Source organism: Pezoporus occidentalis, unplaced genomic scaffold, assembly GCF_034315485.1.
Source record: "Pezoporus occidentalis ecotype Australia unplaced genomic scaffold, CSIRO_AGI_Poc_V1 ctg8, whole genome shotgun sequence".
Lineage (NCBI taxonomy): Eukaryota > Metazoa > Chordata > Aves > Psittaciformes > Psittacidae > Pezoporus > Pezoporus occidentalis.
Genome location: NW_026916158.1, coordinates 3,569,537 through 3,857,894, shown reverse-complemented (window position 1 = coordinate 3,857,894; position 288,358 = coordinate 3,569,537). Strand labels below are relative to the sequence as shown.

Sequence of the window (288,358 nt, the reverse complement as noted above, 5' to 3'; positions counted from 1 at the left end):
TTAAAGCTAGCTTTCGTCTGCTACCATTACAAGGAAGGATAAAGCACATTTGAACTATTCACACACTTTGAGTTACTTGCATGATCCACAGAGGACTGAGATGCAGCGTAGCAGAGGCCCCACATGCACATCTGCAGCAGACCAGCTCCTGGCTGGTGACTTGGGATAAGTTTGCCCTTCATACTTTCATTTCCATGGGATATTTCTGAGTATTTTTACTTGTAAACCAGCTCTATGGGATAGTATTTTGCATATTACCTCTCATTTGCTATGTCCGCAAAAATGTATTTTATGAGGAAAGTGAGACCTAACAGAAGCTTACTGGTTAGAATAAATATGTGAAGTATGCACCAGGGACCTGTTGCTGGAAAAGGAGAAGGAAGGAATATACCATATCAAAATACACTAATTTCATACTAAATTTAATAACAATATGCTTATTAAAATAGTAGTTTCCACTGCAGGACATACAGTGCGTAATTTTGTACTAAGAAATGATAAACTTGCCTAAAAAATTTTAATAGCTTCCCAATGCTTAGCATGCAGCCACAAACTTTGCAGTGTAGAATCCTATTAAATCCCTCTGAAAATACCTCAGCAAATCACTAGTAATCATAGTTGAGATGACTAAGCAGCAATCCTATAAGTTGGATACCATGCCATTACATGTTAATACTCATTATTAAAGAAATCCATCTGAGAAGAAACCAGTGATCAGTGTTATTGATCAGCAGCATAGTAACCACTAATAAGGGAAACTTGAAGCTGCAACCCAAAGAACCTACTGTATGATTATAAGCAATTTCACCTGCTGTATCAGTACAGTAAATTTGGTGCTGGTTTGAGTTAAAACACTGTTCACCAATACTTTGGCTCCTGCCTTCACTTCCCACTGACATGCCATTTAACCCTTTAACTCTTACACATAGCAGAGTATCAAGCAGACAAAGGGCAGAGGCTTATGGCCCCAGGACCCTCAGTCCTGCCTGGGGTGGGAGAAAGGGCAGGGACCTTTTTTGCCTGCTCACTTTCACAAAAGTTTTCAATGCGTTTGAAAATTTAGCCTAAGTTGTAGTGCAATGGGGAAGGATAAGGATGAGGTGTATCAGCAGCTGAAGTGGGGCACAAACATCCTAGAAATGCTGCTTAATGTCAATGTTACCTGACAGCTGAACTGCAGAGTGACACTGACTGTCCCATAACAGTCTGAAACAAGGATCTGAACCCTCAATCTGCATTTGCAGTACATGACATGTATTTTCCTTATCCCAGTCTATCCATTTGCCATATGTTCAGGGATCTCCTCTGCTTCCTTACTTTTGCTGTTATGTTTTCATGATCACAAGGTAGTCTTGAAAAGCATGAGAACACACACACCCACACCCCTTGCCCCGCAACTGTCAGAACCTACTGACAAGAGAACTTGCCTTTAAAATGTTTGATTTCCTCCATCTCAGCTGCTCACTTTGGCTGGAATAAATTTGCTTCACAGTAACCTATATGGGGCTGTGTTTTGGATTTGCACTGAAAACAGTGGTTAATAACACAGGGATGTTAGTTACTGATGAACAGTGCCTTACAAAAAGTCAAGGCTTTTTCTTGCTCCTCAACCCACCCTACCAGCAAGTAGGCTGGGGTACATAAGAAGCTGGGAGAAGACACATCCAAGACAGCTGACCCCAACTGACCAAAGAGATCTTCCATACCATACGGCATCATGCCCAGCACGTAAACTAGGGGAAGAAGAAAGGGGGTGAAGTTCAGAGTGGTGACATTTGTCTTCCCAAGTAATTGTTCTGCATCATGGATCTCCACTTTCCTGAAGATGGCCAAACACCTGCCTGACCTGAAGTGGTGAAGGAATTCCTTGGTTTGCTTTGCTGGCAGGAGTGGCTTTTACTTTACCTGTTAAACTGGCTTTACCTCAACCCATGAATTTTCTCAGTTTTACCCTTCCAATTCTCTCCCCATCCCACCAGGAGGGAAGTGAGTGAGCAGCTGTGTGGGGCTTGGTTGTCGGCTGAGGTTAAAGCACAAGCAGGAATATTGCTCACACTCAGATGCTCACATACATGTTTTCAGTCAGGGGTTTCCAGCCTGGCACCATCTCTCAGTTTTACTCTAGAATTTCTCAGTTTTACTTCAGAATTTCATCATCTTCAAATTCAGTTTATTGAAGATGACAAATTTTCACACTTTCTGACCTCAGTGGCAGACAAGCCCAGCGAATCCAATTTGTGTGCCACAGACTTCCCTCTTTTTTCAAATGTTTCACAAGCTCAGGATAAAACTGTGTGGGTTAGTATATATCACAAGCAAGTTAAGTGGGTACTAAACCCACACTTCCCTGAGAGCTTACATCTGACATGCTGCAAGTGTCACTGCTGGCACACAAATGAAGCCATGTTTGAGATCTTTGCTTCAGCCCTTGGCTCTCCTTCCCACAGTCCCACCGGCAATGCACATCTTAATCCCAGGGAAGGGGCTCCTTCTGCCAAGCTCAAGGAAAAGTGCTGTCTAGAATTAAAAAGGGCAAGTGTTAAGCTTAAGAGCACACTGAACATTCACCCTCCACTCAAACGAATCATTTTAAATACTTAAATGTTTTCTGGGATAGACTGTTTTTAAAGTGATTCCTCAAAGTAAGCCCATGCAAATAGATTCTCCTTTCTACTCTCTTTCCCTGCATCCATGACAGCATCTTCCAAGAAACTGTCATCTCACAGCCCCTCAGCTCGGATCATAGATTCTTCTTACAGACATCATTTTCCTGTAGATTTTATTACAGCCTCTGTGTCCCCTCCCAAGCACAGGCAAGACATTTTGGCCCTGTGATCCCAGGTCTGCAGAGGATCTCAACTAGGCTGTGGAGGAGGATACACAGCAACTTGCCAACCTCAAGGCATAGGCATTGCCTGTTCCACAATGGCTACAAGCAAGGAAACGTGAATGCAACTAGGAAGCAGCCAGCAGGGAAACTGAGGCTGGCATTGAGAGAACTGCACACAAGGTCAACAACAGCGTCGCTGCTCCAGCAGTCAGGGTTTTCCTTAGACCTGTGCAGGTACACCACATGTATGTAATAAAGTTAATCTTCCTTCATCATATTCTTAGATACTTACTGAGACATGCCACAATAAGCAAAAACCAATGTTTTAAAATAAACAGATGCCACATCACTAAAAAGAAAAGAAAGATCAATAGCCAAGGATGTTCCTTATCAGCATCAGATGATAAATCATGGAAGAGATAACATTAATAGAACAACACTTAATTTACTAAGCATTTGCAGTCAAAACTTGTTTGAGTTTGGTTTTACACCTGAGACTTGTATCCTGCGCACAAAATGCTTCTTCTGCCAGTACCACCCAGGCACTATTTTGCCAAGTACTCTTCTAACAAAGGTAAAAGGCAGCATGACACTGAAATATCCTGGAAATACATATACATGTATAAACATTTTGTATTGTCAAGTTCACATAGTCATCAAACCCCAGACAAGTTTGACTCCAGCTCACTCTACACCAGGTTTTGGATTTACTTCATCATGCCGTAACTGTGGTTTCCTCTTTCAGCTACTCCATATCAGTAGCCCACTTCCTCCCTGCAACAGCAGTGTCCAAAAGCTATGTGTCAACAGCCAGTGCGATTGTGCTGAGCGCTGCCAAGCACTGTCTCCAGCCCTGGGCAGGGTGGGCACAGCACTGGCAGGCTGTATGTCCACCACCACCCTGCAGAGCTGCTCCATGCCTTGATGCACAGCACCCTGCTGCACACACTGCTTCAGAACCCAGCTGTGCATGCAGCCCCAGCACTGCCAGCAGAACTGCAGCATCTGCTGTGTTTTCCTGGATGCTGTCAGCTGCACCTCTGTGGGGCCACTCAGTCCCACATGCAGCCTGGCAGGGGAATGGAGCTAACTTCTCTACAACATTTACATCTTGGAAGGAATAAATCTCTAAAATCTTAGTTTATATTAAATACAATAAAACTCTACATAAACAAACAGCAGATTTCAGCATCCTACTCTGCACAAAACAGCCCTGACTCTTCAACATGTACTCAAGCATTCTTTTCTTCCAAAATGAAGTGGAGAAATCTGTACTGAATAAAATCTCACAAGTCTAAGTCATCCTTGCCTTTATTACAAAAGGTTCTAATTTTCAAAGAAAAAAGTACTTTTGGTGCCCTTTCAACATAATTCACTATTATATCTTTTACTTTCCCAAAAGCTGCACTTACACAGCTGCTTCAGCTTTCTCCAGAAAAATCCAAGTAATCAGCACATACCAATCTCTTTCCTGAACTTCAGAAGTTTCTTATTGGCAACACCTGTAATTCAAATCTAGTTTGCAGGAATTACAGTAATTGCTAGCTTTAGCTTTTTCAGCTCTCAGCTTCACATATAGACAGCATTATACAAGTTAGCAGGTTAAAGATTTCAGCATGTTGTTGGAGAACAAAGAGTGGTTTCTCTTCTGTTGATATGAAATAACAACACAGGATAGTAGCCAGATTCAGATTATCTTAGATAGCTTTTTCAGAAAGCAGTAGTGAAGCACTTCTTCCCAGGCTTTTTCACTTCTCCCATTTGCAGCATGGCTGTTTCTGTACATGTTGAACTGCTGCTTCTGCTTGGCAGAAGCACAAACCATTGCCATTGCGACACTGCTTCCTCCAGCTTCACTTCTGAGCCCAAAGTGCTCTAGGTCTAATCAAAGATTTACACAAGGCAAGCATGTGTAGATAAAATCAAGAGAAAAGCTCAAAAGCAAATACTAACAGCCTGCCAGCTTACAAAGAAGCATTTGCATGTTTCTCCACCAACAGAGATGTTAACAGCAACCAAGAGTTTGAAAAGGCTGCAAGCAGACCAGCGCCTTCCTATTTAGTCACATTATCCTCATCAGGTACTTCGATAGATTGCATGGCTAGATGTAGTGACAGAAAATCAGCATTTGAACTGCTGCTGGGTCTGACCAGTAAAATTATTCCTTAAACATCATTCCTCTTGCCACCCTAGCAAGAGAGCATCCCATCAGGAACACCAGCCCAGGGACGCTGCATGCAGGCTCATTTTCCTGGCATGTGCATGGGCAGCACAAGCAGCAGAGCTGAATCTCGAAGCGCAGCGTGGGACAGGTGGCGTACATGCTAGGACAGCATTGCTGATCTTCCTCACTTGAATTCAGCTGCTGGAAGGGACATACCAGTTAGCAGAGACCATCAGACTCCAAACCTTTTCATCCTCTGCATGGCAGCTTCCTTTAAAGTTGGTTAAAGTTTTGATGTAGCACTGGAAAATTAATGGCTTTATGGTTTCCATCATATTTGCCTCAAATGACATTAAAGAGAGGATGCTTTTGAAGGAACAGCCTAAGCTAACATACAGGACTGATGCAGCAAAGTATGACTCAGCCAGCAATGCACATCTGCAGAAGACCATGATCTCTGTATACCAACCCTGCTTTTGATTCGCGTGTTACATTTCACAGCCCTCCTGCTGGTGTCTTAGTAAAGGCCTGTTCCCTTTCACATTGCTGCATGAATGCTGAATATGTATTTCTGTTACTAGATAAGCCAAACTGGGTCACTTCATTTCTCTATAGTAACTCATACTTCCATCTGATAAAGTGACACCACAACCCAACAAAAAATCATAGCAAAATCATAGACTCAGAGACTGCTTTTGGTTAGAAGAGACCTTACAGGTCATTCAGTTCCAACCTCCCTGCCATGGGCAGGGACACCTTCTACTAGACCAGGCTGCTCAAAGTCCCATCTGACCTAGCCTTAAAACACTTCCAGGGATGGAGCAGCCACAGCTTCTCTGGGCAACCTGTGCCAGTGTCTCACCACCATCATAGTGAAGAATTCCTTCCTGATATCAAATCTAAATCTACTCTTTTCAGTTTAAATCCAATCCCTCTTGTCCTATCCCTACATGCCCTTATAAAAAGCCCCTCTCCAGCCTTCTTATTGGCTCCTGAAGTACCGGAAGGATGGAAAATGCTCATAAAAGCTTTGCCTCTCCAGCAGATCATCTAACAAGACTTTCCCAAGAGATACCATATTCAGCACTAAAATCTTCTGCTGCATTTTATTATGTTATATTACGTTTATATTTATTAGGAAAAGACACTTGAGAAATATAATCTCATGCTCACCTTTTCAGGTAGCTCTTTTCACATGCACCTTTAGCCTCAACACTTCGGTTACTCCCACCCATCACTTGTAAACAACATCAGTTTGGAGATCCTTGCGCAGACAAGCAAGCAGCATCACAGTTCCTATTTAATCCCCACTGAGCTGACACACCCTCTCTGATAGGGAGCCCTGGGCTCCTCGGCCAGGTGGGATTCATCCCTTCATCCAGCTCATTAGCATGGCTGCCTGCCCCCAGCTCCGCCCCCAGGTGGTGGGATGCTCCTCAGCCCCAGCACTTCTTCCCCTGGCTGGGTATGTTCCAGAGCAGCACCTGAAGCATATTGCCTCCAGTAGCTCGGAAAGCTGGGCTGTGCAAGGCATGGTCTTCGGCTTTCCCATCAGAAAGGAGGAATCAAGATGACAGCAGGTGGGATGTGTTGTCTGCTTCTCAGCAGCACTCACCAAAGCAAAGCAGGTCTCCAGGAAGGAAACAGAATTCATCAGACCAAGCCTTAGAATAGTTGAGAGTGCAGATTTTTTTTCAGAAGTCAGCATGCAACTGAATTGCTTTCAGTTATCAAATGACTTGATTATTTCAACTGAAAGGTTATTTATGAGACTTTCCATCCTGTGGTTCTTGGGTGACTATATCAGGAAGCGAAGTAAGGACACAGGAATGGACAACACGAGTCAAATGCAGCAGTTAAATCTTTGGCTTCACTTATTCAGATCAGAGGCTAGATGGAAAAGCAAAAAGAATAAAGATGAGTCTAACAGTCACTTTGCCCACAACATCAGCCACCTACAGTGTCCTGTCCTCAGGGTGTTTATGCCTTTAGGTTATGCCCCTGGGTTTCTGATCACTTTTCTGATAAAGCTGCTTTGAAGAAATGTGTAAATATGTAAGCATTTAAGTAGGTGTTCTACTACACATTCCAGATGTGTTCATAGACTTTGGGGTACTCTTGGGGTGATAAATAACCAAAGAAGTGTATTTGGCTGGCTTACAGGCTCTCTTACAGAGTTCAGTTCCTCCTGGGCTTCGGAAAGACTATTTACCTTAAATATTTTTAGAATATGAAACTGAAAGCAAACAAAAGTCAACTGAATTAATATCTCTATTGTTATCAGCATTATTAGGTAAAAAGCTGAAGATGCCCAGCTCTACCAGCTACACTGTCAGGAATACACTGGTGGACTCCATGCAGAAGCATGCCAGCATGTGGTGATTGGAGCCTGTCATACAAGCTGCACAGCTACAGGGTGACTGGGGGGTGAAGAGCTCATTTCAAGGTTCCAGAACTTCTTCTGACTGCTGGATGCCAGCCTTCACACGGCAGAGCACTAAATCCACAACCACTGTGCTAGGCTATGGGCAATCCTGTTCTTCTGGAAAGCTGTTCTGATAATTATTAAAATAATGCAGAGCAGAAGCTGCTTTGGCCTGGAGAACTGCCAGATTGCTGGTGGGGAATGGAACAGGGTTCCGGTCCCCAGTGCAGGTGTGCCAGGAAGCAAGGCTGCCTCTTGCCTGGGTCGTGACAAGGCAAGAGGCAATGGGCACAAAGGAAAATCCTGGAAACTCCCTCTGAACAACAGAACAAAATATTGTAGAACATCTTAGGTATTCCAAGCTGCAGGGGAGCTGAGGTTTGCTCAGGTTTTAAATGAATAAAAAGTACATTCGTGCATTTTTCAGCCCCCTGCTCTTGAGGCGTGTGTTTGGGGCCAGTTACTATTTCCCTCAACAGGCAGGTCCTACTCCTGCAGCTCCTTCCCCTAAAACCAGGCATCTCCTGGAAAGTAACACTCCCTCTTTCAGGCTGATAGGTCAGGCTCCTAAACACTTGTGCATTTGACCAAGAAAGCAGCCGCTTGGGCTCAGAGCACCCCTCTGCACGCCGGAGAGCTGAGGGTGTGCAGTGCTGGGACACGACCCGTTGCTATACCCAGCACTGCTGATCACAAGGAACATTTATTTTTAGATCGCTTACCGCCACTGAAACATACTTGGACTGATTTCAGTCTGACTCACACTGAATTCCTGTTCTTCGGGAGGCCAAGTTTTCTGTCCCCACCCAAAATGGGGAAAGACAAAACAAAATGAAACCAAAAAAACCCCAGCTGGGCCTGAACCAAAGCCCAGCGTACAAACGTTCAGCCTGCGCTGGTGTCGCACCACAAGAGGGGCATGACACAGCTGGGGTGGGGTGGCACAGGAAGGCACTCCGGCTGGTGTCAGTGTTGGTCCGTGCCTGCAGCCCATCACAGTTACCCCTTGCCTGCACCCTGGCTCAGCTCTGCTTAGCCCGGCCTGTGTGAAATACAGCCCTTTGGAGAGGTTGTTCTTTGTTTTGGTTTTTTAATTTAAGTCTGTCTGTATACTACTCAGGAAGAAAAGAATTAAACACAAAGGAGCATGCACACATAACTTTAACATAGTTTTTTTTATCTTAATGTCACCTGGGCCATGCAAAACAAAGCCAAGAGCCTGTGAGGGATGACAGAGCTGGAAGCACCATGACACCCAGGGCTGGGAAAGTATTGCTGTTACCTTGGAATGGTTTGACAGAATTATGCATTTTGCCTGTGAAGTGAGACGTGACCGGTTCATGCAAAGACCATGAGACCTGCCCATTGAAAGCAAAACAGATACATCTGCATAGACTAACTCTGGAGGGAAGAAACAGTCCTCTTGAATATTAGCTTTTGGGGAAAGAAAATTTCATGTTTTACTAGCTGGATACTACAGACTATTTATGCATTTTCAAGATAATTTCTGTAAGGAATCCTTTTTTATCACATTTTTAATATTTTTAATTACACAACCAGAAGCACCATAGTAAAATGTGTAATGAACAGAATTTTCACTAACTAGTTTAGGGAAATGGAAGTAGATGGGGATTTTAGAGGCTGCCACTAAATCAGAGGTACAAACTGGGACTATCTCAGAAGGAGAAAAGGACCAAAACCCAACAGGTCTTAAAATTACCCAAGGTATCCAGGTTCTCTATATGAGTTCCCAAGCTAAACAGAATGGCTTTTATGAAGTCTAAGAGAAGAAAGGGGCAGGTATACTGCAGCATTAGAAATCAGAGCAGTGAGCTAAAGGGAGCCAGGGCAATAGTGGAGAGGAGAGTGCTGCTGCGGCTGCTGTGATGTTCACCTTAGGCTAGGCGATGCCAGAAGCTGCAAATGTCACAATTTTGAATTATCAAAAGGGATACAATTAATTTCTTATGTTAACCAATATCATCTAATCAGGTTAAAACCAGACTCAGAAATAGGGTTACTTAGAGATTATTAAACTTCATTTTTTTCTCTTTGCCTTTGCTTTAAGCCCCCACAAGCCGTTGCAGTGCTGCCTCTCAGTCATGAAAGAGTATGGAGGCCTTGGGTCTTGGGTGTGGGTTTTATATGACCAAGCTTGATCTGGGGCACAGGCTCATACTTAGACCTGGCTCGCATAAAAGCAAGTGCAAAGCTATGAGCTCTGGTCCGTTGCAAAGGGTTTCTTACTCTGTGGCTTTACTTTTTATCTGTAGTTTAATATGATCTTTTCCATCTCTTCTTTACTCCAAGGTTTTCTAACAGTAGTGATGTTTACAGTATTAATGTCCTCTGCTAAATTTTCTCTCTAGAAGGAGCTAGTCTGTACTGGTTGATATTTATAATTCATTGTTTTCTTCCAAATTTTCCTTCTAGAAAGAGCTAGTCTGTACTGGTCATTTATTATTCGTTGTCTTCTTCCACTCTGAACAGATTGGTTCTAAAACTTAATTGTATAAATAACATGGATTTTTTTTTTTTGGCTATTTATCTTTGTATCTGTTTTATTCTAATTCTGCATATAGAGGGAAATCAGACTTGCCATTCGCAGTTTGCTGGATATACCTGTCTCACCTCACAAATGTCTGCCTTGAACAGGAGCGGGTTGGATTAGATGATGTATCTCCCACAGTCCCTTATACCCTGAGTTATCCTATCATCCTATGATATTACATATATTTATATTATTAAATAGAAATATGTAATATTTCTGGGATTAAAAAACAGCTGGTCTTGGAATAAATGGTCACTAAATTGAAGTTCCTCATCCTGCATCTTAGGCGGCACGAGACCAACTACTGCAGTACAGCATCTGCAGTGAAGACATTGAAAAGGGGGAAACCTTGAAAATGACAATACAAGACACAAACTGTCACCACCATGGAATTTTGACAAAAAAATGTGAAATAATGTCTGTTGTGAGAAATCTCCGAAGATGTATGTTTTACATACTGTCTGCAAACCTGTATGATAGGTAGTGATGTGAAAGACAAGTTTTGAAAGCATTGGGATTTATAATCCTGAGCTTCAAAATTATTTTAGAGATTTCAGCTCACTGTTTGTAAAGGTAAATGTTACCTGCTGCTGATTCTGTTATAGCTGAGACAGCCACCTTTCAGCTGGACATGAGCAATATTTCTGTGCCAGTATTAGCCTTTGGGGTGCCTTAAAGGAAGAGCCCAGCTCAACCCTTGACCAACCAGTCACGCATGCAAAGAGTGGTAAGGTGCTGAGTGTGTCTGAGGAAGGTGCTGCCTCTTGGGCTTGTCCTCCTCTTTGGGAAGGAAGCGGGTGATTAGGGTGTTGTTTGCTGAGGGCATGCAAATATTTCTAACTTCTCATTCTGCTGCTCCAAATCCCCCTCACCTGTGGGAACCAAAAGCAGGTTTTGGGTTGGGCTTGCAGGACGTGGGTCCAGCGGTGCAATAAGGGGCACTGAGCCTGCATCCAACTAAGCCTGGCCACACTTGCCCCACAGCCTTCAGACTCCATGCTGGAGCAGCAGTGCTCACCCCTGCTCCGCTGTTCACACTTGATGCTACCGCTTCATGGGAATCTGCTGATGTGATTTTTTTAGTATTCTTGCTGTTTAATCGCATAGAAACAAAAGAGATCTTAATGGCTGCCAGCCTGCTCCTGCTTAAGTTAGAGCTATTGCAGTCCTTCAGAATTTCAGCTAAATGAATTAATAATCAATTTTCTAATTAGCTATCCTCTGTCTTATAAAATGTTACGTGCCATGATATTATCAGTATACATACCAGAGAAATAATAGCATAACTATTATAAAAAAAACAGTTGATATAACGTATGGGAGTTCTATTAAGTAGCATTTGCATTAGTTACTTGCATTACATTACATTACATTAGCATTACATTAGCAGTCTCAGATGTACAGACATTAGTTTATAACTATGCACCTTTATATAATGGATATGTAGTATGTATTAACAGAAACAGCATATATTTAAAGATAGAATCATAGAATGGGTTGTGTTGGAAGGGACTAAAGATCATCCAGTTCCAATCCCTTACCATGGAATACATGGGATACACACATGTTCCACTAGACCAGGTTGCTCAAAGCCCCATCCAGTCTGGCCTTAAATAACTCCAGGGATGGGGCAGACACAGCTTCTCTGGGCAATGCATTCCAGTGCCTGACCGCCCTCACAGGAAAGAACTTCTTAGTATCTAATCTGAATCTCCCTTCTAGCAGTTTGAAGCCATTCCCCTTTGCCCTGCCACTACAGGCCCTTATAAAAAGTCACCTTTCCAGTTGTCTTTTTGGCCCCTTTAGGTACTGCTCTAAGGCCTCCCTGGAACCTTCTCTTCTCCAGGCTGAACAACCCCAGCTCTCTCAGCCTGTCTCCATAGGAGAGGTGCTCCAGCTTTCTAGATCATCTTTGTGGCCTCCTCTGGACTCACTCCAACATGTCAATGTCCTTATGTTGGAGACCCAGAGCTGAATGCTGCACTGCAGGTGGGGGTCTCATGAGAGTGGAGTAGAGGGGCAAGATCACCTCCTTCAACCTGCTGGTCACTTTTTTTTGGTGCAGCCCACACTACAGCTGGCTTTCTGGGCTTCAAGCGCACACTGAAGCTGGCTCATGTTGAACTTCTTGTAAATCAATGACGTCAAGTCCTTCTCCTCAGGGCTGCTCTTAATCCAGTCTCTGCCCAGCCTGTAGTTGTGCTTGGGACTGCCCCAGCCCAGCTGCAGGACCTTGCTCTTGGCCTTGTACTTCATGAGGTTGGCATTGGCCACGTCTCAAGCCTGTCAGGTCCCTCTGGATCCCATCCCTTCCATCCAGCATGTCAACCACACCACACAGCTTGGTGTTGTCAGCAGACTTACTGAGGGTGCACTCCATTCCACTGTCCATGTGCCTAGCAAAAATGTTAAACACTACCAGTTCCAATACTAGCCCCTGAGGAATGCCACTCATTGCTGGTCTCCACTTGGAATAAGCTGTTGACTGCAACTCTTTAAGCGCAACCATCCAGCCAATTACTTATCCATCCACTGGTTCATCTGTCCAATCCATTCCTATCCAGTTGTCCTGGGTTTAGCAGTAGCAGTCAATTTCCCTCCGTCTTGCTAGCTGGTGCAGCGCTGTGCTTTGACTTTCGGCCTGGGAACAGTGCTGATAATACCAATGTTTTCAGTTGTTGCTAAGTAATGTTTACTCTGATCAAGGACTTTGTGAGCCTCATGCTCTGCCAGGGAGGAGGGGAAGCCAGGAGGAAGCAGAGACAGGACACCTGACCCAGGCTAGCCAAAGAGGTATTCCATACCACAGCACGTCATGCCTGGGGGAGTAACTGGGAGTTACCCGGAAGGACACAGGGTCTGCTGGGTCGGACTCATTTTTCGGCGGGTGGTATTGTATTCTCTTCCCTTGTTATTTTCTCTTATCATTGTTGTTGTTGGTAGTAGCGGTGGTGATTTGTGTTGTACATTGGTTGCTGGACTGTTCTTGTCTCAACCCGTGGGAGTTGCACTTTTTTGATTCTCCTTCCCATCCCTCTGGGAGCGGGGAAAGGGAGAGCCCCTGGGGGGGAGCCTCGATTGCTTCCAGCCCAGCACCACTCACTGGGAGTGAGTGAACAAGCTGTCTGGCTGGGTTTAAACCACAACACCAGTTTAGAGGCAAGGATGTAATGAGGGACAATATCAGATATTTTGCACAAGTCCAGGTAGGTGATGCGATATAATTACTTGCTTGGTACCAAGCCAATGGTGAATAGCCATGTTGGTAAATGTGACACTGGTGTGTACACAGGGAGGTATCCTTAGTGACTCAATGCACTTAAGGAGCAAATGACCCTGCATACCTCAATGGACACTGCAAAACAAATAATTGAACATATTAATCCATAAGAACTATCACTACAGATTGTTTATGAAGAAAAGTCACCTCCTGGCCACTGATCACTGGGACATGCTGTACAGAAGTGTCTGGTGGGGCAGAGCTGGACCCCAGACAGACCCCAACAGGACCAGGCCAGCTATCCTGGGTGTTATTGGGTCTCCTCTTTCAACAAACCCTGCCTTGAGGAGAACATCTTAACCCAGACTTTCCATGTATCAAAGGAACCTGAGCTTCTGCATGACTGTTTCCTGTGCTAAGAAAATGAAAAGCAAAACCATAAGTTTCTTCCTGATTTATACGAAGAGCCCAGCATCACTTCCGTGGCATTAATAGAGTTGCTGGTGATGTATGCTGACGGGAAAACCAGACCTTGCTTTGGTAACATTGCAATAGGACCATGTCCTGGTCCCTCAGCTGCTCAGCTGTGGTGCCCACGCCTGCCTCAGAGCATCCTGTGCCCACCCACAGGCTGGAATAAGCTGGAGCCAGCATCAAGCAGGGTCAGCTGTGCTCCCACAGCAATCCTTGCCATCCCACATACTCTCTGAAGGGGCAGAGATGTGTTTTCTAATGTCATTAAAAGTAGACTGTGGCTTACCATTCGATTCATACAGGCCTAATTAGGTAGATTCTTTCAATGCAGGTGCTCCCATGGAAGCTGCCTGTCTTCATCTGCCCTTCCAGACACACAGCTGCACCGCCAGCGCTACATGAGCAGAGTATTGCACAAGCTATTTCATGGAAGTGGCCAGCAGGTGGAGATTTATTTATCTTCTGCCTTCTCCTTCCTTCCTGCCCTGCCTTCGGCATGGGCCTGAACAAGAACGTGGCAGTGCCTTCTCCCCACTTCCCTATTCACAGCCAAGATGTGGAGGCTGAGCCACTGCTTGCACAACTTTGCTGCCATCTCACTGTCATGTGAAGGAAAAAAGTGATGGTTAGTACCAGGAAACTGCCCTGTGACATCAAAAGATAAAGAAAGGTATTTCCATACCTTATGAAGATAATGGCATTCACCAGAAGCAAAACACAGCCACTGAGAAGAAAATGCATGGGGCAAACCACCTACAATGGCCATTGCCTCTGGTGGGCCTGGGGTACCAGGAACCATGATGAGCTTCTTGCCAAGGAGCCACTTACATAAACCCAGCAACACTGTGTGGATTGCAAATTGAACCAAGTGGGGTATTGCAGCATTATCAGTATTCACGACTTTATTACCCCAATCTGACTATTAACTCTGCTAGGTGACCAGAAAGTGCAATCAGATGTGTCATGGAACCATAGGCATTGCATTTCATTTGGCAGATTCCTACATGAAACACATAACAAATCAGGCTAAACACAAAGTACATTTGTGTTAAAAATGTAAAATTTCTCTTTCACATTCTCTCTCAAGCCCAAGGTGGCTGGCAACAGTCAAAGCAAATAGTCAGATCCAGGAGCTGAAAACTGCAAATCTCTAACGTGGCAAAAAAAAAGTAAGACAAACAATATGGCCAGGTGGAGTGTACATGGCCTTTCCACTTCTATGGGACTGTGAACATATTTAACAAAAACAAAAACTCCCTTTATGCACCATATAAGGCCATTCACAAGAAGAAGAAGCCACTGATATGATACAGGAAAGCCCCAAATTGCTTTAGTTTTAGAAACTAAAAATTTCTTTGAAAAGTCCTGTTCTGTCCACTGCAAAAGGTGAAGAGGAGTCTGCTGAAGGTGTTTCAGCTTAATATTTATTGTTGTATGGTACTTTCCGTGAAGCAAAATTCCTCTTTAGTGCATTAGACACCAACTTTAAAATGGGAATATTCAACTTGCTTTTGGAAATTCTGCCCTTGGCTTCCTCTGTATTGGGATGAACATGTGCAATATCACACTCAGCTGAATAATTGCCTCTTGTTGTTACATACAAAGGTCCTTACAAAACCAGGAGGTATTTATAATGCCAGTTGCAGCCTTATCTGCCCCACACCACGCTGCCATAACATGATAGATCTTTTTTCCACCATTGACAGAGAGTAATTTAGTGATTTATGTGTAAAGATTTGTTACAAAGCAAACAGAGGGGAGAACATCAGGATTTACACACATTTCTTTCTGGTCAAAACTCTGCTTGTCACTCCCTGATGTCCTCTCCCCACTGGTGCAGGGTGGCTGCTGTTTCCAGCCCCTCATCCTTGCTGTTCCAGTGCAGGAACTGCTGCCAGCAGCCATGAAGTGGTGGCTTTAGCAGGCAGCCCATGGCAAACTTCTCAGGGAATTGTGCTGGAAACACTCTTGTGATGCAACAGCAAAATTCTTCCCGCTGTATTACCAGGATCAGCAGCAGCATTACCCTGAGCTCAGGCGAATCCCCATGGAACCCCCATGTGTGCCTGGGCATAGCAACCAGCACCCATTATGGAACTATGGAACCCCAAATCAACACTGACATAGGTATCGCTGCTAAATACTTTCAGAGGGAAGCAGCTACTTTACCCCTCAACTAGAGCCAAGTAAGTACTTTTGATCAGATTTTCCAGGGTCTTACTGTTAAGAGGAAAAAGGCTTCAATTCAATGGACATTAGAGAACAGCAGATAAAACAAACCACTCAATACAAAGGAGGCTTTTTGTTTTTTTTTTTTTAGACAAGATGCACAGGTTTTGGTCAGGCAGGGAGGTGTCACTGACACAGTAAAGCGTGTTGCAGGCTAACGACACATCAGAAAGCAGAACTAAAGTTGTCTCTGATGAGACATGATGAGTGGTCCTTTCTCCATGCTAAATGGAGCAGGGCTCGCCTTGTGCTTCACCAGGGGCTCCTCCAGTGCCTGCTGAAAGGCAGGGGGAGGAGGGGGTGCCCCTGCCCTGCCTTCACTGCTGCCCATACTCTGCCCAGCCCAGTGTCCACTCTCAGCAGGTCCTTCCCCAGCCCAAGCTTGTACAAGCTGATTACTTCACCCATCTCTGCATGCTTCATAGTTGAAGTCAGGTCAGTCAATTGTGCAGGGATGTTAGACAGAGAACTGGCTCCTTATTAGCCCCATTTCATTATTGGAACCCTTAATAAGGTTAGAACTGCAAGGTCCAAAGTCTGCTGCAAGCTATACATTCTGCTCACCCCTGGAGATAATTACACTAAAGTTAAATAAGTTTATACTTTGAAAAGTGACTGCCAAAATTACTGTTGTCCCAGTGATATATTAATCAAATCTCAATTAAGAACTAAACTGATAGATTTTCTTATTTTCATTTCTGCAAGCTGAATCTAGCTTTAATATCAAAGTGTGAAAGAACCTGTCTACACACACATCTATGCTGTCTCAGCTTCCATGAAATGGTTGTAGGACCAGCAGCTGCACATTACAGCTTTCTGCACTCCTTGTACTTGTTACAAACAAAAATAGCAACCTACTCACTGACCCCATTCTGAAATACTGACAGAGTGTTCCACCCATCCCTTTGCATGCCCTCCTTTTTGGCCACATCCAAGATGCCAACCCTTGCCAAATCAGCTGGGAATGTAAATTGTTCCAGTTAGTTATTCTGAAAGGTAAACCTCCCAGGAGATGCAGAGTTTGCAAACATTATTTTCTGTCTAAGAGCAACCTTGATGATCTTTTATTTACAGTGTAAACAGGCCACAAGGTATCCTGCTATGAAAGCATAGTTTCCTGCTGTACTGATGTGAGTAAGCATCACTTCTCATTTGCTAGAGTCAGATTAGCAAAAGGAGGTCCCCTGTAAAATAACAAGTGCATTCAGAGAAACACACTCAGCTCACAAATGTTCTATAGCATAAAGTTATCTAAAAAAAAAAAAAAAAGAAAAGGCACTGTACACTGGTGAATTCTGCCCCTAAGAGAGTTTCCTCTCCACTGTCTCCCACTACAAGAGGTCTCCTTACTCATTCATTTGCCAGTGGCTGTCAATCTGCTCAAGAGCTGCCTTATTTTTGCCATCAACATCTCTCTGAAGTGGTCCCCCATTAAGAAATAAAAAACAGGATTAATGGCACTATTTAAAAATGCAATAGGTCTTGTGATGACATAAATGGCATTGATGACGCCCTGCGTGCACACAGAGACATTCAAGGCTGGTATTCGGGAAGCAAGTCGGACATTGCGCATTACATGATAGGGAGTAAAGAGCAATGAGAAGATAACCACTGTGAGGATGACTAAAGTGAGAGGTTTTTCAAGTGTCAGGAAGGAACTGAGTTGTTCACTCCTGTTTTTAAGAAAAAGAACCATCTTCACATAGAAGCAGCACATGATCAAGAGAGGGATAAGGAATCCAAAGACAGTCAGAAACATGCTATAGATGAGGTTTTTCACAGGATCTCCAGAGCTTGCATAATCAAGACACTTGTAATTATCGGCAGACGTTGTAGCCTCCAGGAAATACATCAGCGGCAGCAGTTCCAGTATCACTCCGATCCATATGGCAGCGGACACAATAAGGGCCATTTTCCTCTTCTGTAGAGGATGTTCTCTGAAAGGGTGTTTTATCAGCATGTATCGGTCAATACTGATAAGAGTGAGGAAAAGGATGCTGCCGTACAGGTTTGCATGTAACAGGAATCGGTTGCTGTGGCACAAGATGTGGTCCTTTATCCACTGATCTCTGGAGTAGCTGTTCACAAGGATTGGGAGAGTACACAGAAATAATAAATCTGACAATGATAAATTGAACAGGTAGATGTTGCCACTTTTCCAGTTTTTCAGGCAGAAAATATAGCCAAACACAACAACGGTGTTTCCAATGAAGCCTAAAATGAACTCAAGGCTGTACATGGTAGAAAGATAATACTTTTCTAGGACTCTGTTCATCATCAAACAGTCACTTGTCTCATTCATAGCCTGGAAAGTCAAAAGGGAAAAAACAAAACAACCACCAGAAATTAGTAAGAGATCATTGCATAGTTATTTTTATATTGTTGCTGTAATAGGTGAAGATAGTATGATGTTTCCTTGCAGCTTATATGGTAAGTAGATACTTGAACTTGATGAATATCTGTTTTGCACACAAGATTTGTATTTTCAGCAACTGACCAGAGTTACAAAGTAAGATGAAAACTTGCCCAAACAAAACCCTGTGTGGGGAGTTTGAAGTAAAAGCATCACATGAAGGCATCTGCTACAACATACCAACTACCACTTGGCCAAATCCTCAGCAGTAGCAGAATCTGGGAAAGTGAAACTTGCCTCTCACCACTTGCCACAAAGTACGGACCAGACCTCCTGGTTTCTGTTCTGAGTCATTAAGTCACTTTGTGACTATAAGCAAATGAGCCCTGTCACAGCCCTTGCTGGAAGTCATCTGCCTCTCTGTTACTCAACTCTGGTCCTGTAGTCTTCCCTTATCACTATCACTAACACTTATCACTAAAGCAGAAGTCCACTTTCAAGATAAAGGATGAAATCATAAGCAGCAAAAAAGCCACACTCTTAGCAGCATTACGCATAATTCATTAGGAAGTCAGGAGAGAATGTGTTTAGCAAATTATCGAAGCATTCATCAAGCACTTTGTGCAGCTTTGCTCATACAGTAGCAGCAATTGCGCAGAAACCAGAATTGCACAGAAAGCACTAAGGATGAAGCGCGTACCCTGTGCGTCACACCAGTCCACTTCCAAGCCATTCCTGCAGACACAGGACATTTCTGCTCCTGGGGTTTTACAAGTCTCTTCTGTTTTCTACAAAATGCCTTTCAGGAAGGGAAGGTTCAGTTATGACTGAATCCTTGTTGATTTGAAAGCAACTGTAGTCAAGAGGACAGCACAGCCAAGCTCAGAATAAAATGTCTTTGAAGCCAAATTCACAAACTTTAAGCCACTTATGTTATTGCCTCCTATGCAATGAGAGCACCATGCGTGATTTCTTGAATCACACAGCTCATCCCCTTCTGCTAAGCCCTCAGCCTTTGTATGGTGGAGTGCCCCAAGCCAACCCACATAGCAGCCAGAGGAAGAGAAACTGTTCCCTGCAGGGACAATGCTGAGCGCCAGGCTGGCAAACGCATGGCTGTTTTCAGGTGGGAAAGCTGCCGGCAAGGCTGCCAGCACCACGGCCACCCCTCCTGCGCTACTATTTTGTTTTCTTTTTGGCTTCAGACAAAGAGCTCCTCCTTCCAGCTTGGAAGTGAGTAGTGCAATCAGTATTCTTCAAGGAGCAAAGCTTTCTAGGAAGCTGCACCAAGTGTGAGTTTGCCTGAGGACAAGTTTTGCTTTCTTTCTAAAGGTTGGTTAAAAAAATGCTTTCATGCTACAGGGAAAGAAACAGAAAAAGATCTAAAATGCTCCCTCTTCTGCCTCCTCAGGCAAAGACACTGGCACCCACCTGCAGGGAAACTGGAAAATAAAGCAAGCTTTTAGCGTCAGCCTTTGGTGAAAATATTAGCAAAACAATTAGAAAGCAGTGGAAAAGAAAACGTTAGAAAAATGGGGTATGGATTAAAACTGAAATCAAGCTAAGTCTAAACTCTGACAGGGCAGCAACATGACTGCCACAAAATCTACCAAAGACAGTCTCCACAAATCATGTTATTAAGTATTTTCAAAGTTGTTCTGATGTCTATAATTTGTTAACATGTCTCTGCTCTCAAAGTACTATATTTTATTTTAAAGGTAGACCATAAGACAGAATAAAGTACAGCATTATAAAGTTACATCCACCAAATATCTACACTTACACCATGTACCAGAGGAGACAAAAAGGATATAGCCGTGCAGGCTCACTCTGGTTGGATAAGCTCACAAGCAGCACATAGCCTAACCCTGGCTGCTTAGGCTTTTGAGAGGAAACTCATTATTTTAGCGAGATTTTAGTTCTAGAAAACACTGCCCTAACATTAGCACTTTAAATACAAATAATACAAAATTACTGTATTGACAGGTACATTGACTTAGGTAGTTGTTGGAAAAAGACTGATGAATCAATTTGAAAGAAAGTGGTCAGGGTAAAACAATTAAAGGGTTCATTCAAAATGGTCCTGCTAGAGGAACAGCAGATTCTTCCTGAGAAGCTGCTGTTCAAGAGCCTGCTCCCACGCACAAAGACACCTTACCATCCCCAGGGCTGGGCGCTGGCTCTCCATCAGCACTCCTCAGACATGCCTTGGTGAGAACAAGGCTGGGGTCCCTGGAGCACAGCACAGTATTGCCGTCTAACCTAGTTTGCATATGATTCAATCATTAATGAGTCAAGGCAGAGGAGCGATTTGTTTGGCTGACCAGGACACGGAGGCAGTTTTTGTGGGAGGAAGGTACTGCAAAATATATGCTGAGTCAAGGGCAGAAGCAAACAAATACTTCCCCTTTGCAGAGACCTGTTTGGAAACTGCTCGGGGAGGATGGGTGGACGCTGCAGCTCTGTGCTGGGAGCATCTGCCGAACCTTGGGTGAAACACTTGGGTCTGGACAACACGCAGATCTCTCAGCAAGCCCTGGGCCAGCAGCCAGAGACCCCCACCTCCCACCCTGCCAAGTCAGCGGGGTGCAAAGCCCTTACCTTGTGCAGGCTGCAGCAGCCATCAAGGCAGAGGTGTGAGGAGGGAGCAGGCACTGCCCTCCATCCCATGCTTTGAGATATTCCCAGAGGCTTCAGGAGGGCAAAGCTGGTGGCTCACTCCCAATTACATCCAGTCTTCTTCAGCCACAGAAGAATCTCTCCTATTAGTTTCAGAGTGCAACAGATGCAGCTACTCAGCGACGTTCTATAGTTAGCAAATCAATTAAACCAACATATTAAATATGTTAAAGCGGAGTGCTAAAGAGCAGCACTTACTTTTCATATTAACATCTTAACACTTCAAAGATGCTGGTTTCTTCATCATTGCTATGTAATATTATCATGTTTTAACTCTGAGATGCTGCTGTTGCAAAAAGACTCTGTTCCACTGCAACTAATTCACCTGAATCAGCTTACATCAGCTTAAAAATTGCTTCTTGGTCTCAAATTACAGAGTGGCATTTTTATGCACAGTTTTGGTTATCTTTTTACCTGGACTACTGTCTTTCACTGTTCAGAAGCCACAGGGAATTCCATAAAAGATCAGGTATCAGCTTCTTGAGGCAAGGCATGCCCAGCCTGGGGGTCCTGAAAGTGCCAACTGTTGCACAAGAAAATGAGGGTGCTGCAGTTTTTTTGGATAGAAACGAGCAGGTGAGCAATCTCAGCCATGTTTTGGGTGGAACACGAGTTGATGGCTGTGTGGCGGACACACACAAGATGTTCCCCATCTGGGATTTTCACTGCTACAGGGCAGGCTTGAGTCCAGGGCTGATTTTAAAGAAAATCATGCACTGTGCAATGTGAGCTTTCATATACTTCAATTTAATATTTATTGCTGTGCAGAAGCATGCTCTAAGTGAGGTTGCAAGCCAAAAAGCTGCTGTGTGACCTGTCCCTATACGTTATGACTGAAGACAAAATGATCAGTTTTTCCTTCCTGGATCATGTAAGGAACAGAGCCCTTTTCAGCCTGTTACAGGAAAAACAATTCACTCTGGATGCAGGCTGTGGGGCTGTATTTACACTTGCTAGGCCTACTTTGCAGAAAAAATAAAATGCCAGCATTTGGGGGGCTTGTCAATTGCCATTTCGGTAAAGAAGCCCAACCTGCTTTATTCACCCGATAATGGCAGCTTGCTCAGAATCACCAGCAGACACCACGCCAGCTACTGTTGCACCTGAGCAGACGGCCATGCATTTGCAACACACGCATGTATGCTGACATCTAATTGCTTCATTCGATCCCGGCAAAACCAGGCCAATTGTGCAGTAGTTAGATCACATGTGACATCTGGAACACACAGGCAGCGCCAGCACTGCTGCGAGCTGGTGAGTGGCTCCTGGCAACACCCTATGTCGTTATAGCACCCATCCACCGCTGCATCCCTCATAGGGGACAAACAAACTGGAGATAAGTTATGATGTTTTCAGCACATCTAAAAAAGCTCTTCCCTGCTGGGTTAGCCCCTTGTACAGCTTGTGCACTTGAGGGCAAGGCTTCTTCAGGCAGGAGAGGAGCTACAGGGGTTGCAGTAGAAGCCCTGGTGACAGCAGATGACAACCCAGAATTGGCATGCCTCATTTTTAAAGCATGTATAAAAGAGAAAGAAGCTACAGGTCATATGCAGATGGCTGCAGAAAAAATATCATGAGCTAGAAAAAAGCTAAATAAAATAAACTGCTAAATGACACATTTGCTTTCAGTCCCCCAAATTTTGACAATAATCAGCACAAGTGTGTGTTCAGCAGTACCTTGCTTTGGTGAATTATAGAAGAATTATGTAAGTTTCTGAATTTTACCACCCCAAAGAAATTAAAATTTTAAAAAGATAAATTAGAAAACAAACAGATGTTGAAACTGCTCATTAGTTTAGAAGTGCTGTGGGCCATGCGGATGCTTCCCGTGAAGCAGCTGCCTGGTTTTACAAGAGCTAGGAGCTACCATCATTCTGTCTTATCATGGTAACAGCAGGATGAAATGGGAAGGAGTAGCTGCCACCTGCTCAGAGCTGCAGGTTTTGCTACACAACCGTCACCCTCTGACAGCTAAACTCAACTGAAGATATGAAATCAAACAGAGGGATAGATAGGGGTTTCCATTATGCTCAAAATAAGCCTTCTAGGTCTGCATACATTTTGTGCCAGCTTCTGGAGGGATTTCAGTTTCTTTACTAGGATCAGCAGTAACTTGGCTTGAGCTTTAACAGGGCGATCATCTCCATGTCTGTTTACAGTGGGGGGGACCGCTATCAATGCATATAGAGCTATATGGAAACTGGAAGCAGCAACTACTTCATTTCTGCATCAATATTGTGATACATGCCATAAAAAAATCCAAAATGGAATAATATTAACACTGTATTGTAAAGAACCCACTGCGCAGTACATGACTGGTGACAGAAGAAGTGGGTTTTATGGGTGACGAAATGCCATGAAATAATTTAATACATATGTGCAGAAAGCTCACAGTAAAGAAGAGACTAAAATGAGACTTTCTTAAATGGCTAAGGGTACATTAAAAGAGTCTAAGAATGCATTCAAGGCTGGTCAAGCAGGAGAGGTTCTGCTCAGGTGCAAGCTGCAGCATCCTGTGGGGAGCCCCCATGCAACAGCAAGCACACTGGTAGAGCCAGTGGGGACAGAAGCAGCAGTAGGTGGCCTTGGCCACTGTGCACAATTTGCTGATCCTGGGTTCATGTCCATAGTGACTTGGCAGGAGGGAAATTCACTCCAGAACTGGGAACCTTCATCCCTACAGCACCCCAATAACATTATTTTTTATTACAGTCAGCTAGTCTTTCAAGGAATATATATAAATATATAAATATTTCCACTGAGAAACAGCCTAATGCGACTACTGTCCATTCAAAAGAACAGTCCCTAATGATGACAGAACTTCTTCCCACTGCTTTGGTAGATATCTACAGTATTTCTCAGGCAAACTGTCCAAATGGTGCTACCCATAATTAAGCCTGCAGCTCCCAGACAATTTGAAGCAAGTTTGCAAAAACTGTGCATTTAGAGTGGGAAATAAAGACAGGCTCTGGTTGTAAATTAACGTCATACTGTTAAATTCATTGGGTTCTTTAGCAAGCTTTAAAGAAGAAATGCAACTGGAGTCAGACTGTTGTCATTAAATACCCATTTGTCAGTTTATATTAGACTGAGACCTATTAAATGAGTCATGCATATTTAACCGTTTGTTATGATGTATTTGCATTTGACCGATTAGAATGAGTCATTAAGGTTGACCTTGAGTGAAATGTGGTACCTTTCCTGCAGAGCCTACAGGGTTATCCCCTTTAGGGATAAACAGAGGATATTCATCCCCACTCAGGATTCATCCCTGCGAGCAAAATAGAACATGAGAATATTCTTTTAGGTTTTGAATTGTTGCTAGGTGAAATTAATACCTTGCCCTGGCCATCATGAACCGGTAGGGGAGAACTCTGCGATGACAACTATAGTGCAAACGGGTCAGCAGCACATGCTGCTGCTTTACACAATACAGTGTTGGGCAAAGGCTTTGCCATTGGTCACTCTAAATATGATAGCTTAATGCTGTTTCTACCCCTGGTACAAAGAAGGGATAGAATTAATGTTTTCTTTTGTCTGTCCAGGGCTTGTTTATATTAACCCAGTACCTGGTTTCCTTGTGCTCCAGAATAGGTGTGACTTGTTTCTCCCCTGCTTCAGTCCCCAGGCCGAAGTCATTGTGGTTGCAGTGAGATGCTCCTTCACCAGCTCCCTGCCAGAAAAATGCATCTGTGCTCTTTATGCTTTTAGCTTACTGTGAGGAAGGGGTCACAGTACTTCCTACCTCATTAATTAGGGGACATTGGTAGGGTGCTCCCCAACTCCTAAAATTACTACAATGCAGGATGTTGGAGGAGCAAATGGTAGGCTTGAAGAGCCAGAAAAAAATTGCAGCATCACAGTGATTAGAAGCCTGAGGAAGGAGAGAGGGGTTGTGCTAAGGGGGATGTGGAGACAGAGGGTGGGAGAAGGGCTGAGCATCTATGGGTCTGTCAGCCCCACAGACCAGCACCTGCACCACCCTCAGCTGAGCTGGGTGATGCTGAGCAAGAGACCTGGCTTTTAGGAACTGCAAACAAGAAGCACGTACAAAGAGCAGTCAAACCGCAAATGAATCTGCTCACACCTGTGTGTCATCTGCCCACAATTCTGCTTTTATGATGGCAGTATCTGAGCAAGCCTGCAGTGTAATGGCTGCACGCAGGGTGTTATTTGCATAAAGTGTCTCCATAATACACATCTCATAGACAATTGCTCCCCTTAGCACTTTTGCCATCTGTTATTTGGAGTTGTACTAATTATATGCAGGGCCTGAAAATGAGGAAAGACATGAAATTGCTTCAATTATTCAATTTTTCCCTAGGAGGAATAGATCTCCATTAATATTGTATGTTTCATAAGTCCAATACATAAATTTCTTTTGCTCACCCAGAGCTATAAAGTCCTTTTTTCAACCCAAACCTTCCAGGAAGAGGAGGAAGGGGCCTTCACTGCTCTCAGCTGCTGCATGCAAACTTCACCCCAGCACCTTCCTCCTCCTGCTCTCAAAAGACCAGCTAATCTTCCACTAGACTTGGATGCTCAAAGACCCATCCAACCTGACCTTGAACACTTGCAATGATGGGGCATCCACAAAACAGTATACATAAAATATATCAGTGTCTTGTAAGTGAGTTGTTTTGTTGGGTTTTTTTTAATAAAATCGAACTAGCTGCGGAGGCCTGGTGAAGAAGCCCAGTAGTAGTTAAATACAAGGTCATGGTACACATCAGTGGAAGTCTGAATACCACCATGATTATTTTTAAATGGGAGAAATAAGCATGGTCCAGCTACTAAAAATACCATCCCCCTTCATTGTGATGTACTATAATGTTGGCAAATATTAACCCCATTAATATCCAGGATATAAAAAAAGCTATTCTAGCTTTTCTCTGAAGACAAGGCCAACAAATCAGCTAATATTTAAGCATTACAGAAGCTGCTTTAAAATTCCACATGTAGCTAATAAATAACATTGGCTTCTCATTTAATAGCTTTTAAAAATTCTTTTCATTCAGGCAGCTACTGTTGCACTGAAGGATAAAAAGAGGCCGAATAAATGGGAACATTTATTCTTTCACACTGCATTAAAACTTCAAATAACTGGTGACAGAGCAATAAACACATCAACCTCCAAAGACATGCCGGCCCTTGCTGCTGGTCTGTGTTTGGCAACTCAAGCAGGTAGGCACAGGCAAGTCAGTGTGGCAGGGCCAGGCGTAAGTCTGTCTGCACAGTGTCTCAGGGCATATGAGCACTCTTCATAGGTAATTAATAACTAACTCCACCTCAGCACTTTCTAGTCACAATTAGTGGACTTGTGTCAAGTATACCCAACAACTGAGGTTGAAACAAGGGTGTTAAATGCATCTTTTGGGGTTTGGGCTTCTTTTTTTCAGCTTTGATGATGATGGGACTACTGGGAGAGCTCAGTACGATGGGGACCCACACACCTCTGACCTGACAACCCCCAGATCCTGCCCAACCCAGTACCCTCTGCCTGCGTGGGTAGGCACTGTGGTGATAGGAAGGTCTCACCATCCAGCACATCACTGGGGCTAAGGCCAGGAAGGGAGAGTACCTGCAGTGCCCTGCAGAAGGCATCTGCCCTGACATAATAGGGTTCACCAACACTGGGGACACGAAAGCTGCAGAGCCAGGGAGGGAGGGCAGGTCATGCTCATCTAACCTGAAACATACTCTCCCTTGAGAAGTGTGCAGCAAGGCACAAGTATTTCAAAGAAAAAGATTTCAAAAATTTCTTGTCATTATTATAGTTAAAATATTCTTAATGTAATTTCAGTGGTTTTACATTATTTGTCCCAGTTTAACATCCCTATGGATATTGCATAGATTCATTTTGTTTCTGAGCACATTTTTTTTAAACCTTGATTATTTTGAGGCCAGAGACTCAGCAAAGCTCTCTTAGTCACACAAGCTGGCACCTCTAATTACATTGCCTTCCAGAAAGCTTATCAATAAAAAATACCAGAAAAACCAAAAGTACAGTACTTCATCAAAAAGTTAAGAACTCTTAACAAACTGTTAAAGAGGGAAACCTTAATAGGTGAGGATGCTTTATTTCCCCCTCTACTCACTCGCAAGTGTGAATTTCATTTTCTCTGTATACACCTACCACTGTATCATGTTTTATACAGGTGACAGGGGAACTGGAGGGTCTAAAAACAGCCACCCAGCATGCTGGGGCATCAGAGGGTTTGATCGCTACATCTGGAGCTGGCTCCTCTGCAAACTCCAAATGAGAATAGTCTGTGCCTCCCAAGAAGGAAAGAAACAGAGGAGCTGCCAGCAAGAGGCTGATGCTGCACCCAAGCACACACTGGCAGGGCAAGACTTAGCCCTGGGACCTCCAGCAAAGGATTGGTGCAGGCAGGGCACATGAGCACAGTGTGCCAGGCAGGAGGGACAGGAGCCCTGAGAAGGTTTGGCAGGAGGAGTTCAGTGGTGGCAGGGCAGAGCTAAAGCGTGCCCGCTAGTGCAGCCTCCCCTAAAGCTGCTGGCTAAGCCACGCCACCATGATGGCGAGGCTGAGCTTTGTCTTTTACTATCAAACACCAAACTTAATTCCAGAGACAGAACAAAGCTTTCCCTTGGGGTGGCTTTTTCTGTTTTCTGCTCTGTATAAATGAGTTCCTTACTGCGTCTTCAGCCTCTCCTGCAAGAGACGCTGACGTTACAGTTTTCACTGTCTCATTTTGTGCCTCACCAAGCATTTCCAACTCAAAAAGTCTATTTGAGGAACCTGACCAAAAGCATATACAGTCTAATCAATCATGAATCCATATTAAGGTGCTGGTGGTTAAAAGACATTTACTTCTTGTTCCAAGCAGAGTCTGATAAAAACATGCAGGGGGAAGGTGGTAGTGCTGTTAACATTTTTGTTTAGCACAAATTTTTCCACAACCTTACATGTATAAACTTTTCAACATGTAAGAAAGATCATTTTTAGAGACATCTTTTCACCCTGTTTCTCTCACTGCCAGCATCTTCACTGCTTTATCTCCTCAATACCTGCCTGCTAGGTCAGATTCTCCACCAATTTAAGTATCTACCCTTAAAATGTGGCTTCACCTCCTCGCCAGGCCCCCTTTTGCCCAACAACCATCCTACCAGCAAGCCCAGCACCCTTCTAAACCCTCCCAGCGCCATCCGTAAGCGCAGGTCCGAAGACACGAAGGAAACGAGGGAACCACGCCCGAAGCCCTCTGCAGGCTCTGCCGGGAGCTGCGCGCACACTCAGCGCTACGCCTGCCTCAGGGGAGGGCAGGAAGGACCAGCAGCCCTGCTCGGGGTGCGAAGGCGGCCGCCAGCAGTGCCCTCTGACGGACACCCTGATGCCCTCACAGCGTTGGGGGCTCCCCATATCCCTGCGGTACCCGGTGCCGGAGCTGCAACAGAGGAAACGCCATGGCGGCGGCAGCAGCATGGACAAGGAGGGTCTCACAGGTTTGCTCCCGCTGGGATGGCTTCCTCCCAAAGGTAGGAAAAGCTTCCTCTGCGCAGGGCATGGTGGATCCCACACAGGCTCCCACCATGCTTTTAGGCCACCTGGATTGCCCGACCAGCTCATGCCCAGCTCTTCAGTCTGCTGGAACAACCACTCTCCTGCTTGTCACACCACTCCTTGTCACCAACTGAGTGATGGGTGAGCTCTCCCCAGCACTTCAGGCCAAGTGCCTTTCCATCAGCGGTGTCCCAGACTGCAGGGAAGGAAAACAATCAAAGCCAACATCAGTGACAGCAGCATAACCCACTGAGAGATGCCTGCATTTATATCCCAGCTTTGTGCATGTACCCTTCTGACAAAGTAACTGTCTTCTCTAAATGTTCTCTTACAGTTTTTCCTGCCATTTATATTGAAGAATAAAGCTGCCTGTAAGACTCAGAGAAAGGATCACTTACAGCAACTAATGGCCAACTCAGTTCATTCCACTAGCACTTACAGCATTGAAAATACCCAACACCCAGAGACCATTTCTGCAGACATGACCCTAATACTGTATAGAAGGTCAAAACAAAGGAGTTACTGAAGCAAAATCCCAAGCCCCTACTTCATTAGGCATACTAAGATGCTGTTAATTAGTTCCAAATGAGGGAGAAATAACTCCAGTTGAGGTGTCTGTAGCCAGCAGATGAGAGTCCAGTCCTGTGGGCAAAAGGTGGGAAGGCATCATCAGAAATAACTTCCCAAACATTCTGGGAGCTTGCATGATCATGGACACGTCCAAGGGATGTGTAAACATGTTGCACTTCTCTGCATGGGGTTATGCAAGCTGCTTTTTAATCCCATGGTACATTTTATGCTTGGTATGCTGGCAGTAAGGCACTCACTGCTTCAAGGGTGGATTCAGAAGGAGAGAAGCATAACACTCCTGCTGCAACAGCAAACCGCAGTGCAGGCCCTTCCCGCAAGCCAGGCTCAGCTCCACACCAGTCTCCATCCTGATAGCAACTTTCAGCATCCTTTTGTTGATAGAAGTTCTTTCAGCAACCACAGTCAAGCATTGCTAAGTATTTACATAAACAGTAAGAGCAGAAGTAAAACATCTCCCTGTGTTTGGTCCTGGTTGTTTGCAATAGCTGTTGTATGTACTGAAGCCAGTTTATTACTCCTTTGTGATAAACAGGGTAACTGAGTGATTTCAATGCAATGTACTTTTTGTCAAAGACAAGTTTAATTTTTATATTCAACATAAAGATTAAGAAGAAAAACATAGCAATTGCTCCATGCACATTCTACCTAAACAGGCTGCAAGCACACTCAGAAAAAAAAAACAGTTATTGAAGATTCGGTATCCTTTATACAAAATTAAAAAGCAGGATGCTAGATGTGCATGTTTGTGGTGTGCTCTGATCAGTTTAAGAAAAACAATAACCAACCAACGTATGCATTCATCACTCAAATTTTAGGGTTTTTATTTAATACAGAAAAGATTTAGAGGATGTTGTTTGAAGACTGACAACTGAATTGTGTTTCTTTTCTAAGCCTATAAAGCTAAGCTAATTTTATTTTTAAAAATTCATATGTAAAACATGATAAACAATTTTAAGGATAATTAGAACACATAATACATAAATTATCAAATAAGTAGAGCGTAAAACACACAGGCTAGGACCTTCACAGTCTCTCTTTATCGTATAAATATCCAGTGCTGTTTTGTTACACTACTTCCTTCTAGTACAGGGATTAAAGAAAGTGATTACCTACCAAGACAGACAGATGCTTGGTTTTTTAAAAAAACCCAAACACACAAAACCAACCAAAACAAACCACACCACCAACAGAACAACAACAAAAAAACTCCCAAACCTTGGCAGTGTTATAGCCATGTCTCTTGGTTTTCAAGCAAGCACTTCCCTTGAGCAGTGCTGGAGGAAAACAACAGCACAAACCTAGTGGCTTCCTGCGATGGACAGGGTTCCACAAGCTGCCTTGTACTTTGTGAAGTCAGGTCCCTGCACTTCTGCTCACCCCATCACCCAGTGGCAGCAGTGGGGACTCGTTAGTGCATCCCACAGGACTAGAGAGCATGCTGGAGGGGACAGGGAGCAAGTGGCCACCAAGTACCCAGTGTGTGCAGTCACCTGGCTTATTTACACAAGCCAGTGATATGAAGAAACAAGAAGCAGCTAACAGAGGACACAAAGTCCCACACACTGTATCAGCCTAGGGCTCAAACAAGCACAGGAAGGGTCAGGCACACCAACTCTTCTGGTCTTAGCCAGGAGATAAATCCTAGGGCAGTTTATGTAGTTCTGAGCTCAGACAACAGCACTGAAAGAACAATCATGTTCGAATCAGCCTGATTTTCCTGCTAGAGAAGAAATGTTTCAATATAGATGCCTCAGGGCAACACAATGAAGACAGCAATTGCCCCAGAAGTCACATAGCTCCTATTCTCCTTAATCATGTAATCATAGAATGGTTAGGCTAGGAAAGGACCTTAAGATCATACCCACTGAATGTGAGCCAGGCATAGGGGAGCAACATTTTCAGCTCATAGATTCTCATTTAACCACTCAATATATCTGTTAAACAGGCGGTGCCCTACAGCTAATTCAGCTGGAAATGAGACAAACATCATCGCCCCATGAAAGGCATCCTTGGCATGGTCATGTGTGACAGGAACGCCTGCTGTCTGGAGGCGCCTGGCATACATGAATCCATCGTCCCGTAAGACATCGTGCTGGCAGGTGAGGATGTAGGTGCGGGGCAGCTTCTGTAGCTGGGCATCACTTGCCAGCAGAGGGGACGCCCTCGGATCCAGAAACCCTGGGTACTTCTGGACAAGCTTGGAGCTGCCGTAGGTGGGACTAATGTAGACATGATCTTTCTTCATCTCCTCAGGCAGTAAGTTGCTCCAGTTTACAAACTGAAACAAGTGGCTCGATTCAACTGGGACGTGCCTGTTGGAGGTCATCGCTTCCCTGAGAGACAAATCCGAAGTGAAATACTCACTCCAGAACCTGATCATAAGTGACTTGGATAAAATGGGCTTGTTTTCATTTTCTTGGTAAGATGGCAAATTCAGATCAAGGGCTTGAAGAGCAGGGTAAAGCAAAGCTTGGATTTTGAGTTTAGTTTTAACTTCAGGGTCCTCCAACAGCTATAAAAGAAAATAGAAATAAATACAAAAAGTCAGTTAAAAAGTGTTGGTTCTCCCACACTGACAGAAGATCTTAAAAGTAAGGAATTAACATGCACATTTTACAACAAACAAAAGATTATCAATAAGATTATTAAGGCAGATTAATTTAGAGAAATTCTGAATTCATAGGCATTCACCTACAAGAGTACGTTGTATTAAAAATGCTCAAACATAATTTAATTTTATTTCTTATTTTGAAGGATAATCAGGAAATATTTTTTGAAGCATAGAAACTTTTTGATGCATCGATGCTTTCTGAGATGGTAACAAATGATTTTTCTATAATTACAGAAAATTTCTTACAGCTTAAAAATTGCTGCTTTCTAAGACTCCTTTAATCATTTCACACAATTTAGAGCTTATCCATCTGTTTGCTTTTTTAACCCTGAGATGTCAGAGGTGTTAGAACTCAAACAACTACAATTCTGTGCATTTTAGACATGTGAAAAACAAAATGTGATTAATTGAACAGTGACATTTCTTATATATCATCCTTTTCTCCTCTTCACTAATAAATTTCTCCCTCATCTTCTGCATTCAGTGTCCATGGCAATTTCACAACCTTTCCAAGTGAGATTCATTACAATCTGACTGATTTCTCAAGAGAGCAACAACATCACACTGACTTTATTTGATAAAGCTGAGAGAAGAGTGCAGACGGCATTGACCTGTCTGTGATCAAGTGACACCGGAACATTTATTTAGAGATATCTTTTTTTTTTCTTTTTCCCTGCTATTTACATCTATATGAGGCAAATTGCTAAAATTCAAACAACATGCCTAAATCAGTCGAAATATGCTTAAGGACAGAGTGATATATGCCCTAATTATGGGCCAGATGACATTTTTTAGGGTATAAAGTTTTGGAGGATATCATGGCATCAAAGTAGCTTTGATGCCACTAAATGGCTCAAGTAAATTTGCTCACCCTGGAACTTGGAGCCCTCACTGACAGCTCTGGAGGCTGCATGTCATCCTACGTACATGGACAACAAGAGCCATTTAGGAAGTGCACTTGCAGAGGCTTTTTTTAGCCTTTTCTAAGTGTTCATGAATTAAAAAAACAAAACATACAGAAAAAAAAACCAGTATTTTGAGCTAACAAACCACCTTTATATTATTTACCTGCTGTGCCACAGCTGCAGCTAAGTTGCCACCTGCACTGTCTCCTGCAACACCGACCCGATCTGGGTCCACTCCATACTGGGAGAGGACACTGCTCTGGAGGAAGAACTTTGTTACCGAATACACATCTTCAAACTGGATGGGAAAATGATATTTAGGTGCCAACCTGTAGCTGTTAGAGGCAGACAGAAGTCTGTTATTTCACACTGTTAATAAGAACAAATGCTTGCTAACATCTGCCATAGTTGGTGAATGTTTATTTTCTGTGCCCAGAGAAATGGGGACTACCTATCTCAAATATTTTCTTACCCATCCAGCTTCACAAAGCGATATCCAAAATAACCACCAACCACAATTCACCCACTGCAAACTTGACAGCTTTTGTTTACAAACACTTAAAGCTAGCAAGAAACGACAACGATCAAAAAAAGGTATTAAAAAATTAATTGAAATAGATTAATTTATTCCGAACCCTCAACCCATCTAGAACAAGAATCTCTTACTTGACCGATACCACGACAGCATTTAACATGTCTGAAGTCCACCTTGTCAGACGATCGTAGGGTTTCATGCCTGAGATAAAATGAGTCCCTTAGAATATACTCCAGCCCATTTGAGAACAGACACATATACAGCAGCATATTCCTCTTTGCAGAAGCTTTCAGGTGACTTTCCAAAATCTCCACCTGTTTTTGACTGGTGAAACACCAGTTCCCTGACCCACTCTGTGGCAGCTCCCATGAAACAAAAGGCAACATTTAACATGGGCTGCTGAGATCTTACATATGGACCGTTGGTACTGGCAAAGAGCTTACCTGCTTGTCCTACACACCATCCACCACCATGGAAGTAAACCACTGCCCTCCTCAGCCCATCAGATGCCTTTCTGGGCAAGTACAGACGGACAGTAATGTTGTTGAACTCTGTGTCTGTCACAGTGACATTTTCATCAGACGTGGGCATGACATATTCGACAGTTGTGATCAGTATCAAAACTTCCATATAGTTCTTCAGACCCAGATACTCAGCAACCTCAGCCTAAAGCCCAAGACAAAGGAAAACAGTAAGTTAATAACAGCCTTAGTACTCTCACAGATTAGAGGTCTCAGAGATTAAAGCCATTTGATACTCTGCGCAAGCCTGTAAAGTTGCTGTACAAGTCGCTAAGCCAAATGCTGCTGACCTGGGGGAGCCACTGTCCCATGCTGTCATACCATCCAGCCTGAGCAGTTCAGCTCCCCTGTCTCCCATCACTTCTATGTGAAGCTCAGCAGCGGTGGCTGGAAGGCAGCCCAGGTACACCACCACTTCTCGTTGTTAAGACAATGATTGGCAGCACAAGCTTAAAGGATAACAAGGACGCAACAGGGGATGTGGAAGAAAGCAGAATCAGCTGAAACCTCTCAATTACCCAGCACAAGGATCTGCTCAATGAGTTGGACCTCTTCATCTTTCCAGACAGTGAACACAAAGCCAAATAATGGCTGCTCCCATGATTGACTCCTGAAGCAAAAGCATCCAGTACTTTCAGGATGCCAAGGGCACTGGTGGCACAAACACAAGGATATAGCAATTTGACTTCAAGCTGCACAATAATTTTTAGGGATCAGTTCCATCCCAGTAGCAAAAGAGCATCATTTAGGGATGAGTACCCTTTCATTATTAAAAGAATGATGAACTTTGAGATGTTAAAAAGGCAAAAGTCTATTTTTGCCATTTTACTGTGATCCAGCTGTTTCATTTCGTTAGCTTACATGTAAAAATTCCATTACTTACGCACCTCTGTATTTCTCTATCCAATGAAGAGGTACTCCTACTGAATAGCAAAACAAGAGTCATGTTTATTGCTCATTCCACGTCATCAGCAGATAAGACAAAATACATGTACCACTATGCTTTCTGAAGCTGTTACCTGCTCCCATCATCCTTGAGGAGGATTAAGCTTTGTCGGGGTCATGCAGTCCTTCCATTACATTGGTTTAATATTTCACAATAAAAGCTGAGAAAAACTCTGCCACTGATGCTCTGATTCCCAGCAGCCCTCTGCCAGGGAGACAGTTCCCTGATGAATGAACAGGCAGAAGGACAGCTCTGGTGTGGCATCACTGCTGTCAACCACTCTGGCTCCAGCCTGACTCCAACAAAGGACGATCCCAGTGATTCCCTCACCTGGAGAGACTCACCAAGCCAGGAGCAGCATCCACCAGGAGAGGAAATAGTGAAGACACTAGCCAGGATCTCTGTCTGCCTGACAGGTGCTTTAGTCTGGAGGTCTTACACACCCATGGGGTTAGCTTTTTACAAAGATTCATTTTCACAGAAACGTTGGGCAGTTGCAGAGCAGCACTGGAGCCCCAGCCCTGTGCAGTCCCTCAAGGGAAGGGAGCAGAGGGCCTTGAGTGTCCTGGGCATCATCAGCACCCCAGGCAGAGCTATGCAGAGGACAGGGAAAACTTTCCCAATGGCCTGCACAGAAATTCCCCAACAGAAGAAAAGCAATGTGGTTCAGGGAGTTCAAAACCCTGACAGCTTTTAATGCTGTTAAAGCAGTTTCCATTGAAATTCACATTTAAAAAAATATATTATGAAATTCTATGGTTCTAAATGAAATTACAGTTATTCTAAAATGCTAAATAAAATTAAAACAAAACAAAACAAACCCCCTAGCAAATAAACCTACAACTGAAATGCAAGCTCCAAAGAGTAATATTTATCAACTTCAGCTCTCTGGCATCATGCCGATTTAGACAGATTGAATTTCAGAATCTCTTTCCATCAATGGCTATTTTAAATCATGAACATAAAACTTCTTTTTAAAATGTGTGGCTTCCATTACACTGATGTTTTGGTACACAAGAACAAACCCAGGTGAAAACATTTACAACTGCATTTGCTACAGACTGTGCAAGAAATGCAGATCCAAATGACTCCCTCCAAAACCAGCAGCTCCCCAAAGGAGGCATCATATTTCCTTACAGCTGCCTTCAGGGAACTGTGACGAGTAAACATGTGACCAGTGGTTGCTTATACATACATATCTCTGCCTATGCCCCCTCCTTTTTACCTCTTACATCGGATTAAACTGTGTTTAAACAAACTTAGTTCTCATGTTGCTTTTAAGATGTTTGAAATGTATTTTAGAACCATCAAACATCTGTAGTAGACAATAAAAAGACAAAAAAAAAATTTCACAATGACTGGAGGAAAAATAAAGTCATTATTTACTATCCTGAGAAAGGTGGCATGAATACCTCTTTAAACAAAAAATTACCCAGCATAGAGATTGACTATGGGTAGAGCATGCTCTCAGCCACATGAAATGCCAGCAACATAGGGAACTCCTACCATGTGCACCCTCCTTAAAGTACAGCACCTTGCACTTCACATTGCTGAGCTTCATGAGGTTTGCATTGCCCCACCTCTAAAGCATGCTGAGGTCCCTCTGGACTCCATCCCTTCCCTCCAGTGCATCAAACAAACCACACAGCTTGGTGTCATTGGCAAACTTGCTGAGGGCGCACTCAATCCCACTGTCCATGTCACCAACAAAGATGTTGAACAAGACCGGTCCCAACGAGGGACACCACTTGTTACTGGTCTCCAGCTGGACATTGAGCCATTGACCACAACTCTCTATGTGCTGCCATCCAGCGAATTCTTTGTCCACCAAGTGTTTCATCCATCAGATTGATGCCTCTTCAGTTTAGAGACCAGGATGTCATGTCAGACAGTGTTGAATGCTTTGCACAAGTAGAGGTAGATGACATCAGCGGCTTTGCCCCTATCCATCAGTTCTATAGCCCTGTCATAGAAGGCCACCAGATTGATCAGGCATGATTTGTCTTTGGTGAAGCCATGTTGGCTGTCACCAGCCACCTCATTGTTTTTCATGTGCCCTCCCATGGTTTCCAGGAGAATCTGCTCCATGATAGTGCTTGGCACAGAGGTGAGACTGACTGGTCTGTAGTTTCTGTGAGTGTGGTGAGGCATTGGAACAGGTTGCCCAAAGAAGTGTTAAATGCTCCATCCCTGGCAGTGTTCAAGGCCAAGCTGGACGGAGTCTTGGGCAACATGGTCTAGTGTGAGGAGTCCCTGCTCATGGCAGAGGGGCTGGAACTAGGTGATCTTAAGGTCCTTTCCAACCCTAACTCTTCTATGATTCTATGATTCCTGGGTCTTCCATTTTCCCCTTCTTGAAAATGAGTGTTATAGATACCTTTTCCAATTGTTGGGAACTTCACCCGACTGCCATATTTTTCAAATATGATGGACAGTGGCTTAGAGACTTCATTCGCCAGCTTCCTCAGGACCCATGTGTGGATTTCATCAGGTCCCATGGACTTGTGCACATCAAGTTCTTAAGATGATCTTAAACCTGATCCTCTCCTACGGTCTAAGGTCTTCATTCTCCCAGTCCCTTCATCTGCCTTCCAAAACTTGAGCGGTGTGGTCAGAGCACTTGCCAGGGAAGACTGAGTCAAAGAAGCCATTGAGAACCTCAGCCTTCTCCAAATTCAGGGTAGCCACTTCTCTTTTTTCTCTCCAGAGAGGCCCCACATTATTCCTAGTCTGTCTTTTGTTAGTGACATACCTACAGAAGCCCTTCCTTTTATTCTTGACATCCCTGGCCAGATTCAATTCTAACTGAGCCTTAGCTTTCTTGACCTGGTCCCTAGCTTCCCAGGCAACATCCCTGTATTCTTCCCAGGCTGCCTGTCCTCACTTCCACCTTCTATAAGCTTCTTTTTCCCTTCTGAGCTTTCCCAGCAGCTCCTTATCCATCCAAGAAGGCCTCCTGGACTTCTTGCCCCATTTCTTTCTTGTCAGATGCAATGCTCCTGAACTTGTAGCAGGTGATCCTTGAATATCAACCAGTAGTCTTGGGCACTCCTGCCCTCTAGGGCTGTTTCCCATGGAATCTTACTAAGCAGGTTCCTGAAGAGGCCAAATTCTGCTCTCCTGAAGTCCAGGGCAGTGAGCTTGCTGCGCGCCCTTCTCACTGCTATGAGGATCGTGAACTCCACCATCTCATGATCACTACAACCAGGCTGCCCTGGAGCGTCACATTACCCACCAGCTCCTCCCTGTCAGTGAGCACAAGGTCAAGCATGACACCTCTCCTTGTTGGCTCCTCTATTACTTGCAAGAGGAGGTTGTCTTCCACAAAATCAAGGAACCTCTGGGATTGCTTGCGCTGGGCCAGATATCGGGGTGGTTGAAGTCCCCCATGAGGACAAGGGGCTGTGAGCATGAGGCTACTCCTACCTGTCTTAGAGGGCTTCATCCACACAGTCATCCTGATCGGGTGGCCTGTAGTAGACCCTCCCAGTAATGCCCCCCATTGCAGTTTTCCCTCTGACCTTAAACCACAAGCTCTCAGTTGGCTCATCACCTGCCCACAGGCAAAATTTCATACTCTCCAGCCTATCATTGACATAAAGAGCTACACCCCCTCCCCATCTGCGTGGCCAGTCTTTCCTAAAGAGCCTAGTTGGTTTGGGGTTTAGATGAAAGAAAGGTAGGAAGAATACAACTTCAGATAGGTCGAAAGTCATTTGCTAATTCACTTGCTGAAAGAGAGTTAAGAACTTAGATTTCTAGTTTGTTTACAGCAAAATTGGAAGAAATTTCACACTAATTTGCACATATCTTTTCAGTTTAATGTGCTCAGCTCTTGCACATATTCTAGTTAAGCACTCAAAAAATTAAGAGCTGACAGTGATAACACAAGAGCACTTGTCTAATTTCAGGCCACTGTGCAATTCTTTGGACAGGCATAAACAACACTAAGTGTGCTGGTATAACTTTGATCAGAAGATCACCAATTAACAACAGACCTCAGTCTCCATAGCTTAGTCTCTAGGTTGGAGCCCCGCAGCCGCAGGGACAGCACTGGCATCGCGCCACAGAGAACTACCAATGGCCACCAGTGGCCTCTTCACAACAGCCCCCCGCAACAGGGGACATAACCTAGCTTTCCTCACAAGTCTCCTAACTGCTATATCACACAGCAAGAGAAATGATGAAATAATAAAAGCAAGCTCTTACATGTTATCTGAAGGTGAAAACCAGATGAAACTCAAAGCAGGCTTGAGTTTAATAAGAAATGAAATAGCTCAGCCTAGTGCAGATCCCATAGGAAGTTTAGCTTCCTATAAGAGATGCTCTATTCTTTCTGAGAAGAATGTAAAAAAAAATACAGAAACCCCCACACTTTAAATGATAACCTCATGAAAGGTATAACATCTGGCATTCAAGGTTCAATGTTGTAAATCATATAATCTAACCCTGCTTGCTTTACGTTTTTGTAATTATTTTTTTTTATGTTTAAATCAACTATTGAATCACCTTCTATGTATAATCTACTTTTTCAGAAGCTAGAAGGAAAGAGAATACAGCTAAGATCTTCCTGACAATACTTGATAGTGATTGCCACCACATTTAAGAGTCACTTCTCTGCAGTCTTGGACCAAGCAATGCCAGGAGCTCTGCCAAACACTGTGGTTTGGAATCAGGATGAACACAAATGGGCAGCAACTGGCACACTGTACATAAGGAAAATATGGGATCCTGTAATAAGTTCAATGAAGACAAACACATACACATGCCAAAACTGCATAGTTTTATACACAGCGATTACACAGTTTACATAAATATTTCTCAGCTGTTGTATTTTCCCTGAGGATTAGCACCTTGGAAGAATAAATATATAGGTCAAAGTGAGTCCTGCTATAATTCCAGTGAGCTTGTTGATACTCCCCTGCATCAGGAGTAATTTCCTCAGCTTCAAGACTGAGGCTTCCCAGTACTCACAGGGTTTAAATTTTACATTGTGGAAAAACACTGGCCTGTGGTTTCAAGGCCATTACCATATAAAACCAAAAGGAAATCATACCCTCATCTGAAAGTCTCATTGGCCCTCATCTGAGAGGTAAGAGGAAAAAGGCAACCATTTGGGGGTTTTTGTGTTCCTTGTGCTTTGGAAATCATTTTCTACCATCCCTTTCTCCATCTTCCATAAGGGGAGTATGGCAGCAAGGACAACAACCCCAAAACTTATGTGTGCTTTGGCAGACAAAAAGCCTGGCACCACATTTAGGAGCTTATTTATCTGAAGGGGTGGTAGTTCAGATGGAGATGCCCCTCCAGGTGAAGGTTTCCATCAGCCAGACACAAACACAGGCAGCTTGTGAGCAGGGCTGTGAAGGGCTCAAATCCAGATTTCATGGCTCCCAAGGAGCCAGGCCATGGACAGAGGAAACTTTGGGAGAATTTCACAAGAACTGCAGCCAGAGAAACACTCATCTAGGAATCACAGAATAGTTAGGGTTGGAAAGGACCTTCAGATCATCAAATTCCAACCCCCCTGCCATGAGCAGGGACACCTCACACTAAACCATGGCACCCAAGGCTTCGTCCAACCTGGCCTTGAACACCACCAAGGATGGGGCATTCACAACCTCCCTGGGCAACCCATTCCAGTGCCTCACCACCCTTACAGTAAACAACTTCTTCCTTATATCCAATCTAAACTTCCTCTCTTTAAGTTTTAACCCGTTACCCCTTATCCTATCACTATGTCCCTAATGAAGAGTCTCTCCCCAGCACCCCTATAGGCACCCATCAGATACTGGAAGGCTGCTATGAGGTCTCCACGCAGCCTTCTCTTCTCCAGGCTGAACAGCCCCAACTTTCTCAGCCTGTCTTCATGCGGGAGGTGCTCCAGTCCCCTGATCATCCTCGTGGCCCTCCTATGGACTTGTTCCAACAGTTCCAGGTCCTTTTTATGTTGAGGACACCAGAACTGCACACAATACTCCAGGTGAGGTCTCACAAGAGCAGAGTAGAGGGGCAGGATCACCTCCTTCGACCTGCTGGTCACACTCCTTTTGATGCAGCCCAGGATACGGTTGGCTTTCTGGGCTGCAAGTGCACACTGAAGCCGGCTCATGTTCAGTTTCTTATAGACCAGCACCCCCAAGTCTTTCTCCGCAGGGCTGCTCTGAATCTCTTCTCTGCCCAACCTGCAGCTGTGCCTGGGATTGCTCCGACCCAGGTGTAGGACCTTGCACTTGGCATGGTTAAACTTCATGAGGTTGGCATCAGCCCACCTCACAAGCGTGTTGAGGTCCCTCTGGATGGCATTCCTTCCCTCCAGTGTATCAACCGAACCACACAGCTTGGTGTCATTGGCAAACTTGATGAGGGTGCACCCAATCCCACTGTCCATGTCAGTGACAAAGATGTTGAACAAGATGAGTCCCAACACTGATCCCTGAGGGACACCACTTGTTACTGTTTTCCAACAGGAAGAAATATGTTGTATTGCATTTTATACTTTCTTCGTGTATTTTCTCTTAGACTTTGTGCATGCGGTACTTCCAGAAAATACATGAAGGATTTTGTGCTTAAGCACCACAGACACTGTCTGATTTATTCTTAGAAGCTATTCCCCAGCTACACATCACATAGATGTGGGACATTATAATGAATACGATAATGGAGATGTTCCCAGCCTCCCTTCTGCAGTGGGATGGGTACAAACAGACTTGCCAGCACTCTGCAGGCTGGTCACACCAGTGGAACCAAGCATAGCTGCAACCCTCCATAGGGTAACCCAGGGCAGGATCAAGCCACCAGCTTCCAACCAGCCTCTGGAGTCCCTCAGCACTCATGGCCATGCCTGGCAGAGACCTGGAGAGCAGCCTGGGACTGGCACAGGTTTTATTCAAGCCAACTCATACGTTTCTCCAGGTCAGGAAACCTGAAACCGGGGAAAATCTTGCACAATGTGGCTCAGAAGCTGGAGAGCTCCGCAGGATCTATTAAAGCAAAGACAACAGGGCATAGATTTGCCATTTCATGGCTTTCTCAGTATGTCCTTTTGGGAGGTTGGAGACCAACCTCTTGCTGAGCTGTTTTTGGGGGTGGCAGCATTGTTTCTCTTTTTCCAAAACAACATCAGGGAGTCGGAAAGACTAAAACAGAGTCCCCTCCACAAATTTAGACCTACTATTAAATGATTATAAATTGTTGCCTATAATCAGATGATCATTCAGAATGTACTTAGGATGCTTTAGAGATGCCTCAATTCTAATTTGCACTCATGCAGCTCCAGAGAGGCCATCTTCGTCAGAGCCCCCTAGGATTACAGTTTTGCATGTGGTTGGAGCACAGTTACAAAACACGCTGGCCCTGCAACACCGCTGCTGAAAATGGACTGAGGCTTAACACGCAGCCAGCATAGCAGACATGAAAGACACCAACTCCATATTGAAATGAAAACACATAGTCCTCCAACACTGAAAGAAAACACTTCTGTTTGCTGAGCACTGCTGTGCTGCAGGTCAGACTGAGCAAGCAGACACAGGGGACATGAGTTATCTGTGCACATATCCTCTTTGCAGACTGCCTATGAAAGGACACTGAAGATGGGAAGAAGCAAGATCTGCATCAAGAGTGCAGACTACAGTTTCTTTCTTATCACTTTTTCATCTCCCACCACTCAGACCTCAAAACACAAGATCAAAACAAATGAGAAAGCAGCAGAGTCCATGGGTAAACACATACAAAAATCATCTCCGCCTCCCCAAAAGCGCTGCTCCCTTCTGCTCGTTGTGAAGACCTGAGAAAAGGCCTCCACTGCAAACAAAGGCTGTCTGACACAGGGATGGCTTTGTAGATCAGCACTGGCTTTTAGTTACTGTCCAGAAGTGTGATGTTCAGCATATTCTGCATCCACCAGAAAAATCGTGGACTTCTGAAAAAACCCACATTTTAACTGAAACAACAGAAAAGGCAAAATCCCAAATTCTTGCACTTTAGAGCAAACAGCCTGGGTGTCTCTGCCTGCAGCAGCCAAGTCTTGCAGCAGCATGCCTGAAGCAAAACTAGAAACCTCTCCCCTGGCTCCTTAGAACTTCCTATCAATGCATTTCATAGTGGAGAATGAAGCAGTCTCAAAATGTTTGCAGTCACCTAGAAAGATGTCTGCAACACTCGCTCCTTCTCCTCCCCACAAACCTTCATCTTTGACCTTTATTTTCAGACCTTGGTTACACTGCTGCAGCTACCACTGTGCACTACGTACAGGCTGGACTCAAAACATCTCCTAGTTTGATGTACTTGAGGTGGAAACTACAGCAGTGTTAGTTGTGCATGGCATGCAGCCTCACAAATTGCTTACAAATGTTTGAAATGGCTGTAACGTGACAGTAAATGAAGCAGAAGCTAGGGATGTAGCATATATAAAAATAACATGGAAAGACATAAAGATCCTGTTGTTGGTAAATATTGCCATTTAACTACAAATAGGGTAAAATAGCACTGCTTTTCCAGAATGTGATGTATGGTTCTATGCTGCTTATAGCTAGATATCATTTTTGGTAAGCAAGATCACAGTGGTATTTATATATATATATATACATATATATAAGATCTGTATCTCAACTTCTACATGCTCTAGCATTAGCACCACTATAACTAACTTTGTGTAGTTTTTAGGGTCATTCTGTCAATGGATTTCTATGAAACCACAAAAATCAGTAGCATTTAAGTGCTCTAGTTTTCACTTCTGACATGCAATACAATATTTCTGCAGAAACTCAATGTACAGGCTCTGAGGAACAGGAAAATTCAAGGACCGGTGCTACAGCTGCAGAGGTTCATAAAGCAAAATAGACTTGCTTGCATTTGTCTATCTGTAATCACATTACATATCACATTTCCAGTTACTCCAAATATCCTTTTTTTTTTGACATTGCACAGTAAATCTTTTCTAAGTTTCTTTATAGTCATACCCACAGTATGTTTAATGCTTAGTACTACTGTACTTCACTGAGTGTATTACCATACATATATATATATGTATGACACATACTACCATATCTCTATTAGTCAGAGGCACCAGGAATGCCCTCTGCTCCATAGACCTCTCCCCCTAGCTCAGCACCAAGCTCACCAGGTGTTCAAGAGTCCTGAGGGTAGCCGAGATGAACATCACTTTCCAGGGCTCCTCAAAGTCCTCTGGCATGGGACTGTAGAAGTAGTAAGCAAGGATGACAGAGGCAAGGAAGAGGCACAGCAGCTTGGATCCCATGTCTACAGGCACAGCTCCTCCCAGACCAACTGGACTAAGAGCTCTCACTGACTCTTAAGAGCTACAAGCCAGCACACATGCACAGGGCAAAGTTAATCCTGTGCTTTATTTGGGTCCCAGCCAGGAGGTGATTTCTCATCAGATCACCCAGGGCAGAGGTTATTCTACCATGCAGCTCCAGAGAAAACATGTATTTTCTAGCAAGGCATTCAGCAACTTGGAGCTGCCCCGGCACTGAATCCCGGATTAAATATCAAGGAACCTCCATCCCCTTTACCCCATTTCATGCATTTGGCAACAACAGCCAGCAGGAAGTCTCAGGAGGAAAGCAGCAGTTGAAAAGATAAGGAACATGGTCAGCAAACCAAGGGCTGCAAGAACGTAACATTCAACTGCAAAAAGATATATTGAATATTCAGGAGCTGTTATCTGCCACTTCTTACTGCAGCTGCACAAACACAGCCCAGCTTACAGCAGTACCCAACAGGATCAGACCATAGCAGCACATAAGCCAGTCTCATTCCTTAGGCAGTAACAGGCACCTTCTGCTTTAGCAGAGTACACCCTTCATCTTGTACTAACACACCAATCCAGTTGTGCAATAATAGGTTTGGCAGGAAAAATAAAAGCAGGGCAGGGCTTGTGTGAAACGAGAAAAACCAGGTTTAATTGTCATTATTCTCAGGATTAAGATTTGTATACATCTCCCATTTCTGCATAGGGTGGACTCCCAAATGGATAATAATAATTCCACTAAGGACACACTACAAGCACAGGCATACACAGAGAGTGAAGGGTAAAAAGAAGAGCTGCAGCACCAGGATCCCTGCTTTAGAAATGAACTGAAAAATTAAAAAGGTCAATTAAAATTTGTCTTACTTCTTTTGCTGAAGTTTTATCAACTGCAAAGAAGCACCACCCTCTCTCACACTGAGGCAGCCCTTGGGGATGAAGCAAGAGAAGGATCAGAAGACAAAGATGAACTGTGTGTCACCTGCCTGAATGCAGAGAGGGAGTGGGCCTTAGTCAGCCTTTAGTTTTCTTTATTGGAGTTCCGGGCACCTCCAAAATATAAAAGTGTTTTAAAAATCCTGCTCAGCCCAGGCTGGGCCACCCTGCTCTCTCTCATCACTCCTTCTGTGGCGCAACAGTCAGTCATAGTCCAATGTTCTTGACGCCACTCCAACAAAAACAAGAGACAACACACCCGTGTGGTCACTTTGTCCATCCCAGAGGCCAGTGCAAGGTGCTGGGGACAGGGGAAGAACCCAGGGAAGCAAGGGTGCCATGGCTTCATGCCCCAGATCCAAGCAGTAGCAAGACTGCTGCTGCATTCCCAGCAGACACACACATGGTAATGTGTGTGCACAGAGGGCTGGACAGGCAGATCAGCAAACCCCATCTTCTCTTTTCTACAGCTCAGATCACTTGGTGGTCTCTTCTAGCCTCAACCATCCTGTGATACAGTGTAATAAAAAACAGTCACACAGTATGCCCTCCTTCCTATTTTATTTATTTTCATATATTCCAAGCTAAAAAAAGGAAAGAAAAAAATTAATGTACATTTAAGAGGACTAAAGCCAGAGTTAAAACAACAATGGAAAGAAATATGTGGTCTTGTAACTTCATCTGTTCATAACAGCGATGTATTTTCACCAGCTTCCACTTGTATTACATGTGTACATACTGCACTCCTGCAGAATTACTGTGAAAGAATCATCCAAGTCAGACAAGTTGTGCTTAAGCAGACCCCTAGGAAACTGCTTGTTTTAGGAAAACACACTGGGAAATAAGATTTCAGAGCAGAAAGCATTTGCAAGGCTGTCTAGCAAGAAAAAAAGTATTGTCTTGCCTAAATGGGAAATAATTGAGTATAATCTGGTTGTGATTCAGCCCTTTATAATAATAACATAATCAAAAATATAAGACCTAAACAAATGATTGGCCAAAGCTGCAGTACAATCCTCTTATCCACATTTAAGGCTGCTGTTGTCAGTAGGGTCTATTTCTAGAGAAAAAGAAAATGAGCAATTGGGGTAAAATTATTATCTGACTTATTGCAAAATAATTCTTTTTCCTTGTCAGTTACTGCAGGTTCAGTAGCTGAAGTGGGGTCCCTAGGCTCGGGGTTAGTGTACAGCACTAAGGCTGTACAGAAGTGCCTTATGTTACACTGGAACGATAACTCTCAATTGGGAGATTTTGGGAGTGAAATGCAAAAGCTTATTACATTTATGTATCAACTGTTCCATTTGTTTCATGTCTCTGCTGCTTCTGGAATAACACACTTCCCTGCAGCTTTAAAACACAGGCACTTTCTTCTGCCAGCTGTGGTGTCACTCCTGCCAGTCACCCGTACGTACCAGTGGGGACACTTCCCACCTCCCTCACAACATCGCTGCCTTAAATTTTAACTACAGTTGTTTTGTGTGGTTGTAATTTTTATATCATTTTCATGAGCTACATAGAGCTCTCCCAGACTGATTGTCTAAACGGCCATCATACTGAGCCTGACTGGGACACATTTAGCAGATAATAGCTGAGGACTCCTGGATCACAGAGGACAGTTGCCTATGTGTGTCCTGGCCCAGGGACACTAACAGGAACTGGTGGCCCCAGTCAGCCTCCCTGGGGACCCCTCCCACCCTTGCCCACTGTGCATGGCCCCTACTGACTCATACAACTGAGTGCAGCCCTTCCCCTTCAAATCATGGGGGTCCTGCACTACCTCGCATGCTAGGCACATCACCAGTGCAGTGCTGGCTTGACTGAGGGGGACTTCTGGTGGTGTCAGCACCCCCAGAATGCCAGGGTGGCCCCGCTGTTAAGAGAGATGCTAATTTGATCTGGTGATGACTGTTGAGTTTTTATACATCCATGCTGAGAAGGTCACGTCTTCACTGGGGTATGGAGTAACAGCTTACTAAAATAGCAGCCAGGGCCTGGAAGAGGCACATAGGCTCCATGCCTGAGCAGGCTCAACATGCTCCAGTTACCCACCTGGGTGGCAGGAGTCCAGGCATGTCACTGCCCCTGGGAATGCATGGGAATGAGCAGGCATGTCAGGCTGGGGATAGTCAGCCATGGGCACCCAATCCACCCAGGCAGGGCTCCAGGGGCTAAAGGATGGAGATACAGGTCTTGAAGGGGGATGAGGGGAAAAAATAGCTAACACCCCAGGGACAGGTGGCAGCAGGCAGGCAGCCAGCCTGGCAGGGCAGAAACTTGTCCCAAGTTTCAGTGGGAGGAGGGCAGGTGTCCCAAGCACCTCTGCCAGCACTGCTGGTGCTTGCTGCTGCAGCTGTTGTACTGGCATGAAAGGAAAAGCACAAACACGCTAGTTAGTTGTGCTACGCAAAGTAGTTTTCTCATTCCTGTACAGTTTTTTAGGAAGTAAACTGAAAATCCACCTGGAGGCAGCACAGCACTGCAGAAGTTGATTTTTCCACCAAGTAACGGCACTTATGGGCATTCAACACCCAGTGAGAAATACCCATTATGTAAGTCCTTCTCTCAGCAGGGCAAGGATCAGCTGCAAGCATCACCCAGGGAGTTGAGAACAAGGGAAAAGAACAAAAAGCAACACTGGAGCTAGCAAAAGTTGTCCATGTTTGCCTTCAGTGAGACAAGTGGCAACCTTGTAGTAAAAAGCAAAAAGTTATTCTTCTGTCCTTAAATACCTCTGATGGACATCCAACAGACAAATGATATAGTTAGAACAGTGTGTAGCTCAAAGTACCCTTTGAAAGGCAGTAACCCCACATCTGCTGTAACGAGGTCTTTATCCAACACAAGAACACACAGGAAGTAAGTTATTTAGGAACCAGCTTATTACAGAACACTAAAGCAAATGAAAGAAAATCCACACCAAACCTAGATAAATACTTACTGACATTAAGAATTTAAGCAATGGTTATTTTTGACTTGACTCATGAAACCCTCAGTGTTCAACTGCTGCATTTTTTTCAGCAACAAACCAAGTTGCATTTCAATAAGCAAGTTGTCCCATATCTCTAGTGTTGTATTTTCCATTGTTCTAATAGCTGTATTTCATACCAACAAGTTCAAGAGCTCAAGAGCTTCATAGTACTGTACTGTTTATCCCACCACAACTGAATTGTCTTCCAGCCTTTCCTCAGTAAACTAAAGAGGCTGTGGTTTGTGCCCCTCGGGGGGGGGGAGGAATCAAGACTTCTTAACACTGGAGACAAAATAGTATTCATTGCCCAAAGATGAGGACAAATCTTTGCATGCCAAAACTTCGGCACATCTACGGGGGAGAGAACCAAGGAGTCAAGCAGAAGCACCAGCAGGAGATCAAAGCATCACTGGACACCAGAAGGACCTTCATCCCTCAGCTGGAGACCTGATCCCAGCAAGGGGATGACACCATGGAAGGCCAGGAGTGCTGCTGCTGCCACCAGGCACCTGAGGAAGCATGCACCATTCCTGCTTCTCACCTGCAATAGCTTTCCCTCTTCTGTCCCTCATTCCCCCAGCAGCAGTCATGGCCATCTGTCCCCATCCAACCAACCCCACCTTTTGGGGACATGCCATAAACCAGCCTTCCCACTGCCAGGGCACAGGTACCTCAGTGAGTGAGGATGTGGATCTTTGCCTTCCCAGCCACTGCCTTGAGCAATTGCTTAATTTGCCTTTACCTGAGACAGCTCTGAGCCAGGAAAGCAGCAGGAAGCATTCAGTGCACAGGGATGAAGCCCAGACACTGCCAAGGGTCAGGAGGGAATGGAGCAAGGAAAAGCCCCGGCACTCTCACCTTATCACAGTCTTGGGTTTAGGTTACCAGACCAGAGCTGTCCCTGGTTAGCAGGTAACTAGAAGGTGGAGTTTGACAGGAATGGGTAAACAGTGAATCCTATTTTTGAAAGAAAGAACAAAATTGGCTCACTTTTTCATACATTCTTTTTCTGCCCCAGAAGACTGTTACATATCCACCCAATCGCTACAAAATAGGTTTGAAAATACTAGTTTATAGATGAATGGGCATGCTGATATTCACTCTGAATTAAACAGCTTTTGGTTTAATATTCAGAAGCTAGTACTGTATTTCATATCACTTAACTAAGCTTCAGTCAGTTATTTCTACTTTTACTTCTCCATTGTTACTACCCACACCTTTTAATGTTCTTATAGAACTGGAAATTGGCCTGGTTTTATAAAATGAAGAGATGGCATTCACAAGATGTTTTAAACAAGATAATTTGGACACACTTTTTCCATCTGTTGTTTATTACTGAATTGTAAGTTGCATAAATGGAAACAAATGTCTTATGTGAAGATATATTCATACTCTGAACTGAAAAAAAAAATCACTGAAAATAAGCTGAAATTTAACACATGCAGCACTTCTTAATACATGACAAAGCAGCAATTCCATAAATACCATAGGTTCATAAAAGCATTAAAGTATCCAACAAAACATTTTCCAACTCAGTCTAAAAATATCAGACCGAGATAACAGGAGATTTCAAAAAAAAAAATCAATATTTTTCTTTTGTTGTTTTGAAAATGAAATGTTACCACCCCACCAAAGACAGGAAGGAGTAAAAGAACAGTATTCTTTGCATCTCTTTCATTTCTTTGTGCACAGGTTGCAAGAGCACCAAGTACAAAAAGCATCCCAAAGCAACTCATGCACACCACCCATGGAGACTGGCAGCAGCCAGAAGCCTTCCACCTCCTCACCTCCTGTACTCCATGCTCCTCCTGCTCCATGCAACCTCACCCCAAAATCCTGTAAAGAGGAATCTCTCTGCCTTGGAGGTGACGTGGAGGAGGACTGTAATGGGTGTTCAGCTCATTCCCTGAAGAAATGAGTTAAATAGAAGTCTGCAGCATGTGAGATTATTTTTTTGCATCTCATCTTACCCAAAGCCATTCCTCTCGCAAGTGAAGAAAAAATGCTCAGCAGATAAAACCTGCAGAGCTGTTATGTGGGTGCACTATTCCATAAGAGCCATGTCACTCAACCACTCTGCCTTAGAGGTAGATCAAGACAATAAACTACCTCAACTGAACTCACATTAAACCAGAAATTTACACATACTATAAACCACCTTCACCAATTTCTGTTCTACCTCAAGTTTCAAAGTTCAAAACAACTTAAGAAACCCAAACACCCAAACTTAGGAGAACCATTTTGCTGTCACCTTCCATGTCCATCTTCTAAGCGTTTGCATAGTTCTAGTTTTCACATAGTTTTTCCTTTTTACAACAAGTAGCACAATATTTGAATTTGGGATCCAGAAGCAGATTGCAGAAAAGTTTAGATTTGCCATCCCAGGGGCCAGGGATCCATAGAGACCAGTGGGACGATCAGCAGGAATCTTACATAAATCTTATCAGCACTGCTTTAAGTCCAAAGCATTCATTTTGGAAACTGGAATGACTGCCTGACAGACCGCTAATCAGGAAAGAAACAATTTGGTAAATGTTTTCAGCAAATGAGTCTTTAGATTTGTTTATTCCAACATATATTTGAATTTATGAATGTAAATATACATACATACGCATGCAGAAACATATTTAAGTCTGAAATCCGAAATTAACAGTGCTTTGGGACCGCAGAGTCAATGGGCATGCCAAGGATGATGAATGGAAGAGACGTTATTCAAACAAAGGTCTATGTATTTTTCTAAATGAGTTGCAATGGCATCTGGGGGGATTAAACTGCTGTTAAAACAACAAAGCAGCTCTGAAATGTAATTTCAATAGCAGATGAGAGAAAAGCATGATGAAAACCAGTATTTGGTTATTTTTGCTATTTATCTTTCAAAACAAACACTGAGATGTTTTAGAAGAATATATACAAGATTATAGAGAGAGTTCCCATTTCCTCTGGAGTTCATGGGGACTGATTCTTTCCTATTGCTCCAGGGGCCCAACAAGACCATTGAATTAGGGCAGCCCCATTATCCTGGGCTGTGCACGAGATCAGATAAATGACTGCAGGCTCTTTCCTGATATTATAACCTACAAATTCAGAGGAGGAAGTTCGTGGTAATCCTGACTTACACAGATCCAAAGGGTCAGAAAAGCTGTCAAGTCCAACAAGACCAGTCACTGGAATGGGACTGCAGGATGCTGTAGCCTGACTGCACAGAGAGACACTGTCCTGCCAAGGCATCCGTCCAACTCTGCTGGGAACATCCCAGCTCCTCTCCAAAACTGCTGTGGAAGGCAGCCAGTGCTGTACAGCTTGAGGACACATTGCTCTCTTTGCCCCCACTCCCTTCCTCCAAAATTAGCAAGAAAGTTACGAAAATAAGGATGGCGATTGTAGTATGCTGGAGAGGCTCCTCAATGCTGTTATTAAGCAGCTAAAGCCACAGTGAATAGGACTATCAGAAAGTAACCATTTATATGCATCTAATTTTTATTAAAACAAATATGCAATAGTATCAGGCATTTAATTGATAAGGAAATAAGAAGTTACATGAAACTCTTCATAGCTTGCTTGTATCAGTATAGACCAGACAATCTTTGGACAGCAGAGAAGCACTCAGCAGAAACAGTTCCCGCTATCTCCAGCAGATTTTCTTCATGTTGGCACCTCCTAGAATTTGGCCAGCTTTTACAAGTCAGATTCTTCAGCAGGAACGAATGAATAGCCTGAAATAAAGTAACCACTAGACTGTGTTCACAAATACACATGCAAATAAACCAATGTGCTTTTGACTCTGCAAGTTAAATGAGGAAGAAATATGCCTACCAAAAGTGACAGCCCCACAGCTCCCGCTCACAGCCCTGCAGGCACACCACAGGTTTGGCAGAGCTCAGGGCACTGTGTCTGCAGGATAGTGCACTATCACAGGTGCTCTGCTTTATGTCTCCTTCAGACAAGTGCAACAGATAGGGACCAATTTCCATGCCAATTTTCCTGTTTGTATAATGCTGTCTGAAGTCAGCATGGTTGTTTATGACCTGCTCTGAAAATCTATACTCAAGCAGCTGAAACACAAACCTGCCTCTTTCTACTGCTCCCACTTCCTGAAAACTCAGCATCTGGGTATGATGGCATGGAAAAGCAGAGAGGAAAGCAGTTTGGTGGTACCTGAGCCTGGCCACATGGACATACCAGAGCTGTTTGTCATCATAAGAGCACCCTCAGGACATCACTACTGAGCATATTATTACTCTTGTGACTCTAAGCACTTTTCTTACTGCCCCATGTAGATAGCCTGTGCAACTATCCACTGCCAGGACAGCACTTCTTCCGAGTCTGTTCACTGTAAGTGCTTCGATTTGAAATTACATATTAATCAAAGGAAGTGAGCCACTCCTGGGGAAAACAAAAGGGAACCAAGCACAAGCACTTCCCCAAACGGCCTTGCTGCAATGGAGCTATCAACGCAGATTAAATTGGTCAAGGTAGTACCTTCCTGGAACATGTGAAAATACAGTCAGATATAACCATGGTGCCAAAAGGACAAAAACCTTCACCTCCTTGGTTTATTTGTCTGTATCACATGAAGTATCTACAGAAAGACGAATATTTGAAAATATAGTGCAAATTATCTGTGGTAACAATTCACCATTTCTATAGCTTTTAGTGTTTAGTCTATAAAGCTAAAGCTCAGACTCAACAAACACCTTCCTTTCAGCAGCCTGTGCATCTCATAACAGAGCTGCGTGGAGTTCTACATCCTTTGGTTCAAGTTCCTGATTGCAAAAACTTTCTCCTGGGAGAGGCAGCAGCCAGCCCAGTTTCTCCACTTGGCAGCACTTGGAAATAAGATTATGTTCACTTACAAAGTTAGCGTTAGCAGCTGAAAAAGGATATATGTATGCTTCCTTTCATCCCCCTGAGCTCTTCACTCCCGGGACTTATACTTTACACAGTTTTGACAGGTACTAGATCAATTGTACATGATTAATTATTATTAAAAAGCGTATTCCACTAATACAGGTAGAGACCAGGAAGAGATGAAGATGTCTCCCATCAAACAAATTGGTCACGTCCACAAGCTAGTCTGCATTGCTAAGCTACATGAGCAGAATAAAACAGGAAGCACACTCAAATATTCTGGATCATAAGTTGGGAAAAAAAATCATAGGAAAAAAGAAATAATAATCAGTACAACTGTTCCCCATCAGTCGGCTTTGAAATTAGAAGCACTACAGTTTAAGAAACTAAGGGCAGACTAAAGGCATTCCTGGAACAGTTACCAGGAACTCAACATCAAATCTGCCCAGGCGCTGAGGCATCAGAGGTAACGCACATACCCTTCAAGATACCTCCATACCCTCAATATCTTCATTTGCATCCACTTTGAACTGATTGACTCCAATCAGGAATTTTACACTATATATCTCCAAAAATAAGTGACTTCAAAGCAGAAGTTGCCCACTGAAAGTAAAGGGAATATTAAGGAGTGCTGACAACTTGCTTGTCTAATATTCTAAAATTATTTTGTATTATGCATGAACTATGGTCAGTTCAAATTACAACTTGATTCATAAACAAAGACAATAAGTTAAATGGAACATGAAACAAAACATATTGAAAGCATCAGCCCTGAGCCTTGGGTCTACGCATCCTTTTTCCCCACATTAATGCTCATTTTTTATTTCCCATTTTGTTTTCACAGGAATGTTTGTGGACAGCATATTTTGTGATACCACAAATATGACCCCAGTATTTTTCAGGTCTGTCAGCATGTTGCCTACCCTGACCATACCCAACTGTATTTCAAGTATGAAAGGTCCAAATTTACAGTTCATGAGGGTAACAGTAAAAAAACTGGTTTTTACATATCTTTTAAAGATCTTGTTTTACTAGATAGTATTTCTTAGTCTAAACATTACATATGCTGAATAAGGGAAAAATTTTGACTTTTGGGGGACTTAATATGCTTAATTGTTCACATTATGTTAAGAAGTTTACTCAGTACATTTGCTTTGGATTTTAGCTCCCCAGCGTCTGCGTATCTGACCTGTACTGACTACCAAGTTATTCATTAGCCAGGATTCTGCTGTTTCCCAAGGTACTGATCAGTGACACTGCACAACAGCTTATCTGCAAAGACATTACATTAGTTTAATGAGCTTAATGTTAAATTTTATTAAGCCTATTACTAAAAAAAGATATATAGACCAAAATATTCTCAGAGGAGAATATACCAAACCCCTAAACATCATGAGGGGAGGCTTGTGGGACCAAAACAGCCTTAACCAGGAATTCTTTCTGAAGGCTGTGAATGCCTCCCCTGACTGCTTTAGAAGTTTCAACATATCCCATGATCAGTGCAACTATTCTCACTGTGAATCTTTACAGCATTTAAAACCAGACAAACATGGCCACAGCAACATCCTTATGAACATCCAGTAATAAAGCAGGCAAAAGCCTGTGCTACAGTTTGGCACTCCAGATGTTGAAGGAAAAATAACTAGCAGAAACAGTTTTGCTGTCTGATTCATATGATTATAGACACTGTAAGGTGCCCCTCACTGTAAGGTTTATTTCATGGTTTCCCCACCAGCACCCCCCAAGGCTATTTCTTATTCATGTTTATTCCCCAAAGCTATTTCTACAGCACCTGCAGGAAAGGCAGCATGTGCACACCTTTTGGTAGCGATCTGCAAAGGGTTCACATTACATGAACAAGTCCTGCTTTACAGAACAAAGACCACAGTTCTGTGCAGGCCTCATTTATAGCAAAGTTTTCTTTAATTTCTGAAGCAGCAAGTCTTGAATTTCTTAATTGGTTCCTCTTGTGAATAGGAAAGGAAAATAACCAGGAGTAATTCTCAACAGCTGCTGAAAATGCTAAAGACTTTAGATATTTCTTTATGCAAAAGAATATTTAGCCAAAATGCCACAAACATTTGGCATTTCTTTTTGTGAAAGAAAGGTTAAAGGAAGTTAAAAATACTGAGCTGGCAATTACTTATCACCTGAAGTCATACCTACATCAGTCTGCAGTATGTATTCAAACTCTTACTATGCTAAAGTAGAAAAACATAGGCTCAACCGAAGTAAATTACACAACTCTGACATGTTGTAAAATGACCTTACTGATCTTTGGAACATCATAATACTCTGAAGAAATGGTGGTGACATTCAACTTGCGTCAACAGAAGGTTCAGCTTACGGGTAGTATTATCATCATTAACTCATGGAAGAGCTCTGAAAGATCCTGGGTAATTTCCCTGCTGTAGAAACTGGTTTTAGCAGCAACTGCATTATGAAGATTTTAACAGCAGTTTGCTGCTAACTTTCAGTTAGAATAAAATTCAAAATCATGAGAGACTGAGCAGTCGCTGCATGTCCCAGATATCACATACACAACACATTCACAGAACTGGCAAATGTAAAGATTTCATCTGCAAGTTTCCATAAAGATTATTATTGTGAAATGCTGTTTTCACAATAAATGCATTTTTAAGCCGATCTAACACTAACATTCTAGTTTTGATTACTCTCTCAATTCATTACAAAATCATGCATTCAAGTAAAATGACACAAAACCCATTTGAAACAAGAACCCAAAGTACTTTCATTTGGATGCATATTTTCTTCTCCCCTCCATCATTTTCACATGTCTGCATGCTGCCTGCTGTCAGCCAGATCCAGACATACTGAATCAATGTTCTCCCAGCAACTGCAGCCAGGCTGGAGCTGGGGAGCAGTGGAAATCTCAGGGAAGTCCAGGCCACAGAGATTTTAATAAACTGAAATTGAGAATTCCAGAGGTTTGAATAAACTGAAATCATCACAAAACATTGGCCAATTATTCAGAACAAAACAGTTCACTCACCACAATGAAACGTGCAGTAAACACTAGTGCATTAGGGAAGCTGAATGGTTCTGAACAACACTTCAAACACAGCAGAGCTGAATGTCAATAGCCATACTAGAAAACAGCAGTGTATTTTCTCAAAATACCCTGCAAAGCATTTGGGATCGTGGGTTACTTCCGATTGTTCACAATCGGAATGACAATCTACAGTGGTAGAAATCCCTGCAGGAATGATCTCACCAGCTGTAAGGTCCAAAAGAGTGAAGATTTAAGTAAGGTCCACTTAGAGTAGCTCCATCTTTCAATCAAAGCTGTATGAAAACTGGAAGAAAATAATACTGCAGGAAGCACTTGGTTGATGCCATTTAAAAAAAAGCAGAAATATGCAACTTCAGTAAACACACTATTAGGGGAAACTCCTCTTGTGTAAGCATAATCATGTCAATATACTGTTGACATTCACATTATTGCTTCATTTTTATCTTTTGCTAACTTGGGCCTAAGAAAGAAATATAAAGTGGTAACTGTCATAAAAATAACAAAGAAAGAATAAGTCTAATGCTATAAACACGCCTATAGTTTAAGATGTCAAAGATCTCCCTCCCACCCTCGGTCAGAGTGAGCTGATGAGCACACAGCACCTGGCATCCATCTCTTGCCTACACTCCTCACAGCTTCACTCTGCAGTCTCCACATCACTAGAAGCGCCATGCTCAGAAGGTTACTGCAGCCTGGCAGCACTACCAGCCACAGGCACTCACAGCCAGCCAAGATGTATATAAAATACTGCAGATCACACCAGAGGCCCCTCTTGAGCCCATTTCTCTGTTCAGATACAGAGGACCTGGTACCCACCATGCCTGTGGGTACCACAGCCCCTATGTCCAGAGTGCACCACATGTCCTATGGCAGAACCAGTAACCTTTCCTCCTGCATTCCTTAAACAGCAGCTCCTGATTTCAAGCCTTTTTTGTGTTTTCATGGGTTTGGGTTTTTGGTTTGTTTTGTGGGGTTGTGTATGTTCTGGGGTGTACTTTTATTTTTTGGGTTTTTGTTTTGTTTTATTTTTTAAAAGTGCCTTTTTTTTTTAAACTCCCTGTGGTGCCAGCTGGGGTTGGCAAACCTCAAAATCTCCCTTGTTCTTTCTTTTACAGAAAAGAAAAAAATACATTGATCGTCCTGTCCTGCAATGCATTTTTAATTTCTTTAAAAGAAATTAGATTTCTTACACATCTCCAAGATGACCATTACTGAGCCAAAATCACACTGGTAAACCCTACCTTTGTGCCTTTGAACATTCATTTTAGCATCAGAGCTCCATATGCAACATGACAAAAGGACAGAACAGTTTGTATTGCAGTACATTTCACATGTAAAATTCAGCTCAAGTGTTAACCAAACAGCATCAAACTGCACCTACAAATACAAATGTAAAGCAATGGTACAGTAATTGCTAGCTTTGTAACCTGCCTTACTTTCTAACAGCCTAATAACCACCATGGAGAGCTTTAGGGATTTGTGAGCTACAGTTTGCCCCGAAATGCAGCATTGACAAGTCCAGGGTCACTTGTGAAAGCATGAAAATAATGAGTTTTCAAATAGTGGTTGCTTGGTCATCATTGTTATTTGAATGGGAGCTTGTGACCTACAACAACTTCCCACAGACTAAACACGAGCCTTTCTTAGACACTTCCTTCACATTTTATGACTTTCAGAGCTGTAAAGATTGAAACTGAATGTAGTGACAAGAATTTTTGTTACAAAACCACCATACTAAGAGAGAAGTCTTCTGTGAAGTTTAAAAAAAAAAGTAAAATTTATTAATTTATTCTTTATTCTTTCTGTAAGTCCTTATAAGCAGGACATGGGATTTTTGCTCTTACTTTGTCTTTATTCCTATTGCACTGCTGGCTGAACATAAAGAATTTCATGAGAGTCACAGTATGCATTAATCCCTTTCTGTAGCCAAACTGTTTTTTCCAAGGGATAACCAGGACTACCTCTCTATACTACTTTCACCATCTACCTGCTTGCCAGTAAAAAGGCCTATTTTCAGTGGGAAATATGTTATTCATTCTCAGTAAGTTAGTTGCAATGTAAAATAATTTTAATAAGCATTAAGAATATGGATTCACAATAACCAAGTGTGTTTATTAACTGAAGGATCATTACAGAGACATTTATTCTCTTTTAAAACACCGTGTCCAGCTGGTTGCAGCAGTGCTACAGAATTCCTACTCAGTCTCCAGCAAAAGACTCAAGATTCTCAAACTGAAGCTGAAATGACTTCAATGTATTTGCAATTGCAGTAGTACAACGGGATCCAGAAGGCTCATGAGTTCTGGGGCTCAGGTTTCTCCATTACAACAGAGCCAGGCCCCATTGCTCTCTCTGGATGTTTTGAAGTAAAAGCTATCTACAACTATAATTCACCAAAACCTTTAAAATAATTCCTGACTCTAATAGTGCAAGCTAAGCGAATAACTCTCAAACCGCTTCTCTAGCTGTTAAACAGGTTTCAAGACTCTACATTTTGCCTATGGGATAATGAAGACAGGAATGTGAAACGAACTGCTTCTTTACAGAGATCAACTAAAAAAGGCAAACCAGAACATCAGTGCCTGCTGACTTCCCAGCAGCTTTCACCCTCATAGCTCAGACTGCTTTGTGCCCCAATCAGTTACAAAAGCATTTGGAAAGCGCATTCCACAGTAAAACCATAAAACAAGCTGCAAGGGAATCCACAGCCATTGCCAATAACTAACACAACCAAGTAAATTACTCTGAACACTAACAAGACTGAAAATACTGCTAGGATCTGGCCAAGGACTTGCCAAAAAGGACCAACCAAAAACTTCAGAGATAAAGCCCCAGAATGTGATTTGTATCAAAGATTAAAGAACCATAACTTTCTAAATAACCCCTGTGATTAGCAACCAGCTTTTCTTGCCTTGGCTCATCACAGGCTAACATCCTTCCAAAAGCTTCTCATAACATTTTTAACTAAGACATCACATGCAATTATCACCACTGCATCCCACACACTCCCAGGGATGTGGCAGGCAACAGGAGCTGCACGTGCACAGCCAGTGTCACCTTCCAGAGGCTGCTGGGGAGAGGCCACACAGGCAGTGTGCACAGGGAAGGTGGGCAGTTGCCAGGTCCTGGTTAAAAATGATCCTTGGAAGCCTGCAGTAAGTATGTTAGTCTGGGATTTCATCCAGCTTTCATCAGTTAGCAGAAAGTATCCCCAAGGTGAACCGCATACCTGCAACAGTTCACACAAAGCCAAAGGGCTTTTCACCCTTAGTAAGCAATACACAGATGCCAGGTTTTAAGTCCAGTGGGACTGAATCTAAATATAGAGCAATTCTGAGTGACAAGCAATTTTGAAATAAGATTCTTTCTGGTTTTGTTAACCCTAATATAATGCATTTTTACAAGAAAAATGGTATTTTTAAAATTCTAAAGTGCATTACAAAAGATTTAGCTTCTATAAAACAAGGGAAAAAAAAAATCAACTTCAGAAGTCTTCTTGCTTCAAGCCACAAAGAGGCAAATATAAGATGATCCCAGTTTATTTAAGTGGAAACTCTGAGTTCTCCAGAAACATCATCCCTCCTGCAATCCTGCTGTAACCAGGCACTTTTACTGTCATCCCCACTGTAATCCTGCCACAACCAGAAACTTTTACTGTTTTTCCATTGACTGAATTCTTTCTGGCTCGAAACTAATTCTGGCTTTAGCTCCCTAAGGAAGTTTATTCTAGAGGCAATCACAAAACCTAAGTTACAGCGGAGAGACCAGCAGACTACTTTGTTGCTAACTGCATCCAGAAGCAAACTGGCCACTAATTACAGCAGCCCCATGGCACAACTGGGCTCCAATCTCTCACCTGCAGTGGTATCCCTGTACCTGGGGGGGGGGGGAAATCACCCGGCTGGGGACTGACCCCAGGGGCTCTTCCCCATCACATTTTGTGGGTTTTGCTGGGAGAGAGGAACATCATCTCCCACAGGGCAGAGACCAGAAGCTGTTAAGTCAGAAGATGTGCACAGGAATGGATGGGACACAGTGTTTTCCCAGGCATTGCCATCCTCCACCGAGCCCCCCGAGAGTCCTTCCCAGGTATGTGCCCAGTGGAGAGTCTGAGTTGCAATGTTTCAGCAAGATCAGCCTGTTCTTTTGTTAGATTTTCAGAAGCCATCAGAAAGGAGAACTTGATCCCAGTCAACCATCAAAGCCAAAACTTCTATGTCTGGGAATGAACTAATGCATTAGAGGTGTCATTCAGACTCTGGCTTGTCTTGAAATAAAAGTTATTTAAAAAACTACATCTGGAAATGAAATGCAGCCTGTTAATGACTCCGCTTTGTGCCAGTGTCATGGGTTCAGCAGTAGCAGTCATTTTTCCCCTTCTTGGTAGCTGGTGCAGTGCAATGTTTTGACTTTCAGCTCGGGAACAGAGCTGATAACAAGCAATGTTTTGGTTTGGCCAAGGACTTTGTGAGCCTCATGCTCTGCCAGGGAGGAGGGGAAGCCAGGAGGAAGCAGAGACAGGACACCTGACCCAAACTGACCAAAGAGGTATTCCATACCACAGCACGTCATGCCCAGGAGGTAACTGGGAGTTAGCCGGGAGGGCTGGGAGACTGCGGGGTTGGAGGAGGTATGGGTCGGTGCTTGGTCGGGCTGAGGGGGGGCAAGTTATCGGTCGGCTGGTGCTGAGGTGTTGTATTCTCTTCCCTTGTTATTTCCTTTATCATTATTATCATTGGTGGTAGCAGTAGTGATTTGTGTTATACCTTAGTTACTAAACTGTTCTTATCTCAACCTGTGGGAGTTGCATTCTTTTCGATTCTCCTCTCCGTCCCTCCGAGAGCAGGGGGAGGGCAAGAAAGGGGGGAAAGTGAGGGAACGAATTACCTGACTGGGTTTAAACCACGACAGCCAGGCACCTACAAGCAATTTAAACATAACCTGTTTGTGCAAGTAGAAGAGGCTCTCTCCTAGCTCACTTCCACTGGCTCCCTCCACAGGAAAACCTTCGTGTGATAATTCTGGGCTCTCCTCCACAGCAGTGAGGAGAGGGCAGTACAACATGGACAAACCCCCAAGAGATTCCTATGTGGAAGACACACCTGACACTCACTGGCATTCCCACACCAGCCAGCTTTATCTACAAGACTTTTTCTGGAAAGCAAAGCAAAACCGTAGACTTCCAGTAGCAGTCGAGAGGCAAGAGCAAGAAAACAGGGTATACGATGGATTTAAAAAATCCACATTAAATAAAGTGCATTGGAGGACTGTAAAGTGTGACCTATATCAGAGCCATTAGCAGGAAGAGCACCATCACCAGCAAACAGGTAAGGTTAAACTACCATATTAAGGGATTAACAAAACACCTAACAACCACCAGGACGCTGACAGGCTTACAGAACTCCTTCAGTCAGCCAGCTGACTTCACCAAACAGAAAGGCTTACATCAGGATATTCTGATTTGCTTGTTGGCTTCAACTAAGCAACTGAGTATTTCAGTTGCATCAGACTTCCAAGTGCAGCCTGTGACTCAGGAGGAGGATCTGTCTTATTCTTATTCTTGCTTTCTATTTGTTTTTCTGAAAGGTTCATCCCATAACCAGAGCCACAACACCTCACATATACCTGGGGCATGAAAAGCATCTCAGAAAGCCTAATAAAAAACCACAGACACTGTCATGCCTATGCGAGTTCGTATCTAAGGGTTTAAAATACGTAAAGATGTTCATATGATCCTATTGCAAGGAAATAATTTTCCAAGTTTTAGTCCCCATTTTTAGCTATTGGGATGTGTAGTAAAGGACCATTGATAAAATACTTTACTATTTGCACTCCACATTAAACTGTTCCCTGGCTTGTCTGTCAGTGACTAAGTATTTGTTGTAATTCTGTGTTACTGGGCTCTACTTGCTGTAACACTTGTTCCTGGCCTCTGAGGTTTAGACAGACCAATTTCTGGTAGATTCCTCCCTCAAAGCTCCCCAACCTCCTGCCTTCAGCAATTCTGCCTGAGCTGCTTTCAGTTCACAGCTGGAGCTTCTCTCCCAGGGTTGTCCCCTTTGAGAACAGCAGTTGCTGCTGATCTTTGGTCTTGCTTTTTAGCCCTTACAAATTTGTGTCCATTACAGATTCTTTGAAGTTCTTTCAAGGGCTCTATACTAAGAGCACTAAACCAGAGAGAGACCTGACAAAATGCCAACATTTCCATCCACCCTTTGATTATTAACATTTAGAGAAAATTCCAGACATACTTAGAGCCAAAGCAAACATTTTCCTGTGTTACTGCTATAGTTCGCATCTGAAAGGCGAAATAAAATTAAATTAAATAAAATTAAGAAAAAAACAACAAAAAAAAAGAACAACCAAAAAAAAAAAAAGAAATAAACCCTTCAAATCCAAAAAACAAACCAAAACCAAACCCATTTGATGCTGAAAGCCAGAAGGCCAGATAGATACTATATAAACCATACTCTAAAATTTCTTTTAAATTTAACAGATCTCCCTGACACTTTCAACTCTAAAGGATTACTTCTACCCCTCCCCCTGGTATATATATATATATATATATATATATATATATATATATATATATATATATATATATATACACACAAGCCCACACATCTCCAAACCAAACAAAACCCCACAGAAGCAAGCAGAAGTACAGACAGGAGATAAACCCAGACAAACAAAGGAAAGGAACCTCCCAGGTCACCAAATTTTGTGCTGCTGCACACAGCCTTACACCAATGTATTGCAAGAAGAGGCGCACCATCTTCTGAAGGAGGAAAAAAATTCCCACCTGCCAAATTGAGCCAAAGTGCCAGAAACTTTGAACTCCAGTTTAGTGACACAATTCCCATGAAAGCTCATGTTTCTCACTGTCTTCAAGAATTAATCCCATAATGTCATTCAGGGTAATTACCTTGGAAATGGTAGATGTGCTTAAATATCAAAAGAAATACAACTCTCTCTATGAACGAAGGCAGACATGCTGTGAAGAAAACAAAATAGCCACTGAGCTGTTGAATAAAGTCTACTGACAGCACAGCAAGATAATGCCGTCATATCTGTCTATACTCACACTTCACCTCAGACTTGGCAGGAGAATGAAAGGTAGGAAGAGGAAATAATAATAGTAATAATAATAATAAATCCCTTTCAATAGTGTTAGCACTTACAAGTGATGACTTCTGTTTCTTGGCCTGTTGCTCATCATTCCACACATTTATTAACAACTTTTGGGCAAAGCCTTTTCAACAGCCATTAAAAACATTTGAAAAAGTTTTTGGACCCTAAAATGGTTTGTGCTAGCTATGGGGAAACAAATGAAGCCTGGAGAGATGCAGACAGAGACCAGAGCACAGATGCTGAGAAGGTCTGGGAAATCAATGCAAGTCCCCCAACCCATTCCTTGACCCAGTCTTCTCTACCCTCTTCTCTCACACTTTGTGTAAATACCACCATGCAAATCAGAGAGAAACGGCTTTTCAAGCATAGAGATTTGTCACATTTAAGCTTACATTAAATGAAAAGGTATGTCAGCAGTGCTATGACTCAAAAGTCCAGGTGCTGCATTGCTGCTAGCAATGCTTGAGAAACGTACCTTGAGCAAAAGAAGCTCAGAATGAAAAAAGACATTATCAATTGCCTATCAGCCAAATAGGCAAACATTTCCTTGAGCCTAGACACAGTCAGCAAGAAGCATGATAAGAAATACAGCTGACAGCTATCCAAGACAGATCACAGGATATTTCATGGTAGAAAATTTTATTAAATACAACCACAGCAGTAATAGCAATGTTCACCAGAAACAGGAGCTGTGCACACAGCTTCCACTTACTGCAGCACTGTACACTTAAGTGAAGGAATGTGAGAGCTGTCAGGTTTCATACAAATGTTTAATGTCTCCTCACAGAGAGATCACCCAGACATCAGTATTCAAGCCAAGACAGGTAAGAGTCCTGTTACATTATCCCTAACTATAATAAAGTTATCCACTATCTGAGAACATTTTCTTGGTACATTGTAATTCTAGATTAATTACTCCCTTAAGTAAAGAGTATTACACTCATATAACAGCTTGCATTTCCTACAGCCAATTTCCAAAAGTCCATAGAAGAGAACAAAAAAGAGGACAGTAGAAAGCAAGAAAAGCACTTTTTTCTTGTCAACTAAAGCAGTAAGGCTAGCAAGAGTCTTTAAGTGTCTTGAAAATTGATAATACAGGAATCTTTCAGCCAGCTGAGCAGCTACCTGAGAAAACTGTACTGACGTAACTAGAAGTGCAGTAATGGACTAGTGAACAGGCTGTGTAGCCATGGTTTCAGCTGAAACTGCAGCACTTCTGATTTGTATATGCCAAATAATTAAGGTAAGAATGACACAGAGTGCTTCAAGATTTAACGGGAAAATGACACCTTTAACAGGAAAATAATTATTAGCTTTCCTACAAATAAGCACAGAAGATCTTCATTAACATTTACAATATTATACCATTTTTATATTTCTGTACAACCTCAGTTTGACAAGTTTGAAGCTACCAGTGAGACCAGTACCTTCATAAAGCACAAAGTGGTGTTTTCAATTTATGCATATTATATGCTTCTTTACTGCAACGCCCACAAGAATGAGCTACAGGGATGTGTGAGAAGTGGGGGTCAGGGTGGAAGTCCTTCCTTCACTTGAGTCTTGTTGCCCAAGCATTGCTAGAGATAGTATTTTGCTTTGCAGTATCAGCTGTAGTTAGAATGAAACACAGTTTGGAGACTAGCAATAATCAAGCATCCATAAAAAGCATTGCTAATATACCAAAATAAACCAGAGTAGCTGTCTCTCACTTCCCAGTGGCATAAAATGGGATCCCATCATCAACAGCCTCACACGCTGGTTTTAACAGTTGCATGCATTTCTGTGGCAATTCAGCAGTTGTTTCTTAGACAATAATTAAATACGCTTAAATGAGAATGTTGGGAGGAATCTTACTAACGAGTAGCAAAGAAAACATCATTCACATTGTTTTGGATGAAGCAGTCCAAGCCTTGAGATACTCATACATAGAAAACCACAATTTCTCCCTACCACCAGTGTTCAAGTCCACTGCCAATCTGACACAGTCACTGCTGCCAGCACTTGGCACACACAGCAGCACGTGAGCCCACCTTTAGCTTCCCCTTGAAGCAACAGTCATTTCAGCGCAGGCAAGGAATGTTACAGCTGTATTTTACTACAAATTTATCTTCAGGAAACTGGTACAGGATACAAGATAGCAGTGTATTACCACTGACATCAACACAAAACAAGTTTTTAATACTCTCACCAGGTAGAAAGCAGCAGAGCACAAGTATTAGCTTCTCAGTAACAGTCACTACATAGTCTACCAACTTGATCTAAAAACATTCCTACCATAGTCCTTGGTTTTGCTCCATAACTGATAGTATTTTCTTTCAGCCACACTTACAAGTTTCCCAATTTGTACCTATCCTGGAGTGTCCCTGCCCAAAGCCGCATTCTTTCATGTCCCATCACACCAAGACAGGCAGGTCTGAGTTTGCCCCACAGGTCAGCAGGATGGCATCAGCATCTAGACGCACACAAGCCCAAGTACAGCAGGTTGTGACTTATGCAGACACATCCTTAAGTACACGATCTTGCTTAACTTTATCTTGTCTTAACATGGAAATACCAACCATAAATCATGTGGGAAAGTAAGAAATTGTGGAAAAGCTTTATTTCCAGGTTATGGCTACATACTATAATTTTCAATTCCAAGGAAATTTAATGTAGATACCATAAATTGTACTTGGATTGTCCTGTACTGTCATGCTGACTGGGGGCACACAGAAAGGAGCAAATAATCAGTATTTATCCAAATGGTCAAATTCATTAAAGCACCAAGCAAAAGAGACATACTGATACAAACTGTATGAGCTCAGAAAGAAAGGGGAGAACGCTATTTACTCCCTTCACTCAGCTCTCCTGTCATTCAACTTGGCACAAAGCACCCCTTTCCTCAAGCTGACATGTAGTTTTCACAGTTTGTTGAAAGCCCCTTCAGTTTCTGAAAGCATTTTAAATGTACTTTTCCCTGTATTTATATAAGGAGTTGTTTTATACAAGACACCACCAATCAATCATTTTGAAAGCACAAGACGTAGACTGATCCTGGTGCACACAATAAGCATTCACTAATACACTGAAAATTTTAAAGCATTGTAGATTATGGTTTATACACAAACAAAAATCCCAATTACCACAGAACTGGCAAGGAAGTGAAATCTTGATGTATTCCACAAAGAAAACGATTATGTTTTTCTTAGATATCCTTTCTCTATGTCTTATCCAACAACATGCCTCAGCTGCCATCTGAAGTTTAATTAGAGCAGTTGAATAGTGAAAGACACCGATTCATAGTAGCTGCAGTAATTCTGATGCACACTAATTCCTCAGAGTATTGTTTGTCTTTACTGAATTACTAAGATCTATATACATACATGTATATAAAGAAGACATTTTGAGCTCTGTTTACAATCAGTTAAAGTTTAAAAATTGTATCACAAGCTGATGCAATTTAGGCAATGGATCTTGGACATGAAATTCAAGTGCTGACTGCTGCACATGTGGCAGTGATCACAGAAACTACAGTGAAAAAAAACCAAACAGGAAACAGCAGAAAAACCAGCATAGTGTTAGATGCCTAGAAAAGAAGAGAGGAAGAGATCCAAATGAGACGAGTGTTCAACTTCTTGGTGCAATGGCTTAACAAGTTTGAAAGTGTGTTAGGTTCAGCATTCCTAAATTTCCTGCTGTTGCTTCTGTGCAGTATTTGAGTTTTAACACAGAACTACGGCTTGTAATAATGGTAGATAGAAAAATAATGAAGAACAGTGTGTGCATCCAGAAAGACTGGAAATTTCCACATTCACTTGTCAAGCCAGTCCAGAAAGGAAACAAAACTAAAATGTTCCATCTGTACAGGCATCAGATACAGAACACACATTATTCGAAGGAATGGATTTGTGAAACTTTTGGTGCAAAAAAACTTTGCACTTGCATGTCCAATTTAGGATATCATTCTGGTAGCTGCACAAGGAATCAGACATTTGCACATTCAAACAATTCTTTACCAAATGCTCTCTAACTCATTAGCTCTGCATATCAAACATGTGCTTTCCTACTTGAGCAATACAAAGTGTAAGACAACAAGATTTTGAAAGATAGAGTCTGAATCTTCACAATGAACTAAGCTTTTGAGTAAAGCATCATGAATGCAGCAGTCCTGCCAAGCTGGCTATATGTGTCATCCACCTTCATGCATTGCATAGAAAACAAAGAAATCAAATTGTAGAAAAGCTGAGATTAACTGGAGCAAAGCCAATAACGTTTGCACAGCATGGTTGGATCCACCCTGTAGAGCAGGGATTTTTAAGCAGAAAAACAAGTGCCATTCTCAATGAAAACTCAAGTGTCACCTGAAGACAAATCCTTATTAAATGTTACATTTCTACACTCAATTAAAACTTATTTCACCCTTTTGTAATTTTACTGCGAATAAGTGATATGATTTTAAATATCAGTGACCTTAAAGTTGTTTAAAAGTTCCATTTATGCATCAGTAGAAATGTCTCACTCAGACTCTCCCTGCAAGGCTTGCATGACAACCTGTCAGTCTGTAATTTACAACTGCATTACTCATCCGGTAGGAGGTCTACAGGGAACCTCGCCTGCAGAGTTCCTTCCCCACAACCTAGGTTGCTTTGATGTTTTCAGCCACAGACCTGGGGTCTTAGTCCATGTGTACTCGTTTAGCTGAGCCATTAAGTCACACCGCTTCAGGCTCCCTGTCACGGAGCTGCCTCCTGCCTATGGTGATTTATTAGAATAATAATGAAGTCACTTTATATGCTTTTTTCATTAATGTCTTTATCTTTTTTATTAGTCTTCTAATAAAGCTTTCAAGTTTCTGAAGCAAACACTTGAAGGAGTCATTGTCTTGCTCACATTTTCCTTTGTTCAATTCTTAGGACCACTACACTGATACCAGTTTTGCGATATAACGTGCAAAATCAATGCTATGACTTTTGCAAGCACAAAACTTGTATCTAACAGTGAGTGACAGACACTGAGAGACAAAACTTCCCTAGAATCAACACAACAGGCTTCTCAGCACCTAATAAGCTAAAATGTCTTGTAGACGTTGCTCCACCTTGTATAACTCCTATACTCAGCTGCTAGAAGTACGTTTTCCTGAGGTTACAGTTCCATTTAGAACCATAAGGATACATTTTACTGTCTTTTTAATACATGGGATAAAATTGTAAAAATTGTTGCACACACGGCTTATCACAGTATCATGATAAATAACACTAGTTCCATACTTGCACTGCAAGACCTTCAGGGCAGATACTGACTCCAAATACATTTTACTCAGCTTATTACAGATACATGCCACTAATAGTAGAGTACTTCATGCCTTGCTTCAAAAAATCATTTACCTATATGAAACAACACAGGATTTCATCTCTGAGCATTTCTACCTACCATAAATTAAGTGCCATAAAGTAAAAACTAGATGCCATTTCAGTTGCAACCATGGCACCCCAAACACCATGTTAAGGGGTGGTAAGCGCTTGCACAGGGCTGTGACAGTTATGGAAAGCTGTGCTATGAAGAAGGCAGCTGTGGGGAGCTTGTACAATAAGCATGCATCTTCCACAGTCAGGGAAACAGAGCAGCAGAGCTGGCCAAGATAAGGATATGAGATCTTTGTAAGACTCCCCAGCTGACAGGAGCTGATGGCATTTATTAGATGTATTTAATTTCATTTACACTCTCAAATGCATCCAGACACTTTCAGTCTCACAAGACAGAAAGCACTTGCATAAACATACGAACTGGAAAATAAATAGAGTGCTGGCAGAGAGTGAACCAAATGTGTTTGTCAGAAGCACTTGGGTTTGCAAAATTAAGTCCTCTACAGCCAATTTCCAAATCCTTGGAAACCAGAGGGAGTTCATCTATGTCATCATTGGATCGGAATTTTGTCCCTCATCCTTAATTTTATTAGGACCTAGAAATTAAATCCAGCTCACACAACCAGCCAGGTACTTTTTATACATATTCACAAGGGAAAAATCTTCAGAAAGAGCAGAGGATGCAGCATGCCACACTTACTTTGTTTTAGAAGAATTGAACCAAAACCATGAGGGGAAAAGGAAAAGCCAGCAAGAGACCATCCATAGAAACACCAGGTAGAGCAGAGGCTCAGCAAAGGAAAAGTGTAATAAAACAAAGAAAATGTAAGATCCATCATTTTTTATACTACTGTCCAAAACATCTCCCTTTAAAGGATTTGATCTGTCTGGCCTCTCTGCCAGATGTTTCTTATTCTTTTTATAATAGAGATGGGTGAGAACAAACAGAGTCCATCTCTTAGGTCAGAGCAACCTGCATAGGAATGCCTGTATCCCCTCTTGCCTCCCTTGGAGACAACCTGAGCTTCTCAGAGCTTGGCACAAAGACTAGCCGAACATGGATTTATTGCAGTTCTCTGCAATTTTTGATAAGCGAGAGAAAAAAGTTTTGGTTTGGGTTGAGCAAACAATTGCATTCAATTCCAAGTGCTGTTTTAAGCCAAACAAATTTTTAACCATGTTTCAGTGAAGAAGCCATGAAAAGCTTATACGATTGTAAGAACATTTTGTCACAAAATCAAAATATTCTAAAGAAAGGTTTTGGTAAAAACTTGTGCCATGACAACATGTTGGCAATAGAGTCTTCCTGCCAAAAAATTGGCCAAGAGACGTATCCAGAAATCAAGATATCAAACCAATCTCCATTTTAGGTTTTATCAAAACATTGGTACAGAAAAAGCAAGCTCGGTCTCCCTGGCAGTGGGTAACCAAACAGTGCCGTGGATGAAGGGCAGGTTGTGTTACTCCCTCAGGCACATGGCTGCCTCCTCTCCAACCTGCAAGACATGTTTGCCTGCAAGTGGCCAGACCAGACAGATCCAGGCAGAGCAGCTACAAGGAAACACAGGTGAATTTATACCAGTGTGTACCCTCAGCAGTGTTTTGTGAACATACTGGTGTCATTCTTCTATCAAGCTCCTGAAGGGCTGTGAAACAGGCTGTAAAAGTCTTAGTCCCTTCATAAGGGATTATTAACTTTGGGTTTCCACATCTGGAAGGTAATTACCAAAGTTCTGCTTGTGAACAAAATGGTTTGAGTGCCACCCCTCAGTTCAGCAACAAGAACCTCTATAATTCAATGTAATTTTATTACCACCAGGTGAGATAATCCTTCAGAATAATCCCACAAACTTCAAGGGCATCAAAACAAGTGTTTATGTGCACATACATGTAGCAGCAAAGCCTGCAAGTCTTTGCTGCTCCTGTGCCGCAACCATTTAACATCCTCTCCCAGTTAGCTATTTAACTGGGAAAATTTAACTATTTTCAAGCTTTCTGAACAGTCTCTTTAGTTATTTAAAAAGCAAAACTGCTGCTGCCACCCTTCTGGACTCAGACCTTTCCCCCCCAAAAACAAACAAACAAACAAAGAAACAAACAAACCCAAACCAAACAATTCCCCATTGTTCTCAGTCTAAGACTGCAGAACAAGGGGTCCTCCCGGGCTGCTCTAGACATTGCTCCATTCATTTTCAAGAGGCATCCTTCCATTGCTTAAGAAGCAGCACCAGAAGCACAGTGGTTTTCCTGGTAGGACACTGGTTGGCCACCACAATCAAGTGCAGCCATAGGAAATCAGCTGAAGGTTTTGGCAGAAGGGACTGGGGCTGGCACTCCAAGGTCAGCAGCTTTCTCAGGGGGGTTTGAGACTGTGGGACGGACTCCCACAAGGGCTGTACTCCACAGCAGCTTTACCACCTTGTCCCCAACATCCTTGCTGCTTGAGCAGCAGCACACTGCAGAAAGCTCATGGCATACTCCTCCTGCCCTGGGACCCAATACTGCAGCTCCCAGTGAAACCCCAACTTACAGATGCTTGATACTCTGAGATTGACATGAGAACCAAATAAGAATAAAACATTTTTATTTATGATTCATGCCATCACAGGATCATCAGTGCACAGAAGTCTCCAGATTTGCCCAACATGCATGATTTTGCTCTCACAACTGTCTAACATCCTTCTAGTGAGTCACTTTGTGTGGAGACAGTGTTCTCACAGGAGAATGCATAATTGGTACATAAACTCTGAATAATCCTGAAAGATACAGCAAGGCCATGAGAGGCCCGAAGAAGCTTAAGCAAGCAAGATAAGAAGAAGCTGGAATTCACTGAGTTAATGAGAACTGTGGACTGTTGGCAAGCTTTCGAGGTCGAGTTCTCACACCTGTGCCTAACCAATTGTATGTTAGTCACTAAGGGTCTTCAAGACATGTATCCAATCATAATATGCCAAATCACTGTAAGTGCATGTAAGAAATAGTATATAAGGAGTTAAGGCTTTGTAATAAATTTGGCAATCGCTTGATCACATTGATCGTCTCTGCGTTGTCCGTGACTCCCGCATCAACAACTTTGGACTTTACCTTGGAAGTAAAACAAGAACAAAGCCAAAGGCTCTCTGCTACATGCATAGTAGATAAAACAAGCTAGAAGCCAAGAGCATGTGAATTTACAGCTAAGTACTTCCAGAGAGCAACTCTAGTCTAATCTCTATGTCAGAAAATGTTTTTCCAGGATGGGTTTGTTGTGGTTTTTTGTTTTTGTTTGGTTTGTTGATGTGGTTTTTTGTTTGTTTTGGTTTGTTTTTTAAAGATTCAGAAATTATATGAGTCTTTTGGAAAAAAAGCCAAATTATCCTCTTTTTTTTATTCTTCCCTTTTAGTGAAAAGGGAATTTCCTTTTCTTGAAAACACTTTCAGAAGACTGCTTTAGTTCCCATGCTGGAAAACTAATACTTTTGGCCAAGAATCGTTTTGGGTTATTCCATCTATCATCCGCTTTCAATGCTGAGTGGGTAACTTACCTTCCTAAACTGTTATAAGAGACAGGGCCTCAGTCTGAAGGAGAACAAAAAGTGAGTAATGCTTACCTTTTGTTCTCAGAGGCTGTCACAAGCACTACACTGGCTACCCTGATGCAAATGCAAGCCAAAGGACAGAGAAAAAAAGAAATAGTAAAATGAAGCTGCTTTAAAACTACATACTTGCTCTTTCAAATGTGTAACTAGTGCCTTTATTCTGTTATGAAACAAAGGGGAAAATGTTCAAAATGTTCACAAATTAAGATCCTCTGTGACTAAACGTAGTATTTACTTGAAGTAAATCTGGTATTCACATATTTGTTTTTTTCAACTGCTTTGAACATAGCCTGGACTTCATAAATATGCTGGAAAACATTTAAACTTCAGCCAGAGGTGACTGTTTCCTTTCAGAAATAAACACTGGCTTTGGGCTGACAGAGGAATAGCTCAGCATGACAAAGCAGCAGCATCTGGGCCTCCTGATGAAGACCAGTTTATGGCAACAGGTTTCCAGTTTATAACTACAACACAAGCCCACATTATATCATGTTACAAAGAGCTAGGCTTGCTTTGGAAATAATCTGTACCTGAATGTTATCCAAGTACAATCAGCCCCAAAACAGCATTGAGAAAAAAGGCATTTCCTCTTCATACCAACAAAAATGATAGAGAGTATGAAAACTAGAGGTGAATATTGTTGCAGAAATAAATAAAACATTGCTCTGGTTTCCAAACAGAGCTGCTGAGCAGCTCTTAAGAACTGCTGAAAGAATTAAATGCACATTCCTATCAGCTCGATTCAACAATTTTCTTCATATAAAAATTACAGTATTAGGCTTGCTGTTGTGGAAAGAGAACACATTTACTAGCTTTTAATAGCAAACTTTCAGCCTCTATTCACAATCTGCTGTAGTTTTACCCAAGACAGGAGTTAAAATCTTTCTTGGTCTAACTTTTTACAGTTATTTATTTCAGTCATTCAGAAACAGAGCTATTACCATTTTCCTGATCTAAGTAAATGGTTATTTGTATGGCAATGATACATATTTTACCTACAGCTACCTCCTTATGACCAGCAGAAATGGCCATTTCCAATACCCTTTCTTTGCTTGGGGAACGACAGACAGACACTGCCATGAGGAATGCAACAGCGTGAGCATGAGGACTGGCCACTGACTACTAACTTGTCACGCAAGAATCAATCACACCAGTTGCAAAGCCTGCAAGTTTCACCATACAGAACCGCACTGGCGAAGGTTTTTGAGCCAAGCTGTTTCTTTCAGAAGCCTCTCAGTGCAGCAGAATAGCCCACTGGGAGGCAAGTCAAGCTGTCAGTGAAGGCAGAGGGCAGCACAGGTCTGCCCACCGGCAGCACTTGCTGCCAAGCCTCTGGTGCCAAACGTGGGGGCCACATGCCCACAGTGTGGTCTGGGCTGTGGTAGACAACTCCTAGGCAGCAGTGCCAGGGATGCTGCCCCATGACATGTCAGCTGCCTCTGAGTCATCACTGAATGGGCACTGCTTCATCACCAGGAGCAGACAGGAAGCTCCAGACATGCAGGGGTTCTCTGACAGAAATAAGAAGCCCATAATACATCCTCCTGACAACACCAGCAAGTAACAATTCCTACTCAAGTAAAATGAAATCTCTCAGGGGCTGGCATCAACTCAGCTACCTTGAGTGGAACATACGGCAAAGTAAAGTATACCTTGCTTCAGAAATGCAAGCTACCAATCAGATTTAAGATAAGGTGCTAAAGTAATTTAAAGAAATTGTAAGATTTCATAAACTTATAAAATTGTAAAAGTCCATAACCTTCATCAGTTAGTTCTTTTCTTCAAAAAAATCATTTTAGCCACAGAATGCAAAAAAACACAAAAGAATCAGTAATTAAAATCTACATTCATCCTTCATGAAAGGTTTACTAAGGAGGGGAAAAAAACCTGACAGTAGTAAAGCAAAGTGCTGCTCATCTGGAAGTAAAATATGTGCATTTCTACTCATACAGAGTTTACAGTTGACTTCCACTGCAACAGGATGAAATGCAATTTGTATTTCTGTTCCTACATAGACGTTAGTTTCTGTTGTGCCTATAGCTAAAGCAGTGTAAAGCAAAGGGTTACCAGGCATTTACTAATTCCTCCCGTGGCCTGCAGATGCTGGGACAGCAACTGTGGTGTTTTGGCCAGACTCTTCACAAAGCTCTGGATGTGTGGGAGCACACGTGCATCTGAAGAACTTCACTGAACTGTCACACACTGGGAACCTTCTTGACACGTCAGTGGCTGTTAAAGCAGACCCTTGCACATACAACTTATTCCTTCACCCACGTTAACTAATCTTACAGTCTCTGTTTCTCAGGACTGAGAAATATGCACCACTGCACATAGCAGAGGAACAAAACCTACAGAAAAAGAGTAGATTTTTAAATTTGGATTGTTGAAAATGCCATTTAAAAACCTCTCCCAAGCGCCTCCAGTTTGCAGTGCAGACATATATTCAGGAGTCAACCTGTATCACAAAAGCACAATGCAGAAGTTTGCCAGTGGCAGTCCTGAAACCCAGGGAACATGCTGTGGTCCTGCTTCCACCTGTTCACTATCCCCTCTGCAGCCAGGTGAGCTGCAGAGCTCACGAGTCTCCTCCAGCTTGCCATGGCCTGTGCTGCAGCGGAGGAAGCAGTGGTTTGGTTGCCAGGACCACTTCCCTGCAGGAAAGGCAGGCAGGCCCTTGGAACATGCCAGACCTTGGGACTGAGCAGCCTTGGGCTCTAACAAGAGGGAGCCAAGCCCAGGAATATCCATTTCAATGTTTCTGGGAAAGTAAAACCAGAGACTGAGCAAGAACGGTATTCTGCTGCTACTGCACTTTTTGCTTGGTAACTGTTCTGCTTCCACCTCCTGCTCTTGAAGGCACGGTTTTGCCAGGTCCTTCCTTCAATCTCCATCAACTTCTTAAGCACACAACTCAGTCTCTTCCTCTCTATGTCAAAAGAAGCATCTACACACCACTGAAAGATGGACACAAGGTGGAGGAAGCCCCTTACTCTCTCCTTTAAGCTCCCCTCCCAGACACTTCCCCACTGCCCATCTGTCCCTCCCCAGCCAAACACCCTGCCTTCACACCCGAATCCTGCCCTTCCTCATTCCACCAGCAAACCAGGCTCCCAGGACAAAGGGGTTTCTTAGCAGTGGTTACTCTTGTGAAACATGTAATGGACAAAACATGAAATAGAAAAATAAAATACTGAGTATCTACCAAGTAAGCTCAGAGCTTGGCTGCACTGTGAATAAAGGCATGCCTTTAAAAAAAGGCCATATTGATAATTCAAAATTTGTCTATGTCACATTAGTAAATATGATTTAGTTATTGGTTGAATAGCAGACTTCTTTATTTTTTCCCCCCAGTACAAAAAAAGAAGTAAAGTCATATATATTTAGACTGTTCTGATTCCTACACAGTGTTAAATAGAGCCAGCCTCTTGAAAGTCATTATTTTTCCCCAGGGCAACAAAAACAAACAGAGAGGAAGTCATACTTTTATTCTTGAACTGTATTCAATTAAAGACTTACTAAGACAGTGAGAGTTTTAGATTCTTAATGTATCATCATTTAATTTCTGGATGCAAGTCAAGGAATAAACAGAAAAGAACATTTATTTTAGTGCCTGTCAAGTTGCTTCCAAATGCTCCATTCCACATCCCTAACAGAAAGCTAATAAATAAAAACAGATTATGCTGGACTGAATGCAAGGGATCCCAAATCCCTGGATTTTGGAGCCAGACTCCTCACCAAAGGATCCCTGCCTGCACCGGGTGTCCCACTGGGCCCCACAGCACCTTCTGCCTCTGGACATGCCACCCAGCTCAAGAAGCTTCACCCACAGCCACACTCCCTGCAGCTGGGCAGGATCTGCAGACAAGGAGAGGTGTGCCTTCTCCCCGCAAAAGGATTACGCCAGAAGCAGCAGGGAAACAGGGGACAGTAGCAAAGGTGCAGAGTAAATAAACACAGGTTTCTTGTACTTTGGTCTATATGAGAACATCAGATTTCTTGACTTTCAGCACAGCAGTCTGATAGTCTATAAAAGGGTTTTATAGAAAACTGTGTTTTGGAATAGCTTGCAACATTCATCCTTGGAGAGTATATTATATGCAGTAATGGAAAGGTCATTTGAACTGACTTATGGTTTTGACACAAACCAACAGAAACATACAGTTAAGTCTGAAATACACAGAACGTTTCCAAAACAAATGAAACGTAATAGGAGTCACTTAGGAAACCAGTCCATTCTTGCATTACATATATGCCAATATAAAACCCTTTTGTTCCATCTAGCACTGCTGAAGGGTGCCTAACCTCATTCACTAAGCTCAGGATCAGCAAGATATTCCAGAAGAACTGGCATAATGATAACACTTCCTCCCCAGTTCCTCCTTACTCCAATAAGCATCCATGGAGGTCAGCACTGGTGGAGTCAGCTCATACAGGAGAAGCTGAAGCTAACAGCCCACCAATGGGGCAAATTCCCATTTCACATCTGATTTAGGCAAAGTAATGGCAGCCACTAAAAATGTATTCCCTGGGTAAACAAATGCTAACACAAATACGTCTCATAAGCTTCTTTGGATATGTTCATATTGGACTCTGGATTCATGGAATTGGAGGGGAACTTACTGACAAAACCAGGTTATTGTGAACTTCTAGTCCCAAGGAACATGGATCTATGCACTTGCCATAGCTCAGAGCCACACCACTGAAATAAAGGTCAAGACGCTCTAGAGATATCTTTAAGCATATCATTAACTAAAAATTCCCACCTTTCCTTATAATCAGCAAATTACTAGCACAATACAAGAAACACAGACTTTTAACAATCACCTTTACTGAGTTCATTGGGAATTATATAGATTACCTCATCAGTGTTAGCACAAGTTTGGTAGCGTACACTCCTGCATCTCCCACCTCATGCATTGTCAAGGAACATAAGTAAACGACACAGACTTCAGAAATATATGATCCCAAGATATTTGTAAACTCATATTTGGAAGAGAGATTTTTTCCCTGTTGTGATCCATTTTAAGCCAGAGCACAACATAAACATGTTAAACCTAATAAACAATACAGCTTTAGCACTGTTTAAATATTGAACTACAGCGCATTCAAAGTGGAGTTCAAAGCAAGCCAGTCATTTCTCATTTAATTTTGTCACAGGAGACAGGCATCACAAGAGCTTCAGAAAGACAACAGCTACACAACAGTCACTGCACACCATTGAAGAAACCACAAGACAACTTTCTTATGACAAAAGTAGCAGAAGAGACACACAAGGATCCTTATCTAGCTAAAATCTCATGACCTTATGAGAATTAAATTTTTTGAGGTATTTTTAATTCAGCATTTTATACTTGAAAATGATTGAAGCACTCTGCTGAACATACAAATGGAGTAAAAGGAGAAAATGACAAGTTTAAACTCTCCACTTCTTACTTTTCGAATTCATATCACACTTTCACACAGTCTTTTCTCAAATGACTTCTCAGATGCTATTCAAGACAGAAATTATTCAATTACTTAAAAGTTAGAAGTGTCAAAGAGGCACACCACATGAGCAGTCTCCCCTACCATCTTAATCAATCGGTTTGTTGATACAGGTTCTCCACAAAACCAACGCCAATGTTAATTCATTTAGCATACTCAGTCCCAGATTCCATGCATTTACTAACTACTTGCTGGTACAGCTGTAACAGAAAAGCCTCCTAATGTAACTTAAATTTACACAGCAAGGTCAATTTTTTTATAGTGTGCAACCCACCATGGCAAGCTCAGCAAGTAAAATAACATGCATTAACTAAAAACATTTTATCTTCTATACTGTGAACAAGCACAGCATGGTATAGCATTCAGGCTTTCTTACCTGTGGAACAGCCATCTTCTCCCCATACTTCAGACCAGAAAACCTCTAATTTTCTAACACTAACATTGACTCCAAAAGGCCCATATAAGAATTCCTACACTTCTCAGGCCCTGCTCATCTTCAATCATAAGCCTCAAAACTGTTTGTATTTGTCCAATCTACATTAAACAGAACAACATCAGACCTTAAAAAAAAACCAAACTGAACCTTCGCTTTTAAATAGTCCCTGTAGGTTTGTGTGCATAACAAAAACACAAACACAGTGAACCTTCACACTGCCACTCACCCTTTTAACACCTGAAAATATTGTTTCCTGGCTAATTAAAAATGCTGACAAATTGAGGACAAAACGTATCAGCTGTGCAGAAGAAGGGCTGCAGTCAAGATTGGAAAAGCTAGCATACCTGACAATAAAGCATTCAGGTTTTAGAATTTTTATTTAACTGCAACTGGGAAATTAAACATAATATAGTTAGGAAATATAATCTTATCTGTAAATTTGAAATAAGCAACCGTGCCCTGTTTCTTTTACCCAAAGGTATCTGTTTGCTTGTCTGGGAGGAGGGCAGGGGGGTGTTTGGTTTTGTAGGTTTTTTTCTATTTGTTTGGAGGTTTTTTTCAACTATTTAAAAGATTAAATGGTCAGTGTACAGGGCCATTTTCATGAAATGAGAAATTCTTACTTCATCAAAAGCAAAAATTATTCATCCCATACATTAGTTTTAGCTTGTTTTCAATTGTTTGGTAGGTGAATTTTAAGTTTCTTGTTTATGAACTGCCAGCAAATCTTCCTTTAACCATTGCACTATACCTATAGATTATCTAGGCTTATAGATTTGTAAGTAACAACACACTGCCCCTGGGTCTCACACATTTTTTACTTAAAACATTGGCTAATTATAATTAGCAATTGTCAAATGGGTAAAGATGGTATCAGCTATCAATCAGCTATCAAAGTTATTCCAATTCCCACTGATACATTACATCATTAAAAATAATCTATTGACATATATATATATATATTTGCCTTTTTTGCATTAGTTAATCTTACCATGGTGAATTACAGCTTTACCCAATGCATTGTGGTATATAAAAGAAATAAAGACTGATTTTAACCACTTGCTGTTTCCAGGAGCTGTTATCTACTGCCCAGCAGGTGCTGCATGCCTCCTGGTGGTGAAGTACTTTCAATTCACAGTGACCACATCCATAGGTAGTAATTTCCAAACTATCACACTTGGTTAGTCTAAGTTTAGGCCTTTCAATGCGAACCCAAAGTGTACAAGTACACCCTGAAGGCTGCAGAAGACAACGGAAATACCCCAGCTGATTTTGGCAGAATTTAAGAGTAGGAATCTAATCAGGCAAAGAATTTGAATTCAAACCCAGAAAATTCCTGGGTTTGAATTCACATCATGCCCAGCATGCTCAGTTCCCATGATGACCCATGAACTTCTCCAAGTACACTAGGAGAGAACAGAGTTTAACAACAAAAAAGTCACCCTATCAAAAAAAACATGTGTAGTGGCTCCGGAAGAATGGAGATTAATCCTTTCACCTCACAAGATTTCTCTGTTTACAAACTATTTGTAAATATACGTATTTTAAACCACATCGGTCACATTCAGCAAGAAGCAAATAAAACCAAAACAAAGCTGCTGATGAGCTGGTTTGTTCAGGGGAACACAGATGAAGCTTTCCAAATTAAAATTCAAACCTCAGTCATGCTTTCTGCAAACTATACAAACCTTTCTGCCCCTCATGGATTAATCAAAGCTGTTGATTCATGGCAAAGTTACTGGTAGAGTATAAGAAGATACAATTAGGGTTGGTTTGTTGTTAGTTTTTAATATATGAACTGCTCACATCAAAACAACAAGAGGAGTTAAATCCCTTATCTAAAGGCACCTGACTGTAATTTTGTGGAGATGCATAAACAGAAAAGTTTCTGCACACTCTTAGCATAACTTTCTTTTCTTTTTAACTGCATATTGAGGAGTCTTCCAATACAATTCTTCACTTCAGGTTGAACAATATCATGGGAGAAATCACAAGTCACTTTGATCAAGCAAAACTGATTGTGACAATTTTTGACTTGTACAATTATTTTATGAGTACTAAGACTGGCTCTTGGGATTAAACAGATAAACTCAGATCCTGACAGCTGAGCAGCAGCCACCTACAGGATAAAGTACTTTAAATATAAATTTTCCAAATACAAGGTGAGTTTTTAAAGCTAAAAGGGCGGGAAGCACGGAATATTTACAAGGCCTAGAGACTTAAAAATGCAAGAGAATCAGTGCTGAAACATCTAACTACTTCTGCTTGTATAGCTAATTTTGTTAACATTTTATAAATAAATTCAGCTCTTTGGTCCTTCTCATGTTTTATTTTTTATGAAGGAGATCACAGTTCAGCACTGCTGGAAAACAGTGAGCTTCACTGTCTGCAGAACTAATACAGAAGAAAGGGCAGGCACCAGTTCATTACTGTAGTGCTCCAGCACAGTGACCATCCTACACTGTCCCTCAGTCTAAAAAGTGAGCACTGACACCAGCTGGGGCAACCAAAACTGTTGTATAACATATGCAACAAAACTTCCTACCCTACAGGATCCCGTAAGCATTCAGCATCAGGAGCTTTACCAATTTCAATAAAGCATTGTCTCTGCAATGCACAGCATGAAGAAAAAAAAATCCATAGGTCTATGAAACTTCACGGGCATCAGATAACAGGAGAAGGAAAGAATGACTATAGCTTGGATGAAGGGAGCACAATATCTAACTAGCAAGAGTGCAGGATATTTGACCTACGAATTAGCACAAAAATTGGTGTGGGGGCATGTTGTGATTGTTACAGATTCCAGCTCAGTTTATTTTTTCAAAAGAACAGAATAGCTCACCAATCTATAAGCATTTTATTAAGGCTGTCCCTGTGCAGTCACTGTCCTGAAAATGACTTGCACAGGCAATAAAGAACCCACAGGAGCAGGTTTGACAGCAGCCTGGCCATGGTTTCTGTTCAAAGGCAAGGGCACTAACTGATCTACCAGAATGGACTGCGACACTCAGAACTAAGATAAGAACTGCAAGAATGCTGTTTCCCTTATAAGGATCACCCATTGAGGCACACACCAGCACAAACCACAGACTGAGCGTGAATTGACTTAAAGAGCCTTCATGGGTTTATCCATGTACTAAGGCATAGTTTTGCATGATCTCCATTCACTGAATTCGACTAACCCTTTCGTATCCGCGTAGCTATCTTCCCCTCTCTTATGACCACGGCCCATAAAGTGTACCAGGATGCAAGACCTAATCTTGTATGCATCCCAGTAGCTTCTTTACACTGTACAATGCCAAATTATTCCGTTCCAGATCAAGTAAACAAGACATTACAGTTTCTTCTTCAAACTTAAATTAAATCAAAACAATTCTATTACCCTCAGGCCTTTAATAACACAAATACCCAGAAAACCTGCTGCCTTATCTTATGAATGTAAATTCATAATATATAATGGCCATCAAGAAACAACGACATGCCAGATTAAGTGTCCTCACAATATACCTACAGAAAGCAACACAGAGACTTCAAAATCTGATTTCAGTACTGCTTTTGCAATTCAAACCACTGAAAAAAAACTTCAGCCAATGTTTAAGATGAGCATAGAAAACATCCAGTCTACACCCACAATAGTGCTTCAACAGTAATATCTGTGTTTCAGCTCATCTGTTGCTTGAGTAGATTTGCAGGTTAACATCTCTGCTTGCAAGGTGGTCTGCAAGGTGATTAAAGGTCTCACTGAAAGCACAGGAACTACTGATTGTATGTGTCATTGCAGATCAAACATGCAATTACGCTCTTGGAGGATATGTTACAGTAATGAGGATAGCAGATTTTCCCCAGGCACATAGAGTTTTAAATAAGCTTTAACCCTAAACTGGAGAGACAGATGAGCTCTCTCTTCATGCTCACCTTTAATAACTACTCAGGTGAAAGACGTTACAGCTTTCCACAAGACAAGTCAGACCTTTCTCAGCTAAATAGGTTATTATCTGTGTGCCTGTATCAAATGCACCAAGCAGGAGCTTTTGATGTGGCCGCCAATACTGTGGATGATTTATCGGGCCCCATGTCATCTGAGCTCAACAGAGTTCAAAAGCAGCAGCCAGTGGGAGTCCCTGGCTGCTCAGTCAGTTACAGTCCATCCTGACCAGGGAAGACAGATTGCCTCCTGACCACACATGTGAGGTTCTCACCGGTCAGCAGGGTACACAAGAAGCACAAAAGAGAGCCGGAGCTCCACAGCCATGGGGCCACTGCTTGGGACAGGACAAGACAGGACAGGAGGGGTGAGGAGCTACAGCCCCACACACAACGGACCAGGCTGGGACAGCAACCAGCAGGCAAGGACAAGGATGAGGATGGGGATGGAGCTGGGGATGGGGATGGAGCTGGGGGTCAGGATGGGGCTGGGGCCAGCTCATCTGAGATGCAGCCCTGACAGTGGCTGCTGAAATGGAGGCACGCTAGCTGCGCAGAGCAGGGCAGGCAAAAGGCCCTTCTGCCCAGAACTGCGTGGAGAAAGCAAAGATAAATGTAAAATTTTATGTTGTTTTAATCTTAGCTTTATGTGAATTTTATGGCCATGACTTTTGGAACAGAACTATGAACTGAAACACCTGAGTCTGGTATAGCATTATCTAAACAACTTTAATTTCATCATTATATTAAAACCATAACCCCATACCCTTCCTCAGGACACAAAGCATTTTTCATGCACTCAGAAGAGAGGCTCTGCAGAAACCAGAGAACAGCATCTCTTCAAAGGTGGGCAGTCATGCTTCCTGGCCATGTTTCTCCCTCCAGGCCCCACAGCCCTGCCAGGCGACAGCGAGCATCTGTGCATGTCACCTGGGAGACGCATTGGGGAATGACGTTATTTCATTCCCACCTGAGAAGCTTGTTTTGCTGTCTGTGATTAGCACTCAGTGTAAAGCCAGCAATCCCCGTGACAGGCAGCACCAACTGACATTGTCTGACATTTCCAAAGCATCTTAAAGGGCTGAGAAGAATCAATATGGATGTCAGGAGGTGGTAACTTCCACATCACAAAGAGAGCTTTTTACCTTAACTGGCTCTAGCAATGTGCCTGGGCAAAATCTGTACCAATTTTATTTGGTTTCTGTGGTAAGATGGTAACCAGCAATACCTGTCACAATGCAGAAGATACTTAAAAGGACCAGCCTTGTTGATTAACTGTGAAACAGCTTTTTTTACTCCAGATGCTATTCTCTATTGCTACACATACTCAAAAGCATACGTAGGAGCCTTATTATATCCTGATAAGATTCTTACATTACTGTAGCTTCACTGAAATCGGCTAAACTTCTCTTAGGCAGTAACAGTAACAGGAGCAGTAAATCCAAGGCATATTGTAGCCAGTCATGCACTTCTGAAAATTAACAAGGCACATTAATTTCTGCAGGAATAAAATTGAACTCTGATGGGACTCTGAACTTTGAACTCTACTGTGAGATTTTGACCCTGGAAAAAAAGAATGGAACCTACTTTTCCATGACCAGCTGCCTCGTTCTTTCTATAGAAGTAGAAAAATGTATTTAAGCTTTATCAGATTTCTGTACTAAAACACCAAGGTCCAGACTGTATGCCTGAATGTGTTTATACATATATAATGTATACATTATACATATTATACATATGAGAGAATCTCAGTCCTCTTTACATATATTCTTCTGACCTACTGCTTGGTTTCTTGGAGACTGGTGTAGAGCACTGCAGTGCATAAAGCAGACATGACTTAGAGTCCCCATTTAAATATTTGCATAAATACACTAGCCACTCAAAACCACTGATTGTGTTTTCAGAATCAACTGATGCTTTGCTAGGAGCTTGTCCAATTCATTACAATGGAACTTAAGTGCTTGACTGTGGCTTGAGCCACAGAAGAATTGTAACCAAGTGTGTTATTCTGAAAATGCCCAACAAGGCACTCAGAGGGTCATGTAATCCTTTTAAAGGCTGTCCAACAACCCACTGAGACAGCCCTTAACAATACAGTATCATACTTACGTTAGTTGCCCTGTTAGTAATCTATAATTCACAGTCTGATCAGTTGCTTTAAAGCTTATTTGAAGAAACTGATTTATATCACAAGCTTCAATCAGATGTCAGTTTCCTGTTGCACTGGAGGTACTGAGATCCCATCTAAAAATTGACATACTTGCTTTAGAAAACCAGTTAAGATCACCTGCATATGCGCTACTTTGACTCACTGTGCAAGACTCTGTAACTCAATATCATCATTGCTCTAATGTACAAGAACTTCAATATATTGCATATTTCAGCATAATTTTCTGCATGCTCACTCAAGCACAGTTTACTTAATTTCTTAAGCACTCAGCCTCAGAAGCTGAGATCTGAAGAGTACATTTGAAATACCACACTGAAATGTAAAATACCAGTCTGATTCTGGCTCTGAGTATTTACACACTGTTAGAATGCTCAATTCTGCATAAAAGATCCAGATATTTAAGGTTTAATTTGGAACATACAAGGTTCGGTTAAGACAAGCTGGGGAAACTAGGGATATTTTACTGGAAGTACTGCACAATATTGTTCTTACAGCCTTATCCCAGGACTCGGTGTTCATTTGTGCATGGAGGAGGCATACATAGCATCTGCTCCAGAGCACCAGGTAACAACAGGGACTTTTCTCCAGATGCAGCAGTACTTACTGCTGAAGATGTGAACTGGGTTGTTCCCTCATCTCAGAATTGATCTTTCAGGCTTCAAAAATTCTGCAGATGCAACTGCACCAAGTCACACCTTCAGGGTTTTCTGTATGTAAATTTGTGTAGAAACCACACTTTTTCAAGGGAAAATAGTTTTTTTGACAAAAGTACAGGCCTCTGGGAGATTACCAGCTCCTCAGCTCAGCACTGGACATGGATCATCTGGTCAGTTATGACAGATGTCCACTCTTTCTGCCTGCCTATTGAAGAAAAATGAGACAGCAGTCAGCCTTATAGAATCATTTAGTTTGAAAAAGACCTTTAAGATCATCCAGTCCAGTCATTAACCCAGCACTGCCAAGTCCACCTCTAAACCATGTCCCTAAGCACCAGATCTACTAATTTTTTTTTAGTATCTCCAGGGATGGTGACTCCATTGCTTTCCTGAACAGCTTATTCCAGTGCTTGAAAAGCCTTTCAGGGAAGAAATTGTTCCTAATATCCAATCTAAATCTCCCCTGGAGCAACTTGAAGCTGTTGCCTCTTGTTCTATCCCTTGTTATTTGGAAGAAGAGACTAACCCCCACTTCTCTACAACCTTCTTTCAGGTAGTTGTAGAGAATGATAAGGTCCCCCCCTTGAGCCTCCAGACTAAGCAGCCCCAGTAGCTCAGGCTTTCTTCCTAAGACTTGTGCTCCAGACCCTTCACTAGCTTCACTGCCCTTCTCTGCACACATTCCAGCACGTCAATGTCTTTCTTGTAGTGAAAGCCTTGTGCCCTGCAAAGCAAGTCCTTCAGAGTGAATTTGGATCTCGTACATTTCTGTTAGCTTTCTTTTTCCAACATGAATTTAAAATATTTCTACACAGATAAGAAATGCTGACATGCTGCTTTATCACAAATTTTAGCATTTTATTTTGTTATTAATTCCCCTTATAAGGAAACAATAAAAGAGTCTGATTCTGACACAATTAGGCATATGATCTGGCACCATACAGAGAATTGGCAGATAAAATATTAAAAGAATTTGGCCAGCAAGAAGCTGTGAAGAACAACATGGAAACATTTTACAGAAGGCCTTTAAGGAGAACAGGCATAGTACAGAGAGAAGGGAGAGCATAAGGAGGAATAAAGTGAGGCAGAGAGGGAATGTTGTGTGACAAGAATTGGGGGCCCTGAAGTACTATCTGCAAAACAGCCATATCAATCTCACAAGGAAACCTCATGCATGTTGGAGGGAATGGTCAGTATCTGCAATGGAAGAACAAAGAGAATCATAGAATAATAGAATAGTTAGGGTTGGAAAGGACCTTAAGATCATCTAGTTCCAACCCCCCTGCCATGGGCAGGGACACCTCACACTAAACCATGGCACCCAAGGCTCTGTCCAGCCTGGCCTTGAACACCACCAGCGATGGAGCCTTCACAACCTCCCTGAGAAACCCCTTCCAGTGCCTCACCACCCTAACAGGAAAGAATTTCTTCCTTATATCCAATCTAAACTTTCCTTGTTTAAGTTTTAACCCATTACCCCTGGTTCTGTCACTACAGTCTCTAATGAAGAGTCCCTCCCCAGCATCCCTATAGGCCCCCTTCAGATACTGGAAGGCTGCTATGAGGTCTCCACTCAGCCTTCTCTTCTCCAGGCTGAGCAGCCCCAACTCTCTCAGCCTGTCTTCATATGGGAGGTGCTCCAGTCCCCTGATCATCCTCCTGGCCCTTCTCTGGACTTGTTCCAGCAGTTCCATGTCCTTTTTATGTTGAGGACACCAGAACTGTGCAAAATACTCCAGGTGAGGTCCCAGAGAGCAGAGTAGAGAGGATCACCTTCTTTGACCTGAAAAGCAAACATCATCAAACAAAAAACAGGTACACAATTCAGATTTTGCTGACGCCGATACATAAAACACATCAGGATGGTGTTCTTTAAAATTGTGTCCTGCCTTCTTAATGTAATTCCTTTTGACTCCTGTAAATCAAGGTAACAATCACTATTTCCTTCGAGATCCTGGCTTTATGATTCTTGCCATTCAGCCCCATCATCCCTACAATTTGCTTGAAGGAAACTGATAATATGCCTGAAGATACAGAAACCTTATGCAGCAACTCGTGACATGCGTGGAACACATGCAGCTCCTTTGCACTGGTGGCTGCTGCTGCTGCTGCACCAGGAATGACAGCATTCTGACTTATGAACAGTGTTGGGTACTAGAGATGCAGACTTGCTGCTTGAAAAGTAAGACTATTCCCATTTTCCAAGGCTTCATTCCCTAATGCTTGAGTCATTTTGCGCTGACTTGTTCAAGTCAAGGAAGAAGAAAAAGAAAACAGTCATTAAAAAAGTAAACAAAAGAACCCAAAAGCAAAATTAAAAGCACCAAATTACAAACTGTAATACAGGGTGGGTTAACGTGTGCACTTGAAAAGTGTGTGTGGATTTGACTTCATAGACCTGGTTTTCTTCAAGGATACAGAGGTGTAACCAATGTTGAAACACAAAATAAACTTAGTGGTGTTCAGTTCTAGGGCCTAGACTTCTACTTGTTTTGAATGGTATTTTTTTGCTTGATAAAGATCTCAGTATTGAAGCTTAAAACTATTAATTTTATATCAATGCACTCAACTAAGGTTCAGGTGAGCTTCTTTGTTTCTATTTATGTACTTCTGTGCAAGTAACATACCAATCATCCAGCAAACTTCTGCATCTCTCCACTGAGCTCCTCTGGTTTTAGATGCACTGCCATGACCTCACTGCTCAGCTGCCCTTGAAATAAACATCCTCCTCTTCCTCAGGTCAGCCAGTTAGCTACTCTCATGGTTTAAGGCATGGTGCCAGCAAAAGTGAAACAACCGTAATGAAGGTAACGTGCCCACCGTGAATTACATGTGGTTCGAAAAGCACGCAAAGTATACAAACGTGCTGTGGAGCAACACTGCCTTTCCTCCATGCTTGTACAAAGTTAGGTTATATCACATAAATGTAAATTAGTATTGAATTGCTAAAATCCATACTTTTCTTAGTGTGCGTAACTTGCTGTGAAGACTCAGTTAGAAAGTACTTTCTTTAATCATCTTTCCTTTTCTCAGCACTACTGAGTTTACACTCAACCACACTTTCTTGCCAAAACATAGTTTCACTTAACAAAAAGCTCCACAGTAATGAGTTCCATCTAAAGCAATGACTTTTCCCATCAGACATGTGCCAGAATTTGCCAGCAAAACAGAGATCAGCATAGGTTTGTATAACCATTGTATTTTCTGTAAGGCTACTCCATTAAATCACAACCACATTATAATGTAAAATATTCCACATGTTCTTCAGCAGCCTTCTGGAGGGAGAACTTAGTACTTTTTGTAATTTAATACTCTGTTTCTCAGAAGCATAGTAAGAGCTAGGTTTTAATTACAACACATAATATATCCCTAGATAAACACTGTTCTCTTAAAACTTTGACAAGCTACTTGTGCATTTTAAATGTTTTTTATTATTATTATTTATTTTAATGCAGATTTTCAAGTATGTGGTTTTGGAAAATACTCTCAGCAGTAACTTCAGTCCCTTCTCTACAGTTATGGAAACTAGTACAGATCATTAAAAAAATGTCTTTTACCTCACGTTTACACCCACAAAGAAACAACGAGGACGATCAGGGGACTGGAGCACCTCCCATATGAAGACAGGCTGAGAGAGTTGGGGCTGCTCAGCCTGGAGAAGAGAAGGCTGCGTGGAGACCTCATAGCAGCCTTCCAGTATCTGAAGTGGGGCCTACAAGGATGCTGGGGAGGGACTCTTCATTAGGGACTGTAGTGACAGAACCAGGGGCAATGGGTTAAAGCTCAAACAGGGGAAGTTTAGATTGGATATAAGGAGGAAATTCTTTCCTGTTAGGGTGGTGAGGCACTGGAAGGGGTTGCTCAGGGAGGTTGTGAAGGCTCCATCGCTGGTGGTGTTCAAGGCCAGGCTGGACAGAGCCTTGGGTGCCATGGTTTAGTGTGAGGTTTCCCTGCCCATGGCAGGGGGGTTGGAACTAGATGGTCCTTTCCAACCCTAACTATTCTATGATTCTATGGGTCACCCCACGAGCCTTGACCTCAGTAATCTAGTAAAAAAAAAATTACTTCTGAAAGCAATTCATCTTCTGCCCTTCAGACTGTAATAAAGATTTAGAAAACATACCTAATGACAGGCCTGCAATCCTCTCTTCATCTCCCAGGGGAACAGAATTCAGTAGGACCAGGTGATCGCTCAAGTTTTGACCTCTTGTCAGGGTCGTACCTAAAAAGGTCATCACGTAATTTAGTGCCAGGGCTCAGCTGAGGCTTTGTTATTCTTTCTGAGACCAAAAGGGCCAGGTAGCACAAGCACATTAGTGTTACTCAATATAAGCACCCACACCGAACCAAACTAAGGCCACATACATGTTTCACAAAGACAGATGCTGAGGTTACAATGAACGTCATCCAGTAGACACCTCAAGTAAAGTTTTAGCTGGTGGACACATTAAATCCTGTTATTACCAACTTCATGCATGTCCCATAGTTTGTGCTACATTTCACAATTTCAGAAGATGTTCACTTTTAAGCACAGATCACCATGATCTTTACTACTAAGCATACACAGCCACTTTGTGGATTTAGATCACTTCCTTATCTGTTTGATTTTTAATTTGGAAAATTTTAGAACCTTTACAAGATATTTTTAGGCTTTATCTTATCTTTTAAAGTCTTATCTTTTGTCTACTCAAATCTGTAATACCTGGCTGTTACAGTTAGCTTTCCTGAGGTTTAGTCAATATTGGAAAATCCTGTCATGCTGTGGATTAAGTGTTTTCAAATCTCCCTGTAGTCTTAGTATGGGTTATTTTGCCATCCCAATAAATTAATCCCACTGTATATACTTAATATCTCTTCCTGGCTTTAGATAAACCATGCTAAGAAGGGACTCTCATAGATACACCAAAAGCCTTTACTTATTTATTTCCCCTGGAAAAACACTGTGTTTTAGCAAATAATCCACTCTGAGGACAACCTCAGAAAACATCCCACCAAGACTGAAAGCCTCGTGTGACAAGCAGGCAGTGGCGAGACACTTACTCCAGGTCAGGCACAGTGCGCCTATTTAAACCACAAATATGCAGATCTTACCTGATGTGCATTCAGATTGGTGGTGGGTTTTTCCAAAATGCTTGACTAGCTGGAGTTCGTGATTTTTCTTACAACCATCACAACAGGACAGGTTCACATACCAAAACATGGCAGTACCATCAAAATAGGACAGTGTGCTCTCCTCATGTCAACAAGAGGCAAGACATCTGAGTAAGTGAAAATGTTATTTTCAATACATCATTCTCAGAGAATTATTACTGGTATGTGTGCAAAAACAGGTGTGAAGCACTTGATCAGTTTTCTTGAGTCTGCAAGAACAGGGACCTTGTTTTTACCAAAGCAGCCTAACAGATTTGGTTTGTCCTAGGACAAGGCTGACAAGTAGAGAACTGCACATACTACAGGTTCTGTTTGGCATCATGGCTCAGAGGTAAACAGATCCATGCTGGCTTCAGGTGCTGTGGCTTTCCTGATGGAAAACTGAAACATATGTCAAAATTAACATTTCTCCAAGAAAAATACCAATTCTATGGAAAAAGCAAGATCTCAGGAACAACACCCCCCACCCCGAGAAAAAAAAAAAAAAAAAGAGAAAAAAAAACAACCAAACAAAAAACCCCAAAGCACTTTGGCTGAAAATTTCTACTCAGCTCAAAGCACAAATGTGTCTTGCATGAAGGTTCACATGAAGCCAGTTGCCACTGACTTGTGTACTTCCTTACACACCAAAAGCACAACCCAGGGTCATTTATGTTGTGTACATTACCCTAATTTCCTCTCATTTCTTCCTGTACCCTGAAGCCAGTATTCTTATCTTTTAAATCCAGAGCAGTCAATATGCAAACTAATACCAAGAAAGTATTAGAAATTGCCTAGGCAGATTTATGACTGACACTACATCAAATATAACCACAGTGATGCTGAAGTCACCCTATCTCAGACAAACAGCATTTCTGCAGAAGAATGTGAGGTTTGTGTGACATTGTTAAGGAGCTTATTTCCTGAACCAATAGTGATTCGTTGTTAATTTGGAACATACAGAGTCATAAACGTGTGACACAGCTGAAACTGTCATAAACCTGGATGAGGGTCAAGTAAGTTGTGCATCTCACCCAAAGTATCTGAACTCAGCCGCTCTTTGCCATACACAGACAGAAGGAATTTTGCGGTTGGACCACAAACAGTCATATTAACACAATTACTACTGTGCCGCATGTTCCACCAACAGAACTCTGAGGAATATAGAACTGAAAAAAGCCAGAGACAAGGACTGCCAAGCACATTTGGGCTTCAGTGGGAAAAATGCAGGCGCTGGACAAAAATGGGCAATGCTAGTACACGTGCCAGTGTCGATTGATAGTAATAGTGAGTAAGAGACAGAGAGGGGAGGAAGAAGTTATGAGGCTCCTTCCAGTGCTGCTCGGAAAACGCATTTAGAGTCACAGAATGATCTGGGTTGGAAGGGACCTCTGAAGGCCACCCTACGCCAACCCCTTCCATGGCAGGGGCACGTTCCACTGCAGCAGGTTGCTCGGGACCCCTCCAACTGCCTTCAGTTGTAAAATTATAGAATCACAGAACGGTTTGGGTTGGAAAGGACCTCAAAGATCATGCAGTTCCAACCCCCTGCCATGAACAGGGACAGCTTCCACTAGAGCAGATTGCTCAAAGCCCCATCCAACCTGGCCTTGTTTCCACGGTTTTCCTCAAAGTTCCCAAGTGTTAACTTTGTGCGGTCAGGGAGATACCGGAAATCCCCTGCCGCATAGAGGGCTGATGTTTAACTTCTGACCCTGGCTGCATAAGGACACAGTAATTTAACATTAATTAAAGCTTCTATTAAAATACAGTTGTGAAGTTTAGCAGTTCAAGAACGATTAGTGCCAGGTAATCACTTGTTAACTATCTAGTAATCTTTTCTAACACTTTCTTTCGTTAGAAAAGTGCCATCAACCTCGCCTGTTGCCGCGCAGAACGCGGGGAGCTGCAGCACTGGCAGAAGGTGATCCTTGCCCCGGCGCAATCGGCAGCCGTTCTAACGGGCCGCCGGCCCCTTTCCCGACACGAGTCCCCACTGGGGCAGTGGGGCCGGGGGCACCGGGGGGGTCTGCAGGCCCCAGCACCCCCAGGCCCCATGTCCCCCGAGGAGCCACACTGGGGGCCTCTCCCCGTCGTCCACACCCCACACCCCCCCTCAGCCGCGCCGTCCCCGAGGACAGAGCCGGGCAGGAGCCTCCTTCGGCAGCCCCGGCCCCAACACCGCGTCCCCCCCGCAGCGCGGCAGCGCCTCCCGGGAGGAGGAGCCGGCGGCGGCGGGACTCGCCCCGCCCGGCGCGGCTCTGCCCCGAGGTAGCGGCCCCGCCGGGCACTGCAGCCGCCACAGAGGTCAGGCAGGTAGGGGCAGGCGGCGGCGGGGCGAAGCCTCGGATCCCGGGCGCCCCGCGGCCAGGTACACCAGCGGCGGCGGGCACCGCGCCCTGGCGCAGGTAGAGACGGGCGCCGGGCCCTGGGGAATCGCTGTGTGGCCGCAGCGGCCGCTCCCGCCGCGCGGGCTTTGAAATGAGTCAGTTTTGCTTGGAATAATTATTGGCAAGCGAGGAGCCGACGTGTTCCTTCCCGAGGATAAATTGCTCGCAGATCGATGAACGCTCCGCACAGTCGTGAGGTAACGACAGCCACATCCTTCGGTTTTCACGGCTGCTTCCTTCGGGAATGAAAACTTCACCTGTAAGCACCGGCACATCGCAGCAAGACGAAGACAGTGTGAGGCTGTTTCTTTTAAATGACGAACGTTTTAGCACATTACACAGCTGGAAATACGAAGTCGTCTTGTTTTTTTTAGCTTAAAACTGAGCAGCTCAACGTGGGTGTTACTAACGCGTCTGTGTTTTGTTTTTTTTTTTTGCAGGAACCCATCTGCTCTTGCTGCGCAGGATGGTAGCATAGTGTTTTCTGCAGGATGAAGGCGCCAAGAGGAGGCAGGTGCTGGTGGCTGGGGACCTTCCTCGCCGCCTGCCTGGCTGCCTTTCCCGGCAGTACCGCCTGTCCCAGGCTCTGCGCCTGCTATGTCCCCACCGAGGTGCACTGCACGTTCCGGTACTTCACTGCTGTCCCACCGCACATCCCTCCAAATGTGGAGCGCATCAATCTGGGGTATGTTTAACATCAAGATCCTAAATGCACAGACCAGTTACCAACACTTTGCAAAGCAGTAATTAATAGTTTCCAGATTTAGGGCTAAAATGAACCAAAGCAATAAATACATCTTAAGAGGTCAGTGCTCTGCTGTATTCAAAAGTGGTTGTAGTTACAGCTAGGAAAGCCTAAGACCATCAACACTAAGTGGAAATTTGGGGATGTATCACGGGCATGTAAGGACTTCAAAAAGTCTCGACCGTAAATGAATTCTTTTATATTACCCAAACATTTTGCATCTGCAACATGGAACTCAGAAGGAGTCTGAAACAGAAAGAATTGTTTCCAGGAAATGATAGTTCAGAGCTCAGACAGTGGGCTGGAAAACTAGTACATGTGTTAAAATCTTCAGAGACTTTGCTATGACTTTAGAATGTCACACAATGCTGGTATCTGTGCGTTTATCTATCAACTTCATGGGAAATAACACTTGCCTGAATGTTTCAGCTTCCAAAGTGGTTCTGTTCTGTGGGTGGTTAAAAGGAATGGGGAACAAATTCTATATGGGCTCACTGACCTGTTAACAGGGTTTCCAACAAGTACAATCAAATTATGAGATTAATCAGCAATATTTGACTCATTCTTGCATCACTTTTGATACGTATAACCTTCGAATCATCCAATATGTGTATGCAGAAAATGTAAAAGGAAGTTTTTGTTGAAGTTTTTCCCTTTATCTGCCTTATGCTTCCAGGCAACATATCCAGCTCCCAGCTCCTGACTCCTCTCTGCCCTTTCCTTCCACTGATTTTGTCAGTGTTGTCCAGAAATGCTGTATATAAAATCTGACAATTAAGTACAAGTACTTTTAGAGGGTTATGGGTTACCTTAGGAGGAGGACATGTGCCTGAAATACATTAATTACTATTATGGAAAGGCCATCTATCTGACTGATGATTTAATCTAATTTACTGTCACCACAGGGCATAGGAAGCGTAAAAGGACCATGAGAACAGTCTCTGTGTTAGCTAATCAGCTGAGGCAAGGGGGTAGTAGTCATGAACTCAAAGGCATCACAGAGTAGGTACTCAGCATTTGCGAGGCTTACACACCTTGTACTAATGCTGGGACAGCATAGCATCACCACAGCCAATACTCAGGCTGGCTAGACTTAGATACAACCGATGGTCAAACCTCCCATAGCAGTGCAGCTCTAGTGTGAAGGGTGTTCGGTTTCATTTTTAGCTTGCTGTTTAAATCCAGCCTAGTCTATCCATACTGTATGTATACTCATGGAAAATAGGGGAGGCTGAGGCTACACCTGCATTAACAAGTTGTGGGCAACACTGAATACCTGCAGAATGGGAATAAAACTCAAGATGTAGCCAATGCAGGGATGGACTGCCAAGCACTCTTCAGAACCCACCTGCACTGTAGCTGAGGCCCAGCCACCATCGCATAGGTCCCAGGAGACAGGTCACGCCCAGGACCCCTGGTTTTACCTGAGCCTCAGTGGACAGCAGAGGAGGCTCGCTCTTGTTCATGGACTTCTCTGTGATGCTGTAGTGTTGGGAAAGCCCTCGATTGAAAGAGGCATCAATGTATTACCAACCTTCACCATTACAGAAGCTCACAGCTCTTCTGCATTGAAGCCCAGACCTGGCTTCAATGAATTATTCCTGAAGGAATAGCTTATAATTTCATCTTGGCAGTCAGAGGTGCTGTGTACCTTTATGCATTTCCAAAGAGTTGTTCTTTTGTTTTGGTTTTGTTTGTCTGTTTGAAACTTGTGAAGTTTATGTCTGACTAAACCCAGGTCTGGGATGAAATGTTTGTTACAGATACAACAGCTTGCTCAGACTGACAGAAACAGATTTTTCTGGCCTAGAGAAACTGGAGTTACTGATGCTGCACAGCAATGAAATAAATACAGTCCCTGATAAGGTGTTCAATGATTTATATTCATTACAGGTAAGAACTAAATGACCTAATCTTAATTAGGAGATGACCTAATCTTAATTTTTGTTCTGACTTAAACAGTTTGCAGTAATACTGATAAATGGAAGCAGACCAGCAGTATGTAGCATTTTGGTTTCCTATTTCTTATTGTATCCACGTGAAAGATGAGGGAAATGCCTTTCCTTCCCAGGAGGGCATCTGAGTACAGTTTAAAGAGCGTAGCAGACATATTGGTAGGTACCTGTATCTTAAAGGACAACTGCAGTTTAAACTCTTGTTCACATGAGGGAGAAAGACTGCAGAACTCCAAGTACTGCAACTGTGGTAGAAAACTTGTATTTAGTTAAACTGTTAGTCGATTTTTTATCTTTTTTTGAGGACTTTTTGCCATCCACATTTCCCTTTCCCTTCAGGACATTATAGCCCTGTCCCTTTCTGTCCTTCATTAAAAATTGGCTCCTACTGAACATATTACATATAAACATTTAAATCCTTTAAAAAAACCTTGGGTTTATAATTTAGTATGTATTTGTGGACTTCTAAAATGCAGTGTTTGATGCCTGTTTTGTTCTTTAACTGAAATATTTCCTATTTATAAAATATTGACTATATTTACATGTATTTTGAAAATTAGTAAATGTATGGTGTCATACAGGGATTCTGAAGCTGTCATCTCAGTATGTGCCATGTAGATACTCATATATAAAGAATTACTTAGACGATTATTTAGGAACAGCCATTCCCAACTAATTCAATGTACAGATAACACTTATTCTCCAGTTAAACTTTCATCTAGAGCTGTTGTTAACTGCTAGTGAGCAGTAACAATGTTTTAGCTGTGATGAAGTAAGAACACAAGAGACCTGAACTGTTCCAACAGAAAACTCGGGATTTGCTCAGTTGCTGGTTATAGGATTAGGAGGGAAAAGCAGAAACCAGAGAAGCTGTGGAGCGTACAGATCTCCAGGTTGCATTAGTGCTTACAAAGGGTAGCTCTGTGCCTGAAAGCTTGCTTGGTAACTCCTCACAACTGACTTAATAAAATAAGCTTTATAGAGTCCAACAGGCTTTCCCTCCCCTATCAACAAGGAAGATGGCAGCACAATTACAGACAGACTCACAGAATCATTTTATCATAGATATTTCTAATGGAATTTTATTGGGCAAGTAAACTTGAACATTTTTGTGATTTTTCTACTTCTCAATAGTTTTCAAAATACAGAATTCAGACTGCAATGGTAGAATTCTAACAGGAAAAGTAACAACGAAAAGGGCGTCTTGGGCACCATATTTTATCCCTCAGCAATATGCCAGGTTTGTGCATCTCAGAGTTACGAATTTGACTTTTATCCAGTCAGCAGCAACATGGCACCTGAGAGCTAGGGTTAGGAAAGTACACACCTCAGATGACACAAATCCTGAAACTTGGGGCACACTTTGCAGATTCTGTTGGTTAAGCAGAAATCAAAATAGATTCTTGCATGCATTTTTATAGTCATAACACTGGCTGGAACAAAAATCACTACCACAGCTTATGGTCAAATTCTGCTTCCCTTTTTCGTAAGCGTAGCTTAATTGGGATGGTTTTTATTTCTATTTTTAACAAGAAATAAGCATGGTTTTATTTTTTAATCACTGCATTTTGTAAATGTGACTGCAGAAAGGTCACCCTGATGGACTGTTGGAACAAGAAGCATCCTTTTAGTCCTGCAACTAACATTGCGTTTACTTCTCTTACTAAGTTTTTCCAGTCAATTGCTGCCATTACTGGTCTGGTGAAGTCCTTGACAGGGTAACCATCAATCAGAATGTGTTAGGAGTCTTAACAGTATAACATGGCTTAATATTATACACTTATTACTTTTTCATCAACAGGTCTTAAAAATGAGTTATAACAAGGTCAGAGTTCTTCAGCAGGATGTTTTTCATGGTCTGAAGAGCTTGGTACGACTGCATATGGACCACAATAAAATTGAGTTTGTAAATCCCTATGTTTTCTATGGACTCACATCACTGAGGCTGGTGCACTTGGAAGGAAATCTACTTAAGCAGCTTCATCCAGATACTTTTGTCACCTTGTGCTATAGCCAAATATTTAAAATATCCTTCATGAAGCACATATATTTGTCAGACAACATGCTGACTTCACTGCCACAAGAAATGTTTTCCTACATGTCTGAGCTAGAGAGTGTTTACCTTCATGGAAACCCATGGTCCTGTGATTGCAACCTCCAGTGGTTTGCAGAATGGGCAAAAGCAAGACCAGGTGAGCTAAAGGCTTTGTTTATGCTTCTAATCATGTTATAGCATCTTGCTCTCTCTGTAACTGTCCTTTATTCATTTGTTTATTCTCCCAGAAAAGACTGGAAGACAGGAATTTTGCAGGTGCATGTAATCAAGATAAATAAATTAATACCAGTCAGTTTTCCAGATTAAATGAATCTAGTGGTCTTAACCTATTCCAAAGTGCAGCTTAATGGAACACTTTCCTTGGACAGTCCAAAGCTTTTGTGCCCAGGGGACTCCACAGGGAATAAGGAAGCTAATTTTTATGTAACTGGTAAGAATGAAGGCTACATTGTACTTGATTTTTCCAAACAGAAGTAAGGAACAAGACCCAAGAACTTTTTCATTTGCTGCTCTGAGCAGAGGTTGCACACGATAGCATAGTGTCACTCTCGCCTTGCCAGAACCTGTGTCGCTCAGAACCAAGCTACAGCCGGGTACCCCAACAGAGCCTGCCTTGCACCATGTAGAACTGGGACAGAAGGATTCTGTATGGGGCTGCAGTAGCAACAGTCCTTAGGCAGTTTCACCAGAGAAAATTCATAGGTTTTCTTAGGTTACTTTAAGACTAACTTTGTTAATATCCAAGAGAACAACCTGCTGGTAGTTAAATGTCTTTTTAATACTAAAATTCGTATTACAAGAGCTTACGGCATTTTTCTTTCCTTCAGATGTTGTAAAGTGCAAAAAAGATAGAAGTTCTGGTGCTCATCAATGCCCAGTTTGTGCTAATCCCAGAAATCACGAAGGGAAAAGCTTAGTGGATGTTCCTTCTGCATCTTTAACCTGCACTAAGCCAGCTATACATGACTCCCTGAAATTTAAAAACCTCACAGTACCAGATGATGGGGATTTCAATTCCGTATCTCCCAAAGAATTCATAGCTCCTATAGGATCCATGGTTTTGAACATGACCGACCAAGCAGGAAGCCGAGGTAACTTGGTTTGCAACATCCAAAAACCTAAAGAAATGTCTCCCATCTCATTTGACAAAGATGGCAACAGTACAGTGCTCAAAACAGCGTTCTCAGCATTTCTGGTATGTGGCATTGATTATGAGCATATTCAGCAGCTGTGGAGCATACTGGCACTGTACAGTAATTCTCCCTTAAAACTGGAAAGGAGTGCCCTAGCAACTAACGTGCCTTTTATTAGCTACAAATATAAACAAATTTACTCTGAAAAAGATGAACTTTTTACCAATATAGAGACTGAACTGAGAGCTGATCCACCTTGGTTAATGCAAAGCAAAGTGGCATTACAGCTAGACAGGACAGCAACCACACTTAACACCTTGTACATCCAGTACTTTACGGACGCTCAGATTATTTTGCCCAGTGCTAACAAAAGAGGAGTAAGAAATAACTGGGCCATCATCTCCAGGGACAACAAAACACAAACAGAGCACACTGTTTTAGTGGGGGGGACAGTAGAACTAGAATGCCAAGCAATTGGAGAACCAGCTCCTGCAGTAGAGTGGATACTGGCTGATGGGAGCAAAGTTAGAGCTCCTTATATCAGTGAGGATGGGAGAATCATAGTAGTTAAAACTGGAACATTCACATTACGGACAGCTGATACTTTTGACACCGGGCTTTATCACTGCATAGGCACAAATTACAATGATGCAGATACTCTCACATTTAGAATTACTGTGGTCGATCCTTACGTGGAACACAGCAATGTAAATGGAGCCCAACTTTCTGCATTTGTTGGCAGCACACTCTACCTTCCCTGTACATCCAGTGCTGTTCCAGATGCTTCCATTAGTTGGGTATTGCCTGAGCATGAGATTCTTCATCTTTCTGTAAGAAACAAACATATTTTTGACAACGGTACCTTAAAAATACAAGGGGTAACAGAGCAAGACAGTGGGTACTTTCAATGTGTTGCAGCCAACCAGTATGGTGTTGATCTTTTGGTTTTCCAAGTGCTAGTTAGAAAGGATGAAACTGCTCTGAAGAAAAAGCAGATAGTTGTGGGAGAATGGGAAGAGGGTGATGGCTCTGGTAATGCAATGCTGGCCTCTGCTACAACACAGAAATATCCTCTAGCTACTCTAGCTCCCTTGACAGCTAATCAGGAATCTGCTGCCTCAGCATTCAGAAATCGGATTGCACAAACTGCACATAAAAGGAATGGCTACAGGAACATGACTTTCAGGCACTACAGGAACAAAATAAGCAGGCGGCTCAGAGGACACAGAAGGCAGTTTGTTTCCTCAGCCAGGAGAGTCGACCCACAGCGCTGGGCAGCCTTTTTGGAAAAAACAAAGAGGAACTCAACATCGATGGAAAATAGAGAAGTTGCAACAAATCCACCTATTGAAGTCCACACGTTCTCAGATTTACCTGGAATTGAGGAGGGAACATCTGGTGATCTTGTATCTCTAGAAGAAGAATTCATGATTCCAGTAACAGAGACAGTCCCGGTATCTACTCTGGGGAGAGCAACAGAAAACATAGTAACTGCAGGGCCTGAGAGAATCATGAGTAACACTCCTGCTATTAAAACCTCTCTCCTTGTTCCAGAGGCAGTAACTCCTCTCCCCTATCCATTTTCACAGTTTCTGTCATCTGACAGCAGAAGGCCACAAACATATCTAAAACCTACAATTACAAACTCATGGGAAAGATCTGATTTAAGTCTAATATCAGCAAGTGGTGTAAAACAATCAACTCATCATCAAATTCAGATTATTCAGAACATTACAACTCGTACACCCCAGGCCCCGCAGCAATATGGAAGACGAAGGAAAATTTCTGGTAGGAGGCGAATTGTTAGACCAGGACGTATTCCAAGTATGAAAGAGCACAGATACGATTTGGGGAGGCTAGTATCTGTCAGAGGAAATACAGCTGTGGCTGCAGATGTTCAACTGAACATGAAATATATGTCAAATTTACCAACTTTAAATAATTTAAGCAGCTCCATCAACCCATTTAGCCCAGAAGCACCTCTGTCCTCCCCCTCGATCACAAACATGCCATTGGAGCACCCAGCAGGTACTCCACAAAATACAGTGTTCCTCAGGAAAGAGGAAAATGAAGCTAGTGAAAGGGAGAAAGATACTACAGTCATGACTTTCATTATGAAGGCCACCCCAGATACTCCTGAATGGCAATTACAGAGCAGTGCTCCATTTCAGACAGGGACCAATACAGTCCAACCTTTTACCATCAGACTACCAACAGCAGCAACCCACACAGCTCATGTTGCTACAGATAATACATATACTGTAAGCACTAAGGTATCTTCTACCCTTGAATCAGTCTCATCCAGCATTAAGCCTAGAATGTCACCAGAAAATTCCCAAAGAGGAAAAATTACTTGGGAACTTCTCTTTGGAAATGGTGCGCAAAAAGAGGTTCTGAAGAAGCGACCAAAACAGCAGACGGATAAGTTTCCATCAACAGAGGTATCGACCATGCATCCTAAAACTACAACATTGTTATCTGTGTTCAAAATGTCTCCTCTGCACTTTATGCCTACTTCAACAGGTGGGAATCACAGCAATGGTTTCTTGTCTTTAAACAAACCCATTCATTATGGCAATGCTAAGTCAGAACATCTTCCCACTGCAAAACTGCATTCTTCCTCTAATCCTGCAACTAGTGCCACCAAAGAAATGTATGTAACTCATTTGAAGCCAACAGTTCGACCTGTTATTGCCCCTCAGACTGACACCAAAATCACCAAAAGTAAAACATACAGAATGGGAAAAAAGAGAGGTCAGAGGAAAAGGCTCCTTACGACACCTACTTCACAAAGCATGACTGCAGGCCACAGCACTGCAGTGATTCTGCCTCTGAATACAGCCGTGCCTGTCATGACAACAGTTAAATCACTGACTATGCCTACAAGTCTTATCCCTGCAAAACCTCTCTCTGAGAGTGTGAGTGCAGGCTCAATGGCAGAAGTGCCAGCACTGTGGATCCTTAACACACCAGATGCTCCTCAGCTCACGCCTGCAGCAGCCATGGAGACACTGGCTACCCCTGTCACGTGGAGGAACAGCCAGTCAGCTGTGCTACCACAGAGCCCCACCACACCAATCCAGACAACAACACAGCTTTCAAAGCCTTTCAGCACCCCAGGCACACAGCCTGCCACAGCCTGGGTGGCAGCTGGGTCAGAACCTGCTCAGCAAATTGAAGCCACCGCAACAGCAGGTGAACAATCATGGCCAAAACCAGAGAAGAGTGTTACCCAAGGCAACCAAGTAGCACAGCCCACATTCCCAGCAAGAAGTGTGTCAAGTGCTCCTGCTGCTAGCACAGACATCACTCCTGCCAGCATCCAGCATCCCACCCCACCACCAGCCCTCGCAGCAGTTGTGCCTCCTGCACATAATGACAGAACCAACTCACCTCCGTGGGGGGCAATCAAATTCTGGCAGAAGCCATCTGCTAAAGTCACAGAGAGGGCCAACACACTGGCTATCAACACACTGACCATGCTGAAGTCATCACAGATCGCAACTCCGCATGTGCCTCTGTGGGGAAGTGATAAGGACAGTTCTGTCAAAGGTTGGTCTGAAAAGAGGCAAGATCAAGAAACTACCACCCCCATTCCTATAGCCTTGGACTCTTTGAGCAGAAAACATTTGGCAAAACCCAGAATAATTGGAGGAAAATTAGCTGCTTTTACTGTACTAGCTAATTCAGATGCTTTTATTCCTTGTGAAGCTACTGGTAACCCTCATCCAACAATACAGTGGACCAAGATATCAACAGGTAAGATCGATAAACCTCTCTAGAATTTACCTTCCATTACAGTCATGTAATTTGGCAGATTTATGTGCCAAACCCAAGTATTGCATCATTTCAGAGTACCATGAAATATTGGTGAAAAGATGAACTTGGAGACAGTAAAAAAAGACAGATATCCCCAGACATCTTCTGGAGTATCTTACTAATACTGATGAAGTAGTTATTTATGGAAATTAAAAAAAAATATATCTATAATATACATTTAACTATAATTCTGTGCTTACTGTGAGAAGATTTCAGTATTTATTGTATGCTACTGGCTATTTCAGAACAGTAAGACAAGTAAAATCTGTCTGTGGTAACAAACCATCAAATCAAGTTAAAGCTGTGTTAAAATCACAGAATCATAGAATCGTTAGGGTTGGAAAGGACCTTAAGATCATCTAGCTCCAACCCCCCTGCCATGGGCAGGGACACCTCACACTAAACCATATCACCCAAGGCCTTGTCCAACCTGGCCTTGAACACTGCCAGGGATGGAGCATTCACAACCTCCCTGGGCAACCCATTCCAGTGCCTCACCACCCTAACAGGAAAGAATTTCTTCCTTATATCCAACCTAAACGTCCCCTGTTTAAGTTTTAACTTGTTACCCCATGTCCTGTCACTACAGTCTCTATTGAAGAGTCCCTCCCCAGCATCCCTATAGGCCCCCTTCAGGTACTGGAAGGCTGCTATGAGGTCTCCACACAGCCTTCTCTTCTCCAGGCTGAACAGCCCCAACTTCCTCAGCCTGTCTTCATACGGGAGGTGCTCCAGTATTTTTGAATACGCAAAGCCAAGTCACGACTATGCTTGATTGTTTGGATATGCAAAGCCTCATCTGCTTTATCCAAACTTTGTCTCTACTGAGGGCTAAGTTTGGGTTTTACTTTAAAGCTTTGTCACTATATGCAAAATATGATTATTTCTGTCTTCCTCACTATTGCCTTGGTTATTTGGGCAAAGTAGATGAGGGTGGGGAAAGCGTTTTCAGGGGCTGAGTAAAAAGAATCAGGAGAGATTCTGACATGCTGTACTGGTGTCCCCTTGCTTCTGTAGGGACCGATGCTCCAGAAAGCCGAGGCAACAAAGGATGGATAGTGTTTGCCAATGGCACGCTCTTCATCACCCGGGTAGGCCTGGAGGACCGCGGGCAGTACCTGTGCACGGCAGCCAACCCACATGGTGCGGCACGGCTCCAGGTCACGTTGTCGGTAGTGGCCTACCCACCCCGCATCACCGGCAGCAGGTGGCAGCTCCTGACCGCTCACTCCGGAAAGCCCATGGCAGTGAAGTGCAAAGCTGAGGGCAGGCCTCCTCCCACCATCTCATGGGTTCTAGCAAATAAAACACACATCTCTGACTCCTCAGCAGGAAATAACAAAGTTCACATGGAAACAGATGGCACTTTAATTATCAAGGAAGTCACTGTTTACGACAGGGGCCTCTATACATGTATGGCTAAAAACACAGCAGGCACTGACAAGCTGATTGTAAAACTGCAGGTCATTGCAGCACCTCCTGCTATTCTGGAAGAGAAGAGAGAACGTGTTGAAGTAATGATGGGGGAAAATCTGAAACTCCCTTGCACTGTCGAAGGGAATCCTCAGCCCACTGTCCATTGGGTCCTCTCTGATGGCACAGTGGTGAAACCCCTGCAGTTGGTAAATGCAAAGCTCTTCCTGTTCTCCAATGGGACCCTCCACCTCAGCAGTATCACCTCTTCTGACAGTGGGAATTACGAGTGCATAGCCACAAGCTCAACTGGCTCAGAAAGGAGAGTGGTGAGCCTTGTGGTGCAACACAGAGATACACTTCCAAAAATAGCTACTGCCTCTGAAGAAATGACTCGCTTGAATTTTGGGGATAAGTTGCTTCTGAACTGCACAGCGACTGGGGAGCCAAAGCCCAGGATCATCTGGAGGTTACCTTCCAAGGCAGTTGTTGACCAGTGGCACAGGTAGGAATCTTTTGGTTCCCCCACCTCTTGGAAACTTCAAACACTGTCTTCCCTGGTGCTCATTTAAGAGATTGTTACATCACTGAAACAATATATTGGGAACTAAATTCACTTTTAAATGTTTAACAGTGGTGAAATATCTGTGACAATGGCTTGTTATTACACATTATTCTATTACATTACTATATATTATACAATATATATTACATTATTATATTACACATAACAGGTCACATCAGTTGTCATAAGTTGGTGAGGTCTTACCAAAATGGATACAAGTCATATTTGAATTAAGGAAACTGATGTTAATCATGTATTGGCTGAATGGTGTTATTTTATAGGAGGAACAGTTATTTATAAGAGGTTTGTGAAGTGGGACTCAGGAGAAAAAGGCTTCTATAGTTGACTCTGCCAAGTCAACCTTTGAGCGGCTCTCCCCATGGCCCCTCCTACAGTAACACTGCACCTTTGCTTTGGGAGCGACAATCCCAGATTAGGATGCTCCTTGCAGGCTTACAAGAACTTGCAGCTGGGCTGAGAAATGAGGTCCAGGTTGTCTGTCTGCTGACAGGCAGTCAGGAAGCCATCACCCAGTGCTGATTGTCATTCTGGGCAAGATGCAGCAGCACTGCCAGCTGCCCTGGCTGGGCCAAGTGTTGTGGGTTGTCCTCAGGGGGAAGAACAAGGGAGAGGAGCAGAGGCCGGGGGAATCAGGGACATGAGGTTCAACAGGCTCATTTGTTCACAGAACAGCTTTTCAGCAAGGCAGAGGTAGCATGGTGCAGCTTTGCACACCTACATAGGGTCAGCAAGCACACAAGCATCAACATAGCAACAACAGCAGCAACTGCCTCAGGTTAGAACCCACTGGGTAGGTGGTGATTGGGACACAGTGCCTTTGGAGAGAACATCTGTATCGTGTCGTTCTGTTAATACTGTCAGTCACTGTCAGTGCTCAGTATTTACTTCCAGCATTTTGCTCCATAATTCTTTTCCTCTCTCTCCCCCCCACAGAATGGGAAGTCGAATCCACGTCCACCCCAATGGGTCCTTGGTTATTGAGGCAGTTACTGAAAAGGATTCAGGTGACTATTTGTGTGTTGCAAGAAACAAAATTGGAGATGATCTGATACTGATGAAAGTCAGCATCACAATGAAACCAGCCAAGATTGACCAGAAACAGTATTTCAAGAAACTGGTGCCATATGGAAAAGATTTCAGAGTGGATTGCAAGGCCTCTGGGTCACCCACACCAGAAATATCCTGGAGTTTGCCAGATGGGACAGTGATCAATAATGCAATGCTGGCAGATGACAGTGGACGCAGGTCTCACAGGTATGTCCTCTTTGACAATGGAACACTGTATCTCAACAAAATTGGAGTAACGGAAGGAGGAGACTATACCTGCTATGCTCAAAACACCCTGGGGAGAGATGAAATGAAGATACACATTGCTGTCATCATGGCAGCCCCTCAGATAAAGCACAGTTACAAGACATACTATAAAGTGAAAGCTGGAGATACGGCATTACTGGACTGCGAAGCTGCTGGGGAACCCAAGCCCCAAATATTCTGGTTGCTACCTTCCAGTGACATGATCTCCTCATCAACAGACAGACATTTCCTGCATGCCAACGGGTCTCTGTCAGTCAGTCAAGTCAAACTGTTAGATGCTGGGGAGTACATGTGTGTGGCTCGTAACCCTGGAGGGGATGACACAAAACTGTATAAACTGGATGTTGTTGCAAAACCGCCTGTCATAAATGGTTTATATTCAAACAAAACAATCATGAAGGTGACAGCAGTGAGGCATTCAAAGAAACAAATTGATTGTAGGGCAGAAGGGATACCTCCCCCTCAGATTATGTGGATCATGCCTGATAATATTTTCCTAACAGCTCCATATTATGGGAGCAGGATTGTAGTACACAAAAATGGAACACTTGAAATTCGGAACATAAGGCCTTCTGACACGGCAGATTTTATCTGTGTGGCACGTAATGATGGTGGGGAGAGTATGCTGGTGGTGCAGCTGGAGGTACTGGAAATGCTAAGGCGACCAATGTTTAAAAATCCATTCAATGAAAAAATAATAGCAAAACCTGGGAAAGCTACCGCATTGAATTGTTCTGTGGATGGAAACCCTCCACCTGACATAAGCTGGATGTTACCTAATGGCACGTGGTTTTCCAGTGGCATCAAGACTTCCCAGTTTCTCACAGGAAGCAATGGTACCCTTACCATCTATAATCCTGATGGAGACAAAGCAGGAAAGTACCGCTGTGCTGCCAGGAATAAAGTTGGCTACATTGAAAAGCTGATCATCCTGGAGGTTGGCCAGAAGCCCAGTATTCTCACTCACCCCACGAGGCCAGTGACAGGTATTAGTGGGGAGTCGTTGTCGCTTCACTGCCTGTCTGATGGGAATCCTAAACCAGCTACGGCATGGACTCTTCCAGGTGGGCACGTGCTGGATCGACCACAGATTAACAGGAAGTACATACTGCTGGAAAATGGCACACTGGTTATACGAGAAGCCACCATTCATGACAGAGGAAATTACGTGTGCAAGGCCTACAATAATGTTGGAGATTCCTCTGTAACCGTTTCTGTCATTATTGTAGCATATCCCCCAAGGATTATGAACAGGCCACCACAGACCATACACACAATGCCTGGTGCAGCTCTGCAGCTCCACTGCGCAGCACTGGGAATACCCAAACCAGAAATTACCTGGGAATTACCTGACCACTCAGTAGTGACTACAGGTCACCAAGGCCAAGCATCAGAGAATAGTGTGCTTCGTCCTCCGGGGACGTTACTCATCCAGAGTCCCCAGCCCTCAGATTCTGGCACATACAAGTGCACAGCGAAGAACCCTCTTGGCAGTGATTTCACAGTAACATATGTCCACATCCTCTGAAGTAAGAAATACTGCGTGAATGATAACAAAATCTACAGCTGGACTGAGTTCATTCCTGGGATAAGTTTAATCAAAGGCAGCCATAGGCATTCAAGTGCCTAAAAACATGTAGAGGATTCAGTCTGCAATGACTGTGCAAAAAGAGGAAGGACTTGAGGAAAGTAAGGTCTAGCAGCACTACTGAGAATTGGTTCTTTAAATTAAAACAGACTTAAGGCATTTTACTCTGCCACCAAACATTGAATATCAAACAGTTACTTTCTGGAAATGTACCTAGAGTTCTTCAGTAAAGGACAGACTTTTTCATATTAGCTTCATACTGTCCACCTTATATGACTATCAGGAGCATGGGTCACATAAAGCAAGGGTACCTGAGAACTAAAAAGCTGATTTTTTTATTGTGATGCAGGTTACTTTCTCCATGTGTTTGAAGAAAGTTTTTTTTGTTTGAAGAAAGTTTTCATGTTTAAAAAATATTTAGTATTTTTTTAATAAACTATCAATGGTGAAAAGAGTAGTAAAGTATTTTTAATAACACAGCTCTGTTTCACATTTGGTTTTTTTTTGCAGAACTTTGGAATGATATATCCAGAACAACTTCATTCTTATTTTTAAACGAGAGTACACTCTGTTTAGAAGAAGTATATGGACCACATATAGAAACACTCCACTCCTGGTTGGTATAATTTTCCTTCTGTACGTGAGTGGAAAACACCTTTGCAGTGATAGGCAATGGCTCCCCATATGTTGTACACTAATGAATCACTGACTGGTGAAATGAATCGTTTGACTGGTCAAATAAATCTTTGGAAAATTAAGCCAGTAACTAAATCTCAGTTTCTTATCTTCTTCCTGAGAGATAGGTTAATGTCAGGGCAGCGTGGTCAAAATACATGCAATTCAGCATTTCCCCTTAAATTTGCAAATTTAAAATTGCAAAAACCCATGCATCCCATGGAAGCATTGCCACTGTCCCTACAACCCCAGCTAGTACACAGTAAGGTACCACTTACAAGTAGGGTCCATTATGAACCCCTCTGGTGCTTAGCAGCACCTGAGCTGCCTACAGCAACGTCTTGGCAGCAGCACACAAGCCACTGTTGAGTAGTAGTGTAGTAGTAGCCACAAAACAGCTGGATTACACAAATCTCGCTGGTTAACATCTGCAATGGCTTTAGCTACTATGAAGAACAGTAAATTTCCTTAACAAAACCTGAATGTGAATAATTTTTACATGAGTAAGACTTACCCAACTACTGTAAAAGCCAACCAAAACCTACTTTTCTACAGATTGCCGTGCCTGGCTGTGCTGCCTCCCAGGGCCCTGGAAGCTATGCAGGGCAGTCTCCCCTTCCCCACAGAACATCAGTCTATGGTACCAGCTATAAATTCTTTGTATGGTAAATGAACCAAATTGAGTTAATACAAAGTTACAAAATATTCCCCTGTATATGCTAAATACTCTGCATGTTCCACTTTCAGAATGAATGCATTCTAAAAAAACATATAGACGTAACTCCTAAATCGCTAATATATTTATACTGTTTTTTTCAGCTATGAGTAAAGTTATATTTGGACAGGTTTAGAGTAATAATGATTTCTTTGTGGTAATTTTGATTTCAAATTTACTTGTGGTTTTGCACTCAGCTGATAGCACTTAACCCTCACACCACTGAAACTCCTTCAGCAATCAAGACTCCAGCCCATACCTGGAAATACTTCCTGTGCAACAACAGGAGCGGACAGGGGTATCAGTAATGACTCATCTGGGTCAACTTCAGTGGAAAGAACTGTGTATTACAGAACTCCTGAGGCCGCAGATATGACTGGTGTCTTTTCCACCCTCCCTCTGTGAAAGCTGGTACAAGGTTTGGTACTGAAGGCATAGGGTGAGACACAGGGATTTGTTTTCTGAGGCTTTGCCAGAACTCGGAGATTTCCTTGCAGGAGTTGAGCAGAACTTGGAGGTTTCCTTGCAGGAGTTGAGCAAAGTCCTCGATGCAGTGCCATGCTCTCCTTTAGCACTGATCACCAGTGCACTTTGTATTAAAAAGACCAAATAGGAAACACTGCTACTTCTAGTAGGTTTATTAACATTACACTGTGTCTTTTAATATAAACTTTAAGAAGTTCTAATACAACCAATAAAACCCACTTCAGCACCTTCTTACCACAATAAGAGCAAGAGAAAATTGGTACTTTAAACAAAGAACTTCATAAAGTGCATATGAAAACTGCAGTCAAATAAACAATTTAAATTGATGCTTGTTCTACCAACAAAGAAAGAGGTGAACATTCTAATGAACAAATTAACTTCTATGCCAGAATCAGAAGTGCCTTTCAGTTCAGTAGTTTGGTCCAGTGCAGTTCTTTTTTTTTTTTTTTTTTAAAAAAAGGGAAAAAAAAAGGAACAAAACCAAAAAAGCAACAAAAACCCCAAAACAAAGAATATATAAAAAGAAGTGTTTCCCACAAACAAGTCCAGCATTCTTTGTCCACCTTAAAAGTAATAGGACCTAAAAAGCACCAAATTCATAAAATCTGCAATAACATTCTTCAAATAGGCCCACAAATTCATACATTTAAATCTAGTTAAATGCAAAAAAAAATCCCCTACCCCCAAACCCACCTTGTTACATATTCACATCAACTGCAGCACAAAATATAATTATTGAAATAATAAGAGAAGAAAACAAAAGTCTGCTTTCTAGCAATAACTAGTGCATTGACTTTTGAATGTTCTGTTCTTCAGTGCAAACATAGCCTTACGCCTCCCTCCCATCTCCAGCTCAGAAGTGTGATGGGTGCCCATACTGGTTCACTCCTGGCTGTGGCTGGTTACCTGGTGGATAAAGCAAAGGGAAGTGATATTGCCTCACAGCTGCGTTCCACAGCAGTACAGAAAACATGGGTGTTTCATGCAGCAGTAGCTGACTTAACAGTCACGGCACTCCCTTACACACCTAACACACACCAGAGGTGCTCAGTTCCCTGGGGACTTTGCCTGTGTTAGGATTGTAGGAGGAGAAAACGTGGTAAATCATGACAAGGCCACCAGCACCTGTCCTGCAGGTGACCCGAGTTCCTCTGGAGACCAGCCTGTGGGATGCACTAGCACCAGAATTTTGGTATTGCATCATTGCTGGGATGGGTAACCAGCTGTCAGCAGCTAAATTTCTTACACATATATATGGCAGCATTTAAATAAGCAGAACACCTCCAGAAAGATAATTCCACATTCAAATATACCTATGTATCTACATACATCTATATAAGCGTGCATCTCACGTACTGGAGAGCTGCTTCTGGAGCTGCCTGACCAGCGCGGCTGTCTGTTGTTGCTGCTGTGTCTGCTGTAAGCCTTGCCTTGGAAACTGCAAAAGAAACATGAAAGAAGAAATAAATAGGCGCGGTGTTAAGTTCTGTGTCAGGTAACTGCAGAGGAGTTCAGCTTGTCTGACCCATTGGCTGCTGACAGAGCCCTCCCTGGACATGGGGCTGCAGACAGCAGATGTTTCTCCACAGTGGGCCCTGCCTGGCTTCTAACAGCACAGCAAGGACACATGGAACACACTTGGAGCTTCCAGAGCATTTGTTCTGCTTAGTCCCTTAGACAGCAAGATGTGTGAGATCTCGCACATTTCCAGCTGTATTACAAGTGTCACATGTCCAGCTGGGTAAAGCGGACAGAGTCAGTCTCTGTCTCTTCCAGTTCTGAGGATGCCAGTCACCCTAGGCAGCTTTACTGTCTGCATTGTGCAAAGGCAAGTCAAATCAAATTAACAGCCTTTTTTAGCATTTTTAAACACTTACGTGTACTTGAAACAGTCAAAAAGAGGCTTCTAGAGAAACATTTTCCCCACGGCAGTGGCACTTCAGATGTGAGGAAGGGTAAGCTTTCCATGCTTCTGGCTGTCATTCAGGAAAAAACTCATTCTCCATTAACAACTTCTGTTGATCATCAACATGTATGTCAGAGCACTGAATATACTGCACACCACACTACTGAGGTATGACAGATCGACATGGCACAGATCATCTGTGTGTGCCATAGAGATGGACACCTCTGGGGGTAGAGGTCTGTGTATAGAACCAGCACTTCTTCCCTTGGAAAATATGTCACCCATGTGAAAGAAGAATGTCTGTGCACCGGGTACCGCAGACTCCAGAGGGCAGAGCACTGAGGGCACAGCTCCCCAGTGCTTATCTGCTCCTGGGAGGGAAATCGTGACCACTACAGGCACTGTTGTACTGGGAGGCACAGACCAGACCAAGCCTCCACCACATACTGTCTTGCCAATCCCCAGGGCCTCTCAGCTCTCTAGATCTGTCTTCCACATTCCAGAATTTTCCTTCTCATTAGATCTGGTAAAAATGCTTCTAATGAAGTAACATTTTATGCTTCTGCACAAGGATACACAATTACCTGACTAGTGTGAAAACCTGATGTATTGAATAAAACTGGAGTTATTCAATATTCTAATAACATCATACACACCACAGAAAACGCCCATGCTGTGTTTCAGTGAAACCTTTTGCTTACTGAAGGGAGTTTCAGTGTTTTATGAGATTTCAGCATTTTTTCCCTTTCTAAAACCAAATCCTTTACTTAGAATACATTGTGTAATCTTCTGGCTAACAGTCCTTAGTAAATGCTGAGGTTAGTCAAAAGCATTAACCACCTCAGGGTTTCTTGCACTTACAAGCTGCCTCCAAATTTCTCTATCACATCCTGTTGATTAATGCTTTTAAACTCAGAAACTAGCACTTTCAGCATAACTGTATTCTCCATTTTTCTACAGCAAACTTTCTCTAGTTATCTTCACCTACCTTAGATTTGTCTGGAAAAACTGCCCAAATAGGGGAAACAAGCATAATGACACTGTAAATTCAGTGGACGTGTCCATAATAATCATTTGGTACCAATAGTGATTGGTAATATCACTCATTAAACTATAAAAGGCTCCAGTTCAGCATAAAGGAGTGTCTCAAAAGTAATTTTGTTTGCGCAGCTGTCTTCATGCAGCTCTGTTTTATTCCTAATGATTAAATTTTAAAGGATCTTCAAACAACAAACCCCATTTTTCCTCAGACTGTTAGCAGTACAACCGAAAAATCAGAGGCCTAAAGTCATTAATGGTCTCCTGTGACACGAGCCAAGGCCAGACTGGAGCCTGGCAGCGGTGCAGCTGCCAGTGTCCACACTTGACACCAGAGGGAGCGTGGATGCTCCTCCAGACATAGCAACGTGGAGAAACGCCACCACCAGCACCCTGCATTTCCAAGTGAATGCTTTTCCTAGTGTTACAGCAGAAACTACTTCCACATGTAGCCTCAGTTGTAGACAACTGCCCTGCTTTCACTTCAAAATATCACAACTACAGAAAAATCCATCAGTTTATATGCATCAGAAGCAACTACAGGTATTTCTTACCAAGTTTAAGGTTTTTAAGTTAGCAAGGGCTATTCATCATTATGATGACATTAATTAGGAAAACTTATAAAACCACATAGCACAGCAAGCATAAAGGGAAGAAATTGTTCCTGCAGTCTCGGCCTGCTGCTTTGGGACTACTGAAAAGTATCATTAGACCCCCAGAAAAAGAGATTCCTGACTTTCCAGGGGGGCTTAACAGCACTTGGTTCTGTATCAGATTTTCAAAACAGTCCTTTATTTATACTGCACTAGGAGTAAGAGCGAGGATGACTTTAAGGTCTCTCATTGTTTTCCCCTCTGAGTTCACACAAATAGATTTAAGGTAGCTAGTCTGGACAGTCTTATTTTCCTAGTGACAAAAGAGACACACAGAATTAGAAACACATCAGTACCCTTTTTTTTTTTTTTACTATATCCCCAGGTAACTCTCAGAAGAACTGCAATGGATGGTTATCTGTATCATCTGGGATATTAGCCACCAGTATTGACTAGTTTTAAGTCAATACTGCTAGGTGCAACTTCAAAAAAGATATGTTGAAATGAAACATTTGAACTTTTCCTACACATACGCAGAGCTTTTTTCAACCAAAACAACACGTCATCATTGGCCCAACTTTGGTATCAGTTTTGACCAAACTGGTGAATGAAGCATGGCAGTGCAGGAGACAGCTTGTGCTCCAGTCCTAGAAGGAGTGTCTTTGGGCAGCAAACTCAACCACGCTGTGGCAGAGCCACTGTGGGTGAGCAGGGCAGTGCACATGCCCTCCTTGCCAAGGCCTGCATACAAAGCAGCACCTGCCTCCCCATCTGAGCTCAGCAGTGTGACACCTCAGCACATGTGCAACCCACTTCGTGCCATGTTTTGGCAAGATGGATGCACTTCCATGGTTTTCTGTGGACAGATGCAGTCTGCTCCAGCCCATAGTCAGAGCCAGCCAGGAGCTCCCCAGATACACTAGAGGCTATTGAGCCCCAACTAATACACTGTTATCACAGCTGCAGCTTGCAGCCAGCTCAAGACGCAGCAAAACGGGCCTGTCACCACCTGCACTGGGCACCCACCCATCCTGCCTTCAGAGCGGTGGAGGAATGGCACTGCAGGCAGCAGCACTGGCATGCAGGCAACGGTGCAGGGAAGTTTGCACAAACCTCATCTCCCAGGCTGCCATGCTGCTGTAAGTGACAAACCCCACTCTGCCACTACCCTTGCACCCCCCAAAATATCCGTCAGTTGCCTCTGCTTACCAAAGGCTGCTGTGGTTGCACGGGCTGGAGACCAAGTGCCTGCTGCTGCCCTGGCTGCTGCTGCAACTGAGAGACAACAGGCATTGAAAAATCATAAAAATAAGAAATATGGGGAGAGACTTCTTAGCAGGGCCTGTTGCAATAGGATGAGGGGTGATGGTTTTAAACTAAAAGAGAGGAGATTCTGGCTGGATGTGAGGAAGAAATTTTTTAAGGTCCCTTCCAACCCATACTAATCTATAATGCTATGATTGAAACAAGAATGACCCAGCACACACACTGCCTCAGGGAACAACTACGAGCCAGGCAGTGTGGCTTTTCATGACTGATTTCCAGCACAAGATCTTGGCTTGCTAACAGCACTGGTTACTGAAGGCCCCATTTAGGAGATCAGCCTCACAGCTCCCCACTTTCATTGTCAGCCACACCAAGGCTGACAAGGAGCTTTGTTAATAGAAAAAAAAAAAACAACAATAACCTTAAACCCTGGTATATTTAGTTTACTACAACACAAAAATATTTATATAAAGGACATTATCATTGGACAAGAACTGGCACAGACAGCTATTGCATTTAAATGACAACATGAACCTAATCAAAGGGCTACAGGAAGGATTTTAATGTAACATACTTCCCCTGTGCCAAGCCCTATATATTTAGGCGATAAACTGATACTTGCCTCTGAATTAAAAATATATCAGCAAATCAGAATATAGGAAACAGGCCAGGAAGCAAACCCTTTGGTTTAATTGGCATACATTATAAGGCCAGATAGCACAGCCACTGCTTTTGTCTCAGCACATTCAGCTAAGCCATTCTCAAATTTACCTTCTCCAAAGGCATTCTACAATCTTGAAAAATGAAAGTACTGTATTTTACATCTGTCCAGAATTCTCTTTTGGAAATTCCAAATGTAAACAATGTATTACTGTACTCAAGTAAAAGTTCTATGATTCTATGATTTACGGCACCAGGCTCTGATGCTTTTAGACTTAAAGGCACGTGCAAGTGTGTAACACTGTCACCTGATACAGTCACATTTACACTCCCCTCCTGCACTGAAATACCCCTTATCACCAGTGCAGCCAAATCCCTCACCTGAAAGAGTCTCTGCTGTCGCATCTGCTGCTGTCTCTGTCTCACTGGCTCCGGAGGCAGCTGTACTGAATTCAGGGTTGGATGAGGACTTGCGGTCATTGCACTGTCCAGTCCCCCTCCAACCAGTGAATTTGGCTGCAAAGGCTGATGGCTCAATCTGATTGAGGAAAAATATAATGGATTATACTTCATTTACAGACCAAACACAAGTTAGTCTAGGAGTACCCAACTATAAACTGCAACATTAGACTTCCATGGATCTAAAAGACACTACATTTTACAGGAAGAATGTATTTCCAAATCTGAATACTTTGAACAACATTCCATAACAGAAACTGTACCATGCTATTGCTCAGTTACTGATTTACATAATAACATGTTTCTCTAAACAAGAACAGATCCAAGCACTCAATTCTTGCTTTACTAGGGAGAGTGATGACTTTCTACATTTCAAGCAAGAATTCCACATAAGCATTAAAATGTTCTCCAGACCAAAATGTCTCATAGTTACATTACCATGAATTTAAAATCAGCCATCACAAGGTGGTCTTTTTACTTTCTAAAATACTGAAAAAACACACCAAGCAAAAAATACTTTCTTTGGATCTTTTGGGAGTAATTAACATCGACAAAGCAGAAAGACATACACGGAGAGAACGTTAGCTAGCTTGCAATTTATCTTGCCTGTTTATAAAACTAAGAAAAGAGAAGGCAGTTCAGGTTAGCAGCTGTATTCCTAATGCAAGGCACCTGTAGGTTTTCATGCAAGGCTTTCAACCACAGCTTTCTGTAGGTTTTCATACAAGGTTTTCAAACAAGTCAAGGCCAAACTTTTTGAAGAGGTACAAATGTCCCAAATTGAACATGCTCTTAAGATATCCAGGCTTGCAAGAACTTAAAAGAAGTTAAGGATTATTGCAGAATATACAGTAACACAATTCCAGAAACACTGATTTCATTAAATAACAAGGATTGCGAGAGTATTGCATAGCTACATACATGATGCTCATATTCTGCTTACAACAAGCAAATCATCCAAGCACACTTGAACTTAGCATCTAAAGGAGACTTTAGTTTTGGGATCAGAGCTGAAGCAGAAAAAGAAGAGTATCTGTACTTGGTAACATCAGGGGTACTGCAGAATGAATGGCAAAGAAGAAGGGAGACAGGCCAGAAGCTCTGCTGACAGGCCAGACCACGTTCTGATGACCAACGTCTATGTGCTTCTGTGCTGTTCAGTGAACCTGTGACCCACACATGGGGAGAGGGCTGCATTGCACAGCAGCTACTTCACCTACAGCTGGACGGTGCCTACTGAGGCAGACCTTGCAAATTTTGACTTCACACATACACACACCACACTCTCTTTAATTTGAGCCTGTGGCTTTTGGGAGTCACTCTATTGAACATGTCTATTCAAAATGGAAATTTCTGGTTCAGACCTGTAGTGTCAGTTCAACAACACCAGACTATTAGAAAAAAAAACCCAAAACCAAACAACATACTTGATTCAAGATTGCAATTGGAAACTCCAGTTTTCCACTCTGCTTACTCTGTAACACTCTCTTTTACAGATTTCTTTCCTGCTTAATTTGTCTTCTCTTTCATTACATTTCTTTATCAATGAATTTTTCCTGTTTCTCATAGGCACTGCAACTCAGCTACTTCCAAACTGAAGTCAATTTAGTCTATTCAGGCTTAAACAAAATTTATTTGTCTATTGCTAGTTAAACTACCAAGTTGTTCTTACATTTTCCTGACTACAGACCCTTTGGTAAACCTGCAATATTTATGATGTAATACCACACACATTAGCATAATATGGATACCATATTTGTGTGTGTAGTGAAATAGGATCCAACAGCTAACTTTAGATAGATTTTTATGTTCTACAAACACACAGGATAATTGGGCTACAACACGTGCCAAGACCAACTTAAAATTAAATGAGGGAAAAAACAAGGGGAAATTGGAGAGAAAGGCCTATTGCTAATCAGACCAGTGTTAACTTCATTTGGATTAATACACTTTATTTTAAATAAAGTTTTAGACCTCAAAACAAAGTTGCCATTAAAATCCTGCAGTGTTACCAGCTGGGAGAACTGCAGAAGCTCACCGTTGCGAGCCTGCCAAAGGCTGGACATAGGCAGCTGCCTGCTGTTGGATGTATCCGCTGGGCTGCTGCTGCATCTGCCGCAGCCTTTCCATCAGAGTGGGGCTGGAATGCGCTGCTGAGTATGTTCGAGGGTTGTAGCTGGGGGAGAGCACTACACCGCCAGGCTGCTGCTGCTGCAAAGGCATCTGAGTGCTGTACATGGTGTATCCATGAGGCATGCTCTGCAGGGAGACAGACAGGAAAGTGACTTCGCTGTGCCCCTATTTAAATTAGCCTAACTACTAAAGAAAGAGACCATCCTGGCCCTTCTCAAAGTACCAAAGCCTTGACAACCAGAGGCAAGTCAGTGAGATGCACTGCTGCACCTACAAACTGACCTGTGGGTCCCTCACTCTGGCTGTACCCCACTTCTGTTTGTGGGTTCAGGCAGCTACAATGTGGTCACACACCGCAGGATGGAACCCACACCGTGCTACCCTTCCCCGAGTGGCACTGAGCAGGAGCGGGGTTCTGCTCCACAGCCCCACCTCTCTCTCCATTTCCCATCCCCAAATGACCTCTATACCAGGTGTATCATATGCCTGCATACAAACGCATGTAGTATGGGGAATAAACAAGAGAAACTGGAGATGTGTGCACATCTATAGGGATATGATATCACTGGCATCACAGAAACATGGTGGGATGGCTCCTATGACTGCAGTGCTGGAATGGAAAGTTATAGGCTCTTTAGGAAAGACATGCAGATGGTAAGGGGATGTAGCAATTTATGTCAATGATAGGCTGGAGAGTACGGACCTCTATCTGGGGAGAGGTGACGAGTCAACAGAGAGTTTGGGGGACAGGGTCAAAGGGAGAACTGCGATGGGGGGCATTACTGAAGGTGTTTAGTACAGGACTCCTGATGAGGAGGACTGTGTGAATGAAGCCCTCTAAGACAGATAGGAGCAGCTTCATGCTTGCAGGCCCTTGTCCTCATGGGGGGCTTCAACCACTCTGACATCTATTGGAGGTATTGTACAGTCCAGCACAAGTAACCGAGGAGGTTCCTTGATTGTGTGAAAGACAACCTCCTCCTGCAAGTAATAGAGGAGCTGACAAGGAGAGGTGCCATGCTTGACCTCATGCTCACTAACAAGGGGGAGTTCGTGTGGAATGTGACACTGCAGAGCAGCCCTGCCTGCAGTGATCATGAGATGGTCAAGTTCAAGATCCTCATAGCAGTGAGAAGGGCATGCAGCAAGCTCACTGCCCTGGACTTCAAGAGAGCAGAATTTGGCCTCTTCAGGAACCTGCTCAGTAAGGTTCCATGGGATGCAGCCCTAGAGGGCAGGAGTGCCCAAGACGGCTGGTTGATATGCAAGGATCACCTGCTACAAGTTCAGGAGCATTGCATCCTGACAAGAAGAAAATGGGGCAAGAAGTCCAGGAGGCCTTCATGGATGGATAAGGCGCTGCTGAGAAAGCTCAGAAGGAAAAAGTAAGCTTATAGAAGGTGGAAGTGAGGACAGGCAGCCTGGGAAGAATACAGGGATGTTGCCTGGGAAGCTAGGGACCAGGTCAAGAAAGCTGAGGCTCAGTAGAAATGAGTCTGGCCAGGGATGTCAGAGATAACAGGAAGGGATTCTGTAGGTGTGTTGCTAACAAAAGACAGACTAGGAATAATGTGGACCCTTTCCAGAAGCTCTCAGGAGAACTGGCTACCCTGGATTTGGAGAAGGCTGAAGTTCTCAAAGACTTCTTTGCCTCAGCCTTCACTGGCAAGTGCTCTAACCATGCCACTCAAGTCTTGGAAGGCAAATACAGGGACTAGGAGAATGAAGACCTTAGACCCACTGTAGGAGAGGATCAGGTTTAAGATCATCTTAGGAAACTGAATGTGCACAAGTCCATGGGACCTGATGAAATCCATCTGCGGGTCCTGAGGAAGCTGGCAAATGAAGTTGCGAAGCCTCTATCCATCATATTTGAAAACTCATGGCAGTCAGGTGAAGCTCCCGACGACTGGAAAAAGGGAAATATAACCCCCATTTTCAAGAAGGGGAAAATGGAAGACCCAGAAAAACTACAGACCAGTCAGTCTCGCCTCTGTGCCAGGCACTATCATGGAGCAGATTCTCCTGGAAACCATGGGAGGGCACATGAAAACCAACGAGGTGGCTGGTGACAGCCAACATGGCTTCACCAAGGGCAAATCCTGCCTGACCAATTTGGTGGCCTTCTATGATGGGGCTACAGAATTGATGGACAGGGGTAGAGCAGTTGATGTCATCTACCTGGACTTGTGTAAAGCGTTCCACACTGTCCCACACGACATCCTTGTCTCTAAATTGGAGAGACATCAATTTGATAGATGGACCACTGGGTGGATAAAGAACTGGCTGGATGGCCACACACAAAGAGTTGTCATCAATGGCTCAATGTCCGGCTGGAGACCAGTAACGAGTGGTGTCGCTCAGGGATTGGTGTTGGGACCGGTCTTGTTCAACATCTTTGTTGCTGACATGGACAGTGGGATTGAGTGCACCCTCAGCAAGGTTGCCGACGACACCAAGCTCTGTGGATATGCTGGAGGGAAGGAATGCCATCCAGAGGGACCTTGACATGCTTGAGAAGTGGGCTGATGCCAACCGCATGAAGTTCAACAGTGCAAAGTGCAAGGTCCTGCACCTGGGTTGGAGCAATCCCAGGCACAGCTACAGGTTGGGCAGAGAAGAGATTCAGAGCAGCCCTATGGAGAAGGACTTGGGGGTATTGGTCAATGAGAAACTTAACATGAGCCAGCAGTGTGTGCTTGCAGCCCAGAAAGCCAACCGTATCCTGGGCTGCATCAAAAAGAGCATGACCAGCAGGTCGAAGGAGGTGATCCTGCCCCTCTACTCTGCTCTCATGAGACCTCACCTGGAGTATTGTGTGCAGTTCTGGTGTCCTCAACATAAAAAGGACATGGAACTGTTGGAACAAGTCCAGAGGAGGGCCATGAGGATGATCAGGGGACTGGAGCACCTCCCGTATGAAGACAGGCTGAGAAAGTTGGGGCTGTTCAGCCTGGAGAAGAGAAGGCCGTGTGGAGACCTCATAGCAGCCTTCCAGTATCTGAAGGGGGCCTATAAGGATGCTGGGGAGGGACTCTTCATTAGGGACTGTAGTGATAGGACAAGGGGTAACGGGTTAAAACTTAAACAGGGGAAGTTTAGACTGGACATAAGGAAGAAGTTCTTTCCTGTTAGGGTGGTGAGGCACTGGAATGGGTTGCCCAGGGAAGTTGTGAATGCTCCATCCCTGGCGGTGTTCAAGGCCAGGTTGGACAAATCCTTGGGTGGCATGGTTTAGTGTGAGGCATCCCTGCCCATGGCAGGGGAGTTCGAATTAGACGATCTTAAGGTCCTTTCCACCCCAAACCATTCTACTATACCACGACTGTGACATAATAAAGAATTACTGGTATCACTATCTCACAAATAACTTGCCATATGTAAGGCTTAATGCTGAAATATGCTTGCCTTTACCAGCAACAACATTAGGGAAAACTGGCAAGTGACTACATTAAAAGTATTGACAGAGATCACAAGCATCCTAGCAGGAGGCCTCCTAGCAGAAGGCCTCATTACTCCAGACGACATGCAAGAGGCACGCCCCAGGCATAGAAGAGCATGCTGGGAGGTAAAGGAGCTCATTTTAAAAGTGTTTTTATGCAGAAATGCCATAGGAGTAATGCAGTACCTGAGCGTGCTGTAACCCTGGGTACTGTGAAAGCTGAGACGGGGGTCGAACTTGTGGAGAGAAAATAGCAGCTTGGTCCATTGGCTGACCCTGAAAGACACATCATGCATCAGATACAGCGTCCACACCCCAGACAAGTCCAGCTCTGAGTGCAAACCCCACCAAGTTGTGTCCTAAAGAGTCATGGAGAGGCTTGACGATTTCCTTCAAGACAGCACCACTGCTCACTACCAAACTGCTGAACTGTATTTACTCATAGGGAGATGGAAGAATTGACTTTTGCTTGATGTCTGACACTACTGTAACACTGCAGCAGTGAAGAAACAGCCATTTACAGAACAGGCACTCTTTAAAATGGGGCTTTGCAAAGGATTAGGGAAAAAATATTCTAGCTGTCTTGAAGACAGTATATTAAATCATACAGGAAGCTCAGAGTGAATGCTAATCTCTGTTATAGCACAGCTGGTATCTTTCTCAAGCTACCTGATTACTAGCCTTCCCTCAGACAAAGCAAGCAAAATGCTGATTCGCAAATTTGATCATACCAGTATGATCAGTGGGCAATGCAAGCATCTCCAGCTCCCAACGAGTACAGTCTGGAAACAAACTTGTAAGCAACATACAGGCTCATTTGTTCATTCCAGATTGCCAAAATATTTATGTGTACCTAATGAAAATCATTTGAAGATTTCACCTTTAACTGCATTTGTGTGTTCTGAAGCACCAGAAAAGAGAAGAAAAAAGAAGTAATAATTATAGACTTAACTTCAGGACCAAGATTTAAAAAACTAGTGAATGAGAAATTGGCAAGGATACAAACAAGTGCATGTATCTTGTGTGAGATTATGATGCTGCACAGCTGCACCTCATGATTTCAAAATCCATTCTACTCAAAAAAGCTCAGTGGCAGACATGAGCTGGAAGCAGCAATGGTCCTTCCTGCTGGTAGCTTCCCAGTTCACCACAGAAACATCCAAAAAATCCAAGTCCTCTAACAAAGCCTCTACTATTTTAATCAGGACATCCTTACAGAGATCTAAACCCAAGAGATATGACCTGCTGTGACCAGGGCTGGATTAACTACCCAGTGCTTTGGTTAGAGAGCAGACAAAAGAGGTCAAGATGCAAAACCAGGGGCAAAGCTGCCATAGGGTGCCACAGGGCTGTCACACATTCATTCTTCATACCCACCTTTCTTGTAAAAACAAACAAAAAGAAGACTGACCTAGCTAGGCTCTCGGACCACCACTACGGGGGTCCCTAAGGTGCAGACAAGAGAGCAGAGAGCTCTGATACTCCAAGTTATATTAAGGAAGCATAAGCCACACAACAGATTTGTTTTAAAAACAAGCCATATCTCATAGAAAATTCTAAAAAAAAAAAAATTAGGGAGTACAGGAGGTGTGAACAGAGTAACGTCCATCAGTCCTGAAAAAAGTTCAGACAAAACTAAGTTCTTCGGGAAAAATATCTGCAAAATCAGATGGGAAACTCTCAAAACAGCAACCTGATGGGTGGAAAACTGAAACACTGAACAGAATGTACATCTTGCAGGTGGGATGCACATAAAACAGATGACAGCAAGCACAGGGGAAGATACTCAAGTATATCAGATTTTTCTTTTTTTAAACAGAGGCAAAAGAAGAAAAATAAACAAACAAAAGAACAATAATTTCTCTGAGCAAATCGAAGATGAAACTTTTTCATGAGGTGCCAAACACAGCATAGATGAAGATGTAACTTGAAGTCACCCAAAGATGAAATCTGGTAAAACCATGACTGATTTCTAGAATAATGCATGCCTTAAGCTTTTCCCCGGAGAAATACAAATCACCCTGTGGGCTCTGCAGAAGCTGGTCTGCAAAGTGCTGCTCCATGCACTGTCCTTTGGATCTCTCAGCAACAGGTAACCTGGTGTGCTCAGGAGCAAAATTTGTTTGCTTATACCCACACAGTGGGAACAGCATCCCTCCAAAGTTGGGGGAAGTTACATCAATGGAAATTGGATTAGTCCTTAATTCTATAAGAAAATACTGAAGAAGCAGCTGCATGATCCTCACGACACACAATGGGCAGGAAGCCACAGGCGAGTGTTACCACCCATCTCTTCCCCACTATGTAAAGCATGGGCAGAGCAGCAGAGCCAGTGGAGTACGAGGCCCAAGAGCAGCACACCCAGACTGAAGGCACCATTGCCCAGGCCAAACAAGCACACACACACCACCACATGTGAAATGTAAGCTGAAAGCTGCTCATCAGGTAGGGGACAGATCAATTTATTCCATGGTCACAAATGGCCACTGAGCATGCTCCTTTGCTGTGGGAGCTCTGCATTCCTGAGCAGCAGCAGCAGCAGATATTGCTAAATTCAAAGGGACTTCTCCCTCCAGGCATAATTTAATAATGAGTTAACTACACATGCAGGCCAATTGCTGCAAGCAGGAACTGTGCATACATATCACACAAAAACTAAACAGAAAAAAAACCAAACAAACAGAAAAGGAGAAAAAAACCCAACATGTTTTACTCAATGCCAATGTAATGTTACAGTAATAGCCACCATTCTCTTTGTTCCGCTCGCATCCTAAATTGAAGCAAAACTTACTTCTTTTTCTTGTTAAGGTATGCAACTATTGTGTATCTGGAAGGAATTTTGTTTTCTATGTGGTGCTGGGACTGGCAAAGGCAATAGAAGCAGACATGGCACTGATTTTGACCAAAATCTGACCACATCTGACTTCAGAAGTAGTCAGTGGAACGCTAACAGTTATTTAGATAAGATGATGATGATGGATTTGAGAGACCTCACTGTGTATTTGCCACATATCTAAGTGTGCCTAATTAACTGCAAATACGGTGAGCTATACGCTGTTCTGACATGCTGTTCTGACAAACACTGGGGTAAGCAGCAAAGCCTTTTTAAAAACACTTTGCTTTGTCTTTCCAATGAGTGCTTTTAACAACATTGTGGTTTCCCTAAAGAAGGATGAAAGTCCTGCAAACTAACTTTGAAATTAGTATCTAGAAAGCTTTCCAACACAGGTATTAGGGATTAAACTTCATGGCGTTGTTTTTTTTCCCCAGAAATGACTGAATTCTATGAAATCTAATAATTTAACAGGTGTTAACTGTTACTTGTTTTGGAGATGAGGGCAAGACGACCACACCAGCCATGCTTAGATGAACATGGCATCAGATAGATCTTGCAGCTATTTCCAATCTTTCACAGGGAGAAACACAACAGAAAAGGAAAAAAAAAAAAAAAAAAAATCAATGATGCAGTTATAGGAAATATTTATAAGAAAAAAATATTCTGTGTGTGCAAGTGTATTATTCACAGCCTTCCACATGCAGGCACCGCATTACCTAGGTGAGAGGAGTGCCAAAGCGCATCATTCGTACCAAAAGCAAAGTGTGCAGCCTGTGTGTTGAAATGCACGCATGTCTGTGCAAAAGAAAAAATAAGGAGAAGTTCACAGTCTCAAGGCGGTTACCATTATGTTGTCAAAGCCATCCTGAAGGGATACAGCAGTGCTACAGACATCCTAAAGAAAAGGACAGGCGAGAAAATAGCAAATATGAAGAATATGTACAGTTAGGCTTGGTCTGTTAGTGGAGCAGTACAGCACCTTTACAGAGTTCACCTGTAGGTACTCAAAATGCTGTTTAGGAATGGCATTTAGGAATGCCAACAAGGTTCTTTTAGGTGGTTTTAATGCTCAATACCTTTATTAAATTTACGAACAGAAACTCTAAATGTAGAAGGACTCCTCATCCACAGGAGCCTATTAATAGCTCTATACATAATACTCAGCATTTTTTTTTTAACAAGTCATACTTATTAAAGATCTGGCACCACAGCTATTTGTTTTCAAGAGCACAGCAAGTGCAGCACAGCACTGAGGAGCAGAACCCTTCTGCACTGGTTTTGCAGAACTGTCCAGACCCCTGCTAGTGACTTCAAGCTGAGTAGGTAATTTCATTCTGCAGGGGCAGAAACATAAAAACCTTCCTTATTTAAGCTCCACCTAACAACATACAGCACACAGTAGCAATGCTTACAAACCATCTTGTTCCTAAATTTTCAATTATGACCTCCAGGTTCTTCACTGCTAATAGCTCTTCCTATTCTAAATCCAGGACCACAGGAAGAACTACTGCAAGCTACCCAGGGATGCATTTCTGACCTAGAGCACCTCTGGGGCAGCCCCCACTGCTGGGAGCATGCAGAGCCCTGGGCCATTGGGACCTCGGAGGGGTTCTCTGGTGTCAGCATTGCCAGCACAGGCTTCCACAACAAAGAAAGCGAAGAGGCCAGCCTGGTGGAATGTTAATTCATTTCACTACAGGGATAGTTTTCACATGTCAGGCTTCCCAAACATCCAGTAAGGCAAAATGTTAGAAGCAGAGAGAAAACAATGTGTCCACCTGCCTCCAGCAGACGACAACAGACAACTATGCCACTCTGTGGAAGTAACTGGGAAACAAAGTTTGGGTTTGGATAGCTCTGGTTTGACTTTCCTTTACATCTGTTTAACTTGTAGCTGTTTTATGGCTGAAATAAAAACACAGCTGACACAGAACGGCTGACTGATGAACATCCAGCATGTGTCGCACCTTAGGTGAAACAGGCATCTGAACCTACACTGCTGAACTTTAGTGCAACTTTTAATTTTTTACTGTTGCATTCTAACAGTTTGATCCAAATTTTATGAAAAAATTAATCATAGACAGCTTATTAATCTTATTTAGGCATGGATGCATGTCTTCATGATAAGTTTATTCTCCCTACTGACAACCTGTCTATGCCATGCTTCAGAGCAGAAGTGAACTGTTGTTCTTAACACCTCAGATAATATTCCTGTTTTAAACGAAAAGGGAAATGCAACATCCTTTTTCCTCCAAACATGATAATGTTAAACAACAGCACTTCTTAAATGTGAAAATGATGTGTTATTTTAGATCTTCAGTTACTACTTTTTGATTCCCTAGCCATAGGCAGTGATCATCATTTGTTTCCTCAAGGCTGTCATTGAAGCCTGTATTCTATAATAGTAATTGAAAGCTAGTTGGACCTAACAGTAAAATAGTGAGATTATTGCCTAATGTAAAAAATACCACCAGGTTTCTAATAAGTAAGAAGCAATGGCTCACCACAAAGCCCAGTACCTTAACATGTAGAGTACCTAATCCTGAGTACCTCATAGTGCCCACAAGACACTAATGAGTGATCAAATATCCACTGTACCACTGATATGATAAAACACACATCTGGAGCTTGGAGAGGGAGGGTTCTTTGAAACAGGAAAATCCTGGTTTCACAATTATGAACATAGTTCACAATTATGAATTATGAACTATTATAGCCCATCAGCAATTTAAGCACCACAGAGGGCTTTGCAGGGAGTCTGAAAGAGGGGTGAGGAGGATAAGGAAAGAGCTGGAACAAAATAGAGACAGCGTGGGAGAAATTATGAGGAGACTTGCTGAAAATTTTTACTATTTTGGGCAAAGTGGGCACATCACAGAGTTTGAAGACAAGATAGTATAACAGCAATATAATATATACTTCAGTGAGGGTAAGAATGGGTACAGAAGGACTTTAAAATAAAGAAGAAAAGTTATTGGTTTTACCATCAACTACTGTACACACATTGCTGTTTATCTGGGATCCAAAAACAATTTTCTGTTCTTACACCATCTGTTCTAAAGCAGCCTATCTGCAGCAATGCTCTGAAAACTCGCTCAGGCTCTGAAGGGTGTTGCACAACAGCCACGTGCGGTTTGGCACACGGCAGCTGTACTCTGCAAAAATGTTAGAAGAAATACCAGCTATTTCTAGAGAACACAAAAGTGTCTGTGTGCGCACATGTACGGAAACAGCTCCTGATGGACTTCCTGGGTTTTTAATTGTGAGGAGCATTGCTGGGCCCCTGCTGCATATGCGTAGCTTGGTTGTACGCAGCACCATGCAATTCCATTAGGAAGGCCTCTGCGACACAACAGGGAACAAGAATACCATCAAGTAGCAGAAGAAAACCTGATGTTACAAAACACAGGAAAAATAGAACAGACTAAGAGACGAAAGGGCAGATGAAGTTTCAAAGCAGATGGCCCTGGTTAAGCAATATTTGGGGAATTATTCTAATTGTCAATACCACTGGCTCCCTGCTCTGTAAGTCTACGCAGAGCAAGCAGCCCCGATGTAAGGCAGAAACACTGTGTTGTTCTTCAGAGTTAGGTGTTTGGACAAACCTGTTGGAGAGACCGTGACTGTGCTTGCTGCCTGAGGAGCCGCTGCTGCTGCTGCTCTTGCTGCAGGAGTTTCATCTGGAGCAACTGCTGCTGAGGCGTGATTGCATGGATAGAGGGGGGCTGCATCATGGTGCCAGAGCGCCGCTGCAGCATGTTCGACAGGGCTTGCTTCGTATTAGTTGGAACAAAGGAGCCTGTCGGATCCAGCCTGGAACCACCTAAAACCACCCAAAACATAAATGCGTTCTCTGCCTTCCGTGAGAGTGTTGTTGGTACAGATCACTGCTAATTCATCAGCTCCTATTTGGTTAGCTCTACAATAAAGATGTAAACTTCTCTCTGTAAAGGCAGACAGTGAACTAGATTAAACCAGATTACTGGCCTGAAAAATGAAACAAGCAAAATAATTTTGAAGATTGTCACTTGCAAATGAGAGAGAAAAGTGAAAAGGCTGTTGCATGTTCTACATCACATAAAACGTGTGCTTACTACTGATGAACAAAAGTTGCATGTCAGATCAAAAGCACGGTATGAGCAGCTTATTATGTCACACCAATTTTATAATGAGATGGCAGTAATTTATGCACTCTATGCTATTTGATAAAAATCATGTATCTATGTCAGACTTACAAAGGTGATTTTATGTGTTTGTTTTCAATATCATCATCTCCTTAAACTTTTTAGACACAGTCTGGTATATTCTGAAGACTTTTACACACTTAAAATACAGATCTAGTTGTACTGGGAACTTCCGAAAAAATAGTTAACATTTATAGTTGGAACCAAACTTCTAAAATTCTCCTGCATACTATCGGACAAGGACACAATAGGATCTCTCAAAACATCATAAACTGCTGCCCCCTAGAGAAAGTAAAATACCTATGTTAAACTGTATGCATATTAACTGGAAGAAACAAAACAATCCTACAGAAAAATTATGCACATATCACAAGCACAAATGTCAAAAAAAATGTGAGCCCGTGGATTTATTTATTCCATACAGTAGATGCCAAATTAGCACCCATAGCTCCTGACATGAATCAAAGAAGAAATAACCCCCAAAGGTCATTCTTTCTTTTCAATCATCCCTCTCCTTACTGACTCCTTACTGAACTTCTACCAGCTTTCTTATACTATCATCCCAGTAGGTCATTTTTGCTTATCCACCAAAAAAGTTTAATAGCTTAATAGAGATAGATCTACAACTGATAACAGAAAGCCCTAAAAAATAGAAGGGCTAACTAAGGAATGAAATAAATGGCCTCAGCAGACACAGCTTACTTCAGGGAAAGTCAGAGACAAAACGTGATTACAAGAAGTCAACTTTTGCCACATACACCAAGCCACATGTTTGTGAATACAAAGTTTACCCATACCTGGTGGGAGGGGCTGGTTCTGCACAAAGAAGCCTGGCTGCTGTGTCTGGCCCATGATACTGTAACCCCACAAGGCAGGCTGCGGAGGATGCATCACTTGGGAGGAGACTGGGGAGTAGGTGGGAGGCACTCTGTATAAGTTGTTCTGGGGATATTCCTTAAGATATACAGCAAAAGTGAATGTTACTGACATTCATACCTTACTAACTCATAAATAATGCCAATCTTCCTACTAAATTATTAAAGGACAGAGACAGTTCCCATTGTCATTTGCAATGATGTAAAAACCAGATAAAGTCTCAGACTGCCCACAGGCAATTAACATGAATAACTTCATGCACACACCATCCATTTTTACGTTATTAGCAAGTATTTTCTCTATGCTATGATCAGGTATAGCACAAGGGCTGCTTACTGTATCAGCATAGAAATTACAAGAATAACTTAACTGAAACATCAAAAAGGTCAGAAAATGATCTTAAAATTATAGCAACTGAAAACGCAACTTGTAGACAAACCAGCTGGATGCTGACAGAACACTCACATCTACAGCATGTACAAATGCTGGCAGCAGTGTGAAGAGGATGTAATTGCACAGAATGCTGCTTCTGGAAACACACATTATTATTTGGGTGGTGCCAGGGATGTTTTTCAAACCTTTGCTCTAATGATTCTTCAGCTTAGGAACCCACACCTCAAAACCCAATAAAAACTAAAAGGGAAAGCTTCTCAGAAACCAGAACAAACTGCAGAGTAAACCAGTTTATCTGTGTGAAAGAACCTCTTTCAAATCCGCTTACATTTGAATGGAACCAGGGTTTAAACCAACATGTTTGCTCTCAATGTAATTTGAACAGGAGGAATTTTAGAAATGGATATGAACAGTAACAGCTGTACTTTACATCAAATGAAAGCATATACAGAACCTGAATAATATTTAGTAAGATCCAATCTAGCATATTTTACACAGCACATAATGTCCTAAATATATTACACTTCTACCCTAAGCTATATTTGGTAGGAATCCACCCTCCTCTTGACCATTTCATTCATTCCCTTTATTGGGACTCTCTCCTCTTGGTGCAGAGCAATTTTTGAAGGCAGCTATGACAGCACCATGCAACATCAGATGCTTCAGTGAGATATTCAAGTTTTGTATGGGGCATCAACAACTTACATCAGCCCTTGAACTTGACTTTGACTTTCGCTTCCTGTTTTTTGCCTTCTTCTCATCATCCATGGCATGTTTTCCCTGATCAGAGAACTCTCCTGACTTTCTTTCTGGTTCCTGAGACACAGGTGTGGTGGGCTCTTCCTCCTCCTCCTCTGGAGGAAGGGGTAAGGGCTCGAGGTAGTAACTCCGTGGCTTGGGTTTGTTGTGCATGTGGTACAGGAGGAGATGCTGCTGCTCCTCATATTTGATCACTTTCCTGTCGACACGAACTGTACCAAACCATGCCCAGGAAAGAGGAGCAGGATTTTTGTGACCTTCAAATAAATCCCAAGGGGACACCTTTTGTTTGGTTGAAACCTGAAGACCCTGTTTCAGAATAAAAGTGAAGTTCGTATTTTAAGAAAGCTGAACACTAGAGCAGATGCTTTCTGTATCATCTGAGTCAGAAAAATCCAGTAAGGATTTTTTTCCTCCACAAAATCCAATGTACCAAACACATACGGGTGGGATTTTAACCTCTATCCAAGCCTGCCACTATAGTACCATAAATTCACTTCAAAAGTTACGCATCCCTTTGTATTCCAAATAAACCCAAAATAACTAATACACTTCCCCCCTCCCCCCCCCCCGTCTTTTGGAAGCAGGATCAATCACCCTCCATCTCCCTCCCAGGAGGTCAAAAGGTTCCCCAGTGAAACGAGCTCTCAAATATAGGACTGTGCTTGAAAAACAAATACTTTTTTTAAGAGCTGCTGCTTTTCAACTCCAAGTCAAATGTCATTTCCTTTTAGGAAACTTTTGTGAATTTGATATTATCAGTGAAGACCCTGTATCGTAGAACTGAGCAAGCTTATGTAAACACTCATCCCATTAGCAGTTGCAAATTGACTGTGTACTCTGCAGATATAACAAGGGTGGGCATGCAGCAAATGTAATGACTGAAGTTTAAACAAATCAGAAAGCAAAAGGTTATCCAAACTCTTGAATTTGTACAAGTGGCATAAAACTGTTTCCAATAAAGATGCACATCATCTATCTAAAGCTCCAAGACTCTGCAGTGAGTTGTCAGGGAGAGTGGGATGGGATGTTTCCAGTTCTGCTGCAGGGGTGGTGATGCTGGTGCATGGTCCCAGTCACAAGAGGATGCTCAAACCCCTTTGGCTGTGGTGTAACAACTCTCCACGTGCCTCTAAATCCACTCCTGGTTTCACTCTCCCTGAGGACTTTCACATGGATCATGTTAACAAAAACTGTGCAACGATATTTGGAACAGAAATGTATTTGATTCTAAAAACAGTCTGTCATTGGCAACTTTTTTTAAAGGTACTATTCAATAGGCCAGGTTTTCCTCTTTTGGTACCAATCTCATGGAATGCCTGCCTGTTTCTTTAAAAGAGACTGCATCACTGTGGCTGAAGGTTTAGTAATGACTGAGAGTGCACCAGAAGCAGAATTAAAGCAGAAGTGCAATGCTTTCATGTTACTGCATATAGACGCATGTACTGTCCAAGTTGTATGTGTTTGCTTGAATTTCCTACACTTCAAAAAGCATGGAAAACCTGAGATGAAAGCAAACATTTACTCTTGCCTGTTTCTTATCAATGGAGTCAAATCCTGCAATTTTGTTCCCCTTGGTGTCTATCAAGGATCCCATTGGCTCACAAGTGATAATATCACATGTCTGCTTCGGCAAAGGGAGCAGCTGGCGAACCTTGTCAATGCTTTCCGACCGCTTGTCTCCCAGCTCTTTCTAGAGAACAAATAAATCCATCAATCAAACAAGGAGGAGGGGAGAGAGACACACTGCACTGCTTTCACTATTAGAAAGTGTCCAGTTTCTGCATGAGTCGTTTCCTTGTACTTCTGATAAATCTAAACAAGTGGCTTTACAAGGTTTTGCTGGGTTTTTTTGCTGGGTTTGGGGGCTTTTTAGAATTTATCTTTTCATCTCTTGTTTATACAGAACACAGAAAATGTGTAACACAAATTTAATGTCTCAAACATGAATAAAAGTAACTAAGCATCTTGCAGGGTCACCAATTTCAATTTAATATGAAGAAAACACTGAAAATCTGTCTTCCCGCCCCCACATTCCTGTATTCTTATTTTCTTTTCTTTTTTCCCATGTTATCACTTAGGTCTGTTTCAATCTCTCCTCTTTTTCCAGAGGCCTTCCCACACACTAGAAGCAACAGGACTAAAACACAGGCACAATGCAACTCAAAAGAAATGCTGAAAACAACAAGACATAACACTTACTTTTAATTTTTTCACTAAATTCATGTAAGCCCTTTTGTTTTCCTCAGGCCCTCCTTGGGAAGCGTTCGACAAGTCTGAGGCAAGTGTCCCGTTGATGAGGACACCCAGCATATCGAGCACAGTTGTGAACAGTTCGCTAGGAGTAAAGACAAGTATTACCCTGAGAACTACTGATTGCCAAGAGATCCAGGGACAGATACAGCAAAGGCCACAAGTGCAGCCCTTCAGAGAAGCTGGGTTTTTCAGTGCTTTCTGCACAGACACACACCTCAGCTTGCATGCATAAGCCTCAGCATATACATGCAGGTGGACTGTCAACACATACAACAGAGTTACAAACAGCACAAACTGCTAACAGACAGTCATTGGGAACGACAGGCTCCAACTTCGGGAACCACTCAGGTGTGTGCTTGTTAAGGAAGAGTGTAAATAGTGGCTCCAGTGCTTTCCAAAACAGAGGTACCTCCCCAAACAAGACCAGCACTAAACAGAGAAATTGCACTCAAGCAGTAGTAGGGTAATAGTAAGAAAAACACAACAATAACATACATGCCACCTAAACTTAAAAGCACTAAGGACATGAATTAGCTTGTTTGAATAGTGCAGACGTACTTGTTGGTCTGCAAATCAACAGTTCCTGAAGTGATTATCTGGAGGAGCAGAAGTGCCCAGTCTGTGGTCCACTGGGTACTCCTCTGCACAGTGTCAAACATGCCACCTACCTGCAAAATAACACAACACACAGCAAGGTTCTGCATGTATCTCACAGAGGCAAGCTTCCCTTATCAAATGGATTACTTATGAATAAAACCTCCTTCCAGTCCTACAAGTTCTTGTGTGCTGAATGCCACCTTGAAGTGCTGACTTTAAATGTTTCCTACCCACCCCATGTTCCCAGAAAAAAGCTTATCCTAAGGAGCTATAGAAAAGCAGAATATTATTACTCTTCTCTTTCAGTTTTGTATCTTCAATTTCATGTTTAATGCAACAAATTTAAGTCAGTGAAAAAATTCTCAGAACTGAAATAGTGTCAAATTAAAACCTTCTAGTTATCACTTTCTCACACCCAAAAATTAGACAATAATGTCCAATGCAAAGAGAAAATAGATCTGAAGAACAATATAGCATTGACTGAAAATGAAAACTGCTAAAAGATGTATTTTACACCATGAACAATTTTTCACTATTGCTACCAGCGTAGCGTGATACTGTAAAACATGCCTTGGCTCTGACAAGGAGACATTTTGCTCTTTAAGTGCAGCCACAGTGATCCCAAGGCTTGTCACAGCTGGCCGAAGTCCCCTTGACCTGAACCAGGAGCAGTGCAAAGGCTATGGTTAACCCTCTAGTTGCACAGCTGGATCTAAGCAGCTTACAAAGAGACACAAAGAGAACAACACTGCAGTGTTAGTCCTACCTTGGTGCTCCCTTATTTGGCCTCCGCAATCCTACTGCACTGTGCTAAACAAGCTGTGGTGGCCCTGACCTCTGGTACACAGGTTTCAAGAGATGTGGGACCCTAGAGAACTCAATGGAAACTTTCTAAGTTAATACATGCATCCAAATAATAGCAACTGAAATTGCACATGGAAGTTAAATAGCCAAATGTTACATTCCCTGGGAGCTCTGAAAGTCTCAACTATATTGACTGCCCAGTTCCATAAAATCCTTGCTTGTTACATGGGGATAAAACATCAGTGGGCAGTGGCCTGGAACATCCACAAAAAGACAATACATTTCTGAGGTTCCAGGGACACTGAAAGGATGAAAGCACCACAAAAATAAAGGACACAAAAAAAGGTATGGGGTGCCATTCCCATTCATTTTATATGATTAATGTCCAAACATTATGGTCAGGAGGCACTAGATGAAACAAGAGAAACAGAAAGAATAGAGACAACCACGAATGGAGCAGAGACATCCTTGTGTCAGGGCAGAGGGGTACTAACAGCCCTTGCTGTCCCTGGCCAGCCCCACCTGGGGCTAATCCCACCCCGACCCAGGAGCACCAAGCCAGGAGCTTGAGCCCATCCCCATGGCCCCGCCTGGCCATGCCAGTGCTGCATGTGACCCTGGCTGCCCTCACCGGGCCTGATCCTTAGCCTGCACAGTGGGCTGATGTCCTTGTGTGGCCTCAGCACATCCCCATCCCAGTAGAGGTGGCTGATGCCCAGGCTGGGAGCTGCAGGACTCAGTTGCAAGCTCTCAGGAAGCCCTGGCCTATGCAACACCCTGGCACGGTACTTCCCACTCCTCACCACCTGTTCCAGAGTAGCTGTTACATCTTTATATAACATCAGGATAACCACAGAAGGTTTTCTTACCAAATTAAGACGAAGTTGTAGGGCTTCATGCATCATTTGCCTAGCTTTAACATCATCCTGGTACCGTTCTTCCCTCCAGTTGCTAAGGATCTAAGAAAAAGCATTTGATTAAGGTTGTTTTCTTCCTGTAAAGGAATGTTTTTCCATTATTTGTGATCATTATCTGTAAGAAATCACAAAAGTTTATTAACCTTTTTAGCCTTGTGCCTGTTTAAGGCTTAGAGCAGATTAAGCTCACTAGGGAGGGGAAATGTAAAGAGTTGATACTATGCTATCAGTTGTGTTAGTTATGCTTTTATTAAAAATATTGCTTCAAACACCCTGTTCAACTGTTCACCACAGGTAAGTAAACAGAGCTCTTGCACTGGGTGCATCTTCTCAATGGGATCTGGTGGGATCTCTTAATGAGAAAGGACCAGAGTCTTAGGGACCAGATGCATTTCAGGGCAGAACCCATACAATAAAAGAAAGCCCAAGTGGCAATGACAGCAGGGGGAAAAAAAAAACAACCTCAAAAAATTAACTGCTCGTACTGCCTCTCAGCTCAGGTCCAGGCTGTGACATAGCTCCAGCCTGGACCTGAGCTGAGAGGCAATATGAGAAAATAAAGGCCCTATCAATTTTCATTGTCACAGTAGTCCACAGAAACTGAAGACAGAGGAAAGAAAACATGCACCCACTAAACTGGGCACTGTATACATTCCTTTTAAAGACTGTCTTAAGGAGCTATTGTAGGCTACAGCATGAATCACATGAGAGGAAGAAGTTCAGAGCAGAATCAGCAGAAGTTGTGAGGAAGCATAAGTGATCCAAAGAAAAAGCTGTACGCAATGGGCCAGTCTGGTACTAGCAATGTCATTTTTTTAAAATACAAAGAACTCTTAATGTGTACCAGCTAGAAAAGATGAAGGATTTTCCTAAGCAACAAAAATTTCAAACTTATAAAAACTTTTTATGATGAGCTAGAGACTGAGAAGACTGTTCCTTTCAAGACAAACATCAGTTACTGTTTTTCCTGGAAACAGCTGAACTCAGACTCAAGTTCATTATATTTCTCTATAACAATTTTAGAAAAATAAATGTATTCACCCTCTAAAAGGAACAAACACCTCCCCATTCTTCCTTCCTTGGACTGTTCCTTTCGGCACAGCATTGCATTGTCATTTTCCTGGGTTTACACATCATATACCCACAAAAATGATGACACATGAAACATCTCACAAAGGGTGCTCATGGTTATGTGCTTGTTTTACCTGATTAACTTGATTCTGCAGTGATGTTAGAAGCCCTTCCCGTTGCTCATCCTGCCCCTTAAGGCAAGTAAGTACCAATGAAAGGAAAGGTTGCTGACTCAAGAGAGACATGCTTTAAGAGAGGCAAACACAGATGTCAATTAGTAAAGTTATTTTGATACTTCCCATCCTTGCTCCTTTCCTTGTTTTGTCTACTTTTTTCCTTGAAGTGGCACTGCCTGCATCTAAGTCTGTTTCTGGTTTAGTAAATTAAAGCCTTGCCAGGTGAATTAAAAGACCATGTACATAAGCAGGCACAGCACCAGCAGGGTAAACGCACATATTATGCACGTCATTACTGAGAACCCACCTAGCTTAGGGCATGGAATGACCGAGAGTCACATGGACACTTGAAGGCCTGACTCAGAATCAGTCCATGTTATTTTAAAACTACTTTAATTATCTGGGGATACAATTGTAGTGGAGATTAGGCAGCTAAAGTTTCTAACCCATGTTAGTGGTCTGATGTGAATCCCAAGCAAGTTTCCCATGCAAGCACTGATTAGTGACAGCTGCCTACCTAAAATGCACTGAAATTCTATCACAGTCTTAGTGTAGGTAAACCAAGACGCAGCTTTAGTTGGTTGTAGGAGCTATGCCATACCAATGAGAGGGTGTTCAATATTTTATTTTTTTTTTAGATTAACATGCATCCATTATAACAAAATTAAGACAAACTGAAAGAAATACACAAATATTAATTTGAAAGTACATGTGAAGCAGAGGAGAAGTTTAAAATGTCGGCAAAGGGATTTGAGTAACAGCTTGTGCAATGATTTTTGCAGTTTTAGGTATATAAGGTCCTTGAAAATTCCATGCATCCATAAACACAATATAAATACAATATAAATACGTATGTACACATACACACGTGTATTGATTATAAGTATTCATTTCAACAGTTATTTTCATTTGGAATCTAACTTGACTTCAACAATTTAGGTGACAATTAGTGTAAAGGAATGGCAAAATCCCAAGGTCCAATAAAAGGTGAAAAAATAGGAAGTCTGCATTTTCAAAAAGTCATGTTAAAGAGTAATTTTTCAGATTTTAAGAGCAACATGGTAGGAACACCTCTTCATTTTCTCATTAATTTCCATAAGAAAAATTTATGGTTTGCAAGACAGTTATTATTGCAACTGCTATCCCTACTACAGAAAGCAGAGTATGAAAAAAGAGTTCTTATATAGGTGTCCTGGTTTCAGCTGGAACAGAGTTAATTTTCTTCCTAGTAGCTGGGGCAGCGCTGTGTTTTGGCTTTAGTCTGAGAACAATGCTGATAACACACCAATGTTTTAGTTGTTGCTAAGTAGCACTTACCCTGATCAAGGACATTTTAGTCTCTCATGCTCTGCCAGCAAGGAGGGGCACAAGAAGCCGGAAGGAGCCAGGACAAACTAACCAAAGGATTATTCCATACCACAGCACATCACGCCCAGTACATAAACTGGGGGGAGTTACCCAGAAGAGAGCAACCACTGCTTGGGTCAAGCTGGGTATCAGTCAGCAGGTGGTGAGCAATAATGCTGTGCATCACTTGTGTTTCTGAATTTTCATTTCTCTTTTTTTTCTTTCTGTTTTTCCCTTATTATCATAGAATCATAGAACAGTTAGGGTTGGAAAGGACCTTAAGATCATCTAGTTCCAACCCCCCTGCCATGGGCAGGGACACCTCACACTAAACCATGGCACCCAAGGCTCTGTCCAATCAGTATTGTGTTTTGGGTTTTTTTTTGCATTATTTCTATTATCACTATATTTTACTTTATTTCAACTACTAAACTGTTGTTATCCCAACTCGCACGTTTTACATTCTTTCAATTCTCCCCATCTTGCCCAGGGAGCTGTGAGAGGAAGAGGGTTAGTGGGCAAGCAGTACTTAGTTACCAGCATGGTATTTAGTTCCCAGGTGGGTTTAAACCATGACAATATGTAATATAAGGTTTCATACTTTCCCATAGTATCACTGATTTTGTCACTCACAAAGTAATGAAGTTTGTTTTCAATCAAGAAGTGGTTTGTTTTCTTGAACTGTACTTTTGAAGAGTTTCACAAGAAAGACAGTTGGTATTTGAAGCTAAGAGACCTTGTGTGTAGTATTGAATGTAATTTCTATCATAACTCTAAGGAAGTATAAAAATTATAGGCACTGTGGAAGAATATTTGACTAAAGGAAAATCAATAACCACTAAGTCATTAAAATTCTCATGTGCTTTTAAAGTTAAGAGATGAGCTTAAGCTTAATTTGCAACAGGACTTAGATGACATCTTACGACAATTATGGGATCTTAATGGCAAGGAAAGTAGCCTACTGACATGGAAAGGAAGAGACAACAAGTGCTCTATTGTCTTAGAGATCTAATTTTTCCCATCAGCAAGCTGCAGCATAGCCACTGGAAGACGTGCTACAAAGCTTTCACATTTTGTCCTCTGATACCAGTGATATTTCTTTAAACTAAATGAAACCTGAACCCTGTTTGGGGTTAACTTTTTGCTCCACAAAAGTGAAGCAATGAGGTTTGGTGAAGCCAAAATCCAGCCTTCAGTATACCCCTCCTTCAGAACTACCTTTCAACTCTGCGTATAAGTATTTCCCAAGGTCGTACCTTTTTTGTTTCTGTCTGTCTCTCTCCTTCTTAGAAGATGACCCCAAATGCTGACCTTTCTCCAGCTCCTCTCCCGCAGCTTTCAAGACCCTACCTTGAACCGAGGTAGGCAGTTTTGCAATCAAGGGAGCCACTAGCCACACTCCTTGCCGTTCAGAGGAACTAGAAGTAGAATAAACTTACTTCAGCCAAAATATCCATGTACTTTTGCAAAAAGTATTAGCTGTTACAAGACTGAACTGCTTTAATGAAACAGTTGGCACAATGCATCTGGAATAACTAGTGTGGACTGAGCTGTCACAATTTCTGGTTTCCAGAAAGTTCAAGAATATCAACTATATTTACTGTTAAACAAAAGCAAACAGAAGTAACCTTCAGGTAACTCATTTCTGTAGATTCCTTTTTCAAGTGCAAAAAAGTCTAGGCAATCTACACATAATTAAGCATCATGTTGGCTAAAATAATTAAAAAGGTGCTACAAAAAAAATACCTTAGGAATGTCTTTTTACCATTCTGTCTTGTATTACTTGTGTCAGCATTTCCAACAGAGTTTGGATTGAAGAGGCCTATACCAGAGTTAGAAGAGTTATTGTTTAGATCAGCGGATTGCTGAAACACCTCTATTGTCGCCTTTGCAATATTATCCAACAAGCTGTTCATTTCAGCCACAGACCCAGAACCCTACAGTAAAACATAAGTAAACTAGCACATTCATGGTATGTTTGCTCATGGACTACGTTAAAATTTAACATACTTTTTCGCATTAAAGATTTAGATAAGAAAGTTTGAAAACAAATACTCACAGGCTCCTTCATGCACTGTTTGATCATTAGTTGCAGCTCCAACCAAGACTGCCGGAGAGTCCACTGATCTAAGTTCTGGGTAAGAATTAACATTACAAATACAAATGTCAACACTTCAGGTCTGAAGAAAAAAATGAATCTCATAATTGAACATGGTACATGCAAAACCTCGTTAAAAAAACCCTTATAAGCAGGTCATCACAATCATTACTCTTTAATAGTCTAATGACATGTAAAAATATCATGTAAAAATACCTATTAAAGAATATACATTAACTTCCACATCTTTGCAACTAATACAATTACTCAATATTTTTGACCACATAACTTTTCTCAATAAAAATCTTGCTCTCTGCAAAATCTGAGTTTAATTAAGTGTGAATACAGAAAATGTAATTCGCTCTTTCATTAGTAATTACATTACTTCACAGCACCACCACCCTAGTGGACATGCCTGCATTTAGCACAATTGCCAATCTGATTCTTCACAGGTCTATTCCAAGAAAATCCAAGACAAAGTACTTGGTCTTTATAGTTTAAGAAATTAAGTGTCCCTAGTGCAGCTGAATTTGAAGAAATGACCAGTTTAGGACTGCCCAGGAAGGCATCTGAGCCTTTTCTGTGGGGCAGGAGTGCCTTTCACCACAGTACTGTTACAGAGGCCTACTGAGACCACATGCATCTCAATGTAGGCAACCCTAAAAGCAGCTCCCTTTTCAGTGGCTTCCTAATGACTGGCAATGGTGAACAGCAACAATGAGCATGCTGCGTGCTTGTCTCTTTCATAACTGTGGAATCAGACATAATGAGACATCAGAAGTCACACTATAAAATGTTTCCCACAGCCAGTGGGAATCCTGAGCATGTGCAATCTTTAAAGAAGAGCTTAATGCTTGGTTGCACCAGAAACTGCACATCAGTGTCAACTGGTGGTGCTGGTGAATGACAGGTTAAGAGTCAGTGCATCACAGGTAGTTTCTCTTCCTTTTCCCCACTGCATTACCTGAAGTATGCACTTGATATGCTGCCTCTGAGGGTTGTCACCCTCAGTGCATTCTTTAATACCATGAGGATAACAGATAAGTTGAAGCAGTTTCTGAGCTTGTTTGTTTGAAAGAACAGGATCCAAAATAAGATCTTTGTCTGTGCACAACCTCTCAGGCTCTTTTAAGCAGTGTTCTCCAACCCATTCCTGTAAGTAATCAGATAACAAGTCCACAAGATAGTTTCAAGACAATATTAACTTTTGGTAAGCTAAACAGAAAAGTGATTTTTCCATATGCAAAACTTGAATTGAATTACAGTTCATGCAACATGTGAGATTATAAATGTCTTCTGTCATTCAGTACCTCCTGAAAGTATAACAGGTCTTTTTCCAAAATTAATTTATTCTGTATTCTAAAAGCAACTTTGCAATACAGCAAATGCTAATGCAAAAGCACTTGAGCAGACAGCTAATGGTGTGGTCCTATTGTCTGCTCAAAGCTTTCAAGATTCAGGCAGGAGAAAACCCTAGTGGTTTTTTAGAGTTCTCACAGAGTGCAGGGAGATGCTAATTTCTTCCCCCTCCAGTAACATACTACTCCATATATAAATTTTCCAAATGAGGAAACCCAAACAGAACTCAAATACTGAAATACTTCAACATTCATTTTGCACCCAAATATATTATACACTTTTCAAATAAAATAGCATTGTTTCTCCAAATGAACACAGTTGAGTACTTTTAGAAATTACCTGCTGGCAAATTGTTCTTAGTACATATCTAGCATACTCGCTTAAACTAGCAGTTTCCATGGAAACAGCTTTTCCACATGCTTTCAAAGTGTGAGAAGAACCCCAGACTTCATCCTCATTGAGTTCATCTAACAAGCCTCTCATATGGAAGTCTTCACTCTTCAAGGAGCTGACATTGTTGCTGCCAATTTCAGCATCACCTGCACAGCAGAAGCACAGAAGCAGGGGGTGAACTTCTGCCCATGCCCTCACAGACCGCTTACCTGTCAGGGGATGTATCTGGAGGCACAGGCCAGCTGAGGGGTAAAGCAGGAGTGAGGCAGCCACAGTAGAAGGGCAGCACTAATGGACTCTGAAAATCACCATGGCCAAAGTATTCTCCACTTGCTTCATTTTGCATACCATCTTTGTAATGGATATTTCAGAAGTAGAAAAAGGTTTATATGAATCAAACACAAGTAAAGCCACTACGTGCTCAACAAGAAAAGCTCTGTGAGTGTATGAAATTGCTTTGCCAGATAAGGAAGTGTTGGGTTACTCACTCTTCTCAGGTGTCTCTTTCCCAAGTCTTACTTTGATTTATTATCACTCTATAGATCAAGAGACAAGCTTTGATCAGTGGTCACTTAGCCCACCTTCCTATGAACTTCTTGACAAGAGAGACTGATCTTCCTGGGAATGGAGGAGGACAGAGCATGCTGAGGGAGCCTGGCCAACACTGGTGAGCCCCTCCTCCTCCCTGTAAGGCACTGGCACAGTGGTACAATCACCATCTACCAGAAACCAACAGGGCTGACTAGAGACAAAGGAAAAATACTTCAGACACAGTGGAAAAAAAAAAAAGCCAAAAAAAACCACCCCAAAACCAGAACTGTAGCAGTGCCTGGTTTACATGTTTATGGGCCTGGAACCTTGGGCAAGGAAAAAGATGCAACTATAGCATGTAGTAGTGGGGAAAACAACACAAACCACTCCACATAATCATACCCCAGAGCCTGCGAGGCTATCTAGCAGCCTGCATGAAGAGTGGGCTAACATAGCCTAATATTTTAAGTCAGCAGAAAGTCGCATGGATCTTAACTGATGCACCACATATAATAGTCATCCCTCAGAAAACACCTCAGATCAACAACTAACATGACATGACAAGGCTAAATGGCTTGCTTCAGTCACTTGCACACACACAGAGCAGCACAAGGAATCAGCTCCTTACAGAGAGGGGAAAGAATGAACGAACAGTATTGTCACTCATGAGGCTGAGTAGAAAGTATTTTTCCAATAGCAGAAAAGCAGAACATATCCCTAGAGGTGACAGTTATAATCTCTGCTCCCGCAAATTCAGAAACCTCCACTGGGTCCATATCACTGACCCAATGACTGGTACATCGGGCACATAAAGCCCCAAAGGACCCAAAGGTCAGGACAAGCTCATTGAAAAGAGCATGGGAAACAAGCTGATGGGAGCCTATGCCCAACACACATGAACAGAGAGCAGCAGCAAACAGCCTGTCCACACCCTCCATTCAACATCTTTTGAGCTTGTGAGCACAAACATATCAAGCCCAAATCTGTGCCCTTGAAGGACAAGAGGGAAGAACATGGCAGACAAATAATACATTTACAAATATAACATTTTTGGTACAGAAGGAGATGTGCTGCAGTATAGGCACAAATAAACTGTGTGCCTGAACCTTCCTTCATACCACCCTGCAGGAGACACTATCCAAACCACATCTCTGCACAGAGATGAAACAATACATATTCACACCACACACCATTTATGAAGAAAACCAGCAAATCTCAGCAATCTGAATAGCAAAAGAACATCAGTAACAGCCATAAACTTATTTCAAACTCACTCTCAAATCCACCAGTCCATCCCAGATAGCTATGCCTTTAACACCTTTCCCAATATAGCCACATCATTAAGGATCAAGGGGTTTTGAGACAGTTCTGAGACACTGGCCAACAGAAAATACAATAATGGCACTCTAGGGAGGTGTACCTCTGTGAGTATGTCCACATCTGGAAGATCTTACTTGGTTAACTGGACATTTACTTAACTCCAGAAATACACATCACCATAGGTTACAAGCTTTAACTGAACTTAAGCCAAACTAAAGCTCTTAGGCATTTGGTTTGGAAAAACAACACGCTCATTATTTGTGGAGTGTTGCTTAGCAGTGATTCTTTCACAGCTTCCACAATGACAGACATGTGATTTGTGGCAAGACACAGAAAAAGGTGGGAAAATTGATCTCAGATCACACTTACTTGCTGTATTTGAGAGGGACTCGCCTGAGTTTGAAATGTACTGGGACTTGGTGGCAGGGGTAGGGGTCAAAATGTGAAAAAGTCACATCTGCTTAAAGCCTCATCAGCTGGGGCTGACTCACCAAAGAAAAATCCTGTCTCTTGACCTTCTGGGGAAATGCTACTTACATACTACACAAGCACAGAAAGCAAACACACTTGTCTCCTGTCACCAGGGTTTCCTTTCCCAGGAGCACTCTCAGGAAAGTGAACTGGCTCAATCTCTTTTTTTACCCAAACACTAGAACAAAACCACTATACATTACTCTGCATAATCTTACCAAGCATTAAAATTGCTTTTAAGACTGCAAACACAGCTCCCACTTCTATACTGTTGTGAGCAGCAGCCAAGAGGTGACGATCACAAGAAGAACGAATTCCAGGAAATAATTTGCCTATGGAAAGAAGAGTAAATCTTGTAGAAAACAGTGGTTTTTTGCCAACTAAAATTTCCTTTGTACAAAATCCCTTTCATCTAGAATGGCTATAGAAGTACAATAACTGAATGAAGAACTGAATTTTCTTGAATTGAAAGTGAAGAACAACAGGTAAGTCATTAAAATCAACTGGGATACATGGTTATGATGTATTAATATCAAAATAAGCTATGATCATTTAAATAGAAAAAGGATTTTGTCTTTCACTGTGTCCATGTAAACAGTGAATTTAACCACGAGACACTGACATGTATTTTGATTTTGACTTCACAGATTTAGGAAATTACTTCCCTCACCTAGTCTTCATAACAAATGAGGTAAAATTAATTAACATAAATACCTATCGCAGTTAAGCCTAATTCTGCAGGTCAGAGGCAGGCTCCAGAAGAACCCAGTGAGTGCTTTTTCTAACTTGAAAATAAACAGAAAGACAGGGAGGGAGGGAGGGAGGGAGAGTGGGAAAGAGGAAGGGAAAGAGGGAAGGAGAATGAAACCACCTTTCTGAGGGTGGTTAACTGAGCCACATGTAAGAGAAGACTCTAACATGGTCACATTTTGTTTGACTTGTACTACTTCCTAGAGTTCAGACATCATTCAGAGTCCATTCAAATCCACTTTTATTTCTTGGGAGGCCTGGGACCATTTAACATATCTCTGTTGCTCAGTCAGTATTCTTCATGGCTCTTATTTTGCTCAAATATGCAACAAAAGCCCATTGATTTCTGGTCAAAAAAGAAATTAATATTACTTTTAGATGGAAGAACTAAACACCATTGAAGAGCTGATTTTTTTTTCAATTTCATTTTCCCATATAAATAGTCTTGTCATCATATTTGCTGAAATACTTTTAAGTCAAAACACAAGTTATTTCCAGGCTTGTTTCCTTTTAGTTGTTAGGTGCCCTTCTCCTTCCCCTTTTGGTCTGTGGCAAAAACACACAGGTCAGACCACAGAATATTCAAATTTAAAACGAAAAAGAACCACATTAACATATCATGAGAACTAATTTCCTTATGTTTCTTCTGTTGGACTAGATGCTGTTATTACATCCTATTTAAAAATCACATTTAGTTTCAGTTTACATGCAAGGCTACCAAACTGTGTGATGCTTGGTTTCCAGATAACTGCAGGATGACCCACCACTGCCCTGACAGTATTTAGTACAAAGGACGGTCGGGACTGTGGTACGTACTATCACTGCCAACAGCAGCACTGGCACAAAACCAGTCTTAATAGTTCCCAGGCTCACATGATGGTTTCAGTGAAGTTCCAAAACAAAATGAGAACTATCAGGACAGAACAGTTCCTCTAAATGTGTTCCTCTTTGCTGAAGTGTACACAGCTGCTATGTTAAAACTTAAGATATAATATTAATATGGTTGAGTTTTATGTCATGCCTGGGTGACCAGAGGTTGACAATGAATAAGTTTCAGAAAACTTCTGTAGTTTTACATGCATACAAAACATTTCCCAAACAAGTAAGAATAGCACATATCAACTTTTCACTAGTGAAACATCTGTAATTTTAAACAGGCTATCATTTGTATTTGCACTATGGATATTTTCACACACGAGCCATCAAAACTCATCTGGGTTTGCTTTCTGAAATGAAAGGACCGCACAGCAAGGAACTTACCTGTTCCCTGGGGAAAGAAGCAAACCTGGGGTGTCCTGAAGAGGTGCAGGAGCAGCCGACAGGTCATCCTTGCCCCAGGCTCAGCATCTGGATCTCCACAGGCTATGGAAGATGGGATGTGGACATAAAGCATCTGCCCAGGACCTTGCAAGTCCCAGTGGCAGGCCTGGAAATGTTCTACCTCACAACCCCATTTTAAATGGGAATACAAAAATTTCATCAGCATTTATGGCCTTGAGTGATTAAAAACCAGGAAAGAATAGTATGATTTTTGGTAAACAAGAGACCTAAATATGGCAGAAAATAACGCATAGTTAAAATTGATAGTCGAAGCAGAAATAAGAAACACAAATCTAAGCAATAAGTGAAAAAAAGTGTGTGAAGCAGCCAACGGAGAGGACCATAGTTAGAGTACTCTGGGGCTGCTGGCAAGAACAATGAGGTTTGAGAGAAAAAGCAGTATCAGGCAGACTGATGCCAGAAGGAAATGCACAACCTGACTAGATCTGGCTGACATTTGAACATATAGCACACAGCAGAAGACAGTTGTGAGCAGAAGGTGAAGATGCATAACATAAGGGGACAGTGTGCTGCCAGCAACTCTGATACTACTTGTCACATATGGGTTCTCTGATCTAGCTTGGAATTGCCCCTTTTGGGAGCTTGCAGTGACACACATGCTGCAATGCACAATAAGTGGCATTTCAGACAAGAATGAAGCTCAGAACACACTACTGATTCAGTCAAAGGAGACTTCTTAAAATGACGAGCTTAAGACTTCTTAAGCTCTTAGTATTTTCTTACCAGCTGCAAGAAGAGAAGGCAGTGCAACATGCTGAACTACATCTTCCAGAGAAAAGCACTGCCGGGCAATCAGTATAGCAATGAAAGTGGCCAGGGAATCATGGAACGACAGGTCACTCACCTGGAAGGAAAAACATTGCAAAGGTTCATGTAATAGTGCACACACCACTGACACAACTATTAAGAATAAACATTAAAATGTTTACACCTAAGTATTTGTCTCTAATTTTAATGCATTTCCCAAATATTTTATGGCAAATATTGATAATTTTTAACTTAATTTTAGCAAATACCTACTTCAAATACCACAAATTCTGAAATAAAAAGCATTACCTTTATAAAAACTTGAGAAATTTTTATCATTGTATAAAACCTGATAACATCAATACTCATTCCTTAGCTTCAGGACAAGGATATATCCCAGATATACACAGCTTCAGTCTGTAATCAATATGTTCTCAAACTATAGATAAATATATTGAATCAGATATTGGATAACATAAGTCACCGTAATTCTGCTAATTTTAACAGAACTACAGTGAGTCACAACAGGTGAATAAGGAACAGCAAAGTATGCCACCCCTTCTACAATCTAAGACCCAACACGAAAGCAGGTCTTTAAAATAAAACATAGTTATTTACACATCTCTCAACATTTTAGAAAAGCATGCAGACACGCCTGCTCCTTTTAAAGAGTACCTTTGATATTCTGTATCATTCTGTAACAAACAAAAGAAAAAATTTACAAAGAGGAAACTCCAAGCACTGCCCAAATTCTACATTAACCCTGAAGATGCAGGAAAGAATTACAAACCAATCAGGAATCTCATTAAAAGCCTTGAAAACTCAAATGGATACAGGACCAAATTTGTGCTCCATCTTTTGTATTGAATGGAAACCTTACTACACCCTTAAGTGCAGCCTAGGTAAATAGGTTTAACAGATACTTCAGAAGATATTGAACTTACATCCACACTGCACAGCAGATCATTGAAGCCCCAGACGTGATTTGAAGAGCAGCAAAGAGCTTTTACAACCCCTAACCACTCTGAGCTAAGAACCGTGCAGCATGCCGTCAGCTCTGCGCAAAGGTTTGCTATGTCATTAATCCTAGGAAAGAAGAGAAAAACTAATACAAGAGCAAGAGATTTTGTAAACAATAAATATTTAGGTCAAAGCAGATCAGTGCTTGGCAGAAGAAGCTGTGTTTTTCCTCACTTAAGGTGGGGTTTTATGCCTAAATGTGATTATGCTACTGTACATATAACCTACTGTTATTCAGTTATGGACAACTGAAGCATCTTGGGGGAAAAACCCAGTATGTGACTTGTACCCCATAACCTGCAGCCACCCAATCTGCAGTAGCGCAGGGCCTTTATTTTGTGTAAACCCTACTCGGTATACCCTGTGTTCTCACTAGTTTCTCTACCAGTGCTGAGCTGCCCAGGAAGAGGGACGGAGCCGCCAAACCCCCACTGCCTGCAGCCCACCACAGCAGATGGCCTGCTACTCTCTACAGGGACATGCTTCGGCCTTCCCTCAGTGCTGGCACACGAACAGCAGCTCTATCCCCTTTTATGCAAAAATGTGACAGTAAAGTGGTGCATGTGGTGCACATCGCCCAGTGCCCAGGTCAGCAGTGACTGACATCCCATTGCAAGAGCCCTCCCACCCTGTGCCAGGCCAGCACTACTGTTCAGGAGGAAAGAGAGTCACGGAATCTATTGGCATTGATGAATTTCACTTCACAGATCGCATACAGTGTGATGTGTGATTTGGTGTATGATTCAGAGTTACGTAACTTTTAAAAAAAAACAGAGCAGAGTTGACTCATGCCAGTGCAAGTTATTTTTTCTCTGTTGCACAGTGAAACTCGTTTGGCCACATTTAGATGTTCCCCTTTGATGCTCTTACAAAACTGCTTCCTCTGAGCTGCACTGCTCAGCCAAGGATGCCCCATATTTCACAGAATCAACAGAACAGTTTGGGGTGGAAGGGACCTTAAACCTTAGTTCCAATCCCCTGCTACAGCAGGGACACCTTCCACGAGACCAGGTTGCTCAAAGCCCCATCCAACCTGGCCTTGAACACTACCAGGGATGGGGCAGCCACAGCTTCTCCAGCAGCCTACTACCACTCTCACAGTAAAGAGTTTCTTCCTACTATTTAATCTAAATCTCCCCCTTTTCAGTTTAAAGCCATTACACCTCATCCTATTCCTACAGTCCCTCGTAAAAAGTCCCTCTCTACTTTATAAGTCCCCTTTACATATTGAAAGACTGCAAGAAGATCTCCCCAGAACCTTCTCTTCTCGAGGCTGAACAAGCCCAACTCTCTCAGCCTCTCTTTAAGGGAAAGTTGCTCCAGCCCTCTAAGCATTTCTGTGGCCTCCTCTGGACCTGCTCTGGACATTTTAGAGACTGGTTTATACTGAGGACAGGAAGAAGCACAGTGGAACTGCACATACTTCAGGCAGGACTCAATCAGAAAAGAAAAAAAGAAAATCAAGTCCACAATTTCCTTGAGTTTTGTGATCTGTCAGTGACCTTAACAATGGCCGTTAGCTACTGCTGCGCCAAGGCCTAACTATCAATACCATGGATTTTTTAATAAAAATTGAAACAGGACCAGAACAGAACACCAAGTTGTGTAAAAGTAATACTGGTACTGAGGGCAGGGATAAAGGCTAGATGCAGCATTAGTGTCTGTTTCACCCTGCATCACAGATTGCAGAATGGAAAACCAGGGTAAAACAGTTTCAGCACTGCAGTGCTTCATTTGCACAGGAAGGCCGAGTTTATGTTCTTGTATGCTGGAAGGAGGAAGTAACTGAGAGAAGAATACCTGAATTATGAAAGAAGCATACTGTCAGTGTAAAACCTAACACTGATACTGTTTTACTGCAAGGGTTCTTCGCTATCCTTCTTGTCTGAATCTTGAGATCATCTAAAAAGATCTAACATAGACTTCACATCCAAGAAGCATTATGCTGGATCAGACCAAAGCTCCACCTGGCAGTGGCAGGAGCCAGTGCCTGCTGGTGTTGGATGAAAACTGCTCCCAGCAGTGCTGTGGAAGTGCAAGTCTCATCCCAAATTCTAATCATGGGGGATCAACTTGAACTGTGTACCACAAGGCAGAAGCTACTCTCAGAATATAACAGGCAGCTCTTATACCTCTAATAGCTTCTAGACAATAAAATTCCTAATACTGCACATGAAGATGAAATCCATAAGTAGTAAATTACACATTTAATAAATGAAACACTGATTGCATCAGGAGAAGGAAGTGACCTAATGCAGAACCTTCCCTCATTTACAAGCTACTCATGAGCAAAGATTGTGCTGAGCTGCTCTGCCAGAAACAGCCCAACTGCTCATATGAAAAAAACTAACTGCCTCACAGTGAGTACTTTCTACTTGTTACTCCCTTCTGCTAAAATGTGCAGGTTGATTTACTGAAATAACTTACAGCAAACAATAAATTTTCAGCAACCACAAAGAATAATGAATAAAAACAATTGCCAAAGAGACACAAAAGAGAAAGGTGAGAGAAAACCTCATATACACCTTGTAAAAATCCATCCAGTTCTAATTCTGGCATGGTTTTGCCTTACCTTCCTGCATCTTGGTGCCCCATGCACACGTTCATTAGCGCATTGCAGACAAAGCTGTAGCGGTTGGCAGCATTATCACTCAGGATCTTGCCCAACATTGAGTAGTTAATGCTGTGAGCAGAAGGATTCTCAATAAAATCTAGCATGAACTCTGGGTCCCACAGTAAATTGGAATTTGAAGGCTGAACATTGCTGTATATCGTTTGCTTCACCTTAGAACAGGCACTACTGAGGACCAAAAGAAGAGAGAGTTGCCAAAAAGAGTACTTTGTGGGAATGCTGTTGAACATGCCACATGGCATTAGAAAATTATAGTTTGGTTACCATTCTGTACATGCTTGCAAACCCATTTTTGATAAGGCACATCTACCAGAAAACAAGGCTGATAAACCAATTTAATTCAAGTTTTCCTGCAAATAAAGTTTTGTGTTTCAAAATTGCTTATACGACATTTCTGTGAATGAAACTGTGAGCAGCTGGGCAAGGACCACCCATTCATTCCTTCCTAGCAATAACTTCCTGGAGTATCAGATACCTCTACAGGGAATGGTAACAGTACTTCATAATACTGCCTCCTGTTACCACACAGTGAACTGCAGTGGTGGTAAGAAGAATTATTTAAGGAAAAAGGAGGAAATGTACCTAAGTTTAAAACTCTATATTTGGTAATAATGAGACATAACAGACAACTTTTTGAAAGATTAGATCGGTAAACAGAGAAAAGATACTCAAAGGCCATATTTTGTCAGTAATAATTATGACAACAGGTCAAGAAATGTTCCAGGTTAGGAAAGCCTGCATGTTAATTTGCTTTCTTCAGGCCAAAAAAACAGGTGTTAACGAAGAACAAAAATTTCACCCACAAAGTGTGAGCAAAGTAGACTCTGAAACTGTATTTGCACAAGAAGTAATGCTGGGGGAGTGGTCAGGAGATAAGATTTAAAAAAAAAAAAAAAAGTAAAGGAATGATTTAAAAAAAGGAAGTTTAGTGAACACAACTAAATACACTGAGCATATGAAACCAAAGCATGCAGCTCACTTAGTAAAACCCAGTCATGAGAAATACTGCAGATGGTATCAGAAGCCATTTGCAAAGCACAGCAATATACAGAAGGTAAGTCTCTAATTGTAAACCTTTAAGAACTGTAATTTATTGTTGCTTCAAACTGACTTAGAGAAACAGCCGGACTTAGTGTGCTGAAATGGGGCAAACAAAGCTGCCATGTACAGACAACCGTTCTGGGGTTTGTTTCAATAGTAGCAAGGAAACCAAGAACAAAACAAGCGTAATGCTACTACCTTATATATAGCTGTTTAAAAAAATGCATGCATAAAATTTATTGCCAGTTTCCAGAGAATTTCCAACTCCATTTATCAGAAAAAAGTGGCTTCAAATCAAGTGCTGTATATCATATATATAATATATGATTTAATACCTTAAATATCTTTATATTACTAGATGATGCTTTGGTTAGGATTATTTTTTTGTTGTTGTTGTATTACTGAACTTTAGGTTTTAGTCAGAAAAATGAATATACAGCTAAGACACTTCTGTAGCTCTATATTTCATATTTCTTTTCCCTAGCCTTTCTCATATTAAATGCTACAGTTCCCATGTGTTTGTAAACCTGTTAAAATATTAAGGTTATTACTGAGAACTCTTCTCCTGCTCCCTATGAAACCACAAATCTGAAATATGCAAAACAAAACTGGGTACGTAAACTAGGAGGGGAAACAGTAACTGAAGTGGTTTGCAAACTTCACAAGATACATATTTACATATGAAAGCTTTCCACCCCCCTTTAAAGAGTAAGAGCCAAAAAAAAAAAAAAAAAAATCATATGGATACCTAAAACATTTTTTTTATTTAAAAAAATCAAGGAACAGAGGATTTCAGCATAAAACTTCACAAACTCAAACATGTTTGTGCCTCTCCCCACATCAAAAGAAATATTTAATAGAATATTACAGCTGCGTCAGCTAAGATTTTGTTATTTTTCTTTCCGGTGTTGTCTGCATTACAGCCAATTGGCTGATGCATTATAGGAACTGAATCAGTCACACCATAATCTGTGACAGCAAAGGTGTATGTGGAAGGGTCCAGTGCTGCGTGGCACAGATGCCTCAGCAGCTCGATGACAATGGTCCCTGAATCCCTTGCCTGCTTGCCCCGTGGCCTGCTTGCCACTCGCAAAGCAACCTTTTGAGCTCACCCCTGCACTGTACAGAGGGCTCAGCCTCTGCACCCACACAGCACGAGGGCTTCGCAGACTCAGGACCACACGCTGTGCTGCCATGCTGGCACAGGCCAGAGAATTGCAGCTCACATTAGTCTACAGGCTAGGCAGGGGTGAGAAAAATCCCATTACCACCCACCTGAAGAGGTCTCCAAACTTGCTTCTCAGGTGACTACAGGAGACATACAGATCATAGAGGTAAGCTAGAATACACCTTTCTGGGGAAGAGCACTCTGAGGGATTAACAACGTGCTTTACCACCCCGCACAACCTGCGAAAACAAAAGCATTCTTAGCTTGCTCCAATACACCTTAGAAGTGCATCTCATATTTTTATGTAACATATAAACCTCACCATTATCTAGGTAGCATGATGACAGCACTTAACACTCAGGGAGCCCAGGGCAGAATGGGAGGAGCAGAAAGGAAATCAAGATGCAATTTCCCCCTTTTCCTGGGTCACCAAGCGTGCAGGTCCCACCAGCCCCCAGCAGTGGGGAGCAGGCTGTGGAGGTGAGCCATCCACTCTGCTCACCTGGGCTCACTTACAGCCTTCCAACAGCACCGTGATAGCTGGTCTCACTACCTCAGCCTAAACACACTTTTTGCTTAAGAGAGAATACCAAAAATATATGTTGGAAAACTGTAGCTGCCACAAACCCTTCGAAGACTTGTGCAGTTTGCTCTGAGTTGAGGATGAGGCAGGCATGGTAACGCCGCAGAACAGCAACAATGCAGACGCACAGCCCTGTCGTGTAACTTCCTGCCAGGCTGGATGACTTCAGCAGCAGCTCTGCCTCCACAACACTCAGCTCATTCAACAGCTGAAAAAACATACACAAAAACAATGAAACAAAAATAACTTTCAAGTTAAATACATAAAATGAGTGCAAAAAAACCCCACCAAAACCAAAACCAAACCATACATTAAGGAAAAACTATACGGCAAACAAAAATGAAATTTTTGTCTTACTACAGGACAAGGGAAAGAAGGAGCAAAATAAGCTGTTCAAGTCTAAAACACATCCCCAGAACCGCTCTTCAGAAATATGTTGTCTGGAGTGAAGCCCATCCTAAAATACTCCAGAACTGTATTAATTTTGAAAGATTTTTTTAAAAAAACCAATATTACATGGTCAAAGTAAGACAGAAGGGGAAGTATCTGACATTCCGTTTCAGAGGTCAGGAAACTGAAACGGATCAAAGTGCATGGCAGCAAATCAGAATTTGCAGTCCAGCTTGGTTTTTTTATGGTTTTACAGAAAACGTATCACAGCTTTATCCTGGCATAACCCTCCCTAAAAATGAACTCTGATTACCTGTATTGCGAAGTCTATAAGTCCATTGATATTCAGTGCTGGCTCCATGAGATCAAAGATGAGCTGTATATGGTGAGCCAAGGGAAGATGATATGATGTTCCTGAGGCAAAACTGGTTATTTGTTCGAGAACATTACTGGAGATCTGTGAAAATGAATGTTGAAAAGCCATACGGTGACTGAGGGCTTCTCAGACATACTAGTGCTCCCAAAGTCCTATTTTATAAGCGGTAATAGCAAGTGACAGCCTTTTGCAGATAACAGCACTAACAAATCACACCTGAGTACACCCATTACTCTGCTATCTTCCAAGTCCATCACATTGCTGTTTTATCTGCAAAACTGACAACACAAAAAATGCTGTTCTGCTGCTTTACAGCTGGGAGTCAAACTTTTCTTAACATCTACGGTACTGATTCCTATTCTGTGCTGTATCTTGCTTTAAAGAAGAGGTAAAATCATTTTTCTTTTCTTGTTACTGCATTCTGGTTTTTTATTGATGGTTTTCAGACAATTAATAACATGTTAACCTGCAAGCAAAACATGCACTAAATTAATTCCAAAGACCACAGCCAAAGCTGCTTCATAAATTAAGTATCAAAAGTGTATGTCTTTTACTCTGTTTCTAATGTTAGCCTTAACTTCTAATGTTAAGTTAAGCTATACTTAAACACAGTAACACCTGACAAAGCGATAAAATCCTATGCGGACACATTTGCCCACTTACGTGTCCTAATAGAAACCAGGAAAACTAGGCTTGCCATTTAAAACTAATTACTTATGTGCTCCAGTCAGCCCCTGATACAGCTTTTTAACAGTAAATTCTAATAAATAATTCTAATATCCAGAAAATAACAAACCATATTACCCACCAGCTTCTCTAAGAGACATAGTTTGTTGCACAAAAACACAGAAGAGTTTGCTGCCCTTCATGAACATCTATACGGTAATGTAACCTTGCACACATGCAAGAGATTGGGTAATGAGTATCTAATTTAGCAGCAATCCCTAAACAATGCTATTAATGGAAATTTATGCAAAATTTGTCACAAATCTTTCATTAAAAAATCATAAAATCCATAATAATCCAGAAAGCTGCTTGCAAACAAACCAACCAGCCACCCCCCTGCCAACAGACAAAACAAACCCCCAAATATCTACTGAAGAAGGGATTTCAGAATGCCAAGGCAGCATTCTTCTTCTTGCCTTTGAAGACGCAGTGCACTGAAAATTCTTGGTATGTACAAAACACTTCTAAAAGCCTAGATTTGCTTCCTATTTGATATCTCTACAGCAGAATGTAAAAGGCTACAATTTTATATAGGCAATACCTGAGATGTCACCTGATGTTGATCAAAATAGGACAGCTGCTGTAGTTTTGTGAACACAGTCTCTAGGGTTGGAAATGCTTCTTGTCTGGTCTTCCTGGCTTTCTGCCCTTCATCCCCAACTTAACAGACACAAAGTTATTTTGGTCATTTTATATTTAATGGATCTCTAGTAGCTTTTTGCATTATCACTGATTTAAAAGACAATAAAAATCTTCCTAAGCATTACTCAGGACTACATAAACTCTTATTTGCCCCAGTTTTCCGTTATATCTGGGACAAATATGGGCCACAGCATGTAACAATATCAAAGCTACTTTGAGGTTATTCCAATGCAAAAAAAAAGCAACACCCAAGAAAAACTGAAAAACAGTCACACAAGTTTTACCAGGAGGGTAAGGAATATGCATTCCTCACTGGCCAGGATCTCCTATTTCAGGCCTTAGCTTAACACAAGCATTTACAGTCAAGTTGCTATAATGAAAAATAGGGATTTCTCGCCACATCAACCCTTCGGCATCCTGGTGCAGCCGTACATAAGGCCACCAGAATGCACCTTGTGCTACAGGACTCGGGTCAGTACTGCAACCCGTCACCGTGAAGGGGATGAAAGACAAATTACATGACCAACATTCATGGCTCCAGACAACTTTCTGAGCACCTTACAGCTCCCACAATCTTCACTACAGGCTACCACACAGCAGCATTAAAGCATTTACCACCCATTTCAGTAGTACTCTTCTTATTCAGAATTTTGAGGATGTCTTTGGTAATCTTCTTCAGCTGATGCCTTGCTTCATCACGCTCCTTACCAACGCCATAAAGGAGAGTCATGCGCTGGTTACACTCATGACTTGAAGATTCATCCTGAAAAGATCAAATACAAGTGACATAGAATCATCTCTTTTCTTTTTATTGTCATCTTCTGTAGAAACCCAACCGGAGCAGCTCAGGCTGTGATAAACAATAATCAACTCTTCAGCAAAAAAAGCATCTCCTGTGGTTACCAGTGTGGATGAAACTCTGCCTAGTGAAATGACTAAAGAATAGGGGAAAAAACACGGGAAAAAACGCAATTTGATATTATGAATTATGTTTGCACCTCTAAGGACAGAGTCAGAGGATGCATATGGTGACTCTCTTAACTGTTCCTGGATTGATATTCAGTAGCAGATTAGTAAATAGAAAACAGATGCCTAGAAACTGTGACATTTCTCTTATTATGTGCAAGCCTCTTGAAAAAGGCTGCAGCACAACTCCTTAAATTCTGGTTTGCACATCCCAAACAAATAAGAATTTGTATGGTTTATTTAAATTGGAACTAGTTATATTTAGTCTTTTAATGAGATGAGTCATATAATGTTGACACACTGCATATAACTTACAGACTTGGAGCACTGTTCTGCAAGTCATGCAAGATACAATTATTTAGTTATCCAAACTAAGCAATCAATACTTCTTTCAACTACTTAAATTCTTCTAAGAAATAAAGCTGCATACAGAAATAATACTAAAGAACCACAAAGCAAAAAACAGAGCAGAGGGGAGTACACTCAGAAAAGTTGCAGAGTCCTACAAAATACAGGCTCTCTTAAAAACAGTGACTCCATTAGCAGGCCAAAAGCAGGAAGTCAGCAGCTAATTCTTTTTTAAAGCTCTGTTTCTCCCTCTCTTCTAGAGGGAACAAAAGCAGAAGCACCAAAAGCGTCACCTGGACTTTGCAGCTGTCTCTGGCTAAGAAGTCAGTTCACAGCCAGAGGAAGGTCTAAGTCTCAGAGCTGGGATGCACAGTGGCTCCTCCAGCTGCCCCTTGCTCCAAGGGATGGACACATGAACACTCCTGCCTGCTCACAGGGGGAAGAGCTAGAGGAACTGTGAACAACTCTGCCAACAACACTAGCTTCCCATCACGGAAACACCCAAGTGTTTCATCGCTCCTCCACAACACACTACGGTAACCTTCTCCTTTATTTTGGGGTGGGTGGCAGGTGTCTGATTTTGCAGGCGAAGGGAATACTCATTTTATTAGGATTAGAGTTGGAAGCTGAATCTATTAAGAGCTTCAAAGCATAAACCAATTTATTTCTATCTTATAGACAGAAATAAAACTTTGCAGATCTGTAAGGATTATGTCAGGGACGTCTGGGCATCACCTGAGAAAGCATCAGCTTCCCTGAGTGCCTTATTTTTACAAAGGCAGAGTTAAACAGAAATAGAGCAATTTTATGTTCACCTACACATCTGAAAGTTGCTCCTTTTGAAACACAGCCTTTACTGATTCAACATCCCTGCCTGGCTTTCCCAGGCATCCAGTTTGGATCAGACCTGATCTGACCAAGATTTTTGGACTAAGAGCATCAGTTTTCAGCCCAGCCACTGGCACCAGTGCTGCAGACGTCCAGCACATAGTGGCTGTGTGTGACAGGCCAGACGACGTACTCGGGTTTGTGGTAAGGGTGGGCTCGGAGGGGCACATCACTCTGCAGAGGCTCAGCGGCAGCTTCACAAAGGTGCTCACTGCAGAGCATGGAATGCTGCAACTCCTGCATGGTGGCTCAAGGCAGTGAAGTTTTAAATTCACTTGCAACACAGCACAGGTAAAGCAATTGATTTAGGAAAAGGACAGGATAAACTGCCAAACTAGGAGTAATGGTATACACGAATACCCACATAAATAAAGCTACAAATAACTTCAGGTTTTGCTGGCAAAAGCGTAATCTCTGAAGTAACAGATACCATTAGCTGTCCAAGTGCCAATATGTATGGTTGAAGAGCAGGTATTCCTCTTTCACTTTCTTCCCCTTGAAAGCAACAAAAAGTGACTCTGCGGGATGCCACATCCATCCTTTGAGCACCCAGGTGAAATGGCAGCAGCCCACAAGCAGCTATTCCTAGGGTCTGAGCAGGGGCAGGAAGGGGAAGGCAGAGATTTGCTTCAAAGACAACCAAAAGAAAGGCTGAAATAACACTACCAGGAGAAAGAGTCCAGCCATACAGAAACATAATAAAAGAGGTATTCAATTCCTTTTACTTCAGTCCAGCACTGCTATATATGCAGTCAAAATGAGTTTAAATGCTTCCCTTTTCCACACTGACGAAGACAAGGGAAGGGGTATTTCTCCCTGGGAGTAGATGGGCAGTTTGGATGATGGGTGTCATACAACTGAAACTGCAGCCTGGACATCCTGTGTGCAGCACCACGGCCTTGCCACCAGCAGTGTGCACTGCAGTGTGCCCGCACCACACAGACCCACATACCATGGCCCTCACCAGCTCCTCACCAGCTGTAATGCCAGCACCAGGGCCATGGGAACCGGGACATCCATGGCAGAGTCCCCAGGTCTGGACAGCACCCAGCAAGAGCTGTGCTGTCACCTACACACACCATGGGACAGGAGGCATGATGCTGGCTGCACCACCATGCCAGGCGCTTGCCCACCCCTGCAGGCAAGTCTTAGGAAAGCCGTGTGGGAAGTTCACAAGGTCAGGATGGAAGCTCAGGAGATCAGGATGGAAGGTCACCTTAGTATTTCAGTCTCAGAAGATCAAACCAGATCACCTTACAAACATAGCTACATCTAGTGCTCTTCTCCTGTAGAAACCTGACATGCTCAGTGGAATAAAACACAATTACAGCAGTCAAAATCCCCACAAAACATTCACAACACAGAAATTAAAACTAGACTAAAAAAGGTTGAAGTTTTATGACAACTATAACTCAAAAATCAATTATCTTTTTTGTTTTTACAGGAAAGGGTGGATAGACGAAGTGCAAATGAAAGTCATAACCAACTTCAGCTACCCTAGAAACAACAGCAACTGCACCAGCGATAACAGAATCAGTCAAGTCATTTTTCCTTTGCTTTATACAGTTCTGTTCCTGGTGGGTATCACAATGAATGGCCTGGCAATGTGGGTCTTTTTTAAAATATCCAGTAAATCCAATTTCATCATCTTCCTCAAGAACACTGTCATTTCTGACTTCCTTATGATCTTGACTTTTCCATTTAAAATCCTTAGCGATGCAAAATTGGTATCATGGGTACTGAGAGGATTTGTGTGCCAGGTCACCCAGGTTGTATTTTACTTTACCATGTACATTAGCATTTCATTTCTTGGTCTGATAACTATTGATCGCTACCAGAAAGCTGCTTCACCATTCAGAACATCAACACCAAGGAGCCTCTTAGGGACAAAGATCCTTTCCACAGCAATATGGATATCAATGTTTGCTCTTTCATTACCCAACATGATTCTAACAAACAAGAAGCAAACACCTAAGAACGTAAAAAAGTGTGCTCTCTTGAAATCAGAGTTTGGCTTAGTCTGGCATGAAATCGTAAACTACATCTGTCAACTTATCTTCTGGATTAATTTAGCAGTTATAGTTGTATGCTACATACTCATAAGTAAAGAACTCTACAAATCCTACAAAAGGACAAGATCCACAGGAAAGGCATCCAAAAAGACTGTAAATCTGAAAGTTTTCATCATTATCACAGTGTTCTTTATTTGCTTTGTGCCATTTCACTTTACTAGAATCCCCTACACACTGAGCCAAACAAGAGATGTTTTTGAATGCTCTGCTCAGAACACCTTGTTTTACTTGAAAGAGAGCACACTGTGGCTGACATCACTAAATGCTTGCCTAGAACCATTCATATACTTTTTCCTTTGCAAATCATTTAGAAAGTCTTTGCTTGACATGCTGTGCAAGCACACAGCATCGTCAGAACTCAGAGCACAGATGAAGGAGCAGAATGAAGGAGATGACACAGATGAAACACCACTCTAGAGCTACCACGCTCCTTCTTGGCCACATATGTCTACTGGTAGGTAGAAGCAGAACTGCTCCAGCAAAGAGTATCTAGAATTTCACTGACTTCTTTAGAAACTGTCCTGCAAATGAAGCACAAACACCCTGGAACCAACATCCCTTGTTGAAAAAATTGTGAGACTAGAAAACTTCAACCACCCAATCACAACTTCCATGTTTGTAAGAATTGCTGGGAAGTCTGAACTTATAGTTGGAGCTGTAAGGAAAAAAATTAAAACAGAGTCATGAAATGTCACAGATGAGATTACGAACTGCAAAGATTTTGTAGAAAGAGTTGTCCGTGACAACACAATATCTGGGAAATGCAAATAAAATACACAGTAAATGTGATTCTTAAATATAGGGACTTGTCACCTTGTACGCAACTGGCAAACAGAAATATACGACATAGGTATATAAATCATTAATCTGTGCACATTTTGGGTAACAGAATAACATTTTGCTTATCTCATTATATTATTGCAATTCCTAATTCATTGACCAGTAATTAACAGTTGTATGTCACAGGATATTATTTCATAATCAGGCTTATCTTGATGCCTTATCTTCATATACTTCAATTAAATAAATAAACAAAAATGTACACTTTTATGGAGAACACTATATTATATTAGAAAATACACAGAGATTCAATTTAGATCATAGGGAAAGACAGACTCAAGGTAAAATGCTTGCTGATTATTAAGGGCAGGTTTTTTGCATTATACAAAAGTTTTAACAATGTCCTCTTTTTCATTTAGAAGAAATTGAAAAAAATGCATAACATTTTCAGGTATCAAAACCACCATACATGAAAAAGATCCTAGGCTACCATAATCAATTATGGTACATTTATCATCCCTGCAAAACAGCTGCAATCCAGAAAAGCGTTTCACCATCATGCAAGAGCTCAATTCTGACAAAAGTTATTGCTTGTCTACCCTTCTCTGGCACTTTCTGTGCCTGGTAGGGCATCGGGCATTTTTATGACTGATAAATAATTTCCTAAAAGGTTAAAAGACAGTTCACTTACTTTAGCAACTTACTCAGTTTATAACCTGCCCGGGTGAATTAAATAAAATTTTACAAAATTTAAATAAATTTTACGAAGCATTTAGTGCACTGCTTATATTCACAGACACACCAACACGTATTACAATCAGTAACTGGGAGGGCACCGGTATTTCCATAGAACCACTGCTGCGGGTGACTGATGCGCGCTCTCCGCAGCCAGCCCGCTGGGGCCCAGGACCAACCAGCTCCAGCTGGTGCACAGAAAACTAGTGCAAGATGCCGCACTTCAACCCAACACTGATTTCCCACCTTTTTTTTTTTTTTTTTTGCCTACAGAGGGAGAAAGGGTGGCAGCTGCATTTCCTGGTCAGACTTGCTGTCAGACAACAGGTATAGCACAGCTCCCTGTGCACCACTCAGTAGTCGCTGACAGGATACATGGAGGCACTTAGCACCTGCCTCTTACTGCTGCGAACAGTGTGTGGAGGTCAGTTTAGAAGAAAACATGCAAGGTGCTGCTGTGTACATCAGTCCTGGGGTATTACAATGGCCCACCTCAGCTTTATCTAGTCCTTGATGAATGACAGAAAGTCAGGTCAGGCAGTTAGGGACACCACTGGTGACAGTAGTGAAGGGGACCTTCATGCTGGTCATCCTCAAGGCTCTTTGCTCTCTGCCAGCCATTTAACACCGACATCAGCATGCAGACCTACATTAATCAAAACGTAGCTACTAATGCACCAACTTGCTGTCAATACAGCTGCAGCTTGAGAACTTCAAAAGCAAACTATGCCTGCCCACAAGGACGGCTTGGATGTGAGCCATTCCCCACACAGTGGCGAGGAGTCAGAATCCTAAGTCACATCAGTCAACAGGAAAAATACAAGACAAATCACATGAACCAGTTAAACTTACACAAAAGGTTCTGTTTACAGAGCAATCCACTAGATTCCAACATTATACGTAACAAACACATCATAAATACAAGCAGTGGCAGCAGCCTCTGCCAGAACCAGAAGGCATCTGTAACCAGCATGCTGCATCACCTGGACACACAGATGCCAAAAGAAACCAGAAATCCCATTCAGATGATCAAAAGTCAACCTTAGACTCATGTGTCAATATTAATAGGCTGCCGAGAGAGCATACAGTTCCTGAACGTGTGCACATGACTTTGTAGATGAGACCAGTGTAAAGGTGTATAATTCAGTATAAGGGTGGCTCAGAGCAGCCTTTCTAGTCATGCGTCTGTGTGTCCAGAACAGGGGAATTCACACACACAAACAAAAACTCAGAGCTATTTTTGAGGATTATCCTGGAAAACTGTCAGGAAACGTTGTGTTTGTGCATCCCACATATCTAAGACAGATGAATTGCAACAGCACAGTGTAGGTGCCATCAGGTCTGCCCCACACAAACAAAAAACCAGAAAATGTGCCTGTCTGGATGGATATGGTTGGGGGGGTTTTGTTGGTTTTTTTTTTTTAAGTTTTTTTAGCATAGGAGAAGGCAGTGACTTTCTGACAAAGAGCAAAAGGAAGAGAGAAAAGCAACAGCACTCAAGCAATACATGGAAATGAGGAAGGAAACAACATGCTACACCAACAGAAAAAGTCTCATCTTTCTACACATTTCCCCATTCTTAATACTTTGCTTGAGGCTCCTGTCAGCAGAGGAACAGTGGATGAACCAGAGATAGCCAAAAACACCTCTCTGAAACAGCTGCTGCCAGGCTTGCTCAGGTATTTGTATGATCAGAGCATTCATGTGGTGTGATGGGGCACTCGGTCATTGGGCTTTCAGATGAAAAATGCTGATAATCAGCAGTGTGCACCTTATCTTGAAAATGTCATTTAAATCTCTGCTGAGAAGGGAAAAATAGTGTGTGCTTGGTAAGAAACACCAGAAGCATATTACTTCTGGGCCATAACTGTGAAATTTCTGTTTAATGTTAAAATACATTACCATGTAAAGACAAATGGGGCTTGCCCTAGGCAATCTGCTGTTATACTTTGCTATTATATTATCTTAGTTTTCCATAACGAATATATACCATTTCAACTTTTCACTAGACAACAGTTTGTAGCAACTTAAACTTAGGCAAGGATTTAGATTCTATGAACTAGAAGAGAAATTGGTCAGTCTATTTAATGCATGTTCAGGTTTTGTGTTTGTTTAAATCTGCCAGTCACTGTAAGGAACACTTAACTTTAAATACAGGATATTATGGTTTATGGTTTCTCTCTCCTTTTCACCCTAGTCTATTTCAAACCATGGGAGACTTTGCAAATGAGAGCATTGTCAGCAACTTCAGTGGAGCACCTTCCTCTGCACTGTGCCACCGAGACACCACAGTCATCCACCTGGTCTTCCCAGCACTGTATACACTCATCTTCCTGCTGGGACTCGTACTAAACAGCCTGGCTTTGGGTGCTTTCTGCCACATTCCAAGCACATCAACTTTCATTGTCTACCTGAAAAATATCTTAGTTTCTGATTTGATAATGACCCTGATGCTTCCTCTGAAAATCCTGACGGACTCTGGCCTGGGACCATGGCAACTCAAAGCCTTTGTCTGCCGCTTCTCAGCCGTAGTGTTTTATGACACCATGTATATTAGCATTGTGCTACTGGGTCTCATTGCTTTTGACAGATTTCTCAAGATTGTGCGACCTTTTGGGAAGTTCTGGGTGCAAAACCTGACCTCAGCAAAGATCCTCGCGGGTCTGGTCTGGCTCTTCTTCTTTATTCTCTCTCTGCCTAACATGATCTTTTCAAACAAGAAAGCAACACCCCAATCTGTGAAGAAGTGTGCCTTGTTGAAGAATTACTTTGGGCTCAAATGGCATGAAGCTGTCAATTATATATGTCAATTCATCTTCTGGTCTGTTCTCATCCTCATGCTTCTATTTTATATAATTATTGCCAAAAAAGTCTATGAGTCTTATATGAAAACACAGAAGAAAGACAACAAAAGTGAACGGAGGGTCAAAGGAAAAGTATTCATCATTTTCACTGTGTTTTTCTTATGCTTTGCCCCCTTTCATTTCAGCAGGGTCCCCTATACTCTGAGTCAAACAACAACCCAAATAGACTGCCATCTGCAGAATCAGCTCTTTGTGGCAAAAGAAAGCACTCTGTGGCTGGCTGCCACGAACATCTGCATGGACCCCCTGATATATGTGTGCTTGTGCAAACCATTTGTAGAAAAGGTGTTATGCAGGAGAGTAAAGACATTTCAGAAAACAGTTCATACAAACCCTAAAACCGAACTGGACACACAAATGTCTCCTACTGAATCTTGATTCTGCAGCTTCACTTGCTATAGCCTCTGCATATTCATTTAGACTTAAAAAAATAATTTGTTTTACTTCTGCTGTAGTACATGAAAGGGCAGTTGTACTGTAATATTAATAAAACCAGCTAAATGGATTTCCCTATTGATGCTCGCTGCTTAGCCTTAATAGGCAAAAAGCTGTCACTCAAAGTGCTGGCCCTGATCTGACAGCAATCTTCTCCCAAGCTGGCCTCTTTCCCTGACACTATCATAAGGAACCAAAGCTGTGGAAGCACAGTGAATCTTGGCTCTGCTTGCCCAGCAGCAGCAGCACTGCTGCTTTCCCACCACAGAGGTCTGTATTACCCAAAGTCACTCGTGTCTTCACAGCCACCACCACAGCATCAACGATGCATAACACTAACAATGATCACCCTGTAGCTTTGCACTGCTCTGCTGGCCCTGCAAAGTGAACAAGAACAGAAGTTTTTCTGATTTGGTCCCTAAATCATGCCCACCGCATAGAATACAGACAAACAGTAGCTTATGAATTAAAGCACCTTCATATAACTTAAGATACAATCTACAGAATAATTCTATCTGCTTTAAACAAAAAAAAAAACCTTACTTTTAACACTTAAGCTGCTTACTGACTATGGCTGCTTCTAAGGACAATTTAGCTTTATCTGAAATTCAAACCCAGAGCTATTGGCTTTGTATGTCAGTAATTCTTACGCTAGGTGTCAGCTCAGCTGGCATGTCACAGGCCAGGGAAGAGGAAGAACAGAGGGAAGAAGGGCACAGTCCCTCCCTTACCTCCCCACTTCTTTCACACACATAATTACTTTCCTACCACCTCCACTGTTTCACCATCCTTCCCCTCCATGCCAGCAGGGACTTGAGTGGAGAACGCGGTCAGCAATTCCCTAGTCACCCCAGGGCACACTCCTTGTGGGGACCAGCAGAAGCCCCAGGGCTGCTTCCCAGCATTGTAGCATTCATCCCTACCCTACTCACCAGAGGGGAGCACCCAGAAATGTCCTTTGTGGTGGCATATTCACCCTTTCCAGTCCCAATGACAGGGAAAGAGAAGGAAGCAAGCAGCACTGCCTAACCCTCCCCATCCAAAGAATCCCTCTCCACCTGGCTCACCACACCACTCTCCCTTAGCTCTTTCACAGGAAAACTCCAAATGGGCCGTGCTCCATCCAGAAGCTGCCTTCTAAACCAAAATCCTGGATTTTTTTTTCACTATTTTAAGACATGAAAGCAATATCAACCATTTATTGACTCCAACTCTGCAAAGCACATTAAAAACACTGTTAAATTTACCTTATCCTCAATAATGCTTTCTTGCTTCTCAGACAATGTGGTCCTGATTGCTGCCTGCCTCCTGACATACCTCCTGCCTCTGCCTCACGTACTGCCCAGGTGACACAGCATTGAAGAAGGGGCTTCAGGGAGAACACCACAACTTGATTTCTTCCATCAGTCATACTGCTGGCTGTAGGGTCTGTCACCCCTTCTGCCCATACCCTGACACTCATATCCCACTGCTCTGTGACACACTGGAGCTGAGGTGTGGGAGTCCCCAGCACCTGGCTGAGGAAACACTCATGTCCCTGCTAACAAACTCCACCCCTTCCCAAGGTATTGTGCGAGCTTTATGCCTTCTCACATGTGCTAGATGCTTTGATCACCAGTCGATTTCTATTTTTAGACATTAAATATTTACAGCAGCCTAGCACAATCACACAGGTTGCTCCATGCAGCCCAATTTTTCCTCAGCTGTTTTTAGATTACTGTGCATTAATTACATCTGCCTTTGGGATTCCCCAACCTCTGCCACACAGGTAGATGTATGTCTCATGTAGTAATTTCTATTCACTACATCTTCTCCAGTAGGCATGTTACATACTTTCCACTACTGTAACACCCTTTTACAACTGGAAACTGAACTAATCACCAACCAGCTTCCAGCTGGTTCGAACTTCCCTATAAAACCAACATTATATCAAAGAGCGTCTTACCTTTCAGGATTAAATGCTATTCAGGAATTAATTCCTCTCTCCCCACACACACATAGTGTTTAACAGGATTAATTTAGCTACTTTAGTAAAAATAAATATATTAAATTCTTAGCTGCTAAAATACTCACCACTTTAGCAACTGCTTAAAGAAACATAGGCATAGTCTGAAAATGTTTCTTCAAGCCTATTTACAAGCACAGCAATTAATGTAGTGACCAGAGCTAAACATCAGGAGAAGACATTGAAAACAAGCAGCAATCTTTTACCAGGGAGGTGCCCATGGAAATCTGTGTTCCTGAGCTCTGGGTGTATATAGGGAAGAATTCAGCATGAAACTTTGCAGCTCGGTCTTCCCTCTTCCAAATGAATCACACCAGCACAGCTAATACAGAGGTCCCAGGGACTCTCAGCACAAATTAACATCAAGCTCCGCATCTAGAAGTGGAACCCTGGCCCATTTTTGTGGTTATTACAGAGAGAGACAGTAACATAAGATGGGCAATATGGCAGTGATAAACTATGAAAATGCTGAAGAACAGAAAATTTATTCCACTGTGAAAGTTTCATTTTCTCATTTCTACTACTTTTAACATTGGGCTCACTTTAGGCTGTGCACAAACACATGCTGGAAGCACACACAGCGAAGTGCTAAGAGCCTGCATGTAAGGATGGGTGTAACCACAAAATGGGCTGAGTTGCTCCTTAAATAAGGGGTGTGCCAAGGCTTCCAGAGGAGTCTTAATCATCTGTTTTTCAGCTGCTGCTTCTTTGGTAGGTAAAAGGGAGGCAGAGTTATCAAAGCTGCAGCAGAGAAATGCAAGGTGAGTGAAAGGATAGGATGTCTGGTTCTTCCACTTACAGGAGAAAAAAAAAAAAGGTCCTCCAAATTCTAACATTTGGGATTTTCACTTTTTTCTGCAAGTTTTTAGATCCTTTGTTTTTCCTAGATTTAGCACTTGTGCAAGACAGAGAAAATGCATGCAACATTCCCACCTTGTGCGTACTCACTCCAGTCCATCATCACAAGGCAGCAGCTGGGCTTTTCCTTTCTGCAGCCAACTGTTCAATTTTTTGGCTTGCCTACACTCCACATAGAAGCAGCAGACAACCTAGAAACTGGAAAACTGGCACCAGGCCTTAAGCTTGTTCAGACAAATTAATCTTATTCCAAGCACCTAAGGTTCACAATTCACACAGAAACTATTGACACTTTTTCTAAACATTTTTCCAGGTTGTTGGGTTTCCAAAAGGGGAACTACAGGGTAGTAGGCAGTCGAGTTTTGTAGGAACTCAATTTTATTTGGGTACACAAAGGCTTTCATATATTATTTTGTATTTTTTACTTTCTTCTGTTTCAGAAGAAGGAGATATATTATACCTAGAAAAATAAACATATTATACCTAATACACAAATCATCTAGCCTTCCAGATTCTGTGTTAGACTGCCTCTTCTCAGAGGCACAGGAAGCTAATTCCTGAATGCCTAAAGACAAATTCTGCACTTCATACGTGTCCCGATTCTCTGGCACAGCGACACACATCCCTCCATCACGGTTCCTTCAACTCTGAGTACTGAGAAAACTCTCGTAACATACAGCAGTACTTCAATTAATTAGAAATGCAAAATAACAATTTGCATCATGAACACGAGCTGGGAAACCAAGTTGAGCAACCAAGGTATTACTCATACGATGACATGCAAACACACAAAGCCAGCAGGTCACATATGAAAACTAAAGGCACTAGAACAGGCCTAAGTCTATAGAGAGTGTCACCCAGCCAAGGTGTGTAACTCTAGGTTGCTTGTCAACATCGGGTGAGGAACAATGAAATGAGCTGTTTAAAGTCAGCTCTTAATTAGTCCCTTTCAGTGAAAGCCATCAAAACAGTGATTGAAGTAAACCACCTAAGGAAAGGGGAAGGGTCAAACTCTTCCAAGACACTTCCATTAACAAAAGCACCTCCATCTTGAACATCTGCAGGTAGAATGCTGGAGGAATCCTCCCAGTGTTGCAAGCCCTGATCCTGCTACCACTTTTCTATGCTTAAAAATATGTCAATCTCATATATTATCCAGGTGGTTAATCTGCTTTAAAAATAACCCTGTAGTTCACATTGCTAAATGTGATAGTAAAGTAGTTTTAGAATGAAGCAACACCATAATTTTTGTAATAACATTGCTCAGGCTTTTATGAAATCTGAGAATTGCTCTCTAATCACCAGAACACAAAAAGGGACATCCAACCTTTAAATAATGTGAACAATAATAAAGTTATAGGCTAGCTTTCAGCTTTTCTTTACATCAGAGCTTCACATGCCTTTTGCGCTGTTTTTACGACAAGCTCCACAGCATTTCCTTTTCATGTGTCAGCTAGTCCTGACATGCTCCGGCCTGAGAATAGCCAAACAACAATGTCTTACTTAAAAGCCTGCTAGGGGATGCTAACACAGTGGCTTCTAACTCATTAAGTTTTACTGATACACCAAAATATAGAGATTTTAAAAAAAAATAATGTACCACTGCACCACATTCAGAAACAAACAAATCCATTCCCATGTACATTCTATGAATCTATTTATTAATTGACCACTCACTGTTAATACACAGACTTTGGCGTGTGTACTCCATTCACAGAGTACCAACTATTAAACACATGGGTCCCTGCAGGAAATTAAGTTATATTTTTAAACATTTCAAGTTTCAATTTCTTCCCTTCTTGCCACACCACGTCCTGCAGCACTGTTTCCTACACCCCAGCCTAAGACAACACCAGCATTAGAAGTGCCTGAATAACAATAGTGCAAATCAACTGTCATGCTGTGTCTTGAGTGAAGTCCATGGGGCTGAGACCAGAGCAGCAGCCATGTCTGCCAGCACCAACCCCAGGGTTGGAACTGTACCCAATGCCAGTACAGTACCCAGCCTGGGAGCACATGATCTTGTGCAAAACACAAGCCAAACGTGTAATTTTCAGATTTAAGTGTTAAAATACCGTTCATGATCAATCTGCAAATCTGCTTCCAGCCTTCAGCCCTGGCATCCAGGGGTCTGCTGTTCCTCAGAACAGTGGCAGGAGCTCATCTGACGGGCCCCCACCTGAGGGCCATGCTGCCAGGCAGTCTGTACAGAAACACTAGAAGCAAGACCAACACAGCACGAATACTTTGTTCGGTGCCCAAGCTGTGAAGTCTCTGCTCTGCTAAGGACCTCTGACACTGGAATGTGGGGCTGTCCAAATATCCCAAAGGAGGACCATCTATTACAAGACCTCTCAATGGAAGAGAGGATGTTTTCTCCTGCAACTTCAGCAATGTTTCCCCAGAAAGGAGCAGCCTACAGATCATCAGTCAGACATGTACTCCTGTCCTACATAGGCTCCACCTAGAACAGAGAACTGGACCACCACAGGCAAAGTTAAGGTGGCAAATAACTGAAAGACACAGAGGGGGTGAACCAGCGACTGGAAGGAAAAACAGAAGGCACCACTGGTCTAGAAGCAGGACAAGCAGTTGGGAAGGGAACAAAGCACCAGCAGCTGCTAAACACTGGAACACAAGGGACAGCTGAAACAGGGTGAAATGGTGGCTGGCACACATTGGTTTACATAGCAATGTGCAAGGTCTAAGAGAGGCAGAGACTTTGTCAAGCCTCCTCTCCCTTACTGCAGAAAAAGCCTTCTCCATCCTCAAGTGATGCAACGTGTGTACTCCAGCATGTGCAACAGGGATCCTCTCTTAATGTCAGAACATGCAGCTCCTGAGATCAGTTTGGCAGCTTCTAGTAATAAAGCTGGAAACATAAGAGAGACGTATAACACGTGTTCCTGCTGCCTCCATTTAACTTATCTGTTTTGCCTTGCAAAAGTTGGTCTTCAAAGATGAGCCATGTCAGAAGTCTCCTATGATCAGGGACTGTACCTGCTTCAAGGCAGAGGTCCTGAGGCAAGTGGGAATTTTACAGTCTGCCCACTACCTGAAATGTGGAAATTAGTAGCGAGCTTCCCTGGACACACAGCCAGGGGAAGCTGTTCACCACTACAGAGAGGCAGCTGGTTAGGTCCAGCTCCTGCTCCCAGTCCTCACAGGGCTCCAGTGGCTGTCAAGGCACTGATGCAGAAGGCTGTCCAGTCTCAGAAGAGAGTGGCTGGGAACCCAGCTCCTCAGATCTTTGATAAAAAAGAACGAAACATGTATGAAGAACGTCCAGGCAGAAAAGAACAATCTGAGAAAAGTGACTTGGCAGCCATTGCTTTTGTAGCATTACAATTGTTTTTTCTTTTCTCCTGAAGACCTAATGAGGGAGATACATATATTTGCTTTCTTTTTAAGAAGGTGGCAGAAATGAGAAATTAACCACTCATTCCTCTACTGACACAAAGCAAAATTTTGTCTTGCTGTAACTACTGCCATGATTATTTCAATGCTCTTTAGACAGTGAATTATCATACTCTAAATGTGCGTACACCCAGGACCACTGACAGGATGACTGCCAGAGTCAGTGAACTCAAAGAGTCTTAAAGAACACTATGTCAATAAAAAGCATGCATTAAACAGACAGTAGAGTAACTTTAGCTGAAATGTTTAGTTACAGACTTAACACTTTGCTTTCATCCTACATGCTATTTAAAAGAGGACCTATTCAAAGCACAACATTAAAGGTGTCTAAATATAGTCAAATTAATAATTGACATAATCTCAATTAGCAGATATTTGCATCTATCCAGCACAAGATTTTTCAGCATGACATTAAATTCACATTCATCCTGCAGACAAGACTGCATTAACCAAAAGGCACAGGCACAGTTGCACACGTTGCTGTAAAACATCGCTTCAGACAGTTTGCAACGTCTCCCTGCATGAAGGCTGCTGCCTTTTACAGGCACTAACCTACCTCTCAGGTGAATCACTGTCTGCATCCTGGGCGCCTGAGCTGCTCCGGAGCCAGGAAGTGAGCGGGAGCGCGCTGCTCATCTACCTTGGCATGTGAGTCATTCCCAGGAATGAGAAAGCCAGTTGCTCCAGTTGCTCCTGGCCAGGGGAATTTTGACTCTGATCAAGTATCGCAAAAAAAGCCATCAGAAGCAAAAAAAAGCTTACTTCCAGATATGGTTTATTTAACGACCTTATCGCAAGAAGCCTTCTCATGCCTACTGTAGTTTCCAGATGTATGTTGGACAAGTCTAAGGCACTTTCGAGATGCAGCTCCAAGATAAGTGGAAGGCTACTATGGTGACAGGTAAGTGATCTTTGACCATCTGAAAAGCATTTGATAACTTATTCTGTGAATCTTCTTGCTCTTAATCACCCTTGAGTGAATAGAAACCAGAAGTTAAGATACAGTTGCTGAAAAACAGGCTTGGAACCATAAACTGAGTATCAGATCAATCAGAAATGTGAAAAGTTCGCAAAATAGCACAACTTCACTAACCTTGTATTTGCTCATTAAGCGTTACTCGTTATCTTTTTCCCAACAGCAAAAAAAAAGTTTTCTACAAATAATGTCTTCTAAGATATGAATCAAAGTGCAGGAGGGTTCACGTTTTCCATAACTTACTTCCTGACAGAGTTTCACTTATATAAAATAAGATGCATTAACTATAACATCTGAATCTGGCATAAAAGGTTTGTGCTGTATTCCTTTTCACCTCTTTCAGTAAAAGAAAGCATACTTGAATTCTCTTAATTATATTATACAGAATAAAGGTTCTCTTCCTTCATACTTCACTCAGATCATGTTAAAACTTGTCAGGTTCACTGGAAAAACCACATAGCTCCAAATAAGCAACTTGCAAACTATACCTCTGATTAGTCTCAAAGTCTGGGAAATATGTAAGATGCTTGCAAAAACCTACGCCATTTAAGGAGCATTTTAGATTGAAAAGGTTATTCTGAGTTATGAAGAACTGAAAGTGCAGCACAGTTTAAGTTTTTGTATAGTAAAAAATTACTTGCCATTTGTGCATTACAGGGACTGTAGACATCTGTCTTCTCATGACATATGCTTGGTCTGGGTAAACTCTGGCAGTGTTTCACTTTTTTTTTTCCCCCCTCTTTAAAGAAGATTCTGCAATCTTCTTTTAAAAAGGGAAACCAGGAAACTCAGGCAAGCATTAAGGCGATGTCGCTGATTCACTCCCAGAAGCACAGGCCCCAGATCACATGAAAGCTGCCAACGTATCTCTGGTTATAAGGGCACCTTATTCTTTGGGTAGGCAGCCAGTTCTCAGGCACCAGCCAGACATTCTCCTCCTTCCCCACTCAATGGGTGGTGGCACCTGGGGACAACCTCCAAGAGAGAAGGCCATCGGTTGGTGCTTGGAGAGATCAAGGGATCAGAGAAGGGGAGAGAGGCCAAAGGGTGTTCAGGGACTTCAGAAACAGAAAGCATCGGTTTGTATTAGGGGTGTGTGAGAAAAAAAGAACCAAATTCTCAGCAGCACCCACTGCCTGTTCCTCCCCCTTCCCTCCTTCCCTGCAGAGGGTTGCCTTTCCCAGCTCAGCCTGCTGTCTCACCCTGGCTCCCCTCCCTAGCTGTCGGGTCCCCCCCAGGGCAGGGAGGGAGCAGGGAGACCAGCTCGCCCAGCACCTGCACCCTGCAGCCCATCGTGCACTAGCATGCACCCGTGCCGGGTACTGGAGCACCAGAGCTCCCAGGGTGTTGGGAGCTGCCTGGCCACAGGGATCTCAGGAGCATGGCTGAGCCAGGAAGACACCTGGGCAGGGTGGCCAGAGAGGGAACAAGCACCTGGAGTGAGGCAGCAAGTCACAGTCTGGAGTCCATCCAACACCAAAGCAGCCCTTCAGAGGCTAGATGTTCCTTCTCAGCCAGGAATCCTACTCCATTCATTGCACGTAACCCTGGATGAGATGTACCCAGGAACAACTGAAGGGTGAAGCTCCTTCTCCTCTTTTTATGACAAGTTGCTTGCTCACTTTCACACAGCAAAGTTCAGAAAGACTGCCTCTTTGACCAAGCAGGCGCTAGGAAAAGCCAGTCAAGACATTTGCAGTAAGACTGTAGCATTAAATGTGGAGTGTGCAATATTTATTAAAGTTTGGAATGACGTGAAAATGCACTTGACATAAGCCAAGAGCTATAGATCCACCACACTGTCAGGGCTCTGGAGAAAACCAGGCTGCAAGATACACTAACCCCAGTGTTGCCAGGAAGGCACTAGAGGAAGTCAGTGATACATTTCAGAGGTCTTAACCCTTCCCACCATAAAAAATTACCATACTGTCTAAAAAAAATGAATAAAAAAGACCACCACACCCTCAAATATCACAAGTAGGTTTTCACATCTGACCAACACTGAACCTGAGATACTACGATAACCACTACTTCTCATTTTTCCTTGAGAAAATATCAATGACTTACCAAAGTGACAACTAATGATGAGCAGTGTCAGTTGGGCTTACATCATGGCCCAGCAGCTTCTCCCACTAGACAAGGAACAGCCAAGCGCTGGCAAAGCAGTTGGTTCAGAGGCAGAGCGGCAGCTCCCTGCATCCGGCACCCCAAAATCCTGCCAGGATTTGCAGCCTGTCTGCTTCTGAGAACTGCAGGCAGGGAGGGAACTCTCCAAACTGCTCAAGAAAAATCAGGGTTGCACCAGGCTGAACTTCTCCCAGTTGTACCCCAAAATCCATGTGTCCTTTTCATTCCTCTTCAAAACAGTGGTGTTGCTACAAGCAGCTAACATGCTTGCTTGTGTCACATCAGTGTATACCGAAGCACGAAAAAAACAGCTGGCAACAGCAGATGAGGATTTTTTGACCTTTTGCAATGTGAAATAGAATCTCAAAAAAAAAAAAAAAAAAAAAAATCCCCACAAAAAAAAACACCAGAAATTGTTTCAAAGCAAAGTAAAATATCTAAAAGCAAGACTTTTAGGAATTACTCTAAAATAATTTTAATACTTTAATTACTTAGTTTTAGGAATTACTTAAAAGTTTAAATGGCACTGTCTACATGCATGTATCAATAATTGTTTCCCCATGAGATACTTGTTTCACAGTATCCCCTGTAGCTCTTGAGAGATGTGACAGATGCACAGTAGCTACAAGGGATGAGGGTGTAATGTGGCCTATCACAAACCTTCTTTTTTTCTGCTCTCTGACCCAGACAATATCTTGACTGTTTTTAAAGTTTCTTCACGAGCCTTTTAACGTGTTTCTCATTGCACAATACCAACAATCAAAACTAAAAGTCAGTATTTTCAGCAGAAGGCTCCCACCTGGTGCCCATGAGCCCTTGGTCTCGCTCAGGCCCCTCAGAGGGCTCTGCCACAAAGCGAACTAGGGAGCAGAGCCGCCAGCTGCTGCTCGCCTGAGCAAAGCCCTCTCCTCTGGAAGAAGCTCAAGACCACCCAAGCACCACATGCTGAAACTTAACAGCCAGTTTTTGCTCTTTGCCCAAACTATTGCGTTTATAAGATTTTAAGTTTAAGAGACTCTGACTTCAGGATAATAAAGCACACTGGATAAGTACGGAACAGCCTATGGAGTCAAAGGGTGATTACTTGACAAAGATTTCCATGCTGCCCGTTGTGCCAAGAGCAGAGCCCATAAAAACACAAGTGACAGGAATGGAAAGGCTGGGAGAAAAGCCTGTAAAGAGATTAAAAGAGGAAAAAGGTTAAGTTATTCTGGAGGAATACATGTAAATGTGAACCTGCTTCTGGCCTCCCCCTTGCAAGGGAAGACTAGGAATGTAACTTGGTGAGAGATTAAAACTACACCTTCCAAGCGGCAAAAGAACTGCAATCCAGTGGGATGGAAAGAGGACAAAGTTTGCACATGACACCAAGCTGGGAGAAGCATCAGGTACCCTGGGGACTGTGCTGCCATCCAGAGGGACCTTGGCAGGCTGGAGAAATGGGCCAACAGGACCCATGTGCAGCTCATCAAGAGAAGCACAAAGTCCTGTCCCAAGGGAGGAACAGCCCCTTGCACCAGGACATGCTGGGAAGCCAGCTGGAAAGCAGCTCCACAGGGAAAGACCTGGTAGACAAGTTGACCATGAGCCAGCAGCATGCCCTGGCAGCACAACAGGCCAACAGCCTCCCAGGCAAAACACCACCAGCAGGTTGAGGGAGGTGATCCCTCCTCCCAGCTCAGCACCACGAGGCCACACCTGCAGCACTGGGCTCCCCAGGATGGGACAGAGGCAGCCCTAATGCTCCTGATGTACAGGGGCGTGAGTGAGCTAGGGCTGTTCAGCCTGGAGAAGGGACAGCTTGGCAGGATCTTATCCAGGTATTCAACCACCTGAGAATTTTTTTGAAGTGTTCATCATCAGCAGGGAGGGTGATAACAGGACAGAGCCAGGCTCCCATCAGCAGTGCCCAGTGACAGGACAGGAGACAGTGGGCATAAACTGACACACAGGAGGCTCTGTCTGAACAAACGGGGTTTAGGTTTACCAGAGAGATTGTGGAGTCTCCATCCTGGGATATACCCACCGCTTGATAGGACACAGTCACTGTCAGCCAGCTGTAGCTGATGCCGCTCTAAGCAAGGAGCTGAAGCTGATAAGGAATGTCAGAAGCCAGCATCAGGAAGGAGCTGAACAGACTGCACGTGTTGGTTGACCGGGCAGCAGCTGTCAGCAAATACTGCCAGCAGAGGGGCCCAGACTGCAATGCTCAGAATTTGGGCACTGCCACCTACATCTGACCCCATGGAGACCATTTGTGTGGAAGTTGCATCTTCCATGGAGCATTCTTCATGGGGGTTCAATGAAAGCAACTATATAGCATTACAGAACAGCTTCCATGAACTAGCAGTAGGTTTGTGCAACCAGAAACAACCATCAGTAGCATCTTCTAGAAAGAAGCAAAGGAAACATTCCAGAGTTAATCCTTTCCTTCTGTCTAATTAGAGGCTGCCATACTGAGAAAACATTAATTATCCCAATTCTGCCAACCATTGCATTGTGCACTCTTTTTTCTTTCACAGAAAAAAAAATAAAAAGGGCAAGCAATTGCAACACGGCTCCTCTGCCACTGCCAACAGCCTTTTCCCTACTGCCCAATGCAATACCATTTCTGTTGGCAGTTCTCTCCTAACTCTTCATATAAAAGCAACTACAGCCTAAAGGAGATGCACTTGAGCACTATACTTCATACCCCGTCAGCCCCCAACAGCAAAGCACAACACACTGACCAGGATCTGCACTAAATGTCTTACAGAAGTTTCTGCTTTTTGGTCACAAAAAAGGCACATGCTTGTCATGAATGCAACAGAGGACTGGAAAGCATTCTTTCAACATCACTTAAGAACTGCAATGCATATTCAAAAGGAAAGAGAGTTCATATATATTCAGATTTTACAAATACGTTTAAAACGTAAACAGTATTACATTAGATTAACACATTTATAGATTTGTAACCTCTGTATAGAAAATCGGATCCTAAGTAATATTAATCCATGAACCTTTAATGTGGAGCAGTTCAAAAGACAGAAAAAAAAGAACAAACTTGATAATTCAGGCAGCATCCCCAAAAGGTCTCATGTCAGCTATCCCACATATGGGAAAATAAGGGTTCATAATCACTCACTTGAATCAAGAAAAAAAATGGCTACATTTGGACAAAATATTCTAAATGTGACTTTCAGAATAACATACAGTGGTATATTTAGATTTTTTTAATAAGTGAGGAAATCATGTTTCTGAAAGACATAGTCCCCCAAAATTGAGAATTCTGCATATTAAACAGTATTATTTAATGCTTACTGCAGCATTCTGCTATGATCAGTTCAGGCTCTCCTGTAAGTATAAAACAGCTGAGTTACAGCTGCACACAAAATGTGAAATTCCAGGCAACACCTACACTAAAGCATGGGCAGACTGATGTAGAAAGCGTAAATGAGCGCATTTATCTCGGTACTCAGATGTAAGGTAAATCTAGCACAGCCACTGGAAATATGCATGGTACTTTTAGCAGTCATATTCAAAGGACAGAGAAAGAACCCTAATTTCAGTAAGTGATGGCATGTGGGAAGCTCTACAGTTCACAGGAATAGTAACTACAGATAGCTTTTCTCAGAGACACTTCTTAGGCAAAATGAACATGGGGAAGGAACTCTCCGTTAGCAGCATGTCTCAGTGTGGATATGAAAGTATTGCTCTCCTGTGTGTGCACTGACAGATGTCAACTCAGAGTCGGACAGAGGCTTCCACCAGGAAGCATGCTCCCTAACTACTGGTGTCCCGTGTCTCCTGTTGAAGATAAATGGATTGGATAGGGCAGGAACAGGATACCATTCTGGAGACAAAGGAAGGAAGTTGCACCGCAGCTTGCCTGGGGGCAGGACGCTGTGCTATTCAGAGAAGCGGGAGAGAAAAGTTAGGTCGGAATTGAGGGGGAAGTTCAAGGAGGAATCTGAACAAGAAGGGGGTTTTGTACTAGATACTGAAACAGATGAAAAGCTTTCTCAGCAGAGGCAGTGGTTCCTGTTTCTCAATATGACTAAGACAAGCACTGTAAGCCACAGCTGCAGAAAGTTAAACCCTAGTTCTTATTTTTCAGGCTCTCCACAAGTCAATTGGCTAAGCACAGCAGCATTACTGTGTTACAGGGAACTAGCACATACTATTTGCACGCCTCTTACTGCTACACTCCAAGGAAGGCAGACACAGGAGCCAAAGGCACAAAGCCCGAGAGGGCTGTTTTCGCCCTCTTCCCCAGCCACCCCATACTGAAGCAGTTCCCAGTTTGAAGTAGCAAACATGTGCCAGCCAGCTGAGTCAGACCATGCAGGGTGGTGGACACCACCATTCAGCTTGGCCAGCCTTTGGCAGGCATGCAGGAGCAGACACATGGGGACTCCACCACTGAAGCGGAGCATGACTGGGGAGCAGGCACCCCAGGAGCTCCCCACCCACCCCAGGCAGGACCAGCAATACCAGGCTGTGGGTCGATGGCAATTGGGAGGTATCTTCCAGGAGGTAGATCCATGGCCTCCATGAGCAACCTGCACCTGTGTGACCACCTGCACAGTAGAAAAAAAAAAAATGTTTTCTTGTGCTCAGATGTAATTTCCTGAGTCCCAGTTTGTGCCCACTGCCTCCTGTCCAGTCAGTAGGTGTCACTGAATAGAAAGAGCCGGGCTCCCTCCTGCCAAGTACCCATGCAGCAGAAGCCCCTGAGCCTTTTCTGGCCTAGACTGAACCACTGCAGCTCTCCCAGCCCATCCACAGATGAAAGATGGTATACTTCATATATGCTTTGAAGAACACTGCTTTACAGATGCTTGCCTTGTTGCTTAATCTCCACCTCCAAAGGCACTGCAATACAGCAGCAATGAGCTGTGCAAGACAACCATTACAGAACAGAATCAAGCAAAACAGCTTCTTTAACTTTGCCATTACACCCTGAGTTTTGCCATGTAGAGACAGAATCGGCAAAACAGGGCAGATGCTTTTGTCTACAAGCAGCTGTGGTCCTGCAGTGAACAGGAGTTTCTGAGTAACACGAACCCTGGCATTACATGAGTTCTTGTCACCACCTGCTCTGCTGCCAACAGCACGGTATCACTTGGCACAACTGGCACAGAAACACAGTTCCAAGGACAGGGATGAGGAAGCTAGAAAAACTCAAAATACAGTGAAGTGTGCAAAGCACAAGAGAGTAAGAGGCACATATTTAACCACTGTAGAATTCCAATAGGAACATCAAATTATTCCACTATGCATTAACAGTACATTAAGATACACTTTTACCAAAGGGGAGATGAACAATATTTAACAGAGGTCTCTGAGGAGGGAAAAGGTGGTAGTGTCCTTGATATTGGGATTGGGCTCTCTTAGTGAACAGGAAAAAGCAGCAAGGAAGATAAATAGAGTCAAGCAGAAGCAGAGTAAACTAGAACATTGAGGCTTGTTCAGGTGATGCAGTGCAGGAGTGGACTGAAATGAAAGAGAGAGCAGGGACGTGGGCTCCGCTTGTCTGCTTGCAGCTGCTTTACCCTGCAGCCTACACTGATGCTTTTTCCCCAAATCTTTACAATTAACTCCCTGATTTGGTTCTGATGTGCAACAGAAAAGAACATAATCACAGCCAGCAAACAGCAAATTTAATGAACTGCCTCACATTTCTATTGCTTACATTAACTCTGTCATTGCCAAACTTTGTGGTGATGAAGAGAGGCTGGCTGGCAAGAAGCCACACATAGAATCACAGAACAGTTCAGACTGGAAGAAACCTTAAAGACCATCTAGTTATAACCCCACTGCCATAGGCAGGGACACCTTCCACTTGACAAGGCTGCTCAAAGGCCCGTTGAACGTGGCCTTGAAAACTGTGAGGGATGGGGCAGCCACAGCTGCTCTGGGCAACCTGTGCCAGCACTTCACCACCCTCATAGTAGAGAATTTTTTCCTAATATCTAATCTAAATCTCCCTTCTGTCAGCTTAAAGCCATCAAAAAGTCATGTGCTCAAATAAAAAAAAAAAGTCACTTAAAACTCTGCAGCCCTATGACCTAGAGTATCTAGTCTAGCTCACAGAGAATTTTCCAGTGTTTAAAAAGCTGTAAAATAAGATTAAAAAAATGCTACTAGATTTGGGGATACAGAATTTCTTTAAACAGCAAGGCAACTTAAAGCCTTAGTCATTAGAAAAACTATAGTCATTCCCTACCCATATGACACTGAAGTCTGCCCTGCAACCTATTATTTCATTTCTCATCTAAGGTTATATCAGTCATGCATATAAACCAGTCTATCAACATTAGCAATGAAAGATTACCTCATATGTGAAACAGTGTGTACTTAGCTTAAATTTAATGCAGTTGACAGCCTTTAGGAGAATGATAGAGAGAAGAAAAAAAGAAAAACAACCACCGAGCAAGTGCATAAACTACAAGAAGTAAAAAATGTCCTGGTTTAAAAAGCTACTTGAATACAGGAGCAGCTTCTAGTGCATCTTTAAAACCATGCAAGTAGGATACATTTAGATGGAAGAATGAGACAGTTGTTTAGGATGAAAGTGGTCAGAAGTAAAGCATCTGGAGAACTGGACAAGGAGTGGAAAACCAACCTTACCCACAGAAATACCATATCCAAACAGGTAAGAAAGCCTATGTAAAACAGTGAACCGGTATGAAATACCTTAAAATACTCTTTAAAGAGAAGGCAGTGTTCATCTCCCATTCCAAGAGAAGGCATGGAAAAGGGTGAATTCTCTGTATGTGATTACTTTTTTCCTGCTCCTAGAGTCTGGAGTATAGTGGTCTTTATCAGAAAAAAATAAGCTTCTGGAGTACAGGGATACACCAGATTTGACCCAGATGAGCCTTGCTCACCCACCCCAGCATGTAAACAATTAAACCACACTACTCCAAGTGCTTGGCCTACCACAGTAGCCCTTAGCTTGATAGACTAGGGTAGGAAGCTACGAAAACACCTTCAGACTGGTGAGTCTCAGCAGGATCATCTCTGTGTATACCAAAATGTTGTCACACAACCAGATCTGTGCAGGAGAGGTGATAGTGCCTGCACTCCCCTGCTGCTCTGTGCAGACCTGTTTAAGACTTTAAAGCTTCCAACTACAGCAGTATAAGGGAAAGTCTTTAGCGCATAATTAGGGCAGCCATCAGTAGGTGTTGTCTCTAACCTCCACCCCTTGCAGGCACCAAAGCCACTCTGCTGAGCTCAGCTGTGCTGGCAAGGTGGGATACAGAACACTGCTAATGCAGTTTAGCTGTCGCAGTCTGCATTTGTGAGGAGTTTGCTGCTTTATTTTTCCAAGCCATCTTTTGGGGACATTCTTGGAATACATTTTAACAGTAAAACCATCGGGAATAAGATGACACAGAGATATCCATTCAGAGGCTTGACCCTAATTTGTCTGCTGGGACAATAAGCAAACTCCCACTATGGCTTCCAGGTGACCTAGATTTCCCTGGGCAGTCAGAATGTGATCACATCTTCACTGGCCAAGAAGATGCATGTGGCAGGATCATCCATGGTCAGTACTCAGGGCAGGAACCAGCAAGCCCTTATGGGATTTGCTAAAAACATGTTTCCCAAGTCTGCGCTCCTGAAGAGGTGGGATGCTGCTGTTCCTGTGAGCTGCAAAGCACCTTCCTAAGCCGCACCTGGAAGGGACACAGAGCCCAACAGCAGAGCAGCAGGGCTGCTTCAGCAAGTCCAGGTTTTGCATAGTCTGGGAGATAAGCAGACCTGAGCAGAGAAGTTGCAAGGGCAGGTACAGGAGCAGAGCTGATACCATCAAACCCCAAGAGGCACAGGTGAGCCCATCAGAGCCTGAGGACACATTCCCTGGGGTGGTAAGAAACATGTCTGTCTAGGCAGAGCCTTCTGCAACCATGATTTGGCCATGTCTGGTCCAAGTTACTGAAGTCCATCCTCTTCGGTAGTTTTCAGCTATGAAACAACAGGTTAAATCCGAAGACTCAAATGGCCCAGAGGATTCAAGTACCCAAGAAAGAAGACATTACCCACAAGGAGGAAGGAAACGGGATTTTGATCCACACTGAGGAGCAGCTCTAGAGTTTTGAAGATGTTGTGGATGGCCCGGCTCTGCTGACAGTAAAGTGCATGAAAAGTGCAAGCTCGAGGAGAGCTTGAATGACAGGTAGGCAGAGATCCCCTGCAGTAAGGGAGCTTTCTCACCAGTGTCAGAAAATATCCATCAGTTTTCTGATGTACAACAAGAGACAGAGCCTTTGGAGAGTGCAGGGGCTGTCTATACATGATTTTTTACAGTCTCTTAATGACAACATCCACCTAAAAGCACGGATATAGATGTGGAAAAAGGAAGGAGCCTTTTTTTGACAGGATTTAAAGCAAATCCCTTTGGGACCTAGAGACTGACCGACAGTACATGCGAAGTCCCTCTAGCACAAATCTGATCCCCAGCTCCATCAAACCCCTCAGCATTTCCAAGGGTTAAAGCACAGGAATACCAGAGCCAGCAGTCACACTGCTGCAAATCCCAGGCAACCCAGGCAATACTTCTGCAGTTTCTCTGGACTGAGGATCTGGGAGAGCACCCTCCTGAAGAGTCTGAGAACAGGGAGTTTTCCAGGGGCCAGGACCAGGAATTACACAGACTTGAAAGGAACTCTAAAAAGCAGGGAAATAAGCACCTTATTTGCATAAGACTATAGATATGCATCTTTTCATAAAATCACATATTCTTTTGATCTCTCTGCCTTCTGGGCATAAAAAGGATAGCTGCAAATTATAAACAACAGCAAAAAAGTGATAGGTTACTGCTTCTCAGACCAAGAGAAAACAAAATATCTAAAATACCCCGGACAATTTCATTATGGACCCCAGTTATTATAAGAGCAAATAATGACAGACAAGAAGCCAACCAATAATAAGCTTGAAACATCAGAATTAAAATTTTTACTGACACTTTAAAATGTAATGATTTGCTTTACTGCCATCTAGTGACAATTCAACACAGTTCATAATGCAGTGATGTCATAAAAGTAGTATAGATCTGCAAAAGGGCTTCAGTAATTTTAGCATCTGTTCATACCCATAAGAAAGGCAGTCAGGTCTACTGTAATTGCTGAGGGAAGAATTTTTTTACAGTGAGGGTGGCAAAGTACTGGCACAGGTTGCTCAGAGAGGTGGTAGATCCCTGGGGATATTCAAGGCTGGATGTGTTTCTGGGCAACCTGATCTACTTGGACATGTCCTTGTTTATTGCAGGGCGGTAGGACTAGATCACCTTTGAAGGTCCCTTCCAACCCAAACTATTTAAGATTTTGCTAGTTTTCCTATCAAAACCTGTAAACACAAAGTGAAGCATGGTAAAACTAATGCTTTTGTGTACTACAAGGTTAAAGCAATAATCTGGAATGCAGTCTTACAAATCAGTGTTGTCAAAATTTCTGTGAACAGTGTCAAAACATTCTAATGCCATCACAGCAAAAACCAGATTCTGCAGTTTTTCCGTATTCCCCATAGACTGGCTTTTGAAGTTCTTCATTTAAAGCGGTAAGAGAGGAACAACAACTTACAATTTCCACCCCAATTTCACAGACACATTATAAAGTTGTACACACATATCTCACAATTATATGAAACTTTTTTACTTCAAGAAGTGAGAGATGACAAGCTTCTGTCACTGAAACATCCAAGATCAAACATAAACAAATATGATGTCCAAGCAAGAGATGCGGGGAATGAGGTCAAGGGCCTTTATCAAGAAGTAAGAAGCCAGTTGTAGAGGCAGCCATAACACGGGCATGAAGCCACCAAACCAGAATGTTCTGGCAGTTAGGAGACAAACTTCTTGCAAAGGTTTAGTCCAAAATTTTTGAAAGAAATCAAAATAAGACAAGTTTAGTTGAAATCCAACCTATTTTTACAGAACTTAACAAGCTTGAACTGAAGTCTGCTGGAATAAAAATTGCAAGATCATGCAGCTAAGGACAATAAGAAGAAAGGTACACGCTGCTGCTGACCCCTGTGAAGTATTAAGGGGACAGGAAGTGTGTCAGTGCTGATCCCAGCACTGCATTATGATGTACGGAGGAACTGAGCAAGTGAAACCCCAGAAAATGTTAGATGAGGTGTTTCAGTGGTGACAAGAAACTCAACCACCATGAAACAACCTTTTCTTAAGTCTCGTTTGTAAAACAGCACACAAATTTGGCAGTGGACTTCAAAGAAGGCTATCTTAACTGGAGCAGACACAGAGAAGGGTACGTTCAAGTCCTGAAGAAATACGAGAAGGGTTTGAGCTTGCTTCATCACTAGAGTAAGATACATACGCTGGGGGCTAAGTATCCAAGATGGAGATGGGTTCTTTAAGTGAAAGGCACTGGTACAAGAATATACAGGACAGAAAGTGGCAACAGAGACATTCAGGCTGGAAATTGCAATAATGTTTCTAAATATTACAGAGATAAGGCCCCAGCACAGCTTTGTTAGAGAGGCAAAGAAAGAAAAATATGTTTAACAGTGAAACTGATAGGCTTACAAAAGCTACCATGGCAGAATTGCCTGCAACGATAAAGCAGGCACCCAGCCATAAGTAAAGATGTGGCAGTGATAACCGTGACAGCAGAACAGCTGTGCAGTATCCAAAGGTCAGCCAGCAGCACGCCTCAGCCCTTTCCCTGGGAATTCTAGAGGATGCTCATCTTACAAAGCTCCTCTCCATGCTGGGGAGAGGGAGGTAGGGTCTTCTGTTTTGCTTTGGGTTTAATTCCAGTTTGTTTTCCCCAGAACATAATGCTGGCACAGCCTATGCCACATCCTGGACCTACAGCAGCAGCCAGTGGGACTCCTGAAAAGCATTTCAGCTGAAAACCTACAGCAACACAAATGATGGGGTACAATTTGTCATATGGAAAACTGCCAGGTAAAATAGCATTGGAAATTTATTTGACTGAGAAGTGTTTATTGTATTACTATCAATTCCTCCCAACACTTTAAAGAAATAAGTAATTTCAGAAAAGGCTGTCTGAATACTGCTGTTCGCTGCCCATGGGTGTCAGTCCTGGCTTATCACACCAGCCAAGTTCAGAGTATAAACTCTATGAAATAAAGCATGCTATAGTTTCATGAGATAATTTAGAAGTCTGAAGTTTTTTCCAAATATTTAGACATAAAATCTTAACACCCCAGACACTGGGATTTTTAAATACGTTTAAGTAAGCCAAGTTTTAAATTAGTGTTTTAATAGGCCTGAAGAGTCTCTCCAGAGTCCCATCTCTTGATAAACAGATCACCTCAGCTCACAAGTCGCAATCTGTGAAGAGAGCCAAGCACTGGTGCCCCATAACATTAACGTTGCGTTCCCAGCACACTGGCATGCAGCTGCTCTTGTCCATACCCCTGTGTGAGACTAGCCCTCAACCTGCAGCACGGGGTGTGCCCCGCTCCCCTTGGATAGCAGATGGATGAAGGGAATCCAACCCTTTTCACACTGCACTCAGCTGGGCTGTACGGTCTTCCAACCTGCAGGGCAGCAGCAAGGGCAGGTAGGGAGCTCACACACAGCATGGAAACCTTGGGAATATACACACACCCACATCCTGCATTTTTTCCCTATCAAGCTATATGCAGAAGCACCTTGACAGTTCAGCAAGAAGCACAGATGATGGGCTTGAAACCTACCAAGCCAGAGGCATATTTATTTTGACATGTTGTCGTGGTTTAAACCCAGGACACATGTGCAGTACTTAGGACACTATTTTAAAGGCAGGTTTTCCAGGCTGGTTAATCTGGAATTGCCCAGAGATAGGACATTTTCTACAGGTCAGTTCTAAAACAGCCCCACTTGTAAAACGCTAGAAACATACTTGAAACTTCTTGTTCTCCCTCATTCCCACAGATGACCGTCTGAGCCAAGACAACAATACCTCACCCAATTTCACAACAGGCTTACTTGGGAACTCTACACACAACGAATTCACCACTATCGTGTTGCCTGTGCTTTACCTCATCATTTTCCTGGCAAGCATCTTGCTGAATGGCCTAGCAGTATGGATTTTTTTCCACATCAGAAATAAAACAAGTTTTATATTTTACCTCAAAAACATTGTGGTTGCAGACCTTCTCATGACATTGACGTTCCCATTCAAGATAATCCAGGACTCGCAGCTGGGACCATGGCACTTCAACTCTTTCCTGTGCCGATACACCACAGTTCTGTTTTACACAAACATGTACACCACGATTGTGTTCCTTGGACTCATCAGCATCGACCGCTACCTGAAAGTAGTGAAGCCTTTTGGAGACTCCAGGATGTACAGCATCACTTTCACCAAGATTCTATCTGCCTGCGTTTGGGTTGTCATGGCTTTCCTAGCTTTGCCAAACCTGATTCTTACCAATGGCTACCCGACAAAGAAAAACATTGACGACTGCATAAAGCTCAAGTCTCCCCTAGGAGTCAAGTGGCACACAGCTGTCATTTACATCAACACTTGCATGTTTGTAGTGGTGCTGATTGTACTGATAGGATGTTATATTGCGATATCTAGGTACATTTATAAATCAAGCAAACAATTTATTAGTTCATCAAGCAGAAAGCGAAAGCATAATCAAAGTATAAGGGTTGTTGTGGCTGTATTTTTCACTTGCTTTCTGCCGTATCATTTGTGCAGAATACCCTTCACATTTAGCCATCTAGATAAAATTTTAGATGACTCTGCACATAAAATCTTGTATTATTGTAAGGAAATGACACTGTTCCTGTCTGCATGTAATGTCTGTCTGGATCCAATAATTTACTTTTTCATGTGTAGATCATTCTCAAGAAGGCTGTTTAGAAAATCAAATATGAGAACCAGGAGTGAGAGTATCAGATCACTTCAGAGCGTTAGAAGATCAGAAGTGCGCATATACCATGAATACACAGATGTCTGACATCACCCACACAGAGACTTTTGCTAGTTCATGAGAATGTTTGTATACCACGTAAATAAAACATCTTTGAATATCTGACCATGGAAGTTCATTAAGAAATTTCAGATATGAACAGCTTTTCTGTTTCAGCTGGCTAATATCCATCTCAAAATCCAAATGCTTAAATCCACATGGTGATCAGGTTCACTTCAGAGGGTGTGGGGGTTGTTTTGGTTTGTTGGGATTTTTAAAGGCCAACAGATGCTAAGGACGTTGGCTCAGAAACCAATCTGGAGCTCCAGGAGGCTCCAGCTGAGACAGACAAGCTCTGGCCTCAGAGAAGGATCCAAGAAGACAAGTCAATATCCCTAGGTGTGGTGTATGGCTGCTGAAGGGCTTGAGGCAAGCAAAGGAGAGGGGAGGAAGTGGCACTTGGTCCTGGAGAGACCCCTCATCATGCCTATAGGCAGGGCAGCAGCAGGGCTCAGTCTGCAGAAATGGTGCTTTGTCACCAGCCAACAGTATCTCAGCTTTTGGGCATTTGTGGTGCTGACAGCACCATCTTGTCCACAGATCAAACCTACTGAAGTGCTTCTCACCCCTTCCAAAATATCAAACAGAAAAAATGCAAACATGACACTAGTTTAAGTCGCATCTCAAAAACCAAAGCATACAAACAACAACAGACACCACACGCACACCAAAAAAAAAAAAAAATGGGGAGGGGAAGGAAAAAAAAAAAAGAAAAAGACTGTTTAAAACAACTCTTAACTCCCATTAACCTCATTCTAAGTGAAGACACAACAAAAAAGATCCCTTGACAGACTCTAAGACTTGCATGTGACAAGTCTGAGCAACCAACACCAAGCTGAAAATTCAGTTTCCCAGCACTTTCTATGCCTGCTTAATACAACAACAATAAGACATAAAGCACTGGAATTTTTTTGCTCAACATGATTGTAACTTTGGCTGCTCTCAGCTCCTGGAAAAATTGTGTGCAATAGACAGGTGAAATTCATTTTTAGAGAGCAGTTCAGGCAATACGTTCAGGTATTATTTTACACTGTGGTACACACCACCAGGGCAGAGGATGTATTAAGGGAGAGTGTCCAAAATCAAGGCAAGAAGAAAGGAATAATAAAAGACTAATCCAGCAGCTGCTGCATGAGAAAGACTTGATTTTAATAAGTACATGTAATAACTACATTATTTAAAAGAAGAAACCAAGTCCTGGAGAATACGCACCAGAGCTAAAGTTGGCTGGGACATCTCAAGTCATTTCAATGAGATTCTGGTAGGCTTCACACCACATGAGCAGTCAACAGCACTCCAGATTTGTTTACAACAATGGCAGAAGAAAACAAAACCACTTGTCACAACCACTTGCACAAACATTCAGCTGGCACTTGCAGAGGGAGCCAGGTGGCCAGGCTGGCTAGGGAACCCATGCCAATCAGGCAGCAAGAGTCACAACAGGGTCCAAGGCTGCTCTCCAATAGCTCCTCCACCCCAGGACCTCTCAGGGTGAGGCAGAGGCAGAAAGACAAGTTCCTCCTCCCTTGATGGCTGCACTCTACAAGGGCATCCATCTCCCACCAAAGGGCACAGGTCCTAAGTGTCTCCCACACTCCCTGGGAGCTCAGAGCAGCTCAGCCAGGGACACCAGCTGGGAAGGCGGGGACAGGGCAAGCACAGGCACCCCAGAGGCTGGGAGTAGGATCTGCAGAGGAGGGGAACGCAGGGAGCCAGAAGCATGCATTAAGTTGCCTTGAGACAGCAGAGACCACCCTGAATTCACAGCTTTTCAAGACCAGCCCGCACACACGGTTCACATACACTGAGCAGAACACAGGCAGCTCCACCGCTGCACAGCCCTGACACCTCCTCCCCTTCTGCGGCAGCCTCCTCAGACACCTCAGCAGGATGAGGCAGCAGCAGGGAGGATGGATCTGGACATTCTAGGCTACAAGGATATGTTTGCATGTAATCCTGTAAACTGAACAATGTTTATGTGAATAATTTTGTCCTGTACTTCACCAGGGATTAAATCAGGTTTGCCCAGAGTAAAAGCTGCCCTTACAAAAAATAAACAGACAACTTAAAAATGCAGATTGCAAGAAACTGACAGGTGTTTGGAGCAATCAATTTTTACATGCATCTTATGCAACGCAGTGCAATTGAACAAACAGAAGATGGCAACAGCCCATCATCAAGTGCCTCATTCAAACAAGGATTTTCCATTTAATACACACACACACACAAAAAGAGGTTTGAAAAGAAAACCCTGGAAATGCAGCACTGAAATAACATGATAAAATCCTGCATGAGAACACCTTTGATGATGTTTTCTGCTGGAACACAGGTTTGTTTTTTCTTTTTTTTTTTTTTTAAACAGCTTCACTTTAGATGCTGTTTTATGCATGATGAAAAGGTTGACATGGATGTATTGTAATATTTAATTATGTATTTGGATTAATACAAGCATTATGAAACTACTTACATTGTTCAGGGGAGATAGCTTCTGGACAGGAAGATGGAATATTTTGGATATTTATCCTACTTTATATAAAAGTATTTTAAATGGCTAAAATACCACAGAATGAATCCTATTTTTAATCATCTCTGTGGAAAACCGTGTTCACATAAAGTCTAGTTCCGGAATAAAATTTGCCATTTGGTACTCTTAAGGGTCTATGCACAAACCATATATATACAAAACCACACTGAGAACCACTTTTGGCACTGGGTTGCACAGCGTAAATTCTCATAAGAACCAAATTAGATGAAGCAGCATCCTGGGTTGGTTTTGTGAAATAGTAATTTTTAGGGCTGGAAGATCAGTTACGTACACACAGACATTAATAACCAAAGGCTCTCTTCTTCAGGTCTTACATGGTTAAAGAAAACCAAGACTGAGTGCTTTTACAATGCAAGTAATGGTAAATCACAGAATGGTTTCTGGCTCGCAAAATTGTGCTCGATAATTGCTGTGTTAAATTCACCACCACCTCTGGTCTCTGCTTTGCAGCTATTCCCCTCCTAACACCTTTGCAACACTCACACAGCTATAGGAACAGGCAGGTACACACAGCTTGTCTTTTCCACTAAGGGAGACTGCTACACAAAATCTTCCAATAACAAGATCCTTTATTTATAAGGCTGCAGCTATTTCCCCCCTCTCACTTGGTTCCCTCCCCTCCACATGCACATTGCCTCGCCATGAGGCTAAGCTGGTGGCTCGTGCTACCCCATGTTCCACAATGTGCTTAGCATGCAACATAGACGGCATGATCATATATTTATTTTCTTGTAGCCTTCTCCAGTATTAACCTTTTGAGATTAATTTTTCTGTGCACTATAAAGCCTATCTTTATGCAACCAAAAGCATCTTCTGTCTTGCAAGAAGGGACATAGACACATTACAACAGGTTTTACATCTGCTTGGAGAGAGAGAAACTGGATTACACAGTCAGCTGTATCCCTTATCAGGTGGAACTACAGACATGCCCATTACTAGTGGATAGGCTATTGGCAGAACAACTGTGCTACAGATGAAGATGGCTTTTCCCATCTTCGTTGCCCACTACTGCTCAGAAACTGGCACCACTGGCACCACTGGAACTGATGCTCATGAGCCTGCTGGATGTAAGGCTGCTTGACCACAGCCAGGCTATGAGTTTCCACCAGTCTCCCTCACGTCTGGTTTCATCCAGGTTTTTCTATTATCTATTTATGCAAATTACTATTTTCTATTTGCATTATTTTCTGTTTTTCAGCTGCTTCTATTTTCTATGCTCCAGCACCTCCTCACCATAAACAACAGACAACTGACTTTGTGTCCCACACGCTTCACTGAGCCAAGTCCTATCAGAAGCAGATCATAGAATAAGCACACACCTCCTAAGATTAAACAAAACTATCCTGACTACTAGACAGTATTTTAAATATATAGTATAGCAGAGTAGAATCACAGAAAGGTTTGGTTTGGAAGAGACCTTAAAGCTCATCCAGTACTAACCCCCCTGCCATGAATAGGGACACCTTCCACTAGAACAAGTTGCTCAAAGTTCCATCCAACCTGGCTTTGAGCACTGCCAGGGATGGGGAAGCCACAGCTTCTCTGGGTAACCTGTGCCAGTGTCTCACCATTCTCACAGTGAAGATTTTTTTCCTAATATCTAATCTAAATCTCCTCTCTTCCAGTTTAAAGCCATTCCTCCTTGTCCTGTCACTTCTTGCCTTTGTAAAAAGTCTCTCATTTCTACATATGGCACATGCTATAGGATTCATTATAGATGTGCAGAGCAAGAGAGCTCAAACCCCTCTCAGAATCATAACCTTCTTCCAGGTGGATGGTGAGCTTCCTACTCAACTCCAGCAAAGCCCAAGGAGTCACTTCCATGGAAACCCCACTGTCTGTCCCTAAGCCGGGACACAACGGAGAGGTGCACAGGATTCGCCACCTACACATCTTCTAGCATGTTACACACTCTCCCTACAGGATGTGGACGCACACATACTATGCTTTCTCACTATCCATTTATTTTTTAACTAAAGGCTACATTTACATCAGATTTCCTCCTAGGAGAAAGTACTGCTGTTTCCTATTAAGAATTTTATACCAAAAAAGAAAAATAAAAATCCATTACTCAAAGCAAGTGCACCGGGGCAATGCCCTTCAAAGAATGGCCTAAAGATACCCCTTCCAGGGGACCAAGTAGATAAATCAGCCAGTAGTTTCTGGAAAACACAGTCACACAAGGGAACAGCGAGGCATCCACACGAAACCCCACTCTGGGAAAGAAAGACGCAGCTGTGCGCTCCCAGCACACAGGCCAGCCAGATGAGCCCCTGCTCTGAAGCCTGATGACTTGGATGCACGCAGCACTGTAAAATCACCCCCAAAATAAGTTTACTTTATCTTGACAGGATGTATCTGTGATAATCCTTTATCACTGGTTTGTACACTCACTTACATATACAATAGTCCTTTGAAGATGCTGTTTGTGAAATATTTTCCCAGGCTAAAAATTAATTATAAAATAATATCCTAGTCTTCAAATACCAATAACTATATTTGTCTGGATTTGATACAGCATTTTGGTCCTTCTTGAAAGAAAAAGATACAAGGAAGTGCATAGGAAGTCTCCAGCCCTGACCTACCATTGTCATTTCAGAGAACCACATCAGGACAGAAGTGTACAGAAATTCTGGCTGTGCAGTCTGAGACTCCCATTTTTCATATGGTGCAATATGTAAAACATGGTTTTCTAGGCAGTGGCATAGCAGCCAATCAGACTCAAGCCTGCAAAGAGCACACAGCTCATCCACACTTGCAATTTTTCTTCATTGAGGAAGCCCTGCACTACTTTGTAATTAAGCAGCCCAGCCAGAACTCTCTGTGCCATCAGGTTATTGTGGAAGAAATGTTATTTGAACATGTACTTACAGACAGCTCCAGACCACTACCTGTGCAAGATTTTTGCCACTGTGTATATTATGCTCTTTACTTTTGAGATTCCTCTAGCAATAACCTTTACTGTAGCTTTGCACCAGTGCTGCTTCCTAAGGATCTTAAAAAAGGAAACCAAAACCCCAAAAGTTCTAAAAATGTGTCTCTGTATTGATGCAGACCAGAATCTCTTGAATTAAGCAATCGTAATTGCGTAACTAGTGCAACTGCGACTGGGCTTATTCAAGTGTGCGTCAGCCCCATACCTCAGCTATCCCGACTGGACCCTGTGCTACCCTCAAGACAAAACAGTTGTGTTGTGAGAAACAGCGCTGCCATCACAATGCAGTCAGAGACCCAATGACTCAGTTTCAGACAGATCCTTGTAAGGCCTCAGAAGGCTGTTCAACAACGATCCACAGGCATTTACTCATCAGCAAAACAAAACCAGGCAGGAAGTATTCGCCAGCACCTTCGACAGGGTAAAAACCAAAATCCAGCAGTTCTGCAATACTTTTGTAATTAGCATGACTTCTAGTAGGATTAGTCTAGAAAGATATTTATCTTGTTCATCCTGCTTTTTCCAGCTTAGAGCTTGGCTACAGATACAATACAATCTATGTGTTTTCACATTTAGTGGGGTTGGAAGCACTGACTACTTCATTAGAAGGTTTTGAGAATGGGGCACAGATCTGTAAGACCAGTAGTGACAGATATTGCTTATCTATGGCAATGGTTTGGTGGGGTAAGATCCTTCATTTAATAAAAAAACAAGTCTCTACCTGTAGTTCCCATTCCTGTTCACAAAGGCTTCAGAGCTTCCACCCCAACTTGCACTTCTGTCCTCAGACATATGAAGAACCAAATTGTCACCATCAGCTCTTTCAGTCACCAGCCATGCTCTGATACATCGCCAGTTTTCTCCTGTCTCTGAATACATATTCTCCATTTCTGACACAGAAGTCCATCAGCAGGACCATAAAAAGGGCTTCCTTTCATAGGCACTGAGCTCAGAAAAAAAGTTAAATTTATTTTCTTCATAAAATGACAATTAGACCAGCAGAGGAATTTTGGATTTGGGGAGAAGATGACAACTTGTATAGCTAAAGGTAAAATATGTTATTAGTCTGAATCACCAGAAGTATGCCATATACAGCAGGGGTCTTCGGCAATCACACTCACTGCTTGCTTTCTAACCCTTTGGGAATAGCAGCTGAATCTTTAGATCCCTAAATATCAGATTTGGCTGGCATTTTGGAAAAATATCCGTGTTTGCATAACAAAGCAACCCTTTAGCTTGTCCTGCTGTCTACAGTCATTCCAATGGGGCGAAACTGTACACAAAGCTGGGACATCCTACCCACCCTTCAGGCTCTTAATCCTCTGCCCTTGAAAACTGCTTACTTCTCTCTGAAGCACGCAAAAAATTATCTGTGCTGCAACATTTAACCCATCACAGAATGGCAGCTTACACTTGAAAACACTGCATTTCTCCTTCTTTTGGACTTCACGAAGACTTCATGGAGAGCTGCACACTTCAATCTTTTACTAAAGGCAGCACTTTGGCTAATGCACTTGGTTAAAATTTAATTTGAATTGTTAAAATAGAACTAAGAATGACATTTCAAACAAAAAGTAAAGCCATGCCATTTGGCCATTTGATGTAATTTCAAAATATAAAGTATGAAAAAGTTATCCCCAAAGTTGCTCTCCCCTGGGTTCTGTTGCTTTTCAGCATATTACAATTTTTTAAATAATTTCACACTAATGGCTAAGAAGCTTGAACTCTCTGCTGCATCATGAAACCTGAACAACTTTTCAGGGAGAAACCACATCATACACATATTTTAGCACCTCAACTGGTGTTCAAGATGACTTTTGCCTTCCTAGAATTGACTTGCTTTTCCAATATACACTGGCTACTCATGATCTTCAGAGAGGAAGACCAGTGGCACTTCACTTCTGGTCCCCTAGCAAGTGATGTTCTGCTTTTGCTCAAAAACTGCTCCAGCCAGAGCCCCCTGCAGTTTCTCTGCATGGGAGTAAGGCCAAGGACGACTCCTGGCACAGCCCTCCAGCTCGATCCACAGAACAGAAGCAGCAGGTACATCCTTTCCCTAGGGTCAGCTAAACGGGAAAGCATCATCTTAACTCAGCCTTGTATCTGGATGCCTATAACTAGTGAGTGCTTTACCACTGGAGTGGGCACCACTCTGTCTGCCTTCCTATTATTTTCTTCCTAATCAATGACTCTTTACCACCATAAAAACGTATTTTTGCAGTAACTAGTAAATTGGTTTGAGTTAGTTCAGAAATTTTATGTTTCTATCAAAATATGATCGAGTTTTAAATAATAAAAAAACTAGGTTTTGGACAAAAAGAGCATGTGAGCATATTAAACATGTATATCTGGTTTACAGCTATGTAAAATTACTCTCACATGTAGCCTTTTGATAAACTCCACTGGCAATAGTCTGCTATAACCAATCAGTGGAAACAGTCTGCTCAAATTAAGTAACAAACTTCACAACACATAAAGTGTTTTGTTTAGTTTGTATTGTATTTCAAGTACAGTGATAGTGACCAGAAGCCCCAAATAATAAACAAAACGGAAAAATAACACAACAGGTGAAAGCAAAGTGAGAGGGAGAAAGGAAATGTCACTAACCGGACTGAAGAAAGGATGGCTCTCAAAAGCCACTGGGCAGCTTTGAACAGTTAACATGAAAAGGTGCATTTTGAGGGTTGAGCTTTGCTTCCTTTACCTCAAAAAAAAATCAAACACATACAAAATTGTGTTCTTTTCTCACTATTAAAGCTAAACATGCTTATATTTATACCTGCTGGGCAGCAAAGTCAGTGAGTTACAGCATTAAACTGCAGGCCAGAGCAGCAGGGTCACACTGCCCATCTACATTTATTTTTAAATATTGTGGGTTCAAATCATCAGAAATATTTTACAAAGCACAGAAAATCAGCCTTGGCTTTGCAAAAAATGAAATGGCAACTTTTGACTTCAACCTAAAGAAACTTCCCCTCTAGAAAGAACGAAGGCAAGATTTCATTCAAAGGCTGGCTGCGTTTAACAACCTTCCCATACTCTCACTCTGGGGATGCAATTACGTTATGTAAGTGGAGCCAAATAAAAATTGTTCTAAAAATACCTCATGAAATTTCAGTGGGTATTGTTCTGAAAAGTCATGGGACCAGGAACAGTGACTAAGGATTAACATGATGCCTGCCCACACAAAGAACACGCATGCAATGTTCACTGGAGTACTGGGCTCTTCACTATGTTGCTAGGAAGCCAGTCAGCCTTCCGAAAGCAAACCGGACCCCCATTAATGCAATCGGTGGAAATCAATTGCAGTGTCAACCTGCTTACAGTGTTATTCTGAGTTACTCAGTATAAATGATTCATGTAATAGTCTACAGTAGTCATAAACATGGTACTGGAATTGTTTTTCTTCAGAGAAACAAAGTCAGTACAAAACCACAGTTTGTTAAACATTCACTCACCCAGTATCAGCCCCAGAAGTGCTCCCTTCCAGAACTCCATTATACAACATTGCAAAACAACAGGCAGCAATAACTTGCAATGCGTGTGTTGTTCATTGTATCATTACACTCAGCTGAGAAGCAACAGCCAGCCCTGCCAAATGCATATTACACCAGACAGCTTTCTCTTAACATTATCAAGGCTGACAAGAACAAGATGCTTCCCTTTCCATTTCAAAGCATTCTCCGTTTTTTCTTCTGGGTGGCAGGGATTTAGGGCAGCAGCAGGGGGAGGGATAGGAAAGGCTATCCACACAACTACAATTCAAAATTATATATCTACTTAAAACATCAAAGCCCCGTTTCTAGGCTACACAAGAACAACCCATGACCAGGTATGAGACCCAAGGAATGGAACCAAGCATTTAGAAAGCGCTGTGAATCCTCTTTAAGCAAGCTGGAATTTTTCAAGTCAGATTCTCAATTCAAATTGAGCCTTTCACACAGGAAACAATAACCATGCAATGAAAACCCAAGCATGCAATCAAAACTGTCCTACAACTTGCCTCATACTGGAGATCAACTCCAGCTCTCTGCTTCAGCTCTACCTGCTCCAGCGTCAGTGTGTACTATGGTCACACCTGGCCACGTGCTTTCGATCAGAGCCAGAAGTCTCTAAAACATAAGTCCTGTATCACTGACAAATGAACACCTTGTGACTGATGATAACATGCATAACCAGAGATGACAGTTGTGTAAGACTTACTGCTTTAGCACGTGGCAAATCTTTCAAACAGTTCCCAGAGCCTGGTCTTGATACAGCTGCAGGGATTTCACATGTAACTACACTTCTACCTGCTACAGTGCCAGAGACTAACAGGCTACCATACATAAAATCAAGTGGTTTGTCCATAAAGAAATACGTTTCTTGGAAGAGTACAACACATGCCCGACAAAGGAAAGACAACACACAACTATGTAGAGAACTCAAACATGCCTGGTTCCTAACAGTTATTACCTTGAGGAGTGGTCATTCCCCAGTGGCATCCCAGAGACATCCAAGCTAATCTCTCATATTTGAATGAAAACATAAGCACGATGGATTTCTCCCTCTAACCAGAGCGGTGAGACTGCACAGAAAACCGCTCCCAAGATGGGACCTTGCAGAGGAAAGGGTAGTTCCTGCTCTGCAGAACCAGGGAGCTCACCTGTGGTGGGATGGAATGGTCAGTCTGATTCCTGCCTTCCCTGAGGCAGGAGTACTGTTAGGTAAGCATAAGCACTCCTGACCACTTGCCTGTGCTCACATCCACTTTATTTAGCTAGGAGACTAAGGACTGCTTTTTCCGTGCTCAAGATCGGAGCATCCCGACACGTAGGAAGTCAAGGAAGAGGGCCAAGAGACCTGTGTGGCTAAATAGGGAATTGCTGGGTATGCTCAAGTGGAAGAGGAGAGTTTACAGGTCATGGAAGGAGGGGCTGGCCACTTGGGAGGAATATAAGGCTGCTGCTAGGGGATGTAGGAAGGCAGCTAGGAGGACTAAGGCTTCCTTAGAATTAAACCTGGCAAGAAGGGTCAAGGACAGCAAAAAGAGCTTTTTCAAGTACATGGCAGACAAAACTAACACCAGAGGCAATGTAGGCCCACTGATGAACGGGATGGGTGCCCTGGTGACAGAAGATGCAGAGATGGCAGAGTTACTGAATGCCTTCTTTGTCTCTGTCTACTCTGCTGCCGGCAGTCCTGAAGAGCCCTGTACCCCTGAGACCTTAGATGAAGTCAGGTCGACGGAGCGGTTTGCCTTAGTCGATGAGGAATGGGTTAGAGATCAGTTGAGCAATTTGGACGTCCATAAATCCATGGGTCCAGATGGGATGCACCCGCGGGTGCTGAGGGAACTGGCGGAAGTCATTGCTAGACCACTCTCCATCATCTTTACAAAGTCTTGGGAAACAGGAGAGGTGCCTGAGGACTGGAGGAAGGCGAATGTCACTCCAGTCTTCAAAAAGGGCAAGAAGGAGGACCCGGGTAACTATAGACCGGTCAGCCTCACCTCCATCCCTGGGAAAGTGATGGAACACCTTGTCCTTGGTGCCATCTTAAAGCATATCAAGGATAAGAGGGTTATGAGGGGCAGTCAACATGGCTTCACCAGGGGGAAATCATGTTTGACCAATCTCTTAGCCTTTTATGAGGAAATAACACGGTGGATGGATGATGGCAGAGCGGTGGATGTGGTCTACCTTGACTTCAGCAAAGCCTTTGACACAGTCTCCCACAGCATCCTCACAGCTAAATTGAGGAAGTGTGGACTGGATGACCAGGTAGTGAGGTGGACTGCGAACTGGCTGAAGGAGAGAAGCCAGAGAATTGTAGTCTATGGGGCAGAGTCTAGTTGGAGGCCTGTAACTAGTGGAGTGCCTCAAGGGTCAGTACTGGGACCGGTATTATTTAATATATTCATCAACGATTTAGATGAGGGAATTGAGTGTACTATCAGCAAGTTTGCTGATGACACTAAGCTGGGAGGAGTGGCTGACACGCCAGAAGGCTGTGCTGCCATCCAGCGAGACCTGGACAGGCTGGAGAGTTGGGCAGGGAATAACTTGATGAAATATAACAAGGGAAAGTGTAGAGTCCTGCATCTGGGCAGGAACAACCCCAGGTTCCAGTATAGGTTGGGAAACGACCTGTTAGAGAGCAGTGTAGGGGAGAGGGACCTGGGGGTCCTAGTGGACGACAGGATGACCATGAGCCAACACTGTGCCCTTGTGGCTAAGAAGGCCAATGGCATCCTGGGATGTATTAGAAGGGGGGTGGTTAGTAGGTCGAGAGAGGTCCTCCTTCCCCTCTACTCTGCCCTGGTGAGACCCCATCTGGAATATTGTGTCCAGGTCTGGGCCCCTCAGTTCAAGAAGGACAGGGAGCTGCTGGAGAGAGTCCAGCGCAGGGCAACCAAGATGATTAAGGGAGTGGAGCATCTCCCTTATGAGGAAAGACTGAGGGAGCTGGGTCTCTATAGTTTAGAGAAGAGGAGACTGAGGGGTGACCTTATAAGTGTCTATAAATATATAAAGGGGGAGTGTCACGAGGATGGAGCCAGGCTCTACTCAGTGGCAAACAATGATAGGACAAGGGGTAATGGGTGCAAACTGGAACACAAGAGGTTCCACTTAAACTTGAGAAGGAACTTCTTCTCAGTGAGGGTGACGGAACACTGGAAAAGGCTGCCCAGGGAGGTTGTGGAGTCTCCTTCCCTGGAGACATTCAAAGCCCGCCTGGACACATTCCTGTGTAACGTTATCTAGGTGTTCCTGCTCTGGCAGGGGGATTGGACTAGATGATCTTTTGAGGTCCCTTCCAATCTCCAGCATACTGTGATACTGTGATACTGTGTGAGAAGTCTATTTTAGAGATCTAAATATATCAAATTGTTAAATCATTCAGGGATGGAGGCTTATGACTGGACTGTAATCAGTTAACCAGCCCAGGAAGGAACATTATACTTCAGAAAAAAACAGAAGATAAACTGCTCTGCCTTGTAAAGAAGAGCTACTTGTAGCTCATGCTTTCTGTACCCAGAGTCATGGCAGAGTTCCATGTATCTGCATCTCCTGGCATGACCTGAGCACATCTGCAGTAAACCTGACACGCTTTAACAGTGTGTTAACACTGGTTACATAGATGTGGCAGAAAAGACTTCTGTTCTCATGCATGTACAAGTAACATTAATGAGCCCTGGATGTTTTAAGTGTAAGATCCATCTCCAGAAAACCAAGCAATTCTTCCAGCAGAAGTCCCACTTCCATACCACATCATTATCTTCAGGTCCAGCACGGTGCACATTCACCTCAAGACATGGGTGGTTTGGGGAAACTGGAAAACAAAAAAAATGGGGGGGGGTAGAAATAAAATACAACTTCCTCCCCATCTGCCTACACAACAAAAACAGCATAAACACAGCAGCAGGGACTGCTGCAGCACAACACCTTTGACGCTTTGCAACAGGCCTGTTGCCATAACAGATTCGCAGCCTCCCTTGAAAATCCTGATGTTGTCTTCCATCTGCTTTGTAACCACCTCCTCAGCTTCTTTTCAAGCAGAGACAGGGTAAAAACCCTCCTTGTGCTACTGTAACCTGTGTACTGGTGCCCTTGGAGAATGGTCAGGCAGGGAGGCTGTGGAGAAGTCAAAAAAGCTCCCCATTCTGCACTGATAATTAAAGCTGAACAGCACCTGAGGAAGCTGGCTACCAGCCTGAGCTGTGCTCTGCACTCCACTGCCAGTTTCCTTTGAGTTGCTGTCTTCAAACAAGAATCTTAAGTTTTATTGTGTGGCATTTTACTCTACCAGAGCCCAGTCTTTCAGTGACAAGTCTGCCATATTAGCCCAGAGGAAAGACTGTCACACAAAGGCTGGTAGTCTGATCCAAACTGTTAGCTGCAGGCTCAAGTCTTGATTTTCTGATGAATCAGCAAAAAAGGTCATTCAGTTCTTTTGCTCAATCACTTCAAACAACGGGACAACTTTTGAATGTTTAAGCTATTTCCTCACTGTTCAAGTTTTCCATTTTGCTTGGCCTCCAACACTCTGTGGTGCTGCGCATGAAGTGAGAACTGCCCTCAGGAGGGAGAGATCTGATAGAGGCTGGTGGGTAATTTTGCTTTGCCAAGAAGTTCCTCTTTTCCATTACTTTGTGTTTCTCTACCAAAAACACTTGTCTTGGCAGACTGCACTTTTCTTCCTCTTCTGCAAGGATTTCATCCAGACGCAAACAGAACATTGCTTATTTTAATATTAGGCTTAGATGAGGAAGTCATTGGAAAAAGTTTGTCATGGGACACACTCTGGAAATTGACCTTGGTCCCAAAAGGCCAAGACTTCTGCTGCTGTTTCTGGAGAGAGGAAAAAACAAAAAAACAACAAGAAGCAAACAAAAAAAAAAGAAGCAACAAAAGGGTGGGTTTTTTTAGACTGAATTACAAACAAAGCGCTTGTGATCAGCCAAAGCCTTATCTGACCCATTCCTCTTGTCCTTGCCTCAGAAAATGACAACAGGATGGACAGAAAGGGATGACAAAGTGGCTGACTGCGAGCCTTCCAGAGAGCACCTGAAAAGCCTTGTGCATTGTCCTGCCTGATCCTTGCTCAGCTGCAGCAGGTCTGCCAGAGGAGAGGCCAGCAGGGCAGGGCTGCCCTTGGCTGTGCTGCAGAGCGAGGAGGCTTTTCCCAGAGCAGCAAACTCCAGCGAAGCTTCCCAGGGAATAGGCTTCATAGCTCAGGCAGCCCCTGCCCCCTGTCTTGTGGCAGTGGACTCTCAAAGAGATGATGGCACTGTGCCCCAGTGGGAGCAGAGCTAGACACCTGCCTGAACACAGGCTGGGAATGGACACGCTTCCCCCGCAGAGCTGTGCTCCCATCACACAGCCGAGAACCTGGGCTATCTCCCACCCTGCACAAGGCCTGGGTCTGCCAGCACAGGACCACAGCCCAGCTGTAGAGAAGAAATAGCTTGTGCTGCCACCAACTCATGTCTCACAGTGTAAAACTGCGCTCCCAGCTCACAGGCATGACTCCTCTCTAGCCCATTTCCACATTCGGAATGAGAATGAGAATGGAAACAGAAACCATATTTTCCCAAAACATGCTTCAGTTAAAATAATACCCTATGGCAAACAGGAAAAGCAGCAGGCTTCTCCAGGGCCCCCTGCCTGAACCCCCTGGTAGGAGAACATGTCACAGCAATGGCCCCCCACCATCCCCAGCAGAATCCCCCCAAGTCTGGCAAAGTGCTCGGAGCAACACAGCTCCTCCCAGCTGCTCCCAGCCTGTGCTACCACGCTGGGCACCAGAGCAAAGCAGGAGGATGGTCTCATCAAGCCTTCCAGTAAGAGAGGGGAAGCAATTTGAGTGGGGTCTAGGCATACAAGGACACTGGGCATGCATATGTGTGTGCACATATAAGGAAGCAGCTGGCACAAGGGATGAAGCGGGGCCAGCCACACTGGGTAGGTGTGCTGAAACAGTTACACTCATGACATGGGTGCAGGATGGAGAAAAGGGTAGAGAGACATGCAAGTGCTCCTCTAAGGGTGGCTGACTATCAGGAGGAGGGTTAAAACCCGCAACCTCAGGTACTCACCACTTCTTCCTGTTACAAAGTTAGACCTCTCTTCTCCTGAGGCACACAAAGAGCTATGACTCTTTAGGGCAGATGGATTTCCTTCAACTTGCTTGAAACTGAAGCCTGATGGTAAGAGGTGTGACACAAAGTCCATGGGACATGAATCCTAAAATTACAGCCCACCAGCCCACGGGGAAGATGTAGTGCAATAGGGCCCACAGAAGCAGTGCTAGGGAAGCAGGCTGTTACCCACTGTCATGATCCCCACAGGAGCTGCCACAGCTCAAGGAGACTGCCCTAAGAGGACAGAGCCCAGCGTCAGGCAGCTGAGAGGGGACCAGAGCATGCCCTAGCCTCTGACACACAAGAAAGTAACTGAAACCAAACTTTCACATCACAGCACCTGCTCAGATGCTGATTCCCAGCTCAGATACTGCTGTGGAAACAGAATACAAGGCAGTTATAAAAACTGTCAATGAAACAAACATCCAAACAAACAAAACCAAAAGCAATAATTAACCATTATAGCTTTGACCTGGGAGTCTCAGAAATAAAAGAAGGGTGAGAATACTCACCATAAAGTAAAGACTGACAGTTTTGTATCTGAAGATACCCCCTTATGTCACAGAGAAATATTCAATGAAATTTGGGGGAAGGAAGGGACTACAGTTCACTACAGTGAACACACACTGGCTCTAAGTAAAGGATGTACGTAGCAGCAATGCATTAGCAGAAGGTACATTCATCTGTCCATGCCTTTGGGCCCTTCTTGTAAGGTGATAAACACTCACAGAAGGAAAGTCCACAAGGGAATTGTTTATTTAACAGAGGGATTGGGTATGCTCTATAAAGTTAAGCTCAAGTCATGTACTAAATGTTTAACAACACTAACGTATACAACTTACATATTTCACTTTTTTTAAAACAAACATATAAACCTCAGTTTATCTCCCCAAACCTCAGATCTCTCTCAGAACATACTACTTTCTCACCTTCATAGCTTTTCCATTACCATGTGCTTTATTTGAAAGCCTCCCAGTAAATATATGGGAACAACAGGAAAGCAGGAAGACAGACAAGGGATTAAGGGTAAAGAAAAAAAAAATTAATAAAAGAAGAAGAATAAAAAGGAGAAAGACATACACAAAAGATTCCTCCCAGACCTCAAGAATCCATCTTAGCCTTTGAGTATGCCCTGAGCAACCCCAGCATAAGCCCATGCACTCCAATGCACAACTCTCCCATTAACAAAGGCCGCTGCTCTCCAGGCAGTAAGCTTCACAAGAAAGGTCACTGCCAGGCCTGGGAACAGTTTAAGAAAAGAAAACACCAGCCCCCAAATTAAAATCGCTTAGTGCTTTGCCAACTGCACAAATGTGTCCTTCTTGAAACCATTTCAACACTGAATTTCATGGAACTACGTCTAAGTACACAAAAATAGCACTGGCCATCTGCAGCCCTGGAGATCTCAACCACATTTGGCCACGCAGCAAGGCACAACTCCCCAGCTCTTCAGACTTCTGCCTGCAGACAGACAGCACGCTCCGACCCACAATCGCTACCAAGGCAGATAATGAAGATAATATTGCAAGGCATTTGCTTAAAGAGCTAAAGCCCGTCCAGCTGTAAGGGAGCTGCCAATGGATAATGCAGAAAAGACAGAACACTGCGCTCCAGCCAGTGAGTAAGAGAACTGCCTGCAGCTTACACAGTTTTTACAGTTGTTTATATTACAAGGTCTTGTAAAGGGCTTATTCTGTAAATCTGCTTCATAGCTGAAGACAGACCCCACATGCAATTTTATACTTCTTTCCAGGTGAAAGACTCTGCCTTTCAATTACATGCTTCTGTACATTAACGATGCTCTCAAAGATTTGCTTTAATTTTTTAGTAAATTACCAACGCTCTCAAAGATTTGCTTTAATTTTTTAGTAACTAGCACTATAATTATTCTTTTAAACTACGGTACAAATAGGGTGAACAGGAAATCACCCATGCGTTATGCAAACCACAAACAGATTACTTGGAACACAAATGAGCAATCGTAACTACAAATAAATACAGAAAACCAAGGCAAACTCCCACACCTGTTCAGCTGACACACGGAACTGTGTCAAGCTGTGTCACCAAAGGGCTGCTGACCTGAAGGTAAGGATTGCTCTGTACTGTATATCGTGGCAAAAGATACTTTTCTAAAGCAACTACATTTGGTTTAATTTACTGCTGAAGAAACATAACTATATAAAACAGTGTAAAGCATCAGAAAATAGAATTAAAAATCAAATATTACTATTAGTAATAGTATTACTATGTTACTATTAAAATAGAGTATCAAAGGGGACAATTTCTTCACTTGAGCCAGACTTTACTTCTTTTAAATACTCATTTTTAGGACAGTAAAAATACTATTCATTAAAATGCTTTACTGACATACTGTCCTGGTTTCAGCTGGGACAGAATTAATTTTCTTCCTAGCACCTGGTAGAGTGCTGGTGTTTTGGATTTAGGATGAGAATGATGTTCATAAGACCGATGTTTCAGTTGTTGCTGAGTGGTGCTAACTCCAAGTCAAGGGCTTTCCAGCTTCTCACGCTGCCCTGCCAATGAGGAGGCTGGGGGGCACGAGAAGCCAGGAAGGGACCTGGGAAAGCTGACCACAACCGGCTACAAGGATATTCCAGACCCCATGGTGTCATGCTCAGCATGTGAACGGAGGGGAAAGCTGACTGGGGGCTGCTGCTTGGGAATGGCTAGGCATTGGTCAGCAGGCAGTGAGGAATTGGTTTCATTTGTATCACTTTTTTTCCTTAGGTTTTATTTCTCTCTCTTGTTATTTTCCTTTTTATTACTATTTTATTGTATTTATTAAACTGTTCTTACCTTCACCTCCGTGTTTTCTCAATTTTACCCTTCTGATCCTCTCCCCCATTCTACTGGGAGGGAGGGAGGGAGGGAGTGGCCGCATCAGACTCAGTTGCTGGCTGGGGTTAAACCACAACATATACTCCTAATAGAATAATTCCAAATTTGACATGACAGCTTCTTCTAAAAGCTAGTCTGTTTAATTCTTTAATATCAAATTTTGAACTGATCATTCCTAATACCCTGGTCCTAACTTTTCCTGTTATGTCCACCACACCCTAATTAAGATACTATAACTAATGGAAGATAGGAAGGATCTGGGTGTGGGGAAGAAGGAAAAAAAAAAGAATATTTGAGTTAGATCTGAAAATCTACATGCAAACAGCTCAAAGCATTGCTTAAGTTTCAGTGTTAATACCAGGGTTTGCACAAATACATCACACACTCTTATCTTTTAATGCTAAAAGGTTGTTGGGTCAGAATAATTTAGACCCTTGTCTGAAAACCAGAACAAAAAAAAAAAAAAAAAAATTTAATTTATCAGGAAAATTAGGCTGTTAGATTTCAAATTTCTAAAGTAGCATAGGGACTTCCGGACAGTAAAAAGAAATTAAACAATTACTGATGGGTTTCACAAGACAGAAATAAAATTGTGCCCTTGAGGTGTCCTCATGCTGCAACCAAAGGAACTTGCACAGCCCCCCAAAGAACCTGCTACTGTAACAAGAAATAAACAATCTAATCTACAGCTGCTCTTGATACCTGTTGGCTCTCCTCACTTGCTTTGTCCTTCAGAATACCAGAAATTAATCGTACATGCCAAGAAAACATCACGTATGGTCTAACTGATCATACCTTTGGTCAGGAAAATCTGTTACAAAATGCTGCCAATGCTAAACACTGTTGTACTATGTGGTGTCACCTTATGTGGCCCGTTCACCTGCCAAGTCAACGGCAGTAAGTCTCTAGTGAAGGCAGCAGAAGCACCATGCAGGAGGGTGACACGATAAAGCGTGGCTGTTGACGCAGCCAGACCACACTCCAGCAAGTCCCAGCAAAGGCGTGGGGTGACAGGGCTCTGGCATGACCCCATGTCACATCTACTTGCCAAATTCACCTGTGTCCCTGCCTCCTGCCAGGGCAGTGCCCTGCACTGTTTTGGTCTGAGGACAGAAATGTTCATTTTCCTGGTTGCTGGGTCACCTGAAAATGTCCACTTGCAACATTTATTTCTCTTTTTAAAGGTTGAGCAGATGGGTAGGAGAGGAAGGAAGGATGGGAGCAAGGAGAACAGAAACTCAGGACTCAGATCTGCAGCAGGTTTAGAAATGGATGCGTTGCATACAACAAAATGATAATTCATTCACAACTGTGAAGAAGTCAAGATTTTTACCACAATATGGCATACTTCTGAAAGGTGTTGATGGGATGGATTCCTCTCAGCCCAGTCACTGGCAGGAAATGCTTGTAATGCATTGAATTTACAAGCTTCGGAGTGGTTTTTGCAAATATAAGGAACGAGAAACACAGTTACAATCATTAATTCATAGTTATTTATGACTACTGGCTGTGTTATACAAAGACATTCAAATCTTCACACCCCCATCCAAGAATTACAAAGCCAACCAAAAGAATACAGCCAGCCAGGGACAAATAACAGCCCCAACAAAGAGATGTTACAGCTTTATTTCATGTTTTTTTGTTAAGGTAACATTGCAAAGGTTAGATAATACAGCCAATTTATGCCAAAATGCACAAGTCAGCTGCTCCCTTCAGTTAAGAGATGAGGAAGAATACACAATCCAGGCTAGGACACGCTGCTGCCCAGTGCAAAGCAAAGGGCTGCAGGTGGATTAATGTAGTGATGGCCAGGGTGCTGCCACCCTGACGGATGACACAGGGTCCCCATCTGCCAACTCAATCGAGGGGCTGCAGTCCCTACACAGGCATTAGTGATGCTATGTGGGGATACTGGCAGAAGGGGTGACTGTGTAAGGCTTGGGGATGAGATGCACACAGGAGGAAAAAAGCACAGTACACAAAGCAGTTAGTTCACAAACCCCAAAAGTACCATCAGGACCGGCACAGGATGTTAAGAAAGCTGTAAAGGACAGCATTCTGAGTTGGAAGATGTCCGAGTCCAGTTTTTGGTTTGATCCACCCCACATTCAGGAAGTTAGGAGTTTGTAAATAAAACAGCACAGCATGAAAAAAATACCTCCCTCTATCACTGACAGCGACATCCCTGCTAGAATATCCTGAATTTGCCTTTTTGGATCAAAAGTACTGTTAAGATGTTAAGAGTTGTTCAAAATTCTGTTCTTCCATCTACTAACCGTAGCTGCAGACAGGACATACCCGTACCGTCGCCAAGGCTTGCCAGAAGCCACTGTTACTCATAGGGGCACAGAACTAGCAACCTTCACAGGACACACGGCCTTTCTCAACCACTCTTGCAGGGGATGCTATTCTCATCAGCACCCTGAGGAGCAGTCTGAGTAGAAATATGGCTCACCCAGCCCTCTGTCCTCTCACACCAAACGTGGGAAATCAAGGGCTGGAAGGCACAGCAGCAAGTAACCGAGACCCTCCAGAAATTACTGCCACATTTATTGAGCCACACCAGAGGAAACGTGCACTGAGTGCCATCATGTACAGTGCTATCTCACAGTTACTCACTTACTACCTCTTGTGACAGGAATGCTATTTTTTCTGTCATTCAACTATTCATCCTATATTCTATGCATCTATAACAAACAAGAATTACCACCCAATACACCATTTTGAAGGGCTAAAATAGTACACTCTATTTTGCATACTTTTATTCTCTAAAGTATTAAAATCCAGACATTGCCTTATGACAAATGTTATAACAAGAACAGAAAAATAACAAAATTTTAGTCTCTTGGCAAACTTGCAGATCAAACGTACCAACAAATCTCCACAGTCAACTGCAAAAAATGCCTTCCAAAAGAGACCAGCAATTACAGCCATGACCCCAGAACATCTCTGCCCCATACCATCCCCGCACCAGCTGCCAGGTCAGTGCCTTAGTGGAGGCACAGCCCTGAGCACATACTGCTGAGAACCGGCCAGGGGCAGAGGACTTTCCTTGGGACAGTCCCTACCTGGCCCTGCCAGCTCTGACCCCCAGCAGCCCATTGAACACCTTCAGGGAGCAATGCTGAAATGGAGATGCAGGATCCCACCTCTGGCACCTCACAGCTTGCAGGCCCTGCTTATATTTCCCTCTGCTGGTCCAGTTCCTAATGAACACGAGAGCCTGCCCATCCTTTCAAGCCCCAAAGAGCCCCAGTGCATCCTGCCCTGTTGGTTTCCAGCTGGTGTCTGGGCACACACTCTACTCAGCTCCAGACAGTGGGGAGGCAGCTTGCTCCATGGTGGCCAGGTACATGCATCCAAACTGGGGGCTGCTTTCCAGCTGGATTACACCAGCACTGCCGGGACTGCAAGTTCAGACCACTACCAATATGTCAACCACATTAGACAGAAAATCTAAAAAAATAAAATAAATAAAATAAAATAAAAATAAAATAAAATAAAATAAAATAAAATAAAATAAAATAAAATAAAATAAAATAAAATAAAATAAAATAAAATAAAATAAAAAAGAATTATTCTTTCAGCACAACTCAACACAATTCACAATTGCTGTGGTTTGTGTAGGGCACTTCCTCTTTCTCTAGATTTCTTCAAACATCAGACACAACCTTTGGTGTGATCTTCCCTGATAAACTCCAGCTTTCGGTTCAGAAAAGATTTCTGGGGACAATGATCGACGTCAACAACTCCTGACCCAGTAATTGCATTGTATATTTATTCGTCAAGCAGGTGTATTAACTTTGATAAATAGCTAAAATAAGCACTCAGTTCTACAGAACCTTCTTTACAGTGGGGGTAAGAAAAAAAAAAGAATCTTGTAAATATTATTCTTATGTTCAGTAAAGCAGCTGTGAACTTAGAAATTTGACAGCCAAGTTACAGAAGTTAAGAAGTGCTTTAATGATATTGGAAGGGTAACAAATGATAGCGTAAGAGTTTGAATACAGAAGAACCAAGCATTTTTAATGGCTTATACAACTTCTCTTTTGTGTATCTTGCCAAGACAACATGATTTGCAAACTGACAAAGTTCAAAACTTTGATATATTTTACCATATCAATCTTACTCATTTGGTGAATCAAGTTCACTGGGTTTGCACAAATAGTTGATATTACTTACATAAAATAAATATATCTTACACTAGACTGAGCATTTGAACATGAAATGATGCTCAGGTATGGAAGACTATTCTCACATACAAATCACAAATTGCTGGGTGCTAATATACGCCCTCCAACACACACGGACAAACAGCAGCAGTTACATAGCAGTTAAACAACAGCAATGTTTCAAGAAATGGAGAAAACAAAAGAAGAATCCTTAAGGCTAGTCATCACCTCAAATAGCATTTGGACAAAAAGGTTCTAAATCGACCCACTGATTAACATGGAATCATAGAATCACAGAATAGTTATGGTTGGAAAGGACCTTAAGATCATCAAGTTCCAACCCCCTGCCAAACATCAAATAAGGAGTATTCTCAGTTTCCAGGTAAACCCCAACGTTGAACAAAAGGTGAGTATCTATGCTCATTTATAGCTGCATATCACCTAGTGGAGGCCCTACAAGTTCTCACGAGAGAAGATGTTCTTGTTATGGAGGTTTAAGGGCAGCTTGAACAGGAATGCAACCAGAACAAGCATGAAAGGACAGCTCCTCTATGAAGTGGAAGCATGCCTCTGCCAGCTACATGCAACCCATCTGTGTGATGACGAGCCAGCAGGTCACGACCCTGCTAGGCTGATTTTTTACCAGAGCACAGGAGTTAGACATCATGGTACCACATTGTCATGGCTCCTACAGGATCAACACCAGGACCCACAACTGACGGAGGGAACAGGCTAGCAAGGTGACAGTATTGCTTCCAGTGAATTATTCAGAGCAGCAGGGACAAGGCCTTTCAGGAAGAGCTGATCATGTGACTATGTGACAAAAAGATTAGATAAAACTGATTCTGAACACAAATGATGTGATGCATGGCAGGGGGGATACAAAAGCCTCTACCTTATCCATTCAGTGATGAACGCAGTAGGATGAACATGGTCAGATTGAACATGACTGCTCTGTGACTCAACCCTTAACCAATTTTGATGTCTGCTTGCAGTACAAATCTTCAGACAGTCTAAACAGGCATGGCACTATGGAAACCCCACAGTGCTGCAGAATTGCACTGTCCTGTGTTATGCTATAAAACAACTGTATTTCCCTGTCTCTCACATAGGTCTTCCAGCACAAGAAGCAGCCCTATGCCCAAGGATGGAAGGCACTCTAAACCCTTAAAAAAGAGCACCACAACAGTCAAACCAAGAGAGGTAAGGACATGTCATTGACATTGAAAGATTTAGTGTCTAGCTTGGACTTTACCCTCCTTCCCAATCACAGTTAGTTGATAAATCGGCTGGTATCAAATGCCCAGGGTGTCTTCCATGCTGCATAAACACAATAGACTTTAAAAAGTTTTAATGTCCACATCTCTAATCATGCACTTTTGAAATATCCCTTTGTTGTACAATGCCTCAGCACAAGAAATACTTCATGAACCTCCTAAGCCATTTAATATCTGCTACTAAGTCCAAGCGTAGAAAGACCCACCTCCAGGTACTTCACTTTAGGAAAGCCTACAGAGCAGGAACAAGTTCTAAACACATCATATGCCGAGAGAGGGTCCTGCCTAGACAGCCTGACAGGAGGAAGAGAACATGTACAGAGCAGACAGCCCTGAGAAGAGAACATTTTTTAAATACACATTGTTACCGTCTCAAATAAAAATGCCACTTGCTATTGGTGCTTTTCTGGGACATATTTCTAGTTTTAGCAATATCACTCCAAGCCTTGCCTATTATTACCTCCCAATTCTAATGCACCTTCATGTAGTAGTTATAACACCTGCTCTCCTCACCATATTTTTCCTTTAAAAACTCAACCAAACAAAACCAAATGCCTTGGTGACATAAAGATGGGATGGCAGGTCCTCATGTAGGAGAACTACCAGGAAGAGATTAACTGCAGGCCTTGAGTGTGATCACAGATAATGCTTGCTCCATTGCTCTACATATCCATGCAAGTTTCAGAACAGCACCTAAGATGGGAAGCCTTTACAGTGTCTGCAAAAGAGATACAAAAAACAGTACAACAAAAGAAACAATTTTACCTATTGAAAAGAAAATTCCTGTTTCTAGTTATTGCAAGATTACATTCAGGTTCCAATCTGCTGCACAGAGGCATCAGCTATGGACTCTGAATTGTGACAATAAGGAAATTCTTTATTTTCTAAAAGAAGAGGTGGTTGGGTTTTTTTTTCCCAGCTCTGTAGCACTTATTTTCCAGTTGCCTATATTGCCAATTGCCAAATACAGCAGCATTATATCTATATCTGTTCTGTCTTCCCCAGAGAGGATAATCCACCCCTGTAAACATTCTGCCAAAGAAAATCAGACAGCAGATGTGATTTCTTCTTGGAGACGCTCTAAAATTTAAAACTGAATGACTGGAGAGGACAGCTGTAGCTTGTATGCTATGCTAACACACAGGCACACACCTGTGTGTCACGCCACTAAAAGTTTAAAACAAACTGTGCTAGCTGCACATACAGGTTTCTTTGAAGTCAACATTAGAAAATAATGGTATACACTACGTACTTCCACACATCATGAACAAAACAGTGTTTATATGTCTGTACACAGACATGTATACATGCCTGTAAACAGCACACGTGTACGAGGAATATTCATGCTTCGTCGTAAACCGTAAACTGTAAAGCTTCCTCACATGCTTCCTGGTAAACCACTGTTAAAAATACATACTGGTCCTTAAGGGTTAATGAGACATATTTAGAGTCTCATTCTAAAGACCGACTGGGGCACAGTCCCCCTCCTAAGTTCACAGCGCATAGGCGTACACACAGCGGAAAGGGGCAGCACAGGGCTTGAAGACAGGGGATTAAAGTCAAAGGGAGAAGCAACTGGATTCTCTGTTCAGAACAGCAGTATGCCCTTAAACATCAGGAAGAAGTGAGATGGCACCACTTGTAAAATACAAACTATGCATCCCTACTGGAAATTATACCCTGTGGAAATGTGGTCATTTCTGAGGAGTATGGCAAGTTTATTTTGAAGTGAGAGTAGAAATCTTACACTAATTAATGCAAAGCATAGCACCACTTTTCTTACAGAGATAATCTTTCTCTGCTTCTAGGAACAAAGATACTGTAAGATGGTCAACACCAGCACAAACTCCTTGGGAAACAACTGCAGTCACAGCACAGTAATAACCAAGACAGTCATTCCCCTGGTCTACTGTTTAATTTTCATAGTAGGACTGTCACTGAACAGTGTGGCAGCATGGATCTTTCTCTATGTTTCTAGCAAAAAGAGTTTTATTGTTTATCTCAAAAACATTGTTGTTGCCGATCTCCTAATGAGCTTGACGTTTCCTTTCAAAATTCTTGCCGATTCAGAAATTGCACCTCCACAGCTCAACATGTTTGTGTGCAGATACTCTGCTGTTGTTTTTTACACAAACATGTATATTGGGATAACATTTTTTGGCCTCATTGGTTTTGACAGATACTACAAAATTGTAAAGCCTTTATTCACCTCCTTTGTTCACACAGTTAACTACAGTAAGGTGATCTCCATAATCATATGGTTATTGTTAATGCTTATATCGCTTCCAAATATGATTTTAACTAATGAAATCACTAAAGAAAATTATTCCAGAAAATGTATAGGTCTTAAAAGCGAGCTTGGCAGACAGTGGCACAAAGCATCAAGTTATATATGCACTGTAATTTTCTGGATTGTTTTTCTTCTGCTAATCATTTTTTACACTTCTATATCAAAAAAAATATATACCTCTTATAAAAAATTCAGAAGGAACTCAGATGTGACCAAGAGAAAAACTAGCCGTAATATATTCAGTATCATGTTTGTATTTGTCATTTGCTTTGTACCCTATCACCTCTGCAGAATACCATATACTCTAAGTCAAACTAGCTCACAATTCAACTGCCAGTCAAAAAAAAATCTGTTCTACGCAAAGGAATTTACTCTTGTACTGTCTGCTGCAAATGTGTGCCTTGATCCCATTATTTATTTTTTCCTCTGCCTCCCCTTCAAAGAAAAGCTGTATCAAAAACTGCACCTCAAGCTAAAAACTTCAAGTGAGGTTGAAATCTCTAAATGCAAAAGATCAAATACACTTCAGGATAGTATAAACATCATGTAGGTTCAGATCATTAAAATAATGCATGTTTTAGAAAGTTATTCAAGAATGCAAATGTCTCAAAGAAACTGAACAGATAAGAACCAGCAAGAAAACAGAAACAAGGTTTCAAAATAAAATGCCAACTAGTTTTTCTCTGTATAAAAACATTACTGTACGTTGTAAATATATTCACTACATGCTATTTCAGCCAATGCTACAACTGCATTATGGTATGATATGACCTATGTGGATCTCAAACAAAAAGAGAGGAGTAACTGAAGCACATTCTGGAGCTCCAGGCCACAGTTCACCGGAAGGATTCTCCAGCAGACCCAGTAATCAAACTGCTTTGTGGCTGTTTTTCAGGAAGCCAGGTACAACACACATGACGATCAGCAAACCAGCCTGAAGGGCCCAGGAATAGCTGATCGCTCCATCCCACCTGGCACAGACCCCCTGGAATGAGCATCCTTCCAAGGGGGGTCAGCATAAGACTCTGCACCAGCCCATAAAAGAGGACTGAGACCTTGAGGGGAAGCACTCTCCTCTATTTACCAGGTCACAACAAACAGTTGAAGGCAATGTGCTGTTTATGGAACGGCTTAATTCCAACAACTGGGGGGGAAAAAAGCGGGGGGAAGTAAAAAAAATACACATCAAATCCTCAAAGATCTGCACAAAGCCTGAAAAACCATTGGAAAAATTAAAGTAGATGTATATGTACAGGTTTATATATAGGTTGTTTTAAGGAAAACTTTCTGTAAAATTAAAAATTAAACATGACTGATTGTCACCCTTGGGCACTAAATGTCAAAGCATTTCTATAAAATGTGATATTGAATATGAGCAAGTGTTTAAAGAGAAGCCTCCTATAAACTAAATACTGTTACACTGTACCATATTCCTAAGGACTTTCCTGAAATAACACAGCATACACCAAAAATGTCCATACCAAACCGACTGAGATTTCTGTAATTCCCTTGCTGTTGTTGCAGGAGGAGGCAAGGACACTCAAAGCCCACACGCACAGCTGTCTAGAAACTCTGGAGTATATTTATATCCAGAAAGAATGATTTGTTCATTTTCTCATGCTTTTGGCATGATGATAAACCATTTATCTCTGTACAAAGGTAACAGCTGAGCGCCACCAACCTCTCTATATACATATAATCTCTTTTTTAGCTGTATTTTTCAGTTCAGCTTTTTCTTTTTAATTGATTTTATCACTGTACAGAGAGAACACACTAGTGCATAAAGTACCCACAAAAGCTTTCAGGCTGTGGCTCTGGAAGCTGAATGCTTTAATTTCATTTAAGAAAGAAGACACAGGAACAGAAAACAGAGATAATATGTGCTTCACCTTTCTGCCACTGTGTTTCATTTTAGTCCTAATAGACAATCCCTCAGGGTGAAAGATCTTTAAACATACGGTGTTTGAACCTTCTCCAAGGCTGTATGTAACTTCTCTTGGTCTAAGACCATCGATCTGCAGTAATAGAATTCTACCACCACACTGGATTACATTCCAGCAAAAGGACTGGACAGCTCTGTGGGGTTTAAACACACCTTTGCAGAATGTATTTACCTTCATGTATTTCCTGCTTGCCGAAGAGTGGTCCCACCCCAGACACAAAGCACCGGTACCCAACACCAAGGTTCACCTGACCACAGGGCTGGGGGATCCTAAGCCCAAGCCAGCCCACAGGGACTGCAGGAGAAGGGTGCTGTCTGTTGTGCTTTTTAAAGAAAATACATTAAAGATTATTTATATGGTTCTTTCAGAGCTCCCCAAGTCTTGTCAAACTGAGACTTTGCAGGCTCTTCCCTCCAAGAAAGGGAAACTGTTGGGGAAGGGAATTTCTTGCTTTGTGGGAGATCGTCATTTATGGCAATAGCATTCAGCTCCTTACACAGCATGGCTTGGTATTTGCCTACATAAATCTAAATAATTGTGGCTGTGAAAGCACATGAAAACACTTCCACAATGTTTATTTGTATGACTTTTTAATTACTTTGCAAGCCTTGAAAACAATATTTACATTGTAAAATTGTTTCCTCAATCCACCAGATTACTGATACTAGAACTACAAAATCCTACATTGCAGGCACCCAGAGGTAAGGATGCTGACCAGCACTGTTTTTCAAAAGTGACACTAAATTTCTAGCTTTGGCTCTGTCCTGGGTTTAGCAGTAGCAGTCAATTTTTCTCCTTGCTAGCTGGTGCAGCACTGTGCTTTGACTTTCGGCCTGGGAACAGTGCTGGTAATACCGATGTTTTCAGTTGTTGCTAAGTGATGTTTACTCTGGCCAAGGACTTTGTGAGGCTCATGCTCTGCCAGGGAGGAGGGGAAGCCAGGAGGAAGCAGAGACAGGACACCTGACCCAGGCTAGCCAAAGAGGTATTCCATACCACAGCACGTCATGCCCGGGGTGGGGGGTAACTGGGAGTTACCCGGAAGGACACAGGGTCTTTTTTTTGGCGGGTGGTACTGTATTCTCTTCCCTTGTTATTTTCTCTTATCATTGTTGTTGGTGGTGGTAGCGGTGGTGATTTGTGTTGTACATTGGTTGCTGGACTGTTCTTATCTCAACCTATGGGAGTAGGGAAGGGGAGAGCCCCGGGGGGGGGGAGGGGAAGGGATGTGGGCCTCTATTGCTTCCAGCCTGGCACCACTCACTGGGAGTGAGTGAACAAGCTGTCTGGCTGGGTTTAAACCACGACAGGCTCACTTTGAAAAAAATCTTCCTCCAATAGCTTCACTGGTCAGAAAACACTTCTGTGATCTCAGCCCTACTGCAATCTGCCACCCTGTGTGTGACAAGTTTCAAACAACACCGTTATTAAACCAAACTTCTGCTTCATTTCCCCAACCTTGCTCTTACTTTTGCACCCCAGTTCATACAGCAAAGTAACAGGGACAGGGTTTTTTCTGCACTGGTAAGTTAATTCTCCCACACCTTTTCCAGCACATCATGCCTCAGATAAACCTCACCAGCTTCTCAGGCACTCAGAAGTCCTGTGGTTTCACTAAGCTCTTGTGTTGTCAACCTACCACCTGGAGGAACTTCCCTAAAAGCCTTGCAATGAAAGTTACGGGTGACCCACAGCTACACAATGTTCCCTTTCAACAGCAACTCAGTCCCCAAATGCAGCTCATCCTCCTGACTTACTCATTACTCCCTCCATGACACTGCTTGAACAAGAAGCTGGGTTTGATCTGTTTATTTGGAAAGTTGAAGTTATTCTGCTAGACCTGGAATCTCTTGCAAAGGCATGATGCTGCTGGGAAGAACCAGCCTGCACGACAGGTTACAGAGACATCAAATACACACATCTGCACAGAAGTTGTCATGCTTGCACACTTCAGCCTCGCTCCTGAAGCCTGATAGTGTTTCTGGTCATCCCTTTGTAAGGAGACATCATTCTACTGTTCAAAACCTTGAGATAGCAGCCAGGTAGGGTGGCATAAATCTGCTCCAAAAAGCTCATGAAGGTCTCACATTTTAAACTATTTTATCACCTCATAAACCTGCCCTATTCTTTAGCAATAGCTACCACACAGCCCCCTACCCAGAAGCCAGCTCAGAATAACACTGCAAAAACATCAGTGCTGCAGTTACTGTGCAATGTGTTATTTAAGTTAATATTATGGTGTAAGGCTGCAAAATGAACCATTTTCTGTGCCAGTGACGCAGCACAGTAACTTCTAAATAAAAGAGCTAAACCTAGCAAATGGAAAACCTTCCTCCAAACGCTATTATTTCAGAACAGAAAGGTCACTCTACAACTGCCTCAACATATAAAAATACCCTGGTTGTTTAGAAATTGGCAGAAGACTCCTAACACAGTTTAATTTTGCAGGATGTCATCTCAAAAAGTGGTCTCTGTTGTAAAAAAAAAAACCCAGCTTACTGAAGAGGGGGCAGATGTCACTTTACTTCACAAGGCCACACAGTTACAGCCAGCAGGCATAATGGGAGAGCACCCCTTATACTTGCTAACTTTAGCACAGAAGAGACAGGAGGGCTAGTTTCCCTCTGCTAACACCCTCACACATATTCTCCTGTCTCAGCCTGATAAGTCCTTTATTATTTTTATGAGTAATCTTCATTAGCATGTCTAATAATCATCACTTCAGGGCACTGCTTATCTGCAAAACATTGTTCAAGCAATTAAAACTAAGTATTGATAATTGATGGAAGGAAACAGGGCAGGCTAAGGAGCTACTCGCTATCTGATAACAGGCAGTGTGCACTGCTGGCTGCTGATGACACTGATTCCCAGGACACGGTTGTCTACCCATAGTTCATACAGGGTTGTGTGCAGAGCAGATCCTCCCCTCCCCAACAGGCTCTGTGACAGGCTATGCTGAACACATCTTACCTCCTTACACTGTAAAAATAAATATATTAAGCAGTTTTTCTTCATCAGAAATAGCTATTTCTGCTCATAATTCCTAACTACTCTGTGCCAAGATCACTCCTAGTTTTCACTTACAATGTAGGCATTACAATGGGATAAAAAATTTTCATCTTTTCGTGAAAACCACGAATAGCAGTAAAATACTAGACCTCCTAGTTTGTACATGGAAAAAAAAACTTCTTAAGTTATATGAATTAAGGGTAGCAAAGACACTACTCAAACATTCCTCCTCCCAGACATGCCTCAACACTGAAACAGTGACTGTGACAGCCGCGCACAGAAAGAGAGGAAAACTCCCTTGGGGCTAATTTGTACAATTGCTCATTACTGTACCTCTGATGCTGATTATGAATGTTTCTCTCTCAATTTAATATAAGCTGAAAGCGAACTAACTGTTCGCAACTTTTTTTTTCCCTACCATCACAGAAATGATACAAAATCACGATAAAACCAGGGTTTCCCATCAGCTCTCTACCACCCATCAAGTACAGAATCGCACGTGCATCTGTCTTGTACAGGCACATACACCAAGAAAATCCAAACTCAAACTCAGAATCAAATCTCAAACTTCCAGTGCATTTAACAGCACATTTATTGAGAGCGCAGCCTGGCAGCGCACCATCCCTCCCGCAAGTAATCCAAGTAATCCACCCCCACGCGTCCTCCAACGCAGCCGTCACAGCTGACTCCCGAGCACGCCGCTGGGGACCGGCCCGGGCCGGAAGGAGGAACCGCCGCAACGGCTCGCCCCACTCCCGCCGGGGGTGCAGGGCTCGACGACTTCCGGCAGGCGGCCCCATCCTGCTCTAAGGCTGCTACATGCCAGGTGGTGGAGGAAGCACGCACGGCAGGGATGCTTCTCCTGCTCCCTCAGCACTGACCCATGCCATGGGAAGCTTACAGTTCCCTTCCTCCACCTAAGTGTGAGTGAACTTTCTCCAGCTTTTCTCCCACTGCACCCGGTGCTGACAGAGAAGGTCCATGCGGACACAGTGTAGGCTCAAAAACCTTATATAAAAGAATCATGAAACTCCATGCTTGACACGCTTCCTGAATTAAAACACACAGGGATAGGACTGATATAAACTCAAGCATTAGCTTTTTAAAAGATGGATTAACAGGTTGTTACGTATTTTAAAGAGAGGAGATCACACAGAACCTTGAACATCCATGCCTGGCCAGTGCTTGCTGATACTTAATATTTTCCAGCACTGAAGACAAAGACCACACAATGAAAACTAGGGGCCTGGAGACATACCCTTGCCATCAGCCGCACCCACCTGGCAGGTGCAGAAATAAGAATGAACATACTGTAATTGCACTTGCAATTGCTTCTCCAAGACAAAATTAAAGTTGTCCTTATAAACTTAATTCCACCCCTTATAGTGCATATTTAATTAACTTTAATCTCAAATAAGAACCACAGGATCCTTACCTGAGGAGCCTTAAGTAGATAAACTCTGAGGCAATCTGCTGAAAGGAAGCAGAATACAGAAGGTGGCATCTCCTGGAGGAAACACCAGCCAAGCTGAGCACTAACATACCCTGAACACATGCCAGATGTCCCGCCATCAGTGTTCACCCCCATCAAGCAAGCCCATCTGGGCAGACATCCACTCTTCCTTACCTGGGCAGTGTTGTACCGCACAGCCCCAGCACTCCCCACACACAGTGGTGTGACACAACATTTCACAGCTTCTGTGAGGCAAACCCCAGGCAAGGAGAAGCCACAAAGACCCTGAGGTACATTCATACTGCTCACTTTCACACCCTTCCTGTTCTCCCAGCTCCCCTGAAGTCCCCAAGGGTAACCTCGCCTGAAGCTCCTTCAGGAGCGAATCCTAGCTCACTCTCCTCTGCAACACCAGAGTTCAGGGCTCCCCCTTCCCAGGGCACTGCTCCCCGCTCTGACCCTGCAGTGGTCGCTTGGCTCAACCACACCCTGCGGTTGAGGGTGCTTGTAAGATAAAAAGGTTAAAGCCTACTAACAGCAGAGCTCCTGAAAACCTCTGGAAACTTTTTCTGGATGTGGATCCTTTCTCCAAATGAATATGCAAAATGTGGAGAAGTATCAGAAGTGATCCCAACACAAGGGGCACCCACACATATCTGTGGTGTGTACAGTTCAAAACACAAGGCTCATCAGATTTAGAGGGGGGAGCATCTTACAGTTTAGACAGTGGTTTTTTCCCAGTTTTGTACTTAGAAATTATTTAATCATTTTGGTGAAATTCCCACCCATATCTACACCCCTTCCCTCCCTTGCACCACCCCCAATCCCAGGAGTCAGCCACAGCAGGCAGGCATCATGGAAAATTTCACATTAAAAAAAAAAAAAAAAAAATCAGCAAAATTTAAACAGCCAAAAATAGAGCTTTAAGACAAGAAGTGTACAGCAACCTTAACTACAGCAAAATCTACCACCTGCATCTGTAATTTATGAACTAAAATGGCCTTTTAAAAATTAGCCATAGACCAGGGAAGACGATGACACTGAACTGCAACAAAACCCAAATACAGCTCAGTAGACTCATGTTCTCTTATTTCTTCTCCTCCTGAAACAGTGCTGCAGGAAGCGTAGACCATTTCTCAGTAAATGTTTCCCTAAACATCACTTTGTCTTTTTAGACCTGGGAAAGTTTTCCGAGCTTTAAACTGACTCTACAGAAAAGGGAAGACATACACAGAAAAAAACTGACTGGATGATACATTTCAAGGGTCTTGTTTGGTTGGTTTTTATTTAGTTGGTTGGGGGGGGGGGGTGGGGTGTGTGTTAAAAAGAAAAAAAAAAAGAAAGAAAGAGAAACACAAGTATGGCAAGATCAGTTTCGCATGATGAGCATAACACCAAAAAAAAAGCAGTCCATGTTCGCTCAAAACCAAACACGGGATCATTCCAGATTATTAAGATTTGCAAACATTTGACAAATATGGTCTGAACTTTAAGCTTCTGACTAAGCATAAAACCAGACATTCTTAACTTGTTTCCTCATAAAGCTCTGATACATAGTCCGTAAATTCCTATGGATTCTCAGCTACGACCAAGTGGTAACATTCAGCGGTTTCAGTATCGCTGTTGGTACCTCAACCCCTAGCCTCCTGTTAGGCATTTTCTCCTGGTTTAACAAAAATAAATATATAAATAAAACCAGTTTAATTATAATTATTTCCCCTTTTACTAGTGCTTGGCAAATGTCCCATGGTTTAGAATTTTAATTGCTCTCTGTAGAATCCCTGTGTGCCTTTAAATCTGCAAATTAGGTTACAAGCCTAGAAAAAACACTCATGAAATTTCCAAAAGATGGAATTTCATGCAGGAATATTACAATGAATAAGGACCAACTACACTGCAAAATCCTGACTGCAGAGAGATTATAAATTTAAGACATAGGGGGGAACAGAATTTCAGACTTTTAAAAAATAAAAGCAAAGAAGCTACCACTGTGATGTCACACACCCACAGCTCCTGGTCAGGAATCTGAGACTAACCTGATGAAGCTTTAGGAACTACATGAAAAGTCCCTGTGCTGGGGCTTACAAACCACCCATGTCTTATCACCCTTACATCTGTGAACACATGATAAACACCCAAACCTTCAGGCTTGAGGTTAGCAGAAAGGAGTGAAACCTGCACTACCTTCTGGTCTGCTTGATATCAGTCAACCATTCCCATCAGCTCTCCGATGTGGACAGGTCAAGCAATTCTGACCACTTTCTCTCCACAAAAACATATTCTGACTCATAATAACCCATGCTATAACAATACATGCTACCAGCCACGTTATCATGCATAATCCAGCTCTTTCACAGCCACCTTCCTCCCCATCAATCCCCACTCCATCTTGCACAGCACTGCATGCCCAAGGAGCAGCTCCCAGATGCAGGACACAGGTAGAGTATGAAGCAGGCACTGCCCTCAGCATGCCTCCCACCCCACCACCACCTCCTGCTTGAGAAACAGGAAAAGCGGTCTCTCTGGGCTGTTCCGTGAACACTCGCATTTTTCTGACACATCTCTTTTAGGTAACTTCCACATTATTTGAATGCTGGTTTTAACTGCGTCAATCAGCACATTTAGAAACCACAGGCACATCTTAAAAAACACCAGACACAGCCAGAGGAAAAGATTAACACTCTACTGGACTGCAAGAGCAGTCTCCAAGTGACATCAGACCTTTGTAGGCTAATGCTCAGAAGACCCCAGAGACTGCTAAGACAGGTATGTGCTTTTAGTCTTTGTTCCAGCCTTCCTAGATCTGCATAAATACATAGCCTGAAATACTAACTATGACAACTGTGTAGAGTCAGGCTCAGGTATTTAGCAAGACAGCCCATGCTTTGCCTGTAGTCAGTGTCACTTGGCTACGCTCCCACTCTACCCTCGGAGGCCCCAGTTCCAGCAGGATTTCAGAGCTCAGTTTGCTGGGCTGCCTCTTCACCCCATGAAGGTCGAGCAGGGCTGCACTGTGCCACAGTGCAGGAAGCTCCCACTGCCTTGGACAGCAGCAGCTAGCCCCCAGCATCAGCAGCGCTGCCTGCTCCTCACCTACACTGCACAGACCCAGGCTTAATTCAACTCTTGCCATGTTTTCAGGGCAACAGAGACAACCTGTGGAAAGCCATCTGCAGGAAACAAACTAACTGTTTTGTCCCCCATTTTACAGTACTGGAGTATCTGCAATCATTTTGGTTTACGAATCATTCACATCTGGATATGTATTTTATAGCAGAAAATAAATGTGCATATGTAGTTCTTTTGTGTACTAAATTAGGAACAATATAATGAAATAAAAAACTGTTGCAGCCTGATGCTATGCAAGACATAAATGCACTGGTTTTCATTACAAGAAATTCTAATGAATGCACCATGCCTCCTTTTCCACAGACATTCCACACAGCAGCCTGACAGTGTAGCAAACAAAAAAAAAATCCCCTCAGTCATGGAGTAGTATATTTAATAAAATAGGACCAAAATTTTTTACTTCCCTATAATTTCAAGTGAAGCCTAAAAAAGGAGGTAAGCAAAATTATTTAATAGCTGCTTCTTTCAAAAAGCGCTATTTTTTAAAGACTTCCTAAAAATAAGCAATTAATTTATCCTCTGTTCAAATAGGAAGAGAGTGCAATTTGCAAAATTTAGGACTGATTAGAACTATTTGCTCACCTATCTGACGTATCCATATATTGGCTTGACAGTGCATTAACTTAGAAACTCCTAGTACTTTTTTATAGGACAAGACTGCTACAAATCTTACCCTTTTTTAAGCCTAGTTTTAACTGTTCAAAAGTTCTTAAGTTTTAGTATGACCATTATTAACCAGATGCTTAATTTTAAACAGATTCAAGCTTTTATTTTGGTGGTTTGGTTGGAGGAGGGGAAGGAGGGCACTGTTGAACCAAACATACTGAACTAAACACCCACTCAGAAAGACTACTCTAGTAGTTTGTATGCTTTTATGAACAAACCCTAACATGTTTCTAAACTTTTCAAGAACAAAACCCTCTTGAATATCTGTGAAGCAGCATGAAGAGAGAGAAAAATATTTCTTCCAAATTGCATTTTTTCCATTAATCATACAATATTCCCACTCTCAGGAAAAGTTGATGTCATTGACATTGTCTTGGTTCTCTTTGCAGGTTCTTGAGATCCTCTAGCAGCAAAACCAACTCGCACAAGTTTACAATGTCAAGCAATGTTTCACAATGCCACGTTGTTGAAGAAATGGAACCTTTTACCTATTTTTACTACTTGATTTTTCTCATGGGATTTATTGGAAGCTGTTTTGCACTATGGGCATTCACACAAAGAGATCAGAAACAGAAGTGTATGAGCATCTACTTAATTAACCTCTTAACAGCAGATTTTTTGTTGACTTTGGCACTGCCAGTAAAGATTATTGTTGACCTAGGAGTTGCGTCCTGGAAACTGAGAATATTCCACTGTCAAGTTACAGCCTGTTTCATCTACCTGAACATGTATTTATCTATTATATTTCTGGGATTTGTAAGCATGGACCGTTGTCTTCAGCTAATGCACAGTTGTAAGACATACCGCATTCAGGAGCCTGGATTTGCCAAGATGTTGTCTGCAGTCATATGGACAATGGTTCTCCTTATAACAGTACCTAACATGGCTATTCCAATAAAAAACATTGAAGAACAACCTGGTGCAGGATGCATTGATTTTAAAACAAAATTTGGAAGAGACTGGCACGTGTTTACTAATTTCATATGCACAGCGATATTCCTGAATTTTTCAGCTGTGATACTGATTTCCAATTTCATTGTTGTTCGACAGCTCTACCAGAACAAATACAGTGAGAGTTATGCAAACGTGAAGAAAGCCCTCATAAACATACTCCTGGTAACTGCAAGCTACCTGCTATGTTTTGTGCCATACCACATTGTTCGTATCCCCTATACTTTGAGCCAAAGTGATACCAATACCAGCTGCTCTCTGAAACAAGCTCTCTTTAAAGCTAAAGAATCTACCTTGCTGTTTGCCATATCAAACCTCTGTTTTGACCCTATCCTGTATTACCATCTTTCCAAATCATTCAGACTGAAATTCACTGAAACTTTTGGCACAGCTAAAGAGACACAGGTTTTCACAGACAAAGAGGTACAACACAGAAGTGAGCAGCAGATACAAAAGTACCAATTTTAAAATACATCAGAGGAGTGTTCAGATCTACAGTACAAACAGCTGAGGTGCAATTGCAAGCATGGTTACCATGGGAAATGACTTTCCTGCTGAAACATGAGCCCAAGCAGAAGGAAAAAACTTGAACCATACCTACTACTTTGTTATACATTCACACAGCAGGTCTGGACTAACAGAATCTCAATAAAGCCCTTCAGAAACAGTTCAAAATGCCAGTGATGCCCTTCCAGGGATCAGCAACACTTAAGAACATAAGAAATCAGACAAATTCAAACGTACCTTGTAAATATTTGTGGTAAATACCTGAGCTCACCTTTTCTAAGTTAAGTATTGTATAGTTACTATATTAACCAACTTGGTGCAATCGAATGAAGAAAGTAATTTAAAGCAGTTCTTCAGCTGCAAAGTTTTCATATATACACTTAACCCAAAAGCATTTTAAAGGGCATTATTTACTCCAGAAAGTGATTTTAAGCGGCATTGACTGAAAGTTGTTGTATCTGCTTATGTCATACCTGCAGTTTTTATAAATAAATTTCTTATTGCCAAGTTGCATTGCCTTTCCTTGCTGCTGCTTCAATGAATATGAAGAAAGCAAACAACATGTTACTACAGAAAAGTCAAGGAAATTTTAAAAATTAATACAAAAAGTATAAATAGCCAGTATATTCTCTCTCCTTGTTTTTTTATAAAAACAGAAGAAACGGCAACTAAGTTTATTAATATTCTAATTGACAATTACTTCCAATAATAATGCCTATACAGAATAAACAAAATCTTAAAATTCATTTGCATAGGTAAAATCCAGCTACCTGGATTACCTTCATGCATAAATCAAAAATATTTCAGGAACAAACCCAAACCAAGTTATCTTTTTCCTAATCCTTAAAATGGGCAAAATATGAATCAAACTTTAAGCAAGCACCCAAACTCTCCTGAACAGAAATAGCTCATTCAACATTCTACCAACAATTCACATGCAATAAATCAAAACGCAAACTTTGTGGAGTAAGAAATTTAATGCAAACAAAACTGTGGTTATCACATTGTACTCTCACATGACACTTCCCATATTAAAAAGGATTTAATATTGTTAAAAAGTTATTATTGTTGTTAAAAATAATAACCATAAATAATAATGATGATTATAATAATAACAACAACAATAATAATTCTCAAGTAGCTACATTCCAGGTCAGGTCTTGTTCAGTATGTGGGCCCTCTTTCCTGCATGGTGGAAAACATGAGAAGCCATCTGACTGACGGTTTGGGATCTGGAATGTTATTCATGGGGTTTTCTTCAGTTCCCATGAGCCTACAGACAAATACCACAGCAGCAGCCAAAAATCCATGCTAGAAACAGCACAGAGTGGGTGGAATAACACTGTTCTGTCCTGTATATTTCAGAACTGTTTTTTTCCAGCTATTTTGCTATTCTCCCATCAGTCCAACTATAATATTAATTTTTCTGTTTAGGAAACTTTTATTGCATCCCAGAACATGGCATTTTTATTGTGTTGCTGGTCTCCTTAACCCAAGTAAGTCATCACACAGTATTACACCTCTTGTGTGCTCATCCGACTAACCTTTTGGTAAACCACACACATGTGCTTCACTGAAGCTATCCCACAGTGCACAGCATGTGCACGCTAGCAGTAATAGCATCACACAAGCTGGTCAGGAGCCCTTGAGCAGGGACCACACATCCCAGCTCTCTTCAGTCAGTGAGCTTTTCTTTCTTTGAATGCTTTGCTGTCACACTAGGCACTACCATTACACACACAAGTACACAGATAACTCACCAGAGGTATAGGGAAATGTGTTGCATATTGCAAATGCCGAAGGAGGTCATAATTGGATGGGAAAATGAGTTCTCTCAGCCTTTCTCTCTTGACTGATTTCTCGCTGGTAACTGAAATTCTTCTGTCTAAGGAAGAGTTCACATTCTCACAAGACTCCCCAGGCATCGGAGAAAAAATCTAAGTCATGTAAAACAAATGTTTAAGGTAAGTGTAACCTCTAGCTTTCAAAATTAAGCAACTGCATTCAGAGATAGATACAATTCTGTTCTTGCTTACAATCACTTTTTAAACATCTGAGGTTTTTCAAGGATAGACAAAACAAGGGGCAATCGTAATCAAGCCTGAAATTGATGATACATATACACATTACATCTGTCTGCATATCTCCATTGTTATTAGAAGAGTTTTAAACTAATGATACTCAGGGAAAAAAGCATAACAGTTCATAGCAATCTCCACATCTCTCATGCTGCTGTGACACAGAAACAGCGATGACCTATTCCAGTGGCTGAAGGAAAATAATGAAAAAGGATGGAGTGGAAGGTGACATAACACACTGTCAGCAGGCATAGATATGCTTTAAAGCACTGCTATGACAAATACAGGGGTCCCAATATCCTGCAAGTGGATTGCACTGAAAGGTCTGGGCACAGGAGTCCATGCAGATGCAGTATTAGGACCAGTCCAAAGGAAGAAACTAGGAGATTCAAAAGTAATGCAGAATTGGGCTATCAGTGAGGAAAAAGAAAGGGGAGACAGAGACAAAACATAGAACTATCACTTGAAAAGCAAACGGTATCAATGGAGCTTCTCAGTGTCACAGAAGTGGGTAGCTTTGCATATTTATTCATGTTTAACAATAATACACAGCACTTTGAACATGCTGAGGGTAAAGGAAAGAAGGGAAGGAGTACGTTGTGCACACATGTGTGCAGGTGGACAACTAGGGGAAGCACAGGAGAGCAGTAAGTTGTCATACAGCAGAGATGAGAGAAAGGAGGCAATGCACCAACACAGAAGACAGAAGAGACTGCATGCTGAAAGATATGGTTGTCAATGGAGCCACCAGGCAGTACTAGGGGCATGGCAAGACATTCAGTGGCAACAGCAAGCAGCAGGCACAGGCAAAGGCATGCAGAAAAAAAGAAGTTAAACCTACTGGAAATTCCGAACCAAAATCTGCCTTAAAGTCACTCTTGTCTACATCATCAAAAATACTAGCGGTTCCTGAATCAATGCCCATATGTTCCATAATACTATGATCCTAGTAATTGCCAGAGAGAAAAATAAGTATCAGTCACATTTTATTGAAGACCCTTTTAACTGATGTCAGGTAAACTCAAGCACTTCACCTATTTAAGAATTAAGAAAAAAGCATTAATGGCAAGAAGGTTTCAGACACTGACTTTTAAATCTTTATGACAAGCCTTAATTCACAGAAGTATTTCTCTACCAAAATTCACAAAAGCATAGAATATGGCATGAGTCAAAGGGGGAAACAAAACTTTACAGGACATCCCCATGAGCAATTCTGTCCTACAGAACAGGAGGCTGACTCTTGTACCCTCCCAAGATTTACTTCCTGCTTTGTTGTACCACAAAAAGCAACTTGTAGAAACTCCCTATATTTCAGGGCAAATTTGGTCATGACAGTGATGTAAGAAATATACAGAAGAAATTAAAAAGACATGTAAAAGGATGCTTTTGCTTCCTACAGGCCCCACATGGACTGTGCAGCAGAACAACAGGCTGCATCTCATCACATGAGAACAAACGTGGTTTGCAGCCCAAGTTTAAAATTGCCTTCCTCTTGCAGTAGTCTTAGAAAAGGTTACAAACTGCTCATCTGATGGAAGACTCAGGATTGCCCCTGAACAGCACACATACAAGTCAGGAGGTCTGGCTTCCCAGTCTTCAGTTAGTGGCTGTGTGGCACACAGTAACTCCTGATCACCTGTGAGCAGACTACAAGGCTGTGCATCACTCATGCCTGTACTGTGCCAGCACACCCCACACTACACAGAGGATACGGGCTTACTCCATGCTCCTCACAGACTCCTCCTGCTTAAAGCTCTCCCTTCTCTGCATTGAAGCATATCTGCAAATGAAGTCTACATTGTGCCTTTTTGTTTGTCCCAAGTTATTCAGATCATTAGACAACTCTCAGTTCAGTGTATTTGCACCACAACAGTAATATTTACAGATATATGCAAGAATTAAGACAATAGATCACTCTTCTCAAAGAGAGAGAAAGAGACAAGGAGACACAGATTAAAAAAATTAGTATCTCATACCTGAAATACTAATGATTCAGTGAAAATCTAAGTTTAAGGAAACAGTACCAAACATGGGAGAAAGAGCATGAACTGTTACCTCCAGTTTCACATCATGATCCTTAGAATAGTGTTCATCCACAGTTTCCCCATTTGGTGAACGTGGTCTAGTAGTTGCAGTGATTGACAAGTCTCCACGTGATATTAAAGTGCACATGTAAGCATCATGGGAGAAAACATCATGACGAGTGAATTCAGAAAAAAGCAGCACCAAATTCACAAACTCTGTCTTCTCATGGTCACTATTTGGGTCAGCTACCCAAAAAAAAGAAAAAAAGTTAGACCATAGTTTCAACTTACAAATATTTGGGTTCCAACTATGCAAATTGCAAACCCCTACAAATCAATTTTAAGGCCTGCTAAAAATGTAAGTCTCAGGCATCCTGCAGAGGTTTCTTTGTCTCCACTGAATAAACCATCTCCTAACTTGCATGGTTTTGCTTTGCTATCAGTTCCAGAAAAGGGGCAGACTTCAGGCAGCAGTAGATTCCAGAGCATCCTATCCCACGGACATCTTGGGGGGGGAGGGTGTATCAGCAGTTAGGGATAATGTTCAAATACTTCTAAAAATTAAAAAGAGGGAGAGGACATTCCTTATGTGAAGAAAAACTGAATCTGAAGCTTTGAATTATAACAGACTACCTAACAGTTATCCTTTCCTCCCAAATTATATTACTCTAGCAAGTGCGATTGTTTTATCTATAGTACTTTTGTATTCATAACAGAAAACCTTTAAGAATATTTTCAGAGAACTCAAGACTTCTGCATGCCAGGCCTCCGAGATTTAAAAGCAGTATTTTATTAATGCTTGAAAGCATAGTGTATTTTATCTAACAAACATACTCATGCACATCAGGAAAAAGTTCATTAAAATAAATGCATGTTATTTTGTCAGTGCCAAAGCAAACCTAGAGAAACACAATATACAAGATTTTGTTACTAAGTTTTCATTTCTCATGGCTATATTTAATTTCACTTGTTCTGTAACACAGAAGGGTTTCAACACTGCAGTTAACAGCAAATAGCTTTATACCACACCAGCTCTATTGGGCAACAAAACCTCCAGCTACAGAACTACCAAATCCAAATAATCAATATTTATTTAAAAGCAAATTACGCTTTACAAGTCTGAATTAGTTCAATATATAACACTATTTTTATTTAGAAACTCTCATCACAGTGCAGCACAGAAGCTGCAGCAGTAAGCCCAAGAGCACACTGAGCCAGGGTCAGAACTCTCCTCTGTGGCATACAGGTCCCACTCCTGCAAAGCTGCCCACCATGATACACCCCCAAAAGTAAGGTGTGTGGCATGGAGAAGCATTGTAAAACACAAACCTGCAGAATAGGCCACCTGCTCTCCTTCAAAATATAGCAGTCACATGCTTTTTATTTGTAGAGACACAGAAGCTCAACCACCACAAAAACAATAGAATACCACAAAGCTTGTCCAGTCCTTGAAAATACCAAAGATGATTTCAAACAAGGAAAACATTCCCCAGCTGCTCACCCTACTCTGCCTTGAAGAACTACTGAGGGAAGGACAGTAGCACATTTGAAACAAGTACATGAGAAACACAAGCCTAAATAACACAAATAGTTTGGATGGTTTATTAAAACCAGGGTCACCACAGGCACGAAAAGAGAGCCCTGCCAATACCTCAAGAGTCTGTAACAAATTTTTAAGACGTTTCTCCTTTTTCGGATGTTGAGAGTTTCCAGTATCATGTTTCAAATCACTTAAAATCCCCTTTATCTCAAGGGCCCCGGAAAAAGATAAAAAATTAAAAAAAAATGACAAAAATGCACTAACTAGCAGTACTTAAGATACTAAAAACACAAGCTACAATGTCAGGCAGTTTGATTAGAAAAAAGACATTTCATAGAGGAAGTTATGATGAACAAAGCTCATTTTTTAACCCACTTATTTGTCAGCTAACAGCTTTCGACTTTAACACTTGTGTGTAATTTCCAAGTCAGTCACTTCAGATGTGGATGTGCCAGAAAGAGGCAAATGTTTGATGTTATATATGCATAGAATGCAAGTAAATTCCCAAAATCTCCTACAGCTTAAACAGAAATAAACATAGTATCTGCCAATTTTCTTTTTTTGAAAAGAAAGAAATAAAAATCACAGGAAGATTGTATAACAAGGCAAGAGATTAAGAAAACAAAATGTGCGTATGAAAATAGAGTGGGTAATCATGGAAACTGTGAAACACCCACTACATCAAAACAGTAACTTCAGCAGCCACACAGCAGACCAGTTGCTTCTGACCTACTTCAGAATATAAGTTAGTTAATACTCACATAACGAGGGAGCTTGTGTATCTAAAAACCTTAGCAGGACATTCTGAAAAACAGGAAGACTGGAACCTGTCAAGGAGGCTGAAGACAGAGATTCCTTTTCATCTAGGACTTCAGATTCACCACATCTCTGCACAGTTAAATAAATAAAAAAGCATGTATCTACACACAAATGCATACAATATTCCCACAATTTGCATCTGAGGCAACTATGCATGTGATGGTTTCCTACCTCTTCATAAAATCCAGACTTGTTCTAGAACGACAGGTTTTTCCCATTACCTAGTTTGGTTATTTCTAAGGTGTTTTATTTAATCACTTTGGATTACTTATTGAAAAGGAATGTCTGAGACATGTACCATCATCTGCAACGACACGGTTTCATATAAAAGCAAAAATTTAAGATACAGGACTTCCAGGACCAACATGAACACAAAAAGTAACTCTTGTTTTGTAAGTTATACTAAATATAATAATAACATGAGAAACATTTCTGCTTTGAGTGGATTCCAGTGCAAGTGAGGCAGAAACAACACAGCAAGCTCCCTTCCCCCTAATTAATGGTTGTGGTGAGGAGTAGACAAAGCAGAAAGGCTTTGGAAAGAGAAAGTCTTTTTTCACCTCATGTTGTCTGTAGGTCTGTCTGTCTGCACAGATGCACTCCCGAGAGTGCTCTCATCTGTGTGTGTGCCCACAGCCAGGCTGCACAGACATCGCACACTATTGTCCTGGGGACCCTCTTTTCTAAGGAGAGGAGGAAAACAGCCACACCACTAAACTTGTGGTGTTTACTTGTAAGTGTAGTTACAAGTAACTACATCCAGGAAAAATCGCCTGCCAGTGCTGCATGGATGCAGGGAAGGCCCACGCAGCAGCGCTCTGGATACGGGGGTACCACTGGTACAGAAAGCTGCAACAAGGCTGTGGTGAGAACGCTGCCACTGTTTGATCCTCACTGCTGAGCAGATTCAGTATTACTGAAGTTTCAGGAAGTGTCAGCTTATGCAAGCTGAAGTAGGATCATTTGCCACACAACAGACAACAGTTTACATCAAAGATGTTACTATAGCATACGGCTTCTCCAGTGAAACATTTCATTTCCCCTCTAGAAACAAAGGAATTCTACAGACAGACTGCAAGATTTAAAGTTATACTTGAATTTTGCCTCAAAAGAGATCTCAGTTGTGGAACTTTCCCAGAGTCATCAGTGAAACAGCCCTGCCCCATTGGCCAGACCCACATCCACTTTTTAAGGGACTCTAGTTATGGTGGCACCGCTTTATTTGTGCTAGTTCACAGAAGTAAGCCACTTCAGACATGAATAAATCAGCTAACACAGACAATTCTGAAGTAGGCTGCAATTTCTTTTTACTTTAAATAGAAGGCTTTTTCATTTTATCTAGATTTTAAAAACTGTAAATTAATGACAAAAATCCCCAGTGCTCCAAATACCATCAAACTTACTTGACTCATAATGGGTCGAAATTAAAGTGTTGTTTCCTTAGAAATATCTCACTTTTAAAGCATACTGTTCACACTGTTCTAGAAGCGGAAATAACTTACTTCTGCTTCAATTTCTGCTTGCCTCTTCTCCAGGAGCTTGGCTACAGCCATGGCCCTGTGCTTACCAGACCTCTTACAGCTCACAGCCCATTCGCAAAGCAGCGTTACCACAGCTTCATCGTTTGGGGCTACCTGTTCAGTGCAAAAACAAGAACAGAAAAACACATCACCCACACAGCAAATAGGCTTATTGCTGAGCAAAGAGCTTGCAGCAACCAGTGTTCAGGGGGATGAAGACAGAAAGTTAAGGACTGACAGATGCACACGTTTGCTTTATTTGTAGTGTTTTCAAATGAAATATAATCAGGAAACCAAAGAGGGAAATCTAAGTTTTCACACTGCTGATACTCAAATCAACATTTTCCTTTATCGTAACATTTCTTCACAAAAGCAAAAAAGGGTTATCTGTTTTATGAGCAAATGAAACAGTTAAAGCATACCACGCAGAGCCTCTCAATCCAACTGACAACAGAGAACTTAAGATTCTCTTACATTTATTCTTCCAAACCTCCTTCATCTGTTTCCAAAATATGCATCCAACTGCTACATTAAAAAAAAAAAACAAAAACAGAAACAAAAACAAAAGCCAAGAAAAAAAAATAAAATCCCCCTAACCTCTAAAGGTGTACCTGTCAGATAACCAAGGTCAAATACTCCCAAAAACCTCAATTTATTTCTGATCTAACACAGGTGTTTTTAAAAAACAGCACATCTTTGGAAAATCACTACTTGCAGGACCACAATGTGATAAAGTACGCTTTTATCTACCGAGTGTTCATCCAGGCTCTGTTTCTACTAACCACCCATATTTTGGGAGTATTTTTTGTGTGTGTGTGCTGAACAAGTTCTGCTGAATTTCCTTGCTCCTACCCAAGCTGACTACCATCTCTGAACACTAACTTTAGACTGACCTGCAAATTAAGCAGGTGTGATTTTTCTTCTTTCCTCAGGCTTAGTGGAAACTACACTTACAAGTAAACATCAGAAAAGCTAGAGTCAAGCATAGCACCCTCAGAAAGTGAATACTTCTTTCAGAGTGATTAGGAATTAGAGACCCACACGCATAAGAGTTACTGCTTCAATGCTATCTCAATTGTCCTCCTCAAAAAAAAAACAAAAAAACAATGGTACAATAAGCACATCTGTTTAACAAGGCCGGTGTGTAGGTGCACACACATCACAAACAGAAGTTTCCTGTAAATACACTTCAACAGGTGAGCAAGAGATACTAAATGATGTGGGGTGGGAGGAGTGAAAGGAAGAGGGAAAAATGCTTTTCTCTTATCCCAAGAGCAATGAGATGGTAGCATCACCACTCTTGTGATTAGATGCAGTCAGCTAACAACAGAAGTATGAATACTATATATTTTCAAGGACAATGCAGAACACCCGAAAGACTGATCTTCACACTGACTTTTCTCCCTGTCTGCTAACAAGAGAAACCATACCAACAAAAAAAACCACACGTTTCTATACCTCAAGCAGGAGACACCAACTCAGAGTTCAGACAAAGCGCATCAAGTTGCCCATTCCCTGAAGCTGCGCTTATGCTGCCTCACATCCTGTGGCATCCCAGGGATGCCAATACTGGACCTCTTTTGCCCTCCTTCTCACAGGGAATGGCATTGCTCACAGAGTGGCCAGGCAGCTTATCCCCTCAAGCAAGGAGCAGTTGATGCCCCTACAATTGAATCTCTTCAGAAAAGTAATGAAGGAAGGCCTTGAAGAGGTGAGGCAATGGGGCACTGACAGCAAAAGTCAGAGCTCACCATGAAGGGGCAAACACAGAGAGGGAAGTCCTGGCAAAAGACATTTAAAGGAAGACTTACTTCTAAAGTAAAGTACTTCTGAAAGAAAAAATGTCTATAAAAGTGTTCCTACATGGTTTTGTTCTGATCTAAAGAAAAGGGCTAAGGTTGTTTTGGCAAATGTCAAATCATAGAAGCAGCAGGCCAATTTTCTGGCTCTCAATTATTTTCTTCTTGAGAGGAATGAGGGTGCTTTTCCTCCAAGGAATACACACACCGTTCACACACTGCCAGCATGCAGACAGGCACCGAGGTATACATATGCATGTGCACATGTACAAATATTTCTTTCAGACATCAATTGAGACACTAAGCCAAGAATATCTGCCTGTTACTCAACTGTCCTCAGAGCTACACTCAGCTACACTGAGCACTGAAGAGCAAACCCACCAAGACCTGCAGTCGATGAGCTAACCTCTTCTACTGTGCTGCTCCTGCTGCTCAAGGGAACAGATGTTTAAGCCTTATGACAAATGCAAAACCAGACCGAAAGTAAAACTCCAGTCACCATGCAGAAGAACACACACAAACAGAATTCAAACCAAATTTTATGTGCCTGTATTTTTGGAGTCCTAGCATGTAGCACGCGTAACTTCACGCCTGTACCATGTACCTCTGACTGTTATTCAAGAAACAGATTTGTGCCCAAGAGTGCAGTAAACCAATTCCACACACTCAGGAGAAATATTGTATTTATTCAGGCCTGAGTACTCAGTGGACTGTTCCACAAATCAGGTACCTAGGCCTGAATAAACACAGTCTTTCCTGAGTGCATTGAATTGGTTTCCTGCATGCCAAACACGAATCCACTTTTCAGACATGACCACTACAAACACAAGGCTTAGCAGGGCTCAGCTTTTCTCCATGCCCAAGCCCTCCAGCCCGCAAAACAGCCACCACTCTGTGTAGTGAAATGGGAGAACAGTGCCCCAGAGAGCAAGTCTGTGGAAAAGATGCATCGGGGAGAAGTAGGTCATAACAAGACAGACCTACCTCAAGGTGGGCTCCCACATCCACCCAAGCCCGAGCATCCCCAGCTCACAAAGCCAGGTGCCAGAAGGCCACAACACTTACCAGATACACTGCCTGTACTTATGGGTTGTAACTAATAGGATACCCCATTTGAACTGCACACCTAACAGTCTATGATCAAGGGCTAAGGCTTAGTTACCCAAGCATTTTGGGTTTGTTTTTTTTTAACTAAAGATTGAATAAATTACTTACTTGCTAGACCAAAGAAAAAACCCAGGGCAAGTAGACATTTTTCTATTAAAGCTGATTGTTACTTCAGTTATTTCAAGAAATGCTGAGAATTCTTACTTTGGAACAGCACTTCCAGATGTAGCTCTGTATTAAAATTCTCTTAACAGAAGGGATAAATAAAGGACAAATTTTGTGCAATGCACAAGAAAGTAATATGCAATTATCCTGGTCAGGGCTGCACTGAAGCATAAATAAGTTCACTATAGATTAACTCCTCATCTTTTCTACCTGAATTACAGGAGATTTCACAGAATGACTGATATGCACCAAGCAGCTTATTTTCAACAGACAATCTGTTTTTTTTGGGTGGAGGTGGTGTTAAATTTAAACATCTAGAAAGAGACAGCTCTACAGTTCAGAAAAAGCAGACAGTTTGTTCTGTTTCTAAACAAATCATCTGCTAACACTGTAATATTTATTAGTCAAAAAATGTAAAAACAACTCCCCAATTGTACACCTATAAAAAGCAGAACTGCATTTTCAGAAATGTACAATCCAACATCACCACAAATCAAATCAAACACCTGCAAGTGATCACGCATCGCAAAAATCACAGTGTTGACTCTGAAGTTTCATATACATGCAGAACGTAACCTCTTTTTTAAAAAACAAAAAGCCACCGTAACAGCTAAGAATTCCAACACCACTACTTAAGTGCTTAAAAACAGTGAGCTTGCTTCTCAGAAAGCAACTAAAAAGAAAAGTTAGCTAGGTGCAGGTAATTATTTGAACCCTCTAATGCAGACTTTTGTTGAGCAAGTTAGCATCATCAGAGCCATTCTCATGCACCGAGCTCTTGGAACACAGGGCCTTGCAGCAGCTGAGAAAAGTGGCAGCATCTAACCATCAAATACTCTATTTTGCTTTTGACTGAAAATAACAAATACATTTGAAAGCTGTATGGAGTCCCTACAATAAAATAATTACCCCCAAACCCTTACAGTAAGTACGCTTCTACAGCAGCATGTGGGCAGTGGAAGACTGTGCTAACTAACCCACCGCTCATCTGTAGAGCCACAAACTGGAAAGTCCAATGCTGGAAACTCCAGTGCTGAGTGCTCACTGCTTTGCTGAGGGCAGACAGGGGTTTGCTGCTCCTGGGAGCTGCAGCAGCTGCAGCCCATGACGTTGGTAATGTGCATGGGAGAGTTCTAGCTCCCTGCCGCCTGCCTGCAGGACTTCCTTCCTCCCAATGCTGTCTCACCATAGCTGTACCTCATGGCTTCTTCCCTTCCAACACTGTTTACTTAAACATGCTAAGAATGCAATTAAGGAACACCTCTCAGAATAATCAGGCTCTGGATTTCCCTAATTTGGGATCTCGTATCTGCAGATGGTCTGGTTTGGAGACCACCTTTCAGAGGGGCTCAAATTATGGCCTTGAAAGGTAGCATTAAGGTCACATTTGTATCCTTAAAATTTCTGGGGCAGGAAAACAAAAAGCTCAGTTCACACATTAGTTAATTACTACATTTTGCAGGAAATGCAAGACATAAGGTGCTGGAGCAGAGAACAGGTGTGAGTAGGCAGGAACCGCAACTCCAAGCCAGAGGAAGCTCTCTCACTGATAAGACCCTCCCTTGCGATCCTCAAACCTTCTGCAAGTTCTAATGGAAGAAAGCACACCTCAAAGTGCCATCAAATGGAAGAGATTATCTACACCAGGTAGCACATACACCTTTCACAAAAGATTTCAAGTTTAGACAAAAACATTTGTCATTTAGCCATGACCCAAAACCTTCTGAAAGCCACCCAGCCAGACCCTTTCAGAGAAGGCTTCAATTTATAACTGGAGCAGAAGGTGGGTGAAGAAAAGAATAAAGGCATTGGTTTGTTTTGCCTTTTTAAAAGCACCACAATTAGAAACACAGGAAAGTATTAAATGTTACTGTTCCTGGTAGGTTTGGAGAATAGGAAGCCAAAAGTACAATTACACCTCTGCTTTCCATAACTCTGAGCCCTCTTCCCACTAGTCCTTGCTTTTATTATTTAATTAAAATTTGCTAAGGAACAAGTTTGACTTTGCACTAGCTAAGGCCACCACTGAGGTACCTGGACTGCAGAAGTTATCGTTTTATGGTGGAGGCAGAAGAGCAGGGCATAATGCCCAGGAGTTCAAATCACTGAGCAAAAGGAAACCTCGCCTCCTCTCACCTCACCAAAATCTCTCCAGAAAGCAGCAAGGTGCATGACTCAGTGCCACCAGGGAATGCCTGTGCCATTTGTCACCACCACTGCCCATGCACACCACAGAGCTGTCACCCAGCCTAAGATGAGACAAGCATCCTCACCACACTCAGAGCTGTCAACAGGAACTCATGCAGGCAGCTCAGGCACACCACTCACATCACCATGCCCCAGCACCTTTCAAGGGATAGAGATTAACAGCACCTGGAAAACCATTCCTCCCACCCCAAGACACACCGCTGCTTCTTGGGTAAAAAGGGGAGGGGAAAAAAAACTAAAAAGCTTGTAGTAAGTGTGCTCTTATGCCAATCATAGATGCCTGCAGAGGAAATAAATGAGATACTTTATATATACATATCTATACGTACACAGATGCATGTGTGTACAGATATGCATATATGTATTTATATAGCTAACCCTGTTCCTTTCAAAACAGGAAGATATTGAACAAATGGATTCAATTAAATCACTCAACAAATCTGAGCAGATGCTTATTGCAAGTCAAGTCAATGCCGCAGGAAGCCATTCTGTCCTTAAATCATGACAGTTAACAAAAAAAAAAAAAACCAACAAAAAGTCTGATTGCTTCCTAATATGATAGAGTTCAGTCTCAAAACACAGAGCTGCTTTATTTCTAGTGTTGTGGAATTTTATCTTAAGAATATTCCCTTTAAACATTCAGCTTTTTTGTTTTCTTTTTTAAGTCAGACTATCTAAATAAATTTGCAAATGCAATTCCAGTTAGTATTTTCAAATTAATTCCTCAGTGAAATAAAATAAACATTTTAACAAAAATCTCCAGTTCAGCTTTCTAAGAAAAGGGATGACAAGAAAGGGAATTCAGAAGCGATGTTTTTATTAAAAGGGACAAAGAAGGGGTACAATACAGCAGTGTTTATTAGTACAACCCATCTTTCTAAAGAGAATGGGGAGGAAAGAAGACAAGAGCCAGGAACACAAACACTATCAAGACTTTTGCTGGGAAAATAAAAACGGGGCCTGGCTCAGAATCCCAGATCTATGCTCTGCTCACAGAAACAGTTAGGACTGCTCACTCCATCTGAAAATACATTTCCGTATCTGTAACAAAAATTGTCCTCAAAAGTTTGGGGTTTTTAGATCAAGGGACTGCACTGGCAGTGCAGACTAAAATATGGAATATGAAGAAACATGTCTGGAGCACAACAGGGACAAAAGCTGTTACAGGATAGTATGCAAGCTCTATATACACACCACAGTGCTAGCAACTGCCCAAGGACAAACCTTTTTATTGGAGCACAGCTTGCATATTTGCTTAAATTTTGAGACCATTTCAACAAAATATTAACCACCGCTTTGAAGTTGTCTAATACAAAAAGAAAAACCAAGTCATGTCTTTTTTCCAAGGGTCCCGGCTGTTACTTATGTCAAAGAATAAATTTTTCCCTTCCAGCAAGATTTTGTACTTTAATTCCCTTAGATACTTAGGTGAGCAGAAATAAGGTGTTGGATTTGCTGAAATAATAAAGGGTGAAAATACCCATGCAAACAAACTTCAGATAACTAAGCAATTCGACCAACTGAAGCCATGCTGACTGCATTATTTAAAATGCTACAAGAATGCTCAGAACATGCTCTGTTTTCTCAGTGCTTGTGGAAACAGACTCTGATTCCGCAGATACATAAATCCTGTTTGATTTTGCTTATCTTGTCTCTCTTACCCATCCATTATCCCAATATGCTCACATTCACCTCCCATATGTAGTAATGAACCATTCAACTGCAGCTTACTAACTGAGAAGGCACAGTTAGCCCTCCTTTCCCACAGGCACAGCACGGTTGGCTGGGCATGTTTGTTTAATTTCCAGCAAAGTGATCTCAGAAGGACAAATATTAACTCTCTGCATTTGTAACAAGCCCTGCTTGTGAGAACCAAGTTCAAAACAGGACTTTTTCACTCTAGAATGAAAAACATCTCTTGGCGTCATAAGAATTCAGCTGGACTTCAAAGACAATATGAGAAGCAAGACCTAACTACAAGTGCAGAGAGCTAAACTTTAAAAGCAATCCAAGCGCACAAATATCTATGAAGTTCTGGGAATCTCCATAACGATCTTAAGAAATTCACTATTGGTCCTTAAAAAAAATCAAGCACTCTCTCCTTTCATCCATTTACCGCTGCATACTAGCTAGAAAATACTGGTATGATGCTTTACTTATCAGGTATCCCTGATCAGGTGTATTTCAAGTTATATTTAATGAAATTGTTTTTCTACACAGGAGGCGAAGGTAAAAAGTCTCACCAACCATTCAAAAACTAAACAGGTTAAAGACAGAGTTGGCGGGGGGGGGGGAGCTTTTCTCAATTCCCTTCCTTAGTTGCACCTGTGACAGATAAGACTATGACAGATAATAAAATACAGATAGACCACAAGTTGAGTGGGTTGAAGCCACAGATGAACTCAAAGAGGAGTCTGCACCAGCATTTTTATGAGAAAGTCACTATGCATTCTCTACCTCACTCTTCTGAGGACTCTGTTTTTTCACAAATTGACCCAGAGGGAGCGATCTTTAAAAGAGGGTGGAGAGGAATCAAAGGTGTTCCAAATCTGCACGAGTGCAACACAATTTTACTCTAATTTAAAACTGTATGGTAGCAATACAAACTGTTCACTGGAATTATTTATTTAAAGATCACCACCACAGTGGTAATCATTCTGTAGTTAAGCACTGATGTTTTGAGGTAAGGAAATGTCAGGGAAATACCTGTGGCTCTAAAAAAGGCCAGTAGTTTTCTCTTACCATCTCAAAAGAAAGTGCATATACTGCCTTTTGCCATATCATGGATTTCTATATTTCAAGTCCTCCTATGGAGCCAAATCTACTGAGAAGTCAGCGAAGAAGAGTTAAAAATAAAAGGTCACTTGCATGACGCCCTGTGCACACGGTCTCAATCACAATGTAGCATTGTTCTCACCATAGTAATTATGATATTACATTTGCTGTCAAGCCTTCACACCGAAACAATTCAACAATTGTTATTATTATTCGGCGCTTCATGGATAAAAAGCTGAGCTTCTGACAGACGTAATAAGTGCTACTTTTTGGGTTGCACAAAGAGCCTGACGGATGGAAGGCCCATGCCTGTAAGGAAACCTACCACACAAGAGCACCCAGGCTGTGACAGAATCATACAGTCTTTTAGGCTGGAAAAGACCTTTAAAATCATCCAGTCCACCCACTAACCAAGCACTGCCAAGTCCACCACTAAACCATCTGTGATCCATGATTAAGGCTCAGGTGATGGTATTCCCATGGGATTACACAGGGACCATCACTCTTAAGACACAGGGACAGTCAGTAAAAAACAGCAACACAATTCTTATCTCCTCTTTAAAGTCTGCTTAGTAATGTAGCATTTAAAAATATAATCGTTGCTCCTACATGCTATGTCTTCTCCAAGTCAATAGAGAAGCACTGGATTCACCTCCCACTTCTGTGGCCTCTCTCAAGGTCAAGGATAGAGCACATCCTTGTGCTCAAAATGAGGGCTTGTTCTGGATCTGGCCAAATGTGGATTTAACATCACGTTTTCTCACACACCTTCAGTGTGCCACCTCTGTCATGTGCAACATGGTGCTCAAAATCTGAGGTCAGTTCAGTGCCTGACACCCATCTGCCCTGTTTGTCCTACTCACTCAACCTATGGCCGCAGCTCAGCCCCTCACTCCAGATTTTCCTCCATTTGGCACTCTCACATTCCATCACCAATGTCATCATATTCCAGCTTTCAGTATCACTCCTCTGCATCTCCCTGTGGGATGAGGAGCAGCTCTGCCCCCTGCAGGGTCCAGGATATCGGGACTCTCAGCAAACCTACACCTACCTACCCTCCCTAATTTCAGCCCTCTCCACCAAGTCTTACTTTTGCTCTGACACTTAGAAGTCACAAGTTATATATTAAAACAATTCTAAAGAAATCAATAGTGTGTACAAAAGCGGTATCCTGAGCACATTTTTCTGTTTTCAGTCTCTCTCATAACCTAAGTACTTTGTAGCATGAGCCAGCTTCCATCAATGCCAGCACACGTCCAGTGCTTTGAAGCAGTGCTTGCATTGCTATCATCTGCAGCCTTCACAACAACATTTTGCTATCCGCAGGAAAAATGGACAGGAAGTAGGTACCAATCATGTTCCGGTCAGGCTAGATCTAAACAGGGGTAGTAAATAGCTGTCCTTCAAAGCACATTTTCCTTTAAATAACTACCTCAGTAGGCAGACATACAGGTAATGGACATCTTCTTTACAAACCGGAAGTCCTTATAGACTTACACAAGTTTTGAAAACAGTGTACTCAACCTCATAGATTATGGCCTTTTCTGCCAAGGAAAAAAGCAACCCAAGTTTATTAAGGAGGAATGAAACAGAGACAAACAGCATTGCCTGCGGCGACATCCCTGCAGCGGCTGAGCCTTTGTGCAATGGGTTCAGGGAGGTGCCGACATCCAGCGGCCGCCTGGCGGCTCAGCAGCCCTCCTTCAACGCGCGGCTGGGCTTTGCCCGCCCTGGGCGGTCATGCCAGCCTGCTGGAATGTAAGCAGCTAAGCAGTAACGCTGGTCACTCGAATGGAACTTTGGAAGTTCAAATGTCAAAATGCACATGTACTATCAACAAGGCATCCAGCATCCCAACGCAATCTCTTGTCCAGCTGCCAAAAGCTAAGTTCGAGCCAAGAAACAACTGCCTTGAAAACTCCAGAGATAGCTTAGTTCAGAAGCTGCAGATCATTTTCAAGTTTAATTTCATATCAGCTCCAGACCCAGTTTTCAGACCTAGAAACTTTCACAGTTTTCTTCCCTCACAAAGAACTCAGCATCTTCTTTGCTTCTGCTCTCCTTACAGTCTCCTGTGACTGCTGTGCGCACATAGGCATATCGTCACTTATGTATAAGAATACTTTATTCCTACTCAGCATTCTTTACCTCAGAGTAAAATGTATAGGAGACAGGTAGCCCTGCAAATTAATTAGACAAAACTCCATATATGTTTGGTATCCAGAAGTGAAGAGCACATCTTTTAGAGAGCTGTTTAGGGGCCAAAACAGGCATGTTTTCAAAGCAACCCAACCTCAAGTCATGAAGTACCATAAGCCAAAGGCACTAATAGCAGACAACCTACAATAAGAACAAAGCAATTCTTTCAGAAGTCTCCTTCCCAGTACTGCTTTTTAAGACAAAAAAAACAAAACCTGTTTGTTAATACAATTGTAGCTGGAAGTCAGAAAAAAAACTTTTACGAATACAGACAGGGAGAAAGACAAAAAGACACAAACACAGCTGCAGAAGGAGACCAGCACAGAACCATATCATCTGACTCCAAAGGTGAATGAAAAAAAGTCAGTGCTCGAGTAATAAAGCATATTACAACCTACCCATTTTAAAAATATAAAAGTCCTTGCATGTTGAACACTTGATTTCATCTAACCACTAGAGTTAAGAACTTTCAGCAACGTCATCTGCCTGCTGTAACAGCTCTCCTTCCTCTATTTCTTTCTCAGTACCATAATAGTGTATTTGAAATACAACAACTCTGGCAAGCTTTGCACTCCTACCTACTGGTTCTCAGCTTCACATACACAGGTTGGCAGGTATACCTCTCTGGATATACTGTTACCGCCAACATTATATTCTGCTGGTTTATTGCAAAGTTATTCCAGTGCTGATTGACAATTATTATAAGGTATTTCTGGGCAATAGGGGGTCTTGTGCTATGGCCACCGATAGCTGAGAACAGTCATGAACAAAACCCAGGTGTACTCAAAAAACAAGATATTCTGCGTAACATTTTTTAAACCATTAACATGAGCAGCTCTGACAGATTTACTAGTATTTTCCACTTTAAAATTCTACTTCAATAGTGTATTATCAAAGCTGGCTATTTCTTCTTTTCACCAAACACTTTCCAAGGCATTTCTATGTATTGACATACATAGATCCATAGCGCTGCAGATGTAGGGTGGGAAATGTAAAATGTTAAAGATTTCTGGCAGTTTTTCATGATCTCTGAAAATGGTTCTGTGAGCATAGGTAAATGTCAATACCAATATCACATTAAAATATAAAAAACATAAGAGTAGTTTTAGAATAGTTTTTTATACACAATAACCTATTAATTTACTACTTTCTGCAATAGATGGAAAAGTTGTTATCAAACAATAATCTGGAGTTCTACTTGGCAGCACTCAAAAAAACAAACCACAAAACCTTGATATATCACTTCTCCTAAATGAGGTTTACAGTACATAGAACTGAAGAATTCAATTCAACAGCAAAGAGCTGTTGTCTTCTAATAGAACAAATGTCAAGTAGTTAAAAAAAAATACACAAAGGAGACACAAAGCTTTTGCATCAAATATACACACATATATTCTCAGAAGTGAAAATAAAATCCATTGTCTACAGATTATGAAGCGAGAGGAGAATGCAGCCATTACCTCTTGGTTATCTTTATTCTGATTTGCCCAGAAAATCTTATTATAAAGTGTCTCCATTGAATTGCTGGAATCTGATCTGTCAAAACAATGTCGATCCAACACTTCTAAGGTGTGCAGAACACGGCTAATGGTCACCCCTAGAGGTGGAAGTTAGAGAGAAGAGAGGGTTAAGGTAAAATATTTTACACAGGAAGACACTGCATTACATCCATCTCTCAAATCTATTGCTAGCATTAATTCTGGTGCAATGGGATTACACTCAAAGAAGAACAGATATAAACCATAAAGCTCCAACATTTGAGTTCTCTTACCTGCAGCTGATTCTTGGCACTTGTCAAAAGACCACCGCACCTCCACAGCACGACCTCTTTGTTTTATCTGCTGTTCTACTTCATATATCTTTGCCCGAACCTGTAAAAAAAATAAATAAATAAATAAAAAAAAAAGCTGCTAATTAGCTAGTGGTTGGAAGTCTCTATTTTCATTTTAAGCTTATGACAGCTTTCTCGGCAGGAGCAAGGTACCCTACGGTGTTCCACAACACTCCCTACATTTGGCAACAACAAACTGAAGTACATTCTGTTCAAATGTTTTTTCAACATGTTACGGATCTCCTTGTGCAATAAAATGTTTTTTCCTTATACTGAACTGAGCAAAAGTTAACTTTCAGCATATGTGAAAAGTGGCACCTCACAATATGGTACAGCAAGCTTCCTCTTATTGCCATTTTACATCTTAAAGTAATTTCAGTTTAATAACAGAAAACATCTGAACATAAATAAAATACCTGATATTTTCATAAAATTGGTACCTGAATGAAGTACAAAGTAAGGTCATCAAAAACTAGAACAACACTAGTCTTGAAACTATACCTACAGAAGTATCTAAACTTGGCTGTAGTCCTAATACTCACAAATCATTATTTGAAATATAAAACAGATCTTAATAATCCAATAATGAAAAAAGCTTACCTGCTGATTAAATGCTGAATTTCCACCTGGCATAGGCAAACTAGATGGAGCAACATGAAGTAAATCCAGAGGTGAACCTGGATTAATGCTCTTATTTTCATTTGTGGAATAATTCCACACCAAGGCACTTGGACAACAAAGCGTTACAGTCTGCAAGCAACAGTACAAAACAGAAGTAATTTATTTTTCTGAACATGTGTGATAAACAATACCAACAATAAGAGACCAACAATAAGAGACTAGAATCACTTTTAGTCTAACTATTACAGTGAAAGAAACAAAAAGACAGGTCTATGCACAATTACATTGCAACATCCATTTGAGGAAATTCAACTACTGCATTATTCTCCTTCTTATTTTAAAAAATATTTATATATATATGTGTTCAATTCCCTTTTGTATTGCTTTCACAACGTCATCAAAGAACATCACCAAAGGTTAATTTCAGTCAGATCCTTTCTGTGAAACATGAAGGGCTTTAGAAAAAAAGAAGCAATTTTGGTGTTCAGTTTAGAGAAAGAAGCAGAGAGAGAGAGATGCAAATATTCTCCCACTTTCTTTCCCCAGAGAGCACTGACTGAGCCTTCCCTACATATAATCCAGCTTGCCTCCAGGCTCTGGACTTTGAACACTGTCAGAAAGCAGCAGCCCTCAGAGAGGGAGCTGCATACCATGAAAAAGTACTCTTTTCCTGTGGGATGTTTGAGCACTGAAAGAGTTTGCCCAGAATGGTGGTAGCGATGTTAAAAATCCAGCTGGACATGGCCCTGGGGAACCTGCTCTAGCTGACCCTGCCTGGGGAGGGCAGGGTGGACAACATCATCTGAAGAGGTCCCTGCTGACCTCATCCATTTGTGATTTTGTGATCCCATGAACATCAGCACACTCCTGGTACCACCTCCAGCATATCTCTGTGCAACCCCCAGAGAAAGACAACTGAACAAACAGCAGGAGGGTTGGAGGAAGTCTCACCAGGTCAGCACAGAGAAGGTAAACAACTGCAGCTCTTCATACAAGTCCTTTTTTAGAAAATAATTACTCTCTCGACAATTCTGCTATTGCCAAGCAACAAGCACAAGTGAACAGTCTCTTCTGTTACACAGTTTAAAAAAATGTGGAAGTTGATAAGGCAATATAAACTGCTCATAATTCTGACAAAACCAAAATTAAACAGCCTGCAGTGGCACCAAGCATCAGTGACAGGCTGAAAGAAGCAAGGAAATCCTCGAAAGTTAGAGCTTGCAGGAGTTAGGTGATGCTGTCTTCTGTCCAGCCACACTCAGCAGGCAGATGGGGTCTGGCAGAACCACACGGGTTCACTTGTGATGAGAACACAATGAGATGTGCAGACCATTACTGCAACCAGAAACTTTCCACCACAGAGCAAAGGCTAGGCCATTCCTGACAGCAGAGTTGCTCCTTCCCACAGCAGAGGTGTAGCAGGCAACACAAGCTTCTCCAGGTGGCTCCACCGTCACGCCTCAGACAGTGTGCAGAATCCACCCTCCCGCTCACCTCACACTCACTCAGTTTTCACCCTTTAATGGAGAGAGGTACATTCAAGCCACAACTAGCACAACTTGTCACACCCAAAATCCACTGCTTTCCAATAAACTGAATGGTTATAGCCTTGAAACAAGAAAGCAAAGAGCCTTGAAAACACAGAGCAACAGAACATTGGCCTACCTGCAGCATACAACTAAGTCCATATACCAGTGGACGGTGTTGAGGGCAGGAGAGGAAATCTGAGCAGGCCAGCTGTACCGGGCTCACCATGGGACATGGGGCAGTTGGACTTGGGGCTGCCAGAGGAGGGTTACTTGGTCCAATAATCATATGAGGAGAATGTGCAGCTACAAGGTTAGGACCATCACTTAGCAATAAAGATAGGCGTCTGGCACAAAAATAAGCAAGGCGACGGGATAGGTAAGCTGACTGAACAAACTCTTCTGAATACTGAAATTTAGAAAAAATGCATAGTTCACTACACAGTCTACTCCAGGTATTCATATTCTTCAACAATCTGACATTGGACATGAATAAACTGGAAGGGATCACCTCCAATATTTAAGAGTCCAGTATTCAAAAAAAAGAGAAGAGCAGCTCAAATGCAAATCTGCACTTCTGCCTCTTAAAAATTTCATCTGCCCTCCAGGACCATTTACAGTAACAGATTCCTGCTAGCTACTCAAGTTAAAGATCACAAAGCGTGAACCTTTCAAAGGTGTTTATAAATTACAAACATGCACCATGCAATGTATTTCCATACACATCCTAAGTAAAAATGTTCATTTAAATTTTACCACCACAAATATAAAAATCATTTCACAAGTACAAATCATACTTGTATTAATTTTGGCTTTAAGGCATGCAGGTACCTGCAACATGAGCGGCAACAACAGCTTAAGAAGATCATCATCAGTGGGTCTGATTTTTTCCAAAACATCCAGTATCCATGTCAAATATTCATGTCTCTCAAGCATTCCTTCCTTAAAGGATTTAAAATAACACATCACATATCAGCTAGGAGCACTAAACAAGCAGGTCTGTAACTACAAGTTTTATTTCGTTCCTGGCTTAGCTCTCATTGCCCATGCCAGCACAAAGCCAAAACCCTCAACCACCACCACACATGCAGGAACAAGCTATCCTCATGGCAGTCCTATGGACAGGGAAGCAATTGTGTACATCAGTGATCTCTGCAGTTCAAATTTAGCAGGCTGCCTGACATACTGCTGACAGCCAGACCCCCTTCCAGCAACCCTTCTGCCATTTCTGTCCTTGAGTAGAAACAACCAGAGAGTTATTCTGGCCTGAAACGATGTGGGACCAAGCAGCCAGGCCACCACTCTCACGCCCATGGCTTGATGTTCCACGATGGCCTCAGCCTGATCCACAATCATTAAAAACACCCTTAAAAGATGGAATGATGTAGAAGAGAGAGTAATTTGAGTACATTGCTGCAATAGCAATCAAGCACACTAAGCAAATCAAAGTTTTTTCAGATAGCAAATCATTAAAATGAATTAGCATTGACAATTTATGCAAGTCTTATGACAAAAGGTACCATTAAGTTCTAAAATTGAACTTTCCAAGAATGGTAACCTAAAAAAATTTAAAAATAAAAATTAAAAAAAATATTAAAAAAAACACAAAGAAAAAATCATGCACTTCTTAAAAGTATTACCTGAAACATATAAAATGACAATTTTTCATTATATTCCCACTGTTTCAGTGCTTGTTCCATCTCTTGAGGCATCACTACAGAGCTGTTGCCTTGGCTGGAAGTCACATGATAGAACTCCGCAACCTTTGCCAGTTGCTCTCGAAGGTATTTAGTTATAATTTGAGTCCATTCTATAAAAGAAGTTTAAAATTAGATACTTAGGGTGACAAAAGGTTTCCTTCACAATGAGAACTGAAACAAACTTACTTTGCCCTTATCACCAAAAATATTCCTCCAAAACATTAACTCTCAGCTGTGTAATGTAGCACCTATCGTGAATTAATGGTCTTCTCACATGCCTCCCTTGTGCGTTGGTCTCAAAACACTGTCAAGTATGCAAGCAGCATGCCAGCTTAGCATGACATAAAAAGCACTGACACGGGTGTGCCTTTAGGGAATCACCTGTCTCTTTCATCAGATTCAGCACTCAGCCACAAAACAGCCTTGAAATAGATAAAATAAATACACTTCATTACTTCCTTCCATGTGGACCTTTACTCCCCTCTTCCTTCCTCCTCCAAATACAGGCAATATAAAAATCAACAGAACTTTGTACAAGCAAAGGGATATAAAACTGTTCTTTCTGTAACTACCCTGAAACAGACAACTCCTCCAGATTTTTACTCTGACAAGAACACAAAAGCTCAGGAGCAGTTTATCAGGTCAGAGTAACCAGCAGGGTGCAGAGGTCTGCAAGTAAGACTGATTATCTTTCCTTTGCCCTACATAAGCTAGTAGGTGCTGTTCAGCAGATGCACAAACCTATTAAAAATGATCAGTTTTTCTCTGTGCTTCAGCAGTGATCCTGTATTTTGCATAGACTGGAGAAATTAGTGAACAAAAGTACATAAATCTCTGGGAAAAGAGGAATTATTAGGAAGGTATCCCCTTAACAGTAACTGGAACAACCAAGGATATTTGTTGGTATCTCAGAGACAAACATATGACAGAACTGTATTTAATAAGCGTGCAGCACATTTTGGAAGAGCATACTCTTTATGAATACATAACACAGTTGCTTTGACAACGCAAGCCTGTTTACTGTCAGAGTTACAGGAACTACCACTCTCACAACTATTTTCGCTGTTTACTACTCACCTCAGACATCAGCTAGTGCATTTATTCTTTTTTCCCTTTGCATTTGTAATTGGCAGTTCTGGCATTTCTGTCAACATACACAGACTATAAGTTGAATGCTTTTCTATCCAAATCCACTGAAACTTCTGTGTGAAGCTAGTGGGCTTTAGTGTTTTCATAGAACATTTTGTCTACATTTACTTCAAACATCTGCTCACTTTTGGAAAAACAATTCCAAATCCACTACCTCAAACTTACTTCACATGACAGCATAAAAGAATGATTTTCCCAAAGCAATTACTAGTATCTCTGTGCCACTGAGTTAGAAACAATGCAACTGCCTTTCTGTTACCTGAGGCACAGATAAAAAACGTTTTGGGAACTGTCAAAGGCTGTTCAGCAACACACAGCAAACTACTCCCCAAACAGCTCTCAGCAACCTTTGCAAAGCAGGAAATTTGGACAGAGGACATAATCTCCAGTAACCTGTCTCAGAACACTTGCTGATAAAAGTCAGGCACCTTAGCCCACAGACAGTCTTACTGGCTTTGTTCGCCCTCGCTGTACAGTGAGTGTGCATGGCACCAGCCTGGAGCAGGAAGACTTGACTATACCCAACACATGCAACTGCACTGCACTTTCCCGAAAAGCATAAACTCCTTTTATTTTACAGAGCTACTAATTACCAGTCATAGCAAACTAGGTCTAGATTAATTTATCACAACAGAGTGCACAACACTAGCTTTCTTCACCTCCTCACTACCCTTTCTCCCCACACCAAAGAAAGAGGGTGTTTAAGTACACCCTAATGAGTGCATGTCCCATGCAAAGAACAGCCCTGATCTTGGCACACAGCATCACCATTTCACTCCTCTAAAAGAGCCACAAGTGCTCTCTTATAACTAGCAGAGCTATTTATGACAGATTGGGAAAGCATCAGCCCACTCTCACTGCCTGCTCTGAGTCTCCTACTAGGGTCTACTCCAGAAAGTGCTTACGTCATTCAAGAGAAAAGGAAAGACAAACTGAGACGTTGGAGAGAGGGGCTCTTTCAGCATCCCTGGTGTGAAGGACAGAAGGGGAATTTAAGAGAAGGAAAGAGCAAGCCACCCAGCCCCTCTCAGTAGCGCCAAAATAGCTCAAAGGAGCCTGAATCCATCTGTGTCAGAAGAAGGAGTGGGGAACTGTGCTGGTATCCCATCAAAATAACACTGAACTCATCTCAGAGAACCTAACCCAGCACAGCAGCCTCCCAGAGCTCATCCACCAATGGAGAAACCTGCCTGATTTGATACCTGGACACGTGTCTCTCTTCTTTCTTGCCACCCCCATATGTGGAATCCCCCTTGCCCTGTTTCTAAAAATCAGACTGATTTTTAAAAATACTTTTAAGTTATCACCAAAGAACAAACATAGTATGTTTGCCAGAAAACAGAAAACATTTTTGTGGATCTGACTAGGTACTCAAAGTGAAAATGAGTCCTATGAGTCTAAAAAATAAAAGAAAATAAAAAAACAACAAACATCACAAACACAAACACCACAAAGCAAAGTTTGAAAGAAACAACAGAACAACTTGGCAGGAAGAAACAGACATTTCTCACAGCAGTACAGAGATGCTGCTAAGCAGCAGTGAAATCATCTGAGCATAGTTATTTCAATGACAAAGAAGGAAAAGGTTCATTCCAGACAGTAGAAGAGCTGTAAGTACCATGTTTAAATTGTGACAGTAAAACTCCAACTTTGACAATAAAGTTGTTTGGCCCACTGGCTTAGTGACAGACTGTGTCACTAAAGGTCAGTACTTCAAATAAATACATTGCCACCTATGTTCTAACAAATAAGCATTGAAATTTACACTTCATTCCAGGTTCTTTACATTAGCAGTTCTGTCCGTTTCCTGGTAACATTTATCCCAGCACTCCTGCTATCCCCACAGAGACTAGTGTTAGTGGTGAAGATGTAGCACAGTCATCTCCTCAGACGCTGCCCCTGGAGACTCAAGGTGGAATCAGCTGGGAGGAGAAGCAGCCAACAGAGCAGTATTTATGCTGCATGGCTCTTTGTACTTTCTGACACACATTTCTATGTGAAATTGATTTAAAAGACTTTTTATTCCCCTTCCCACTACAAAGTTTCCTCTCTGGATACATAGTAACACTGAAGCTGCGAACAAGAGGAGCGGGCCTCTTCAGTTAATATTATGCATTTAGACATTAGAGATGATTATTTACCAATATTTGGGTCAGTGGCCTGGCGTTTCTTGATTTTAGCTTCAGAAATAGCAGCGTAGTAGGCACATGTCATTTTGATCAGCCATGCTGCTCGCAGCAGTGGCACAGAATATTTTGCCAAGTAAGCAAAAACATCTTCTTTTTTACTGAGAATAGGAACCTGAAATGAAACAGGAAGCAAGTTATAGCACACAGCCCAGACAGCAGCTGGCACCTGTGGGCTACCCCAGCCTTCTGCTGCCAAATCCCACGCTACCTAGAGAGTGACCTGGAGAGCTACCTCTTATCAACCTCAGGACCCACTATGCTGACCTCACCTACTGTCCTGGCACATAGAAACTAAGAGACTTGACAAAAAAAAAAAAGAAAAAAGATAGTGCCCCCACTCCCCCAGGTTCCATCAGGAGCATCCCAGCTCAGATTTACCTGCAGGCCACAAGCAAACCTCTCAATGCAGCCAAAGACATCCAAAGCACAGAAACCTCTGGAAAATGGAGTTATATCAAGGTTTTTGGGTGACAGTTCAATTACACAGACACTGCCAGTCTCATGGGTGTCCCTGGTGCAGAGGAGTCTATGATAACCAGAGCACACCAGGAAACCTGGTCAGCTTAATACTGCCTGCAGTAGCCACCCACATGGCAGAGCACCTGGTCCCAAAAGGCCTCCAGATAGAGTCACCTACTTGGTTACAGCAATCCTTACACCTTTCTGCTTGAATGAAGAATAATTCTTAAATGCATTTTAAAGTAACATATATAAGAACAAGACATTTCAAACCCAGCAGACACAGAAGGGAGTAGAGGCACAAATGCTGCACTTACTGTCCCCTCCCAAAAAGTCCTCATTGCTCTTCCAGGCACATTCAACCTTTCTAACAGTGTGCTTGGAGAACAGAGGGGCATCAGTGCTGAAGATAGCAGCAAACAAAGCACTAACCCCTTCCTGTAATGTTCTTCAGTGGTCAGTCTAGGGACTCTACAGAATCAATTTCAGTATTATTAACATGCTTTTTTACTGTTAACAGCAAGTTTACACATCTGCTTATTAAAAACAATAAACCCTTAAATAATGAAAGAAATAACTAGCACTTTGAGTCACAAAGTCAACCTCTCAGAATGTTAGAGGGAAACTTAAGGTGGTGGCATGCTTGCCACAGCAAAGCTCATTTTTCTGGTGGCTCTATTGGTAGCAAAGCAACACAGGTTCCTCTCCAGTTGCACGGCAACAGGCCAAAAACTGGTGAAACTTGCACCTTCTGTTATTTTGATCCACTTAAGCTCAACAGTCTTGGAATAAGGGTTCCCTGTTTCAGTTTAATTTATACTCAGAATAACTCCCAGATACTGTAAGATTAGCTGCCTGTACACAGAGCTTCACAAAAGGAAAGCATGAATAACAGCAGTAACACAGTTACTGTGTTCTAGTCACTACTTTGGATGAGTTTTAACAATCATTTCAAATTTATCTTGTACTGCTGTTCTGAACAGCTTGCAGGATCCAAAACAATAGCTCAGAATTGCCTTTTCCAGTTATACAAACACTACTACGAAGCAGCAAGAATTCTTCGTAATTGAAAACTTAAGAATGCAACTAAGACCGTTTAACAAAGTTTGTTAACACAAATACAAATTTAAATGTGAAGAGCATGCAAAGGGGTTGGAGTCAGCAGGCAGGTTCTTTCAAGAATGCATGGGCTTCCTAGCCAATTATTTCTTTGTCAGACATGAGCATTTCTGTAAACTATTCCTTTGCTTGAGAGAGAGAATGTATGACGTGAAGCATACAGGCAAAGAATCTGACTGTCAAAAAGATGAACATGCCTGAGCCAAAATACAGTCATTCAAAGGAACTTTCTACCAGCTAGATCAAAAGTTCCCTTTGCCTAGGCACCCTCCTTGCAGATAAGGAACACGCTGCACAACAGTAGCTGCCTCCAGCACGACTCCACACACAGCACATTCAGAAATACTGCACCTGCTCTTACAGCCCAATTCAGCACAGTCCCACACACAAGAAATAGAGAGAGAAGCATTCTGATACCTTTTTTGCTAAAAGAGTCAGTGGTTTACTTCCTGCTAAATCAGTGAACCAATTGTGAATTGCACTCTGAGACCGAGCAGTAACTAGCCAGTAGTTGTCTTTGGCATTTACTTGCGGTTTCTTCTTTCCTGTGTCCTGGAAAGTGTTAAGTTTCAGTTTTTCCGCTAGTATGCTGCTAAAGTAAGCGCCAATCTGGTGGGGAAAAAAGCAAACATACATGACAACCCAGGAAAAAAGCATCTTATCATATATTAATGCATGAAGGATTTCCATCTGAATAGATGCAGTCATCAGTCTAGTACAAGCTATCAATCTAATAAGATTACCCTTTAATACCCTGCAGCTAGGAGATGGGGATTCATGACATTAAGCACCCATGCAATGCTTCTGCATTATCACTGTAGAAGCTAGAGGTGAGCAAGACCAAGCCAGAGACAACCAGGCCTCAAAGATAAAAGATATGCAGCTGACACTTAGGATGGGTCACTGTGAATGCCCAGAGCGACATATTCCTCTGGCAGGTGACTGTCTCAGACTTGGGCCCCAATTCAGCGTATTCTAGAAGTGTCTCAGAACATTCCTCCCCTTCTATACTTCACCATACCATAAAGTGCATAAATAAACATTTCTCACTTCTGTTTACAACTAACTACACTGCCACAAGAACTGCATTTATTATCTTTCCATCATCAGTTCCAGCAGGTAAAAGCTCAAAGATATGGGTTAACTGGGTAACATTCTGACTTCTGTTCGAAGTACCTCCACCACCACTCCCCATCTCCAGAATGAAAAGCTGCACAAGGTTTGCTTCCCCAGTACTTTCAATCCCAAAACAGAAGGGAAAAAAAAGAAAACAACAGATGTTTTACTTCTCATATAAGCTTATTTACTTTTCAAAATTACTGTAAGAAAACTCAATTTTTAGGCCTGTCAATAAGAAAAAACTGTTTGATTTTCTAATAAATATATTTATAGCTGGGTAATTTTAAAATATATAAAAAGCTTTTAGGAGATACTGAACTTATTTTGATAATTCTACACTTAAATCTTCCAAGTAACTGTAAGTACTTCCTTGCAAATTTCTGTTCTACTTTTCAGACAGTTCTGTTCAATAGTCAGAACATGAATAATTAAAATATAAGACTGAAAGTTCCTGCAGGTAACAATTCTAGAAAACAAACTCAGAAGAATGTAACAGGAAAACCTTTAACATTTCAGCAATAGCAACCCTGTCATCTACTTGGAACTTTCCTCCTGCTAAAATAAAAGTGCATCACTGTATAAGTAAATTCACATTTTCCAGTAAGCTGTAAAGTGTTATTTATTTAAAAAAAAACAAACAGCAGGAAATTACTTTGTCTGAAAACATTTTTATAAGCTTCTTGATAACATTCTCCCTTAAAACCGATCTGGGCAGATCCCTCAAAGAAATACAGGATGGTTTTGGTTTTTTTTTCCTAAGCAGCTATTATCTTCAGTTTGGAAGATAGTAACTAATATTTTAGTTATTTTTTTATTGCTTTTTTGTATCTTACACTTCTTTGACTCTACAAAAAATCTAAAAAAAAAAACCTAAAACAAAAAAAAACAAAAAAAAACAAACAAACAAACAAACAAAAAAAAGACAACACCACAAAAAAAAAAAAAAAAACACCACAGAAGAGCTAAACTAAATTTTAATAAATAATCAAAAAAAATATTTCCAGGAGACCTGGACCACAGCAACCAGTTTCTCCTGGCAGAAAACAGTCTGATGACACAGAAAAAAGACCAAAGCAAGCTAAAGATGTATAAATACTAGGGACTTCCAGAGAAAGAGTCACAATTGTAAGTGAAGCAAATAAAAGAACAGGAGCAAAAATTAATGTCTCTTCTCTGATGAAGTGTGCTAGTTATGTTTTGTCTTGGAATCCATGTTTTCCTCTGAAGAATGATAACAGTAGGTAGCAGAAACCAGCTCAGCATTCTTACATTAGTTCTGTAATTAATATGAAGACTTCCAACTAGAAAGCAAAGCAGTCAAGAACCAAGTACAACCACTGCCAGCCAGGTTCCAATTTCAGTGAGTATGCTCAGACTGAAAAGCCCTGTCTTACCTTTGAGGCATTAATTACAATATTTCTAGCAGATCCATGCTCATCTCCAGAGAAGGCAGGCTGATTACTGAAGCCTTGCTTTACATTCACTGCAGTAAGTTCATCCTGCAAAGAGTGTATCAAGGGCAAAAAGTGAGATGACAATGTAAGAAGTCACATCATTCAGAGAAGCATGTTTTCACAGAGAAAATTTATGTATCTGCTAGTATGTTACACTCTGCATTCACCAGAATCCCTCAAAGCACTTTGTAAATTCACAGGATTTCAGCAAAGAGGAACACAATGCCACTCCTACACTCCAGTCCCCATTAAGTTTTCGCCTTACTACAGGCTTCAAGGCTGAAACTTGATAAAGATAGCACTTGTTTTGCTTACAAAGAGTTGCTACCCATGAAAAGGGCAGAAAGCAAGACCTTGGCAGCCTCTGTAAAACCTGGAGTGCACCCAGTAATCAGCCCTAGATTTCCCTCGTGAAAGTGGTACCAGTGATCAGCCACCATGACCAGTGGAGGGAGAGCAGCACATCCTCCTCTTCTCAAGATACGCTGGGATCACTGGAACCACCTGCATCACTCCGCAACAAAACACTGCTGCACCTCTAGCAGAAACATTCCGAGTGAACATCTGTCCCTGTTGCAACTAAATCTACTTCTTCCAGAGTTACTTTCACAGTGGAAGTATTACTAGTCTCCTACAACACTATCAACACACCTTCATTTTGTGGCTTAGCTGGATCATATTTGCAGCAAGAATGCAGAACAGACAGAAGCGGGGTCAGTAGCATTAGGGGCAAATACAGACCTAAGCCTTCATGAATGTAGAATATAATTTCCTAATTGAGTCCCATCCTTCCCTCTCTTCACTCTGTATCTGCACCAAAGTTAATATTCTTCCATGAAGGCTGTGCAGTTTATTCACTTACTAGGAATCACATGCCCGTCAGACTGAGGTTTACATACACCAGATGAAGGCGAACTTGGCTTGTTTTTCATAGATCAGCTAGGCTGGAAAAGACCTTTAAGATCATTAAGCCCAACTTTTCCCCCAGCACTGCCAAGTGCACCACTAAACCATGGCACTAAGGCCTCATCTACACGTTTTTTGAACACTTCAGGGACAGTGACTCCACCACTGCCCTGAGCAGCCTGTTCCAAGGCCTGAGCACCCTCTCTGTGAAGAAATTGTTCCCAATATCCAGTCTAAACCTACCCTGGTGCAGCTTGAGGCCGTGACTGGGAATTGAGGAATACGAACTGGTTTAATTCAGTTTTTACCTCTTTTTCTATCCCTTGTTTTACCTCTTGTTTCTATCCCTTGTTTTACCTCTTGTTCTATCCCTTGTTACTTGGGAGCGAAGCCCAGCCACATCCTGGCTTCATCCTCCTTTCAGGTAGTTGTAGAGAGAGATCAGGTCCCCCCTGAGCCTTCTCTCCTCCAGATTAAACTCCCCCAGTTCCCTCAGACATTCCTCATCAGACTTGCACTCCAGACCCCTCACCAGCTTCGCTGCCCTTCTCTGGATCCATTCCAGCACCTCAATGTCTCTCTTGTAGTGAGGAACTCAGAACTGAACACAGGCCCTGCCCTGCACTGCCTTGTCCCGCAGACCTTCACTTGCCTTGCCCCGCCCCACCTTGCCTTGCTTTTCTTAATCTCCCTTTGCAAAGAAGGCAAAGATCTCCCCCAGGGAATCACTTATTTGCCAACAAAGATACTGTACAGAAGCTCAAGTGGTCCATGGACCACTCACTGGCTGTGGGTGAAGTACTGGAACAATCCCTGAGATGACTCTGCAATAACCTACGAAAACAAAGAGCAACTGCTCTGCAACAAGCAAATAAAAAGGGAGAAATTAAAATTAAGTGTCATAATTTTATTACTAGGTTTTATTAATAGCTATGGGTAACACATCTCCCCAAAAGCAGAAACCCAGAAGCTTCCATTCAGTTTATTCTCTTACGCTTTGCCACGCCTTTTGTTTTTCAGTATTTTTGTGAAGCTGGGGAGTAACACAGAAGACAGTAACATATTTAGAAGAAATCCAAGCTCTGTAGGGTTTATGGAGTTAGTGAGCCTCATCTGAATTTTAAATGAAATCAACAAGAAGTGCTGGAACACTCCTCCACCCACACCACACGAAGACAGCCTTGAAAACACAGATAAAGGCAGAAATGAAAGTGATCAAAGACATTATAAGCAAATAAATAAAAGGTAAATTGCAAACAGATGGAGATACAAGTTAATACTAGTGCCATCTCCATGTATGACCCCAGTTCTGTTATCTTTAAACTTCTTTGACAAAAGCTGTCCAGATACCATTATGCTAAAAATAACTAACCGTATGTTCTACTGCTGTATCTACCACTACTGTAGGAACAAGCTGCGGATGGACTGGCAACACAAACACATCAGTGTTTTGGTTTTGTCTGGCTCAGGTTATTAGCTCAGGTTTCCCCCTGCCTTCAGCACGAGTTCAGAAATCTTACACAGGGAACATAGCACAGTTGCATAACCAAACACAAACTAGAAATGAAATGACATTTCATCTGTGAACACACTGCACAGAGACACCTTTACCAACAAATTAACAATAAAATGGATGCTCACAGGAGCTCTCATTACATTTCACTTAGGCCAGCTCCATTAACAGCTCAGGGTCATGTTCTGAAAGCACAGCTGTCCCCTACCTAGCAGAGGGGAAAGTTTCCTGGACAAATGACCAGCAGTGCTAGCACAGCTACATTGTACAATACTGAATGTACCAGGGTTAAGCCTGCTTTCACTTGCCTTGATTTGCAAGCCCTCTCCTAATGAGAGGCACAGGCACCACACACTGCTGACACTATGTGATGCGTTCTGCACCACAACATGCTGGATCCTCTAGCCTCCTGCAGGGATGTCAAACTTCTTTTCAAAATGTCAAGCAGGCAGGCCCCAAGCAAGCCCAATCAAGGCTCAAAATCTTTCTGAGACTTCAAATGGCCAAATGAACAACCAGGCCCAAACTGTGTTAATTTGTTTCAGAGAGAGTTTTAATTGTTTTGCGTGGGATATTCAAGACCCACATGCAGCACTCCATTTCTGAGTGCAACATGGACAGATTGATACCTTTACAGAAAGAAAGCCTGCTAAGTTCTGGCCCGCAATCACAGGACCTCTGCAGCACCAGCTCTGTCAGAAGGCAGACCCGCAACTTAGGCCTGCATGCATCACCTCACTCCATTGTAGCTCTGACCACCATAAAGCCTGTTCTGAGGAGGCCACCTGTAGCACTTACCCAGTCAGCTGCAGCCGGGGCACTCAAACCCAGACTGAGAACAAATGAACTGACCATTAGGATCAAGCATTGGGGCATTATTGTTGGTTGGTCTGCACAGTATAGCTCCACATTAATTAACAGTGATGAGCTCTTTCAATATAAGCATTCTCCTGCTTCCTTATTAGTACAGTAACACTTGCTTACTGCAGCACAACACCAATAAGAGAAAAGCAGAAATCTAATTCTGATATCTGAGCTGAGCAAACAATGTGCAGAGCTACACAGGCAATATTTGACAGTCAAAACCAAGGAATCTTTGAAACACATTCTTTTTCTCCCTGATCTAAAAAATTTCCTTCAATATTAAACTCATGAAAGCAACAAAACAGATCTTTTTAACCAGTCATTACTTTCAGATCCTCTCACATACTCCATCTTTTGCTTTGTGTCTTTTTATTACAACAGGGCTCTTACTTTCAGCAGCTTGGAGCAACCACAGCGTTGGTGTGGAGACCCAAACCCTCTGCAGGAAGGTCCAGGATTTCATCCCGCGGTGTAGCTGCTGCAGCACAAACATTCCACTCCCACTCAGTTTACACCAGCAAATGTTAGGCTTGGTTCGAACAAGAAGATCAAAAAAGTAACTCCATAAAAGAAACAGTACAAAATCCTGCGCTAGTTACAGATTACTGAACAAGCTGCATTGCATGATGAAGAGAGGACTAACAATAGTTAGAGGAGCATTATCCAGTCTGAATCAGCAGCTCAGAAGTCACAAGCAAGGACTAGCCATACACAAAAGCAAGCTGTACCAGAGACTAGGAAAGACTACATATGACATAAAGAGATACCTAGAAGACCCAGAAAGACCCTGGGTCCTGGCATGAGGGGGGTAATACTGGAGACACCTCTCTGACAGAAATTTCAGCTGCTTTACCCATCCTACCAGTGGTCTGGGCTACCAATGACTGTAGACGTTGGAGAATTTAGCCTTGCAAGGGTCAAACCCTGTACACTGTGTGCAGGGAAGGTGATTAAATTTCTTCTATCTGAAGGCTGTATCTCAGCATAAAATGATGTTGATTGTGCTTTTTTGTGCTTTGAAACTGAATTAAACTGAGCATAAAAGCATTACTCACAGGTAAAGTCATCAGAATCTAGCCCTGATGATATGGTACATTCAATGGTTGTATCTTTGGCTTGTAATAAACACAGTTTGCATTAATTTTATCCATTTTAGGGAGATGGTAACAAGTCAGAGCACAGAAAGCATTAGAAGAAAAGCCGATTCTAATGCTTGCAGGCTGCTCCTGCAAGGGTTTGATTTCCAGGTCTACCTTTGCTCCACAATCAGCAGCAGGGATTGCTGATTATACAGAGAAACTATGTGCAAAGCACTGCCCAAGATTCAAGGAAAACACTTACTTTTTCCTAATCTCTCTCTTTTAGAGCAGTATCAAGTGTTAAAGGCAGCCCCAGCAGGTAATTGCACTCCAGCAGAAACTATGTTCTATGCAAGTTGGAAGACTTTCCCTTCCACCACTCCCTCATTTCTGCAGACAACATTTTGCACCCAGTGGCAGCGTTCATGGGCTGAGGATTACCCAAAGTTTTTCACTAGGGGACCTTGCAAAGGACACAGATTTCCATCTGGCGCTCAGGTGACCAGGCTTGGGAGCATGAGAGCCCAGGGTTCCTGGGGGTACCAGCTCCTAGCAGGGAGGGCATTTAGAAAGGCACATGGCAACAGTCAGCAACACCTAAGTCACCAGGCAGCCTATTCCCACCTCTAGCAGGACCTGTAACCCTGCATTTGTCTTCTTTTCCAAATGACAGAGAGACTTCATCAACTCAAAGGCTGAAAGGACATAGGGCCGTGTCCTGTAAATGCTCCATGCAACACGCATTAACACTTCACACACACACATGTAATGCAGACTTTCCCCAAGACACATTTCAATCAATTACGCTACGGCAAATAACAATGAGCCTCTTGCAGTTATTTTTCTACTTACTAATGCACCCACAAAACATATTTTAAATATTAACCATCTGGGCATTTGCCACTTCCATTCTTATTGTAAGGGGCTGCATATTTACAAACGTGTCTGCAAGAATCAATCTACCGACTAAAAATATTCAACAGTCCAGGGATAAAAATTCATCTCTATATATTGTCATAGCTGAGTTCAGGTGCAGTTCTGGAAGCCTGGTCACAATCACACTTTAAAAATACACGCTAGAGAAATACTTCTAGTTACCATAATCATCAAGTTTGTAAATATGAGTAGCAGCACAAGGTGAAAAGACAGAAAGCTGCTAGAGGCCAAAAACCTGAGATTTGTGTCAAAGGCTTAGCAATGGACTTGAATATGCATCTTTTAGTGCGCATTGTCAAAGCTCCTCTAGACCAACACTGACCAATAATCACTCTTTGATAAGTGCTCTCCAGCCTAAGAGAACCAGATGATAATGCTCAAAGACTAACAAATTGCACTTAATTAGCCTCCTTGCTGGAAGTCTCAACAAGATGACAACAGACTAAGAAGAGAGCAAAGCACAAACAGCACTACATGGCTGCCCTGTTGTACTTGTTCCAGTTAATGAGTTCATCCTCATCATCTGCCTGTTGACTTCTACCGGCTCCTAATTCACTGGGACGGCCAGGAACACCAGAAGAATGGGACATCCCAGGCCAAGCACACAAGAGGTGAAAGTATCTGCCACAGACAGCTTCACGTACAAGTCACAACATGGTACACTAGGCAAACCGCAGAGCGACCCATTAACATTGCTGGGAGATAACCGATCCACAAAACCCTACCAGAGGCTTCTTCTCCCCACCTATGGAAGGCCAGCAGCAAAGAAACAAGACTGGGAAGCCAGAAAGGGAGAGCCTACAACCAACACTGCTGCTTCACTAGCTATGCCACAGAGTCCGCCTGAGCCACACTCACCCCCAGCATTGACTGACAGTGGGTCTCCATGGGTTTGGTTGTGGTACCCAGGAGCAGGACAGACACAGCCTGCCACAAGAGTACAAGCTACAGCCCTGCTCCCCTCCACCCCGTTTTCAGACACATTTCCCAACCTACAAAACCCTCCAAACCCTTCATTCCTCCAAACACAGGTCTCTGCTGTCAGGTCAGAAACACAGGTGGACAGCTTCGTGGGCCCATGCTTGCCTCGGCCAGCAGCACCTCTCACCCTCTGGGCAGCCCGTGCCCTCTAAGAGCCAGGGTGCCCCTCATAGGCTGGGGGTAACCCTCACAGCCCCCGCCTGTCACGGACTAAGGTGCCCCTCATGGCTAGCTGGCTGTAAACCCTCACGGGCCAGGGCAACCCTCGCGGCTGCTGCCCGCCCTTCTGCCCTCACAGCCGCCCCACTGGGCGAGCCCGGGCGCTGAGGCCGCGGTGGCTGTGAGCGGGACCGCCGCCCCCACCTCGCCGCAGAAAATGCAAGTCAGCGGGCGGCTCCGCGGCCGAGCAGCGCCGCTCAAAAGTTTCGGGGGAGGCTCCGGGGCCGGCAGGCGCGGGCGGCGGCCCGCCGCGGGCGAGGGGCGGGAGCGGAGCTGGCAGCCGGGCCCCGGCGCCGCGGGTGCAGCGCTGCCGGTCTCACCTCCTTCTGGCGCGGGTCCTGCGGGTAGACGTCGGGCGGCCCCAGGCGCGGCCGCTTGAGCGGTCTGTGCTCATAGCTGAGGAGCCCGAAGGCGGCCATGATCGCTCATGTTCGCCGGCGCAGCGGGCGGGCGCTGGAGCGGACTCCCTACTCCAGGGAGCAGCACTCGGCGGTTCGCCCCCCGCCGCGCCGGGGGCGGGCTACGCGGCTGCGGACGGCCGCGGGGGTGGCGTGCCGCGGCCCACTCCTCCCCGCTCCCCTTCGCTAGGCAGGTGCCGACAGGGCCGCCCGAGCCTTCACACAGCTGCACAGCGGCAGCCCCCGCGCTGCTCACCGCACCAGGGTGATGACGGGGCCGAACGCCGCACCGTAGGCTGCGGCCGACAACCCCCGAGCTGCCCCGGGGGAACGGCGAGGAGGGGCTGGGCGCAGGGGGGCAGCACTGCCCACCCGGCCTGGTAGAGGGGAGGCGCCGGGCAGTCCTCTGCGGGGAGCGGAGCGGTTGGACGCTCTCCCTGAGAGCCGTTTAGCGGCAGGATGCGGCACCGGCGTGTCCACCCTGTCTATCGTCTGTCCCCTTCCTTAATACCGTTCATTTTAGCGGGTACATAATTCACTAGGTGAAAGAACCGCCCGCTGCGGGCGCGGCCGGCCCTCCCACCTCCCGGTGGCGAGGGGACCATGGCCCAGGAGAGGCGGCTTGGTCCCGCTCGGCTCCCGCCCCCCCTCTCCGCCGCTCTAAGGCGCAGCCCGCAACTCGGATTCCCAGAAGGAGCTTCAAGTCCCGAGTACTCTGGCTTCAGAGGAGAAGGGTGCAGCAGAGCCTCACCAGTTTTCACCCACCCATCTCCCCGGGCACAGGGCTGAGGAGCAAAGGGCACGCGTTCCCTCCTCCTATACTGCCTGGGGTCTGAGAGATCCCGATCCCGCTCCCATGGGTACCAAAACACTGTGGAGAGGCACTGTGCTGGTCGATCGGCAGTGATCATGTCCCTTTGGGATACAGCCTTGGGTGGCCATTGGGAGAGTCACTTGGACCATCTTCCATAAGCTGCACCTCCCGTCACAGGGCAAAGGGGAGACTCTGCTCCGTGGTTCCCAAAGGATGCTCACAGGGGTCAGTACCTACCACCCAAGAGGACCCACCAATCCCAGTGGATCAGCCAAGCACAGGAAACACGATGTCAACAGAGGCTGCAGTTTCTGATTAATGAATCTTAAAGCTTTAGAGTTCCTCCTTTTTCCACCGTGCAGGTGGATGTCTGTACTTGCCTATCTGCCTGCCCTACCAGGGCATGGCTGCAGTCTCACAGCCTGCAGTTATTGCTCTGCTACAGAGAACACATTTCTCCCTCAGTATAGGTGCCGTATCCTTAGGTACAGGAGCGGAAGGTGCATTCTGCATTAACACTACAGCAAGCAACCATGAACACCTTCTTTTTCTCTCCTTTTTACCCCTTACTTGTCCCAGACTCCTTGTGCTGCATCTCTGGGACAGTACAAACACGAGCTACTTTGGAAGTACCAGATTTGATGTTTGCAATTAAGTATAAATAAGATTAACAGCAGCACTCTACAAATGAGTTTATGTTCAAATTTAGCATGGACAAGAGCAGGAAATACAGGCAAACCACATTTCTTTGTCTCTAAGCAATTCTCTAATCAAACCATAGATAACTTGAGCTGAGGCTGAACATCTATTGCAATAGCAATAACGTATGATAGTAATGCCCTACACTGACTCATAATTGTTAAATCTGTGCCACTTTTGGTACGGAATTGCTTTTCATGCATGCTGCTGTGTTGCTCGCTAAAGGCAAGGATCAACAAGCCTGAGATTTCCAAACTTTAACATCCAACTCTGAGCTGCCTTCCTTGGCAGGTTTATCCGATGTTTGTATGTGATCCAAGGGCATGCTCAAAAGACCAGTTGTGTTTATCAGCTCTTTTTCTTTGCTCTGCAAGTAGATAAAACTGCTTTAGAGCTTTTCACAAGTTCCACTGGCATGCTAGATCAGTGTTGCGATCCCTGTCTTTGGAAAGATTAATATAATGCATATTTTAAGGTAGTATCATTATATTTTATTCCCAAGATTTTGTCAAATGCATCTGGATATATTTGAACACACAGATCCCAGGGTTTTGGTTTGTTTGTGGGTTTTTTTGGTTTTGTTTGTTTGTTGGTGGGATTTTTTGTTGTTTTTTTTGTTTGGGTTGGATTTTTTTGTTTTTTGGTTTTTTATTTTTGTCATGCAGAATGATCTGACAATCTCGGACATTATTGGGTTATTTACTAATGGATAATTATTTGCCTCACATGCTTTAGAAGAGGGAAGATGTTACAAAAAGATGACAAAATTTCATTGAAGGATATCTTATTTCCTAAAACTGCCAGTCTTTAATGTCAGAGAGCATGAGCTTTTTTCCCTATACTTGTTTGATAAACATAGTGGGCTAGATACCAGGAAATACTATTTTAACCACCCAGAAAGCAACACTGTATTACTGTGCAAACACAAAGAGATCCTGTCAGATCCTTCCTTAATGTTCACTGCAGAATTGACAGCTAGAGTTAGAAAGGGACTTGTACCATCTGACAAGGCATACATACTGAATTGTTTTCAAAGAAATGCAGTCAGAACCTATAACTGACAATAACTGTTCCAAATAAACGTTACCTCAGGGCAAACTCCAAGGCAATTTTCCACTGTAACATCTAGCTTGTCTGTGCATGGCACTATCTCTAGCCTGATTTCATCTCTGCTTACTTCACATCACCAGCATTGCCTCCCCTACCACAAGATTCAGCGAAGCCCTCTTGGTGCCGACTGCTCCTGCTTCACCATCTTTGCTTTCCCGAGGGATTCTGAAACATTTTAACTCATTCATAAAACGATGTATTTTTCCATGGCATAAACTACTGTTCCATACAAACAGGCTACCAGAAAGCTGACTCTTGAAAAAAGTAGCACCAAAACAGATAAATGCAATTATTCCTCCCCCCCCTCCCCCCATCACATTCTTCCTAGGACATCGTCACTTTTACAGGCATATCTTCAAGTCTGTTCCTTTTGCTGCTGTTGTGCTGGTAATAATCATACAGAAATATTATAGTCCTTCAGGGAACAATAAATGCATTCCATTCAAGTATTCAAAATTATCTTTAAAAGTTAGCATTTTCCCAAACCTGTATGTATTCAGCACTGTGCACGTGCAAGCTCTGTGGCAACAGACCCCAGTGATACCGCAGTGTGCCATCTTTTGTTTATGTATGATGATCACATCATGAACCACAAAAAAAAAGTCATTTGTCTGTTTTGTCTGTACACAGCCTTGTTCATTTTAATTCCAAGGTCATCTGAAAACCTCTAGTTAAACCAGATTCAGTTTTTAAGCCTAACCGATATAATACCCTTAAATCACTTAAAGAGTATTCCTGCAATGGATATGCATCCAGTTAAACCACTTTCTAAATTGATCTGGTTAGGGAAAAAAAAAACAAAACAAAACAAAACAAACCTTGTGTTTGCTGAAATCACTGGCAGTCAGTTGGTTGATGCAGACACCTGTGCTCCTAGTCCTAACTGAGGCCCCAACAGTGCCACACTCCAGGGGATGGGTTATTTTGTGCCCATGACTGGCTTATGTGAAGAGCAAGGCCGGGCCCCCCCCAGGGTTGCCCCTCCTGCATGAACCACAGGGAGACAGCATGCTGCAAGCATGGGGTTACAATGGGGGTCTTCTGTAAAGAAGTAAGAGAAAATGTGGTTGTGTATATTTGAAACCTGAACTTAAATGCCTGTCTGAACATCCTACACACCACAGCCAAAACAATGCAATATATTAACAGACATTCTGCCTTTGCCAGGGAATGCTGTGACAGGGAAAAGCAAGTGCCCAAATGCAACCAAATACTGCAGAGGGGCCTCCTAGCTTAATGCGTTAACTGTGCTATTGCATTAGGAACAAACATCCACAAAAAAAGAAAAACACCCAAAAAAATAAAAATAGCAGAGCAGCTCAGCATTACTAGCTTTAGAGGAAAACGTGGGAAAACAAAACTCTCTGAAAACTTCCTTTTCCAAGATAATCAGATGCGGCAGCCAAACCTGTCTCTGAGATCCCCCCGTTTACCCTATTAGGCAGGGGGCTGGAAAGAGCAGAGCACTCGTCAAATTACAGAGATCTGTCATCTTAAACCCTTGTTATCAAATGACAGAAGGCACTGAAACATTCTACAAACGACTCTGTTTTCCAGCTTGTTTTACAAGATCAGTGCACAAGCTAAAGCCATACAGAAGGGAACAAGGAAGAAGAACCTTTATAGCATCTTCCAGGAAGTGTGTGCATTGTAGAGGTCTGCAGCTGAAGCTCTCCAAGGAGAGAGCTCTAGCTGTGAGCAGGGCTGGCTGGGTGCCTGGTCTCTCATTGGGAAGCTTGGCTGTTTGTCGGGCTGATGAAGAACTTGTCGCTGCCTTGCTGAAAGCTGCATCCCTTGGAGGACTCACACACCACCATGCCAGCCCAGCAGAAGAAAATTATCTTTTCCATAGCTGGGGTGCTGAGCTTTGCTTGTGCGCTGGGGACAGCGGCAGCCATCAGCACTCAGCTGTGGGTTAAGGGGACGATACTCTGCAAGACTGGAGCCCTGCTCGTCAACGCCACTGGCCAGGAGCTGGAGAAGTTCATTGGCGAAATCCAGTATGGGCTTCTGTATGGCGAGCGTGTGAGACAGTGTGGGCTCGGGGGGAGACCTTTCCAGTTTTCATGTGAGTAATAATAGCATTTGAATTATTTAGCACCACACTGCTGACAGCTAGGGGAGCAGAGAGATGCTGCCCCAGCATCCTCTTGCTCACACAGAGCCTAATGACCACAAAATATGCTAAAGCAAATGCTGCTGTTAGTGTTCTGATCTTCAGGTACAAATAACTTATTTTCTGATACTAGTAAAGTCACACTCAGATTTTCAAACAATCTAATTTTCAGTTACACAGATGTCTATAGTGCAAGGCTTATACTAATACTTTAAAGAAGAGTATTCCTGGTTTTCAGTTAATCTCTTTCATCTTCCTGTGTATGTGTGTCAGTATTATGTCCTCTGTGCCATCATGAAAGAACGAACTAATCTAGCAGAATCTCATGAAAGAGTTAGGGCATAGATACACTCAGGTGCTGTTGAGGAACAAAGCAGCTGTATTAACTGGAGGAGCTGCTGGTTGATGCTAGCTGACATGTAGTCAGCAGTTCTGCAAGTCAAACTTGGTATCTGACATGCAGAATTTTATCAGAGATTGTTAGCAATGGTTTTATTTTACATATAATATAATGTATTCATCTTCAAGCATAAGATTAACAACAAAACAGTCAAATATAGTTTGTACATAGCAGCACATTAAACTGTTAATAACAACCGTTTGTTCTAGTACAGTACACAACCTGAAGTTACTACAGAACAGTTTAGAAGCATTCTGCTAAAACAGCACCAATAAATTGCTAATATGAGTCATTTAAGGCAAGCTAATGTTACCAGATTAGGTATCAAATTATTTATTATATAATATTTTTCCAAAGTAGTAGACCAAATTAATTTGCTATTAAAATTTTCCATCTCTAATTAAATTCCACTGCTAGTGTATTTATACAGATGAAGTTCTCTCCATCACTTTGTTTGCCACCACAGTGTGCAGATACTTGGCTATAGGCTGGGGTGAATTTTCAGAGGGGCAACTAAATCCCGAGGAATTAGTTTTCTGCTGTAGGTGAAATTGCTGTGAACTACAGCTGACAAAGCCACTAGCGATCAGCAGCTCTGTGACTGCCATTTGTATGCGTTCCATACAGCAGTTCTTATTGGCTTGGTGCACAAGGCAGGACTAAACCCAGCCACCCAGGTAGCCCCCACACCAGAACAGCCACAGGTGAGAGCTCACTAGCTTCCCTTTCTAATAATTTTCTTTCCACATATTTGTTATTTAGATATTTGTAAACCATTTCATTGATGTGCTTTGCATTCAGGCTCTCATATGTGCATTTCATCTTGTTACGGCTGAACTATTTTAATATATTGCTAGTGTGATTGTAGCAGTCATTTCAAAAGAATTTTAATTTTGTGGGCAGTGTGAATTAATATTGCAGGTGCAAGAGAGAATACGAATGCACTGCTTATTTGTGATGATTTAATAATATCAATCATCATGTATTTTTAAACATCTCACAATGCTACATACAGGTAAGCCCTGGATCTGTGAAACTACTGCAGAGTGTTTTCAACCAGAAGTGCCCCAGGAGTATAGAGTTTGTTCTCACTATGGGCATACACTTTCTATCTACATTCACAGAAGGCTCATGTAACCAAGTTTTCCCATGCTTTCATTCACAAGTATATTTTTAAATAAGCATATAAACACAAACATGGAGAAGTTTGTGTTTATAAGAAATAACGTGAAGTATTTGATTACAGCTAAGCAGCCCACTTTGGAATGGTAAAAAAAAAAAAAAAAAAAATGCACAAACCCTGACTGTTCATACAGGACTGCAGAATCCTACTGCAGAGCACAATGTTAAAAATTAATTTCTTTAATATGAGTGCCAAACGTACATATTCAGAGAACTTCAAGGCTTTCAAAAGTTGCATAAAGGAGATTAAAAGAATAATTAAGTCTAGTAAATAGCACTGCTCTCATTTTCAGACAGAGAAAATGATGCTTGAAGCACACGCTTTCATGCCTGTTCCCAGGATCTGGGATCAAGGCTGGATTTAACTTCATGCTGGAGACCCCTCGAGTCAGAAGTGTAGCTGCTGACAAGCCTGTGATGTAGCAATGTCCTTCCCCAGAGAGAGCAGCCTTGCTCCCCACATCCTGGGTCACCGGGAAGCAGCAGACGATCACCTGCAGCAGCAGAGCTGGCAAGGCTGAAGCACTGGGCTCAGAAACACAGCCGCAGGGCCTTGGCCCACCTAAAACTGAAGCCAAGCTTATTTATTGGAGCATTCTTTTACCTTTTACTCTCCTTCCATACACAACAAGTATTAACAGTGAGATATTTCAGTAAGTCTTACAACATTACAAGCCCATCCTGTCAGTCTCATTTGCCTGCACTGGTATCCTTTATATAGCACTTTGAAAAGGTAACACAACAAGGTGATCTTTGGCATTGTCTGTATGTTCAATGAGACCTCTTACAGCTTAAATAATTTCACAAGCCCAGTTGTACTGATCATGATGCTCCACTGGGCAGGCTTTGCCTCCACAGGCTTTTGCTGACAGCTGAGGGTGGAAGCATTGCTGTCCTCATAACTTGTTCTCAGATCATCTTTCATTTTATTTAGATTAAAAAGCAAATACAACAAATAGGATTTATATTTAGAAACAGTGATTGGGTGGATAGCAAAATATGCTTCTACTGGAAACATTCACTTCAGAGACCACTTAATGGAAGAGCTGGTCCACATTCCCTGGGGCCACAGCAGACCTGGCCAGGCACAGGCAGCATGCTCAGGAACTCCCTGGGAGTGTCCCAAAAAGCAGAGCAACCCAATACAATATACACATGCATAGTGCAATGCACTGAAGTGCACTTTACCATGTCTAAGAAAAGGCATGGAAAATAGACTAGATGATTTAGTTCTCTGTTTGCTCCCATTAAATGTTCCCCTCTGACCACTATATCTCTTTTAATTGTAAAATGAATTTGCTCTGCCAGCAAACCCAGTTCAGCTGAGGAAAGCCTTCTGCTTCATTTGCTCTTGCTGATTCTCATCAGTTTCTGGGTCAGCAGTTCATTTTCTAAAGGTCGTTGGCATGCATACCTGACGCAATTTCATTCATTATAATGAAGGAACATTTTTCTTTCTAGAAAACATAGCTGCTGGAATTAATTTTTCCTGATATGTCACATAATATTTTAATGGCAAACAACTATAAATGAAGGTGCCAAGGGAAAGATTCAGTACAATGCAGCAAAGTGTTTTTCTTAAAACAAAGAAAAATTGTTAAATACAGTTTTTCATGTTCTCCCAAAACATCAGGTGGCATTGTAAGAACTAACACCATTCCTCGTAGAAATTCTGCTCAGGCAGGGACTTTTCAGCCTTTTTGTTAGCTAGCCGAAATGGTACAACTGTAAAATTGTACCTTATACCACATTAATAGTGTAAGTGCCTCTTATGTTTATAAATCCATTAAATATGTAATATAAAGTTCAATAAACACAACATATATATATGTTTTTATATATATAGTTTCTAAAGTATGATTTGTGTTTTATTAGAATGAGATAAGGAATTTAAGTACCAGTGGCCAGACTGGACAATAGGTAGTTGTCCTGGGTTCAGCAGTAGCAGTCGTTTTTCTCCTCCTTGGTAGCTGGTGCAGTGCAGTGTTTTGACTTTCGGCTCAGGAACAGAGCTGATAACAATGATGTTTTGGTTTGGCCAAGGACTTTGTGAGCCTCATGCTCTGCCAGGGAGGAGGGGAAGCCAGGAGGAAGCAGAGACAGGACACCTGACCCAAACTGACCAAAGAGGTATTCCATACCACAGCACGTCATGCCCAGGAGGTAACTGGGAGTGAGCCGGAAGGGCTGGGAGACGGCGGGGTTGGAGGAGGTATGGGTCTCTTGGTCAGGCTGGGGGGCAAGCTGGTGGTGAGGTGATGTATTCTCTTCCCTTGTTATTTCCTTTATCATTATTATTAGTGGTGGTATCAGTAGTGATTTGTGTTATACCTTAGTTACTAAACTGTTCTTATCTCAACCCGGGGGAGCACTCAAAAAGAACAAGCTGTCTGACTGGGTTTAAACCACGACAGTTCTTTTTGGCGCCCAACGTGGGGCACAAACCCACGACCCTGAGATTAAGAGTCTCATGCTCTACCAACTGAGCTAGCCGGGCTGTCAGACAGCTTGTTCACTCACTTCTCCCCCTTCTTGCCCTCACCCTACTCCCAGTGGGTGAGAGAGGAGAATCGAAAGAATGCAACTCCCACAGGTTGAGATAAGAACAGTTTAGTAACTAAGGTATAACACAAATCACTACTGATACCACCAGTGATAATAATGATAAAGGAAATAACAAGGGAAGAGAATACATCACCTCACCACCAGCCAACCGATAACTCGACCCCCAGCCCGACCAAGCACCGACCCATACCTCCTCCAACCCCGCCGTCTCCCAGCCCTTCCGGCTCACTCCCAGTTACATCCTGGGCATGACGTGCTGTGGTATGGAATACCTCTTTGGTCAGTTTGGGTCAGGTGTCCTGTCTCTGCTTCCTCCTGGCTTTCCCTCCTCCCTGGCAGAGCATGAACCTCATAAAGTCCTTGCCCAAACCAAAACATCATTGTTATCAGCTCTGTTCCCGAGCCGAAAGTCAAAACACTGCACTGCACCAGCTACCAAGGAGGAGAAAAATGACTGCTACTGCTGAACCCAGGACATTAGTCATCAGTAACCCTGTGCCTGGTGAGGGTCCTTGGGCCATTGTCCTCCATGAGCACTTGGTGCCTCTCTCTGCTCCCAACTGCCACCACCAATAATGCAAAAGGTGATATTTAACATGGGTTAAAGAACAGTTTGTAAATATTTGCTTCAATTTCCCTTTTGTTTAACCAGGCAGATAAATGAGCTTGACACTATCTTACCTGCTTCACCATGTTCACTGCATGGCAAGCTGCAGAATTGTTTGCTGGTAAACATTTTACGACGTAAAGTAATTTATGCGAGACTTTTTTCAGTCTCAGCATATTACAGCTACAGTGAAGCAGTGCCAAGGCGTTATTACCCCCACTTTAATTGTGCCCCTGTGGATCACGAGCAGTTAAGTGTTTTTAATGATTCCTTCTAAAATACCCATTGTTGCCAAACAAAAATGAATGATTAAAAATTATTCTGTCATACTGAGCCTGATTGACTATCCCCTCGTGCCCAGCTAAGTAGGATCACATTTTGAAAGAGTAGCTAAAAAGATGTATAAAAATGTCTAAAATAAAGCATTCTTAAATCTTCATATAAATAGTGGCACATAGCGGGGACCCAGCATAGCCCTCAGTCCATCAGGCACCAGTCGCTGACTCCAAAAGCAAAGATGCCTATTCCATTTGGATACTGCTCCCCACTGCTGCAGTCACAAGCCTCTCTGTAGGCTTTTATGGGGCAGCAACTAGGAAAAAAAAAGAGATAGTGACAAATGCAGCTGATGAAAAAGTGTCCAGCTTTTGGAAACTTAAAATCATACAGCATGTGGTAAAAGCATTGCATTAACTGTGTAACACATGCAGTACTCACAGCTTTCCTGCAGACAACTGGCATCTCGCCTGATGGCAAGGCATAGCACTGGCTTTCACATCTGTACCCTCATTTTACGTGTTCTCTCTTATTTTGTCTCAGTAACCCGTTTTTTTATTGTAAGATTTCTCTATTTCTTCTTATTGATTTACCATCTTACCTTTTTGGCCTTGGGTTTCTAGACACAAAACATTCCACAAGTGTTTTATTTGGGGAAATACAGAGGAGAAAATTTTGATTTTAGAAAATGTGCTTATTCTCTCAAAATCTCATTCAGATAGTTTATTGCAAATAACTCTTGGGTAAACTTTATCAGTTTCTCCCTCTTTAGTATCATATTTCATTTTAAGAATAATTGAAGATATTAATGTATGTACATAATATATAGAAGAGATATGAAATGTATCTCTTCTGTTTTTAAGGATTTTTATCAAAAATACTTTTTCTCTTTTCTAAAATTAGAAAATTGCCAAAGGCTAGGAGCTAAGAAACCCCTGATCCTTTTAGGTGTCTATGTGTCTCTGGCAATAACTGTTGGTGGATTTTCACAGGGAGCCTCTGTACAATAAACAACTTCACATGTTACCTTCCCTGGATAGCGAACATTCCTGGAACCTTGAGCATCTCCCACCCACATGTAGTACACAACACATTTAACCTTCCAGTATGTTGGCATTGCAGCTCTACTAATGATAACAAAACATAGACCTTTTAACTTACAGATTGTTTGCTTAAGGTTTTCAGAAAACACCCACATATTCTTTGGGTATAAACATGACAAACCAACACTGAATATTTGTATTAATCGAAGTGGTGGAATCCCTGCTCTGAAATAGGAAGGCAATCAGCATCCCAGCCAGGAGCAACTCTTTGCTTCCCTCGCAGATGAAGGGACAAGCCCTAACATCTGTGTGCTTGAGGCACATGAGATGTAAGCAAACAGCACACACTACTTCAAACCAACAATGTTTGAGGCGGATGGCATCCCGCACCATGTACAGGGGAAAAGGGTGAACAGGGAATTACCCTTGGGAAGGGAAGGAGAGGCCTTCCCTAAACTGGTCTCTGTCTCCTGGCCAGTCTACAATTCTGAGCTTCACAAAATGCTTCTGCCTCCACACATCCATGAAAACCTGTTTCTAGTAACTTCATTTTCATCTTCAGTTACATTTCAAAGAGCACAACTTAAAATAATTACTACAAAGCAGTAAGAAATTCCTGGCCTGACTCTGAAACAACTTTGCTTAATGTGTATAATGACATTTTGTTCATTTTGTTTTTAGTTTTTCCAGATTTGCTCAAAATTATCCCTGCAAGTATCCATGTTAGTGTCATTCTCTTCTGTATAGTACTGATCATCTTTGCTCTGGTGGGAGCAGGTTTCTTCATGTTCAATGCTTTTGGCAGCCCATATGAAACTCTGCATGGTCCTGTTGGGTTGTACCTCTGGAGCTTCATAGCATGTAAGTACCACCCCACCCTTGGCCTACCAGGCTGGTGCTGGTCCATGTGTGCCACTTATAATGGCCAATTATTGACATATAAGAGCAATATTACAAACCATGGCTGCATTGACTTCAAACTGGCAAAAAAAAAGCTAGGCAGGAAAATAAATGATTTAGCTGTATCAAAACATGTTTTTTCCAAATTGGAGTTAAGAGATAAAATGCTGAAAACCTCAGCAAGGGCAGGCAGCCACAGGAAGCATGGCAGGCAGCCTGGACACCTCTGGCCCTTCTGCATAGGCTGCCAGAAAAAGGGGATGGTGCCCACAAACCCCATGGACCCAGAGGTGTGGCCGCATCTTGGATCCACAGCATATGGTCAGAACTGGGAAGAGCACCAGAGAGGGGGAAGAGAGAAAAAAAAAAAAAAAGGTGAAAAAAAGTCAGAGATGCACCTGCTCACATTCACCTTGATGGGAGGTTTTCAGCTGGGTAAGCAAGATCACCACTTACACCAGCAAGATTTTCCCAAGGAAGGAAGGGACTGAAAAGCAGAGAGAGAGAGACTGAGAGCAACTAGCTGTAAAAGTAGTGTCTGAAAAACACTGCCAGAAGGAATAACAGACCGTCCCAGTCCCTCTGTCACTGAGAGAGGGTAAAGCCCATTCTCTGCATTGCTGGCTTGGCTGACAAGATGACTTACAATTACTTTACGAGATATGACATATTACAATCATAATTTGATACAGGACTTAGGTACATATTTAATTTTAAACACAATGAGCAGGTTAAAGCTGAAAAAGAGCACAGATGCTTTGCTGGATCAGGGCCCTAAAGCAGCCATGCTAAATATTGCTGGTCCTAAGCCAACTTCAATTTAAAAAGCTTACCAATTTCAATAGCTGTTCACTTGGATTCCCACTAAGTTATAGTGGCCATAACAACACTATCAACATAGTATTTGGTTGTGACATACAACATGTGGCCTTGTCAAGATAATTAACACCTCCCCCTCTTTTTCAGGTTCCTGTGGGTGTCTCATTATGATTCTATTCTCGTCAGAAGTGAAAATCCACCACCTTTCAGAGAAAATCGCTAATTTCAAAGAGGGAAATTTTATATTCAAGACTCACACTGAAAAGTTTGCAAATTCATTCTGGATCATCCTGGTTTGCTCCCTGTTGCAATTTCTGAATGGCTTGCTAATACGATTTGCTGGATTTGAATTTCCCTTTTCAAAATCAAAAGATTCAGGGACCATCACTGGAGCAGCTGACCTGATGTATTAGAATTACATCATTTAAAAACATTTCAAGCAAAGCGGTCCATCACTATGATATTCAACAGCCACCAGATATAATAACTTTTAAAATATTTCTTTAGAGCTAGCAATTTACAAGTGAAGGATTCAAACAAACATCAATATGGCATATGCAATAAAGAAAAGTCATGCTATTTGGTAATCTAGATCAAAACACTTTCTCTTTCTTAAGGTAAGACTTTACCAAGACATTTGCCTTTTTTTTACCAGTAAGATCTTTGAAAAGTAGTTGGCGTGAAGAAAACCAGGAACACCAATAGCATTGAACTAGATCTGGAAACTAAAATAAATGGGTTGCAAATAGAGGCACACCAGCAGCAACACTGCTATCACCAGCAGCAGTTCTGCCCTTTAGCCCTTGTGAAGGTACAGATGCAGTGGTTACCGCACACTCCCCATGTTGCACTACGCACTCCCTAAGCCCCAGTCAATATAAGGAACCCTGCCCAGAAAATAGCCCTACAATCCGTCTCTCATTAAACAATACAAATAAACATAGCCAAGACCTTTGGCAAAGAGCAGCAATGGAGTAACACAACAGACAGGCTTACAAGGCATGCTACAGCTCAGCAGAGACTGACAAAGAAACAAGTGAGGTTCTGTACTTCAGGGCATGCAGGAAGCCAAACTGGATGAATGCACCAGCCCTTGCACCCTTAAACTTCTGCAAGTCAGTTGAAGCAATCAGACTGCTCATCCCAGGTACAGCTAAGCCATCCCAGTCATAGATACATCAAAAGAGCATTATACCACCAAACACTACCTCCATGGGACTATGTGGGTACTTTGGAGATGAGTCACTCCTTGCAGGATACAGAAACAACATCTAGAGCAGACAGAAGTGGAGGTACCCAAACTAAGAGCCTCTGTCCAAGCTGCCCATTTATCTGCAAGAGCTGCAGCTCCTGCACAGCTGTGGGTGAGGAGCAATCCCACCCTGCATCTGCCCCAGCACCTGTGGAGATGGTCATCCTCCAGATCATGTTGGGATTCACATCACAAAACCATATGCTTTGATGACCTTACTGACTTCTCTGTCATCTCTTGTACTTTTACTATGAATATCAAAACATTGTTGGGGTTTCTCGGTGAAAGGTTTGTCAACTACACCCGTACTTCCCAAACCCTTTCACAAAGAAGCTCTGCCTCCGCATGTGGTACCATATCTCCCTAGATTTTAACAACATGTAAGGGCTACTGCAACATTTTAAATAATTTTCTTCTGATTTATATGCATATTCTTCTCAATGTATCTTCTTAAAGCATAAAATATAATACATCTCATGGTATTGTTTATTATATAGCAAATAATGAAGAGTAATGTTTCATCCTTCTTGTTTCTTATGTTTCATGAAGTGCTCTGCTTGGCAGCAGTCAGCAGTGTATGGGATCAGACACACAGGCTGCTCATATGTGTGTGTCTTTCTGAGTGATACTTGCAAGTCCTTGAAGAAGCTGGTTTGTATGTCTAAAATGTAGAACTGCCCAGACCTGCCTCAGCACAGAAGATAAACCTGTTCTCGTCCCTTTTGCTGTGCAGGAGAGAGCAGGGGTTCAGGAGTTTTCACAGGGGATCACTTTTCCCAAAGAGCCCGGCTCCACTGCTCCCCCCATGTCCCACCCCACTCACAAACCTGAGGCCAGCTGTTATATTTATCCATATCCATTTCCAAAGGCAAACATAAAAACTTCTTACTGGCAAAATAAAACTGAGGCGATATTTGTGTGTTTGACCTGCTGAAAGTAACGTTTAAGGTGAGTATGACCTGCTCAGCTTGTGCTTCTGGGTGAGCACCAGCATGTGCCCTGTAATCAGCGGAAGAAGTTTTACCGTTTAATTTCTACTACCATAGTTCATGATCAAATAAATAAATAAATAAATTTATAGCAAAGGGAAAAATATCTAAATATATTTTGAAGATTCTTGAAAAAACAGATATTTTCATATCCTAATAAAAAGTTAGTAGGCACATGCATCTGTATGTGTGCCTGCATGCAGTTTGCATATATACAAATACAAACATATATAATATATATATTGGTGTATGCATACAAGTGTTTCTAACAGGCTTAGACTACTAGCCCACTATGCTGGTGTAGGGGTGAACACCAAACACTGAAACTCAGAGACCCCCAGTCGGTGCCTTCTCCCAGACTGAAAGAGAACAAACCACGAGATTTCCATGACCCTGGCAGCAGGAAAATGGGCCTGACCCATACCCCTAAATGCCAGTCTTGCTACCGGAAGCGAGAGAAGTCAGAGGAACATCAGTGCATAGGTTTCGCCTTGTCTTGTCTCTCCAGTGAATTTGCTCAACTTTACAGACATCTCCTAAGTCGGATTTTTTTTTTTTTTTCCTTGAGCTAGACACTTCCCACCCAGCCCTCACAGCCCAGACCCCATCCTGCTTCTGATCAGCCTGCACAGGGGGAGCTGCAACCCTGCAGCTGGAAAATCCCTCCCTGCTCCTGCACCAAGACCTTGCAGAGCAGACACATTGCTGTGGCCAGCTTCAGACAGCTTTCCATCTGCATTAAACATTGACACTGCTTACACAGCAAGCAAAAAAACACAGACTGTGACAGGCTTTCATGAAAGTTTAATTGCGTTGTGGCAGTGGAAGCTGGTAGAGGGGATTCGGGTGCCTGAAGAAGAGCCGCTCCCTGAGCAGCCCCAGTGCCCACATCCCTTCGCATCACCCTGAGCACGATGGGTGACCAGGAAGCTGAGCACACTGTGCCACAGACAGAGATTCAGGTGATCGCCAGCAAAATTTCAGATCTAAACAAATGGAGAAATGTTTTCAGTTTCCATAGGTAAGATTTATAGTCTGCTTCATCATCATGTTTTAATTCCAGGTGTTTTCTTAATATCATATTTTAAATTATGCTTTATTACAACACTTACATGACCACGGAAAAAAGGTTTTAATGTACTCAGGAATGCAAGTACTACAGCTTTTTCTCTTCCTTTCTTTGTGGTTTCTTTTCTAGCTGGTCTCCTGTTTCTTCACATGCTAGCAATGCCTCTGCTGTTGGTTTTGGGGTTTGGTTTTTATTCTGTTTTTTTTTTAATTTGTATTTTATTTTCCCTTTTCAGTTTGGAAATCAGCAATTCAACTTATCAGGTAACTGCTTCTCTAAAAGTTAACATCTTGTATTTGTCTAGTGGTTTTTGTGACTGTTCCACCAGATTAGCATAGGGAGGAAATTGCACATCTATATATGCAGGACAGCAGTCAGCCTTTATGGATATTTATTTCTTATGCTCCTCCTTTAAGAAACAGGCATTTTCTACAGATATTTTAAAGGAATGTCTTGTCTTCCTGATCTAAATCGACGTGTCAGAGTAGCCCAACATAAATTAACCTTTCTATCTAAAAGTAACAGTTTTCATGGTCAGTTTTGGAACACAGAAAAACAGGGTAACATTATGAAATTTCTGAAATAGAAATATTTGGAGAACCTGCTGTGTCTTTAGGTTGGAAAGCACTGAAGTTTATTCCCCGTAATTCAGACAAACACAACATTACTATGTACTCAAATCATTGGCTTGTAAGGATCTATTTGTAATGTTTGCAAAAAAGCTGGAGGTCTGTCCTGGTTTAACCCCATCTGGCAACTAAGTATCACTAATAATCAGCATTACTCTCAGACTAAAGCTGAAACACAGCACTGTACCAGCTACTAGGAAGAGAATTAATTCTATCCCAGCTGAAACCAGGATAAGGTCAAACACACTGATGCTCCCTGGCAGCACATACTCCCCTTCCCTGCCTCTCCACAAGCCAATCCCAGTAGAGTACTGAAGGGGGTAACTTTCAGGACACGGAGGCAGCAGTTGTGGCATGACTCCCTGTCTGCTCCTCTCTCTGTCCAGCAAGACGATGGCAACACTGGCAATGGAGTACCTGGAGCCAGAGAGCCCTTAGGCCTGCAGCCGCCGGTGCCTCTGCCCCGTTCCGCCATCCCTGAGCCCCTACTGACCTCTCCAGATGCAGGCGGCCAGCCCATCTCCTTGGAAATGGCAATGGTGAGCAGGCCTGCTGGGTTACGCATGAGCTGTAATATAATCTCATTAAAACAAAGAGACTCAGAAACCTTATCTGGCATTGTGGGAGGCTCAGCATATTGCTGGGCTGAAGGCTGTAGCCTTCTGTTAGCTGTAACAGAAGTATGAAACAGTAATGACTTATTTATGAAACTTTGAGAGAACATGGTTGCAACACAACCTGTGAACAGGTATACTATAATTCTCATTAGATAATAGGTCAAATGACAAAGTGTAATGTTTCCCTGCTCTTTGGTGCTTTCTTATCGAATAGCCTCAGAATGGGAGGCAGGAATTCAGGAGATCAGTGAGAAATTTCCACTCTCACTCAAATACCTGGGTTTTAGAACACTAATGAGTGCCTGCTGCCCCTGCCCATATGAAAAGCCTCTGGCCAGGAGCTCAGTAGTTTTCTGCAGGTAATGGCAGAATGGGCTCTGGTGCTGACCTCACTGCCTGTGACCACCCACACCAAACCAGTCCTTGGCATTTGAGCACAAACTCAGTGAGAATCTCAAGAGTCCGGGTCTTCCCCCAGAAGGTGTAGTGCATCCAAATGTAAAGTATTTACATAACTGTTGTGGTTTAAACCCTAGCCAGACAGCTTGTTCACTCACTCCCACTGAGTGGTGCCGGGCTGAGAGCAATCGAGCCCCCCCACCCCGGGCTCTCCCCTTCCCCACTCCCAGAGGAACAGGGAGGAGGATTGAAAGAGTGCAACTCCCACGGGTTGAGACAAGAACAGTCCAGCAACCAATGTACAACACAAATCACCACCGCTACTACCAACGACAACAATGATAAGGGAAAATAACAAGGAAAGAGAATACAGTACCACTGGCCAAGAAACGAGTCCCACCTGGAAGCCCGTGTCCTTCTGTTTCAAAAAAAGTTGATGCTTAACAATCAGAATCTTCAAACTGAGCTATTTAGTGTGAAATCCTGCTCTGAAAAACGACTGTGCAATGATAAGAACATCTTTCTCCCTTGTGTATGACAGTTTATTATATGGTGGGGCCTCTTTGGCACGCACCACCTCCTCCTCTGGTGACATTCCGAAACCTTTGCCCTCTGTCCAGTCCATGATGACTTCTAGAATGCCTGGACGACTGGGATTTCCTATTCGAGTTTGTTGTGTAATTAGTGCAGCCCATTTACTCCATGTAGCATCAGTTGCATGATGTGTAGAGGAGACCCTGCCTTTGAACATCCAGCCCAGCACAGGCAACTGGGGTGCCAGGAGGAGCTGTGCTTCAGTGCCAATCACTTCTGAAGCAGCTCGAACCCCTTCACAGGCTGCCAGTATCTCTTTCTCAGTTGGGGCATAGGTGGCCTCAGATCCTTTGTATCTCCGACTCCAAAAGCAGAGGGGTCGACCTCAAGTCTCCCCTGGAGCTTTCTGCCAGAGGCTCCAGGTAGGACCGTTCTCCCCAGCTGCAGTGTACAGCACATTTTTTACATCTGGCCCGGTCCGGCCTGGTCCAAGGGCTACTGCATGAACTATCTCGCATTTAATTTGCTCAAAGGCTTGTTGTTGCTCAGGGCCCCATTTAAAATCATTCTTCTTCCGGGTCACCAGGTGCCCAACGTGGGGCAATTGTACTTCCCAGGATTGTTTGAAATGCTGAGAGTGACTAGATTAAGCACAAACATCACCTTTGCTTTGTGGGGCCTGATTTCTCGGTAGACAGCTTTATACTGCTCTGGCTGTGAGCATATGCACTGACCTTGTATCCCAAGGCCCCTCTGATGCTGACAAAGCCAGGATGTGAAGGGGGCTGAACCCAGCCTGTCTTTCTCCTCTTCAACAGGAGCTGCGGAAGCTGCTATTTGGAAATGTGTTCCAGCTCTTCAGCTGTGAATGGGCAAAAGCATGTTTCAGGTTTCGTGAGCCATACTCTGACCTGGCCTATGCTTTGGAGACAGAAAAGGTAAGTATTTCAGCACAGCAACCTGCACCATCTCCTCAGTGTCTCAGCCACTAACAGGAGCTGGCCATCAGTGCTGGGTGTCTCAGGAGTGTCCATGCCTGTACCCTGCGCTCTGCACACCTGCATGCCATGCTTGCACCTCACGCTCTGCATGCCCACACCCCATATTTTGCATGCCTGCAACTGCACACTCTCCACATCTGCACCCTGCACTCTGCATGCCTGCACCTTACGCTGCATGTCTGCCCACTGAGCTTTCTCCACAGGCAGACTGTGGGGGCTTCCAACCACAGCCATGGTCCACGGCCATCTTGAGCAAGCCTCCAGCTGCCCTCGCAGTGGCAACTGAAGCGTGTCTGGGAGTGGGATGAACTGTTCTGATTCAGCAGCACAATGCATACACAAGCTTTAAATATCACGGTATTAAATGCTTCCAAGGTGAAGGCTCAATAGAGAAGCAGTGGGTTGTTGCAGGTAGGCACGAATAAGCAGTATCTGCCTGTTTCTTTTGGGGTAGAGTTACGTACTTCTTTCTACCCCACCTGGAAATCAAACAGGTGAATTTACCTACATTTTCAAGAGGGAGGTTTTCTTCTTCCTTATTTACCACCATAATACTGACCCCCCAAAAAGCAGAAGACTAAGGTACATGCTTAAAGTTGCAAACACCTTTAATCCACCAGGAAGTTAACATGCTCTTACAAATGCAGGTGAAACTCTGAGTTCAGAGGCTCTGTGACTGCAGAGAGGATGACAGCCCTGACGTGAGGCACCAGCACAATGGGGAGCAGGCATGGCCACCCTCGTGCATGGCCTCATGTCAGCCCCATGCTGCCTTGAGATCCTGGTCCCTTTGCTGACAGGCTGGAGGAGAGAGAAAACAAGCCGTGGTGCTTCTAGGCACATGTGGCATGTGGGGCTGAGAGCCCTTCCCTGCAGCTCTGGTGCTGCAAGGGAAGGACCCCTGCCTAGGACCTGCCCTCCCCATAGGCACACAGCCAGGGCCACCCTGGAGTCTTTTCTTGTGTAAAGGTTTCTTGGGTATAGGCACATAAGATCTTTTTCAATTTGCTTTTCTATTTATCTCAGGAGCTGTCAGTAGCACTTCTGAATTCCCATGGAGAAAAGAAAAAACTCTCCTAACAGTGGTATTGAGATGGCTCACATTGACCAGGGGTTGCGGTGATTTCCAGATGGACACAGCAGGAGCTAGTTCAGGCCCCTCAGCACTAGGGAGTGTCATCTTTTTGTTTCTAGGGGGGAGCAAGAGCCATTCTGATGGCTGTACAAGCATACATCATCAAATACCTGCTCTTCATAAGAACCACAGAATACACTCACCTGGAAAGGTAAGAAGCTGAGCCTTCCCCTGGGACACACGGAAACTATTTTCTTGCATTATTTGAATTGAGACAGACTAGCACCAGCCCCTAGGTTTAACTGAACTAGACACATGTTCAGGTTTGGAGCTAAAGGTGGGGATTTGCACCCAGGAGAAAAGCCTCATCTGACTCCAGACAAGGCTTTTCCCCCAAAAGAGAGTTGTTTTTTATAACAATGGTGCTTGCTCCCTTGTCCCACTCCCTGGCACCATGGTCACAGCCTATGGCAGCACATGGATAACATTAGTGCTGCACAGCTGCCCCACACCATGGGCAGCACTGGGAGGGAAGGTAAAGCTCAGTTTTTGGTACTGGGATACCCGCATGGGACCCCCAGAGCCAGGATGAAACCCCCATGGCATGGCACACATGTTGCTCCCAGCACATGGGAAGCATATCCTTACAAGTAGCAGCAACAGCACCAAGCAAAAAGTGGAAATTTCAAGGACAATGGGCACTTGCTGTGGCTTCACAGTCCTCACAGACACCAGATAGGCAGGGCAGGGCCTCTGGGGTTCAATCCAGCCCCTGCTGGGAAGGGCCCTATTCACACTCAAGGTCAACTCCAGGACTGGGGGGTCTGTCAAAATCCCCAAGGATGGACCCTTGACACAGACCTCCTGGACCCATCTTCTCTGCCGCATGCCTCTGCCTCATACACTGCAGGCTGTGTAGGGTAAGCCTGCAGGAGCAAGGGGAGGCGCTGGCAGCTGCCCTGGCAGACACCCTGTGGGCAGCAGGAGGAGGTGGGAGAGCCGTGATCTGCCTCACTGCAGCCATCCATGTGGTGCCCAGCAGCGACTACAAAGCCGACAACTTCACGGAAAGAGTGAGTACGAAAATGTCTCCTGCAAACAGGATTTTCTTTAAAGAAATTTTTAATTTTAATTAAATTCTCCTGAAATTTTTAAATCAAGAAACAAAATCTCAGAAACCTGTTCCCTAAGTTATGGTGTGGCACAGACTGTGAACACTTTGGACCCATGTCCCAGCTGCAGCCTGTGAGACACCTCTGCTTCCTTGTAGAGGCTTTAGGTGAGCAGAGGGGCTGCTGTTCCCTTTCATTAAAGGCTGAATTGTCTTCTCTCACAAAAAGGGGAAAACAGTTAATGTAAAGCTGTTCTTTTAACTCTTTGTATAGAGCTGAACTCCTCGGTTTTGGAGGCAGCAGAGTAGAATCCTGCACCATTCTTTCATTTGTCTAAAGGAAACACTGGCTTAAAAAGCTCAGCTGTTTGATATAATTAATGCCTCCTTTACGACATCTTCACCAACCTTCCTGCCCAACAGATCCATCTGTTTGAGTTCTCTGAGAAAGCAGCAGCTCAGGAGTTTATCCTTGGCCATATAAACTGTGTAAGTATGGGCTGGGTATTAGCTTTATTCTGACTTATTTTGTTGCTTGTGTACATTTTATTTCCCGTTCAAAAGCAGACCTTATGGATACCAATAGTGCTGCCATCAGGCAGTTATTCCATAAATCATTTCTAGCCTTTCCTATGGGAAATGATCCTGCTCCCACTAAAATCCCCACACTTTAGCCATCAATTTCAGCTCTTCCAATCCACAAACACCAGGCAAACAGAGACATCTTGCACATTACTTAAATATATAATACAGTTTCTTGCAAATACTGTTTTTTTAGCAAAAATCTGGGGGAAAAGTGTACAAGACCAGTTAAGTCACTAACTGGAAGTTTCATCTTTCCTTTCTTTAACCTGATCCTATTCATCAAAATTAGTTATAAAATCTTTCTGGAGTAACATTTTATTCATTTAGCTCAACACACTCACCTCAGGTTGTATTGAAGCAGATGAACTGTTTCGATTAAACATCACATACCTGTAATTCACACCCTGTGATTACTTCTTTTTCCAGTTCAAAGACGAACAAAGTCATGGAGTGATCCTTTTTTTATACAGTTTACTTTTCTCAAGGACACTTGAAAGGTATATTTAATTTTTTACACTTTTTCCTCTAATTTAGTTACATCTTCTGATGTCTTTTCCTTGTTTTACTTCAATGTCCATTCTCAGTTGAATGTGAAAAAGCAGGGACAGAAGCAGATACTGGTGGCTGTGTTTTGCAGATGCAAATACAGTACACCCTGAGTATCTGCACATCCAGGAGGGCAGCAGAGAGGAGAGAAACCATTTGCAAACACAGCAAAACAAATGCTCTGTGTAAACCTGGGAGTTATCTCACTGACAGCAACCATCACCTTCACAGTCAATTACACTTACACAGGAAAATCACAACAAGTGCATTTAAAAAGGGAAAAAATCTGCCGGTGTGACTGTGCTGGCAGAGGTGCCTGATAGGGTCTTTCTAAACCCAGCACAACTAGATTTGGGTAATAATGCTTTAGAAAGGTACACCTAATGCTTTAGAAAGAGACATATTTATTCCAATATAAGACATGACTCATATTAATGTGACACTATGACAGCTACTCTAGCAAAAAATTGCACCACTACTTCAAATCGTTGTGCTCAGGCTATGCCTGGGTTGTAACCAAGGCCTTTCATCAGAAATCGCACCAAGGGACACCCTGGCTCTGTCTGCAGGGGTGTGAATCTGACACTAGATTTGGGTTTTAAGAGGAAGAGATCTGAAGCACAAGAGCTACGACTGAACATAGAGCTGCTGTGTCAGGACAGCACTGCTGTGCCCACAGCACAGAGAAATAACGGAGTCTGTGGAATTTCTTCCTGTTTCCTGTTAATCAGACAGTGAGGTACAGCACTCACCTCAGGCACTGATCCAGGTGCTACTGTAACACTTTGTGTTTGGTGTTACAGGGTCCGAGAAGACTTAGACTGCACAGCAACTCCTCTGTTGAAATGCAGTTTTGGAAACATTACCTGTACACAGGTAAGATTAGCCTCATTTCTCCACTTTTTTTTTTTCTTTTTTAATTTTATTATTCCTACATTTGATTTAGGAAAAAATTCTCACTTGTTAATCCAAGGGGGGATAAAGGGGAGTGTATGGTAATAGAAAAATATATTTATAATTTTAATCATGACCATCCATTTTACAAACGGATGATGATAATAAGAAAGCCACAGGAGACCTGGCATTCCTCTGCTCATGACAGACACGACAGAGCTGGCAGTGGGACACCAGCTCCCTGTTGTGGAAGAGTCAGGCACTTCACTCATAAGAGAAAAGCAACGATACACCTTATTGGCTTGGTGTCTCAGACTTGGCCAACAGCAGTTTATGTCCAAAGGAATATATATGTATATTTTATGTATATTTATATATATATATATATATATATGTACACACACATAATCCTTTCTATCACTTAGGCAAGATTTCAAAGTTTTGCATGCTATTAGCCACCATCACAGAGGCCCACAAAACTGACTTAGGTAGGTTACAAGCTTGAAAGGATATTTATTCTAATAAAAAATAATTTAATGCTCCAACATTAGTAAATTACAGGTCCTAGATGCCAAGTGGAATCAAATACTACATGACTTAAGGTTAAGTTTTGCAGGGAATAAAACCAAAAATGCATTTCACTCACCAAGTCAAGATGAGGGCCTTCAACCTCAGAGAGTTGCCTCAGGCAGTGTCCTGACCCAAAGGGAGAGTCCTCGACTGCAGACCCACTGCCCTGGGGAGAACCGACTCAACTCTTGCCCTGCAGAAGGGTCCCATTTAGAAGTAGAATATGATCTATGGTAAAAATATGGTCTGAGGGCTCTTCGCTTTTGCCTAAAGTGCAGGTCTAGCAATGGCCAGTTATACAACAGCCAGCTGTACAACCCTGTTGTGACCAAAATCACCAGATTTTGTGGTTACCTGAGCCAGACCAAAGCCAGCAGATATCTGTAAGCACTAGCAGATATGGTTTTATATTTTACTGGAGACCAGAGTAAGCAGAGATATTTATTAGGAAGTATTGTGGCTCAACGATTCACCCCTCAGGTGGGTGCAGCTGCCACACCACCATTTTGTGAAGGGCATTTGCTCTGCTGCCTCACAGCATGACACAGGCTGTTTCCTTGCAGGCCGTGCTCAGCCTCCTCCTAACGGGACGAGCAAACCCGCATGAGCTTGATGGCAGCCAGGAGCTGGGGCCCAGAGGGGAGGGCATCGAGGCATGGCAGCAGTGGGGCCCGGTGGGCTACCTGCACTGGAGCAGGGCACAGGCAGAGCGGCAGGTGAGAGCTGGCAAGGCCTGTGGCTGGAAGGCACATACCTGATGTCCACAAACCAAAGTTTTGGGAACAAAGGCCATGTTCAATGCAAGGCTCTACTCTCTCTCCCCAGGTGTGCCCCAGGCTGAGAACACCCCGTCTGCCCATCTGGCTGTGCAGCATCACTGGGAGGCACAGCATTCTCTTTGGCACTGACAGCCAAATCCTCTCTGACTGGAAAAGGGAGAAAGTCTTCCACCTGTACTTCTACAATGGGCAGCTGGAGCAGACAAAAACAGCCCACCTAACTGTAGGTATGCACCCGAGCTTACCATGGAGGATATGAGGTATGGATGTCACATACAGACCATGCATAGAACTGTATATGTGTAGAGCTAGGTTGGTCTACTTACACATACAATTCAATGATCTGTGTTTAACATACATACACATAAACTATATATATTATATTAACCTTTCATGGAACGTGAGAAATCTATTCCAAACAACAGTATAAAAAGACACAAGCAAAAACCTGGCTTTGACAGGACTGTGACCATTTCAGAAGGGGTAATGCTCTCAAGCATGTGGCCCATTGCTCGGAAGAGCTATAGAAGTATTTGTTACAGAAGCAATAACTCCCAAGTCCCTGTGTAAATTCTGGTTGGCCGGCACCCCTCCCCAGCCCACAGCTGGGCACGGCGGATGCTCAGCACTGGGTGAAGCTGAGGTCATGCTGTTCCCCAGTGCCAGGGGCTGAGCAAGGGTCTGATGGACAGGTGCTGGGTGAGCTGCCAGGAGAGCAGAGTCCATCCCACCCATGGTCTGTGCAGGGGACAGCCACCAAGCTCCCCTCCCCAGGGCACAGCCTGCACTCTTGTCCCACCATGGGGCCACTCAGGACTTCACCGTTTTCTCCTTTACTCACAGACATGGCCAAAGAGTTTTTACTGGAGAAATGACAGTTTTTCAGGATACAGGATGCAACTGTTGCTTCTGTGTTAAATATCCAATATGGACATGCTGTTTAAAACCATTTAATCTCCTGTGATTATTATGCCCCCATCAGTCCAATATGAATGACCAGCTGACCAAGTGTCTCAGAACAACTAGTAGGAGTGAGAAAACCCACAAACACTCTCCAATCCCATGGAACAAATCCCAGGAGAATGTTCCTGTAAGTGCAAAGTTTAAATGCAACAGGAAATTTTATTTAATCATTCAATGATTAAATAAAAATTTTGAATAAAAGTATTCCCAAGGCAGCAGTGCTGGCATGCAGGGTGGGTGAACACCCTGTTTTCAGTATCTAACTGAGAGTTAAGTTTGTATTTTCCTGCCTACCAGCCAGGTGCCACCATGGCCATCGTGTTCCCCCTCAAATTTTAAATTCATACCCAGAGCAGTGAACTGCTTCTTGTGGCATCAAATGGGTTGTGAACCTGCCTGTGTATTCAGGATCTAACTTTCTCCATGCCACTGTGCACCGTTTACCTTTGCTTTCTGAATGTCCAACCTCTTTTTCTCACTCTCCTTTAACTACAGCATTTAAAGTGAGAAACTTCAAAACATCAAAGTAAAGCCTAAATGTGCAGGAAAGAAGGGCGAATCAAGATCACGGTCATGATAGACAGTGTGGCCACAGATAATGAAGTGTGCACCTGTTCAGAAAAACAATATGCAAACATATCCTGCAAGGACTTGTGAGCTGCATTTATAGTGCCTGAATTTCACAAGCATGGGAGGCAGCCCCTGGGGAGGCTGTGTTGGTGCTGCCCTGAGCTGCCTCCTGGGGCAAGGGCAGGCAGCACACCTGCAGCAATCCAGCCAGCTCTGCTTTTAACCTGTCCTAAAACTTTTTTTGAGAGGGGTTGGGTGTTTTAGACATTCTTTTTACCTGTGTTTCCTTTTCAGATACTCATTCACATCACTGGGAAGAGGACCAAAGTGAAGACCCAAGCAGCCCAGGGAAGAGGCGTCTGTCCGTGGAGATGGCAATCAGGACCAAGTGGGCAGGCGCAACCGTTAGCTGGAATGGGACAGATCCCTTCTTCTGAGGAGTCCCAGCATCTCCCACTTGCTGCCAAAGCCACCAAACACTGTGGTCTGGAGGCGAAAAACTTTCACCAATGAAACAACCTTTGGTGCCTTGGGCAAATGTCCTGTTCGGCAAGGCATTGCACTCACTGTGAAAGCCTGCGCTGGCGATGAACAGTTACTAGCAACGCTGCCTTGCTGCACACATTTTCCAGGTTCTGCCTCCCACAACAGCTGGCAGAAAAAGGAAAAAGGGTGGCAATTTGCTTTCCTCCCATGTCAGATATGTTAAAGAAATCAAGGTGTCTCTTAAGAGTGCAGTGGAAGTGAAATCAATATTGAGCATCGAGAATACTGCGTGCATCTGATTTGTTTAATCCAGTGGGTGCAACTGATTTAGCTATTTGCAATGAGTAAGGTTTCCTCCCTGTTCTCCACAGCTGTGACATCTGTAAGCAGTCTCTCTCCTGCTTCAGCGACAGCTCAAGCATGGTCCCTGGCCAGGTTGGCTCACGGAGCTACCCTGCATCCTGCACACCAACAAGAAAGCACATGGGAACCCAGGCAAAAGAGCCTTATGAGGTGCTCCTTGCTGTGAATTTATGACACCAAGCTGGGCAGAAGAGTTGATCTGCTTGAGGGTAGGAAGGCTCTGCAGAGGGATCTGGACAGGCTTGATAAATGGACCAAGGCCAGTTGTATTGAGATTCAACAAGCCAAAGTGTCTGGTCCTGCAGCTGGGTTACAAGAACTCCATGCAATGCTTCAGGCTTGGAGAAGAGTGTCTGGAAAACTGCCTGACAGAAAAGGACCTGGGGGTTTTGGTCAACAGTGGCTGAGCAAAAGCCAGCAGTGTCCCCAAGTGGACAAGAAAGCCAAGATCATTCTGGCTTATATCAGAAATAGCATAGCCAGCAGGACTAGGGAAGTAATAATCCCCATATACTTGGCACTGGTGAGGCCACACCTTGAATGCTGTGTTCAGTTCCGGGCCCCTCACTACAAGTAAGGCATAGAGGTGCTGGAGCATGTCCAAAGGGCAGTGAAGCTGGTAAAGGGTCTGGAGCACAAGTCTTAGAGGAGTGGCTGAGGGAACCAGGGGTGTTCAGT

General features: G+C 42.6%; 11 protein-coding genes, 1 long non-coding RNA gene and 1 other non-coding gene across 30 annotated transcripts; 9 read left to right on the top strand and 4 right to left on the bottom strand.

The window, feature by feature from the left end:
- Window positions 1-16,132: 16,132 nt before the first annotated feature.
- SUCNR1 (succinate receptor 1) lies at window positions 16,133-20,612 on the bottom strand. Its single transcript, XM_062603038.1, has 2 exons — window positions 20,405-20,612; window positions 16,133-18,198 (listed from the first exon to the last, which is right to left on the bottom strand). The coding sequence occupies exons 1-2, from the start codon at window positions 20,432-20,434 to the stop codon at window positions 17,248-17,250; spliced, it is 981 nt and encodes a 326-aa protein (XP_062459022.1). The 5' UTR covers window positions 20,435-20,612; the 3' UTR covers window positions 16,133-17,247.
- A 9,233-nt stretch (window positions 20,613-29,845) lies between these two features.
- Window positions 29,846-77,317, bottom strand: AADAC (arylacetamide deacetylase). Of its 2 annotated transcripts, none has more exons than XM_062602982.1 (5): window positions 77,239-77,317; window positions 33,536-33,758; window positions 33,224-33,293; window positions 32,721-32,892; window positions 29,846-31,553 (listed from the first exon to the last, which is right to left on the bottom strand). In XM_062602982.1, the coding sequence occupies exons 1-5, from the start codon at window positions 77,239-77,241 to the stop codon at window positions 30,945-30,947; spliced, it is 1,077 nt and encodes a 358-aa protein (XP_062458966.1). In that variant the 5' UTR covers window positions 77,242-77,317; the 3' UTR covers window positions 29,846-30,944. The 2 variants fall into 2 exon arrangements, with proteins under 2 accessions (XP_062458966.1, XP_062458965.1); XM_062602981.1 differs by lacking the exon at window positions 77,239-77,317 and adding an exon at window positions 43,681-44,254.
- Window positions 77,318-91,740: 14,423 nt separating this feature from the next.
- Window positions 91,741-106,551, top strand: IGSF10 (immunoglobulin superfamily member 10). Its single transcript, XM_062603016.1, has 7 exons — window positions 91,741-91,878; window positions 92,301-92,545; window positions 94,369-94,498; window positions 96,362-96,752; window positions 97,444-101,508; window positions 102,586-103,486; window positions 104,501-106,551. Exons 2-7 carry the CDS (start codon window positions 92,352-92,354, stop codon window positions 106,407-106,409), a joined length of 7,590 nt encoding a protein of 2,529 aa, XP_062459000.1. The 5' UTR covers window positions 91,741-91,878; window positions 92,301-92,351; the 3' UTR covers window positions 106,410-106,551.
- A 1,931-nt stretch (window positions 106,552-108,482) lies between these two features.
- On the bottom strand, window positions 108,483-261,163 carry MED12L (mediator complex subunit 12L). Of its 17 annotated transcripts, none has more exons than XR_009961656.1 (46): window positions 260,640-261,160; window positions 253,762-253,866; window positions 251,666-251,857; window positions 249,623-249,782; window positions 246,273-246,442; window positions 245,464-245,574; window positions 244,772-245,041; window positions 243,086-243,235; window positions 242,426-242,525; window positions 242,115-242,251; window positions 230,384-230,515; window positions 228,824-228,950; window positions 226,554-226,768; window positions 225,340-225,444; window positions 224,181-224,357; window positions 154,262-154,409; window positions 153,546-153,664; window positions 152,216-152,359; window positions 151,557-151,720; window positions 151,037-151,168; window positions 148,661-148,888; window positions 146,013-146,154; window positions 145,045-145,165; window positions 144,241-144,342; window positions 142,449-142,562; window positions 139,855-140,054; window positions 139,121-139,309; window positions 138,118-138,192; window positions 137,805-137,995; window positions 137,315-137,476; window positions 134,670-134,781; window positions 133,417-133,506; window positions 131,705-131,814; window positions 131,093-131,228; window positions 130,422-130,583; window positions 128,837-129,199; window positions 127,660-127,816; window positions 126,284-126,501; window positions 123,523-123,573; window positions 120,029-120,118; window positions 116,306-116,526; window positions 114,190-114,346; window positions 113,092-113,157; window positions 109,702-109,783; window positions 109,373-109,520; window positions 108,483-109,251 (listed from the first exon to the last, which is right to left on the bottom strand). XR_009961656.1 is itself a non-coding variant. In XM_062603019.1 (45 exons), exons 1-44 carry the CDS (start codon window positions 260,736-260,738, stop codon window positions 109,694-109,696), a joined length of 6,504 nt encoding a protein of 2,167 aa, XP_062459003.1. In that variant the 5' UTR covers window positions 260,739-261,160; the 3' UTR covers window positions 108,483-109,251; window positions 109,675-109,693. The 17 variants fall into 17 exon arrangements, 10 of the variants coding, with proteins under 10 accessions (XP_062459003.1, XP_062459002.1, XP_062459005.1 ...); XR_009961658.1 differs by having other exon boundaries at window positions 109,373-109,508; XR_009961657.1 differs by having other exon boundaries at window positions 148,661-148,885.
- On the top strand, window positions 111,696-112,410 carry LOC134155649 (uncharacterized). Its single transcript, XR_009961663.1, has 2 exons — window positions 111,696-111,832; window positions 112,268-112,410. It is a non-coding gene; the product is annotated as an uncharacterized LOC134155649 (long non-coding RNA).
- Window positions 157,318-158,962, top strand: P2RY12 (purinergic receptor P2Y12). The gene has a single exon (XM_062603032.1). The coding sequence runs from the start codon at window positions 157,318-157,320 to the stop codon at window positions 158,335-158,337; it is 1,020 nt and encodes a 339-aa protein (XP_062459016.1). The 3' UTR covers window positions 158,338-158,962.
- On the top strand, window positions 160,924-162,804 carry P2RY13 (purinergic receptor P2Y13). Its single transcript, XM_062603029.1, has 2 exons — window positions 160,924-161,114; window positions 161,633-162,804. The coding sequence occupies exons 1-2, from the start codon at window positions 160,966-160,968 to the stop codon at window positions 162,675-162,677; spliced, it is 1,194 nt and encodes a 397-aa protein (XP_062459013.1). The 5' UTR covers window positions 160,924-160,965; the 3' UTR covers window positions 162,678-162,804.
- Window positions 169,876-185,154, top strand: GPR87 (G protein-coupled receptor 87). The gene is made up of 2 exons (XM_062602958.1): window positions 169,876-169,915; window positions 184,011-185,154. Exons 1-2 carry the CDS (start codon window positions 169,876-169,878, stop codon window positions 185,045-185,047), a joined length of 1,077 nt encoding a protein of 358 aa, XP_062458942.1. The 3' UTR covers window positions 185,048-185,154.
- On the top strand, window positions 201,998-211,856 carry P2RY14 (purinergic receptor P2Y14). The gene is made up of 3 exons (XM_062603030.1): window positions 201,998-202,249; window positions 208,308-208,398; window positions 210,281-211,856. Exons 2-3 carry the CDS (start codon window positions 208,333-208,335, stop codon window positions 211,310-211,312), a joined length of 1,098 nt encoding a protein of 365 aa, XP_062459014.1. The 5' UTR covers window positions 201,998-202,249; window positions 208,308-208,332; the 3' UTR covers window positions 211,313-211,856.
- Window positions 219,585-222,930, top strand: GPR171 (G protein-coupled receptor 171). Its single transcript, XM_062603031.1, has 2 exons — window positions 219,585-219,933; window positions 221,352-222,930. The coding sequence occupies exon 2, from the start codon at window positions 221,398-221,400 to the stop codon at window positions 222,379-222,381; it is 984 nt and encodes a 327-aa protein (XP_062459015.1). The 5' UTR covers window positions 219,585-219,933; window positions 221,352-221,397; the 3' UTR covers window positions 222,382-222,930.
- A 3,435-nt stretch (window positions 261,164-264,598) lies between the features above and the next one.
- Window positions 264,599-273,713, top strand: CLRN1 (clarin 1). The gene is made up of 3 exons (XM_062603039.1): window positions 264,599-265,408; window positions 272,211-272,390; window positions 273,396-273,713. The coding sequence occupies exons 1-3, from the start codon at window positions 265,156-265,158 to the stop codon at window positions 273,659-273,661; spliced, it is 699 nt and encodes a 232-aa protein (XP_062459023.1). The 5' UTR covers window positions 264,599-265,155; the 3' UTR covers window positions 273,662-273,713.
- On the bottom strand, window positions 269,463-269,535 carry TRNAK-CUU (transfer RNA lysine (anticodon CUU)). Its single transcript has one exon. It is a non-coding gene; the product is annotated as a tRNA-Lys (tRNA).
- A 2,481-nt stretch (window positions 273,714-276,194) lies between the features above and the next one.
- MINDY4B (MINDY family member 4B) lies at window positions 276,195-287,586 on the top strand. The gene is made up of 14 exons (XM_062603225.1): window positions 276,195-276,510; window positions 276,794-276,821; window positions 277,574-277,726; window positions 279,324-279,343; window positions 279,519-279,675; window positions 280,933-281,024; window positions 281,724-281,886; window positions 282,348-282,413; window positions 282,936-283,006; window positions 283,859-283,931; window positions 285,083-285,235; window positions 285,345-285,525; window positions 286,757-286,764; window positions 287,096-287,586. The coding sequence occupies exons 1-14, from the start codon at window positions 276,404-276,406 to the stop codon at window positions 287,342-287,344; spliced, it is 1,521 nt and encodes a 506-aa protein (XP_062459209.1). The 5' UTR covers window positions 276,195-276,403; the 3' UTR covers window positions 287,345-287,586.
- The last annotated feature ends 772 nt before the right edge of the window (window positions 287,587-288,358 follow it).

Bases quoted from the DNA above. Each gene is read 5' to 3' on its own strand.
- SUCNR1 (XM_062603038.1), bottom strand. From the start codon at position 20,434: ATGGAGAGCCAGCGCCCAGCCCTGGGGATG. The intron at 18,199-20,404 runs GTAAGGTGTCTT...TTGACTTTCCAG, and splicing joins AGCGCCCAGCCCTGGGGATG to GCTATGAATGAGACAAGTGA.
- IGSF10 (XM_062603016.1), top strand. From the start codon at position 92,352: ATGAAGGCGCCAAGAGGAGGCAGGTGCTGGTGGCTGGGGACCTTCCTC. The intron at 94,499-96,361 runs GTAAGAACTAAA...TTTCATCAACAG, and splicing joins ATGATTTATATTCATTACAG to GTCTTAAAAATGAGTTATAA. The intron at 96,753-97,443 runs GTGAGCTAAAGG...TCTTTCCTTCAG, and splicing joins ATGGGCAAAAGCAAGACCAG to ATGTTGTAAAGTGCAAAAAA.
- P2RY13 (XM_062603029.1), top strand. From the start codon at position 160,966: ATGCTACACCAACAGAAAAAGTCTCATCTTTCTACACATTTCCCCATT. The intron at 161,115-161,632 runs GTATTTGTATGA...TTTTCACCCTAG, and splicing joins CTGCTGCCAGGCTTGCTCAG to TCTATTTCAAACCATGGGAG.
- MED12L (XM_062603018.1), bottom strand. From the start codon at position 260,738: ATGGCCGCCTTCGGGCTCCTCAGCTATGAGCACAGACCGCTCAAGCGG. The intron at 245,042-245,463 runs GTACCTGCATGC...TCTAAATTTCAG, and splicing joins TGTTGCCGCTCATGTTGCAG to TATTCAGAAGAGTTTGTTCA. The intron at 243,236-244,771 runs GTAGGCCAATGT...TGTTGCTTGCAG, and splicing joins GACTTAGTTGTATGCTGCAG to ACTGTAACGCTTTGTTGTCC.
- AADAC (XM_062602981.1), bottom strand. From the start codon at position 43,818: ATGGGATCCAAGCTGCTGTGCCTCTTCCTTGCCTCTGTCATCCTTGCT. The intron at 32,893-33,223 runs GTAAGAGATTCT...TGCCTCTAACAG, and splicing joins GCTGTCGTGGTATCGGTCAA to CTACAGGTTGGCACCTAAAT. The intron at 31,554-32,720 runs GTAAATAATATA...TTTCTTTTATAG, and splicing joins CTGCAGCTGTGGCACAGCAG to CTGTTGGAGGACCCTGAAGT.
- CLRN1 (XM_062603039.1), top strand. From the start codon at position 265,156: ATGCCAGCCCAGCAGAAGAAAATTATCTTTTCCATAGCTGGGGTGCTG. The intron at 265,409-272,210 runs GTGAGTAATAAT...TTTTGTTTTTAG, and splicing joins GAGACCTTTCCAGTTTTCAT to TTTTTCCAGATTTGCTCAAA. The intron at 272,391-273,395 runs GTAAGTACCACC...CCTCTTTTTCAG, and splicing joins CCTCTGGAGCTTCATAGCAT to GTTCCTGTGGGTGTCTCATT.
- P2RY14 (XM_062603030.1), top strand. From the start codon at position 208,333: ATGCCCAAGGATGGAAGGCACTCTAAACCCTTAAAAAAGAGCACCACA. The intron at 208,399-210,280 runs GTAAGGACATGT...CTCTGCTTCTAG, and splicing joins CAACAGTCAAACCAAGAGAG to GAACAAAGATACTGTAAGAT.
- MINDY4B (XM_062603225.1), top strand. From the start codon at position 276,404: ATGGGTGACCAGGAAGCTGAGCACACTGTGCCACAGACAGAGATTCAG. The intron at 276,822-277,573 runs GTAACTGCTTCT...CTCTCTGTCCAG, and splicing joins TCAGCAATTCAACTTATCAG to CAAGACGATGGCAACACTGG. The intron at 283,007-283,858 runs GTATATTTAATT...TTGGTGTTACAG, and splicing joins TTCTCAAGGACACTTGAAAG to GGTCCGAGAAGACTTAGACT.
- GPR87 (XM_062602958.1), top strand. From the start codon at position 169,876: ATGCAGCTCCAAGATAAGTGGAAGGCTACTATGGTGACAG. The intron at 169,916-184,010 runs GTAAGTGATCTT...TCATTCCCACAG, and splicing joins GAAGGCTACTATGGTGACAG to ATGACCGTCTGAGCCAAGAC.
- GPR171 (XM_062603031.1), top strand. From the start codon at position 221,398: ATGTCAAGCAATGTTTCACAATGCCACGTTGTTGAAGAAATGGAACCT.
- P2RY12 (XM_062603032.1), top strand. From the start codon at position 157,318: ATGAAAGTCATAACCAACTTCAGCTACCCTAGAAACAACAGCAACTGC.